Source organism: Salminus brasiliensis, chromosome 1 (genome assembly GCF_030463535.1).
Source record: "Salminus brasiliensis chromosome 1, fSalBra1.hap2, whole genome shotgun sequence".
Lineage (NCBI taxonomy): Eukaryota > Metazoa > Chordata > Actinopteri > Characiformes > Bryconidae > Salminus > Salminus brasiliensis.
Window position 1 is genome coordinate 18,891,331 of NC_132878.1, and position 288,358 is coordinate 19,179,688.

The 288,358-nt window shown below is 39.1% G+C and overlaps 2 protein-coding genes across 3 annotated transcripts; both read right to left on the reverse strand.

Annotated features, from left to right (window-relative positions):
• Positions 1-34,565: 34,565 nt before the first annotated feature.
• Positions 34,566-52,316, reverse strand: aif1l (allograft inflammatory factor 1-like). Its single transcript, XM_072674050.1, has 6 exons — positions 52,194-52,316; positions 51,967-52,028; positions 47,737-47,803; positions 44,584-44,625; positions 42,773-42,935; positions 34,566-36,622 (listed from the first exon to the last, which is right to left on the reverse strand). The coding sequence occupies exons 1-6, from the start codon at positions 52,210-52,212 to the stop codon at positions 36,535-36,537; spliced, it is 441 nt and encodes a 146-aa protein (XP_072530151.1). The 5' UTR covers positions 52,213-52,316; the 3' UTR covers positions 34,566-36,534.
• Positions 52,317-59,695: 7,379 nt separating this feature from the next.
• On the reverse strand, positions 59,696-221,031 carry lamc3 (laminin, gamma 3). Of its 2 annotated transcripts, XM_072674061.1 has the most exons (29): positions 220,920-221,031; positions 220,258-220,533; positions 200,598-200,902; positions 165,542-165,672; positions 162,895-163,061; positions 156,668-156,856; positions 153,710-153,827; positions 148,557-148,655; positions 148,178-148,314; positions 147,770-147,889; positions 128,899-129,097; positions 124,605-124,708; positions 117,658-117,897; positions 91,298-91,486; positions 89,617-89,868; positions 87,934-88,087; positions 87,129-87,271; positions 85,435-85,613; positions 76,802-77,000; positions 74,858-75,102; positions 73,702-73,778; positions 73,255-73,389; positions 71,481-71,700; positions 69,341-69,475; positions 68,405-68,507; positions 66,881-67,083; positions 64,692-64,835; positions 63,047-63,146; positions 59,696-61,586 (listed from the first exon to the last, which is right to left on the reverse strand). In XM_072674061.1, the coding sequence occupies exons 2-29, from the start codon at positions 220,514-220,516 to the stop codon at positions 61,336-61,338; spliced, it is 4,797 nt and encodes a 1,598-aa protein (XP_072530162.1). In that variant the 5' UTR covers positions 220,517-220,533; positions 220,920-221,031; the 3' UTR covers positions 59,696-61,335. The 2 variants fall into 2 exon arrangements, with proteins under 2 accessions (XP_072530162.1, XP_072530155.1); XM_072674054.1 differs by having other exon boundaries at positions 220,258-221,031.
• Between the last annotated feature and the right edge of the window lie 67,327 nt (positions 221,032-288,358).

The following is a 288,358-nucleotide window of genomic DNA, read 5'->3' on the forward strand; positions in this document are numbered from 1 at the left end:
CATCACAATATCATAATGCCACAATGTATCGTTATATGACAATATCATAATGCCACAATGTATAGTTATATGAAAATATCATGAGGTCACAATGCATTGTGACATCACAATATCATGAGGTCACAATGCAGTGTGACATCACAATATCATGAGGTCACAATGCATTGTGACATCATACTGTCACGAGGTAATAATGAATCGTTAAATCACAATTTCATGAGGTCACAATGCATCGTGACATCACAATATCATGAGGTCACAATGTATTGTAACATCAAAATAACATGAGGTCACAATGCATTGTGACATCTCAATATCATGAGGTCACAATGCATTGTGACATCACAATATCATAAGGTCACAATGCATTGTGACATCACAATATCATGAGGTCACAATGTATTGTGACATCTCAATATCATGAGGTCACAATGCATTGTGACATCACAATATCATAAGGTCACAATGCATTGTGACATCACAATATCATGGGGTCACAATGCATTGTGCCATCCAAATATCATCAGGTCACAATGCATTTTGACATCACAACATAATGTGGTCACAATGCATTGATATTGATATCTTGATATTGTGATGTCATAATGCATTGTGACATAACAATATCATGAGGTCACAATGCGTTGTGACATCATAATGTCATGAGGTCACAATTCATTGTGACATCACAATATCAAGAGGTCACAATGCATTGTGCACTGTGCATTGTGCATTGTGCACTGTGGCAGCACTGTGGCAGCACCGTGGCAGCACTGTGAGGATCACCTTCTTCGATTTCTCCAGTGCTTTTAACACCATACAGCCAGGGCTTCTAAAGGACAAGTTGGGACATTGTGGAGTGGACAGTCACCTGTCAAACTGGATACTGGACTACCTCACCAACCGACCACAGTATGTGAGGGCACGGGACTGTGTCTCTGACTTGGTGGTCAGCAGCACAGGAGCCCCTCAAGGAACGGTCTTGGCACCGTTCCTCTTCACCCTGTACACTGCTGACTTCATGTACAGCTCACCGACCTGTCACCTCCAGAAGTTCTCTGATGACTCAGCGATTGTCGGCCTCATATCCAATGAGGAGGACAGCGAGTACAGAGAACTTATTCAGGACTTTGTGGACTGGTGTCTGCAGAACCATCTGCAGATAAACGCTGGAAAAACCAAAGAACTGGTGGTGGATTTCCGCAGGTGCAGACACCCCCCTCCATCAGTGAACATCCGCGGTATGAACATCGAGAGTGTGGACTCTTATAAATACCTGGGTGTTCATCTGAACAACAAACTGGACTGGTCAGTCAACACTGCAGCTCTCTACAAGAAAGGCCAGAGCAGACTCTACCTGCTGAGGAGATTGAGGTCCTTTGGAGTGCAGGGAGCGCTCCTGAGGACGTTCTTCGACACAGTGGTGGCATCTGCCATCTTTTATGGAGTGGTCTGCTGGGGCAGTAGCATCTCGACGGCAGATAAGAAGAGACTGGACAAACTCATAAAGAGGGCCGGCTCTGTCCTGGGGTGCTTCTTAGACCCAGTGCAGGTGGTGGGAGACAGGAGGATGACAACCAAGCTGGCATCCATGCTGGAGAACAGCTCCCACCCCATGCATGAGACTCTGGCAGCACTGGGCAGCTCCTTTAGCGACAGGCTGCTTCACCCCAAGTGTGTGAAGGAGCGGTATCGCAGGTCCTTCCTTCCTGCTGCCGTCAGACTACACAACCAACACTGCTCCCAGCGGACCACATACACACACACTTAACTACACACACATGTTCATGTTCAGGGAATACTATGTGCAATATCCCACCCCCATGTGCAATTAAGAGTCTTTTGCTGTAAATAATATTGTTTATTGCTTTTTTAATTCTTATCTATATTGTGTGTATATAGTGTAAATTATTTATTTATCTAAATTTTTGTAACTGAGTGTCCTGCTATCCCTTTCTGCTGTTACACTGTGAATTTCCCCACTGCGGGACTAATAAAGGACTATCTTATCTTATCTTATCTTAATATCACGAGGACACAATGCAATGTGATATCACAATATCATGAGGTATTGTAAGTTCATGATATTGTAAGTCAATATAAAAAAAAAAAGAAAAAAAAAGAGAGAACATGAACATGGCGCGAGAAAGAGAGAACATGAGGTCACAATGCATTGTGAACTTACAATATCATGAGGTCACAATATATCGTTACATCACAATAAAATAAGGTCCTAATGCATTGTAAAATTACAATATCATGAGGTCACAATGCATTATGACATCACAATATCATGGAGTCACCATGCATTGTGACATCACAATATCATCAGGTCACAATGCATTGTGACATCACAATATCATGTGGTCACAATGCATTGTGAGATCAAAATATGATTAGGTCAAAATGCATTGTGACATTACAACATAATGTGGTCACAATGCATTGTGACATCAAAATGTCATGAGGTAAAAATGCCTTGTGACATCACAATATCATGAGGCCACAATGCATTGTGACATCACAATATCATGAGGTCCAATGCATTGTCACATCACTATATCATGACATCACTATATCATGAGGTCACAATGCATTGTGACATCACAATATCATGAGGTCACAATGCATTGTGACATCACAATATCATGAGGTCACAATACATTGTCACGCATTGCATTAACATCACAATATTATGAAGTCTTAATGCATTGTGACATCACTACATCATTACATCACAATATCATGAGGTCACAATGCATTGTGACATCACAATATCATGAGGTCACAATGCATTGTGATATCACAATATCATGAGGTCACAATGCATTGTGACATCACAATATCATGAGGTTACAACACATTGTGTCATAACAATATTATGAGGTCTTAATGCATTGTGACATCACTATATCATGACATCACAATATCATAAGGTCACAATGCATTGTGACATCACAATGTCATGAGGTCACAATGCATTGTGACATCACAATATAATGAGGTCAAAATGCATTGTTACATCAAAATGTCATGAGGTCTTAATGCATTGTCACATCACTATATCATGACATCACAATATTATGAGGTCATAATGCATTGTGACTTCACAATGTCATAAGGTCACAATGCATTGTGACATCACAATGTCATGAGGTCACAATGCAGTGTGACATCACAATGTCATGAGGTCACAATGCATTGTGACATCACAATATCATGAGGTCACAATGCATTGTGACATCACAATATTATGAGGTCTTAATGCATTGTGACAGCACTATATCATGAGGTCACAATGCATTGTGACATCACAATATCATGAGGTCACAATGCATTGTGACATCAGAATATCATGAGGTCACAATGCATTGTGACATCACAATATCATGAGGTCACAATGCATTGTGATATCACAATATCATGAGGTCACAATGCATTGTGACATCACAATATCATGAGGTCACAATGCAGTGTGACATCACAATATCATGAGGTCACAATGCATTGTGACATCATACTGTCACAAGGTAATAATGAATCGTTAAATCACAATATCATGAGGTCACAATGCATCGTGACATCACAATATCATGAGGTCACAATGTATTGTAACATCAAAATAACATGAGGTCACAATGCATTGTGACATCTCAATATCATGAGGTCACAATGCATTGTGACATCACAATATCATAAGGTCACAATGCATTGTGACATCACAATATCATGAGGTCACAATGTATTGTAACATCAAAACAACATGAGGTCACAATGCATTGTGACATCTCAATATCATGAGGTCACAATGCATTGTGACATCACAATATCATAAGGTCACAATGCATTGTGACATCACAATATCATGAGGTCACAATGCATTGTGACGTCACAATATCATGAGGCAACAATGTATCGTTATATGTCAATATCATGAGGTCATAATGCATTGTGACATCACAATATCATGAGGTCACAATGCATTGTGACATCACAATATCATGAGGTTACAACGCATTGTGTCATCACAATATTATGAGGTCTTAATGCATTGTGACATCACTATATCATGACATCACAATATCATCAGATCACAATGCATTGTGGCATCACAATGTCATGAGGTAACAATGCATTGTGACATTACAATATCATGAGGTCAAAATGCATTGTGACATCAAAATGTCATGAGGCCTTAATGCATTGTCACATCACTATATCATGACATCACAATATCATGAGGTCTTAATGCATTATGACACCACAATGTCATGAGGTCACAATGCATTGTGACATCACAATATCATGAGGTCACAATGTATTGTTACATCATACTGTCACGAGGTAATAATGAATCGTTACATCACAATATCATGAGGTCTCAATGCATTGTGATGTCACAATATCATGAGGCCACAATGTATCGTTACATCACAATACCATGAGGTCCTAATGTATTGTAATATCACAACATAATGTGGTCACAATGCATTGTGATATCACAATATCATGAGGTCACAATGCATTGTGACATCACAATATCATAAGGCCACAATGTATCGTTATATGTCAATATCATGAGGTCACAATGCACTGTGACATCACAATATCATGAGGCCACAATGTATCGTTATATGTCAATATCATGAGGTCATAATGCATTGTGACATCACAATATCATGACCTCACAATGCATTGTGACATCACAATATCATGAGGTTACAACGCATTGTGTCATCACAATATTATGAGGTCTTAATACATTGTGACATCACTATATCATGACATCACAATATCATCAGGTCACAATGCATTGTGACATCACAATATCATGAGATCAAAATGCATTGTGACATCAAAATGTCATGAGGCCTTAATGCATTGTCACATCACTATATCATGACAACACAATATCATGAGGTCTTAATGCATTGAGACACCACAATGTCATGAGGTCACAATGTATTGTTACATCATACTGTCACGAGGTAATAATGAATCATTACATCACAATATCATGAGGCCACAATGTATCGTTACATCACAATACCATGAAGGTCCTAATGTATTGTAATATCACAACATAATGTGGTCACAATGCATTGTGACATCACAATGTCATGAGGTCACAATGCATTGTGACATCACAATGTCATGAGGTCTTAATGCATTGTGACATCACTGTATCATGGCATCACAATATCATGAGGTCACAATGTATTGTGACATCACAATATCATGAGGTCACAATGTATTGTTACATCATACTGTCACGAGGTAATAATGAATCGTTAAATCACAATATCATGAGGTCACAATGCATTGTGACATCACAATATCATGAGGTCAATGTATTGTGACATCACAATATCATAAGGACACAAAATATCATTATACGACAATATCATGAGGTCATAAAGCATTTGTTACGTCACAATATCATGATGTCACAATGCATTGTGACATCACAATAACATGAGGTCACAATGCATTGTGACATCACAATATCATGAGGACACAATATATCGTTATACGACAATATCATGAGGTCATAAAGCATTGTTACGTCACAATATCATGAGGCCACAATGTATCGTTATATGTCAATATCATTAGGTCATAATGCATTGTGACATCACAATATTATGAGGTTACAACGCATTGTGTCATCACAATATTATGAGGTCTTAATGTATTGTGACATCACTATATCATGACATCACAATGTCATGAGGTCACAATGCATTGTGACATCACAATGTAATGAGGTCACATTGCATTGTGAAATCACAATATCATGAGGTCACAATGTATTGTTATGTCATACTGTCACGAGGTAATAATGAATCGTTACATCACAATATCAAGAGGTCACAATGCATTGTGACATCACAATATCATAAGGCCACAATGTATCGTTATATAACAATATCATGAGGTCATAATGCATTGTGACATCACAATATCATGAGGTCACAATGCATTGTGACATCACAATATCATGAGGTTACAACGCATTGTGTCATCACAATATTATGAGGTCTTAATGCATTGTGACATCACTATATCATGACATCACAATATCATGAGGTCACAATGCATTGTGACATCACTATATCATGACATCACAATATCATGAGGTCACAATGCATTGTGACATCAATATATCATGAGGTCACAATGCATATTTATTTGAAATGTATCTTTATATGAAAATATCATGATGTCACAATGCATTGTGACATCACAATATCATGAGGTCATAATGCATTGTGTCATCACAATATTATGAGGTCTTAATGCATTGTGACATCACTATATCATGACATCACAATATCATCAGGTCACAATGCATTGTGACATCACAATGTCATGAGGTCACAATGCATTGTGACATCACAATATCATGAGGTCAAAATGCATTGTTACATCAAAATGTCATGGGGTCTTAATGCATTGTCACATCACTATATCATGACATCACAATATTTTGAGATCATAATGCATTGTGACATCACAATGTCATGAGGTCACAATGCATTGTGACATCACAATATCATGAGGTCACAATGCATTGTGACATCAAAATGTCATGAGGTAACAATGCCTTGTGACATCACAATATCATGAGGCCACAATGCATTGTGACATCACAATATCATGAGGTCCAATGCATTGTCACATCACTATATCATGACATCACTATATCATGAGGTCACAATGCATTGTGACATCACAATATCATGAGGTCACAATGCATTGTGACATCACAATGTCATGAGGTCAAAATGCATTGTTACATCAAAATGTCATGAGGTCTTAATGCATTGTCACATCACTATATCATGACATCACAATATTATGAGGTCATAATGCATTGTGACTTCACAATGTCATAAGGTCACAATGCATTGTGACATCACAATGTCATGAGGTCACAATGCAGTGTGACATCACAATATCATGAGGTCACAATGCATTGTGACATCACAATATTATGAGGTCTTAATGCATTGTGACAGCCCTATATCATGAGGTCACAATGCATTGTGACATCACAATATCATGAGGTCACAATGCATTGTGACATCACAATATCATGAGGTCACAATGCATTGTCACGCATTGCATTAATATCACAATATTATGAAGTCTTAATGCATTGTGACATAACTACATCATTACATCACAATATCATGAGGTCACAATGCATTGTGACATCACAATATCATGAGTTCACAATGCATTGTGATATCACAATATCATGAGGTCAAAATGCATTGTTACATCAAAATGTCATGAGGTCTTAATGCATTGTCACATCACTATATCATGACATCACAATGTCATGAGGTCACAATGCATTGTGACCTCACAATGTCATGAGGTCACAATGCATTGTGACATCACAATATCATGAGGTCACAATACATTGTCACGCATTGCATTAACATCACAATATTATGAAGTCTTAATGCACTGTGACATCACTACATCATTACATCACAATATCATGAGGTCACAATGCATTGTGACATCACAATATCATGAGGTCACAATGCATTGTGATATCACAATATCATGAGGTCACAATGCATTGTGACATCACAATATCATGAGGTTACAACACATTGTGTCATAACAATATTATGAGGTCTTAATGCATTGTGACATCACTATATCATGACATCACAATATCATCAGGTCACAATGCATTGTGACATCACAATGTCATGAGGTCAAAATGCATTGTTACATCAAAATGTCATGAGGTCTTAATGCATTGTCACATCACTATATCATGACATCACAATATTATGAGGTCATAATGCATTGTGACTTCACAATGTCATAAGGTCACAATGCATTGTGACATCACAATGTCATGAGGTCACAATGCAGTGTGACATCACAATGTCATGAGGTCACAATGCATTGTGACATCACAATATCATGAGGTCACAATGCATTGTGACATCACAATATTATGAGGTCTTAATGCAGTGTGACATCACAATATCATAATGCCACAATGTATCGTTATATGACAATATCATAATGCCACAATGTATAGTTATATGAAAATATCATGAGGTCACAATGCATTGTGACATCACAATATCATGAGGTCACAATGCAGTGTGACATCACAATATCATGAGGTCACAATGCATTGTGACATCATACTGTCACGAGGTAATAATGAATCGTTAAATCACAATTTCATGAGGTCACAATGCATCGTGACATCACAATATCATGAGGTCACAATGTATTGTAACATCAAAATAACATGAGGTCACAATGCATTGTGACATCTCAATATCATGAGGTCACAATGCATTGTGACATCACAATATCATAAGGTCACAATGCATTGTGACATCACAATATCATGAGGTCACAATGTATTGTGACATCTCAATATCATGAGGTCACAATGCATTGTGACATCACAATATCATAAGGTCACAATGCATTGTGCCATCCAAATATCATCAGGTCACAATGCATTTTGACATCACAACATAATGTGGTCACAATGCATTGATATTGATATCTTGATATTGTGATGTCATAATGCATTGTGACATAACAATATCATGAGGTCACAATGCGTTGTGACATCATAATGTCATGAGGTCACAATTCATTGTGACATCACAATATCAAGAGGTCACAATGCATTGTGCACTGTGCATTGTGCATTGTGCACTGTGGCAGCACTGTGGCAGCACTGTGGCAGCACTGTGAGGATCACCTTCTTCGATTTCTCCAGTGCTTTTAACACCATACAGCCAGGGCTTCTAAAGGACAAGTTGGGACATTGTGGAGTGGAAAGTCACCTGTCAAACTGGATACTGGACTACCTCACCAACCGACCACAGTATGTGAGGGCACGGGACTGTGTCTCTGACTTGGTGGTCAGCAGTACAGGAGCCCCTCAAGGAACGGTCTTGGCACCGTTCCTCTTCACCCTGTACACTGCTGACTTCATGTACAGCTCACCGACCTGTCATCTCCAGAAGTTCTCTGATGACTCAGCGATCGTCGGCCTCATATCCAATGAGGAGGACAGCGAGTACAGAGAACTTATTCAGGACTTTGTGGACTGGTGTCTGCAGAACCATCTGCAGATAAACGCTGGAAAAACCAAAGAACTGGTGGTGGATTTCCGCAGGTGCAGACACCCCCCTCCATCAGTGAACATCCGCGGTATGAACATCGAGAGTGTGGACTCTTATAAATACCTGGGTGTTCATCTGAACAACAAACTGGACTGGTCAGTCAACACTGCAGCTCTCTACAAGAAAGGCCAGAGCAGACTCTACCTGCTGAGGAGATTGAGGTCCTTTGGAGTGCAGGGAGCGCTCCTGAGGACGTTCTTCGACACAGTGGTGGCATCTGCCATCTTTTATGGAGTGGTCTGCTGGGGCAGTAGCATCTCGACGGCAGATAAGAAGAGACTGGACAAACTCATAAAGAGGGCCGGCTCTGTCCTGGGGTGCTTCTTAGACCCAGTGCAGGTGGTGGGAGACAGGAGGATGACAACCAAGCTGGCATCCATGCTGGAGAACAGCTCCCACCCCATGCATGAGACTCTGGCAGCACTGGGCAGCTCCTTTAGCGAGAGGCTGCTTCACCCCAAGTGTGTGAAGGAGCGGTATCGCAGGTCCTTCCTTCCTGCTGCCGTCAGACTACACAACCAACACTGCTCCCAGCGGACCACATACACACACACTTAACTACACACACATGTTCATGTTCAGGGAATACTATGTGCAATATCCCACCCCCATGTGCAATTAAGAGTCTTTTGCTGTAAATAATATTGTTTATTGCTTTTTTAATTCTTATCTATATTGTGTGTATATAGTGTAAATTATTTATTTATCTACATTTTTGTAACTGAGTGTCCTGCTATCCCTTTCTGCTGTTACACTGTGAATTTCCCCACTGCGGGACTAATAAAGGACTATCTTATCTTATCTTATCTTAATATCACGAGGACACAATGCAATGTCATATCACAATATCATGAGGTATTGTAAGTTCATGATATTGTAAGTCAATATAAAAAAAAAAGAAAAAAAAAGAGAGAACATGAACATGGCGCGAGAAAGAGAGAACATGAGGTCACAATGCATTGTGAACTTACAATATCATGAGGTCACAATATATCGTTACATCACAATAAAATAAGGTCCTAATGCATTGTAACATTACAATATCATCAGGTCACAATGCATTATGACATCACAATATCATGGAGTCACCATGCATTGTGACATCACAATATCATCAGGTCACAATGCATTGTGACATCACAATATCATGAGCTCACAATGCATTGTGAGATCAAAATATGATTAGGTAAAAATGCATTGTGACATTACAACATAATGTGGTCACAATGCATTGTGACATCAAAATGTCATGAGGTAACAATGCCTTGTGACATCACAATATCATGAGGCCACAATGCATTGTGACATCACAATATCATGAGGTCACAATGCATTGTGACATCACAATATCATGAGGTCACAATACATTGTGACATCACAATATAATGAGGTCACAATACATTGTCACGCATTGCATTAACATCACAATATTATGAAGTCTTAATGCATTGTGACATCACTACATCATTACATCACAATATCATGAGGTCACAATGCATTGTGACATCACAATATCATGAGGTCACAATGCATTGTGATATCACAATATCATGAGGTCACAATGCATTGTGACATCACAATATCATGAGGTTACAACACATTGTGTCATCACAATATTATGAGGTCTTAATGCATTGTGACATCACTATATCATGACATCACAATATCATCAGGTCACAATGCATTGTGACATCACAATGTCATGAGGTCACAATGCATTGTGACATCACAATATAATGAGGTCAAAATGCATTGTTACATCAAAATGTCATGAGGTCTTAATGCATTGTCACATCACTATATCATGACATCACAATATTATGAGGTCATAATGCATTGTGACTTCACAATGTCATGAGGTCACAATGCATTGTGACGTCACAATGTCATGAGGTCACAATGCAGTGTGACATCACAATGTTATGAGGTCACAATGCATTGTGACATCACAATATCATGAGGTCACAATGCATTGTGACATCACAATATTATGAGGTCTTAATGCATTGTGACAGCACTATATCATGAGGTCACAATGCATTGTGACATCACAATATCATGAGGTCACAATGCATTGTGACATCACAATATCATGAGGTCACAATGCATTGTGATATCACAATATCATGAGGTCAAAATGCATTGTTACATCAAAATGTCATGAGGTCCTAATGCATTGTCACATCACTATATCATGACATCACAATATTATGAGGTCATAATGCATTGTGACATCACAATGTCATGAGGTCACAATGCATTGTGACATCACAATGTCATGAGGTCACAATGCAGTGTAACATCACAATGTCATGAGGTCACAATGCATATTTATTTGAAATGTATCTTTATATGAAAATATCATGATGTCACAATATCATGAGGCCACGTTGAATCGTTATATGACAATATCATGAGGTCTTAATGCATTGTGACATTACAATATCATGATATTGTGACGTAACAATGCATTGTGACCTCATGATACTGTGATGTCACAATGCATTATGACCTCATATTGTGATGTCACAATGCATTGTGACCTCATTATGTTGTGATCTCACAGTGCATTATGACCTCATTACATTTTGTGATGTCACAATGCAGAGGTCGGTGAGCTGTACATGAAGTCAGCAGTGTACAGGGTGAAGAGGAACGGTGCCAAGACCGTTCCTTGAGGGGCTCCTGTGCTGCTGACCACCAAGTCAGAGACACAGTCCCATGCCCTCACATACTGTGGTCGGTTGGTGAGGTAGTCCAGTATTCGACAGGTGACTGTCCACTCCACAGTGTCCCAGCTTGTCCTTTAGGAGCCCTGGCTGTTTGGTGTTAAAAGCACTGGAGAAATCGAAGAAGGTGATCCTCACAGTGCTGCCAGGCTTCTCCAGGTGAGAAAGAGCTCTGTGTAGAAGATAGATGACAGCATCATCCACCCCGACACCAGGCTGGTAGGCAAACTGAAGAGGGTCCATGGATGGGCTCACCAGAGGGTGGATGTGGTTGAGGACCAGCCTCTCCAGTGACTTCATCAGATGAGAAGTCAGTGCCACCGGCCTGTAGCTGTTTAGGTCCTTTGGGTGCTGTGTTTTGGGCACAGGTACCACACAAGATGTTTTCCACAGCTGTGGTACTCTTCCCAGTTTCAGGCTCATATGCTCAACTACCCTGCACAGCTGATCTGCGCAGGACTTGAGGAGCCTGGCGCTGATTCCATCAGGACCTGTAGCTTTCTTTGTCTTGATCTTCCTCAGCTCATTTCTCACATGGGTTGTTGTGAAGGACAGGTTGGAGCAGGGGGGCTGGGTGCTGGAATGTGTGAATGGGTGCCAGACGATGAGCCATTAGAGGATGATGATGATGATGATGACTGTGAGCCAAAAGTTGTGAGAGAAGGGGGAGGACAGCATGATGGTAGTGCTGCTGAGTGGGGATACAGCAGGGGTCTTTGTAGGGGGGGAGGGCTAGGTGATCAAATCTGTTGAAAAATAGATTGAGATCATTCACCCACTTTTGGTCCCTCGCCACCTGGGAGTTGGACTTTGTGTGGCCAGATATGGTTTTAAGGCCTTTCCAAACTCCCCTGACGTTGTTCTGCTGCAACTGTTCCTCCAGCTTCTTCCTGTAGCTGGCTTTCCCCGCCCTGATCTTCCTTCTCAGTTCCCTTTGCACAGCTTTCAGCTCATCCTTATCACCAGATCTCTTTTTCGCTTTCAACGATGCATTGTGATCATGAGGTCACAATGCATTGTTACATCATACAGTCACGAAGCTACAATGCATCGTTACATCACAATATCATGAGGTCACAATACATTGTGACATCACAATATCATCAGGCAACAATGTATCGTTATATGACAATATAATGAGAAAATAAAGCATTGTTACATCACAATATTATGAATTCACAATGCATTGTGGCATCACAATATCATGAGGTCACAAAGCATTGTGACATCACAATATCATGAAGTCATAATGCATTGTGAAATCACAAAATCATGAGGTCACAATGCATTGTGACATCACAATATCATGAGGTCACAATGCATTGTGATATCACAATATCATGAGGTCAAAATGCATTGTTACATCAAAATGTCATGAGGTCTTAATGCATTGTCACATCACTATATCATGACATCACAATATTATGAGGTCATAATGCATTGTGACATCACAATGTCATGAGGTCACAATGCATTGTGACATCACAATATCATGAGGTCACAATGCATTGTGACATCACAATATTATGAGGTCTTAATGCATTGTGACATCACAATATCATAATGCCACAATGTATCGTTATATGACAATATCATAATGCCACAATGTATAGTTATATGAAAATATCATGAGGTCACAATGCATTGTGACATCACAATATTATGAGGTCTTAATGCATTGTGACATCACAATATCATAATGCCACAATGTATCGTTATATGACAATATCATAATGCCACAATGTATAGTTATATGAAAATATCATGAGGTCACAATGCATTGTGACATCACAATATCATGAGGTCACAATGCAGTGTGACATCACAATATCATGAGGTCACAATGCATTGTGACATCATACTGTCACGAGGTAATAATGAATCGTTAAATCACAATTTCATGAGGTCACAATGCATCGTGACATCACAATATCATGAGGTCACAATGTATTGTAACATCAAAATAACATGAGGTCACAATGCATTGTGACATCTCAATATCATGAGGTCACAATGCATTGTGACATCACAATATCATAAGGTCACAATGCATTGTGACATCACAATATCATGGGGTCACAATGCATTGTGCCATCCAAATATCATCAGGTCACAATGCATTTTGACATCACAACATAATGTGGTCACAATGCATTGATATTGATATCTTGATATTGTGATGTCATAATGCATTGTGACATAACAATATCATGAGGTCACAATGCGTTGTGACATCATAATGTCATGAGGTCACAATTCATTGTGACATCACAATATCAAGAGGTCACAATGCATTGTGCACTGTGCATTGTGCATTGTGCACTGTGGCAGCACTGTGGCAGCACTGTGGCAGCACTGTGAGGATCACCTTCTTCGATTTCTCCAGTGCTTTTAACACCATACAGCCAGGGCTTCTAAAGGACAAGTTGGGACATTGTGGAGTGGACAGTCACCTGTCAAACTGGATACTGGACTACCTCACCAACCGACCACAGTATGTGAGGGCACGGGACTGTGTCTCTGACTTGGTGGTCAGCAGCACAGGAGCCCCTCAAGGAACGGTCTTGGCACCGTTCCTCTTCACCCTGTACACTGCTGACTTCATGTACAGCTCACCGACCTGTCATCTCCAGAAGTTCTCTGATGACTCAGCGATCGTCGGCCTCATATCCAATGAGGAGGACAGCGAGTACAGAGAACTTATTCAGGACTTTGTGGACTGGTGTCTGCAGAACCATCTGCAGATAAACGCTGGAAAAACCAAAGAACTGGTGGTGGATTTCCGCAGGTGCAGACACCCCCCTCCATCAGTGAACATCCGCGGTATGAACATCGAGAGTGTGGACTCTTATAAATACCTGGGTGTTCATCTGAACAACAAACTGGACTGGTCAGTCAACACTGCAGCTCTCTACAAGAAAGGCCAGAGCAGACTCTACCTGCTGAGGAGATTGAGGTCCTTTGGAGTGCAGGGAGCGCTCCTGAGGACGTTCTTCGACACAGTGGTGGCATCTGCCATCTTTTATGGAGTGGTCTGCTGGGGCAGTAGCATCTCGACGGCAGATAAGAAGAGACTGGACAAACTCATAAAGAGGGCCGGCTCTGTCCTGGGGTGCTTCTTAGACCCAGTGCAGGTGGTGGGAGACAGGAGGATGACAACCAAGCTGGCATCCATGCTGGAGAACAGCTCCCACCCCATGCATGAGACTCTGGCAGCACTGGGCAGCTCCTTTAGCGAGAGGCTGCTTCACCCCAAGTGTGTGAAGGAGCGGTATCGCAGGTCCTTCCTTCCTGCTGCCGTCAGACTACACAACCAACACTGCTCCCAGCGGACCACATACACACACACTTAACTACACACACATGTTCATGTTCAGGGAATACTATGTGCAATATCCCACCCCCATGTGCAATTAAGAGTCTTTTGCTGTAAATAATATTGTTTATTGCTTTTTTAATTCTTATCTATATTGTGTGTATATAGTGTAAATTATTTATTTATCTAAATTTTTGTAACTGAGTGTCCTGCTATCCCTTTCTGCTGTTACACTGTGAATTTCCCCACTGCGGGACTAATAAAGGACTATCTTATCTTATCTTATCTTAATATCACGAGGACACAATGCAATGTCATATCACAATATCATGAGGTATTGTAAGTTCATGATATTGTAAGTCAATATAAAAAAAAAAGAAAAAAAAAGAGAGAACATGAACATGGCGCGAGAAAGAGAGAACATGAGGTCACAATGCATTGTGAACTTACAATATCATGAGGTCACAATATATCGTTACATCACAATAAAATAAGGTCCTAATGCATTGTAACATTACAATATCATCAGGTCACAATGCATTATGACATCACAATATCATGGAGTCACCATGCATTGTGACATCACAATATCATCAGGTCACAATGCATTGTGACATCACAATATCATGAGCTCACAATGCATTGTGAGATCAAAATATGATTAGGTAAAAATGCATTGTGACATTACAACATAATGTGGTCACAATGCATTGTGACATCAAAATGTCATGAGGTAACAATGCCTTGTGACATCACAATATCATGAGGCCACAATGCATTGTGACATCACAATATCATGAGGTCACAATGCATTGTGACATCACAATATCATGAGGTCACAATACATTGTGACATCACAATATAATGAGGTCACAATACATTGTCACGCATTGCATTAACATCACAATATTATGAAGTCTTAATGCATTGTGACATCACTACATCATTACATCACAATATCATGAGGTCACAATGCATTGTGACATCACAATATCATGAGGTCACAATGCATTGTGATATCACAATATCATGAGGTCACAATGCATTGTGACATCACAATATCATGAGGTTACAACACATTGTGTCATCACAATATTATGAGGTCTTAATGCATTGTGACATCACTATATCATGACATCACAATATCATCAGGTCACAATGCATTGTGACATCACAATGTCATGAGGTCACAATGCATTGTGACATCACAATATAATGAGGTCAAAATGCATTGTTACATCAAAATGTCATGAGGTCTTAATGCATTGTCACATCACTATATCATGACATCACAATATTATGAGGTCATAATGCATTGTGACTTCACAATGTCATGAGGTCACAATGCATTGTGACATCACAATGTCATGAGGTCACAATGCAGTGTGACATCACAATGTTATGAGGTCACAATGCATTGTGACATCACAATATCATGAGGTCACAATGCATTGTGACATCACAATATTATGAGGTCTTAATGCATTGTGACAGCACTATATCATGAGGTCACAATGCATTGTGACATCACAATATCATGAGGTCACAATGCATTGTGACATCACAATATCATGAGGTCACAATGCATTGTGATATCACAATATCATGAGGTCAAAATGCATTGTTACATCAAAATGTCATGAGGTCCTAATGCATTGTCACATCACTATATCATGACATCACAATATTATGAGGTCATAATGCATTGTGACATCACAATGTCATGAGGTCACAATGCATTGTGACATCACAATGTCATGAGGTCACAATGCAGTGTAACATCACAATGTCATGAGGTCACAATGCATATTTATTTGAAATGTATCTTTATATGAAAATATCATGATGTCACAATATCATGAGGCCACGTTGAATCGTTATATGACAATATCATGAGGTCTTAATGCATTGTGACATTACAATATCATGATATTGTGACGTAACAATGCATTGTGACCTCATGATACTGTGATGTCACAATGCATTATGACCTCATATTGTGATGTCACAATGCATTGTGACCTCATTATGTTGTGATCTCACAGTGCATTATGACCTCATAATATTGTGATGTCATGATATAGTGATGTGACAATGCATTAGGACCTCATGACATTTTGATGTAACAATGCATTTTGACCTCATGATATTGTGATATCACAATGCATTGTGACCTCATGATATTGTGATGTCACAATGCATTGTGACCTCATGATATTGTGATGTCACAATGCATTGTGACCTCATGATATAGTGCTGTCACAATGCATTAAGACCTCATAATATTGTGATGTCACAATGCATTGTGACCTCATGATATTGTGATGTCACAATGCATTGTGACCTCATAACATTGTGATGTCACACTGCATTGTGACCTCATGACATTGTGATGTCACAATGCATTGTGACCTCATGACATTGTGAAGTCACAATGCATTATGACCTCATAATATTGTGATGTCATGATATAGTGATGTGACAATGCATTAAGACCTCATGACATTTTGATGTAACAATGCATTTTGACCTCATTATATTGTGATGTCACAATGCATTGTGACCTCATGACATTGTGATGTCACAATGCATTGTGACCTGATGATATTGTGATGTCATGATATAGTGATGTCACAATGCATTAAGACCTCATAATATTGTGATGACACAATGTGTTGTAACCTCATGATATTGTGATGTCACAATGCATTGTGACCTCATGATATTGTGATATCACAATGCATTGTGACCTCATGATATTGTGATGTCACAATGCATTGTGACCTCATGATATTGTGATGTAATGATGTAGTGATGTCACAATGCATTAAGACTTCATAATATTGTGATGTTAATGCAATGCGTGACAATGTATTGTGACCTCATTACATTTTGTGATGTCACAATGCAGAGGTCGGTGAGCTGTACATGAAGTCAGCAGTGTACAGGGTGAAGAGGAACGGTGCCAAGACCGTTCCTTGAGGGGCTCCTGTGCTGCTGACCACCAAGTCAGAGACACAGTCCCATGCCCTCACATACTGTGGTCGGTTGGTGAGGTAGTCCAGTATTCGACAGGTGACTGTCCACTCCACAGTGTCCCAGCTTGTCCTTTAGGAGCCCTGGCTGTTTGGTGTTAAAAGCACTGGAGAAATCGAAGAAGGTGATCCTCACAGTGCTGCCAGGCTTCTCCAGGTGAGAAAGAGCTCTGTGTAGAAGATAGATGACAGCATCATCCACCCCGACACCAGGCTGGTAGGCAAACTGAAGAGGGTCCATGGATGGGCTCACCAGAGGGTGGATGTGGTTGAGGACCAGCCTCTCCAGTGACTTCATCAGATGAGAAGTCAGTGCCACCGGCCTGTAGCTGTTTAGGTCCTTTGGGTGCTGTGTTTTGGGCACAGGTACCACACAAGATGTTTTCCACAGCTGTGGTACTCTTCCCAGTTTCAGGCTCATATGCTCAACTACCCTGCACAGCTGATCTGCGCAGGACTTGAGGAGCCTGGCGCTGATTCCATCAGGACCTGTAGCTTTCTTTGTCTTGATCTTCCTCAGCTCATTTCTCACATGGGTTGTTGTGAAGGACAGGTTGGAGCAGGGGGGCTGGGTGCTGGAATGTGTGAATGGGTGCCAGACGATGAGCCATTAGAGGATGATGATGATGATGATGACTGTGAGCCAAAAGTTGTGAGAGAAGGGGGAGGACAGCATGATGGTAGTGCTGCTGAGTGGGGATACAGCAGGGGTCTTTGTAGGGGGGGAGGGCTAGGTGATCAAATCTGTTGAAAAATAGATTGAGATCATTCACCCACTTTTGGTCCCTCGCCACCTGGGAGTTGGACTTTGTGTGGCCAGATATGGTTTTAAGGCCTTTCCAAACTCCCCTGACGTTGTTCTGCTGCAACTGTTCCTCCAGCTTCTTCCTGTAGCTGGCTTTCCCCGCCCTGATCTTCCTTCTCAGTTCCCTTTGCACAGCTTTCAGCTCATCCTTATCACCAGATCTCTTTTTCGCTTTCAACGATGCATTGTGATCATGAGGTCACAATGCATTGTTACATCATACAGTCACGAAGCTACAATGCATCGTTACATCACAATATCATGAGGTCACAATACATTGTGACATCACAATATCATCAGGCAACAATGTATCGTTATATGACAATATAATGAGAAAATAAAGCATTGTTACATCACAATATTATGAATTCACAATGCATTGTGGCATCACAATATCATGAGGTCACAAAGCATTGTGACATCACAATATCATGAAGTCATAATGCATTGTGAAATCACAAAATCATGAGGTCACAATGCATTGTGACATCACAATATCATGAGGTCACAATGCATTGTGATATCACAATATCATGAGGTCAAAATGCATTGTTACATCAAAATGTCATGAGGTCTTAATGCATTGTCACATCACTATATCATGACATCACAATATTATGAGGTCATAATGCATTGTGACATCACAATGTCATGAGGTCACAATGCATTGTGACATCACAATATCATGAGGTCACAATGCATTGTGACATCACAATATTATGAGGTCTTAATGCATTGTGACATCACAATATCATAATGCCACAATGTATCGTTATATGACAATATCATAATGCCACAATGTATAGTTATATGAAAATATCATGAGGTCACAATGCATTGTGACATCACAATATTATGAGGTCTTAATGCATTGTGACATCACAATATCATAATGCCACAATGTATCGTTATATGACAATATCATAATGCCACAATGTATAGTTATATGAAAATATCATGAGGTCACAATGCATTGTGACATCACAATATCATGAGGTCACAATGCAGTGTGACATCACAATATCATGAGGTCACAATGCATTGTGACATCATACTGTCACGAGGTAATAATGAATCGTTAAATCACAATTTCATGAGGTCACAATGCATCGTGACATCACAATATCATGAGGTCACAATGTATTGTAACATCAAAATAACATGAGGTCACAATGCATTGTGACATCTCAATATCATGAGGTCACAATGCATTGTGACATCACAATATCATAAGGTCACAATGCATTGTGACATCACAATATCATGGGGTCACAATGCATTGTGCCATCCAAATATCATCAGGTCACAATGCATTTTGACATCACAACATAATGTGGTCACAATGCATTGATATTGATATCTTGATATTGTGATGTCATAATGCATTGTGACATAACAATATCATGAGGTCACAATGCGTTGTGACATCATAATGTCATGAGGTCACAATTCATTGTGACATCACAATATCAAGAGGTCACAATGCATTGTGCACTGTGCATTGTGCATTGTGCACTGTGGCAGCACTGTGGCAGCACTGTGGCAGCACTGTGAGGATCACCTTCTTCGATTTCTCCAGTGCTTTTAACACCATACAGCCAGGGCTTCTAAAGGACAAGTTGGGACATTGTGGAGTGGACAGTCACCTGTCAAACTGGATACTGGACTACCTCACCAACCGACCACAGTATGTGAGGGCACGGGACTGTGTCTCTGACTTGGTGGTCAGCAGCACAGGAGCCCCTCAAGGAACGGTCTTGGCACCGTTCCTCTTCACCCTGTACACTGCTGACTTCATGTACAGCTCACCGACCTGTCATCTCCAGAAGTTCTCTGATGACTCAGCGATCGTCGGCCTCATATCCAATGAGGAGGACAGCGAGTACAGAGAACTTATTCAGGACTTTGTGGACTGGTGTCTGCAGAACCATCTGCAGATAAACGCTGGAAAAACCAAAGAACTGGTGGTGGATTTCCGCAGGTGCAGACACCCCCCTCCATCAGTGAACATCCGCGGTATGAACATCGAGAGTGTGGACTCTTATAAATACCTGGGTGTTCATCTGAACAACAAACTGGACTGGTCAGTCAACACTGCAGCTCTCTACAAGAAAGGCCAGAGCAGACTCTACCTGCTGAGGAGATTGAGGTCCTTTGGAGTGCAGGGAGCGCTCCTGAGGACGTTCTTCGACACAGTGGTGGCATCTGCCATCTTTTATGGAGTGGTCTGCTGGGGCAGTAGCATCTCGACGGCAGATAAGAAGAGACTGGACAAACTCATAAAGAGGGCCGGCTCTGTCCTGGGGTGCTTCTTAGACCCAGTGCAGGTGGTGGGAGACAGGAGGATGACAACCAAGCTGGCATCCATGCTGGAGAACAGCTCCCACCCCATGCATGAGACTCTGGCAGCACTGGGCAGCTCCTTTAGCGAGAGGCTGCTTCACCCCAAGTGTGTGAAGGAGCGGTATCGCAGGTCCTTCCTTCCTGCTGCCGTCAGACTACACAACCAACACTGCTCCCAGCGGACCACATACACACACACTTAACTACACACACATGTTCATGTTCAGGGAATACTATGTGCAATATCCCACCCCCATGTGCAATTAAGAGTCTTTTGCTGTAAATAATATTGTTTATTGCTTTTTTAATTCTTATCTATATTGTGTGTATATAGTGTAAATTATTTATTTATCTAAATTTTTGTAACTGAGTGTCCTGCTATCCCTTTCTGCTGTTACACTGTGAATTTCCCCACTGCGGGACTAATAAAGGACTATCTTATCTTATCTTATCTTAATATCACGAGGACACAATGCAATGTCATATCACAATATCATGAGGTATTGTAAGTTCATGATATTGTAAGTCAATATAAAAAAAAAAGAAAAAAAAAGAGAGAACATGAACATGGCGCGAGAAAGAGAGAACATGAGGTCACAATGCATTGTGAACTTACAATATCATGAGGTCACAATATATCGTTACATCACAATAAAATAAGGTCCTAATGCATTGTAACATTACAATATCATCAGGTCACAATGCATTATGACATCACAATATCATGGAGTTACCATGCATTGTGACATCACAATATCATCAGGTCACAATGCATTGTGACATCAAAATATCATGAGGTCACAATGCATTGTGAGATCAAAATATCATTAGGTCAAAATGCATTGTGACATTACAACATAATGTGGTCACAATGCATTGTGACATCAAAATGTCATGAGGTAACAATGCATTGTGATATCACAATATCATGAGGTCACAATGCATTGTGACATCACAATATCATGAGGTTACAACACATTGTGTCATCACAATATTATGAGGTCTTAATGCATTGTGACATCACTATATCATGACATCACAATATCATCAGGTCACAATGCATTGTGACATCACAATGTCATGAGGTCACAATGCATTGTGACATCACAATATAATGAGGTCAAAATGCATTGTTACATCAAAATGTCATGAGGTCTTAATGCATTGTCACATCACTATATCATGACATCACAATATTATGAGGTCACAATGCATTGTGACTTCACAATGTCATGAGGTCACAATGCATTGTGACATCACAATGTCATGAGGTCACAATGCAGTGTGACATCACAATGTCATGAGGTCACAATGCATTGTGACATCACAATATCATGAGGTCACAATGCATTGTGACATCACAATATTATGAGGTCTTAATGCATTGTGACAGCACTATATCATGAGGTCACAATGTATTGTGACATCACAATATCATGAGGTCACAATGCATTGTGACGTCACAATATCATGAGGTCACAATGCATTGTGATATCACAATATCATGAGGTCAAAATGCATTGTTACATCAAAATGTCATGAGGTCCTAATGCATTGTCACATCACTATATCATGACATCACAATATTATGAGGTCATAATGCATTGTGACATCACAATGTCATGAGGTCACAATGCATTGTGACATCACAATGTCATGAGGTCACAATGCAGTGTAACATCACAATGTCATGAGGTCACAATGCATATTTATTTGAAATGTATCTTTATATGAAAATGTCATGATGTCACAATATCATGAGGCCACGTTGAATCGGTATATGACAATATCATGAGGTCTTAATGCATTGTGACATTACAATATCATGATATTGTGATGTAACAATGCATTGTGACCTCATGATACTGTGATGTCACAATGCATTATGACCTCATATTGTGATGTCACAATGCATTGTGACCTCACAGTGCATTATGACCTCATTACATTTTGTGATGTCACAATGTAGAGGTCGGTGAGCTGTACATGAAGTCAGCAGTGTACAGGGTGAAGAGGAACGGTGCCAAGACCGTTCCTTGCGGGGCTCCTGTGCTGCTGACCACCAAGTCAGAGACACAGTCCCATGCCCTCACATACTGTGGTCGGTTGGTGAGGTAGTCCAGTATTCGACAGGTGACTGTCCACTCCACAGTGTCCCAGCTTGTCCTTTAGGAGCCCTGGCTGTTTGGTGTTAAAAGCACTGGAGAAATCGAAGAAGGTGATCCTCACAGTGCTGCCAGGCTTCTCCAGGTGAGAAAGAGCTCTGTGTAGAAGATAGATGACAGCATCATCCACCCCGACACCAGGCTGGTAGGCAAACTGAAGAGGGTCCATGGATGGGCTCACCAGAGGGTGGATGTGGTTGAGGACCAGCCTCTCCAGTGACTTCATCAGATGAGAAGTCAGTGCCACCGGCCTGTAGCTGTTTAGGTCCTTTGGGTGCTGTGTTTTGGGCACAGGTACCACACAAGATGTTTTCCACAGCTGTGGTACTCTTTCCAGTTTCAGGCTCATATGCTCAACTACCCTGCACAGCTGATCTGCGCAGGACTTGAGGAGCCTGGCACTGATTCCATCAGGACCTGTAGCTTTCTTTGTCTTGATCTTCCTCAGCTCATTTCTCACATGGGTTGTTGTGAAGGACAGGTTGGAGCAGGGGGGCTGGGTGCTGGAATGTGTGAATGGGTGCCAGACGATGAGCCATTAGAGGATGATGATGATGATGATGACTGTGAGCCAAAAGTTGTGAGAGAAGGGGGAGGACAGCATGATGGTAGTGCTGCTGAGTGGGGATACAGCAGGGGTCTTTGTATGGGGGGAGGGCTAGGTGATCAAATCTGTTGAAAAATAGATTGAGATCATTCACCCACTTTTGGTCCCTCGCCACCTGGGAGTTGGACTTTGTGTGGCCAGATATGGTTTTAAGGCCTTTCCAAACTCCCCTGACGTTGTTCTGCTGCAACTGTTCCTCCAGCTTCTTCCTGTAGCTGGCTTTCCCCGCCCTGATCTTCCTTCTCAGTTCCCTCTGCACAGCTTTCAGCTCATCCTTATCACCAGATCTCTTTTTCGCTTTCAACGATGCATTGTGATCATGAGGTCACAATGCATTGTTACATCATACAGTCACGAAGCTACAATGCATCGTTACATCACAATATCATGAGGTCACAATACATTGTGACATCACAATATCATCAGGCAACAATGTATCGTTATATGACAATATAATGAGAAAATAAAGCATTGTTACATCACAATATTATGAACTCACAATGCATTGTGGCATCACAATATCATGAGGTCACAAAGCATTGTGACATCACAATATCATGAAGTCACAATGCATTGTGACATCACAATATCATGGTCACAATGTATCGTTATATCACAATATCATGAGGTCATAATGCATTGTGACATCACAATGCCATGAAGTCTTAATGCATTGTGACATCACTATATCATGACATCACAATATCATGAGGTCACAATGTATTGTGACATCACAATATCATGAGGTCACAATGTATTGTTACATAATACTGTCACGAGGTAATAATGAATCGTTAAATCACAATATCATGAGGTCACAATGCATCGTGACATCACAATATCATGAGGTCACAATGCATCGTGACATCACAATATCATGAGGTCACAATGTATTGTAACATCACAATATCATAAGGTCACAATGCATTGTGACATCACAATATCATGAGGTCACAATGCATTGTGACATCACAATATCATGAGGTCACAATGCATTGTGACGTCACAATATCATGAGGCCACAATGTATCGTTATATGTCAATATCATGAGGTCATAATGCATTGTGACATCACAATATCATGAGGTTACAACGCATTGTGTCATCACAATATTATGAGGTCTTAATGCATTGTGACATCACTATATCATGACATCATAATATCATCAGGTCACAATGCATTGTGACATCACAATGTCATGAGGTCACAATGCATTGTGACATCACAATATCATGAGGTCAAAATGCATTGTGACATCAAAATGTCATGAGGCCTTAATGCATTGTGACATCACTATATCATGACATCACAATATCATAAGGTCTTATTGCATTGTGACACCACAATGTCATGAGGTCACAATGCATTGTGACATCACAATATCATGAGGTCACAATGTATTGTTACATCACACTGTCACGAGGTAATAATGAATCATTACATCACAATATCATGAGGTCACAATGCATTGTGACATCACAATATCATAAGGCCACAATGTATCGTTATACGACAATATCATGCGGTCATAAAGCATTGTTACGTCACAATATCATGATGTCACAATGCATTGTGACGTCACAATATCATGAGGTCACAATGCATTGTGACGTCACAATATCATGAGGTCACAATGCATTGTGACATCACAATATCATGAGGTCACAATGTATTGTGACATCACAATATCATAAGGACACAATATATCGTTATACGACAATATCATGAGGTCATAAAGCATTGTTACGTCACAATATCATGAGGCCACAATGTATCGTTATATGTCAATATCATTAGGTCATAATGCATTGTGACATCACAATATCATGTGGTCACAATGCATTGTGACATCACAATGTAATGAGGTCACAATGCATTGTGACATCACAATATCATGAGGTCACAATGTATTGTTACATCATACTGTCACGAGGTAATAATGAATCGTTACATCACAATATCAGGAGGTCACAATGCGTTGTAACCTCATGATATTGTGATGTCACAATGCATTGTGACCTCATGATATTGTGATGTCATAATGCATTGTGACATCACAATATCATGAGGTCACAATGCATTGTGACATCACAATATCATGAGGTTACAACGCATTGTGACATCACAATATTATGAGGTCTTAATCCATTGTGACATCACTATATCATGACATCACAATATCATGAGGTCACAATGCATATTTATTTGAAATGTATCTTTATATGAAAATATCATGATGTCACAATGCATTGTGACATCACAATATCATGAGGTCATAATGCATTGTGACATCACAATATCATGAGGTCACAATGCATTGTGACATCACAATATCATGAGGTCACAATGCATTGTGACATCACTATATCATGAGGTCACAATGCATATTTATTTGAAATGTATCTTTATATGAAAATATCATGATGTCACAATATCATGAGGCCACGTTGAATCGTTATATGACAATATCATGAGGTCTTAATGCATTGTGACATTACAATATCATGATATTGTGACGTCACAATGCATTGTGACCTCATGATACTGTGATGTCATAATGTATTATAACCTCATATTGTGATGTCACAATGCATTGTGACCTCATTATGTTGTGATCTCACAGTGCATTATGACCTCATTACATTTTGTGATGTCACAATGCAGAGGTCGGTGAGCTGTATACGAAGTCAGCAGTGTACAGGGTGAAGAGGAACGGTGCCAAGACCGTTCCTTGAGGGGCTCCTGTGCTGCTTACCACCAAGTCAGAGACACAGTCCCATGCCCTCACATACTGTGGTCGGTTGGTGTGGTAGTCCAGTATTCGACAGGTGACTGTCCACTCCACAGTGTCCCAGCTTGTCCTTTAGGAGCCCTGGCTGTTTGGTGTTAAAAGCACTGGAGAAATCGAAGAAGGTGATCCTCACAGTGCTGCCAGGCTTCTCCAGGTGAGAAAGAGCTCTGTGTAGAAGATAGATGACAGCATCATCCACCCCGACACCAGGCTGGTAGGCAAACTGAAGAGGGTCCATGGATGGGCTCACCAGAGGGTGGATGTGGTTGAGGACTAGCCTCTCCAGGGACTTCATCAGATGAGAAGTCAGTGCCACCGGCCTGTAGCTGTTTAGGTCCTTTGGGTGCTGTGTTTTGGGCACAGGTACCACACAAGATGTTTTCCACAGCTGTGGTACTCTTCCCAGTTTCAGGCTCATATGCTCAACTACCCTGCACAGCTGATCTGCGCAGGACTTGAGGAGCCTGGCACTGATTCCATCAGGACCTGTAGCTTTCTTTGTCTTGATCTTCCTCAGCTCATTTCTCACATGGGTTGTTGTGAAGGACAGGTTGGAGCAGGGGGGCTGGGTGCTGGAATGTGTGAATGGGTGCCAGACGATGAGCCATTAGAGGATGATGATGATGATGATGACTGTGAGCCAAAAGTTGTGAGAGAAGGGGGAGGACAGCATGATGGTAGTGCTGCTGAGTGGGGATACAGCAGGGGTCTGTGTAGGGGGGCAGGGCTAGGTGATTGATCAAATCTGTTGAAAAATAGATTGAGATCATTCACCCACTTTTGGTCCCTCGCCACCTGGGAGTTGGACTTGATATGGTTTTAAGGCCTTTCCAAACTCCCCTGACGTTGTTCTGCTGCAACTGCTCCTCCAGCTTCTTCCTGTAGCTGGCTTTCCCCGCCCTGATCTTCCTTCTCAGTCCCCTCTGCACAGCTTTCAGCTCATCCTTATCACCAGATCTCTTTTTCGCTTTCAACGATGCATTGTGATCATGAGGTCACAATGCATTGTTACATCATACAGTCACAAAGCTACAATGCATCGTTACATCACAATATCATGAGGTCACAATGCATTGTGACATCACAATATCATCAGGCCACAATGTATCGTTATATGACAATATCATGAGAAAATAAAGCATTGTGACATCACAATATCATGAACTCACAATGCATTGTGGCATCACAATATCATGAGGTCACAATGCATTGTGACATCACAATATCATGAGGTCACAATGCATTGTGAAATCACAATATCATGAGGTCACAATGCATTGTGACATCACAATATCATGAGGTCAGAAAGTATCGTTACATGACACTATCATGAGGTCATAATGCATCGTTAGATCCCAATATCATGAGGTCACAATGCATTGTGACATAACATCATGAGGTCACAATGCATTGTGACATCACAATATCATGAGATTACAATGCATTGTGGCACCACTATATCATGACATCATAATGTCATGAGGTCATAATGCATTGTGACATCACAATCTCATGAGGTCACAATGCATTGTGACATCACAATCTCATGAGGTGACAATGCATTGTGACTTCACAAAATCATGAGGTTACAATGCATTGTGACATCACAATATCATAAGGGTCATAATGCATGGTAATATCGCAATATCATGAGTTCACAATGTATTGTGATGTCACAATATCATGAGGTCATAATGCATTGTAACATCACAATATCATGAGTTCACAATGCATTGTGACATCACAATATCATTAGTTCACAATGCATTGTGACATCACAAAATCATGAGGTCAAAATGCATTGTGACATCACAATATCATGAGGTCATAATATATGGTTACATCACAATATCATGAGGTCACAATGCATTTTGAAATCACAATATCATGAGGTCAGTGAGGTCACAATGCCCTCATGATATTGTGATGTAATGATGCATTATAACCTTGTGACCGTATGATTGTGACCTCATGATATTTTGACATCACAATGCACTATGACCTCAATATATTGAGGTCATAATGCATTGTGACATAACAATATCATGAGGTCATAATGCATCGTTACATCACAATATCATTAGATCACAATGCTTTGTGACATCACAATATCATGAGGTCACAATGCCCTCATGATATTGTGATGTCACAATGCATTGTGACCTCACTGATTAAGTAATTTAGGTCATTTAAAAATGTAAATCTTTTAAACAATTGGTAAAACATGCACTTTCTGTATACACCTACAGGGGGCAGCACCACTCTGACAATCATAGTGCTGCACATTGCTGACTGCATTGATTTTGTCATTGTCCTCCTTAAAATCATTATTGAGCTTAGCTAAGTATGTTATACACCTGTAAATATGTATATTTGAATGTGAGTACATTACATTAGAATAAATAATAATATTTAATAAAAGAATACTAAAAGTAGATGAGATGATGTGAGCTGGTTGTAGGTCAACATGTTTGGTTGCTGATTTCTCCTGGACGTCCCCAGCCATCACATAAATCTGTATAAATAGATTTACTTTTACAAGGACAACAGACTGATAAAACATGTAAGTGTAACAAATAATAATTTAATAATTCAATTATTAAAGTAACTCTGAAAGAAAGTAACAGCATTAAGCAAAATTAATTTATAACTTTTTATCAACTGTAACAACAGAACAAAAAAGCAAATAGTGTATCGCTGCTGTCCAACAACAAACATGTCTCACCATTTTTGTCCATTTTTTCATTTGAGATAACTGGACCAATAGAAATGCTCCAAATTGAAACTTTTTTTCCTGAAGTTTTTTTTGTGAAGTTGCTGTTTTAGAGATTCATGTTTTTCTCTGGACAGCAACGACACAAACAGTAATTACAGAAGTGGAGAGTGAAACCGTGGTGGTGTAACTGTTTAATATAATGAACACACACTGTAGTGATTAATACGATATTTAAAATTAGCTATATAACAGCTATTCCAGTCTGATCAGTGATTGGTCGAGAAGTGCTCTAGTGTTTGTGAGAAAGCCGTGATGTTATGGCGAAATAACAGCATGGCTTTTTCACAAACACTGCATCACTAAAAAAGACACTAAAAGAACTGAAAGACAGAAATACATGACAACAAAAACACAATCGGACAAGAATAAAAACACAGTGAGTGGGAAACGCAGTTTAATGAGTTGGTCTGTGTAAGGAGCTGGAGGAGGAGTTGCAGGCTGTGCAGTGAGTGGAGTTACTTACTGCAATGCAGCAGCAAGCTATTTATATTATAGTTAAGGAACTGGCTATAATTTGGAGGAAGGAAACACTAAACATTTAAACTTATTAAATGCTACATTCTCTGCTCAATTTATTTATTTCCCACTTTATTTATTTTCCACTGTTGTATAAAAAGCAACAGAACAGCATGGCTGTTCTTTATATGGTGATTACTAAGGATCACCATTAAAATCATGGCAGTATCATACTTACCATAAGGTACCTCAGTAGCTTATGGTATAATCGTGGCTTACCATACAGTAGTTACAGTATCATGAACTACCATCATAAAGCCTCAGTGATCCCACAGTATAAACTTAGCTAGTTAACACAAGGCAGGGTCACAGATGTAGAAGTAACAATGTTTACTATCCCATTAAGAAGCCATGGTGAATTTGTGTACTACAAATCATACCCTGACTACCTTACACTCAAATAAAGGTGCTACGAATGGATGGTTGAATGAAGAACCTGTAATATAGATGTGTGAGCGGGCCTTTAAATGAGTTCAGTAAATGAGTTAAGTGACGGTTCCTCAGACTCACACATCCATTACAAGACTGGTTCTTTATGGAACCAAAAGTGTCTCTTCTATGGCATCGCTTGTAGGACCTTTTATTTTTAAGAATGTAAGGAGAAGTTTGGAAACGGATAAATGAACACAGTGGCGTATATAAAGCATTAATGAACCGATGTCAGTGCACTGCTCACTTCTTCATTTGCTGAGGCAGTGGAGGCTCCGGGCTAATTGATGGCGTGGTGGTTGTGGGTCCGATATCTGGATACTCGGCAAGCTGCCACTGTTGAGCAAGGCAGTGGTACACAGTGTGTGCTCCCAGTCACTGTGTGTGTTTCACTGGTGTGTATGTGTGTGTTCACTGCACGGATGGGTTAAAGGTGAAAGCCAAATGCCACACAAATGGTGAATGTGGTTGTCTTGTCTTGTCATTTAGTCACTTTCGTCTCCTCTCCTGTTCTCCACCTTTTTGAACTGTATCAAATCAAATCACATTTATTTATTTGATAACTTTTTACAACTGGTGTTGTCACAAAGCAGCTTTACACAATCAGTAATCAGTGAAAAGACAAGAAATCAACAACATAAGAAGACATGAGAAAACCTAAGACCCCCGGTGAGCAAGCCAAAGGCCACAGTGGCCAGAAAAACACTTTCCTCAGAGCTGGAGGAAGAAACCTTGGGAGGACCCATCCTCCTCTGATCAAAACTATTAATAAATTATTGATAAAAGCAACCAACTGCTCAGGTGTGCAACATATTATTGTCTATTTTAATAAATGTTTTTGTATTGTACTACTCACCCCTTCCTCAAGAGGGCGCCAGTGGCCTACATTGACCCACACGCACCACTGTCCCCCACTAATTGCGGTGGTTATGTAACATACACAGGGATTAGGGATGTGTCAGGGTAGATTATGGTGCAACGTCCATATAAAATTACACTTAGCCCCAATCCATGAAACCAAGTCCAGCTACAACCTGGTGGGAAGGGTGCTATCTCTGCTCATGCTGCTTATTAAACACCTCACCCTGTTTTCTCAGGGGTAATTTAGGCTATGCCTTCCTTCCTTCCTTCTCTCCTTATCCCATGGGTTTTGTAGCAGAACTATAAGGGTCCTTAGAGGAATTGATGCAGAGCACGGAAACTAGTGTGAAACACACACACACACACACACAGGCATGATGCTCATTAGCATGCATGTGCGCGTTCACACGCCTGAGTGGACCATCAGCGATCAACACACACACACACACACACACACACACACTTACAGTGTAGACAGCGCCTGTGCTGTAGATGAGCTGAAACTTCCCCAACAGGACGACCGCCTTCAGAAAGTACAAGGCAGAAGTTAGAAGAGGAAGCCCGCTGACCACAGAGGTTAACATGCGGGTGCCCACTTCACAGCGACGTTTAGGAAACAGCCCCTGCAAGCAAACGTCACAGGGTCACACTTCCGCAAGCTCGGCGATGACCGGTGGAGGCCTTTTTTAGACAGCTTTTCAACAGTCGACCCATTTTAGTTCAGGGACGGCTGTGGATGTTCACTCCCTCCCATACACACACACACACACACACACCATCTCTCGCCTCCAACACAGCACATTTAGACTAACGTGTCTGATAAGGAATGAGGTTAGCATATTGTGCTAGCTAGCTAACTGCATGCTTTACCCATCACTCATCTAACCCCAAACACTGAACATAAAATACAAATGACACTTAGTACTCAGAATATTTGCATAATTCAGTGGCTGAGATGCTAATACATGAATTCCGAGTGGTCTGGTGTGAAACCACTGCTGAAACACCACAACCCAGGCCTTCATCACTACACCGCCTTCTGAGCCAGCGTGGCCAGCTAGCAGCCTTCAGTTTCAGGCACAGCCTTAATGTTTCAGTGTCCAACCAAATATTTAGAATTGAATTATGCAGAAGTTCCAGTCAGTTTATTGTCCCATTTTTTATATAAACAAATAATTGTAATAATTTAACCCCATTTTCTACTCAGTTTGGAAGGCCAATTATCCAGACCCTGTTCATGTGAGCTCCCCCCCATCACTAGGAGGGTGGAGGCTAGCACCTAGGTTAGCTGTCTCCTCCAACACATGTGAAGGAAGCCAGCCAGCCAGCCAGCCAGCTCCTCTTTTTTTGACCTGCAGCTGAAAAGCGAGGCTCCCCGGCTACAGCCCGTGCTGACCACTGTTGCGCTAGGAGTGCCGTTAGGGAAAAGACCTGTGCCATCAACCCACCCCTGAGAGGCCAGTTGTGCTCTCTTGGACTCTGGCTGCCTTTTAGTTTTAGTACAGTAGCATCCATAGGCCTACTGATGGCCCAGTTTTGACCAGTATATATGACCATAGTGTCAGAGTTCACAACTGTAATTGGCATATTTGGTAATGTAAAAGGAAAATTGTATAAATTACATGTCCCCCCCACACTAAACTGTTCCTATAAACGCTCAGCCATCTGTTTATATTTTACGCAAAATCTAATTTTCAAGTGTTCATCTGCAAGCATATGGGTGGGGATGGGTGTGCTAGTTTTGCTGGCTGCTGGTTAATGCCATCAGCTATTCATATGTGCATGTGTTTGTATAAGCGCGTTATATATGTGAAGAAAATAGGTCACCATGCTCTCTCCTTCTGTCCACCCAACATAGTCCTCAGGGCTGGTTCACAATCCCCATGGCTTAAAGTATAATGAAAGGACTAAATGTTAGGGGTGGACACCCCACACAAAATGTCTTTGTGAATTGCTAAGCGAGGAAAATATGTGCTTATTTTGAAACAGCATAAAATTAAAGCAATATTTTAAGCATTAAGCAACTCTCATTCAAACCGGTCCGGGCACCCAAAATCTGCATGATCAGTAGTTAGTAACTTCCCCGTTTGCAAGGGTCATAGATTTGTAAACACTTTTTGTATCCAGTAAATTGTCTTACAGTTCCTGTTTGGATCTTCACCCAGTTATCATTGCAAAGAGAATTATAAGTCTATATTAATTGTTATGCTGCTGTAGAATCATCCTTTTTTTGTATTTATATAAACAGATGTGATGTTTGCTTCCAATATTTGCTGGTATTTAACCGAGTCAATGCTTCCCACATTATCGATCCACCCACTTGCTTAACAGTTTGATTCTTATGAAATTCTGTATTCTTTTCTCTCCACACATTCAGTGCTTTTGCTCATTGCGACAGAAATGTTTGCACTAAAGGTCTTGCGGTCAAGTAAGATAGTCCTTTTTTTAGCAATCCTCCAAAGTTTTCTCAGATCTTCAAGATCTCAACTTCACATGCATTGTTCCTGTTAACTGTCTTTTCTGAATGATATTATCAGAAATGATGATATTATGATATTAGGAAACTATGACCTGGAAATGCTTTTCCATCTACTTTTAGCCTTGATCTGCTTTGTGGGCATCAATTATTTTCCACTTTCAGAGTGCTAGGCAGCTGCTTAGAGGAACCCATGGCTGCTCATTAATGGCACAAAGTTTAAATAACCAAATAAAATTTTCTCCAACATCAAATCTTTCACATAAAAACTTCCTATATAACACTTACAACTTCTATTCCATGTGAATGACATTTCTGCCAGTTTTCTGTAAAGCTTGCTTAAACTCAACATTTGCCTTAATAGGATGGATTCACGGGTGAAGCGAAAAACAGGTCAATAAAAATAATAAAGTATCATGCACGCACACAAATGATTCAATGACTTCAACAAACAGGTTTCTGTGTAACTAAGGTTTTTTTTTTACTTCCTTTGGTGTTTGCAAAAAAAAAAAAAAAAAAAAAAAAAAAAAAAAAAAGTGTTACACAAGTGATCTATAATTTAAAAACAAAGCCTGCATTATGCTGAAACAAACTCCTACTCCTAAAAATAATTAAACAATGCATTAAAAATAAAACCCTAATACAGTGCAGTTGCTATTCCATAGTTCATGTTCATGTGATTCTGAAAGGAAAATAAGCATGAAAAAAAAAAAAAAAGAAATAATCAACAGTAAAACACATTAGGCACATGAGATTTTCTACACAAATGAAGCCCAGAATAAAACTCTTGGAAAAATATTGTTTGAAATATGAGAAGCTTGAAGTTGCTGATCAAAGGCTTCACTGCGAAATCTAAACCCTTTTCGTTTCAGTGATCTAGCTGTACAAAGCAGTGCTGTGGCAGTGAAACCGCCTAGCCTACCCTAAACATGGTAAACTGTCCTGTAGTTCTGTAATAGGAATGAATACAAACTGACTGCTATAGAATGAGATGGATGTGAAATCGCCGATGTGGAGAATGGGGGTGGGGTGGGGTGGGGGGGTTGGAGTCAAAAGCACTAGGGAACATTAAAATCCATGAGTTGAGCAAAAGCTGCATTTGGGGGAGGGGGGCAATAAGGACACTGCAGCATTCAAGAAATTCCCAGAAGGTACCCAAAAGCAACTCTGCACAAACAATTTAGCACTAGTACAATATATTACCCCACACACACACACACACTAATCTTTTGCAAGCAATCTGAACATAACTGGCATGTTCTAATCTGGCTACATCAAAATAAGTGAGGCACTTGGAAAGACTGGTTCAATAGTAATGTACAGTGTGCGGATGCCATGTATGAACACGCCAGTGTCTTGAAACTCGAGTGAGACTGCGCAGACACGTTTTTCCAAGTGTGGCGTCTCACCTATGACTAAAAACCAAAACTAGCTCTATACATGTGAAAACAGAGCATGTTCTCTTGTTGTTTGTGCTTAGCCAACAGTGTACTACACTATAAAAATACTATACAATGTCACATTTTAATTGGGGCAAGTTTACCACAAGCTGGAAAGAAAAGAGGGAATGACTGATGGATAAAAATAATAGTAAAAAATGAACACACACAGTAAGAAAGACAGAGTGTGGGAGGCCTGAGAGGTATTTAGGCTAGAAGGAATGCAAAACAGCTCTACTTGCTCTTGTAGCAAACACAAAAAACAACCCTGTGGAACTTCCTCCCTTGCTTTCTCAATCCCTTTCTGCCTCCGTCAACACAATTGTACATCACAAACCTTCACTCAATGCAACAAAGAAATGCCCATATCAAACAACTCCATCATTACAATATTGTTATACATCATTATCATGGCATCAGGTTTTGAAAACCCATCTCACTGCCCTACTACGAAACAGCCCTGGCCACAGGTTTGACATTACACTAGAACACACCTGACTGTACAGACTGTGACAAAAGGTTAGTGGTAATTCAAGACTATATGCTTCAAGCTAATTAGACTTATCCGGCTAACGCAAAAGCACTCTGAAAGGTTTGGTGGAGGGGAGGGCGAACACCTATCTCAATTCTACAGTAAAATGTTTAACGTCTTCGGACATAAAAACGATCTCATCCCACACGCACTACACATAACACACGTTCAAATGTTACACATCATACCGTTATGTCACACGTGGTAAGAGAGCAGACTCTTATCAAAACACACACTTTTGTTCATTTTATGAAACATTTCAATTAAGGGATGAGCACTCTTCAAAAAGACCTGTTTTCCATATAAATATATACATTTGTTTAGTTATAAAAAGCTACTCTGCAGTTTGACCTCTTCACAGCAAATATAGATATAGCTATCTTTCTCTTCTTCCTCCTCCAACCTCCTCTGAACCGCAGATTTGTTTTTTCCCTGGGTTCAAGCAAAAGATGTCAGGTAAGGCTATGTACACTTAGCCCCTTGATGTGAAATGGGCGGGGATTGCAGTTGCAGAGGCGACCTGCTCTAGGGCAGGCTGGCGATGTCACGTTTGGGTGGCGGACCGTCGGGTTTGCAGGTGGCGCTGTTGGCTTTGTCCTCAAACATCATTACCCTAAAAACAGACCAAAGACAAAAACTGATAAGCCAACAAAATAGTTCAGTGAAAAATCAAATGTACGTTCATTTATGTTTTCCCGCTTGCCACAAGACATAGTTTCAACAAACCTGCGAAGTAGTTCAAGAGCAATTACTTTTAATAATTTATGGAAGCCAGAGGCACCTGGTGTGTGTGTGTGTGTGTGTGTGTGTGTGTGTGTGTGTGTGGGGGGGGGGGGGCGCAAACCTAAGGTAGAAAGTTAGGTTTTATTATCCTGCGGGCTTTATGTATACACATACACATGTGGAGTAATAAAACTGCCTTAACTGGCATTAATATTTTTTTGGAATAATAAACAAAGCCCTTCCAGAACAGTAATATGCATGCAGACATACACAGTCTATAACTACACTTCTCCAAACAGTCACTGGTCTTCACGGCACAACTGCACTGTCCAACTGTGCATGCGTTCAGTGCCACTGGCCTGAAACAACTGCTGGTGTCAAAGTGCAGCTCTGCAATCAGACCCATCTCAAGTAGCGTCATATCCTGAAAGTACCTCTTACAAGGCAGTGAAACTTTTGCTTAGCCATCTTAAAACCTGGACGTTAAACTTATCCTAATAAACAATCAACGCTAACACTGATGTCTGGGCTAAGATATTTCAATCTGGAATAATTTGGGGGAAATTCCACAGATGCTTTATCCTGTACAAATCAGCCAGTCAAATCCCATGAACATTACATAACCAGGCCGCTGCTGAAACTAATCCAGCTTGAATAGGGCATCAGGACAACATACAGGCATCCAAACCATATCAAGTTGTAAAGTAATCTCAAAAGAGACATGTTTGTGGTTTTTGACAATGCATGACACTTATCTATATGATAACTGTAAACAACAACAACTCTTCTCTGAAAGTACTGCGATGACAAGGCAATTTTACACCTGATGACACTGGAGATACAATTCAGACATAGCTCCGTATTTTAGCCCCCCCCCTTTCTGTACACAGCACACACAGAACCCACTCCTTTTTGGCAGGTTTTTCTGGTTGCCCAGGTGTGCCCTATCGGACTGTTGAAACAATGACTAGCTCTGAATGTGTACAATTGATTTAAGCACTGGGATTCTACCAGTGAAGACATTAATATGCATTAAAAAAAAAGAATGAACCAACATAAAGACCAGAGAACTCTGGGGAGAAGGCAAGCCAATTTGAAGCTAAGAAAAGAGGAAAGCATGGAACATCATCATGCAGCAGGACAATGACCCAAACACACCGCAAACACAACGACTTAATGAGGGTAAAAGCGGCAGCTTGTGCATTTGTCAAGTCAATCCCCAAACCTTAACCCAGCTGAACATGCACTTCATTCCCTGAAGGAGACTGCAGGAAGAAATGCCCCATAGCAAACATATGTAGGACCTTCCTTAAAAGTGTGGAAAAGCATTACAGAAGAACAACAGTTTGGTGATTTTAGTGAGTCATCTTACTGGAATCAAGTGATTTTCTGAAGTCTTCTTTCTCTTTTTTTTTTTTTTATCAAGGTTGCATTAAAATCTAATTGTGGAAAGAAATGTGGGATGGAATGAGGCCAAAGGCAGTTGTGTGGTTTCATTAGAATTTCAGGTGTAGCATTCTTCCCCAGCTAAATATACAGTGCCAAGGTTTTGTATTTCATTGCTTCTTGCACAGTAGCTATGCACATTGAACCTACAGGTGACTAAGAACTAGGCCTGTCACAATGCGTTTTTTGTAAAGACGATATATTGTCAGATAAATATTGCGATAAAATCAATGACCAGTGTCATTTTATGATCATTTTATGTCACTGATATAATGGCCCCACATAAGGCTTTCCATTTGGATTTAGTCTTCCAAACTTTCTGTCTGAAATTACACTGTCTATGGGAACACTACCCACTAGCCTTAAGTACCATGTCTTTGCCTGCTGCAGATGAGAAAACAGAACTAAAATATTGGTGACATACATTCGTATGTAACCAAAACCCATAAGTAAACACAATAGGCAATACTGAGGTGAGCACAAATTACTCAGATCATGTTCATATGTTGTACAGCAAGTCAATAATTATTGTGACAGGCCTACTGAGAACATAAAAGGAAGTGTTAAAGCATGATTTGCAAGGTCCATGTTGCAACACTGACCTGAACCACAAAGGCAAATTTAGCTGCAGCACCCAGCAGATGTGACAGGGACATACAAAGTGAGCGAGTGAGATCCAGACACACTGACTAAGCACAAGTGACAGGTCAGTGAAAAGAGTATAAAAACAATGCTGACCAACAATGAGTGAAGGAGATTTTAAGGAAGAGATTTCATACAGACGAAAAAAAAAAAAAAAAAAAAAAAAAAAAGTGTTACAGGGACTGAGAGGACAGCCAGTATGAGAGTATGAAGCAGTCCTGACAGGTCTATTCAGAGACAGCGTCTTTCTTTTCCTGGTTAGCCTCTGCAAATCTCTTATAAGCTCTTAACAAGCCCTGAGCCTGCATGGGACCAATAGCTACCAGCATATTCACAACACTCAGTTCATGGTGTCCTGTAGGATTTGTCCTATGCCCACTACAAAAAAACAAAACATGCTAACAATAGTAAAGGTGGTGTGTTTTGGAGTGGAATGCAAGTAGGAGGTAACATGGTAAAAACATACTTTGAGCCATTTTCAGGATAGGCTTCACAACATTTTGTTGGCACTGGTATTTAGTTGGCATATTTATTTATTTATTTTAATGAAGTGTAAGGGACTAAGCTCACCATAGCTACCAAAGTACTATTCCTGTTTTCCTTTGGAAAATCTTCAATGGATTTCCACATTTGCAACCTACTTGACTTGTGCCGAATGTTGCAGATCTACTTTCACTATGCCACACATACATGACTAAACACCTACATGAGCATCTCCACTTACGCACAGCAAACTGTTTTCCCGCAGGATTTCATGGATGTTCTAAATATATGAACTAGGATTTTCTTTTGGTATCATAAAAAGGAGTCCGAATCTTTACTGACGAGAGCACAGAGTCAGTAAAAATCTCAGGCAGGAGACTTAAAACCACTGAGATACACTGGAAATAATACTCTGGGGAAAACAAATCCCATCCAAATGAAAAGCGGCTTTGCAGTCTATTGTAAAGAATACACTGTTTTGTTAGCTTCTGATAACGCTCATTTGTGCTGCTGGCTTGTGAATAATGTCTGATAATGGGGCCGGTGCTGTGCTGTGAGTAAAAAAAAAAAAAAAAAAAAAAAAGAAAAAAAAAGAAAAAGAAAAAGAAAAAAAAAGAAAAAGAAAAAAAGCTAAAAAAGAAGAACTGGACTGGGCTTAAAATAGCTGATACTCGTTCCATTAAAAGATGCCTGGATCAGTGCCCATCCTGATCCACAGCTAGGCCACTTGTGATGTCCTTTTAAATATTATTTTCATTAAACATGCAGTTGATCTTTAAGTACTCACCAAGTGCCCATGACATGCAAAATATACTTGCCCATCCTTACAGAATACTTATTCCTCACTTATGCCTTCTAACTGCTTTGAGTATATGGGTCACCTCCCTAGAGCTTAGCGTATTGAGGGGCTGGGACTAAAATTAAAGCTATAATCAGGGCTCAGTTTTGAAGGAAATGGTTATGGTCGGGTCGCCAACATTTTTTAATAGCTGTGACAAGTTTAGAATTGCTGGCATTAATGCCATTTAAATGCGAAAATGACTGCCGGCAGTGCCACTTCTCCTGCACTTAAGAGGAGCTTTGGTGTCAGTGTCCCCATATAGCTGAAAAGTCTTTCTTGCTTGCCCTCCAGCACTGCAGGGCTACTTAGAGCTGTCCTAAATTACCTCTTTGGCCCAATTCACTATGCTTACAGGAACGACTCCTCTGGGTGATCTGACACACTATCTGGCCCTGATGTGGGACTGGGGGACTGGTTTTGATCTTACTAAACCATTCAGGTGGAAATCATGCAATATTGTGTGTGCAGCATTTTGTTAACTGAACTTATTCACCCTTGCATCTGTAATTCCAGAGAGACAGAGAGTCAACAGCACAGCATGAATGGGCAGTCTTTATCTTATTGGCTTACACTTAAAAGGATAGATTGCTCAGAGTGTTAACCTACAGAAGGTTAACACTCTGAAGAAGAAAGCAGTTAGTAGTTACAGATTAGAAAGAGCCTTTGCTCCGTTATCCTCACTTTTACCTGAAACAGAACTAATTCTTTTAAGACTAAAAGACTTTACAAGTGATGTGTGAAAATGCTCAAGTCTCATTTTTATACTCTGCTTTCACTTTATAGGAACAGTCTGACCAGAAACTAAATAATGTTCTTCACTCAAGCTTAGTGGTCTGGATAACTCATGGGATCACAAATTCTGACCATCCTTTCTAGAAAGCTGCACAATCCAGCTTCTGTAAATCTTTATTAACAGTAACGGCTACAGTAAATGCAGCTTCTATTTGTAAAATGTATAGAATAGCTATAACAGAATAAGTCGTCATTTAAAATGCTTTTTGACCTCATATTACCCTCAACATAGCTTTTGAGCAACCTTAAACAACCCTACCTTTCGTCAAGTCAAGCAAAAATTGCACGCTTTGCATATTTCAAGTCAGTCAGTGTCTAAGAACGCACTAACAAATAGCATGAACTTCAAAAGCCTCTTATTAGCAACAGTCAGCAGTGTTACAATATGAACTTTGGCACAAGTTCACCATTTCGTTGACATCAACACTTGGGAGCTAAAGCTTCTATTCTCCATATCCCTTGGGAAAGAAAGACAGAAGAATTGAGGGGTGGTGGGGTGTTGAGGAAAGCTGTGCCAAACTGGAAGGCATCCAGAGTAGCATACATAAGTTAGAAGACTGCAGGGTGTGTGTGTGGTGTTGAAAGTCTTCATAAAAATAAAATCTATTATATTCCATAAACTTGTTTTTCTGTGCCTTTTTAAAAAAAAAAAGTAAACACCTACACATTTGTGAAGATGCAGATAAGGCTGTATTTTACACTCTGGAAAGCAGTGTGGGCTATAACCACTGTACTGCCATTTTAGGGCAAGACCAACCTTGAAGACACCCTTTTAATGAATTTCAGCATTCGGTTCACACCAGTGATCATTTTAACTGTTATTTTAGACAAACACACTCCCATCACAGAACCAGAAATTCATGCAAAAGAAGAGCTCTCCACTGAGTAACCCCACCACCTAACAAACTGAACAACGAAAAAAGGAAATTGAGGGCAAAAGTGGAGCGGAAATGCTGCCTTTCATCAGATGATTAGTGTGTTGCGGATTATGAAGGGATTTACTGGAAAGGGAAAGGTCTGGCCATCTTAGCTTTCGAGAGCCAACACACTGAACATACATTTAAAGTCTGAAACTTAGGATTGTAAACACATCAAGTGTTAATGCCAGACAAGCTGCCTGGTGTCACTGTATTAGCATTGTGGAATAGGATCTTGAACGAGCCTCTCTCTACATATTGCCGCAAGCCCTGCGATAAGGAATGAATATATATATATATATATAAATGTAAAGGGCCATCATCTACCCAACATATCTGTGTGCTTTTTGTATTAAATGTGACCATTTCAATCTTTGTTAATTCCCTGTTTTTTTTTGTCATTGTACATTTAAGACTGGTCCATGTAAATGAGCTTGTTCTGATTGGCTGACCTGTATTTTGCCTCACTAAAAAAAACAAAACAAAACAAACAAAAAAATGTGTCTGTGCTTTTAACATGGGCTGTTCACTGCACTGGTTAATCAATAATGTAACACTGCTACTGTCATAATCAACATATTGCGCACAAAATGAAAACAACACTGGAATAATGCCACTGGGAGAAATTTAGCAGTTCAATAGTGATGCTGGGAGAATTATGACTGATTTTTAGGTCCTGCAGAAATGTCATGTGATATGTGATGATAACATCGCCTATCACAGCATATCCTACCCATAACAGAGATAATGGCAGAGATGTGCTGCTGTGCTGGTGCTGCAGCGGATTTGCTGGCACGATTAAACACACAGACATGCTAAAAATAGCCCCACTGAGCAGATCCTGACAGTATTAAAAATGGCTCTGCAACATGTTTAAAGAGGGACCACACACAATCACACACAGGACACACAAACTTACAGTTTGAGCACAGCCGAGCGCTTGCCAAGCATCATCTTCACAAAGTCTCTGTAGTTGATTGTGTCACTGCTGCCCCCGGTCACCTCTGAAATCATCTTTTTCATTTCCAGATGAGTTTTGGGCACTCCCAACTTCTCCATCATTCTCTTCAGACCCATCATATCTGTACCACACAGACACAAAGTGCAGTTATACACATACCCCATTTCCCACTTCCTTCCAACAGAAGGAAGAATATAGACAGAAGTGGAAATCTTTTGGGCCCTTTTGTAATTACAGTGATATCACCTGATTAGAGTTACAAAAATGTAATACATTCGAATACCTCAACTTTCAATTCTTAATGTAAATATGCTATATGCATTTAAGCAGTAAAAATGTGCCAATATAAATAAAAATAAGCCAGTTACCCAGTTTTCTAGAATAACAATTTCCAAAAATAAATTTTAAATTAAGCCTAGTCTTGTACCACACTGAGTGTACCATTTGATACATTTTGTGATACTACACTTGGCATTAGTATCAAAATCAAAACTGTGCCATCATGACCAATCTACACTCCGTACTGATCTATGATCTATACATCAGTCTCATAATCAAACGAAGCATTTCTGGGTTCGTATTAAACTGAAATACCTTAAAACCTCAATTTTGAAAAACTAAGGAAATAAAACATTAGGTTTTAGTTTTATGTTTTGTAAAGGAGTCAATCATTTATACAGAACTATTCAGATCTCACTGTGCTTTAACATCTGCCTTAACATGTGCCTTTTACCTAAAATGGTCTTGATCTGATGGCAACTAAGAAAACCGGAACATGCTTGCCCTAAATTAGTAGAAGAGGCCACAAGTGAAAGTTCTGGGACTTCTCCCTAGATTAGACATTCTAAACTAATGGACAGTGCCTTTTCTTTGAAGTGAAATGACAGTGACTGTAGAATTCACACATCAAGTATCTGGACAGGTGGCTTTTGCAGCTGTTCTCTTTAAGGCAGGTGGAGGGTACAAGTGTTCTCACAGAGCATACATAAGACTGCCAGTCTTAACCATGCCAGTGGAGGTTAAAACAGACCTTTTTGAGGCAGGGGAGAGGGGAGAAAAAAAAGAAAAAAGAAGGGCACATAGTAGAAGCCACAATCAAATGTTTGGTTGTTAAGAAAATAACAAGATCATGAGAGCTGTGATGTATCCGTTTTGAGGAAAATGCCAGTTAAACACTATTTGCTTTTATCTAGCTGTAGATTTGCAGATATAGTTATAGGGTATCATTTACTGAGCTATAACAAACATCTCAGAGGAAAACTCTGAAGGCGACAATAAGGCAAAAGTCCTGATCATTATCTGACTTACATAATGTGCAGATAACAGTTTGCTGGAAGTGGTTAAACAGGAACTGCAGAGAATAACCAATAAAGGCTCCCAAGACCTTATTAAACAGTGTTAACTCCCTTCCTAAGGGAGTAATCTCTTTCACTAATTAACAAGCTCATGAGGTGTTCTGCAGTAGGAAAAAGCAATAAACACCTAAGAAGTACTCAAGGACATGGACTGGGGAGCATATAATACAGACTACACTACAATTATACACTCTTACCCTATTATGTTTCCCCAGCTTGTGCACACACTCAGGTTTCATGTCCGTCCTTTACAGTATCACATTCACAATGAACACAAAGTCAAGAGGCTAATACAGTCTTAATCACACATGTCTACACACACACACACACACACACACACACACACACACACACACACACACACACACAGACACACACAGACACACACAGACACAGACACAGACACACGCTTACCAATCTCTCCCTGGTCGTTCAGGTCGAATTCTGCATATTTGTCTAAAAAGAAAAATTATACATTAATATGCATCAATATAATGTTTTAGTAATATTGAAGAAGTACTTGCACACTTCAGTTCTAATTATACACACTTTCAGAAACATGCACCCACAACCACACCAAAGACGCAGCTGCTAGGAACAGGTGAATGTGGCAGGAAAGTGGTCATTAGTGAGACAGCTGACTTTTAGACTGCAAAAGCAGGTCACAGTAGGGGATGAGGTCAGCCTGGTTTCAACTGCAGTGCAAGAGACACTACTATTGTATTATGCATCTGTGCAGGCTCCACTGTTTAACCGAGTGGAGGACTGACTTTTTCTGACCATTTCCGTCTCTGTGGTTTTACTATCCCCATACTAAGGCCTCGCAATACAGGGTTTGCCAATAGTAATCATATTAGACTGTGTAATACAGACATTGCAGATGGCTGCAATATGCAAATGTGCTTCGAACTAAACACTAAATGTTTTAAAAAGTGTTGCGTAGGGGTGTAACAATAGCTTAGTAGTATAGGAAGAACATATTCAACATGGTCATTATCATTATCTCTGTACGTATGTGTTTTGAGGCTTTTAGAAACCTCACCTTGTGTCATGTGTCAAAGCAAAAGAGATGCTGTTACCACTAATACTAGTAGGATATAAATAACAGGTTGTAGTGGTAGTATACACTTATATTTTATTAACAGACTTGTGAATGTCCATTTTACCATTTGATGCCGCTTAGCATTTTCTCTAAAGAAATGTCCTGATTTACCTGAAGCGCAAAAGCCAAGATTTAACTCGTGTTTCATCCCCACCGAAGACCAGGAATTGTTTAGTCTAATTTTGAAGCCAAATGCTGTGCTCTGAGGATGTCCTAACTTGTACAACTTTGTACACCTACAGAAAGTTTTTTTTTGTACAGCCATGATCCATGTCTGCAGCACCCAAACTCAACCAACGCAAGAGTCAGATCTCTAGAAAATCTGAACATCGCATCTGTTCGGCACAATAAATGGTGTTTATGTAAGGCATCAGTTCATCCAGCATGTAAACATTCAAATTACATCCATGTGTGGGAACATGAGTGTATTTCATGCTATGGTTTGCATGAAATAAAACAACAAAATAAACAAACAACAGGTTTAGACTTTAGTAATGAATTAGCTTTTGCTTTCATTAAGGGAAGGGACAGCACCAACTTTTTTGGGTCTTTGAATGAAGACATATTAACCATTTTTGGGTTCATAAAGTGTGAAGAAGCTACGTTTTTTTAGTTGATGAAGGTTATTTACCAGTTAACCAGAAAATTTAATGAAATGCTACCGGTTAGAACCAAACCCGGTCATTACTGATAAAAGCTATTGTAGCCCCCCTGAGAAACTGAGAAATCACTGTACTGTATATCGCATTGAAATCTTTTTGAAAACCATTGCTCTCCTAGTGCTCTAAGCATCCTGACCCGATTCTGGACAACTTTTCTGACCAACTTGATGAAACAAGGAGCATTCACACAATATCCAACAAACTAATTTTAAATTGTGGCACACTAACGATTCACTAATGTCCCTTTCCTAAATAACAAATTGTAAGTCACATCAATATCAATACATAGTATGGACGTCTTCCATATCTTGCAGCCTGAGCCCATATTTGCCCTCTCTTTGTTTATCCTCCGGCCTCATTCTGTTTGTTTCTGTCTCACAAAGAGGACTCTGTTGGAGCGGCCCGTGAGCGGTTCTTGTAACAGTGTCTTCGTGAGAGAAGGGTCATGGGTAGGAGAGGGTTATAATGGCCCCCCTGTTGATGCCCGCCCCTCAAACTCATGACTATTCACAACAAAGCTGTGCACGAGATTGAGAGGAAGAGAGACAGGCTGCCAGCCACTGCGGATCAATTTCAGACTGGGCTTTGAGGCCCAAAGAACATGTGGGAAAGCAAAACAAAACAAGAGCCGGTGACTACTAACTACTACCTTTCGTCTATCCAATTCTGTTGATCATTGAGGCAAAATCACTGTTGCTTTGTTAAAATGTTTCTCACAAATGCCATGTCATTTAGTTTTTGTACAACCTCAAACATTTTAAAGCACTTCTGATCAATCTAAAACTTAATGGCAGACATCATTCAATAGCAGGCATTCAAAATACATAAATTAAGTACTATTATTGGCCACACTATGTGTATTCAATATAGCCACAAAAATGGAAAAGGTCTGTCTAATGTAACAGTTTGTACCGTTTTCAAAGCCTGTTGCGTGGCATGATGGAAAACAATGGGCCTCTATCTCCAGCTGCTGTCGTCTGCTTTTCTCAAGGGCATGCTTCCTCATTCCCTCTCTGGTCTGAGGGCTGAGGCACATGCACACACATACATGCAGACTGACATTTGTGGGTCGCACACACACTGCGGTGAGCCTAAGGGCTTGAGCCCGAGTAAGAGTGCAAGAGAGACCACATTACTGAACACTTGACTTGAAAACTAGAAGGGTTCCTGTGTTTTCCTACACACTCTGGATCCAGCTTTGTTCTTCCTTAGCGTTTGTACTCTCTGCCAGAAGAGTTTTGTTCTCTAAAATGTATTTCACTTCTTTCCTCAGATCTAAATAAGCAAATACAACACACATGGATGTGCGCACAAACAAGTCTTGGGCGGATGGTAAACAATTCATGAGAAAAGGAAGGCGGCCCGTGGGTTTAGAGTTCAAGTGTCATGCATGGGAAGTGGGGGGATGAGTAAGAATGCACAGAAATGACTTGGCTTTAGGGTTCTGTGGCTGAAAACAGAGACTATTTTACATTTCAGCTGTTCTCGCGCTCCTTTCTCTCATACGCACACAGATCACTCTCCCCAAAGCCACATTCTCCAGGTCCGTAGTCCTAAAAAAAACAAGGAAGCATTCCTGCAAGACTGCTGCAAGAAAGCTCCTCTACGGACCACTAAATCAGACACCCTCACTCACACACACACACGAAGTAATGCCGCCATAGACTCCTCTTCTATAAACACCATGTCACACATATATGAATATTGTACAAACGCGCCCATTCCACCTCTCCTCTAATGCCATTAGAGGAAGTTTATGCCCTAAGGAGATTCCTGACAAGCTTTTAGCCTCTGTGTACTTACTTTTGAAAGAATCCAGCTTCTCGGCCAGATCTTCCTCGTCCCGGTACTTCTGGTCCTCCATGAACTCCTGCAGAGGCACAGCCAGAAAAACAGAACCAGTAAGGCATAATGGATCAATTTGAGATGGTATATAATGTCATCATCAAGTTGGAAATCAAAAACATCTGTCAACAGCAGCTGTTCCTGAAAGTTTGGCTTGATGGCAGGGATGTACAATTTTGAGAAGGTACCATAGGGCCATACACCCCTAAAAATAAAGATGCTAAAAAAGGTTATTTGGGTGAGGTCATAGAAGACATAAAAACCTTCTTAATTCCTGTTAGTGATTGAAGGTTTTTCTCAAATCTCTATGTGAATATCCACTGATTGGTTGTTTGGATGTTTTATTCTTCACAGTCTCACAAAGGCCAACACTACAAGCCTTCCTGCCTAGACTAACATCAGGTACATTTCGTGCTAGATATGTCATATATCATTATTGAGCAAATATCTACAGCTCAAGATTTACAAAAAGCAAAATCTCATGAAAATACAGAGGATTTTGCTTAGTAAAGCAGAAGGATGTGTTTGTTTCTTTAAAATTAGGCGCTGTCTAAACACATGGTGACAGTATTTGGACGTGAATGCCTGATGGCAAACCATTATTAAAGTTTGATGACACAGCGTCTGGTTTGGAAAGATGGACTAAATTGCTGATGTTAATGTTTGAATCAGTTCAACTCCCAACAGAGCATTAGAAAGCTCTGCTGTTCCGTTCAGTCCTACTCAACTTGGACCACTACTGATGAATCAATAGGAATTTGTCTGTAGTAGCCTGTAAGCAGAGTGGAAAATCAATGAGGGTTAATATGTGTGACTGTGTGTAGCAGATTCTACTACTGGTCTTTGAAACAACCCAAATATTATGCTGACTAGGGATGGGTGGACACAATGATTACGGGATGAAGAGCCTGGAAAGTTTAAGTAAACAACTTGAACATGACTAACACCGATGCAAGCTTTTTTTTTTTAGTCACAACTGGCGGTCACATTTGTGCTGCGTTCGACAAAACTATCCCTATGATATAGATATTTATACAGCTCAAGTAAAAAAAAGCACCTACACAAAACACCTCCAATTAAACCCTGGACAATGACAAGCCAACTTTTAGAGCTCATTATCTGTGTATTGGTTATGTTTCACAAACACACAGTCTTGGCCCACTTACAGATGGTCTCTGCAGCTGGCCTGTCTAACTGGAACCTCTCTAATGGGTTGCTGTGGGTGAAGGAACAACTTCCACCTGGAGTCTGTTTTCCCCATCCCTTCATCTGTGTGTTTTTTGGCTTTGCGCCTTATGTATCACCACAGTTTATAAATAGTCAGGCCCAGTTTTCCCCCTTATCAACATAGTTAACTACAACCTCACCTGACATGGCAAGATAACATCTCTAGTTTATTAGGACTCAATGCATGGACTTTATAGCAGGGGTGGTAAACTCTAGTGAGAAAGCTGCCTAAATAAATAAATAAATAAATATTGTATGTCATCACATCTTGAATTCTTCATCAAGAACACTGACTAATGAAACAGTCCAAGTGGTATCCAGATCATTTAAAGATTTCAAGTTCAACCCCAGGGGCTGTCAAAGCCATTCATAGATGTAGATGTAGTCAAAGAGAGTACAAATGGTGATTTGTAAAAGAGATGACTTTCCAGTTTCTTTTCAGTTCTTTTAGTTTTTCACACTCACAGTTCTCTTTTACAACTTTGTGGCACCTTTATTTTTAAGAATGTGTTGTGATGCTAGGCATTGCATGGGCCTGTCAGCTAATTTAACAGAATTGGCAGTTAGTTCAAGTGTGTTCGGTTTTGTAGATTTAAAACAAGTTCTCATGGCAGATTTGTGGTCATATTTGTTTTTAACATTTATTTATTTATTTATCTATCTATTTACTCAAAAAAGGAAGCCTGATAGCCTACATGTCAGACTAAAACTGTGGTTGTTATTCTGCACATCAGTCAAGTGGTCTTTATCAAAGTATGTGGTAGTTAGTTATATTAAGCAATAAAGGTCACAACACTCCGATAAGCAGATGACTGATCTGTGAGACTAGCCACCCCTGCTCTTAAGTAAGCGAAGTGAAGCGTAAGTGAAACTAGAATAAGCAGAGTCAAAATTAAGACGATAAATAGCAGAAATGAAAATGAAAGTAGTGACAGCAGATTTAAGAGAATCAACAGAACAGCTAAATATTTCCACATGCTTTTAGTACACTTGCTTTAAACACCACAAATAATGTCTTGCTGGGTTGTCAACGAGATGTAAACGTACACTCTTGGTCCAAAAGTTGACAAACCCCTACTCAACTTTTCTTCTGAATTTCCCCCTCCACCCCTATCTTCTGCAGTAGCTGATAGCAATCATCCAGGTAGTGAGCAAATCAGTCAGGCACTGATGGATAATTAGTTATGGGCTACAAACACCACTCCAACTCATCCCAAAGGTATTGGGTATTGGATAATGCTCCACAGGGGAGGACTTTACAACCCTCTAGCTAAAAACTGGCATTGACCATGGTGACCTTAGGCCCAGAGCCTCCTGTTCTATTGGCATTTGTGGAGACTGTCCAAGCTGTGCATGTAAAACAATATGCGACTCAGCAATTGGTGCACCCGGAGAAGCTGAATTCACAAATTTTAAGCCTGCCTGGACACTTTCGGACATTCAATGCGGCTACACTGACCTCATTTTCTTGTTGTGAAAGGCTCAACAATATAGACTAGATGAACAGAGGTATTGGGAAACCTGCTTCTTTTTTGTTTCTTCTGAAATCAATAGACCTAATCCTCCTTGTTCTGGAGTAACTAGCTCTACTGTCTAGTGAAGGCATTCTACTAGATTTCAGAGCATTGCTGCAAAGATCTGATTGCATTCAGCAAACAAGGGTGGACACAAGGTCAGGATGCTGGATGATGACCACCTTAACTCATCCCAATAGTACTGGATGAAGCTCCATCATTACAGAGAACACAGCTCCACAGCTCAATGCTGGGGGGCTTTATACACCTCTAGCCCACATCTGGCATTGACATGGTGCCTATTCTATTGGCAATTCTTCTCCAACATGACTAAACAAGCTGTGTGTGTGTGTGTCTGTGTCAGCAATGGGGCGAGCTGCTATGCTGACTTCCCCATTCTTAAAAAGGGGTGTCCACAAAGATGTATATAGCTATACAGCATACAACGAGAGACACAATGGAGATGTTGGCTTCTTCTTTGAATTTCCTCCATCACCTTAAATGGTGCACCATCATTTAAGGTAGAAAGGGGAAGTAGAAAAAGAAGCCAACTTCATCTTCATCTTCATCCAGAACATGCCGCGTTGACAGGGTGCCAGGCTGAGGCAGTGGAGAAAGGGAAAGGCAGAAAGGCAGTCAGACGGTGGGGTGGAGAGACTCCCCGACACAATGGGGCTCTTCATTGGGCCCAGCAGCCACCTGTTTCCCGTCTGAACGGGAGAAGAAAGGGCGCCTCTTTATCGCCTCCAGAGCGACCTGGTTTCAAACGGTAGCTTTAAATAGAAGCTAAAAGCTAAGGGCTTCAGATAGGGGGGCACTTTTGTCAATTCTCGCTGCAAAAAGGGCAAATGGGAGCCGCACCCTCCGACAGTCCTGCCCCTGAAATAACTGCACGTTTTCAGGTTGCCCCCTCTCCAACACGCACATTGAGCTTTATGGGGTGGAAGACAGGTGTGGACGGAGCCGGGAAGAGCCTAAACATCTACTAGACGAGCAGGACTGAAACAAACGGTGGCTGGACTGAAACAAACGGGACCAACTCACAGATTAGCTGGCTAGCTAGTCCCTTCTGTGTGTTCAGTCCTATATGTATAACGACCGGCGGGCTAATACGGTAGAGCTAGCCGCTGATTTGACTGATTCTCTCTCTCTCTCTCTCACAGACACACAATACACGTTCAGTTGAACCTAAACTACACCCATGTTTTACGAAAAAAGCCCAAACAGCTACAAATGTGGACATTTGCTTAGCTAAACAATCATTTGAGGAGTATTTTATTGAGCAGCAAGCCATAACTAGCTTTGTCTGACTGATAAAGGTCACGGCCAAGCTAGCCGACGTTAGCCTAACGGTTCCTTTGAGTGAGGGGGGGGGGGGGGGGGGGGCGCCTCAGAAAAGCATCCCACAATATTAACGCCAACATTAACGAAGTTTCACTTCACTTACCTTGTTTACTTCTTCGAGTTTATCTCTCTGCTGTGCTTTCAGCAACCCAAACGCCTTCCCTCCTGCAAAAAGGGACATTTTGGACCCCGTTAGAGCGGGTTTATCTCTAATGCACTTGCCGGTGCCACCGCGCGGCATTCCTGAAGAAGCAGGGCGACTGTTCGCTCGAACACAGCACAAACACGGCGGTTCACCACATTTATAGCACTACATCTCTAAATGCCTACCTTGTACATTTGACGGCATGTTGCAAACAGTAGGTTCGCGTTAGAGGATGGACAAACCGTGGCGCTGCTCTCTCTGCGAGTGTGTGTGAGGTTGTGGCGAGTCTGAGAAGAGCTGCGTTGTCCGCCTACTAGACGAATCGTTCTTGTGAACCGGTTCAATGAATCACCAGAACCGATTCGCAAGTCACTATTTTCGTACATTCAGTATTCAGGCTCAAAAATAACTAGCTAATATAAACATTTCCCAAGTTTTTGCATTCCAATATCTTTACATTCAGTCGACATTTTACTATGAATGAACTTTTACTATGAACCATTTGAATTGAAACCTGTTAGTTCTTCTGTACAGAATACAGATGCCATTTTGGAGGTACTAGCTAGTTTTTACGTGATGTTACAGCACTCTTGACTCCGTCATTGCGAATAAGTGCATTGTCACTGATCGCGGACATCAGATTTGCTAGCTGGACGAGTGTCGTTAGAGTGAAGTAGCTAGCTAGCTAAGTTTGGCTTGTGGATCCAATGCCGTTCGATTCACTAAGACACGTCGATTCAAAGAATCGGTTCGGTGAACTGATCCGAAACTCCCATTACTATAGGAATACAGGCGTGAGAGCCGCAGTTGATGCGCTGCCGGTTTGTCAGGAATGCAGCTCTACCCGCCACCGCGTGGCCAAAAGTGGAATGACAGCCCACCTTCCCTCAAGCGTTGGTTCCCCCCACCCGTTTTCCGACAAATCTCTTCTCCTCACACCGGGGTTGGCTCTGAAGGCATACTAGTGTGTAGGCCGCCTGTGGGCGCAGAACGCGGGATACAAGCAGCCAATCCTAGCGCGGGGAGGCGGGATTTGACTGAATACAGGTGGGGTAAAAAATTAGTAACAGTAACAGTGTAGTATCTAAGAATCGCGCTCTAGTCCAGGCAGGGCTGGATTACCGACTGTGTCGGTGGGCCCATGCAGGAGCCACTGACTGCCTAGAGCCTCAGGGGACCCTTCAATATACACAATGACTAGAAATATGAACTGCCCACTTCTCCTAGCCATGCACTCACTGTCTGTGTGTGTTTATTGGTGGAAGGGTAGGGGGCTGCTCATCGTTTTATATTTGGGGGAGTTGAGCTCAGGAGGCAGCGATGCGTTCATATGTATGTATGTATTAATTAATTAATTAATTAATTAATTAACCCATACACACATATTCGCCAACTGGTTTAATTGCTTTTACACCTCGTACATGTACCTGTGTGTTATATGTATGGTGTATGTAAGACGTTTGATGGCTTGTATGTGGCGCCACCGTGTGGTCAATATCCAAACAGCATGTTCCTTAAAACCAAACAATACAACGGAAGTTACAGGTGTATCATGTCGTCATTTTCAGGTAAATTAACGTGGCGCAGCAACGTATTTAATGTGCAATTACTTTTGCCCCATAATTACAACTACCGTTAATTACAGGTTTAGAATTACGTTCTAAAACGCGCTGGTTTCCAGTGGCAACCATGAAGTTGATCTTACAGTCCAGCGGTTTCCTTTCTGGCTCGTGGCTTCGTTATTGGACAGGTGAGTGATTCACCAGCACCCATGCAGTGCTAAGTGAATGATGAACTGTTATTTAGTGAAGAACGTGGCTCCTGCACTGCACAGCAGTTTTATCAGCTGCCTTTGAAATGAAGTTCTCTCCTTTACAAAAAAGAAGCTCATTTATGTTATTTATGCTATCAATACACTCAAATAAGTCAGTATGCTTCCAGTTTTAGCACTTTTTAGGTTTTATCAGAGATATACCAACCAGTACACCCAGTAGACCCAGTGTATAGAAAAGACTAGCTAAGTATATGAGCTGTAGCTACCTGTACATAGATAATCCTTTGCTATAGATATACTTATATAAAAATAATAATAACTAAGTATTCTTGCCATATCCATAGCTACATTTAGTAGTAAACCTGACTTGGGGTGGGACGGATTTCAGAAAGGTAGCATGACACAAATTCAAAGATCAACCTCCTCTAGAGACGGTGTGTTTGTGGTGTTTTGTTTTGAACTGAATGTCTATTTGAGTAATGTTCTCATATTTTGGCATCAAATGCAATATTTGTTTGAACAACTCGATTCATAAACAAATCAAATTGGTTCATCCTGAGTGTGGCTTATGGATTTTTATGTGTAGTCCACTGGTAGTGTTTATAATAGCTAACTACAAGGATACTCAAACTGCAGTTAAATATACCTATGAACTTTTAGTTTAGTTGCAGCACAAAATAAACAGGGTTGGTGTGTTCTCCCTGAGTTTGTGCAGGTTTCCACCAGGTATCCTAGCTTCCTCCCAGCCCCCAATGCATATGCAAATGCATATGGTAGGTGAATTGCTAATTTGCCCTTGCGTGAATACCCCAGGACAAAAGTAGTTGTGTACTCAAAGTGTACTGCTCTTAAACCTAAAGTATACTTTTATACACTAAAGAGTTAACATATTTAGTCCCAAGAAGCATTAAAATAGTTCACACACATATATACCACTAGTGCACTTATATTAGTATATTTACTACATAAAGTACATTTGGGAAATATACCTGAATTTTACTCAAGTTTCCTTAATAAAATAAAAGTCTACTTTTTGTAAGGACTCTTACAGAGTTTCCAACTTTAAGGAAAGCTGTTAAAAGAAACCTGGAAAATGGATTCTCACATCACCCTCTGTACGATGCACCTGTGCGCTTATAAAAAAGTTATTCAAGGGTACTGTGAACCATATGACAGCTCAAAAGATCCATTTGGATGCTTATATTGTTCTGTGCCTGGTTAAAAGGTTCTTCAGATTCTTCTTTCTCAGGTTCTTCTTTCTCTGTACTATATAGAATCATTTTTCCTTGCAGCATATGGTGTAAATATGCCTAGTTGTTCAGAGGGGTCTTCTGAGTTTACAGCATATTTTGCTTAGTTTAGACATCCCTATGCAAGGTGACAGATTTCTCTGAAAGCTAGCCATGCTAAGCACTATGGTGGAATTTTAACCCTCAGAATAGCACAGATATATACTATATATCCACATTTTGTTTGTGGACAACCCTTCTAAGTTGTACCCATTGCAAACAGATGTGCAAATACACACACACACATACACACACACACAAATCTTAGTCTAGTTCTTGTAGAGAAGTATTGGCAATAGAATAGAGCTATCTGGAGCAGATAAACATGAACCTATTGGCAACATGTCTAATGCCAGGTGTAAGCTAGAGGGGTAAAAAGCCCCCCAGCATTAAGCTGTGTAGCTGTGTTCTTAGGAATGATGGTACTCCATCCAATACTTTTGGGATGAGTTGGAGGTTTGGGTTTGAGGTGGTTACCTAACGCTCTTGTGGCTGAATAGCAACCAAATTTTCACAGCAATGCTCCATATTAACACTCCTTACATGACCTGTAGAAACAGTTGCTCCAACAAAAGCAGTATAAACGCTTCTTAAAGATAATTGATTAGAAACAATGAGCAGGCGTTTCATTATTTTTGTCCATATAGTGTCCATATAGTGTACCTTACATCTGCATGTTAACTCTTAATATGTTTTTTTTTTTAATAGCTGTGCTAAATACCTGTGCATGAGAGACTTGAGACAACTCCTGACCTGACTGCATCCAAGCCAACTAAGGAGACCCTAATCAAAACTCCCAACAAGACCCAGCAAGAGAGGGCTGGAGGAAGAGAAATTGATGTATTTGGAAGGTAGTTCCAGCGCTGAGAGCAGCAAAGGCCTTGCAAATGCTGGAGGAGTCAAAGTAGGTTCCCAGGTGGAAAATCAGTGGCTCAGAATGGAGAACCATAGAGGGGTGTATAAGCAGACAGCTGCAAGGCTGCAAGCACAGGTCTGGGAGACCAAGAGTGATCACACCACTAGTTCAAATAATGAGACTCCTAAGAAGAACGTTTTTCGCATCAACAGGAACACAAGTATGTTTCGGTCTTTTTTTGGTCTTAGAAAATGTAAAAGTTTACAAGCTTGTTCTGAAAGGTATTTATTACACTGCATTTATACAGCACCCCTCCCACCACAATCCAAATCTTAGCAACGCCGTTGTCGCTTTTTTAATGTTGCAGTGAATGGCAAGCCTGATTCCTCCATTCAGGCTATTATAGTGAAGGGTTTTGAGGAGATCATGCAAGAGAAAAGACTCAGCAAACAGCAAGAAATGCTCACAACTCACAACTCCAAGAAATCAACTCCACCACACACAAGTCTGGAGAAGTCTACTGTAATCAGACCACGAATAACCACACCTGCAGCAACCCCACTACCTACAGAGTCCTCAAACCGAGCTAAGCCCTCCGTACGACAGTGCCTTGGCCTTAAACCTCAGGCCACCTTTCCTGTCCCTGGAGTACGACCTCAGAAAAGGTCCTCAGTAATGCAAGCCAAGGAGATTTCTCCCTCCCCACGTCATAGGAAATTGAAGCTGTCAGAGGACACTACTGTAAAAGTGAGAGAGGTGGCAGCTCCTCAAAACCTCCATTCGCAGGACCCCCAGAGAGTGAAGACTAGAGAAGCCTACAAAACAACCCCAAGCAAAGCTGTGAAACTAAAAGGTACTCCATATGTGAACTGTCATGCCTGCCACTGTTCTGTTGGCTCTGTTTGTGTGTTGTCAGTTCAAGCCCCTCCTTTTCATTAGTGTTCCCACCTGTGTCTCCTCTCTAGCCACGCCCCCTTGTTAGTCCCATGTGTTTTTTGTGTGTCCCTCATTGTCCCTGTGTATGAGTAACCCTTTGTTTCAGCCCTGTCCCGTCCTGTCCTGTCCCTCTACTCACTGTAACATGTACATAAATGTTGTTAAGGAAAGTAGCCCATGCCTAATTTAAATTCTGAAAAGGTAAAGGTGCACATATTAGCACTATGTACTATAGCCAGCACTATGTACAGCGAAATGTGCCTTCCGCATTTGACCCATCTATGGTAGTGAATACACACAAAAGCGAAGTAGAGGCAGTAAGCACACACACACACACACACCCTCAGAGCGGTGGACAGCCAACTCCAGGGCCCAGGGGGGCAGAGAGGGTGAAGGGCCTTGCTCAAGGGCCCAACAGTGGCAGCTTGCCGAGCCCGGGTATCAAACCCACAACCATGTCATCACCGGCCTGGAGCTCTTATTGCTGAGCCACCACTGCCACTAACTCAGTTGTGATATGTATGTGCATGCAAATCTTCAGTGCATGGTTGTGTCTGAATTTCAGTGGAGCCCAGACTGAGCGTGAACCTGCCTATGCAGAAACCGGCTGCTCAGAAGAAGCGCTGCCTAAGGAGGGAAGCTTTGTGTAGTCATTGCTTTGCCATTGGCCTTGAACCACCCTGCAAGTGTATCAGGGTAAGGTGTTGACACGACTGCAGCAGGTGTATCCGCAGCACTGTTCAGGTATTGCAGTGCTGATGAACATGCAGCTGGCTTCTGTATTTTTCACTCCTTAGTTGTTTGCACCAGTCTGCAGTTCAGAATTTGGAGCCAGTACCCAACAACCGTCATCTCTTACGGAAGACGTTCTCAGCCTTCCCAGGAACCCTTTATTCTCAGCACCTGAGCCCTTTTCTGGCCTGCAGAGGTATGGCAGGCTCTCTTAAGTGTGTTCCAATATGTTTGTAGACACCCCTTCTAAATGAATGCATTCAGCTCCTTTAAGTTACACTCACTGACACAACTATGCAAATGCACACACACACACACACACACACACACACAGCTTTTCTAGTTCCTGTAGAGAAGTCCTGCCACAAGAATTGAATTGGCCCCCAGCATTGCTCTGCCTCTACTCTTTTCTTGGTCTCTCTCTTTGGTTTCCTCTTCCCAATATTATTTGGGTGGTTGTGGGCCATTCTCAGCACTGCAGTGACACTGTAGTGGTGGTGGTGGTGTGTTGTGTCGTGCTGGTACGAGTGGATCAGACACAGCAGTGCTGCTAGAGTTTTTAAACACTGCTGGACCGAGAATAGTCCACCAACTCGAAATATCCAGTCAACAGCGTCCTGTGACCACTGATGAAGGACTATAGGATGACCAAAACAAACTGTAGAGCAACAGATGCGCTTCACCATGACACCATGTAAGTGTCACTGCAGTGCTGAGAATGGCCCACCACCAGTAATGTGGGGTCATAACCATTGATGAACAGGGTGAAAAAGGGCTAATAAAGTATGCAGAGAAACAGATGATATAGAATTATTAAAGTACATTTTTTCTATATGGTCAATGGAGCTGATATTCAGCCCAGAGTTCAGCCCAAAGCAAATCCCGATCTGCCTAGCTGGCTGCCTAAAACCCCAGTACTGTATTTGCACAGTTTTTTACATTGCGTTTCCCACCTTGTGTTTGTCTGTCCTGCAGCCCTGTCACTGAGCCACCTATTAGGCCTGGGGTCCACCAGTCAGGTGTGGCTTCCGCTCTTGCTACTGCTCTTGTAGGAACATCCTCCCCAGTGGACGACCTTGACGCCCTGCTGGATGAATTCATTGATGATGACCTGGAGGATGAGATGGACCTAAACAAGAGCGTGGATGGCCTCCTGGTGGAGCTCTGGAAATTGATTAACAGCTCGGACTGAGCTCAGGAATCTTGGACCACATAAAGCCCTCAATGCCCCAACTGTAAACCTTCTAAACACTTCCTAATGAGCTCATCATGATAATGTAGCTGTGCTAAGTAAAAAGTTGCATTTTAAAACCCAGATGTCCTGGATGTTTTTGATAGCTTTGAGTATTTAAATATTATATATTCGGTTCGGTCACTGTAAACAAGACGAAGATCTCACAACATGTTCAAACAAGGGTGTGTAATCAAGCCATTGTGAAAAATCGTGTATTGCTGATGCAAAAGTGGTGCTTCCTACTGTGTATGTTTTCAGGAGCTTTTTTTTTTTTTTTTTGTACTTTTCCAGATTTGCTGTTGGGTTTACTAAATGCTTCATTGTAATCAATGCATGGTGTCTTGATTGATTGATTGATTGATTGATTTATGTTTGTTTGTTTGTTGAATTATTCTACCAATTTGTTACTGCCAATTAACCCACACGTTTGTTACCACAAAGTAGGAGGGTAAGGACTTAACCACGTCTCCTCCTCCAGCCTCCGCCTGTAATTACATCCAGGAAAATAAAGTAGAAAAAAACAGTTCTAATGTACTCAAACCAGTACTCACTCAAGTACTCATTTGAAAATGTAAAATACTGTAAAATACAATGTGCAATTAAGGGTCAGTTTGCAATTATCTGTAAATAAAACCTTTTTTTAAGAGCTTTTGCCTTCCATTATTTATATTTTGTATATAGTGTAATTTATCTACGGTTTGCATCTGAGTGTCTTGCAATCCCTTTGCTGCTGTGACACTGTAAATTTCCCCACTGTGGGACTAATAAAGGATTATCTTATCTTAAAATCAGTTTGTGGAATCTGAAAAACACCAACATTGCAATACATTTTTTGCTATAAATCACATCACGACACTGACAACAACTTCACACCTTACTTTCAACTGGTTTATTTGCTATGAGACATCAGCATTTCTTGTAAAACACATCCTGCAATTCAGTGTATATTGTGTATATGGAAAAAAAACAAACCAAAGCCCTACAGCTGGTATATGGTGCCATCTTGTGGTCAAATATGAAACTGCATGTTCGTCATGAACATCATGTTGGTTCTTGCTTTACCAAATGAATGCAGCCTGGCCACATACTGATAGTCCAAAATACATTTCCCAAATATGCACAGAAATTCTCTCACTCACAGCATCAGTGAATATTGTCCTCTACGCAGATCTCAACACATGTTAATGCCAACTCAACTTACTCACATAGACCAATCACCTACAGTTCTGTTATTATAATGAAATCAATATTTAATCACAGAGTATGGCACATATATTTTACATTCTTTATAAAGGGACTGACATGAAAAAGGAACTGAAGAGCAGACAGAGAGTCTCGTTCTCTCTTCCTATTAACTACATTTGAAGGAATACTCCAGAGTTTCATCCTAATCTCTGTCTGTCAGATCTGTGGTGTTTAGTTGATTACATAACCGCAATAACTACATTAGAATATCGGGTTGTAAATCTGTATAATTTGGTCTTTTAGAGATGGAAGAATTTGTGGCTGGTGTAGCATAGTGGGTAACATCATAGCCTTCACCAAGGGCTTCAATTCACCAGCTGGTCAAACACCACATGCCGGTAAGAGCTCTTGGGCAAGACCCTGAATGAGGTGATTCAACTGTAAGTTGCTGTAAATACGAGCATCAGTCAAATGCTAGACCTGTAATATGTTACGAGTGTGGTGACGCTTAGTGGCACAAAGCTTTGACAGGACAGGGGACTGCAGGTTAAACTGTCTGCTACGCTTAACAAGCTTAGTCCTTCTAATATCAGTACATGATGTGATGTTTCTGTAAGTATTAAAAGTTTGATGAATGATGCAATATTATAAGTCTGCATTGTGTGACGGGGTGGACATGTTATGCTTGCTGTAGAAAACAACTTATTATCAATCTTGAAGAAATGAAAAGCCTTTGAACTCATCTGTTCATCTAAAGACTTAAAAGTGACTCTTCATCATGTGAAATCATGTGACAGCACATTTATTATTTATGATTAAATAGGTTGGTGTGACGGAGATCAAGGCAAAAATGCTTCCATGTAGTAATAAATTCTACATTCTATTTAGTCAAATTTGTGACAGACCTTCAAGATACACCTGCCAAAGATACAGTATATATGTAAATAGTGATAAACACTAAATTGACTTTTTCTGGTTGCCATGGATACCGGAAATGAATTGCAATTGCCATTTTAATGTGTCTGAATGTACGATAAAATATTGGTATTACATTCCCTCATATCTATCTATCTCCCTCTGAGGTGAGTATTTGTTTATTCATTCATGCACCAAATTCACCAGCTGCCCAGCTGTTTTTACTCATTAGGCTTTATGCTCTCTCCTAAGTTCAGGGAAATGCTTTGAAATGACTGCCTGTGGTAACAGACAGTGCAGTAAAGATGTGGCAGACAGAGATTAGGCTGAAAAAACTAACACTCCTTATAATTTCAGTTCTGAGTAAGATTCCTCTTTCTCACTCTCCTCTCCTACTCTCCTTCCCTCAATGTCCCCGCTGTGGACACTCCTTAGGCAGGTTCTGAATGATGTCTGTCAGGCTGTCCCTCTCCTCTCTTATGTCCTGCAGGTTTTGCTCCAGCTGCAGTAGTTGTTTCTGCTGGTCCTCGGCAGCACCACGCAGCTTCTGGATCTTTCCACTCAATGCCGGGTTCTCCACGCTGGCCCGCAGAATCAGCAGGCGGGCCGCCGTCTCATTCAGCACACGGTCATACTTTCCCACAGCCGCATTCGCTTCTGCATAAGGAAACATGTATTTTGAGAGATATTTAATAATAAAAAGAAGAAGAATAATTACAACAATAACAATTATAATTACAATTTTCCTTCAGCAATAGTTAAACAATGATTTAATTTTTAACTCGTTATACAAAGGAAAATGCTTTGAGGCACAAACTAGAAACCAAATATAACTATAACTAATATATATATATATATATATATATAAAAAATCACTGTATTCAAAGCCCAATTGACTTCTATTCTGTGTGAGTTTTCAGTCACTGGCCTTTCTATTGTTTTCTTAGTGCAAGGAAACACTAAACAGTTATGTGGTAATCAACAGTATATTGCATTGCCAGTTCATTCTCAGTAATGTAGCGTATTGTCATGCCTGCCCCTGTTGTTATGTCTGCCTTTGTTCCCAAGCACATGGCTCTGTTTGTGTCTTGTCTGCCCTAGCCACGCCTGTCCATTATTGTTTCCACCAGAGTCTCCTTTGTAGCCACGGCCCCTTGTTAGTCCCAGGTGTTACTCGTGAGTCTCTTGTTAGTTTCTGTATAAGTACCCCTTGTGTTTCAGTCATCCCTTGTCTGGTCTGGTGCATGTATGTGAGAAGATGTTCCTGTTGCGTACATGGCCATGTCAGTTCATGGTTTGTAGATTTGGCCTGTTTATGGGATTTTTGTGTTTATTTAGTAAGCTTTGCTTGTTTGGTTTCTGTTTTCTTGTCCGGCATTAAAATATCCTGCAATTACATCCGCCTCTGTCTGGTGACAAACTGTGACACATATTCATATTTGGCTAGATCTCTACAGCATACAGAATTTTTAAATATATGTATCAATATAAAAAGGCAACTTTTAAAGAGAAGAAAAACCTTCTCAACTTTCAATGGAAGTCGATATAAATTGATTTTATTCCAAATCATTTTGGAGCATTTCTATTGGTCCATTCATCATGAAAGTGTGACAGAATTTAAAAGAACAACTGCTAGATTTACATCACTCAGAAATTTTATCCTTCCGCATCAATCAGTAATTGAGTATTTAACATTTCTCAGTCATTTCAGTATTCAAGATGACTTAGTTTCATCATCCAAAATAGCTCAATAATTGTAGTATTCAACATTATTCAGTCATTTCTTTATTCTTCATTACTCAGTAATTTTAGTATTCAACATTACTCAGTCATTTGAGTAGGCCAGAGGCTCTGTAATGTATCTGTCATGTAGTCTGTCAGACTGAAAAAGACAAGACAGGCATAACAAGACAGGAAAAAACAAGAAGACAGAAAATTAAAGAAAAAAGCAAGAACACATCAGTTTTGGACAGTAGAGGACAGAAATGTTACAGGTAAAGAAAACAGAGAAAAAGACAGGTAAGAAAAGAAAAGACAAATAAAGAAAATGACAGATGTGGAATGGACAAGAAAAAGATAACAAAATGACAGGAAAGAAGAAAGGTATCCAAATGTACCTAACTGACTCAGCAGCTCAGCCAGTGTGTGTGTAAATGCCTCCAACTGGATCTTAGCTGACTCCATGCTGTCCTTCACAACCTCTAATGAAACATCTGCCTGTAGAGCAGAGAAAGGGAGAGCATTCAGAAAAACACTAGAACCAAAGTGTGTAAAGCAGATCAAACATTTCGCCTCACACTAAAATCCAGTGCAAATCACTGAAAAGAGCCATTCAGAACAGTTTTGCGCCTCGTTCAGTTCTTTACACAATATCACGTAGTAAAGAGGTAGAAATTTCCCACTTCTCCTTCATAGGAGCACACACTTTGACACAGTGCACCCAAGATGGACAATACTCTGCAAAGTCCTCAGCGTTTTTTTATGTGGGCAGTAAGTGTTTAGAAATGTGTTGAAATGTGTTGCTCAGAAATGTCATCATTCATTTTTGCTCAGTATTTTAGCTTTCAACAAAACTCAATGATTACAATAATGGACATTATTCAGCAATGTTATAATTCATCAAAGCTCAGTAATGTCAGTATTTAATATTACTTAGTTATCTTATCATTCAATAATACTCTGTACTTTCAGCTTCCAACATTATTCAGTAGTTTCAGTATTTGGCATGACACTGTAATTTCAGTATTCACTATTACTCAGTAATTTCAGTATTTAACATTACTCTGTAATTCCAGTACTCAACAGTGCTCAGTAATTTCTGTACTCAGCACTACTCAGTAATTTCAGCATTCAGCAATACTCAGTAATTTCAACCTCCAAGAATACTCCAGTACTCAACAGTGCTCAGTATTTTCAGCACTCAACATTACTCTGTAATTTCAGTATCTAAGGTTATTTTGCAATTTCAGTATTTAAAATTATTCTGCAATTTCAGTATTTTACATTACTCTGTAATTTTAATACTCAACACTACACAGTCTTTTTTTGGTATTCAACATTATTCAGTATTTTCAGTATTCAACATTTCTCAGTAATTTCAATATTCAACATTACTTATTAATTTCAATATTCAGCATTTCTCAGTAATTTTAGTATTTAACATCACTCTGTAATTTCAGTATTCAACATTACTCAGCAATTTCAGTATTTAACATTACTCTGTAATTTCAGTACTCAATATTATTCAGTAATTTCAAGACTTGACAATACTCAGTAATTTCAGTATTCAACACTGTTCATTATTTTCTGTACTCATTACTCAGTAATTTGACATGACACTGTAGTTTCAGGATCCAACATTACTCAGTAATTTCAGTATTTAACATTACTCAGTGATTTCAGTATTTAACATTACTCAGTAATTTCAGTACTTAGCATTACAGTTTTAATACTTCATATTACTCTGTAATTTCAGCATTTAGAATTTCACCATTCAACATTACTCAGTGATTTCATTTATTTGCTTATAAATTCAGATCATTTAATACACTCCTGTTCCAAACGTCTAAACAGTAGTGTATACATTACTACATTACTGTATATTGTACTTTCATGCTGGTGTCAATTTCTTTTTTTTTGTTGATGACAACAACAACAAAAAGAAACTGTTAACCGTAAACTGGTATGACGCAGTGCAGCTTTAGGAGGCACAGATATAATCATTCACCAGCTCAGATAATGAAACCTATATGGACTGCTCACCTCATCCTTGTGCATGTTTGACTGCACCTGTGCCACTGTGTTCTCCTGCTCAGCCAGCTGCTGCACAGATGCATGCACAGCAGACTTCAGCTGCGCAGATGCCCTTTTCATCTGCTTTCCCCGTGACACAGATGCCTTGGCATCCTGCCACAGACAGTGAGCAAAAGACTGAGGATTAGCATTTGCCTTCTTCTATATCCTTCTATTACCTTATTTTAACAAAAACACTGAAAGTAATGCATTCAGACACTGTGTATTTTCTGTCAATGTACAAAATAAGCATGATGTTGTCCTTATTGTTGAATGCATTGAGCCCACATTCAGATCAGAATTTGGAATGCTACAGGCTTATTATTGTTTCTTAAGGTATTATTTGTTTCATTTTAAAAACAGTTAAAAGGGGGCTATTTCTGTATATCTAGAATGTACTTGTTAATAAAAGGATTTACACAATTAAAAGGACTTTATATTCTGCATCCAACTGAAAAGTTAACTAAAACAGTACAGGTATTTCTGAATGTGCCGTATGAAGCGAGCTTTATATAAGGTGCAGATATATAAGGTTTATATAAGAAAGTATATAGAGAGTATGTATTGTGTATGTTAATGTGTACACATTCTGCCTCCCTACCATGAGGGACTATGTACTCACCTTTACATCTGTGTAAACACCTGGGATGTGACAATAAACATGATTTGATTTGATTGATTTAAAGTTAAGGGGTGATGCAGATTGCATGTTGACTTATATTGCTAATTTGTCTTTGCAAAAGCAGTCTGGGTAGCAGAAACCGACTCCACTTAAAGCAGCATTATATTATGGTAGTTCTTGCTCCTAGGCTCCCCATACAGTCAGGAAATATAATGTCATATAATTCATGTGCATTTTACAAGCTGAGTGCGCATCTGAAAGTAAAATAAGCATGTGGACTGATGCGGTAGTAATTGAGAAGGGGGTTGAAAAGAAGCCTGCAGAGGCAGAACAGAGCAAGAGAATAATGCATCTGCATCAATGGGAGCATCAACATTCAGATGTCCTCACTATTTCATCGTCAATTGAGGCAGAGTTACAGATGCAGCAGAACTGTATTGAAAACTATTGTACTTTACATTGTTTATAGCAGACATAAAAGTGAAGCAGTGGTGGTTAGAGCTCAGGGCTAGAGCTCAGGGCTATTGATGACAGTGTTGTGGGTTTGATACCCAGGCTCGGCAAGTTGCCACTGTTGGGTCCTTGAGCAAGACCCTTCACCCTCTCTGCTTGCCGGGCGCCGCAACAATGACTGCCCATCGCTCCGGGCATGTGTGCTCACTGTCTACTGTGTGTGTTTCACTGGTGTGTATGTGTGTGTTTACCGCACGAATGGAATGAAAGCAGAAGCCAAACTCTATCTGTGTCAATCACAAATGATCAATTTGGTTGTCAATAATGTCAAGTGGTGGTAAACAAGACCTGATCTATTTACCGCCAACAATGCCTTAATTTCATTCCCTTTTTATTACATTTTTGTGTTTACACAGCTTTTTTGCTGCAAAAACCTTAAAAGTTGACTGTGCAAACAAATACATCCCAGTACAGATCAAAACAACAAAAAGCAGATAGAGACAAGACAATCAAATTCACCATTTGTGTTGGACAAAGATAGAATCTGGCCTTTAACACACACTAGGGATTAAACACACACACAGTGACTGTGAACACATGTGCCCAAAGCAAATAGCTGCAGCACCTGGGGAGCAGAAAGGGTGAAGGACCTCGCTCAAATGGGCCTAACAACAGGCCCAGGTATCAAACCCACAACCCTATTATAAATAGCCCGGTGCTCTAACCGCCGAGCCACCACTGCCACTTACACATGCACATACTACATATGCAAACAGTAGGTTTTTGTGAATCTTCTCCAGAATCATGAACAAAATACATTTCCATGCTGTTTTCACTTAAAAACTCAAAACACATCAGCTCTTTAGACATCACTGTATTTCCCAGCTTTCAGACATTTCAGACATGAGCTGTTCCAGTCATTTCCTATACCAAAGTATCTCTCATGCAGGTAATTTGGCACATCAACTTCACAGAGATTTGATTTGATTTGTCCGATTCCAGAGTAAAATAATATGTATGTGTGAAAGCACTTTCAGTGTAAATGCTGCTCCTCTGGGGAACAGTGATATGTTTCTAAACTCACCTTAGCCACAGCATTGGCCATGTCCATGGTCTGTGCAGCTGTGTTGCTAGCTAGTGTAGCATTCTCCAGGATGGGCTTCAGGGCTCTTTCAGCTTGTCTCACCTTTTTCTTCACTTCTATCAAGGTCTTCTCCTCCATGATGCTCTCTCTCTTCAGAACTGCCTTGGTCTGAGTGCGGAGGACAGGCCATTCCTGATGTATGCCTTAGTCAGGAGAGAGAGTTACAGACTGTGTGACTGCACTCTATTCTATGCAACTCTACCAGCCAAGGTAGTGTTTAAAAACTATTTATCTGCAGCTAATTTAAGTATTGCCAATAGAATATGACTCTCTGGAGCAGACCAACATGAACCTATTGGCACCATGCTTAATATCAGGCATCGGTTGGAGGAGAATAAACACTCCCAACATTGAGCTGTGCTGGAATGATTGTGTTCTGCACAAGGAAGTGGGTTTTATCAGGGAAAATAGAGTAGGAAGTACAGTTCAGTACAGTTACTGATATGTTGTGTGGGCTGGCTGAAAGAATGCAGGTTTGGTTATATTTCCCCCAGTGTCATGTCTGTTGTGGACTCAGGATAATGATGTCAACTCCAAGTCCAAGCATCTGCAACTGGGGATCATTAAATTCATCTTGATTTTTGACCCTTTTTTCATATCAGGTTGGATCTTGGCTTCTGGTCTGATTTTGTCCTATCCCTTACTTTTATTGATACCTGATTGTGATTTTGACATGAGTGAAAGCCGATAGAATCTGACATGTTCATTAACGTTACACAGAGCTATAATTTGCTAAACTAGGTATTGCAAAGTAGGTATAAACCTTGCTAGTCTGGACCACACCCTGAGGTGGAACAAAAGGCCGGACTCTATTTTAGCTAGGAATCCAAAGAAGAAGAAGGAGGAGACAGGATAAACTGTGTGGTATGGGTTGAAGGAGGGGTTATGGGCATGGTCCTTCTCCCAAAGTTAAGTTAAATTCTTCCACATTGAACTTCCTCAAGGAAAACGATGGAAACTAACAAGCCAACACTGATACCATTGATACACAAATTACAAAATTACAAATGTTTATTTGTATGTAATCTAATGTCATTGTTTTTCTGTGTGAATAAATGTTTACTGCTCATATAAATGACTTTACAATTTCTCTGAAGCCTAACATTTTATTTGTTTGCACAGAATTTCTATAGAAGTTCTGCAGAATTCTCTTCAATTTCACACAGTCTGTCGTTGAATCATTCATACCTTTTTATTTTAGCTTGATTCCCCTCTTGCAATTCCTAATGAGTTTCTATTCCACTCTTTTTAGACCCATCCTTCCTCGAAATCTGCCCTGCAAGTCTACATTCTATTCTGTACCAGTCTAGTTGTCAAGCTGGAATCTTACCTTGCAAGCTTATCTTTCCTTCCTTTGAGCATATTCAATATCAGAAATGCATTATGCTTTTGAAAATAAGGGAGAAAGAGAAAGATATTGAGGATGTGTTACAATAAAGAACCCTTTATGGCTAATAGCTTTACCTTCTAGATTCTTCCGTAGGGAAAAGGCCTCCGACTCTGTCTTCTTGGCTTCTATTACTGAAGAAAGAGCTGCCTCTTTAAGTCCCTGGGTAAGGGCTGTCAGCTTCAGAGGCAGAGGAGATGACACAGAGAAAGAAAAAATGAGACATAATGCCATTGTTGCAAAGACAAAGAAAGTCGTTAAAGTGAAATCTCTTATTTACGGCAGATTTGGCAGACTCAGTTGTGTAATTTTTATGTGTGTGTTGTTTTGCCGCTATATGTTTTATAGTATTCTACTTGTTTCCTGCTTGTGGATTACATTTCCTGCTTATGTCAACTTAAACAGAATACAGGATCAAGAGATAGGAAACAATAACACAGCATGTCAGTCATAAAGCACATATAATGTAAGCTACTTTATACGGTACTGAAAAGGATTTGGCACTGTGAAAATGAAAACAAATAAGATGCTAATTTGGGCAGAAAAGTGTTTATTTGCTCAGTAAAACACTTATATTAGAATAAATGCAAATAACATTAGTATAATAATCTTTGATTGTTTGCATATATATATATATATATATATATATATATATATATATATATATATATATATATATATATATATAATTATGATACAATATATGATAATAGAATAATAGAACAAATCTAGAAATTGTCTGAAGCGTCCAGGGGAAATCTTCAAGAAGTTCCTCAGACTTAGTTTTTCACATCAACATCAACATCAACATCGACATCTACAGCTTGGCTACAAGTGTTGCTAATAGAATAGGATTCTCTGGAGCAGATAAACATGGACCTGCCAATGATGGTGCTCCATCCAATATTTTTGGGATGAGGTGTGGAGTTGGGTATAACCCTTTCCTGTACAGTAGAGACAGTTACTTGTGAGTGGTAGCACTAGCATGGAGTCTTAGTTTTGGCTGCACTCACTTGATGGAACTCCTGAATGGTCTTCAGGGTCTTGTTCAGTTGAGGCTCTACCTCTTCTCTGGTTTTATTTAGCAGCTGCTCCTTCGACTGGATCAAGATATCAAGATTTGTAGTTCTATTGGCCAGGTCCAGACTCTAAACAAGAAATCAAAGTGTTTAGAATTTGTTCCTGTGTAACCCCCCCCCCCAAAGAGAAAAACACAAACATAAAAAAAAAAACAATTATACTTTAATTAAAGGCTTTCTACATAGGGAAAAGCATACATATCATCTATAATATCTCACGCTACTTTCAGTTTCGATGCTTTAATACATTTCATAGCAAGTAGTTTCATAATTTTGTTACAGGGCAATGCCTTTTCTTTATAACAGTGTTATAAATGAAACAAAAGTTTGTTACTTTAGTTTAAGGCCCCTTAATACAATACAATGTAATTTTGCATAAATTATACATAATGCTTATGTATACCTTGTATACCCATTTTTGTATACACATTTTATCTGGCAGTTGTTGTTTTTGTTTTATCCAAACTTAATGATGAATGGACCAATAGAAATGCTCAGAAATGACTTCGAATAAACTCTTATTACAGTGACTTCCACTGAAAGTCCCTTCTTAAATTAGGTAAAAATATTGTGTACAGACAAATTTGATATCCCATCTGCCAATCATTTTATAAGCCCCTATTACTCCTGTGGTACACTGGTAAAAGTATAAGATCCTTGAGGGCCTTTTGGAGGTTCCTTAGTTTGAAATTGTGAAGGAACTTCTTTGAAGAAACCTTCAAGGAACCTTTTTCTTGTAAAAACTTAAAGTTCCTCAAAGCATCTTAAAGTTCCTCCACAGTGACTGAAGAACTGAGAACTGAAGAACCTCCAAAAAGTTACATAAGGATTTTGAGCTGTTTGGCTTGTTTTCAATAAGAAAATTAAAGTTTAATTTGAAATGATTTATATCTGTCAGCCCTCTTGGTATCGCGTCCTCCCCGGGGCGATTCCGAGCCGCCGCCCACAGGCTCACACGAGGACTTCGGTTGTGTTTATGTTCATGTTTGATTCAATGTATTGGTTCAGTGTTTTGTCCATTTTCATGTGTTTTGATTCAGGTTTATCATGTGTTGTTTAGTTGATGTGTTTCACCTGAGACAGGGGGTACTTAAGAAGCTCGGCTACAGAGCTCCTCGCCGAGAATTGTAGCCCGAGAGGTTCGTGACTCAGATCACGGTTTGTTTAGGCCAGTTTGGTTCACAGTTCAGGTCCACTAGTGGACCTTGCTTCTAGCGTCGAGTTTTGTGAGGCACCTTCGCTCGCTCCCTGGATATATCCGCGACTCTCGCTCCAGCTAGGTTACCCTCTTTGACTTCGCGTCTTCAGGTTTGGTCAGCCTAGCTGTTTAGGGTTCAGTGGCTGGTTCCCCAGCTCTCTCCCCCCAGTTTGTGTAATCTCTGCGTGGTTCACGCTTGTCCTCCCTGAAATCTCCCCAGGCACGGCCTGGTAGGTTGTTTTGTGTTCCCAGTTCTCCCTCACCAGCTTTTACTGTTTAATCACTTTAGTTGCTGTATTGCTTGCTTTCATTTACCCACTGTGTTGCACCCCTTTTCTGTTAATAAAAGTTCGGTGTCTGGCCTAACCAACTATGACAATATCTCACTCATATCTGATTACAACAGTTGAAAAGTCAACAGTTCAATGTAAATGTTCGATCAATACTATATTTACATGCATAAGTAGAAAAAATACTTTCTTATGATTTGAATTTTATGAAAATTTGTCTTGTTTTGCAATAAACAAATTTATTTCCCCATATTTGTCATTTGTCATGTTATGTCATCTACTTTTTATATCAAAAAGCTATAAAGTATGTTAAAAATAGCCAAATTTGCATTGAATCTTGTTTTGTTGCATTACAAACATCAATAAGCCCACTGTGAATTCTCCAGGCTCACTCGGCATTACCCTGACTAGGAAGCTGGCAGTATAAAGTACGGGTAATGTCCAGGAAACAAACTTGGACATTTGTGTTCACACATACAGCTGCTCCGGGTAATGTTCAGAAAAGTTCTGGATTACTGTGCATGTCTGAAAGAGCCTTATGAAACCTTATGAAGCACAGTGAAGCACATTGGCAGTGTGAACAGACCTGTATCAGTTCTTTCAGCTGTGGTCCTGTAGCATCTGCTTCCCTGAGCTGTTGTGAGGTGATCCTGGTGACGTTCTCCTGCAGTTCAGGTAGAGTGGAGGTGATGTTTTGTAAAATGGCCTTTGCATCAGCGTGTTGCTCCTGCACTGACAGGTAGGCAGCTAGGGTCTCATTTGCCTGAAGTGTGAGGTTCTCTTTTAGCTCCTGCATCTCTGACAGCCTGACACACACACACACACACACACACACACACACACAATGAATCACCATGGTGTTTTTTAAACAAAGATGAAACATGAAGGACGTTTTAAACACACTGTCTGTCAAAAGTTTAAGGACATCCAGCCTACTCTAGATCCAGTAGTTTACTCAAAATACTTTCTTGTCCAGCATTTCTTCTGAAGGGCAGTGATGGACAATATAAAGATATTTTATTGTTGTTGGGATTCATTTTGATATTAACACACAATCTGAGCACCTTGTAAATACTGTATGGCTTTAAAGAACAATGGCCAACTGTATCTTTCAGTAAAAAGAGCTTAATTAGTCTCATTTAATTGGATGTAGTAAAGATCATTTTGAATAAAAATGACTGTACTACACTGAACACTCTAAAATATGTGCTTTATCTTAAAAAGTTAACCTGTTGCATTAAAAAATGTTAATTGCACTTAATAAAGTGAAGTTCAGTTATTAAGTTAAATTAACCCAATTAAAAAACAACATTTTTGGATGTTTATGTTATCTAGTAATACTAGTGCATTTTATTAAAATATTAGGTGTGTCAAAATGTTGTGATACATTCCAGTCAGTATCATGATCGCTCACTTCTAATCAAAGGCATTAATAGAGAGTTTGCTCCCCTTTGCTGCAGTAACAGCCTGTAGTATTGTAGGAAGACTTTGCATTAGTGAGGTCACGGACTGATATTAGATGACTTGTTCTGAATCACAAACACCAGTCTTACACCCCTGCTCCATAGTCGATCACTATACTACACTTACTATACCTTTTGAGCCCACACTTAGCACTGGCTGTGGATCTTAGTCTCATGTGTGGCCACTCCAGAGTGTCCTGTTCTATTGGCAATGCTTTTCAAGGAATGTAATACTTTGTATATATTTTCAACTCTCAGCTTCATGGTCATCAAAGTGTTTTCCTTGGTATTGAGTGTATGTTTTGCAAAAGTCATGATTTGACAGTGTAAATTACTGTCACAAGCACATATTGAAAACCTTTGTTTCCAAGGTGTTTAATCCCCTAAAAGATTTTCTATTGTGCTATTCCTGTCAAGCTTAGTACTGTCACAAATATTTCTATACAGTATTACATAACATATTTTTAAAATGACAACTTTACAGGAAATGGAAAAAAAAATATTTTCTTTCAATGGAAGTCAATCTAAAATATTTTATCCTATGGTATTTTGGAGCATTTCTATTTCATTGTCAAGTAGGCCTCTTATACTTTTAACAGTGTACCACAGAAGTAGTAGGGGCTTATAAAATGATTGGCAGATGGTATAGCAAATTTGTCTTGCCATAATGTTTTTACCTAATTTTAGAAAGGAAATGTACAGCCAAATCTTAAAACTAAAAAACAAAAATGTCAAAAACTAAAGATGAAAATAATAAAGCTGTTTTATTGAGCATTAGATGAACATTATGATCATATATTTTTCTTCATAAAAGATTAAAAAAAATGGGACCAATGGGACCAGCACAAAGGTGCCACAACATTTTCCGATCATTTTGTCCAGACAAACATTACTTACTGCTCTGTTAGGTCTTGTATTTGGAGCTCTGTTGAGTTATCCCCCAGCAGACTGAGCAGCATGGAATAGGTCCTGTTGGACACATTCAGTGCCTCACCTGCTAACTCTTCAATACGAGTGGCCATGTCTTTATGACTGTGGAAAAAGAAATACCTTTATGGGTCATCATATAGGGTTCAATTCTGTTGTTCTGTGGTTCAATTGAGAACCCGTGGTGGAAAGGCCAGAGTGGAATCAAATTGTACTTCATTCAATTTGTTGTTCAAAACTAGTTTGGTGGTGTCCAACCTGATATTAGCAGGTTGTGGTCCTTTGTGAAACCATCAGTGATAAGTGGCTTTATCTAGTCCAATTTTTGATTTTTCGACATAGCACTGGCCACTTGTGAACATTAGACACAAAAAGAACGCAACATGATTGGACTATAAATGCAATTGTCCAACCTACCTTTTCACTAAAGTTTCTGATTCATTCACCAGAGCATTCCACTGGGTTGGTCCTTTCGGGAGCACAAATGGGATTACCTGAAACATGCAGAGAAGCCAAAGAGTGCATTTTCAAGTTGTTCAGTTATTGCAACAAAAAAGCCACTTACAGAATGTACATGATTATATATATGATTTCCTGTCAGACTAACTTGTGACCTGTACCAAAAGTCTGAAATGACTGTTATTAGTGTAGATACATGTGTACACTGATCATAATAGGATGCTAGTAAAGCTGCACCATGATATCAGAAACCTCAGTTTTTCTATCATGTCGTTTGGCAGTTTACAGGTCATGGTAGTTTACTGTGTTTTCGCTTGGCCTATTTTGTATTTTTCAGTTCAGTTTCTGTTTGTTTCCTTTGCTAGTGTTTGATTTGTTCCCTGTTTGTTTGTTTTTGTTTTCCTTTTAATAAACACTTGCAGTTACGTCTGCCTCCGCGTCCAAGCTCCACACACCAATGCCAATGGGGGTGTTACTAAGTACTGACCATGCAGGGTGCCCAACTTTTGCTCTAGGCCCCTTTTCCTTTCATGCTATATTAAAAAGGCTATAGTAATTAGATAAATCATCCTATATTAATTGTGCCTTTTGGAAAACGGGTCATCTTTTACTGGCTCAGCTTTTTTTTTTTTTAGGTGCTCTGAAACTCTGAAAGTTTGGGAGGAGGAACATGCCCCTCCTCCCAATCTAATGTCCTATAAATACCATCTCTACCTTGTTCATGTGTCTATAACAATTCTCTTACAACCCTCCTCTGATCATATCTCTCATCTCTCATGGAGGACAGACTTCCAACCACCAAGCTGAAGCAACCTGAACTCCTCAGTTCTCTGTCTCCTTAAAATTATCATGCTAAAGGCCTTGTCCAAACTAGCCAACAAGAAAGTCACTATATATTACTCATCATTTAACGACAAAAGTTGCACGGCATGAGTTATTATTGAATAAAAAAAACACAAAATATTAATGTAACAAGTGATTCCAGACTTTTGGATGGTAGTAAGCCGCAATAGCAGTGCGTATTCATTCTGTGCCTTCTGTCTTTGTTGAACACACACACACACACACTCAGGCGCATACTCAACATGGAAGGACATGATCTGTGGAGACTCACCAGGCTGTTAAGATCAAGGGTCATCCTCTGAAGGCGCACCTGCGTATCCGTGACAACAACAAGCGTGTCTACTAGAGCTCGGCATTCGCTTGCTCCCGTCCCTTCCTCTCCCTGCTTGTCTTCTTTCCCCCCATCCACCACAAAACTGCAGTTCACTGCCATGGCAAAGTTACGTAGCTGCAGCTGTAGGGTCTGGGCAGATGTTTCCAGCTGCGAGAACTGGCTCGTGAAGGCTTCTCGCGCTTCTGTACAGAAACAAGGAGCGTGTGTACTCAGCCATTGATTTTGTCTCCATGGGCAAACAGAAATAAAGAAGCGAAAAAATCAACACGGAAACTGTTAAAAACCCAACAGCAGTGTTAACAGAGTTGTTAAAGGAGTGCAGCTTTTAAAACAGCAGGTGCTTGTGTAGAAACAGCAGGTGCGCTCATAAAAGGCCCTCTGAGAGTTTAGGAGCTAATCTTAGCATTTGCTGCAGAAATATGCAACATGGGGGGAAAACTGAAGTGAATGAGGTAGGTGAATATTCTCATCTCACACTGGGAACAGTGTCTGTCAATAGTTTAACATGATACTTTAACCCCTTAAAAAACGTTGGCAGGCTGAATGTTTTATTACAAACTTCTATTACCAGATAAAAGCCCCACCAGTTTGTACAGAAGTCCCTGTAGTTACTGAATAATACAGCTTAGTGTGTAATAAGCCTTTCTGTATTAAAGGGTTAAAGGGCCCGAATCATGAAAAACTCCCCAGTTTGAAAGTACATTGTGATCATAGTTAAGTTTTAAAAGAATGTTGTTCATGTCTCAAACCATAGGGTCCATTCACCATACGATCCATAAATGAAAACTAAACTGCAAAAACAGCCTGTTTTGCATCATTTGTTTTTGTGACGTCACAAAAAAACAATATATTGACATACATTATATGAGCGTATTTAGCCACAGTTTACCCTGATGTTTGCCCTGCAAAAAAGGTTTAAGGCATGTTTCAGCCTGACCTGCTTTTTGAATAATATACAATAGAGGACGGTCAATCCGAAAAAAAGTCATTTACAAACACTATATGGACAGGTGGAAGTGTTGGGGCACCTGCTCATCAGTTGTTTATGGGTATTACAAAGAGTTTAACCTGCTTTTGTTGGAGTTATGTTTGTCTCTACTGTCTAGGGAAAGCTTTTTACTAGATTTTGGAGAATTGCTGTGAAGATATGATTGCATTCAACAACAAGAGCATTGATAAGATCAGAATGTTGGCTGATCACCACCCTAACTCATCCCAAACTCAACAACTTATTCCAAATATGCTGGATGGGGCACCATCATGCTAGAAAATGCAGCTCCATTTCTCCTCAGCTCAATGGCATGGTAATAGGCATGGTGCCAAAAGGTTTATCTGCTAATGTTCATCTGCTCCACAGTCCAATTCTATTGACAGAGGCTTGCTACAGGGACTAGCCTAACAAGACAGGACAAGCTGTATGTGTGCATTTGCACATTTGTGTCAGCAAAGGGTTCAATTTAAAGTAGCTGAGCATATTCTTTAGAAAGGGTGACTACAAATATTTGGACCCATAGTGCATATCATTATTATGAACTCAAAATGTAAATAGAAAATATAGAAAACCAAATGTGTCTCCAAATGACAAACCTTCCTCCTTTAGCTTTGCACTGGAGCTACTAGGCTAATGTAGCTAAGGCCTCAAGCGATGTCCAGTTGTGAAGTAATTTCTAATAGACTAGCTTATGTGGTTTCTGACACTGTATGACACACTGTTATCTAAAATGGGGGGGGGAAATCATACATAGCCAGTGTATAACAGTGTGTTAGACAATGTTAGCTGCATTCGCTTCATAACTCCAGTGCAAGACGAAAGAGGTAAACGCCAGACGCCAAATTTATCTTGGCAGGATTTAGCGTCCCCCTTTGACATGAACCTTTTACCTTGAATGGCTAGGAAATCCTCCAGGGCATTGGGCAGATAGTCCTCTCCTTGATGGTCATGGACCTGATTCTCAAGCTCATTATGCTGAGGCTGGCGTATGTGATGTGGCCGAGCGTAAAGTCGCTGCCTGTAGCTCCTGCAGTCATAGTTGGAAAGCAGCCGTTCCAAATCCTGTAGTTTGGCTTTGAGTTTACTGGCCTGTAGATATAAAAAATTTTGTAAAACACTGGAAACAAAGAAGTTTCGATCAAATTAATGTTAAATTTGTGATCGCTTGAATGTGTGAACTGTCTGTGAACTTTCTAAATATACTGACTACATGTAATACTAATACCTTGATGTGCATTAATGTATTTTGTTTATTTCCAATTTGTGGCCCATTGTAGGAGATGGAGACATTTTGTCAGGTCTGTAGATTTTAAACTGTTAATCAATAGCACATTTGTGTTTTAAGTAGAAGAGAAATTCTATCAAATATTTGACAAAAAAAAAGTGTGTACAGTCTTGAGAAAAGAATAAACTTTGATTTAAGTCAAATGTGAAAACAAAATTGTAAGTGCAGACTCAAACTTAATAATATGGAAATGTCATTTAGTAAGTAATAAGTTATGTGTGTAAATCTTGATACAAGTGTGTCAATGCGACAGTACTATGACTAGACCTGAATCAAATATACAGAAATAACTTGTATAGTAAATTACATCTTTAATCTAACTGTGATACTACTACTACTACTACTACTACTACTACTACTACTACTAATAATAATAATAATGATATGATTTCATAAGCAACTTTCAAGGTAATCAAAAACGCTAAATAAATAAAAAAATATATAGGAAAACATTACAACAATAGTAAAATAAAACCCTAATGTAAAACATTCAAATATGCTTATATGTATATAATATATTTTATATTATATAATAGTATAATATACTATTAGCAATGACATTAGAAAGGATATTTTGCTCTTTGAAACATTCAGGAATTTCCAGGAAGAAGCCTCTTCTTTCTATAAAATGGCAGCATGGCTTAGCATGGATGTTTGGCCCTGATGCACAGTGCCAAACACAGCATACTGATTCATGGGGTGATCTCAATGGGACACAAAGGACCAGAGGTTTTTTTTATTATATCCTGTTACGTAAACCCCTACACATGACTGTGTGTGTGTGTGTATATATATGTATATATATATACAAATATTAAAATATTAAAATTACAAAGTATAAAAAATACATGCTGTCTACAATAGACAGGTATTCAGTTATTTTTAAATGAGAAGAAAAACATATTAGCAGGTGCAAAGACCTTTGAAGCACATTCACACACTAGGGTGCTATGGTGCTATGGTCCTGACAAATTGTCGATCATTACAACATTTATCACACCTTATTAACCTGGACCCAACTGAGCCATGGGCTATCATTAAACTAGTTAAAATGCAACCTTTCCTTCCCACATATGCACATTCAAAATGACTTAGCAATTAGGAATTGAGTGCAAGGCGGTGGGCATCAGCAGAATGCATCACGCTAGCTTAGACAAGGGAGGCGGTGTGTGTGGGCGAGGAAAAAAGGAGTGCTTAGAGTGTTTGCAAGCATTCATTTTGAAAAAAAAATGGTCAAAGTGGTCATTTTCCCTCACCTGAAGCTTACAAACCTGAAAGGCCTATAATTGAGGCAGGGATGGAAAATGAGTGTTTCCTGTTACTCTGGGGTGATAAGCTTTCAGGCTAAAAGTTAATTACATGAAACTCCAGCCGTACCTATGTTATTTTCTATTGAAAATGTTTGTTGTTATAGCATTTTTATTTTTGTCATTGCGCTGGGAGTTCAAAGCTAGTATTAAATAAAAGCTTATACAATTTACTAGAATTCAATGTTATATACGTATAGATCTTTTGTCACAACAATTTAGGAACAGACTTGACCATTACATGCATCTGGAGGCGTGTTTTCTGGCCTGTATATATAAAACAAATGTTTTAATAGAATTTTCTTAAAAATGTCTTCTCAGTGCTTTGATATTTTCTACAAATTCAAAGTATCCGCTTCTTCAAACCACACATGCATTTCACTTTACCCGAGGGAAACTATGTTGTAAGTGAAAATGAATAATGGATGACAGCAAAAGCTGCACACATCTGCCATCGCACGCTGGAGCCATTTTCTCACCTTTAGTCATTATAAAATGCATAACTGCATAGAACAGAACTTCTGGTGTGGCACCATCTCAGTTACAGTTCCTGAAAAGAATTGGTGAGAAAAGTAGCCCTAAGGTCTGCCTGAGATGCATTTGTGTGGCAATATCTAAATGGTACGTGGATATACAGTCCTCTTCATAATTTTTGGGACAAAGATACATTTCTCCTTGATATGGCCTTTTACTCCACAGCTTTAAATTACAAATCAAACATGATTCAATCAGACATGATTAAAGTACACATTCCAGAATTTCATTGGCTATTTGCATACATTTCAGTTTTACCCTGTTGAAATTACAACAGTTTTTACGCAGTTACCCTCATTTCAGGGCACCATAATGTCTGGGACATTTGGCTTCACAGATGTTTATGATTACCCAGATGTGTTGCGTTACTTCATTAATTAAGGAATAAGATCCCTAGGCTGGCTTCTAAGCTTTCAAACACTGTTGGAGTCTGTAGTTGCCACTGTTCAGCATGAAGACAAGAGCTGTTCCAATTTTAAAAGTCAAAGAAGAAGCTACTATGAGGCTGAAAAACAAGATTGACAAGATTAATGACATCCGTCAAACATTGGGATATTACCATAATTAAATATGTGGAATTTAATTAAGAAAAAAAGAACGCACTGGTGAGCTCATTATTCGCAAATGGCACTGGTAGGCCAAAGAAGACCTCCACTGCTGATGGCAAATGAATTCTCACTAATCCTCAGAAAAATCCTCAATTTTCTGTCCGACAGATCAGAAATAGCCGTCAGGAGGTGGGTGTGTATTTGTCAGAAAGTATTACTGGCAAAGCCTCACCAGAGAAGATGATGCACCTGATGATGTCCAAGAATCACAGATTTCTGGATGCAAGTCACTGCATGCAAGGGATATGCAACAAAGTACTAATACTGACACCTTTAATGTACCTACAATTGCTATATCCCGAACATTAAGGTGCCCTGAAACGAGGGGGTCTGTGTGGAAAAGCGCAGTCATTTCAACATGGTGAACTCAAAGTCAATGCAAATGCAAATTTTCAACTGTGGAGCAGAGGGACATATCAAGCAAAAATATGTGTCTTAGTACCAAACATTATGGAGGGCGCGGTATCTTGTCTGGACTTTATCTGGATACCTGCAGCAAGAAGTCATAATAAAGCACATAGAGGAAGCTGTGTGCGGAATGGGCCTCACAGGTGCAATAGCTGAACAGACGCTTCTAATGGCAGGACAGTCCCAAAACATATGCAGGGTAATAGCTGCATAGCTGGCAGTAAGAATGTGTGGACAGTTTCATTTTAAACTGTTTCAAGGGGGTCCTTTGCACTCCAGAATAAGGCTGAAGTGCAAATCTGGTGGCTTTAGGGAATATAGGTTTTTATCCCACATTATATCCTAAGCCAGCCACTGACTGCAGCTCATCTTTTAACATTGTGAATGACAAGCCTGATAAGCCTGGTAACTATGAAACAAAAAGGTTTACCAAGATCAGACAGTTAAATCAAAAGCAATGATTGGGCCAAAACCCAAACATACATAATCTTCTTATCCTAAACGTACTTCAACAGCCAAGACATGTTTGGTGAGACGTGTCTCATATCTCCAGTGCCAAACTAATGTTGGGTACGAATAATGGTGGCTCATAGATACCAGTTCAGCATAATTAAAGTCAATCATGTCAAATTTATTTGTATAGCTCTTTACAACTGTTATTGGCACAGAGCAGCTTTACATAATTAGTAATTAGTAAAAGACAGAAAAAAAGAAATAGCATAGGAAGACATGAAAGATCTAAGACCCCCAGTGAGCAAGCGAACGGCGACAATGGCAAGGAAAAACTCCCTCAGAGCTGGAGGAAGAAACCTTGGGAGGAACCAAGACTCACAAGGGGGACCCGACCCGTCCTCCTCTGGTCAGAACTATTTAAACATTATTGATAAAGGTTACTAAACCATCTACACTGTTGAACTTCTCTGGTCATAATCATAATATAATAATCATGGTGTAGTATAACTTAATATAGTGATGGCACTGATGGCCAGAGTAATGATGGCTAATAGTGGTAATATTAATAGTGGCAGATAGTTAAAATAGGCATGTCTATTAGAGTTGCACAATATTGAAAAAAAATTACATTAATTTTTTTTTCTGTGATACAAATTGTGGAAAATGATGGAAATTACACTGGAAGTCACCCAACATGTCATGTCAAAATGAACACTGAGCAGATATAAACTGCCTCTTATAGATATGTCATTGAAAATGAGAACAGGGCAAATTTTCCTTTTGCATCAAAAAGCAAAAGCAAAAACTCTGTAATTTAATGATATTTGTCCTATGTGACATGGCATGTCCTGTGACGTGATTAATATGCATATTTGTACTGTGATGACAATGCTGAAATGATATATTATAAACAACATTCATACAGGAAGTACCCTTACTTTACATCTCTGTGTTTAATAAAATATATCCAAAGCTCTCCTCATGGGAGTTTAGTATTAGTATTATAATATCTAATGATGTTAAATTAGGTGAGCTGGTGATGGAATTGAACAAATCCACATGCGGACCTGCGGACATGCGGACCAGACAGGGGGGCGTCCAGGAAAACTCTGGAATCAAGCTTTGTTCTTTAAACTAGCTAACAAGATATCAGCAACTTTCTTCAAAATGAGAAATTCTTATTATTTAACTGTATTTATGTTTATGTGCATCTGTTTTAATGTGATCTGGAGTTTAGATTTTACAGGCAAAAACATCTTATTGTTAAGGTAAGTGTTTTTAAATAATGTGCCTGATGTATGATATACTGATATCTATAAACAAATAAACATAAGCTTATCACATAGCTGAAAACAGTAGCAGCCGTCATCTTCAAGCCTGAATTTGGTACAGTGTTGTGGGTAACACCACTGTCCTCTGGCCTGGGTGAGCCTGCTATGCTATACCACAATAAAAGTCCATGCGCAAGCATCCTAACACGACATGTCTTTAATGTAACAATGATAAATGTGATGAATATTGACTGTCCTTTTGTACATTTTATAAGCTTGCCATTTGACCAACGCTAATATGGTGGCTGTAAGACATCCTTTACTTTTTAGCTACATTAGCCTTGTAGTTTCACTGCAAATTCTGGACTCTAAACATATACATCTTGGGTGACTGCATTTGGAATACAAAGCAGCAATCTGCCAGACTGATACATACATTGACAGCACTGAAGTAAACATGCTAATTAGCATAAACGCTGGATTTGGATTGCTGAAATGCTTGCCACAACAGCATTACTGTACCATATGGCAGATGATGAAGTGAATTCAGAAGTCAGTATATCTTGGAGGATCATGTATAATGTTGTATAAAGAGTGGTTCACAATTATGTAGAGTTGAATTTTAATGAAACAATGGATATAAATGACTACAGGTCTCATATTTGAATCAATAAGCCCAGTTAAAGCTACCTCAAGCATGAATCATTCACCATTCATCCCTCACCTAACTGGACATTTATTATTCACCAGCCCTTCATAATTCATATACTGTATCTAACATTTAAAATGACTAAAATTCACCCACTGTTCTATCTCCCTTATCTCAGTAAATGATCTATGTTCAACCTTGCCTGATTTTAGTACCTAGGTACGAAAAACCTTCTCTGGAGATAATCAAGTTGAGGGGTAGTCACTGAGGTGCTATTATCCAGAACCGCATTGGTAGATTTTTTCAGTTTACTTGCAGGCTGATAACTGGCTGTGAAATATGGTCCTGCATAATGAGTAAAGTTAGAGGGATTTGATCTTGATTCACACAAGAAAAAAAAAAACCTTGATCAAAAACGTATTCACTTAGTCCAGCACTCCATATAATGGCTTTATGGTTTGAGTGCAATGTATTATGCCATCTGAACACAGCCTATGCAGTGTAGAAGTTCCTCCTATGAGTATTGTGATTATTACACTATACATTGTGACCAAAAACTAATGTTTGAAAAATATAAAACCTATGAAATTTAGAGAACTGAACATTTATACATAGACCAGGACTTCTGGGACAATGTGCTTTGGACAGATGAATCTTGAGCGCTACCTGTAGATCCTGTGATGAAATTTTAGGACTCCTTCATGCATCTCTGCTTTCGGGCTAAACTTACTAGAACAGCCTGAACTGGCCATATTAACATTTGTTGTACTTTTATTTACACATTATTTTGAAACAGCTGATGTTCTGCACCTGATTCAAATTTCAGAATTTTAAGTAGAACTAAATGTGGGCGTGTCCTAACTATTCATTAACTTTTACAAATCATTTTAAAGATATTTCTTTAGTTTTATGTGTTTAGTTATATTATCTCTCTCTCTTCAGTTAGTTTACCTCCAATATTGTTCCAAAGAAGATCAAATGTCAATATGTTTAAATTTGTTAAAAATGAAAAAGCTTTTTTATGGAGTGTGCAATTTTTTGTTTACATGACTGTAATTTTCATTCTACTAGGCCACTTTGGGTCATGGATGTAGACTACAACTAACTAAAGTCTGCAGTAAGGTAAATGTTCAGAAGCAGGGTTGGTGACCATTGGTCTATAGCAGGAGTGGGCAATTCCGGTCCTGGATGGCTAAATTCAGTTTTTGATTTTCTCACTCAAGCACAGCTGATTCAACTCACCCTGGCCCTCATTGCCCACCTCGATAGAGGAATATCTAATCTTCATCCATTTACTATAATATCAAAGTCTCATAAAGTGCTTTAGAGCACTTTATGAGTATCAGATCACATGTTCTAGTCTGGTCTACATGGGAATACATGAGTCCTACAGCATTTTAAATGTGGTTGATTCAAAAAAGAAAAAGAACATTTAATCTTTTGTCTGAATAAGCTGGAAGTAAAAACTACACTACAAAGTATATCACATTTTTATGACCAAGATTGACTGTATAAAAAGTTCATAGAAACAGAGCAATGGTTTTCCTGGTATGACTATGCACCCGGTCGCTATCACTGAATGTAGTGCCATATTCACAAAATGTTTACATAATTGTCTACTGTATATTAAAGACCACATCTATCTGCCAGTGCAAAGCCATAACCTCCAGTCAATGACTTCAAATTCTACTTTAAATATTCCCTTCAAGAGCCCTCTGGGTTTTCTATGATAACCATGAGCAATTAAAGACTTCATTTGTGAGCTCAAAACTGACTCCTTCTTATTCTCACCCTGGCCGTCCCGCTGCCATTCTACTTTTGCCTCAAGAGGTTCATGGCGATTCCATTCTCTACTTAACAGCCAACCAGTCTAAAGCGCTGTAATCGGGGAGCATGTATTTGCATTTTCAGTGCAAGTGTGGGTGGCATCTGTTTTGCTTGCATTGTGCACACATTGCTGTTTCACAAACAAGAGCCACCTCGGCACGCTCGCTTCTCTCTCAATGGGGAAATGAAGCTACATGCCTCAGTAATTCTCTTTTGTTGGGAGACAAAGACCAGCTTGGCTGGAAAGCACTCTTGGCAGAGGGTGATAGTGGGGTGTCTGAATCGCATGCCGTTTTAGCCTCAGCGCTAGCTAAATGAGAGCAGCGCTGAAACGCAGTGCTACAAGGTTCAGATAAGTGCAAATTAGGTGCAGTGGATGGTGGATGTCATTGATACAGTGCAGATGGAATTGTGGAAGTATGAACAGAATGTCTGGTGCCAGTTTATTAGAAACACCTACCTTGTACCTCCACTTGCTGGCTTTAAAATTGTATAGCAACTGATTACGAACTTAGTTAAGTCAAGTTAGTAAATTTAGTAAGTAGTTAGTTAGTTAGTAAATTTAAATTATGTATCTTATCGCTGAAACTGCATTAACTATTAATATTAACTATTTAGTACAATATTCCCTCGTCCTCCATTCAGGAGGGTAAAACGTCCCCTATCACTATTCCTGGACTCCTGACCATGAAGGACTGGAGTGCTGATGCACTCATCATCAGTAAGAGAGGGCCACCATAGGCAGAAGTTATTTGAGTGGTGGACAATAACTGCTGCTAGTGTTTTTTCAGACAATATGACACCTTCCTGGCACTCTATTATTTGTACACCTTGTAGATGTAGAGCTCATCTTTTTTAATGCACAACCTGCGTTAGTCATCCTCTAGCCCTTCATCAGTTTTTGGTGGTCACTTTTTTAACCACAGGACCACTGTTGACTGAATATTTATGGTTTTATCGACCCAGTATTGGCATTGTGGTGTCTAAAAGCTCCAGCAACACTGCTGTGCCTGATACATTCACTACCAATATTGCTACCAAGCTGGTGTCACTACGGTGCTGAAAATGGTCCACCACTTTAAATGACCAGTGTTGGTCCTACAAGGGTCCCTTTACATTGATGGATGGTGTAGAGGAGGCTGATAATTGTCTACCTCCAACAGACACACACACTCACATACCTGGTCTCTGATGAGACTGTAGCACACCGGGCACTCCTCACACTGGTGGGTCACATGGTTAAGGTAGTGGTTCAGCTCACATTTGTCACACTTATAACCCACAAAGCCTTGGCGACAAGGACAAGTCCCATTGCCATGGCACTGCATGGAGGACGAACCCATGGGGTCACAGTTACAGGCTGCAGTTTTACAGACACACACACAGAGAAAGATATAGATTATGAGGACATCCTAACTCATTATAAAGAGCAACACTTTCTAAGGTTCTGGGACATTTCATTAATTGTAAGAAGTCAAAATACTGCCTATGTTTTTCATATCAGAATCAGCAGAAATTTTGTTGCAAACAAGTGATCACGGCTAACAGAAATACAGAAAATGTGATTTACAGGTTCACTTGGTCCACATAGTTTGAGCTTTAGCCTTTTAAAAAATATCTGTCTGTGATCAGGCTTTTCATAGCCTTTACATGCCATTTGAACACAGCCTATGCAGTGCAGTAGGTCCTCCTGTGGGTATTGTGTTTATTACATTGTATATGGCGACTAAAAAATACACTTTGTAATATACAAAAAATGTATATGTATGTAACTATACATTTCATACTAAAAACAAATATCAAAAAGCATGTTGTTGAAACCCCTTGAGCCCTATGTTCATTATTCAGTTATTAATTCTATTGCAGAAACTATTCTGACTTATTTGGTAACCATTTTAGCATATGGAGTCGCACAAGGTTCTATTTTGGGGCCTATGAAACTGAAGAATATTTTGACAGTAATATAGCTATGAGAACCTTGAAAGTGTGGGCTTAAATACAGGGTCTAAGAGGTATGAATTCCTGTTGTTTACCCTGGACTCGAGTTGTGTACTGTTGTGTTTTAATTGTATCGTAATTTACATTCTGCTGCCACGTCTCCCCTTTGAATTCTTAGTCAATTACAATTCATTATTCCCACGCACTAGTTAGGACTTCCCCATCACTCCATGTGACTATCGCATAGTGATGTGAAAGAAGTTATTCGCTTCTTTTTCAAACTGCTGCTAATGCAACACCACTGACAACTCAACACACATGCAGGAGAACACTAACTGCCAATTCTGTTATATCAGCAAACAAATGCCTGCTTTGGTTAGGGTCATAAATGGGGGGAGAGGCAGAGCCATCCTACTCTTCCAGAGAAAGTGAGACCAATTTTGATCTCTTGGACTTCTGACCATGGATGATTGTGGCACCCACCAGGGATCGATCTCTTAATGAAAGGGCCAGACAATGTCTAGGTGACTTTCACTATGTGGTCTTGTAAACACTCTTGCACTGAGGCCTTTGTATGAACACTTTTCCATTCCACTGTGGTTGGGATCAACAATAAAGTTCTTTTTGATCTTAACTTGACTCTGTAAGGGGCTCATGTGGTTAGAAGGCCATTTACACCACAGATAAAATATGATATTGCCAAAAGAATTATATCCCCTCCAAAAATGTACTATATATACACTATATTATAACTCCTGAAGCTAAGACAGTCTTGGACTGTTATTATCTTAATATCACACATAATATCACATTTTCAAAATGCCTGTTATTCTCAAGACAGAAGGAAACAGTGGAATTCTAATATTAAGATCATATATGTGATGATGTTAACATCAGCCTACATCATGACTGGGCCTTATAGCTGATAATTGTGTACCTCTGCAGCCTCTGGAAGAAAAGCCAAAGAAGCCCATTCGACAAACACCACACTGCTTTCCTTCCACACCTGTCCTACACATACACTGGCCTGTGATTGGGTGACATGCTGGTGAGGACGAGCCAATGGGATTACAATTACACCTGTACAGGAGGAAGAAGCCATTTAAATTTTCATGAGAGACAAATATCTAATTATTCCTTTAAATCAATATATAGCTCCTAGTAAACACACATTTCCCAGATGCATACTTAAGGTACAAAAAGGTCTAAAAAATCTAAATCTAATCTAATTCAAACAATTCTTTTCTTGGTAAAGGTGCAAGGTGCACCTTAAGACAAAATACCACACAAAATTTGTGGTAAGATGAGTGCTGTATTTTGACATGTCATCTCAGCAACAACCAATCACAATTGCATATATACTCAGAGCTTATTTGGGTGCCAAAGTTGGCCTAATATTTTAGAATTTAGAGATTGAGATTCAAGGAAATTAAGAACAATTACTCTAGCAAATAATATAACAACTTAAAAAAATCTGTAACAAATGTGATTAATATTATATAAAATATAATATCATCCATTTACTGTATCTCTCTTCAATCTCTAGGTGTTTTTTTATCTGTTGGACTCATTGAAAGCCATTGAAATACATTCTAGTCTAGAGTGTTTCTTGCTGTTCTACTTGTTGTGTATTTTGTCTGGTCTTCTATGTTTCGAAGAAACAAGACAACCAAGTAATGAATGAATTTATGAAAACAATGGAAAGTGTATGTTGGGAGGGAGGTGGGTTTTCTTTAACTTACCTCTCACAGCCTACACCTGGTTGCAGATTGAAGTAGCCGGTTTCACACTGCCCGCAGTCTCGTTCGGTCACATGATTCAAACACAAGCATCGTCCTGTGTCAGGGTCACACTCATTCGATAATCCGAATGTGCCAGCGGGGCTACAGGCACAAGCTGAGAAGCAAAAAACAGAGGTCAACACACACACACACAAACACACACACACACACACACACACACACACACACATACAAACAACAAAGTAGAGGTTTTTGGAGGATGAAACCTGAATTGGAATGCTTCCAATTTTCAGTGGATGTAATAATTATGCTTACTTGATCTTATCTAATGCATAGTTGCTGAAATATCCAGAGATTTTGACAGTGACCGGACATAGGCTAATGCTGTTTTAAAGCTCTAACATTCAACAGCACAGCAAATGTAATCATATGGTGTATCTGTACAAAAGCACAGCTTGGAATAGACAAATCTAGTTTACACTTTCACTTTGAAACTTTGAAACTTAACAGACAAAAAAAAAAAACATGTGATCAAACTGTAGATGGCAGGAAGAAGGCTTATGTTATATTTGTGGTGTTGGAGATACGATTTTTAGGGCAGAAGCTGTAAATAAACAAAGTCCAAGTCGAGACCATGAGTGGTAAGACTGAGCACAGAAATGTGTCTAAAGTAAAATGTGCTAAAATGCTGCATGTAGAATAATCCCTTGTTCTTGTTCTTGTCAGCCTCCTATTCTACAGCCTTCCACTTCCACTATTCACTCCTTTACAAAGAGCATGGGCCTGCACCTATAGAAACAGACTAACAATAAAAAACAGCACAGGCAGGCACATGAAAGGAATATGATGACCAGGGGTCATAACAACACATAATCAGAATGGATCAAACCATACTGATGTAAGATTGTTTAACAATTTCCATTTTTTTTCACTTGTTATAATATATAGTGATATGATCTTCTCATTCTTCTCACATTTAAGATTGCCCTTTCAAACACCATGTCTTAAAACAAGAATAAAATGATAAAATAATAATAATCACATTGAAATTATATGTTATATGTTATTACAGCAACTATTGTACTTACAGAGAACTATTTACTTGCCAGGATATTGTTTTTTTAACTGCTTTTTTAAAAACCTTCAAAAGAACAGAAGTGAAGCATTTAAGATCGTCTCAGTACTACCATCAATAGTGTGCTCACATTCAGAACGGCAATGTGATCTCTAAAGACTTGATTAGAAGTATTGATTAGTTTTAAGTATCTATCTAGTATCTACAAAAGGCGACTGAAGTGTGACATAGGTTCCAGTTCATATACTTTCTGGTAGTGATATTTTGGGACACAAACAAAAGGAAAATATACAAAAGTTCTTCATGTTCTTTGCATAATAAAGTCAAAGCAGCAACAGCACTAAGAAATGGCTTTAAAGAAGGAGAGTAGTTTAAAAGACAGAAACAGTTGCTTTGTGTTTCAGCATTAGAGGATTAGGGAACCTTTAAAATAACTAATAATCTCTTGAAAAGGGATTAAACAATCATAAGTTCCTTAGCATAAGAGCAACACACACACACACACACACACACACACACACACACACTCACACACACAGTCTCTAAATAATAATGTCAGAGTTTGTCGTCTTCTTTCTTTTTTTAGAGACACAAAAATTTAGACTTACGTTTGCACTTTTGGGAAGGCCTGAGGGTGCTGTCCACAGCGTTGCCGTAGTAACCCGCCTGGCATTTTTCACAGCAGTCCCCAGCTGTGTGTCCTAAGCATTTCAGGCAGCGCCCAGTCACATGATCGCATACACCTACTGCGTTAGAGTCTACGTTTCCATTACACTTACACCTCACACACGACCGGACCACTCCATCCCGTCCCAGAGGGTTACCGTAGAACCCGTCCTCACATAACTCACACCTGGTTCCTGGAAATGCAGCACAGAGTTACACACTGATCTGTTGTTTGGTTTCAGTTTACAGTGAGGTTTAAAGCGGTAGTTCAGCAGACCATCAAACATGTACATTTGGAGTCATTTGGACCCCCTCTGGGGGGTAAAGTGAAAACTACTGATTATCTTCATCTACAGTGGCATCAACTGTCAAGGGGTGGGATATATTATATTAGGCAGTAAGTAAACAGTCAGTTCTTAAAGGTGATGTGTTAAAATGAGGAAAAATGGGCAAGCTAAATTATGATGGCTAGATGACTGGGTCAGAACATCGCCAAAACATCAGGCAGATCTTGTGGGGGTTTTCTGGTATGCAGTGGTAAGTACCTACCAAAAGTGTTCCAAGAAAGGACAATCAGTGAACCGGCAACAGGTACATGGGCACCAACCTCACAACTTACCTCACAACAAGTGAGGCACATCACAACGTACAGGACTTAAAGGATTTGCTTCTAATATATTGGTGCCAGATACCAATAGATGCCTTCGGAGGTCTTAAGGAGCCCATGCTTTGAATGGCTGGATCTGTTGTGGGGAAATACTTAATTTTAGGCAGGTGGTGTTAATTTTATGCCAGTTATGTGTATCAAATTACGTACCTCCTTTGGTTCCATAAAGAACCATGTTTGTACTAGAGATGTGTTAACTTGGTCAAAAAAACCCCTCTCCAATTGGTTAGGACTCCAGTGGTAGAACTGAAGACCTAATGCATCAGATTAGCCACTAGCATAATTAGGAACCTGCAGATTAATCAATTCATCATGCTCCCATTTCCAATGGGGGAGTCCAGTTTTGTGAGTGAGTTGTGAATAAGCAGATTACATTGTAATGTTTTTATTAAATTCATGATGTTTAGGGGGGCTTTCATATGTTTGTACTGGGGTCATTAAAACCCTGGCTTCTCTAGTAAATTAAAGCTTCTACCCTAACATTTTAGAAAACAGAGTGTCTAAATCATCACATACCTTCCTGAAAATATGTTGACCTGTTCACTGTTGCCCAGAGAAAGGGGTAAATGGACGAACAAAATATCCATAGTGAATGCAAATATAAACTCTTTTGTAACTCTTTATAATTCAGTTATCCAATTTCATCAAAAACAGCATCAACAAATCTGTTCAAAAGGCCCTGATTTGAGGCAAATGTGTGTTCAGGTATTTAAGTATGCAGTTCTTATAGCACTAATTGGTGGGTATAAGCTTTCAAAACTTGTTAACTACACTGGCCTCATCGATCCTGTGCACAGCTAGAGAAACAAACTTGAAACATTAGGCATGTTGTACTGATACCTTTAAGCTAAGGTGAACATCACTTCAAACTCTCAACATTACATTGATTTTTTTTATTTTATTTATGTCAGACTTCAATACCTGAAAGTGAACAAATCAAGCAGACACTGACTGACCTCTTTGATTGGCTGGGCAATTGGTACACACCACAATCCCCGTCTCTGGCATCTGGGCACAAGTGGTTTGGTCCGGACAGGGACAAAGCAGACAGTCATTTGGGCTGCCAGTCAAAGGGTTTCCATAGTAACCGTCCAAGCAACGCTCACAAGATGCACCTGTTGTGAAGTCTGTGCAGTCACACAGACCTGGAGCAACACACACTGATATGAGTACCTGCTATACTATAAATGAGTAAATCTGGAATTACACACGGGAAAATTTATAATGAAAATAATGTTGCCTGTGAATTTTAGTCAAGCAAAAGCCTTGGATCTCCATTTTTGCAGTGTTTAACATTTTGACATTATTTGATTTTGGCAGTTGTGCTACACAATGTGTCCAGAAACCAGGGTGAACAGACCAAGTGTTCTTTAAAGTGACCTAAACTGAAAGGTAATAAGATGTAACTTTTGGAAATACAAGGTTTTTGTAGAACAACAAAAGAGATGATTATTGTCTTTTTGTCAGAAGCAGACTAAAGAAGGCTGTTAGTGCCATATCTATATATATTATACAATACAGTCATAATGATGGGTGAGTAAGGGCTAGCATTTGCTTCCTCTGAGTTACACGAAACCATCCAACCACTTCTTTTCAAACTGCTGCTAATGCAACATCTTTGGACATCTGAATGTGCTTGGGGAATGCTAATTGCCAGTTCTACCCGCCTAGAGAGTGAAGACAACTGTGTTCTCTGGGACTGCTGGCCACAGAACCATGTTTTATGCAGACTTCTGAGAACAATGAAACTGAAAGTGAACTGTAAAAAAAAATCAAACATTACTTGGAAAAGTATTGAAAAAGCAAGCAGGGCTTCCCTGTGTTTTGACATGTAGTGTGCTTAATAAACATTAGGCACACATACACACACTCGACCAGAGAATTTCATTTTGAGGGCAGCTGGCACAGAGAGTCAAAACATGAGTATACAGACACATTGTGGGAGGGTGGAAGGCTCATGAATGCAATATGAGCTTTTACTGCTTTTCTCTAGGAAAAATAAATCATATAGTAGTGAGCTTTGGCAGTTGAGCACAAAGCCCAGCACTGGAGGCCTCAAGCTGCAGCTCATATGTGCAGACTCATACAGCTCAACCCCACTGCCTTCTCGTCCTCAAACAAAAAGCCTCAAACATACCATTGGGCAAGCAAAGCCTATATGCATTCCATATGCTGCACACATTCCACATTCCATCAAGAAAGTAACACAGCAAGCTAAAGAGGGCAAATATGCATACATCAGCAAGAAATTAGTAAGCGAACCCTTTTGAATGATGTGGATTTTTAATAACACACAAACAGTAGCACTGTTCACACCTTTTATTAGGCACAGTGAGTAAACATCACCAGTGCAGGCTAGAAAAAGTAAGTGAACTCTTTGAAATTACCTAGATTTCTAAACCAATAACACACAAACAGATGTACTTGAGCCCTTTGGAAAGACCTGGATTTCTGCACTGATTACCAATAAAAATGTGGTCTGATCGTTATCTAAGTCACAGTTATAAACAAACACAATCTAACTAAACTAATAACACACAAATTCTTGTATTGTTCATATCTTTTATTGAGCACATACACAGTACAGGCTAGAAAAAGTAAGTGAACCGCTGTGTTAATGATTCTTCAAGAGGTAATTGTCAAAAAAAAGTTGTAATTAAGAGGATGAGATTGGAAGTATGGGTTTCAAATTGGCTTTGCCCAATATATAGCCACAATCTTGGTTACTGACAAATCTATTCTTATCAAGAAAGACCAAAAGAATCTTGTACTTGAACCTGTTTAACTACTACTAATGTAATCAATATGTAATCAACATACTACATCTAGCATCATACTATAATAGCATTAAAAATGGGTTTAATATTATTGAAAAACAGTGATTCCACGCTTTTGAACACACACACAAAAACATACATACAAGTCTAGGGAGGCGGGAATGCATTATTGACTTTCCTTACTGACAGAATTAGGGCAGAGAGTGCATTTGCTTTTCTGGACAGTAGAGGGCATTGTGTCATTAAAGTTCAATAGAGAGAGAGAGAGAGAGAGAGAGAGAGAGAGAGAGAGAGAGAGACAGCGAGAGAGAGAGCGTGAGAAACTCACGTGTGGCCAATTCCGAATCTAAATCCAGCTTGACTGTAATTGCTTTAGAGAATGTTTTGAAGAAGAAAAAAATTGAAACGGGGACGGGGGATAAAGTGCAAATGTGGAAAAAAGAAAGATATATATACAGAATATACAGACAAACAAGCCCTTACACCAACCCCCCGAGGCTAACCATGTCCCATGCATGATTCCAGTATCAAAAAGCACATTAGAAAGAGCCCAAACATCAGCCATCCTTCAAAGCCCATTCACTTCATAATCTTGTTGGCTCGTTCCTAACGGACAAGCGGGGAATAAGTCTCTGAAATTGATTTTAAGTCATTTATACTCCGAATCAATTCCTACGCTCTCTCTGAAAATATAAGATAAAGCTTGACTGGCGAATGCATGTCTAACGGCTTGGTTGCTGTGTGAAGCAGCTGAAGAGCAGTGGAAGCATAAGAGCGAGACAGGGGGAAGGGATGTGGGATACAGTATCTGCTCAAAACATAAAGCCTGAGTGAATCTTGTTCATGACCCTCCACATATAAGCTACAGAGGACACAGGGGATGAAGAGTGTTAAGGGCGAGAGGCGTAAGTGATCAAAGGAAGCACACACACACACACACACACTCACACAGGGGGTAGTAGTGAGGAAAAAAAGAACATAGTTCTTCCCCAGGGAAATATGAGAGTATCTCATACCATGAAATGAAACGAATCATAATGAGGCTTAAATCTAGGCTTTTTTTTATATTTGTAATTCACAACCTCCTAGAAACAACCTCCAAAATTATATTTAACTACTCTCAAAATCTCTCTCTCCCTCCATCCCTATCCTCTCACTTTCTGCCATCCTAAATCACACATAAACTAGGTGTTGGATGGTAAATAAATACTAAGCTTCCTTAAGGAAAGCATTGGAAATGGTTAACACACATCAAATCACAATGTATTGTTTATTTGTTTGAATTTCTTATATATTTAGTATACATTAGCACTTCTCTCTATTTTAACACATCCACTTCAACAACTGACTTTTTACCTGCTGCCTAATATGCCCACCTCTTGACATATGCCAGTCTCTGTGGTGGCTCTCACCCTGTAGCTGAGAGGCCAGTGTCCTATTTCCTGCTCTCACTGCTTAGCTGAAAAAGCGAACATCCTCCAAACTGGCTCTTGCTACTTAGCTGGGAGGCTAGCGTACTGTCTCTTGTCCTGGCGAGAGCTATGCTTTTAGAGCTGCTGGGAGCACCTTCGTAACAAGCTGCTGCTGTGCGTATTTAGGAACTGGGCTCCCAGCACAAACTCTGCCTTTCTCCCAACACCATATATACAATTCAGGTAGTGTTTACACAATCCTTCAATATTACAAAGATGAAAATGCTGTTTTGGCAAAAGAGGTCAACAGCGAATGGCCAGACTGTAACAGAAAGTCTATGGTTCCTCTGACAACCACTCGAAACATCTCAGAATGCACAACATCAGCCAAGAACAGAAAGCTGAGGCTGCAGTGAGCACAGACTCTCCAGACAGTTAAGACTGGATAGCCTGGTCTGACGAATCTTGATTTATGCTGAGACACACAGATAGTGGGGTCAGAATTGGGTGACAACAACTTTATTCCATGGATACACTCATACACTCTTGTGTCAACAGTCCAGACTGGTGAAGATGGTGTATAGGTGTGGGAAAGGTTTTTTTGGAGCACCCTGGGGCCTGTCAAAATTAATCAAGCATTGTTTGAATGCCACAGTCTATTTACATATTGTTGCTGTCCATGTGCATCCCTTCATGGCCACAATTAACCAATTTACAATAAAATCTCCTAACGGCTACTTCGAGCATGATAATGCACCATGCCACAAAGCAAAAGTCCTCTCTAGTAACTGGTTTCATGAACATGACAATGAATTCAGTGTTTTTCAGTGTTCAATCATGTCAACATGGACCAGAATGTAATGAAAGTAATGTTTCAAACATCTTGTGGCATCCATGAATTATGAGCCTTACCCAGTAAGAAAAGGGGGTTTTGACCAGAGGGAGGTGGGTCTCCTCTAGGTGTCTTCCTCTAGCTTTGAAGACGTTTTTCTTTGCATTTGTCACCTCTGTCTTGGTCAGTTGGGGTCCAATGTTCCTTTTTATTTTGTTACTTTCGTCTTATTTCTCGATCTGCTACTTTGTGACCTCAGACTGATGTATTGATAGGCTAGTTATACAGTATTTACCTCAGACAGCCAGCCAGAACATGCCAGATAGCTACCAGACAAGCCAGTTAGTGAGCTGTGTACTGCCAAATCCAGCAAGACAGGATGTGTTGTAGAGTATAATTAACAGTAATGATACAATTATTTAGTAGAGAGGTTTGTTTCTTAGGTAGTTGACAGATATGCCATGCAATCATGTGAGTTGAGAGTTGTTTTACTAGGAGGTATATACTGTGTGAGAAACAGCAGATGGAGAGGTCGTACAGACCTGTTAGATTAGGGCATGAATTCAAGAATGAGTCAGAGGAAAAAACAGAGAAAAACATTTTTAAAAATTGTGCATTTGGTAATACGTGTAATTTGCATTCATGTCTTAGTGGTATCACTCATGTTATCAACTGTTATCCACTCTTTTTATTTACAAACACACAAAATGTGGCCTATATTACCAGGCATGTATCCTTTATCAGCCCAGCATGTGTCTGCAAAGTGTTGCAAACTTCTTTTACCAAAGACCATAACCCCACCACTGTCTACGGAAGTCCCTGTAGTGTGAAATGTCTAACTGTAGTGTGTAAAGTCTTGGAGTGATAAGGGGCATGACACTAGTGATTAAAGCGGTGGCAGTGACCATGCACAAAGCAGGCCTCTAATACTTAAACTATTATTATCTAACCATGCTCCACAACATGCTCTACAGGACGTCTTGATATCACAGTGGCATTTGGCCAAAACGAGCATCCTGTCTCTGAGGGGTGTGATGGTGTTAGCATTTGCCCACTACAAACATTTTTTTGATGATGAAACTATAAACCAACAAACACTCAGAATTCAGCTCATAACACGTTGCTGCCGTGAGAATAGTCAAGTATTCATTGTATGATAGTTCTTACGAGTCCCACGGTTACTATCTGTGTTAGCAACATTAGCTGCAGTTGACCAGTGGAGCATATATTTCTTTGAAGAAGGTTCAACTTTACTAAAGCTTTACTTTATTTAGCTTTCTACGAGATGTAGCTATTCTAGTCATTATGTAAAGTCAGTCACTTACAGACTGTCACATAATGAGTATCAGTTCAGATATTTCTCATGAGGAAAAGCATTTCTATTGTTAACTTTTGTTTTTGCAAACAGCAATACAGGGCAGTTACCAGTTTTCTCCATATAAATGTTTTAGTCAGAGATAGGGTGGAGAAATATAGTTTTAACGAGATGGAGTGGAGTAGTGGAGCGTCAAGAAGATGGGGTAGAATAATGAGACGTCGAGGAGGCGGGGTGCAATAATGGGGTGTTGAGGTTATGGGGTGGACTAATGCACTGTTGAGGAGATGGGGTATAATAGGGCGTAAAGGAGATGGGGTGGAGTAATGCACTGTTGAGGAGGTGGGGTAGAATAATGGGCGTAAAGGAGATTGGGTGGAGTAATGGGCTGTTGAGGAGATGATGTATAATAATGGTGTGTTGAGGAGATGGGGTGAAGTGGTTGGTGTGGCGCAACAGATAACACCACTACCTGCCACTGAGCTACCACACCATGTGGGAGACTGGGGTTCGATTCCCGGTCTAGGTGATTGTGCTGCGCTACACCAATAAGAGTCATTGGGCAAGACTCCTAACACTACACTGACCCACCTCTGTAATACGAGTACCCTTGTAAGTCGCTCTGGATAAGAGCGTCTGCTAAATGCCATTAATGTAATGTAATGTAAATAAGTAATGCACTGTTAAGGAGATGGGGTATAATAATGGGGCGTAAAGAAAATGGGGAGGAGTAATGCACTGTTTAGGAGATGGTGAATAATAATGGGGTGTTGAGGAGATGGGGTGGAGTAATGTGCTGTTGAGGAGATGGGGTATAATAATGGGGTGTTGAGGAGATGGGGTGGAGTAATGCGCTGTTTAGGAGATGGTGTATAATAATGGGGTGTTGAGGAGATGGGGTGGAGTAATGCGCTGTTTAGGAGATGGTGTATAATAATGGGGTGTTGAGGAGATGGGGTGGAGTAATGCGCTGTTTAGGAGATGGTGTATAATAATGGGGTGTTGAGGAGATGGGGTGGAGTAATGCACTGTTTAGGAGATGGTGTATAATAATGGGGTGTTGAGGAGATGGGGTGGAGTAATGCGCTGTTTAGGAGATGGTGTATAATAATGGGGTGTTGAGGAGATGGGGTGGAGTAATGCACTGTTTAGGAGATGGTGTATAATAATGGGGTGTTTAGGAGATGGGATGGAGTAATGGAGCGTCGAGAAGATGGGGTAGAATAGTGACACATTGGAAGATGGGGTGTATTAATGGGGTGTTGAGGAGATGGGGTGGAGTAATGTGCTGTTGAGGAGATGGGGTGGAGTGATATGCTGTTGAGGATATGGGGTAGAGTAATGGGGCGTTAAGGAGATGAGATGGAGAAATGGGGCGTTGATGGGATGGGGTGGAGAAATGAGGGGCTGAAATGTCTCTCGTACAGACTGACAAGAGGTCACTATAAACACAGACAAGGAGCTGTTCTGGCATACTGTTTTCTAAACACAAGTGCTGATGCCATCACTAAAATAATTATTACTGTAGGTTCTACATATTTTACAGTTTACAAATCTAGTAAGAAAAGGAAAAGGACAATTGACTATTGGCTTTAGGCCAATATGTTTTTACAAAACTATCCCAAAGCAATGTCATCAGGCAGCAGATTTATAACCATTTCATATAGATTTCTTTCTAGAATGGTGAATCTCACAACAAGCCACTCTTCTATATGTTTTCTAAATGATTAAATCATGCAGGAATGTGGATATAAAATCTGCGCTATTCTCCTTTAGCATCTAATTGTTCTCAAACTACAAACACTTTATGACACCATTTATTGAAGCGGCTCTACAAACGTGTTCCCAATATACGGCTATAAAAGCTGACCGCCGTTTTAATCTGCATCTGGCTCCTGACTCACTGCGGAGGTGAGCGTTGGTTATTTGTTATTACCTTGTGCATAATGGCGCGTGGAGAAAGGCCTGGAGACTGTTATTAGCTCTGCCACTTGCATGCTTGTTTCTGCCCATTAATCAAGCCAGACACAGCGTTTACAGTAAAGGTGAAAGAAGTTAATGGTAATGTTTTTTTTCTATTGATTTTGTCTTATTTTCCACCCATTCAAGTTTGTAAATAAAGGCTGGATGAAATGGAAATCTGCAAGTTTTATATGCGCACATGGGTGCCCTCTTCCTTTACGCTAGCAAAATCTCATCTAAAATATATCCATTGTTTATTAATTAAAAAAAGTCCTTTATAACTGGATTTGCCATGGCAAGGTAAAATGCTCCTTTTATATACAGTGTCAGTGAGAGGTTTGAGGCTGACGTTTAAGCATAGGTAGAGAATAGTCAACGAGTTAGCCTGCTTAGCTATAGAGCCTCAGCTTGAGTACCTGCTTCAAGTTAAGTGAGGCAGGTAGCAACTTCAATAGAAATGTGAGGAGCCCTTAGGGCCTTCTCCATATAATGATTTATTGGAATTTAACCCTTCCATACATACAGTACCACTGGTGGAACTAACCGTGGCCTGTTCCTGGGTAGTACAGTCCCACCTGTGGGATTCTAATGGTCAGTGTAGAAGGTTCAGCCAGTTCATGAAATCTATCTGCTGATTTATCTCCCCACTATTACTATTATTCTTTTTTTTTATTGTATTATTTGGTATTGAGGACTTTGTCTATCAAAATTCTGGTATTGTGACAACCCTTTGTGGGCAGAGCATAGATAGGTCTGATAGTATGCAATTTAAGTGGCAATTGGTCAGTCGAAAGCTTCTGTTCAACCAGTGTTATGCATACCATCAGATGTCATCACCTCACTCCTGACAGAAGACAAAATCCTGTGATGTAACACTTTAAGGGTGATACCAAGACTTTCAGAATTACATTCTTAATGCACTTCTCTCAGTTTGTCTTTTCAACCACACACACACACACATAAATAAATGAGCATGTCTTCACCACAATGCTGGAAGGCACTTGACCGCAGTTGACAGATCTCAGTCTGAGACAGAGCGAAGTCAAGACAGAAAGAATAAACGCACAGGGCATTTTAATGAAAAATATCTTTGTTCCAGAGCAAGAAAGGGGACTTTAAGATCTGGGCTTTGGGGGACAGCCCACTTCCCCACCCCCACCCCCCCACACACGCTTTAGAAGGCAGCTGCATTTTGCTAGCTGTCTCCCACTATTCCGGTTTATTTGTTCTGCTAAATTAGATTTAAGGGGCATTTGATTTCCAGTCTTTGGGAGGCCTCCCTCAGTGTGTGGATGTGTGTGTGTGTATATGAGTGTGTGTGTGTGTGTGCACGCCTATTCACAAGAGCAAAGCCACACAACACCCAGGGCAATACATTAAATAACTCAGTACATGTGTACAGACTAGAACCCACATGCTGAACCCACAAAGACAGACAAATCATAGATGCAGATAAAACCATCTATTTCTATACTCAAAGACCCATTACTACACCCCATCTCCTCAACATCCCATTACTACACCCCATCCTTTCAAAGAACCTTTACTCCACCCCATTTCCCCAATGCCCGTATACTGTACCTTCATCTTCTCAACATCCCATTATTACACCCCATCTCCTCAATGCCCGTATACTGCACTTTCATCTTCCCAACATTCCATTACTACACCCCATCTCCTCAACATCCCATTATTACACCCCATCCCCTCAAAGACCCATTACTAAACCCCATCTCCTCAACATCCCATAACTATACCCCATCTCCTCAGCGCCTGTATACTGCACCTTCATCTCCCCAAGATTCCATTACTACAGCCCATCCCCTCAAAGACCCATTACTCCACCGCATTTCCTCAATGCCCCAATACAGCACTTTCATCTCCTCAACATCCCATTACTACACCCCTTCTTCTCAACATGCCATTACTACACCTCATCTCTTCCGTGCCCCATTACTCCACCCAAGTCTCTGGCTCTGACACTGAAGACTTTGCAGGACTATTTAAATGGCTATAACTTTTTGTTCATAACAGAAGGCAGAAGAGCCAATATAGAAGAGGTAATTATTAGTATAAAACGTGTCATTAACATGGCAATAAGGGAGATAAGACCAAGTCTTTCAAATTACTTTTATCTCTAAAGACTTGAAAAATACTGATTTTTCAAGTCTGTGGAGCCAAATAAAAGTGCCTTCAAAGTAATTCAGCATTAATCTGCAACTGATTATGTGTGTATACACAGCACACATCACCTCAGTGAAGTCTTTAGCATGAAGGTACTGTATGTACTGAAATGAACTGAAAGTGAGATAGAGAGAGAGATCTTAACTGAACTGAGAAAGGGAAGAGAGATAGAGAGATCTGTACTTAACTGAGAGAGACATTAAACGATCTGAACTGAACTTAGAGATCAAGAGATAGAGAGATCTTAACTGAACTAATAGAGTAAGATAACTGAACCGATAGAGTGAGAGAGAGAGAGAGATATCTTAACTGAACCGATAGAGTGAGATAGAGAGAGAGAGATGTTAAACTAACTGATAGTGGGAAACAGAGAGAGAGCTCTTAAATGAACTGATAGAGTGAGATAGAGAGAGATCTTAACTGAACTGATAGAGTGAGATAACTGAACAGATAGAGTGAGATAGAGAGAGATAGAGAGAGATCTTGACTGAACTGATAGTGTGAGACAGCGAGAGATCTTAACTAAACTGATAGAGTGAGATAGAGAGAGATCTTAACTAAACTGATAGAGTGATATATATATATATATATATATATATATATATATATATATATATATATATATATATATATAGTGAGAGATTAATTGAACTGAAAGTGTGAGATAGAGAGAGAGAGATCGTAACTGAACTGATAGTGTGAGATAGAGAAAGAGAGACAGAGAGAGATCTTAACTAAACTGATAGAGTGAGACAGAGAGAGATCTTAACTAAACTGATAGAGTGAGAGAGAGAGAGCTTAACTGAACTGATAGTGTGAGATAGAGAGAGAGATCGTAACTAAACTGATAGAGAGAGATAGAGATCTTAACTGAACTGATAGTGTGAGAGAGAGAGCTTAACTGAACTGATAGTGTGAGATAGAGAGAGAGATCTTAACAAAACTGATAGTGTGAGATAGAGAGAGATCTTAACTAAACTGATAGTGTGAGATATAGAGAGATCTTAACAAAACTGATAGTGTGAGATAGAGAGAGATCTTAACTAAACTGATAGTGTGAGATAGAGAGAGAGAGATCTTAACTGAACTGATAGTGTGAGATAGCAAGAGAGAGATCTAATCTGAACTAAGAGAGAGAGATCAAAAGATAGAGGGATCAAATCTGAACTGATAGAGTGCGATTCCTTTTTGGCCTTAGTAACTGTAATGGTAAAATAAGTCATATCTTTTGATGAGGTAGATGCTACACACACACACACACACATATTTTAGAGGCTGACTCAGTGTCTGAGCTCGACAAGTAATCATGAAACCATTTATCTCAGCAATAAGAGATACACATAGATAAATACAATAAAAAAGCTGCAGGAATTTCTCATTTTGACGACAGTGGGTGGATTTGGAATCCCATGATCAGCTCACCTGACTTAACCTGATTATTTTATGTGCTTTTGAGACATCTGCAATGTCAGTGTAATAATTAAATAATTAATTTAAATGATCTATAAATAATGACAATAACATATCATATATTTAAAATAATAATACATTAGATGAGAAATAAGAAAATAACATTTTAATGTAAATTTCCTGGTGGAATATCTACACACTGCACAACAACACAATGGAATCCAATACAGAAGATAAGTGTATAAAATCTATTTCATTCTATGACCAGCTTAGATCACGACACTAATATTCGGCATGTGACTGTAAAACCTCTATTCCACTTTTTATCCACAACGGGCTGCAGGTTTTCATTATGAGCAAGGCGGAGCACATTCCTCTGATTCCACTTGTTCATTCAGTGTGTCTCTGTCTTCGAACAGTTGATCACATGTGCTCCTGCCTGGTTGGAATGAAAGCCTGCAGCCACACCTGCTCTCTGCAGATAGGATTGGACACCCCCTGCTCAAAAGGAACTGCTTCCCACACATTCTTGACCTCTTATAGTGGCTGGATGTTTCCTCGCCGCATATTTCCCAACATAATCCCACATTTCTCAACAAGATCTCAAGGGGTCTCATTCACCAAGATCCTCCTAAGAACTTGCTTAAATTTGTTTTTGAGAAATGTTCTAAGAAAAAGTCTTATTAATAATGTGTTTTCCAAATCCCAAATGAAGAAAACACTGGTGAATGTCAGAATCTTTGTGCGTAGGTGGGTTTTAAGAAGAGATTTCCATCTATGAATGGTTAATGAATGATAATCTGTGTTTTCCACAATATCACCTGAACCCCACTGATTCCTCAACCTTCTTTATTAGTAGATGAGCCCTGGGGTATTTTGCATTGTCTTGTTGGCATATTGAGTCCTTTTTTGTGGTTCTCTATCAAAAAAGTGGGATAGACTATGGCTTCCAAACATGACCAAATTATTACTAAATACTAAGTAATTACTAATTAATTACTAATTTCTTTTCTTAAAGTGCAGTGGATTACTTCACTTTCCCTAAGAACAGATCACTACTCATTACTTTCCTAGTGCGTTACTCTTATTTAACATATGTGGTAGCCCTTCTTAAAAAAAGGCATGCCAATCATCTTCTATTCACAATAATTAAAAATATAATGCATTGTGCATGTTTAATATACATGTTTAATATAACATGCAATGTTATATTCAACAAATCTTATTGATTTGGTAACTGTAATCTTATTATAAGAACATGATTACACTACTTTGCTATGATGTACTGTGTTACTCTCACTGCTGGTAGAGTGCTGGGGTTTGTTGTTTGTAATACACTTTTAAAATAGAAGAGCCATACTGTAAAGTGTGGAGCAGTGTTATAAACATAATATAGTTAGCTATAGAAGCTTATAATGGATAATTAAATAATTAGTAAATAAAATGTCAGAGTATGATTATTAAAAGTCCTAATATTCAAACCATGTATTTTCCTTGGCATAGTTAAATAAATAGTTCAGTGTTCAGTGCATACCGTGAAATTACATACCGTGAACCTCAAACCCCACATAACTAAAACAAAACTGTCCAAAATCCCATCCCGTAACAGTTTTTAATATTTTTTTACACACACCCAGCCCACTAGCTAAAGCCTTTTAAGGCTAAGCACTAATTCTAAAAAGCTAAGCAGGAGAGGCACAACTTGGAGAAAATCAAAATGGAGAAAGTGCCACTGTGCAACGTAGGTGCGAGATTGATAAATCATGCAGGTGATTTGTCAAAAGCTAAACCTAGCACACCCTCCGGCAATCTCTTTAGCTAGAAAAAGGTCACTTTAGTATTATATTTTCTGTACTAACTCATAAAATGATCAGGATCAGATATTATAGAAACATACAAGTTTAAGCTCTAGCATTTACTGACAGCAGTGCTTCAGCCTGTATTTTTGTCTTTGAATGGTCAGGTATGGTGCGGAAATCTGCTTATGTTCTAGCTGCCTATCCCACCCATTGCCCATTCCCCAGTCCTATTGCCACACCCTGGATCACCAGGTAAGAAACACACCAGTAAGGAAACACAGTGTGCTGCAGCCATGGAAGCGAAGAAGCGACTTGGACCTGGATCATTAGATGTTACACAACCTGAAAAGCCTCTGCATTCATCTAAAAAGCTCCATGACCAGAGATGGAGTAAAACGAGAGTAAATATTGGCAATGCCTTTGATAGATGGAGACAGCTCTGAGCCCAGAAACACTTCAAGACGGACGCTGAACTGTCTCATTTTCTCCTAAACAGGTGAGCACTGAGCTTCAGCTAGGGTTAGCTAACCAAAGCTGGATAATTTATTACAATCACTCGTAGGGGTGGACATTTTTGGGGTATAACTTGTTGCTTGTCATTGTAAAAGTTATTGAACTCATCCTGAGGTTCACTGTGCTCAACCTGGCAACCCGCTTGAGCTGCGGTAGTCATTTTGTACTCATTGTTGCCTTAACAGCACATCCTGCTGACCAGACTCAGAGAAGACCCAGATCAGACAGCCATGCTTGCAGTTGTTTTCACAAGCCCACCATAAATGGAACATGTGAGGCAGCATAACACGGATGAAAGTAGACTTGTAAACTGCATCAGGGCATTCTGTCCCCAAACAAAGTCACATTCTCACTATAAATACATAAAACAACAGCACTATTTAGGCTCATCTCCCTAAAGTTATTCATAAAACTGTACATATAAGCCATGGACCATTTAAAAAACATTTATTTACATAATTATTTATGCGTGTACATGACCAAAAACATGAAATGTATCTCAGAGATATGGCAGTACCTAAAGTCTACAGTTTTGTCGACTTCCTCTCTTGAGTCAAACCTAGGGTTCATGCCAGTAGAAAGTTCCCTCAAGCCTTTTGATAATCAGAATACCCTTCAAGATGGCACCGGGATTCCCATGAGGTCAAATCCTGTAGGGAAGTCTGAGAAGTCTTTGCCGCAATCAGAACACAGAGCCTTAAGATCTTTTTGAGTTTTTTTTTTTTATTTCTTTGGAACCTTTCATGAATGTGGCCCCAGAACCCTCAAAAATTGATGAAAACAGGATCCGTGTGTCATATCAGTGTCTGAGGCCCCACTGTATCACTGATTACCATGTCAGTGTTGGAAGCCCCATGGGCACCCGCCAAAGCTCCAGACTTTATTTTCACTCTTGACTCTTTTCAGGCGAAGTTTATTCTCTCTCTTGCGCTCGCCTCCTTCCTGACATTTGTACATCTCTCTGAATAATTCACTACTTTTTTGCATGGCTAAATGTCAGCACCTCTGAAACCGCTCATATTTTTTTATTTTAGCACCCTTTGAGCAAGAAGAAAGAGAAAGAGAGAAAAAAGTAAAAGAGCGAAGAACTCTGTGGTCTCGTCACTGTCCTTTATTTCATTCTTCTGAAAGGGCATTTTTCCACCCTGTCTATCTGTCACAAGCGGGAGGATCTCATTAGAATACTTACTAGAATGGGGCCTAGATTAGAGGACTCATTAGAATATATATTATTTTAATGAGGATGCAGATGGCTAGTTGAGTGACTTCAGCTGGAATACACCCACCCGTGAAATGCGGTAATGGCTATTAGAATATTAATTAGCAAAACAGCTACAGTTTATTCATCTCATTAGAGGCTAACAGCAGAGACACTGTAGTTTCAGAAGCCTCAATCATGCTAGCAGTTTAAAAGCAAATCATTACAAACGTAAAAAAAAATGTAAATCTCCACAGTTTAGCACTGACTTCTGTACTGAACACAGTATGTGTGTGATACTATATTTTAACTTTAAAGCAGCATTATGAGAGAACTAATATTTTTTGCTCCTGGGCTCCCTCTACAGCCTCCAGGGAATGTAATTCACTTTTACGCAACTGTCATGAATACAAATCACGCTTTGAGTGCCCCCTCATGAACAGCTCTACACATGCATTTGTTGACAAGCTGAAAAGTGTCAGACATGTGGCATGTGGACAGACACAGCTCAGTGTCTTATGCAGCTCCACCAAAGTTACACAGTGCAGTAGCAGCATTCAGAGCCTGGAGTGACAGAGATGATATTCTCCTCATTCAGTCAGTGTGTGATTAAAATTATTCTGTGGCTGTTATTTTAGGGTACATGGTCTAAGGTAGAGTAGCATTCAAGATCTAAAACATGCAGTTCTCATACTGGGTTCCTTCCAGGCAACAGCTCTGCAGCATCCTGAATTCACCACTATTTTCTTCCCAATTTAGTCATTCCCATTTCCACCCACTAGTTTGGCCTTCACCTATCCAGTGCTTAAGGCTAGCCTTCACAATGGCATTGAATAGTTAAATAGTTAAATACGCCTGTAGGAGAAAGCTAACAATTCCGTTATATCAAATAACAGATGCCTGTGTTGGCTTGCAATGCACTGAGTGATAGGGAGAGGGAGGGTCATCCTAACCGCCCACAGAGAGTCCAATTATGCTGTGGCATGGCAAGGGCTTGAACTTGCAAACTTCCAATGATACGATCAACACTTGATTATGAGTATATAGTAATTAGTATATGTGTAAAATAAATTAACGCTAAGCATCATGGTATTTACATGCTATTGGCCTATACAGTTTACACTGTGTATAGTAATGCACTGTTTAGGACTGTTCAGTTAGCTTGTTTGCTTGCTTGCAGTTCCCTCATTCTCACTGCAATATTGCTAGGCACATCTAAGATGTTTACTGTTGCTAGTATTGCCTCGTTTTGTAATAAGAACTGCACATATCTAATGGAACTGTGTAGCAGTGCCGCACATAAGCTGCATAGTAGCATACTCATATTTCTGAATGCTCTGCTGTGTGACCCTGCATGTGGGGACCCAAAAAAATGATGCTGTGGGACAGTTGGTCTGGTAAACAAGATTTTTTTAAAGAATACTTTTTAAAGTAACAGTTAGGTTGTGGTTTGCTTTGGTAACTAGATCAGTATTAGTGAAAACGTCAATGGAATTGCAATAGTCAATGGAATTTGGCCACTAAGTAAGGAATACAAACATGTATGTGTAATGTGACATGGGCCTTAAATCTAACCTTAGGAATAGTCTGCAGACATTTTATGCCTGAAGAAGCAGATGGCTGCAGCTGTCTTATTACAGCTCTTCTCATTTCTCTCCCTCTTGCTCCCGTCCTTTCATCTCTTTTTACCTGCTTTGTTAAGACCCCCAGGTCTAAAAAAGCCCATCAGCAGCTATAGGAGGAAAGGGATGAAAAGGAAAACATTTCCACATTGGATATTACCACTGTACATAAATGACTACAACATAATGCTGTGGTTTTCAGAGGTGACTGGTCTGTCCCAACCTTGTGGTGCACACTGATGTTTTTCTGAATTCAGCAAAAGCACATTTCTGCCATGGCCAAACTAGACAGGCAGGGAATGGGGGTCTTTCCTTCCATTGTTTTCTTATGTTTTCTGTACTGTACACATGAAGGCAGGTCAAGCTGAATTTACAAAAACTGATTGCAGAGCCTTTTTTTTAAATTATCTTATCTTAGTCAGCATTTCAGTTCCACTGTGTCCCTCTTTCCCCAATTCACTTGCCTCCCCCTCCTCCCCCTCATATCTGTAGGTTAAAACTTTCCCTAATGGGATAGACCTTCCGATTCTGACTCCTGACTATGAAGGGCTGTGGTGTTGAAGAGATTTGAACTAATTGAACAAGCAGACAGTTAGGTGGTTACAACACTCTGGAGTTGTGAAACCACGTACTTATCTGTGTCCAAGAAAGAATGGAAAGGTAAATTTGCTCAGACCTGTGTTTGTATAGAAGGTAAGCTATTTTCACAGCTGTTAAGAGGAGCAGCTGTCTAACTGCTGTCTCCCTCTGCGTACCATCAGGCCCCTACAACTCATCCAGAATGCAACGGCACGGGTCGTCTTCAATGTCCCAAAATTCAACCATGTCACTCCGCTGCTGCGTTCTCTCCACTGGCTTCCTGTAGCTGCCCGCATCAGATTTAAAACCCTGACGCTGGCCTACAAAGCCAAGAACGGACCAGCTCCTCCGTATCTGATGGCAATGGTCAAAAGCCGATCCGCACCAAGAGCCCTTCGAGCTTCAAGTACGGCTCGGCTCGACCCGCCATCCCTCAAAATCCGTGGAAGACAAGCGTCCAGGCTTTTTTCTGTCCTGGCACCAAAGTGGTGGAACGAGCTGCCCCTGGGTGTCCGAACGGCCGAGTCACTCGCTGTCTTCAAACGCAGACTGAAGACCCACCTCTTCAGAGAGTACTTGGACGATTAGTTCTATTGTCGCCTTATTGTATTGTGTTTAGCAATGTCTAAGCTTAGAGGTATCTTTTGAATTATTAGCCTATTCTAACTAGCTGAGGTTTTCTTGGGTAAATAGCAAAGCACTTTGTAAGTCGCTCTGGATAAGAGCGTCTGCTAAATGCCGTAAATGTAAATGTAAATGTAAATGTAACTGTCTGTTCATCAAGTGTGCGGAGATCATAGGTTCAAATCCAGCAAGGGCTCAGCGCTCAGGATACACAGTAAATCAAAATGAGGGGGAAAAAACTGACTTAACCTCTCACAAAACATAAATGCTCCCACAAGTACACAAAAGCACAATCTTGTGGGATAGGCCGCTTGTCCCTGTCCCCAAACAAAGTTGAAGTCACCAACATTGTTCCCCAGAGGAGTATAATGTGTGGTTGCCTATGTTGTGAAATATACTAGGGTGTTAAATTGGAGCTTTCTGTGTGTCTCAGTGTTTTCCATCCCTATAAGCATGATGCAATCTGTATTGTTAGATGCGCTGTGATAGTTCCTGAGTGGGTGAACATATATTGGAACTGAATTCCGTCTGTTAGGCTCTCATTACGGATTTGTTAGGTGATCAGAATAATGGTGACCGAAGTGTGAAGTATATTCCCATTTATATGTCTGCTTTGACCAAGTCCAGCTCTGTCATGTCTGCAGACAGCTGTTGGTTTGATGATCAGGAGTGTAAAGTGTAAAGTCTTTGTGGGAGTTACGTAAAATGTTGTTAGTCTATTTGGTGTTTGCATCAAAGCAAAGTTCCATAGCTGAAGAAAAAAGAGGCAGGTGGCTGTTTATAGACACAGCATTTATGCTTGGAGTGCCACTTCTTTAATTAATTGCTTCATTCATGTTCATTGATCCTAATCAAATTATTGTGCACACTTGTGGAAAAGAGAGAGACAGAGAAAAAAAGAGAATTAGGTAGAAGAACAAAGAAAAAAGCACCCAATGCAGCCTATTTGTTCAGAAGACAAATGTGTGCTCCTATACTGCCTGGTCCCTCTTAATGTATTTGTCTATACAAACACACATGCTTTCTTTTTTCTCACTGCAGCTACTTAATTTTTTTCCCTTTTGGTTAATCATTTGCTCTCTCAATCAACCTGCTCTTCGCCTCATTCTTCAAGTCCAATTTAATGGATGAGAAGTCTTACATTATTCTGGCAAAATCATTCCAACAGAAGCAACATATATATATATATATATATATATATATATATATATATATATATATATATATATGCCAGATTCACATTGTTTTTTTCTGAAATCAAGGGTATTAAAAAAATAGTTGATCCTTTTGTTGGATTTACTGTCTCTACTGTCTTCCAGGGAAGGCTTCTACTAGATTTTTGAGCATTGTTGTGAAGACTGCAAGAGTGTGAGTGAGGTCAGGATGTTGGATGATCACCACCCCAACTCATTTTCAACTCCCCAACTAATCCCCAAAGCATTGGATGCATCATTCCAGAGAACACAGTTCCACTGCTCCACAGCTCAATGCTGGAGCTTTATACCCCTCTAGGCCAAACCTGGTATTAAGGCACGGAGTCAATAGGTTGAGCTTTATCTGCTCCAGAGAGTTCTATTCTTTTGGCAATACTTTGCTACAGGGACTACACAAGCTGTGTGTGTGCTATATATATATATATATATATATATATATATATATATATATATATATATGACCTGGTGCTGTTTTGGAGGTGCTCCAATGTTTTATGACTTAAGTTCTTCTTACCTTTAATGCATTTATGTTTATTTGTATTGTATTGTATTGTAATGTATTGTAATGATATTGCAAATAATGTTAAAACACACTTATTCCTAAGGTAAATGCTTTTGCAATATTTATTATGTGTTACTTTGTGATTTGTCTTGAAAATGTATGAAAACCAACACACACACACACACACACACAGCATGTACATTCATCTGACGGACATATGCTTGACTTTATCAGCCCTCCGGTGGTAGCGCTCTGGAAAAGCTGAGACCTCTTTTGTTTTCCCTGCTGCAAATATTAACATTTTCCAATCTGTTGTGTTTCGCCGGCGAGCAAACGGCAATGACACGAGCTGAAGAACTTTTAATAAATCACAATTATGAAGCATCATTGGCGCTACGCTAGAGCACAGCCTCCACTCCCCTGTTCTTCTCCACCAAACAAACATAGCCTGCTCTCACTGACACAGCCATTAACCAATTAATAGTCTATTAGGGCATAATTTGAATATCCAGCCAAATGTTCCAGTCCCCTTGATGCTTGGAAATTGCAAGCTTTCACGACAGTCTTTTCTGATGTGTAAAGCAGCAATGTTGCGAAGTTCATTTATCGAATCTGTTCATTTATTGACTCTGTTTTAGTGAACCAAAATACTGATTCAGTGACTCATTGTTTCACAAGGTATAATCTTGTTTTGCTCACTAATGGGCCATTCCTGTAATGCACTAAGCACAAATACATAAAGAAAGTAATCCAGCAGTCAGGCAACAATTCAGTGTTTCAATGTAATGCCTGTAGGGCAATGCTTTGTTTTAACTTCTTTGGTTTAACACCTCTTATTAATAGTGTTATACGTTAGGAATAGGTTTAGAATTGCTGCCTAACATCAAGGTTACACTCATACAAATAAAGGCACTACAAAGGGTTCTTTGAGTGATGCCATAGACAAACCACTTGAAAGAGCCATTTATTAAATGAGGTGTGAGTGTGATGCACCTTTGCATAGGTGAAAAACCTTTACTTTGACATATTTAAACCTTTAAAAGGTTCTTCACACATGCACCCTTTTAAAAATCGGAACCAAAAATGGTTCCTCTGTGGCATTGATTAATAAACACCTTTATTTGTAAGGGTTTAGAGTTAGGACCAATTTGCTTAGAAATAAATGCCACTTTACATATTCTAGGTGTACATCTGAAAACATGTAAATATCTTCTGTATAGATAGCTTGATACATCACTGACTGCAAAAAAAAAGGACTCGTACAACCAGGATTCAGTCCGTAGTTGAAAATAGAAGACAAATGTAACATTGGCACCCCCTTCTAGCTTCAGCAGCTGGCTGTGCTCCACCCCTCACCTGAAGCCTATCATTTAGGGACTGATTAGGAGTCCTGTAAAGCTCCAGGGTGTTTGTGGGCCTCATTGCGATGTTCTGCGTATTTCTGTGCTTTGTTTTACTGGTTTTCATAATATGGATTTGCTCTCTTTGTGTTTTCGACCCTTGCCTGCTATGACCTTGAGTATTGGATTGCTCAGTGTAAAGCTATTCAGCACATGTAGCCAGTGTAGTGGGAGCGTTTTGGTGACGAACTGTGACGTACTGAGGAATCAAACTGTTTTTGATGTCTGCTAGCTGTTGGCGCCATGGTGCATATCTCAATTAAAACAACAGGGAATGTTTGGGCACTGCGCAGCCCTAACCCTAGCTCCTAGACCTTTTAAAGATATAAAGAACTACACTTACTACGTTTAAGGTTCTTCACACTCACACATCTCTGCCGTTGTACTGTACAACCTTGTATTAGTATAATAACAATAAAGCTGAATTGAATTGAACAGAATTGAATTACAAACATTGTTCTTTATGGATCCAAAGTTATTCCTCTATGGGCCTACTTAAAGATCCATTTAACCCCTTAAAAAATCTATTGCCCAACAGCGGGCTAAAAGTGTTCTTCTATTACTAAAGAATAGTGCCACCAGTGTTGAAGTTTTACATGTTTATTCAGAACGAAACCAAAACATACAGGTGGCAGCACTTCACATTGTTGAATTACTGTTTTCCAACAACCAGTTTGCACAAAAGTCCCTGTAGTTACTGAATTATGGATATTGTGTGTAATGAACCTGCATTAAGGGGTTAGAGCACCTTTTTTAAAGAGTGTCGGCATGGATGTGAATGTCATGTGGATGCTACAGAAATGTTTGATTCATTTGGAATTTGTGAGTAAGTTCAACTGATTGATTTCAATGATCTGGTTCAAATGAGCCCATTCGTCTGCGAGACAGACACTGCTGAAAACGAGATCAGATTAGCTTCCGTCAAAGGCCTAACAAAACTCAATTAGGGGGGTGACTTCAAAACAAGTTTAAAAGACACTCCAGTTTACAGCACGGCGGTGAAATGAAGAATGATGCTATACGTGCGCTAAGTGCATTTTCAACAGGGACTCATTTCAGGCTTAATTTTATGTACTAACCTGAGGAGGGTTTAAGCGGCTAAATGGCCCTGAACAGCACCTGTTGCGACTGGCTCTCAAACGCGCTTTGAAGTTAAAGAGGCTCATGAATAAATAAATGACCGGGCTCCTCCTCCTCCTCTCATGGGATGGAGAGATTTTTTGTGCATGCTTTCGTTCGTCCAGGTCTTTCAATGCGCCCTTCAATCTTTGATTCCCCATTCTTACATTACTTTAAACTTTCCTTGACCTTTCCACACCCCCCTCCTGCTCTATTCCTATTCCGAGGAGCTTAATAAATTAGTGCCTCCCTCTTCGTCTTGCCGTCTTTTTTTTTTCGCTCTTAAAGCACATCGGGTCGTGTCTGACATTAATTTGTAATGTGAAAGTCTTGTACTGAACTAATCACATATTACACTCATAAGGTGAATGATGAAGGTTTAATTTGCAGCACATTAAGAGAGATGGAAAATTTGTCCTTAGAGTGTGCAAATGCGGTGCGGGGGAGGGGCTGAACGAGAGAGAGAGTGAGAGATTCCGACCACTTGCAGAAGGAAAACATGTGAGAAGAAGCAGATCTTAATGAATTAGTGTGAAATAGATGACAACATACAATATGAGTCCATGCTTTATACTACATAATAAAGAAAACAACTAAATAAATGAGTGGAGAAGGAAAACGAGTGCAGATGTTCCTGGACAGGTGTACTGCATGATGCAACCTCTTCCTGCAATGGTCTTATTGCGATGTATAAAAATGCTGCACAGGCCCAGTTCTAGAGGTGTGGACTCTTCATTCAGTGACATTTCATTTCCCCAAAGTTGAGACAAACCCTATGCCACCATGTTTAAAAGCCATTATGTTTGCTGAAGTATGCATACTGACTTGTTTAGGAGCCCAGTTTTAGATGCTGGACTTTCCTGTATGGACTTGTCTCTGCTTGGGATTTGTGAGTTTCAAGAAAATCAAGATGTACTTGTTGCTTTGGAACTCAGAGATTCCCTTAATTCTGGATGTGGCTTTGAAAGATGGTTCATTATTGTGGAATGTCAGTACAGGACATGGTCAGTCTGTGTCCACAAGATCAGCTCGTAGAGAAGAATATTACAGTAGGGCTGCAGTGCATAAAGCCTTCATTACAAAGACAAACACATACTTGAAGAGCTCAGTGGGTTAGAAGCCACAGGCACTGCTCTGCAGAGATGTGGACAAAAGTGATCTGAGCTGAGCTTTCTTTCACCATTAGGTGAAAATGTATGGTCTACTCTCAAGGCTGAGGGATGCTTTTCCAAGCTGGTGATGCCCAAATCCACATGACATAAGGGGTTATTAAATAGTTTGAGGAGTAAGACATTTATGTAAATCATGTGCTACGGCTTTAGAACTTAACCCAGTTGACCACCTTTGGGAGATTTTGGACTGACATGTTGGAAAGCACTCTCCACCATCATTCTCAAAGCACAGAGAGAGGGAATATTATGTGGAAGAACAGTGCTCCTCCAGCACAGCTGCAGGTGCATTGAAGCTGTCCTGGAGGCTCCTGGTGGCCTAACACCTTACCAAGGCAAACACATATGTCATAGTTTCACCTTGTAAGTAAAGATGGCTCAATATCACTTTTTCTTTTCCAGAACTGACACTGATATTGAAACTGTGTACACTCCCTAACACCATTTCAATATGATATTTACTTAAAAATGTAACATTTTTGAAACATTTTAATAAAAAGAAATCAAAGCAACATTGTCTAACATTTCAAATTAATAACAACTTTAAAGTTGTGATGCTACATTGACTTGTAATAGGCAGAACAGTGTCTCTATCATTGCCACTCCAGGCTCGGAGCGCTGCTGCACTATATAACTTTGGCGCAGCAATGTGTACAATCCTGTAATATTACTTGACTGCATTCTGTATCTAACATCCAGAAACATAGACATCTCCTTCCTGAGGGGTGGCTTAAAGTGTGAATTACACTTTGCAACTGTAGGTGAAGCCCAGGGGTATGAAATACAAATTGCTGCATTATGCTGCTTATGCTGCATTAAAACTATTCCACTCTTATTATTACATGACACTAAAATGTAGGTATTGACATTATAACACCACTTATTTTACTTGTTAGAATTAGAAACAAACGTTTTAAGCCACTGCACAGCACAACATTGGATTTTCACATTTAACCCATCAATGCCAGTGAACAAACACCCATACACTAATGAACTTCAGTGGGCAGAGCAGTGGACAGGCACCTTACCCACCTCTGCTGTTCCTTCACTTTCCCCTACCCCCAGTTCCTGATGTTCGAGGGAACTGAAGCAGCAATCTTCCAGTCCCCAGCCTGCTTCTAAGCTGCTTCCCTAAGCTTTAGGCCACAGATTTTTTTTGTTTTGGTGCTTCCAGCAATTCTGTGCTATTATTGGCTAGATCAGTGACAGAATCAGATCTGCGTGCAGCAACAGATTGGTCTGTGCAAGCCAATAAAGTGCAACAGTGTGATAGATGCATGTGATAAAATGTCCACAAATGACAACTTAATGTATACCCCATTCTCTCTCTCTCTCTCTCTCTCTCTCTCACACACACACACACACACACACACACACACAGTCTCACAATCTCAGTCTGTAATAACGCTATTTAGCCAGGGGCTAGGTAGCAGAGCTAATGAGAAAGAGAGAGGTAATGGTGAACTTTGCCTCGTCTGCATAGGCAGTCAGCCTCTAAAGTGGGTCAGGGGAATATAAAGGTGGAACAATGAGAGAAGATGGGGGTGGAATAGTGAAAAGAGTCCAAAGTAAGAGCCAAAAGGAGAGGAAAATTATGAGGGACAGGCAAGACACCTGAGATGCTGAAGTGGGTGTGTGGAGGAATAATAAGCCCATGACAATGGAGGAGAATAGGAAGAATATTACCCTGTCCTTACCTGATAAAATGAACACAAACATACACACAAATCGGAACTAAGAATCTGATAGAAAACACATCACGCTTCAAAGAAGGGGGTACACAGAGGTAGCATCTGCTTCAATAATGAAATCCAACAATTTCTATTTTTCAGAATTGAAACAAGCTTCACAACAGTTTTTATTATTGGGTTCCAATAATAAAAAAAAAATCTGCATTCTTTTTGAAGCCACTGTTGTGAGATTTGGCAAGCCTTCCAGAAAACTGGCAACAATCCAATTCAACCCAATGATAGAAAATCCATTACCAAGCTAGTAGGTGCCAATAATGTCCAGATGTAATGTCAAAAGCCTAAATAATATTCTATCAATCAATCCATCAATCTTTATTTTCGTTCAGAAGTATTTTTCGGGTGACTCTAATGTAGACAAGCATTTGCAGTAAACAAGGGATTTAATCAACTTCCACTAAAATAAGTAAACAAATTCTTATTTTTACATTAAAAACAGTCAATTATTAAAAGATTAATAGTAAATAATATGGTTAAATAAACAAATTCGGATTACATTTAAATTCAATAAAAATAATCATTCAAATTCAAATGTCTTTATATAGCACTTTTCATAATGGATGTTGTCACAAAGCAGCTTTATGGAGACTCATGCTCAAGTCTGTTTTGAGTAAGCCAGTGGTGACAGTGGCAAGTAAAAACTCCCTCAGAGCGAGAGGAACCAACCCTCCTCTGGTCAACACCAGATAGCACATGATGTTATTCGTGATAACACACAACCTCAAATGTTCTATTGCTTTTATACAAGAGTTTTGTATTAAAAATAATGAAACACAAAAAATCAAAGAAGCCCTGAATTTCATACTGAATATGTTTCAATACTGTCAATACCTCCCACCAAAAAGTAGTTCCACCACAAATGAGTTATAGCTATTGAACAGTAAAAGTTCCTAAACACCAGGATAGACTACATGGAGATTCATTAACACAGTCCAGCATACCTGCCGATGCTGTAAGGCTCTCCTTTTAGGGTCTGCATAGAGCCATAGAACTGTATCATGTATTACGTTTAGCAAGAGAGGTTATAAATTAGGAGGTTAAGCTCAGCGTAGCGAGTGTTTAACGAAAGGTCCCATCCTTCAACAAAAAGAGTTTTACATTATAACATGATGCACCTCTTCCAGTTCATCTAGATATAAGGCACAATACATACATCAAACAAAACCTGTAAAACCCAAAATTTGGTCAGATTCACACAGCAGGATGACTACATTATATGGACAAAAGTATTGGGACACCTGTATATTCATTGTTTCTTCCGAAATCATTTGCATTTAAAGGGCTTTCAACTTAAGTTTGGAACATTGTTATAAGAATTTGATTGCATTCAGCGATAAGAATGTTACTGAGGTCAGGATGTTGGATGATCACCACCCCATCTCATCCCATACTCCCCAACCCAGCCCAAAAGTATTGGATGGAGCACCATCATTCCAGAGAGCACAGTTCCACAGCTCCACAGCTCAATGCTGGGGGGCTTTACAGCTCTCTGGCCCACGTCTGGCATTAGAATTCATGCTAATTGGTTCATGTTTATCTGCTCCAGAGAGTCCTATTCTATTGGCAATACTTCTCTGCAGGGACTAGACGAGCTGTGTGTGTGTGTGCATTTAAAAACCTGTGTCAGCAATAGTGTATGTGTGTAAAAAACTGGGTGCAGTTTCAAAATGCTGTCTGTATTTTCCTATGAAAAATTAGTGTGCTTACCATGGATACATCAAATGAAACTGATTCATTGTAATCTTATTTTTGCTGCCAAAGCATTGCAATTATACTAGCCTTCAGTAGCTACAACAAACGTTTAAGCTAAAATGTAAGTTATATAGTTATGAGAGTAAGGAATTGAATTGTGGGTCCACATGCTGGAGACCACCAGTTCAAGACATTTCTTGTCATTTTACCCCTCTTACCACAAACACATTCACACATATACACACCTGTTTCTGGATGGCAGGTGCCATGCTGGTTACAGTTGCAGGGCACACAGCGTGAGAATGGTCCAGCATTAGGAGTCTCTCTGGTGAAGCCTGGTGCACACAGCTCACAAAACTGTCCTGTAAATCCAAGAGGGCATGTACACATCTCTACCCATGGGGCATGGGGTCCACGGGAGCTGTCCGAGGGATACGCAATCGGGAAAGCAGAGGTAAGGCTTACCCCTGAGAGCTGGGAAGTGTCTGTAGGAGAGATTGGAAGAGAAAAAAATAGGAGAGTGTGAGGGTTTAAAAATGAATAAATACTGCAGGTTCCAGTACAATACATTATTTCTTCCAGGCCTTTCAACTACCTCATCAATGACTTATGATATTCTGTTTATGCCCTCGATTTCTGTGTTGTACTTCAGGTTTATGTCATCTGTCTACAAAATTCCATTTAATAAAAATAATAATAATAATACTTTATATACCTACATCAGTAGTAGTTTTTTTTGTCAATTTTTGAGTGATTTTTTGTGATGCAAAGCAAAGTTTGGAAAAATAAAGCAAAGACAGATTGGAAAGATAAAAGTAGCTTTTTTGGCAATCCTTTTGAAACCATTATGCTATATATTTATTTTTTATTTTACTTATTGGTACAAAAAATGTATATACAAAGCAAAACAAGCAACAAAATAATTATACAGACCAAGTGGGGATCTGGGCACTGGGATAACTGTCCATAAGCTATAGCAGCAACCAGTTTAGGTCAGTTAGGACCAGGTTCAACCAAAAAGTATCTTAGCACAAAGACCATTGTTAAATAGTAGAGAGAGAATCACATTTACCACTCTCTCTACCATTTAAGATGAGCTTAACATTACATAAGCACTTCTGGGTCTGTAAAGAACTATATTTAGAACAAAGATGTGTACGTGTAAAAAATACATTTTTAAGGTACAAAGAACCTTCGCTTAATGTAGTTAATGTAAGGTTACACTTCACACTCTATTACAAACTTGGTTTATTATGGTACTGAAAGAGGTTCCTCTATTACTCAAAGAACCATTTGATGCACCTTTTTTTTCTTAGTGAGTAATTCCTTATGGGACATATTTAATGGCACACAGTTTTATGACTCACAAAGTGCACTAGGAAGTAGGAAGCCATTTGAGATTAAGCCTTAGTTTGATGTTCATGATGCATGAGGTTCATTCCCATGAAGTTATTTGAGGTTGATTTAAATATGTGCATGAGGGTTGTTTCAGGACAGATGCAGATCACTAGTTTATGAATCACTAGTTCATGATGTGAACTACTAAGATCAGATCCGAAATAAGGAAAATAATCAGAAGTGAGAAATGAGGCTCGTAATGAAAACAGCCTTATAGACAAGTGTATCTGCATTTGTGACTGGAAGGTTTTCAGAAGGATTTCGAAGCACAGTGCAGGAGGCCTAGCAAGACCAGTGTTGGGAAACACTTCCATAGTCTGTAAACACGTTTCCATCTTGAAGAAATTACAAAGATTAATGAAACCTATTTAAAGAGGTGAGAAAGAAGACGCATGAGGCTATTCCTTTAAGCAAAGACATCCATGCATCAGTGTAAAGGTTAAATAGTTGGCCTTTTTTCAAGTTCAGTGGTAGACATTTTGAGTTTAATTGACTTTGGCCCAGCTCTGTCACTTCTGTATTGATCCTTACCATGAAGAAAGGCGAGCACATATGAGATAGATAATTGAAAGAGCCTACGGCCTTGGGATAAGATAATGGCATGCATGCTAGTGTGTGGCGTTAGCAGGGATAGCAATCTTAATACACTCCCGTCTAAAAAAAAAACAAAAAAAAACACATAGATTGAACGTTTATCTTCTGTCATATAACCACCCTAGAGGGAAGTAAGGTTGATAGAGAAAATCTATAATTGGTTAATCTTAGCACACGTCCATTCAAAGGCCTGCCTTATGGGAAGGTTAGGGCACATCTTTCAATATTTAGAGATGAAGCAGGAGGGACATTATTTTCTTCAGGAGGCCAGGAACTGACGCTCAGGCTGATTTCTATACTCTAAATATCAAGGTTGTATATCCAGTCTATAATTCATATTTTCCCATGTACGATTTTTGTGTTAGTCATCCAGCCACTCACCGGAGTCGTCATTGCCCTCTGGCATCAATGGCCAGTGGGGAACCATTGTTATGCCATTGGGTGGCACTCAATGTGCGAAAAGTCTATTCTTGTATACCTTTACAACACCGGCTCTAGAACATCCTACAGGCCATTGATGCCAGAAGGGTTATCCAAGCAAAGGGTGTTTTTCCTCCTTTTTAGTAGGTGGTCATCATTTTCTGATATGTATATATACAGTCCTTATATGTCCACTAGTGTTAGACTCCACAATAGACAGTTGCTGAACTAACTCATCCTCTCTCTCTGTCTCTTTCTCTCTTTCTTACTCAAGCACACATACATAGACAGACTCAGTGCACTGGTGCTGGCAGAGTGAATCTTTGATATGTGTATAAATAAATGAAGAAGAGATAAATTAATCAATACAGGCTGAATGGAGCAGTGGAGGAACATGGTCGAGGTGAAGGGGTCTTTCTCTCCCTTTCAGAGACCCCCAGCTCCTCTGACTAATGATAAAGAAATAACATTCTCACCCACACACTCACTCTCTAACCAGTGCTGGAACCATCAAACCATCAAAATACTTTCTGCTATATCTACACACACATGTTTATGCTCTTTATTTTTTCAACCATTGCTACTCACAGGTTATAAACTGGGGCAAAACACACCTATGATTTATATATATGGCAAACAGAGCTAAGCTGACTATAATTCAAAGTAAAAAGCACTTAATATCCAATGCAATCATGGCAAATCCAGTCAACTGTATGTTGTAGAACATCTCACTGTTAATGCATTCAATGCTTTGTCCCCTTTAACTCATTACAATCTGCCCTTAAAATGGTCAGGCCACTTCAGTATCCACACTGCACATGGTAAAAAGGATCAGTGCGCGTAACTGATGCTAGCATGTTTTCTATCACTGTATAAAAAAACAGTATGCAGTGAGTGAGATGCAGACTCAGTCACCGCAGACTCAGTCACTGAATTCATACGGAAGTGTATAGAGGATGTTGTGCCCACAAAGACCGTTTGTGTTTACCCCAATCAGAAGCAATGGCTCAACTGTGAAGTTTGTTCTGAACACACGCAGCACTGCTTTCAGATCTGGAAATACAGAAAAGTATAAAATAGCCAGCTATGCTCTCCTTAAGAACATGAAAGAAGCCAAACGTGAGTACAGAGCCAGAGTGGAAGCACAGTTCCACCAACTTCACCAACGCCTGAAGCATTTTAAGGGGACCTCTCGCTCCGTGGTAAACACCAATGCCACACTACCAGATGAGCTAAACTGCTTTTATGCTCATTTTAAACCACCATTTTGAGGCGAAAGCACCATCAACTGCTGAGTCCCACCCACCCTCTGTCTCCGAAGCTGCATCAACACACATAAATCTGTTGGCCCAGAGGACATACCCGGAAGAGTGCTTAAAGCATGCGCCAGTCAGCTTGCTGGAATCTTTGCAGACATTTTCAACACCTCTCTCACTCTCTCAGTCATGCCAGCACACTTCAAACTGGCCACCATTGTCCCTGTTCCAAAGACAGGCTGCATTACCTGCCTAAATGACTGGCACCCAGTTGCTTTAACCCCTATCACAAGCAAGTGCTTTGAGAGGCTCATCTGCTCCTCATTACCTGCCACCCTGGATCCACTGCAATACAGGCGGAACAGATCCACTGATGATGATATTGCCCTGACTCTGCACACTGCCCTCTCCCACCTGGACAAGAAGAACACCTATTTGAGGATGCTGTTTGTGGACTACAGTTCAGCGTTCAACACCATCATTCCACCAAGGCTTGACACCAAGTCTTAACAACTCTCTGTGCAGCTGGATCCTGAACTTCTTGGCGGGCCCCCTAGAAATGTGTGCTCAGCCCGCTGCTGTACTCCATCTACATCTATGACTGCTTAACAAGACACAGCTTCAATGTCCTCATTAAATTTACTGGTGACACGGCAATTGTGATCTCCAACAATGATGAGACAGCCTACAGAGAGGAGGTTAGCCAGGAAAGCCAGGAAAACCACCTTTCTCTTAACGTCAGCAAGACCAAGGAGCTGGAAGTGGACTTCAGGAAACAGGAGAGAGTGCATGCCCCTGTCTCCATCAGTGAGACCACTGTAGAGAGGGTCAGCAGCTTCAAGTTCCTTGGTGTCCACATCACTGAGAAACATACATGGACAGAACACACCACACGGGTGTGAGTGTTTGTTGCAGCTGATGAAACAGAATTGGCAGTAAGTGTTCACCTTCAAGCATGGTTAGCTGTCCAAAAATGCTGTTGGCATTCATCTGAAAAGATGCAGTTGGCTAGTTTTCACCTACCCAGTACTGGTACAATTTTATAATGGGGGTGTCCTTACCTACTGAGTAGGAAGTGGAAATTACTAAATTGCTCTGTTACTGGCTCAGCTCATAGCAATGAACAAAGATAGGGAATTACTGTTACTCTACCTGGAAAGAATGCAGAATAGCCACATTTTGTCAATTGGCTGTCCCTTAAAGCACTGAAAAGGTAAAGCCATACTTGCAGCCAGCTAGCTAGATATACAGTCATGTGAAAACATCAGTACACCTCGTTGAAACCCATTGGAAAGAATTTGTAAAATGCAATTAGGGAATCGAGAAAAGAACTATAACATCTATATTAGTATATCTCCCGATACTGTTTAAATGAACATCAAATGTCCAGATGCTTAAATGTGTTTAAAAAATAGGTTTTCGTGGAGTGTCCTAATTTTTTTCACATGACTGTTCATGTTAGATTCATTGAAATGCGTTTTTGTCTAAATTTCCATGATGTACATGCTAAAAACGCCAGACTCCAAATAACACACAGTGGACTGTATAGTTTCCACACTGAACGAAAATAGGGCTGATGGCAGAAGAAACTGAGCTCCCTCACCTCACTAAATCCCAATTTAACCCCTGGCTACACATACATACACTCAGTGGCACATGCAAACACACATAAACACCAGAGCATATCTCTCCATGGCAGATGTCTTGCATCAGTAACTGGAGCTGTCAGTGCGAGTGTTGCAGAACAAAGCAGCCGAGGTTGTAGCTGAACATTTGACAAATGAATAATAATGGGCTAATAATCCTTTTCAGTGAGAGAGAATAAAAAAGCAATAGCAGAGAAAAAAGGAGTGTGCTCTTTGTACAATTTCTCACATTATTGCCTTTTCAGAGCCTTTAGTTGATAAGTCACCTCCAGCGCTGTTTGGGGATTCATTTGAGTCGTCAGTCGTCAACTTTTTTCCCTCCAAAGCCAAGATATGACAGTTTGAGGATGTGCAGAAGTGTTTGTGCTGGTTCATTAAAAAGAGCTGTCTTTGTATTCACCGCTCACTGAATACTGAACAAGAAGGTGAACGATTTACATAGACAAACAACCTACACAGGCATTTAAATGTTTGTCATCACTTTATTAAAGGAATTCTTTTCCTTACAGTATGCATATTGACATATAATATATAAATAATATAATAATAATATGATAAATAATATTGATAATCTTGTTATTCACCTCTGGATTTTTCTGGAGGCATTTTGGATTCTTATTTTATTCTTCAACTTGATTCTCTGTGTTGTGTATTTTTATTACGAAATCATCTACAGCTCTGTTGATCATTTCATGGTGATACCACTCACTTCAACAGCGAAGAGCAAACCAAACTAAACTTCTGAGGTTTAAATAAGACTGGAGGGTTCTCCAAAATCCTCATAAATGATGTTGTAATCTTTTGCATCTGGTGTAGTCTACCTGATTCTAAATTTAGATATTTTAAAAAGTAATAAATATGGGAGTGTCCTAGCTTTTTCCTCACATAAGAATTGCATATATCAATTATATTTGACATATCTTCAGTTTTATTCTTTGTAAGTGAAGATGAAATGCCCATATTTTTAAATAGATTATGTTGATGTTACATTCATCGAAATGTAGTTTAGTCCAAATGTCCCTGATGTCAATGCTAAAAAACTCCAGACTCAGGCAACGACAAGAATTTCTAGAATGATAAATAATTTTCTGTAGTTACCTGTTTACGTTAATTTCTTGTTATGTATCTCTGGATTTCTCTAGGGTTTTTTTCTATTTGAATTCTATTTTTGAATTATACTTCATTCTCAATGTTATGTACCTTCATTACAGAAACATCTGCTGCTCTGTTGATCATTCTGTAGACTACAAACTATCAATTGTAATCATATTGTACTGTATATCTGTAGGCCAGAAAACTGAGGCTGCAGTAGGCTCAAGACTGGACAGTTAAAGACTGGAGAAATGTAGCCTAGTCTGATGAATCTCTTTTTTTGATGAGGTACCCAGAATCCATGAATCCAACCTGCCTAATGTCCACAGTTTACTCATGGCTACTTGCAGCATGATAATGCACCATTTTAAACAAAGAACAGTCATTCTGAAACTGGTTTCTTGAACATGACTATGAGTTCAGTGACCTTCCCAGTCACCACATCTGAATCATTGGGATGTGATAGGACAGGAGATTTACAGCTTGAAAGTTGTCTTGGAAAATCTTCAGAAACTGTGTGACGCAGCCATGTCAACATGGACCAGCATCTACAACAAATGTTCCAACATCTTGTGGAATCCATATCATAATGAAGTGATATGGCCCAGTATTAGTATAGTCTTTCCATTAAACTGCTCAGTAATGGAGGTAATGCAATGTGCAGGCGATTATTACCTAACATTTGAAGCAACTATAGCTTATTCTAACTTTATTCTGTACTTGAAACATATGGAAGGAAAATTCTGCTCTACAGAAGTAATGCTTGGCCTTTCACACCATACTCACAGTTTTGTCCACCTGCGTTGCTGATGCGCAGTGCCGTCAGGTTGCTGAGCATACGCCGGAACTCGAACGGACTCAGAGCTGGATTTACGTCCCTCTCGATTAACCTGGGGACAAAAACTCAGGTTAATGCAACTTGTCAGCTGTGTATGTGTGAGTGTGTGTGTGCTGGATTTGTGTCCCGGCAGGTGTGACACCTTAGGTGGCACAAGGCTGTGAAACAGAGAACGAATGCATCGTGCCATAATGTGTAAATAAACACACACATACACACACATCCTCACACCTATACAGACTTTTACTATCTGCTTTCTTTCACTTCTTTCGTTACCCTTTCCACCTGTTCACTTTCCACTCCCTGACTACCATCCTTTGCTCCTCGCCCTGCTCTTACAGCTTGATTAAAATTAGCTGCTGTGAACACGCCCTGAGAGAACACAGGTTCAAAATCTGTCAGGGAGCATTACCACCGCCTGTCAATGCCACACACACACGTAGAGTCACACAGTCACACATTTGCGCATGCACAGATGTCGTGACTCTACTTCATCATGTTTATGCATGAAGTCCGCACCCCGCCGATAAACAGACAAAAATATCTGATAACAAGTAACCCACTCACATAAGCATACACACACACATACACACACTTATCCTCACACTTTCGATATTCACATTAAGGCTGCTCCCCAAAACATGGACCATTCTAGCTCTAAAACTCATATCTTCACCAGCTCATGCAGACAGCTTTAAAAAGAAGCTAATTATAAGCCCTGTAAAGATCAGACAGGCACTTTATTTTAGCCTGGCTTATTTTTGACCAAGATTTACTCATGACGATGATAAGGCCATAAGGAATAGGCTGAATTCTCTCCTTTTAAAAAAGTAATTAAGGAAGTAATGTATTACCTTGTATTTCCAATCACTCGTCACATTATTAGAAACACCTACTGTATTGGTCACCGTATAGGTAGTGACTGTGAGACTGTTGCTACACAATTACAAACAATTACACACCCTTTATTCTGTTCATGGTCAGAATGTTTTTTTTTATTTTTTATAATAATAATAATAATAATAATAATAAATCACCCCAATTTAATCATTTCCAATTACCACTCACTAGTTAGGACACCCCCTATCACACAATGTCACCAGTGTTGAGAGGGTCAAGACTAACATATGTGTATTTTGTCAGTAATCAATAATAGTTATTTGCTGCCTAAGGTTGATCACATTCTGACTGCCTTCTTCACGTAAATTGTAAAGCCAATGTGACCTACTATGACTTTTTGTGCTCTGGTTCTGGATTTAATATAGTGCAGTAAGAGAGAGAGGATGAATGGTGCTCAGAGACAATCATTGTCTGTTTGTTTGGAGTGTTTGGATATGGCATGTGGACCAATGTGCAGTGACATTATTTCACACCAGTCAGGAGGGAACTCATGTTGTGTTATATTGGTTTTATGGATTTTAACTACACACGTAAGGCGCACATTCAACTGTAGGGCTGGTTTCGTTGAGTGAGAGAGTTACACTGCATCAAATGTGTTCGAGAACCTTAGAGGTTCATCTTAGTGTCAACAGACTTAACTATATAGACAGTTGGATAAATCTCGATAGATCAATTATTATTTTTATTCTGGTCCTATACTGTGTTAAATAAATATAGAGCTTTAGGCCACTTCTGATAATGAATATCTGTTTATTTGTATAAAACTCAATGTTAATGAAGTTAATAAAGATCCCAGTATCAACACTGTGTTCATGCTGCATTACAACTGTGATAGTTCTGCTGAGAGAGATTTCTAATTAAGTAGGTTTGTTTACAGTATATTTAAGGAGGTCCTTGAATGTATTTTGGCATTGTTGAATAATGAGAGCTACCAGCATAATCAAAGCACAGTTGGAAAACAAGCAAATTACAAAATACTTTACACTATGTAACAGTCTTGACTAGTTTTATCACACTCCCAAAATTTACATTCATCCAGCTGTCTAGTGAAAGCTTGAGAAAATGTAAAATACATTGGTGACTTAAGGAAATCATAGTGTTTTTGATAGTGGAGAGCAGTTCATCTCCATGAGACTCAGCTAGTGATGAGGATATGGGTTGCTACGCAAACCTGAGAGGCAAACAGGGATCTGCACTAGGCTGACACTAGCTGACCAGCTTCTTTCATCTCTTCTCTCCAATGTCCATTCATTCAAAAAAAAAAAACTGGACTACCTCAGCAGACTGAGGTTATACATACATCAGAAGTGAAATCCTCCTTTTTTGAATGGTAAGACTAATAGCTAAACCAAACTAAGAGAGTCGGGGCAAGGCTAAAAGCTAACCCGGAGCACATCATGCTGAGAGGACACAACAAGAGGACAGCTCCAACTCGAAAGACTTAATTACAGTGCCATAAACCAGCCAACTCTCTGCCATCTCTCCTTGACAATGTGTCTAGCTAGCAAGTGACCCTGCCCTTCCCCTTCCCATGCCCTGTGCATGAATGCCCTCTGTAGATGATTGGCTGGAATAGTGTTGTGTTTGTTTGTTTTCCCTTTTTCCAGTGTACAAACAGACCAAAGAGCTATGAGAAAACATTTGCTGAATTTAACAAAAGATTTATTGGATTAAAATTGCATACAGCACCTTTAATAGATGCATTCTACTGCACCTTTAAAGTATTCCAAAGAACTCATCACAAAATGCTCTACAGAGCCAGCCTGTACTCTGTACAAAGCTCCCAGGAGCCAAATTAATGTATTCAATTGTTTAATTTCTTTAAAATTTGGTATGTGTGGGCATGTTTGAGCTCCTCTCGCAGCGAATGTTTGTCACGGGCATTGAATCAATGTTGAAATGGCAGTCATGTACGTGATTTTCACTTCGATTGTTCAACCTCACTGATGAGGTTTTGAAATGAAACCTACGCCAGTGACTGTATGAGCGTATTAGCGCTCCTGTGGCGATAACCATCAATGAAACCATTCTCCCAAAGCGGCAATTTGCTGCGTTTTTGAAAGCCCCAGGCAACTAGCCAAGCTGAACAATTATGGGCCCATGCCACACTTATTATGCCTAATGTGTCCTACAATTAGGCGATGGAACGTAATTATACTGATAGTGGTTCTTGAGTCTTTTCAGTTAATTGAATTAATCAAAGCACAAGAAAGAGGAATCAGCGATGGCCTGTTCCGTCTTACAAGCTGTGACATATTGTTCTCTCGGGACGTAAAAAATGGATTCATATGAGATTAGAGCATTTTGTCTATCATGTTTAAGGATATCAGTAATTATTACTGGCAGTTTGAAAACACTATAGTATAGCCTATGCTTTGAAAGGCAAAATTAGTATGTTATGTAGACTAGGCAGCAATAAACTGCTGTATACTGAAAGAAACTTAAGGCATAAACCATACTGGATCTATTCTGAGGAGAAACTGGAGGAACATATATGAAATCGTATATAACAAGCCCTTCAAATAATACTACACTGTATGTGTATGATGACAAGCCTACTGTATTAGTTCCATTAGAACCTTCTATGGCTCAGTCTGTTAAAGGATTACCATTTGCACCCACTGAAATGTCTCCATCCAGCAGAGCCTATTTTCAGCTCTTTGATATGCAAATTACTCTGTGAACCTGAACAACAATTATGGCAACTGTGTACTGAGTTTTGTACATATATATACACACACTATTACAAACAGAATGAACAAACAGGCATATGATTTTCACTTCTAGTCATTTCTTGTTGACTTACTCAACCAATAATGATTTAACTTAACCCATTCAAAAACGTGCCTCTCCGTTTCTGTTAATAATTTTCTTTATGGTTTGAACTCTGCAGTAGCTCTGTACACTGTGTGAACAATTCTGGATGAACAGCCCCATAGAAATGCTCTAAATTACTGGCAGTTGTTCTATATATTGTATAGGCAATGATGAATGGGCCAATAGAAATGTTCCAAAATTGACATTGACCTCCATTGTCCTCTTCCTTTCAAGTTTCCATGTTGATGTTGCATGACAGCGAATCAATATTTAAACTATTTCAATGTGTTAAAACAATCAGCAAAACAAAGTCTATATTCTTATTGACATTTTTCCACCAACTTCTGTATTGCTATAACTACCTACGAGCTTCAGCGTCCTAACCATAAGCTAACCTGTTAAAGCTGGAATCCTTATAATAAACTTTTCCATCATGTTTTTTTTTTTTTTTTTTTTTTTTTTAAACATCCTGGACACATCTCATTTCTACAAAAATTATGGTCACACAAACAGGAACACACATACCTGAGAGTAAAAGTGTTATAAGGGGTGTATCCAGGCCCACTCTCCAGGTCTTGCTCTGAATACAGGCTGGCACTGACCGATATTCCAGATCCTTCCAGAAGCACAGTCACCCTCCTTGGCAACAGCTCCGTCGCTTCGGCCGTGAAGGACAAGGATAGGTGCTGCCCGTAACTCAGAAGCTGATTCCCAATGAACTTTTCTATTATACAAAACAAAACAGGGAACAACATTCTTCGTCAGATCCTATTAGGATTCAAATTGAAGCAGACAACTTTCTGATATTATAATTTGCCAGTAATAGAGCTCATGTAATATCTATGGAGCCAGCAGCTGGGGATGTGTGTGAGGTTCACTCATCTTTATTAGCTAATTGGTGGAGATTTTGTAGTAGCGGTCAAGTTTAGACTACAGAGACTTTATACCTGTAATCAAAAGCAGAATTATTTAGATAGCTTGTGTAGGTAATTTGAAATGTTACATAAGGTACTGACCTATGCTCCACTCACAAATGTGTTTTTGCTCCTAGCAAATATAGAAAGTTCATGAACTATATTTCAGCTTCTGTAGTTATAACACAGTTAGTTCTGACCTCACAGTGTTATTGGTTCAGATACTAGTGCCACAATCTCCAAACAAATCTATTTAAATATCACATATGAAACGTATTAAGGCCTTATTCTCCAGCAAATACAATACACTTAGCAAATACAATTGACAATTTGACATTTTTTTGCCAAAATTACAATAAAAACATAGTTAATAACATAATACTAATACCAGTATATAACACAAGCAAGCAGATGTAACAAAGCCAAAAATGTTTCAAAAAAAAAAAAAAAGAAGCCATTTTTGATGGAAGCCCTTTTTCAGGTTTAACATGTTACATCACACTGACCGAAACTAGCAAAAACAGATGAGGAAAAACTGATCAAAGAGGTAAAGAAATGAGATTTTTATGACCCATCCTCAGCACTTAACTGCAGTATCAAACATTTTTTTTTCTTTGTGGGTGTCTGTAAATTTTCTTGTTAATCAGTTAGTCCTCATTGTTTCAAAGTTTCAGGACCAGAACTGTGGAATACACAGATCAGCCATAACATTAGTACCCCTGAAAGGTTAAAATCATTATTATCCTCAACTACAGTGTTATATGTAAAGGGGGTGACATATATGGGAGTAAGTGAACAATTCTTTCCTGAAGGTGATGGTAAAAGCAGGAACAATGGGCAAGCATAAGAATTTGAGCCATTCTGACAAGGGCCAAACTGTGGTGACTAGACGACTGGGTCAGAGCATCTCCAAAACATTGGGCAGGTCTTGTGGGTTTTTTTCTGGCATGCAGTGATCAGTATCTACTGAAAGTGTTCCAAGAAAGGACAAAAGGTATTCAATGATTAATATTAGGCAGGTGGTATTAATGTTATGGCTGACTGGTGTATTTGCAATAATGCCCTTACAGTTGTGTGTTGGTACATCGTTGTTACTTTCTTGTGCTTATGAACACAGCACAGTCTCATAGATTGGCTCTATTTCTGGTGTGTTAGGACACACATCCGTTAACATGGTATTTGTCGCAGGATGGTATTGCGTTGTGAGTCACTAATGGCGTGAATGCAAATGACACAGAAGGGGTAAAACAGGCTGATAATCCTTATTTACGAATGATCAGACATTTTACCATGCTTGACATGTTGACATCACAGTAAATCTGGCAGTGCGCTTGATGAACCTGGCCCATAGTGTTGAATATGATTGGTCCAAAGTTAAGTGATATTGTACTGTTCCGCCCACACTCCGTGATCTCAGGCTGAGGGACAAAACTACTGGGTAAGTGGCTAGAGCTGGGGCATACTAGACATTTCCGCAATTCACACCAAACCCATGCAAAATATGTAAGTATTACTGCTGAGCTGTGGTGACCAACCAAGATTAGAGATAATCCATGACAGAAACTGTTTGGAGGGGTGTGTGTATGTGTGTGCGCGTCTGAGTGTTGGAGAGAGAAAGGAAGACTGTATAAATATGATGTGACGATGTTTAAATCTCATGATTCACTGAAGGGCGAAGGGTGGCATGATGGCTACATCCTTTGCTTTGCAGACAAGTAGGAGGGTTGGAGATGTGCCTGGTGTGCGTGTCTGTGTGCACACATGCGTGTGTGTGCGTGTGTGTGTGTGTGTGTCTAAGAGGATGGGTATAATCGCCTCTCATCTCCTCCTGCCTCATTAAAGAGCATTAACAAGACTTCAAAGAGCCCCCACAGCGTGCTCTCTCCATCTTACACACACACACTACATACAGCAGAGTAGCTATTTTCATCCACAGCATGTGTCCTGTACTCGCTACATCTGAGACACTTTGAATTTTATAGTGTACGTCGTATTTATTTCATGATCATTTCTTGTGTAAATCCAGGCTGCAATAAGCTTCCTTTAGACTTTAACTATTAAGCAGTTTTGTGAGACTGAAGCTTTTCACTGGTTCTAATGCACTGTCTTTATAGTGCTTATAAAAGTAGGCTAATGGCTGCGGTCGAAAACTCAGTTGTGTGTGTTATTGGCATCTATTTTTTTTTTACTTGCTTGCTGTTCATGCTAGTCAGCAAATTGAGTGCTAATTAGCATTAGCGTCATTTACAGCCAGTCCTACTTTTCTGGCTGCCCTGCCTGGCTTTGATTCTCTTAATATTTATAGGCACAAAGTTTGGTCTTTTGTTGCTCTTCTTCATATCATGTCATATATACAGCAGCACTAAAACTGGGTGCTCTTTTTTTCTTAGACGTGTCCTCTTTTTTGGATCTAAAGAATGTGCCTGGTTGGGATTTTGAAATTGCGTTAAACATCTCTACTTCCACTGTTTCTACAGACGGCCATGGATTGTCATGGAATTTCACAGACTGTTTAAGCCCCGCTTTCTTGCCGTCATGATTCCTCTACATGTACCTGCATCTGCATTTACATTTAAGACATTTAGCTTATGCTCTTATCTGAAGCTTACAAAAGTGCTTCACTCTTTACTCAGAAAATTTCTGTAGGATAGTTTCTGTAGGCTAGAATCTAGAAGATACCGTAAGCTAGATGTTGCCAAATATGAAGCCAGTATAGACACCTAGATACACAAAGCTCACATACTACAAAGCACTCATAAGTACTCTTGAATCTTGCATCTACATCAACTATAGGTCAAACTGATTCCCACCACAGCATGAAAATGCATAAGCACAAATGGAAATAAACTTTGAAAAAAATCCTGAAAATATTCTGGAAAATCAAAAAGCTTTATCACACTAATATCACTAAAAAACCAAACTTGTAAACAAGTGAAATAATAGATTTTACATTTACTGACTTCTTTGGCATGAAAATAGTTTACTCACTTGGTGAGTGAGTATTTTTGTAAGTGTTCATTAACATAGTTGCATTGTTCAAAAATTTTTTAAATGCCTTTCTACACACACACACAAACACGCACACACACTCATTGTCCCACAACTTAGGCCTATTTGAATTCCACTGGAGGCATCACCCTCACCATGTTAAAGTGACATTTTTTAATTCTTTAGCTGATGGTCTCTCTTTTTAATCAACATTTCGATTCATACTTCCATCACATCTTACGTCCAGCTGCTTATAGTTAGAGTGTATATGAGCATCAAGATCCATTCAAATCACACACTTCCACTTATATAGTCCTAAGAATTACACTCACCAAGCAATGTATTAGAAGGACCTGTTCTCCTATACGTTTATGCAAATATCTAAACAGCCATTTGTGTGGCAGCAGTACTGTGTACAAAACCATGCAGATAGGCTCCAGCAGCTTCAGGTAATATGCACATCTATCAACTAGCAGAATTGAGAACAAATGTGATAGAACTCGGCACAGACAGCTTGAATCCCTGGACCCAACCTGCCTTGTGTGAACAGTTCAGCCTGGTGAAAGTGGTGTAATGCCAATTTACCCATCTTTCAGCATGAGGATGAACCATGTCACAAAGCAACTGTCCTCTCAAACTGGTTGTATGAATATGACAGTGAGCTAAGTGCCCTTCAGTAGCCTTTCTTGTCACCAGATCGGAATCCAATCGGAACACCTTTAGGATGAGGTAGAATGGGAGATTCGCAGCAGAAAAGATCTCAGTCATGTCAACATGGGAATATCCAAACATCACATAAAATTTATATTTGCTAACAATGCCTTGCTCGACCTGAACAGCTAGACATCTATGATGCTGGGTGGAGCCACCAGGGTCACCACACTAGAGGTTTCCATATTAAGACATTCCATGTGAAAGCCATAATTGAGAACTCATGCCCAGTGGGATTGCAGTTTATTACTGGTTAAACGTGCAGCTCAGTTCATTTACAAGAAGGATCTTCTAATTATGAACTAGCAGAATATTGCATAGAAGCTAATCATATATCCACAGATGTGTAGTGAAACATTGGGTTGATGAGGTGGCTCTAATTATTGTCAGTCAAGCAATTTCAGAACTGACAACATTAGCATAAGCAACATCAGCCATGATGAGGTCCACCAATCAGAGTGGTCTGACTGAATTACTCACTGAAAACCCTTCCAGATCGGGATGTCCTTGGAGTTGGCTGGAACTAAGACTGCCTACAGCTCCAGCTGGCTACAAATCAGATCCTCATATGCCCCTCAAATCAGATCATCAAATGCCCCTGAGGGTTCCTCATTAACCTCTCTTTGCCTTGGCAGTAAGTCCCAAAATGTGTTTGCTGTAACCCGTCAGAGACAAAACACTACAAAACGTCCTCGTCCCAGACACCCTGCAGGAGTGTTAAACGCCTAGTGCGAGTGTGGTTTTCTCACTCTGTTTACCATCGCTCCACCTGCAGAGATGAGGCAATGATTTATCTTAGACAAAAGCGAGGGGAAAGCACAGTGTACCTGCAGGGCTCCCATTGTGTTCAGGTCTAACACCCTGGCATAGTCTCTCAGAGATTTAACATGCGCAAAACTTCAGCCCCTGTGGAGAAGCTAAGAACTTGACTTGAAAAACAAATGCTCGCCATGGGAGGTCCTCAGTTGTTGAGACTATTCAAACTAGTTCCCAGTGATTCAGAGAGCTGAGAAGAGAAAGCTGCCTCCGTGCCACCATGGCAACAGTTAGGGAATTTGCAAAATCAGAGATAACATTTTTTTTCTTGTCTAGGATGTAGTCTGTCAGCCAATACATGTGTGCTTAACAGGATATCTGTGGCCTGAAGGTTAGAGAAGCGGCCTTGTGACCGTAAGGTTGCCGGTTTGATCCCCTGAACTGACAGAACACCACTGAAGTGCCTTTGAGCAAAGCACCCAACTTCAAACTGCTTCCCGGGCTCCTGGCACATGTGCTTGCTGTGCCCTTAGCATACTGGTTACCATCTGAGTGTGATTTAAAAAAATAACGTACATGGGCCTTATACCATCTTGTGCAAATGTTCCATAGAAACAGCACAAAGGAAGCGGCATGATGACTTTACAACATTGTCCAGTTATGTGAGCTAAATGAGTAAAATGCCATGAAAAGTGCAACTGTCATATGTTTAATATTAATATATTCTATATTACTTAGATACACAGTTAGATATTGACAAAAAACTTGTATCCCCACATTTGACATTTTTAACTTTTTGACACAATTTTTACATTATGATTTCATGATAAATGGACCAGAATGATCAAAATTGATCAAAATGAATACAATATTTTTATATTGACTTCCATTGAAAGTTAAGAAGATTTTTTCCTTCTTCTGTAAAGTTGCCATTTTGGAGGTTTTGGGGGTTTTGCAGGACAGCGATGTTATCTGTTTGTTTTTACAAATAAATACTGATATTGCCCAGCCCTAAGCAGAGGACAATTTGTGCCAATGTGTCCAACACAAATGGTAATTTAGTTTTGCTATCACCCTAACGTAGCTTGTATCAAGTAAATTAAGTTAACTTCGCACAGACTGATTACTTAAATAGAAAGAACCACTTGAGGCCTCAGTTGGTTGTTTTGAGTATCTTGGTTCTACACAAAACCAGTGTCTTACTAAAAAACATCTGAGGAGACCTTCTTTGGAATTTTCTCCCAATTTTCTCCCTAATTTAGGAATTCGTAAATTATCATTTTGATTATTTTACAGTGAGGTGTGTCCCCTCCCAAAAAGTTATGATGAAAAAATGGAAAGGTGCATGAATTATGCTCTGTTCAGACAGCCATCATGTATATGTACAGGATATGTATCAGGCCCCAAAAAGGCCAAAACCAAAATGTAAAATGTTCCATGTATTGTACTTTTTGCTGGTTTATGGCTTATTATGGGTTATTACCAGCAGTGTAAACATAGCCTGTCACATAGTGTGATCTTCAAAGTGTTATCCATAAAATGAAGATGAAGAAATGTATGAGATGTGTGTACCTTTTGTCTATTTTTCATAGTTAATGTGAGGGGCCAGAAAGGAAAGAGGAACCAATACTGGTCTAATGGAGAACAGCAGAAAATGCCATGTAGAGAAAGGGAAATGGGGGAAAGCAGAGAGAGAAAGAGTATAAAACAGGACAGTGGAAAAGGAATAGATAAAAGAGAGTTAGACAGCGCAAGAGAGGCTCTTGACTTCGAGCACTTTCCATCAACCTCCCGCTCTTCAAGATCAAACAGCAGTGGCACGGAGGCGCTGTTCTTCCCATCGCCAAAATTGACCGCCACCACAGCGATGAAGCTGGCAATCAATCCAGGCCTTAACTTTTTCCCCAGACTCAATGAAATCAACTCTGCAGCACAGGTGCAAAATTGAGTGACTGGCATTGCCTGGTCTAATTCCTTACCATAAATTGCATATCTGCTGAACACAACTAGCCATGGTGGTCTGTGCAGCTAAATGGAATATGAATAGAATATTGTCAACTAAAGTCACTACGGATCACTTGGACAAGGCTGCTATGACTGGGATATATGCATTGCACTTGGAGGACTAATGAACAAACTGAAATTTAGAAGAACAAAGCAACCATGCTGGTTGTTGCTTCAGCCAAAGTGTGTTTTACCCACCATGCAATAAGAAATGGGAAGAATGCAGGTGTTTGGTAGAGATAACCCCTATCACTTCTGGTTGTTTTAATGCAATTGGTGCTGGACAGGTCTAAGCTAATATCTGACAACAATATATACTACAAGTATTGGGACACCTGCTCATTCATATTTTTTTTCTGAATATTAAAAAAGAGTTTACTCTGCTTTTGTTGGAGTAACTGTCTCTACTGTCCAGTGGAGGCTTTCTACTAGATTCTCGAGCATGGATTTTCTACTCTGATACATGCAAAGACAGCCCCAGTTTAAAGTGTCAGACAGACGACATTTGGAAAGCACCAGGTCACCAGCTCCACCACACCATCTAACAGACACCTATGCGGACCAGAGGGCCATCTATCCACCCGGAGAAAGCATGGTCAATTGTGCTTACCCAGACTCTGATGGTAAAGCGTCATGGCTTGGGATTCGAATCTGCAATCCCCAGACCATAGTGGTAGCAGCCCAGCAGTCCAGCAGCCCAGCACCTTCATTTTCAAGATTGTATGAAATGTGAATGGGGCCTATTTGTGTGTGTGTGTTTTAATCATGATAAATATAATCCAGGGTGGGTGGCATGCCAAAATATTTCAGAGCACAAGAGTGCTCACACTAATGAAAGGCTTGGATGAGTGGATCATAGATTGTGATGAAGCTTGTAGTCTCACTTCAACTGATCTGTAAAATATAAGTCTTGTGTGATGGTGTTTTCACTTGTATGTATTCAAGGAATTGCAGCACAGGTGTCTACGGCACCTGTCCCTGGCTTGGGATTGGCCATTGAGATATATTGCCCGAGTTTCTATGGAAACGGTGTAATGAGTAAACAAATATCTGACTGCATGTCCAACACTCTATTCCTTTCATCCCTCTCTTCTCCTTCCCTCTTTCCCTGCCCCTGATGTGCTCCTTCTCTCCATCTGTGGAACTGACTTTGTGCCAGACTGTGACCAGCTTCAGTATGTGTGTGTGTGTGTGTGTGTGTCTGTCCAGAAGGTTTTTTTTTCTCCTCAAAGCTGTGATAAATGTTCCACTCAGTTCTCACCATGGAGCACATAGACCACCAGGGACAAAGTCACACACACACACACACACACACACACACACACACACACACACACACACACAAACGCAAATTGGATGAGCAGGACTCTTGGCTTTGGTGCTTTGGTGTCTCTCTGCCTGTTGTCCCACTATTGACATGGCACCCTCACTGTTGTCAAAAGCCCAAGGTGGCATCCAAGCAGCAGGGCTTTTCAAGTGAGGGAACATCTGCTGCTCCATTCAGAACACACACACACACTAAAAAACATCCCATCACAACCCCTGATACTTTATGCCACCACTATGGCAGCTCATTAAATATATTGCTGGGACATTGCTAACTCTGAAATGAGGCACAGTTCCATGCGCACAAACTTGTTTTCCTACAATGTAAGGATGCAGGGTCAAGAGTTTTGGATTTTGGAGTCTAGGATTTTTTTAGTGCCAGTTATGGTGTCCAGGAAGGATTCAGTTTTAGTACCTACCCAATATACTGCAATAGTTTATATATATACTTTAAAGTTACACCAATTGCTGACACAGATGCTGACAAATGCGCGCACACACACAGTTGTTCTAGGCCCTGTAGAGAAGCACTGCTAATAGCATAGAACTCTCTTGAGCAGATAAATAAGAACCTACTGGCACCCTGTCTAATGCCATGTGTGGGCTAGAGCAGTATTATGCCCTCCTGATTTGAAGTGTGGAACAATAGAACGGTGTCTCTAGAATGATGATGCTCATTCAATACTTTTGGGATGAATTGAGGTGGTGAACATCCAACTTCCTGACCTCACTAATGCTCTGGTTCCTGAATGCAATCAAGTTTTAACAGCAATGCTCCATAATCTAGTAGAAAACTCGCAACTGACAGTCCAGACAGTTGCTAAAACAAAGGCAGGATAAAGTATTCTTTTAATATCTTTAATTACAGAAGAAAGATAAATGAGCAGGTGTCCTAAAACATCCTAAAACATCCTAAAACCAGACATTTGCAGATATAAAACCAATGAGAAGGTTTATTAAGAAAGGGGCTATCTAAATAAGATGTGTCGAGGCCAGGTAAAAACCAGGTAGAGGAGGAACTAGCACCAAGACAACAGAGACATAAGTAAACTAGAGACCCAAAGAGACAGTTAGAACTGGACCAAAACAAAGGAGCATCACTACTATCATTTCTACTCCGGGCTTGGCAGGCTGGTGTCTGCACTATTGAAATCTGGTGAAGCGGGCCGGACATATGGGGTCATATAATCAGACAACATTGCCCACGTGGGGCCTGTTTGGTTAGCCCAATTGGGAACCAGCATGTTTTGTCCATGGGTCTCATGTTGGTCCCACACATGGATGCCCACAAGGGTCCCACAAGGGTCAGTGATGGGAACAGGAGAGGTTATACAATGCACATGGGACATAGCTGGGACAAATGTGAGATAACGGTGGGCTGTATGGCCCACTTGGAAAACACACATGGGACCCAGTATCAGCACATGTACAAAACCACTAAGAGCCCATGCCCACCTGGAACTCACCACTAGTTCATGCGATCACATAGGTCCACATACCTCTTTCACTTCACTTCTGTATCCCTTAGCTTGTCCAGAAGTGCATGTGTGTCATTTAGGAGTGGCCAAAAGTGCAAATTACACTTCCAGAGGGGGAGCCCAGGAGCAAGAAATACCAGTTCGCACACAATACAGCTTTAAATAGGGGCAGATGAGAAACAGATGATGTGAGTTTATAATTCTGGTGAACCAGATCTGGTGGATTGCCTGGTGGATTCTGGGGAATTAATCCAGTAGACTGACTAAGTAGGTGTAAAGAACAGGTAGTGTGACAGAAACTCTATTGCTGGAATATGGTCGCTGAAACCGTTTTATCTTAGTGTCTTCACAGCAATTGCCTCATATGTACGTATCAAGTCATACGTCTCAAATGTTTCTCAGCAGTTTCTCATTATCATATGGACAGACAAGACAAACATCAACATGTACCAGGATGATGAGAAGACTATGAGGAAGGGAAATAACTGCTTTAAATGATCCAAAGCAAACTACAATTATCTGTCAAGCATGGTGGAGATACTGTGGTAGTGTGGGCATGTATGGCTGCACATGAAACTGCTTCCCTGACAAATGCAGAAAGATAAATTAATTATCTACTCTGAATCTTATCTACCCAGATTCAGCCAAATGCTCCTAAACTATACAGACAGCACTTCTTAATGCAGATAAACAATGGCCTGAAGCAGTCAGTGCCAAAAAGATTACCTAAAACATCTGCACAGCACAAGCACTACATGTCCAAACAGTACTTGAGTCAAACCTTAACTTAAATGCCCTTTAAAAACACTTTATTCTGTCAGGAGCATTTAGCTGGTCCTGACAGTATTGGGATAGGCATGTTTTCTTCTTTTCCATTTTCCAGTTTTTAGGACATTTTTGCTCTGAAAATGTAAGTAAACAAAGACATGCAAACGCTCACACACATACGCACACAAACTTTTCAATAGGCGAGGCGGCCTCCGTCCCGGGAACTCGACCAAAATAGGTGACAAATAGATTAGTGAGTATCAGAGGGGAACGTATTTGCCCGCTTGCTGCCATCTCTCTCTCTCTCCGTCTCTCTCTCTCTTGGCTCACATTATCTCCCCCTGAAGAAACCACAGCTGCGTGGGGAGGATTACCAAAAGGAATGAAGAAGAAAAAAAAAACGCACACAAATTAGAAAATAGTATAAAAAGAAAAAAAGGGAAAACAAGAAAAGGGATAAAAGTCCTGCTGTCAGAGTGGCTGTAGTCTAATCTTTAAAGCATGGCAACACAAGCGAAGAGACACAAGAGTCAGGAGAAAAAAGGAGCAAGGGGAGGAGAGAAAATGAGATCATTAAAAGCAGCGAGGGAGCAATAGATCTCCCTTTTTTAACACAGGCGGCCAGAACAACACAAACAAGCCTTGCGCCATGGTGATAAGCACAAAAAAACCCTAACATAAAGTACCGCAAAGCGACGCAAAGAGGCCTCTGCTGCAGCTCTTGGGGGAGGATTTCCAAACCTCTATTTATCGCTTACAATAAAATCAGCTGCTTACATTACTGTGCCTTTAAGACTGATAAGTGGACATTTCCTATTTTCTGATTCTCTGATCTCCTCATTCAAAAAGCAGTTTGGGCTAAAACAGGGGTGGTCATGGATTCATGCAGTTGGTGCCAAATCCTGCTCCTTCCAACTGTTAGCCTCCACAGAAATCCAGATTCATCAGACCAGGCTTTGTTTTTCCAGTGTTCAACTCTCTAATTTTAGTGAGCCTGTACCCACTGCATCCTCAACTTTCTGTTCTTGGCTGAAATGAGCTGAACCCGACATAGTCTTCTGCTGTTGTAGCCCATCCACCCCATGGTTCAACATTCTGAGAAGATTTTCTGCTCATGACAATTGTACCAAGTAGTTATCCAAGTTATCCGGGCACTATTCTGTAGAACTGTCGTGAAGACTGTTGTGCTAAAGCATCCCAGTAGTTCAGCAAGTCTAGAAACCAATGCATCTGCCATCAACTGTATCTACATGATTCTGGGCACTCCACTGCTGCCACATAGTTGACTGTGTAGATAACTGCATGAGTGTACCTTATACCTGTACCTAATAAATTCCTCAGTGAGAATTTATAGTACATATGTATAATATGATGACATAATGACAATATTCCTAAAAAAATGCTTGGATGCCATGCCAATGTGCAAACACTGGACATGGTTCAATCCCATAATTGAAAATCAGAAGCGTGTGAACACTGGACCCTATTCAATCCCATAATCCTATAAAATAATTAGTCCCATCAATAAAGGTAAGTGTGGCTTCTGAAGCGAGTGGACAAAATTAACAACTTGGTGGATGTCCTTATTAATTGAATATATGGTTAATTGTTTATTTGTGATGTTTGTGGTCAGAAATGTTAGGGATGTCAAGAATCCCTAAATATGAGCTTCATCATTTAAAAATCATATCGCTGCACAAAAAATCTCCAAAATGGCAAATTTACCTTTTTTTTTCTTTTATTCTAAGCAGACATATTAAAGAAACTTCATTGTGTAGCTGGTAACATGCTAAATTGTTTTTTATTAGTGATGGAATTAGAACCATTACAGCTAGCAAATTCTTGGACAGCACAAACACTTATTGAAAAGTAATTTCTGGGCAAGTGTTATTTCTTTACTTTTAATTTGCAAATTTGTCTAGCAGTTTGAGTCAGAGAAGTGCACAACAAATTGTATGGAATTAAAAAAACAAATCAAATAAATAAAAAAATAACATTTTAATAATTTTCATAATCATTTCATTATCAATACAATTAATGTGATCAAAGAAAGAAAAAGGACAAAAAAGCATCTAGCTTTATCATTGTCTCCACATCTGAACACTGTACTAAGCAATTCAGACATTAGTTTGTATATTGCTGTGTGTAGTGTTGTAGTGTAGCTGTCACAAAAACCTGAAAAAGTCACTGTAAAAAGATTTCCACATATTTTTCATAATTTTTATATATTTAAAAAGTTTCTCTAGCAGTTTCAGGCAGAGATGGGTGCAAATAAATCTAAATAAATAATAATAAGTAAATAAATAAAGTTCAACCGTCCATTAAAGTGGAACTACTCCACCACTAAGATGCAAAATTTGGACAGCAAATATGTTTTGGCTGATGGACTTCATCAAAGATGAGTGGAAAAGTGAGTACATTTGATTATTTGCCAGGACCATTCCTTCAAGGCAGGAAAGCAAGAAAATGGCGAGTTCTACCATCGTAAATGAGTATGTAAAACATAGTTTACCCAGTTTCAAACAGTGATTGAAGCATGTACACACACTGACCATATGAAAAAGTAGTCATCCTTATCTTCTGGCATTAAAGTTCTACATTAAAGCAGAAGCTAAAAGCCTTGTGTGACATTGGTATTAGAGGGCATGTAGCTCAGAAGAGAGTGTGCGTGACTGCGTTGGTGTAAGAGAGAGTGTATGTATAGAGTGCCCTTTGATCACATTTTGAACTGGAAGTCTGAAAGACACGCTGTAACAGGATTGCCCTCACTGTGATCAGCCCAAGATGCTTTGGCTAAGTGTCTCTCAGTAACGCTAAATTACCCTATAAATGGAGCTATGTCAGAGTGGCCAAGTTTCTTGTCCTCCATAAGCCTTGTGTCCACAGAGGACAGAGACGCTGAAGATACTTCAGCCCTTGGAGATACTATGGTTTCTAGGACCCACACAAACCAGTCTTAGCTTTTTGCTAAACACTCTCAACAGACATTAACCAATTTTACCCATTTAAACCTGCATGTAGCAGTCCTGGTACAAACCTGCTGTAACTTCTTCTTTTCGATCTACTGAATCCTGGTTAGATTATCACTCATATTCAAAGTCAGTGATGTATGTAGAACTTCCTGAAAGTCCAGAGTGACCTTCTCGCAACTGGTACCACCACCAACACATTAGGCTTTCCTGATGTCCTAAGCAGGGGAGAGCTTGCTTAGCTGTACCCAGATACCAGGGAGGAAAACATACTGACTGGATCATTTTCATTGGTTTCTATGCAAATGTACTACTGCAATACTTGCAGAGTCTAAATACAAGGAACATGATTGGACTCCTTGTTCAAATAACAGTTTAATGTTTTTGAAAATGTTAACAAATCCAGGAAAACCTAAGATCACATCTTGTGTCTTCAATAATCTTCAAAATGTAAAGAAGTGTTTTTTTTCTGTAGAAGATGTGCAACTCATTTGACAAAATGAGTTGCATGACAAAAACATGTCATTTGACCAAGGGGGCTTAATCATGTTGCATACTGCTTTACTGCTGGAGATTGTATTTAAAAAAGAACTAAAAAGCACAAGGCCCTAAGAGTTCCCTATTGCTTCCATTGCCTATTATCTGCAGTCAAACCATTTTGGTCACTGTGGTAGATTTTAAATGAAAAGCCCATGCCGTAACCTGGCACCACTGATGTAAGACAGTCGAGGAAATACTGCCAGAAAGTCTGCTGTTTTTTGTTGCTCAATGTGTTCAAGACTCCTCTACTTTGACAGGAAGGAGGCATTTAAACGACACACAAAAATACCAAACATCCAGGGGCCAATGATTGTCAAATCAGTGGCATGCATTTGTTCAACCCAGCAGCTGTAAGCCTAATTGTTGCAACTGATGAAGGTATGATAGTTGCCTTATTAGGGTACAATAAACATCTGTATACCTCTGTGAGTGGATGAACCTGAGGGCAGAGCTGAGGGCAGACTTCTGCGCTGTCCCAAATGGAACCCCAAACACTCTATGACATGTAGGTGACATCCTCAATGGGCAGAACTGGCAGAGATAATACCTTGAGGCTCCTTGGTTTACAAGTGGTTAAAAAATGGACAGGTTCTGCATGTGACTTACTCACCAAAAGTATCAGATATTTAATTTGTTTATGTTTAATTGCATATCTATGGAAGCAAATGTCATGCAAAAAGAGGCTTAAGTTTAATTAATACACAGATCAATTTTTATATATGAATATCTTCTCGACATATGTCAGACAGTTGTAAACAAACCTATCCATTCTGAGACATTCAGAAGGCGCTCGTAAGCACCCCTTTTGAACAATAGAATAAGAAAGGGAAATCGTTTACAGCTCTTGTGGGCAGGGTCAAAATAAGGACTGCAAGATTGCAAGCATAATATTTGTGACCGGGCTACAGGCTATGACCAGAAACATACTCAATGCAAGTACACAAACGAAAGTGCAAACACCAGGCTAACACAGTTTGCTATACAAACTCAACGTGCATTCTTATTTTACTGTGGTGGTTTAAACATTCAGTACTCAGGGGGCGATAGAGGACATCTAAACTCATCCGCAAAGACAGTTGACTGGAAAAAAGCACGCCGGTGGTACAAGACAACTTGGCAGTTGCTCTAGAGCCCCCTTGCCGCAATGCTCAGAGTGCAGCTCAAGCTTCATTGCGTAATGAAATACGTTGTGACACATTTTTAAAACTATGAGCAAAACCCAGTCTGCGTAGCTCGAAGCGCCAGCATTCGGGCCCTAGCGTGAAGTATGTTTCTGGCCTAATTTACTCCATATGAAACCATATGAAAACCCTTTTAAACATATGAAATTTGGGGCCCTATCTTACACCCTGCTCAAGGCATGTTGCGATGCTCATTGCTATCTTAAATCCCACCAACAGTTTATTTTCATGCCAAAAGTTTGATAAAAATGGGACCCAGATCTTCATTTAAACAATATTAAGAGGTGATATAACTAAACAATTACAATCGGCCATTCCACATCCGCCAATATGGCCAGGTCAGGCCATCCTAGAAAGTTTAGCCAAAGAGCAGACTGCAATATGTATAAAGAAGTCTCCAACAATCCTAAAATATCATCACAGGATCTACACGTAGCTCTTACCACAGCTGATGTCACAGTACCGCATCTACTATCAGAAAGAAACTGTACAAGTTTGATTTCCATGGGAGGTATGTGAAGAGGAAGCCATTGCTGTCCAAAAAAACATCAGGGCTAGACTCATGATTCATCTGTCCTTCTGTACATTGTTCCAGAAGTCCTTGCCTGTGTCTGAGTGTTCTCTGTCTTGCACTGATGTATTTTTGACAGCAAGGGTCTCCTCCTTGCACATCTCCTATGAAAATGCTTCATGCAGTCTCTTTCTGATGTTAGGTGCTGTACTTTGACATCAGCTGTGGCAAGAACTACCTGTAGATCCGGCAATGACATTTTAGGATTGTTGGAGACTTCTTTACGCTCTGGTCTTGTTAGGCATTTGTTTCACTTTTAAATTATTACATCCTTTCCCAGACCCATCTGCATCTACAACCTTCTTTCTGAAGGCCTCACAGAGCTCTTTGGGTCTTGCCATTGTAACAGAGTTAAATTAAAAAGTTAAAAAGTTAAAAATAAAATATTGAGCTTCACCAAAATTAGCCTATTTTTGGTAAAAAGGGTTCAGGACAAATGTATATAGCCATTTATGCGTTTATAAAAAAAAATTACAATTATTTTGGGGAGCTTTTCTTCTCTTGCTGTGACTTCTATGCAGACTATGTTCCTCTGCTGCTGCCGTATTAATTCTTTAAAACATTGTTCTAACACATTATATGAGCAGGTGGTAATTTTTTCAGAGTGTAGTTGTGCTTATAAATGCTGTTTTTATCAAATTACTGCTCAGACATGTGCTTCAGCTAACTAAGCCATGGTAACGAAATAGCTAGCCTAAACTTACTCTCAGCAGCAAAGTCAGATTATAAAAATAAATAAACCTCTCATTTCTGCTCATTTCATTTTTTTTTTTATGTTTAGCGTGTGTGGTCTGCAGCCATCTAAGATAAGAGAAGATTAACACACTATAAAATCTGTTTCAGAATAAACAGAGTGGAAAGCAAGCCCTTGTGACTGCTTGATGGCCAAACGGTGTTCGTTACACCATGATGATACCACTCACATTATTCATCAAGAGCAAACCACACTAAAGCTGCCTTATTTTCCACAGGGTCCCTAAGCAGTGTCCTTGTATTCCCTACACCGTATTATGTGATATGGGCTGGGAAGGGAACCTAGCAGTTGGAGAAATCCCTTCATCCCTGCATCACGTAAAAGGCAGCACATCGCTCCTCCTAAAGTAACATACAGACTAATGAACTGCAGCCATGTATCATATTATGCATGCAATATGGGAATACATGTAGTTTATGGACATATAACAGGTTTGAGTCATGTTTACATTGCATTGTATAGCTTGTGATGAGTGCCAGCTGTTTTAACCCCCAAAACATTATAATTAAGGGGTAGACTTTACTGTTCAGTGAAGTGAACTTTACTGTTCCTGTTCAGTGAAGAAGGGAACCACTTCTCACTACTCCCCACACCGTTCAAAGTTCCCATTCACTCCCTATAATTTGGAATCTCACTTTAAAATGTCAGAATTCCCTGTGTAGTCAACTTCACAAGGAACTACTGGAAGTGATCTGAATGCACCTTAAATATCTGAGATTTCAATAAAGATATTCTGATCATCTGCGGCTAATTTGCTGCGCCTGATTCTAATTTTAGTCTTTTTGAGAAACAGTAAAAGTGAGGGGGGTCCTATCCTTTTCCTCACAAGAACATTCCATTTATTATAAATGACATTTTACCAATTATTTTCATGGGGTGTCTTACTTTTTTCACATGATTGTGGAAGCCCCTTGTGTAGTGCAAATAAAAAGAAAGTCAGATTGGATGTAATATTATACACTACACCATTTCCCATAGTTGATAGGCCTGTGTAAAGTGCGAAGTGTTAATGAAAATACCACTCATTCTACTTGTCATTCTGTCCTACGTTAGTGTTTTCTGTTTTTTTGATGTCCTCATTTATGATCATGAATATGCCTTTGGTACTCTGTCTGTGTTTGGCCAATTTGATCTCCATTCTTGGCTCCTATGCATTACAGTTGTAGATGGTGGGCACAGTTTTCAAATGAAACATATGGCATGTCTTCTCTTTTAGAACCAGTTTAAAACTGATTGGCTGAGCATTTATCGTTTAGCAAGTCGGGTTTGTTCTGCTCGCAGACTGTATAGTCACAGTCTCTGCTCTGCCAAACTGTGTAGTCTTTGGAAAAGTTAGCTATGTACAGTTCTATGCGTAAGTTTGGGCGTACTTGGCCAAATTACAAATAAAGTCATTTTTATGAGAAGTAGTAAACAAAGCAAACAATCAGTGTGGTCTGTGCAAACGTTTGGACACCTCACAGAGTCAGTATTTCTTAACACACAGAAAATCATTTTGCTAACGCTCTTTGTAGCAGTCTTTTTTTAGTCATTTTTGCCTGCTGCACAGCTTGCTTAAGGTCTATGTTATAGTATTTATGCCAAGGAACTGTTTTTGGGCCACTCCAAAAACATCAGTTTGTGTCTCTGTAGATAGACCATGATGAGTTTATGTTTTGGATCATTATCCAGCTGTAAAAGACATCCTCTTCTCTGTTTCACCCTTCAGAGTTGGTTTGACTTCTGCACACAGGCTTTGCTGGTACTGTGCAATCCATTCATCAGTGGCCAATGCCACTGGCAGCAACACAACCCCAAACCACTTTACAGTTGTCTAGGTGTTCTTTTCATGAAATGCAGTTCTTTATTTTTTCTTTTCATATACCTTTGCTGCTTGTAACAGTTCTATTTTGACTTCATCAGTCCAAAACATTTTCCAGGATTCATCTAGCTTCCATAGATGTTCTGTAACATATTTCAAGCATTGAGTTTCCTGATGTGTCTGTGCCATCAATAACACACAATAAAACGAGCAATTCTCACAAAGAGTATTCTTGGTCTTCCAGATTTCCACTGTTCCCCTGAGCTGCCAATTCTTAGTATTATTCTGAACCGCAAGCTGAAAATGCTTGGCTATTGTATTATAGTGTTCCCTCTGCCTTGTGCTCATCAATTACACATTTTCTATCTTGCTAATTAAGGTCAGAAAGCTTTACAAAAAATCACTGTGGTGTCCAAACGTTTGAACAAGGCGCATTAATGGTTTTCTTATGTCATAAAAGACACAATAACAGTGCATTAGGATATGCCAAACATATTGTGTTTTTTTATTATTTACAGATTATTTACATATTTCTCAATTCAAACAAAACAGCAAAACAAAGCTTTCTCACTCAACTGAAAATGGATAGAAAAAAGGTCTTGGATGTGACCATTATAGCTGTGTTTTAAACCTACCTGGAGCTCTGTAGTAACCAGCATCTTCCTCACTGTAGGGAAGCAGGTACACTTCACCTTCTTTCCACAGCAGGGGGGATTCTTTCTGTCCTGAAAACTCACCTACCCAGCCATCAGGGTCTTAGGGACACACACACATATACACACACACAATTACACCTTTTTTTCATGAACATTAAAAGGAAAATTCTCAGCATATCACCAGCTTATAATGCTCACTTATGTGATACATTATTTGTGATGCTTTCATACTTCAGATTTTTAGATATATATCAGCAGAGTCCATAAATTACAGAAAAAAAAGATATTCTGATATTTTTATGGTTAAGATTTGACTTCAGGTACAACTCTGTTTGCTATATAATATTTTGCAACTAAATGGTGGTGTACAAAAGTGGGGCTGAATACCCTCAAGAAAGTCGGAGGTAATGTTAAAGGCAACATGGCGACTGGAGGGTGCACATGCCAGGGAGTGGCCAAAGCAGAAGCACGCTTGGCAGCCATCTGTATTGTCCTGCTGAAGGTTGAATGATCCAGGCTTGCACCTAGGCACACGCACACACAGTATGTACTCTGAAAGCATGGCAATAATAATAATTCTTAACAATAATAGGGATATTTATTTGGGGTGTCCCAATCTGATTGGATTTAAGAGGTCTGTTAAGAGGTCAAATTTCACTCAAAATTATGACAGGTAAAAAAAAATGGAAAAAGTAAGGTCTTATATAAAAGAAAAAAAAATACTGTACTAATATATTTATATTGTGTGTATGGGGGGATAGGTTACCTGTCGCAGGAATGTCCCTCCACATTGGGCTTACAGTGGCAGCTTCCATCTTCAGCAGAGCACACACCTACACTGCCCCATTCATTACACTCACACAACCTACATGTGTGTATTTCAGCACAAACACACACGTACACACACACACACACACAAAGATGAACCAAATGAAACATTAGGAACAGCGAAAACACCCCCACATCCCCACACACGCATACACATTTGATTGAAAATACGACCAAAGCGGTGCACTGAGAAAGCTGAGTGTAGTCCATCCGATATAGCGCAATCTATCTGGCCCCTCTACCTCATCCATCAACCAAACACCAGTGACCCTAACATAGCAGTGGCATTATAGTGTGTAGTACTGATACGAGTGCAAGTGTGTCACTGTTAAAAATAAATAAATAAGTAGATGCTTTGTCTTAAAAATGGTAGTGAATTTCATTGTTTTTGTTACGTTAACCTACTATTTTAAGCTCACTAAAAGTTGCAACACTATTTAGCCTCATAATAACGGCCTCAGAAACATCACAATACACTGGGTTCAGCATGCTGGCCACAGCAGTATGTAACTTTGATGAAGTGGGCAGGACAATGCTTGTGAGAACATGCAAGTCTACTGCATCAGTCCAGTGGTTTTGTATCTCTCAGCATGTCCAGAAATGCATCACGAATTACACTCCCTGATTGTAGGTGGAGCCCAGGAGCAAGAAATACCAATTCCCCATAATGTTGCTTTAACTATCAAATATCAGGGTGGAATGCTGCAATGCTGCAAAGCACACAGCTTGTCTAGTCCCTGTAGAGAAGCAATGCCAATAGAATAGAACTCTCTGGAGCAGATAAATATGAACAGATTAGCATGAAGCCTAATGCCAGGCGTGGGCTAGAGAGGAATAAAGCCCCCAGCATTGAGCTGTGGAGCTGTGTTCTCTGGAATGATGGTGCTCCGTCCAATTATTTTGGGATGAGTTGGGGTGGTGATCATCCAACATCCTGACCTCAGTAACTCCTCATCTAGTAGAGTGCCTTCCCTTTATGGTAGAGATAGTTATTCCAACAAAAGCAGGATAAACTCTTTTTTAAATTCCCTTTCAGAAGAAACGGTAAATGAGAAGGTGTCCCAATACCTTTGTACATATAATGTATAAACCCAAACGTGAAGGGCCTGCTGAAGGTCAAGACAAAGTCAGATTGCAGACAGGCTGTAACAAGAGTCAAAGAACCCTTTTTGCCTGTAGTGCAGGTGTATCAGATAAAAAGGTCACTAAGTGTCGTTAGCTACAAGGCAGCTGTTTCCAATAAACTGGCCTCTTTGTGTAGTAGCAGGTTCATCACATGTCCACTGTTTATTCTTCTAATTATCAGTGTATTCCAGCATCAGTGTTTTAACAAGCTCACTGTTTGCTATAATTCAATTACCACATCTGCACAGCTTCTTCTTTCTCTCCTTCTCTTTCTTCATCCACCCTTGCTCACTTTTTCTACAAGCTGCATGTCTGTCTGTCTGTCTGTCTCTCTCTCTCTCTCTCTCTCTCTCTCTCTCTCTCTCTCTCTCTCTCTCTTTCTCTCATTCTCCCTTACTCCTCAATTTTGGCCTGTTCTGTTTCGCTCCACTGAACCAACTAATTCACACCCCAACACATTGACTCACACAGGCCACAGGAGAGTGTGTGTGTGTGTGTTTGTGTTTTTTTATTTGTTCTGTGTATTTAGCCTTAACCTGTGTTTTCTTATGCATTGTGATATTTGTGCTGCATTGTGTCATTTCTATGTTGTGGGTCTTTTTAGCCACAAGCACACATACAAGCATACTGTCACAGCCACTGTCACACCAAAACCTTGTACAACAACTTTACAGGAGAAAAAAACATCTTAACCTTCAGTGGACGTCAATGTAAAAAGATTTCATTCCTATTCTTTTTGAAGCGGCTCTATTGGTCCTTTCATCATGATTATTATATCAAAAAAGTCCAAAACTGCAAAAAGGCTTTTGCTAGACAGTGACGGTATGGAATTCATATTTGTCTGTATATGTAGATTCTTATGCTGGCACAGAAAAATAAAAATAGTGAGCAATAAAACGCTGAAAGTGGTGGAAGAATGTGTTTATGCTGGATTATGCTAATACTAATAATAATGACTGTGACTCTATTTCTATATCAGGTAGCTAATGTCAAATTAGTGCTCCTGTTTTGGTTTACTTCTGTTATTTGTGTGGTATTCAGAAGTGTAAGTGTTGAAAGCTCAACTGAAATTGGAAGTGACTGGTATTCCTTGGTAAACCGCCTCCTCGCTGTACCCTGGTCTCGTTGTTATCCTAGATAATGATGCATTAAAGCTAAGGGTGCAGCCAAGAATGCTGCATTTCATAGCTGTTGTGTAAGGGATAGGGATGTAACACCACACTAAATGTCTTAATGGCAAATGCTTGTCAAACCCTTATCTACATTGGTCAAATATACATGCAACTATACATTGCATCAATTAGCCAAAACATTAAGACATAGATAAACTATGGATGAAATGAATGAACGAAATTAACATCAAATATCCTGTAACAACTTAAGCTACTGGCATGCAAAGGTCTGGGATGTATGTTACACTGTAGCTAAGCAGTAGGTTCTCATAGTTGACATATTGAAAACAGGACAAATGATCAGGTGTGAAGACCTAGGAGACTTTGACAATGGCCATATTGTTATCCTTATACCCTGACAACTGTGTCAGAGCATCTCTAAATTGGCAAGCCTTGTGGGGAGTTTAATGGTCCGTTGTGGTGGGTAACTACCACCAGTGATCCGAGGAGAGACAACAAATAAAAAAAATCCAGCAACAGGGTGTTGGGCATCCAAGATTTATCAATGTGTAAGGGCAATGAAGCCTAACCTTTCTGAGTGGAACTAACAAAAAGGCTACCATGGCATATTTCTGGTCTCTTTAGCACCTTGCACAGCTGCAGGACAGTCAGAATTCCCATGCCAACCCGGTCCACCATCCAGGTGTGCTTACAACGGGAATACAAGTCTGGAATGAACTTTGGAGCAATCAAAGGTCACTGGTCAGAAGATTCCTGTAACATCACTTGGGTGGCAAGGTACATGTACGCTGTTTACCTGTGGGATATTCTGAATCCACATCCACCTCTCAACTTATAAGATCTGCTCCGATAACACAGGGCACCTTCATAGGTCTGTTTTGGTAAAATGCTGATGGCCATCAGCGTATTAACCTCTTGAACCCTAGGTTTATTATTTAGTTTTTTGCAGTGGTTGCAGAATCTATTGTGAATTATTCGGTAACAGCTTGGTTTAGTATGTTTTGTGGAGTCCCACAGGGTTCTATTTTAGGGCCAATGAAACTGATGGTAAATTTGTCAGCAGTGTGGTTATAAAAGTGAAGAACTAAAGTGTGGGCTTACATACAAAGGGATTGTCAGGTCCGCGTCGCAACGCCCGCCCCGGGGCCGGTCCTGGGCCACGGCCCGCAGGCTCTCCTCAGGACTTTTACGTTGAAGTTCAGTTCGTGTCACGTTTCACGGACTTTTAGTTTGATGTTCAAGTCCATGTCTTGTGTCACGGACTCTTAAGTTGATATCCATGTTCATGTCTCACGTCGCGTTTCAGTTGTTATCACGTGAGTTTGATTAATGTTCCTTGTTCCGTTGATTTGGTTCACCTGAGGCTGTGGTATTTAAGGAGCTAGCGCAAGATACCCTTTGCCGATAGTTGTTTACTCTGAGCCATCCTGGTGCATCCTGGAGGATGTCAGAGAGGCTTCCTCGATCTTCTTGATCTAGTTTATCGGACTGTTCTTGGGCGTGCCACGTTTCAGGTCTGTTCTAAGTTTAACCTTCTGGGTTCTGCAGCTGATCTCTCAGCTCCTTTGTTCTATGTCTCATAAACTCCGCAGCACCTGGGGAGCGCAGTTTAGGTTCCTCCGCTCAAGAAAGCTCATGTCCAGGCCCGCCTCAAGTTTACCAATGAACATGTTAATGACTCCGAGAGAGACTGGGAGAAGGTGCTGTGGGCAGATGAGACCAAAATTGAGCTCTTTGGCCTCAACTCAACTTGACGTGTTTGGAGGAAGAAAAATACAGAATTTGACCCTAAGAACACCATCCCCACCATCAAGCATGGTGGTGGAAGTATTATGTTTTGGGGGTGTTTTTCTTTTAAAGGCACAGGCCAACTTCACTGCATCGACGGGAAGATGAACGGGGCCATGTATCGCAAAATCCTGGGTGACAACCTCCTTGCCTCTACCAGGGCACTGAAAATGGGTCGGGGATGGGTCTTCAAGCACGACAACGACCCAAAACATACAGCCAAGGAAACAAAGGAGTGGCTCCATAAGAAGCATATCAAGGTCATGGAATGGCCTAGCCAGTCTCCTGACCTCAATCACATAGAAAATCTGTGGAGAGAGCTGAAGCTTCACGTTTCCAAATGCACGCCTAAAAACCTTAAGGATTTGGAGATGATCTGCAGAGAGGAGTGGGCCAAAGTTACTCCTGAAGTGTGTGCAAACCTTTATAAAAAACTACAAGAAACGTCTGACTGCTGTGCAGTTTTACCACCAAGTATTAAATGATGTTTTACTAGGGGGTCAAATACTTAAGTTAATATTTATTTCTCATTTCATGTAATCTTTTCAGTTTTTCTTTCGATGTTCTATGTGTCATTGTTAAAATAAAGCTGGCATAAAATTATGAGATGTTTCATTTATTTTTTTGTATTAAAACTTTTAAAGTCAGTGGGGGGTCAAATACTTATTTCCTCCACTGTGTATATAGACACTATTGTCATATATATATATATATATATATATATATATATATATATATATATATATATATATATATATATATATATATATATATATATATATATATATGACAATAGTGTACTGGTAGAAAACAGCGACACACTGAAAGACACAACCTCAACCTCAGACACGAGTACCGTGGCACACATTTTACGTGGCGTAGCACCGTTACCACCAAGTTTTATGAATCTGCCCCATAAACTGGAAAACAAAAAAAACGACTGGTGCTATGAATCCTGGGAAAGGTTAACACGGATACCCGTTTCTCTCACTATATTTCACTTTTTACGTTCTCTCCCTTTGTGTCTCACTCTCTCTCTCATTACCTGCAACCCCCTGGGCTGAGGGAGTGGAAGCCAGCTTTGCAGACATCACACTTTAGCCCCATCACACTCGGCCTGCATGCGCACTCACCCTCCTCGTCACACTGCAGACTCACTGATCCTGGAGAGGGAGATAAAGAAAGAAAAAGAATCAGACAGACAGAGAGGAGGAGAGGGCGGGAGACAGTCTTTTCAATTTACTTTACAGTCTTCTGTTTCTTAATGAGCTCATCCATGGCTCCAATTGCATCATGAACACACCAGAATGAATATTCACACACTCAGTGCCTTTTTTGCTGAATTTTATTCGGATAGCCTGCAGCCAGCGAGCTGAGATTTCTTTAATTGCTTTTGCGTCTAAAAAGGTGCAGTCTCGTATAAGAGAGAGCCTCAGCGGATCATTTTGAAAATAACAACGTAGGTCTGGCGTATAGGGATCAGACAGCAATTATGAAAAAACAGTTTCTAATTTGTAAAATATTGATGGAACGGAACAGGACGGTATGTGGCAGGGCACAGATTCAAGATGGATTGCTTGAGTCGTTGTGGGATGGTATGTTGTTCAGTCATGCTTTGCAGCAGCAGCGGTTAACCCTTAGAAGACGAGAATTGTATTGCTTTTGTTTTAGTTTAATATTGAATATAATTCCAAAATAATTACTTACTTAGTAAGATATGCAATGAGTTATATTTGCATTCTGCATTGACAAGTGATCATATTATTACCTTTTCCATTATGGAAAATTTCCATTATGATGGAATCCAAATTATAATAAATATTCTCAACTGTCATCGGTGGACTCAGTGCCCTGAGAGAGCACAATTGGCCGGACTCTCTCCAGGTGGGTAGATGGCGTTCTCTCCGTTTCATCATTCTTAACCACTCTTAAGATGTTGGCCAACACAGGCATCTGTTAGCTGGTGCGTTGGATCTGGGGACTTAACACTTTTCTCTGAGCATGGCTACTGCCCAGCAATGCTGCACTCGAGGCAGTTGAAAATAGGTGGTGGCTGGCTTCACATGTATCAGAGGAGTCCTTACCCTCCTAGTGTCAGGAGCATTGCTAGTGCTAGGTGGAGCTATGAACGGGTGGGAAGATTGGCACTACTAAATTGGTAGGAATTTAATTAAAAAAATCTCTACTAGTTAAAATCACTAATATGACATTGGTTCATAGGTTTATAGTATAGAATCGGCACTTTCCTCCTTGATTACATTAATGATATTTGGTGGATGATCTTATTCAGAGAAACTTACATTCAAATCATGTTCCACAGGAAGGTGAATATTGCCCCACTGTGGGATCGAACCCCAATCTTCCCACGGAAAGGGTGGTGTGGTTGCCCATTATATTATACTAACCACAATGAGATACAAGTCAGCAACAATTCATATCAAATGACTTCATAATTTGATGTAGCCGCCAATGACAGCAACTACATGTTTCTGGATTAGGCAGTCGGATGAAACGAAGCGCTGCCAACAGTGCACAGTGGTGCAGGATGATTCCAGAAGAAAGATTCCTTCATCCTTCCCTCACTGGTCGGCCCATGAGTACCCTTCCAACCGCAGCTGGGATACGCTTTCACAATGCCTCATCCTCCAACAACTCAATACTCTGCAATACTGCTTTATTTAGCAGTAGCCAAATACAGATTAGTGTTCTTCCAACCACAGTTTGAGTTGGCACCCTGGGAGGAAATCTGATTTCAGAGGTAACCAGTGCCACTCCAGTCAAGGTCTGAAATAACCTATAGGGGTTCCTGGGGGTCGAGGATCTCTGATTTAAAATGTTAAAACCACTGAAAGGTTTAGAATTTAAATTTTGCAAATGAACTTCACAAACGCATTGTTATGTTATTATATTTATGTATTAATAAAAAAAAATGGTTTGACTCAAATTTAGGAAAATGCTTGTTTTGTTTTAGTCAGCTTTACCCTCAAAACAGCAAGTTTCTTTAGTGTAGCTGAAGCTGCTAAAACAATACATCACATGATGCTGTTATAGTTGTAACTGATTCATCCATTTAAAGGCTTGCTTTTCAATCTTCTTTTATACTGTATCCACATACAACAAATCTGCCCCAATCCAAAGTATGTAGTCAAATTAGCTCACTAAGACATATAAACATTTACATTTAAGGCATTTAGCTGACACTCTTATCCAGAGTGACATACAAGGGTTACTCGTATTACAGAGGTGGGCCAATGGGAGTTTTGCCCAAGGACTCTTAATGGTGTAGCGCAGCAGTCACCCAGGCCGGGAATTGAACCCCAGTCACCCACATGGTGTGGTAGCGGTCTTATCTATTGCGCCACTCCAACCACCACCATATAAATATATATAAGACATAATAACTTCTTTGTTCTTCAAAACTTTTGGAAGTGGATTAAACTGCAAAGTGAACACACAGTCCTGGGGAGCTTTAGAGTGAGATGGTGGCAAAGCTTCTCAATTTTGCCAGTTAGCTTAGCTTAGCTATCACTGGAAGCGTTTAACAAGGCCATTTGCTCTAATGACATGCATCTATAAAAGACTATTGGCCAGTTTCCCTGGCAGGAATTAAGCTTAGTGCTTGACAACACAACCTTTCGAACTGAAGGACAATATAAACTACACTATATGGACAAAAGTATTGGGACACACCTCTTAATTATTCAATCTAGGTGAATCTCATTCAGTTCTATTGCCACAGGTGTATAACATCAAGCGCCCAGCCATGCACTACATTACATTCATGCTAGTGGGGTACATGCAGGGCATTTTATGTCAAAATACAACCTTACATATAAATCCTGGTTTTGTATAGTAAATAAAACAGCACATGGTGACCCCTGGTTCCCATTAGCCCAGTGTGGAAATCTGACCCACTGAATTATACAGAATAATCAGTGGAATTCCCCTTTAGGGTTAAAGGTTAAAGTTGAATCTGAGTGATTTGTGTGTATGTGTGTCTCACCCATAGTGTTGCAACTGCAGTTGTAACAGGGTAGCAGTGAAGACGGTCTGTAGAAGTTGTCTCTGCAGTGTTCGCAGTGTGGCCCTGCTGTGTTGTCCCTGCAGCCAACACAGCGCCCCCCACTGCCCGTGCTGCGGTACTGTTCTGCGTCAAACACACACTCATCTGCACGGCCACTGCAGTTACACACTGACACAGGCAGAGAGAAAGGAACAGAATAAAGTGATAAGGAATGCAATCAATTATGTTGTTGTAAGTTGATGCAGAAATAAAAAAACGGAGAAAATGAGAGAATAATTTGTTGTATACTGTCATTGTAATCCAAAAACATTGAATATCAATTTTACATAACATAATGTGAATCTGAATCTGGCAGTTGTTCTTTACATTCTGTCATGTAGATTCATGATGAATGGACAAATGGAAATGCTTCCACTGAATGGACTTCCATTGAAAGTTTTTGCTGTAAAGTTGGCGTTTTGTAGATGTGAGTTTTTGCGCTACAGCAACAATATGGGTAATTGCCTCTAAAAGCCTCATATCTTTGAATAGCTCTCTCTCTCTGTAACACTGGCATGTGCGCAACAGTAAATTATTCAAGCTCTACTATCCAATCACAATCCTCAAAGGCAACATATTATGCATGAGCCACCTGAGGGAGGGGGGGGGGGTATTGTGGGAAATGACCCATTTTATTCCAAATCTGCCTGTCTCTGTCTCTTTAGTCCGCAATAACTGGGCGATTATCACTCCCCAGTGGGCCATGCTGTCTCTGCCTGACATTGAAGGAAGGCCATTCTTCAGTACACTCCGGAAGGATTCCTAATCCCAGTACATAGCTGCTTATTAAACCATAACAAGCATTCTTTTGTATTTGAAGTACACAGGCCACTAATACAATAATTACAAAGCTCCCCAGGGAAGTCTGATAGTAGAAGGATTTGGTATTCTAGCAAGTGGATAAGGTTTGTCAATGTCATGAAAGCGTTGAGTATGGTTTCATCATGCATGCAGTGATGCTTTCAGGTTGGAAGAAAAGGTGTGTTTGTGCTGGAACGCTTAGACAACTGGATATATACTACGGCTCAAAAGTTTTAGAACATTCCCAATTTTCCATTGTTTTTATTTACATTTAGTTCTAATGAATAACTTGCAATGGTACATAGTCTGTTGACCTCAAATAGTACAAATTAGGCAGCAAACTGCCAGAAGTGTTGAGTAAAATAACTTAAAAATTAAAAAAAAATAATGTAGACTGTGGGGGAAAAAAGGGCCTTTTTAGGAAACCATTTTAGGCAAGTCATGGTTAACAACTTACAGCTAGTCTGTTGCAATATAAGTAAATTAGGATTTGACAGCTGATGTAAACAACTGATCATTTACAACCCCTTTACATAAACGCAGAGTAGGACCTGTGTTACAGCATTCTGCACCGCAGTATTCAAGGTCATTGCACATTCAGATTCCTATTCCTATTCTAATGTCTCAAAGAAGACACTTAATAAAGGAAGGCATATTGACCTCCAAAAAAAATTACAGATTAAGACAGACTGTTATGAGGACAGTTTCCTACACCAATCAGTGACAAAGAATTAATGAGCTCTGATGTACTGATGTTGGATTATTGATTATTGATACAATAAAAATGAACTGAACTGCACCATAAAAAGTTCCTTTAGTAGCCATTCTGGTGGTTCGGCCTAAGAGACAGACTTTGCTAGCCATGTGAATTAATGATTCTTGGGTACCCACAACCCTGTGACCCAAACAATTTGGTTTTTGTCAAAGTTGCCCACACTCTTAAAATGTGTTCTTTGAGCAATTCCATAAAAAACACTTTTGGATCCATAAAGCACCAATAGAGTTTGTAATAGAGATGTGTAAGTGTGGATGAACCAAATGTGGTTCTTCTCTGTAGAACCTGTATTTATTGCATTGCATGAGAACAAATGTTTACCATTTCAAAGAAATAGTAATTTTTAATTATTTTATTTTTATTTAAAAATCTGAGCTTAGTCAAATGATCATGACAACCCAGTAGAATCACTCTATATTTATTCCCAGTAGATAAAGTATAGGCCATTTCTTTCCTCTTTTCTCTGTCACTAATTCTAATGCTAATGTTAATTTAACTCAGCTGGTTTTGTTTTTTAGCTTTTTAAGTCTTTGAGCTTCTTTTTCTTTCACTCTCCCACTCTCTCTCGCTCTGTCTCTCTCTCTCTCGCTCTAGTACCCACACTGGGGAGTTAAAAACCACCACTTTCCATCAATTAACATGCACACACACCCCAACAAGAGAGAAGCATATGGCACCAAACTAACAGTGCCTGCTTTACAAATGAAAGCCAATAATGATGCAAATTCTTATTGCGACTGCGCATACATTACACAAAGCACCTTCTTACGCCGCCCTCGCTGCCATTTAGCAGCGCTTTTAGTTAAGCAAAACGTAAATCCTTCTTTTTAGTCGGAGGAACAACAGTCGCTTGCAAAAAGCCATCTGTTGGCCACAGAAAACGGGTTAATCAAAATAACGTGACTTAATATAATGGCCAATTAAAACAATTAACAGGCTGTGTTTTTTGTTGTTGCTGCTTTTTAGGTTTATCAGATCAGTCACTTACTGCCTCCCTCTTTTTGGAAAACCACATAGCATAATGGCAAGACAGATAAGCAAGAGACACAAGCTTGCACATCCGACTACGCACACACCCACCTCGCTAAACAACGTATTAGTGTGAATTACCCCATCCAATCATGAAACAAACAATGCTTTGGTGGATTTTATTCAAGATAAGACAAAAAACAACAATAACAACACCACTACCCTGCTTTGGGGGTTGAGTGTTGATATAGTTGCTAAGCCAGAGATGGACGCCACAGGTTTGTCCACATTTCTTTTTTATTTCAGTGTGTTTGAGTGTTTGAGATTTCACATTTGCTTATGTCACTGCTTCACAGCTTCAAAGCTGGGTGGACTTTATACCCCTCTAGCTGATGTTTGACTTGGTGACCTCTGGTTTATGTGTGTGTGTATTGCTAATGATTTATTATACAACTAGCATAACTGAATGACTGTGTCAGCAATGGGCAGGACTGGAATTGTAAGTGGGATGGCAGTTTTTCGCTTTTCGCCATCCAAGTCATCCCAAGCATACCCAATGATGTCGGGGTCTAAACTCTGGGGTGGTCAGTCCCTTGTCCTGCAAATACTAGCAGCTTCTTTTTGCTTTAAACAAATGTTCTTCCTTCTTGTCTCTTTGCTTTTCTCAGGAAGAGGTTCTTGATAAGCTCCTCATCCCTTCAGAATTACAGTGTTCAGCTGTCTTTTCTATGTGAAAGGATGGAAGGCTTTTTCAGATCTGACGCAGGGACTTGTTTCCCCACTCTCTCCTAATGTCTTTATTACTATTACTTAATTATTACTTAACAGAATCCACTCTTCCTTCTATCAAAACATATTCATCATGCTACTGGCTGCAACACAAGTCTGATCAATCCACCCCTGTGCTTATCAGTTGGAAAGGTGTTCTTTACATCACACCCTTTTTTCTCCAGACACATCTTTGTTCATTGTTGCCAAAAAGTTCTATTTTAAAATGCTTAATTCATTGCTTGTTTTCAACTTATCATGCTGAATTTTGTGGTGAGGATTTTCTCATGACTCTTTCATGAAGGTCAAATCTGTATAGGTATCGCAGCAGTGTAGAACAGAGCAGCATCACTGCAGAGTGTGCTACAGCTCTAAAGATCTTTTACAGTAAAAATAGCAATCCTACAAATGGTTCTCTTGGACTCTTGGACCCCAATCATTTCTATTAATTGCTATTGTTTAATTACATTACAAACTAAAGAAACAGCTACCTGAAAATACTTTGCTATCTTCTTATTGATTACTCCTTTGTAAGTGAGAAATCTCAATGTTTATAAAACATTGAAATTTGCACCACTTGGCCTTTCCTAATGATGCTTCTGAAGAAGCCATTTACCTGTTCATGTGACACGAGTGCAGCAAAATACACAGTTATATCCGGATATTATGACCACCCCTGGTTTGGAATGAACATGGTTCATTATATCAACTTCACTGACCATACATGAGCACTGTGTAGTTCTATAATTATGGACTGTAGTCCATCATGTTTCTCTGCATACTTTGTTAGCCTCCTTCCACCATGTTCTTCAATGTTCAGGACCCCACAAGACCACCACAGAGCAGGTAGAATTTAGGTTGTGGGTCATTTTCAGCAGTGCAGTGACACTGACATGGTGGTGGCGTGTTAGTGTGTGTTGTGGTAGTACAAGTGGATCAGACACAGCAGTGCTGCTGGAGTTTTTAAACACCTCAGCATCACTGCTGAACTAAGAACAGTCCACCAGTCTATCCAGAAATATCCAGACAGGTGTCCTGTCACTACTGATAAAGGACCAACACAAACTGTGCAGCATCAGATGAGCTTCTGGACCAACTAAGTAGGAATGTCTAATAGAGTGGACAGTGAGTGGACACAGCACTGCTGTGTCTGATCCACTCATACCAACGCTACACACACTAACACGCCACCACCACATCAGCATCACTGTGATGCTGAGAATGACCCACCACCCAAATACTACCTGCTCTGTGGTGGTCCTGAGCATTGAAGAACAGGATGAAAGAAGACTTACAAAGTATGCAGAGAAACAGATGGACTACAGTCTGTCCTTATAGAACTACAAAGTGCTCCTGTATGGCAAGTGGAGCTGATATAATGGGCAAAGTTCATTTCAAACCAGGGATGGTCATAATATTCTGACAGGAACCATTGCAGACAATTGTTGGTAAATCATTTTAATGTTTAAAACATGTCCCTAAACTTTTGATTAACAGTGTAAATAATGCAAATTGTGCAATGCAGTTAATGACTTTAGCACTGTAGGACCTGAGCTTGCTCTAATGTCTTTCCACAGTTCTGTTGGGATATGAACAGTGAGAGTAACTGCTGCAAAATGTTGCGAAAAAAAGAGGCAGTCCCTAGACACACACCCACAATGTCCAGTTTACCGCAGGGCATTCCAAACATAGCCTGACCTTACATTGGGCCAGTATGGGTCACTAAAGCCAGAGCATATATATTCACTGTCTGGAGAATTGCATCATTTTCTTTAATGATCAAATTGAACTCAGTAACAGAAATAGCCTAACATGTCCTGACTTCGGATGGCTAATTAACTCTAACAATGGGATTTCAGTGACACCAATTTCCTAGTCTGGTTAAAGAGTCTCCTTAACATCTGAAATTTGAAACAGTTTGCTTTTAATATTTCTACAAAATATATCTAGTATGAATTTCTAGTAATGACTTATGACCTATTTTAACCACTTAATCTGCAGCCTTTTTTAAATGCACATCTAAAAACTTACTCACTACTCACTCACAGGGTTTCTGTGCACAATGTCAGGGACAGTGGTGGCTCAGTGGTTAGAGCACTGGGCTATTGATAACAGGGTTGTAGGTTTAATACCTAGGCTTGAGAAGCTGCCACTGTTGGGCCTTTGAGCAAGAGGTTAAGGGCCCAGATAGAACCCTTACATTGGTATTCAACCTTTAAATTGTAAAAAAGTTAGAGATCTCTTTTTACCACAGTTTCTTAAGGAAATAAACATGGTTCGTGTGTGTTATTGCACAAGGAACCCTTTGTATATGTAAGTTCCATAGTTTTTCGAATGAGGAACTGAATAGTGGACCAACACACCTTATACCTTACTTGTATAAAGTTTTTTTATTGCTCATAAATTACACATTTGCCTTTCCAAACCTGGCTTATGAACCATCCAGAAGCAAACAAAATGGTTCTGCTGTGTCATTACAAAGCAGTGGGCGGCAAGCTACCAAATATGGATGCTCCCACTGGTCATCACGGCAATGAATTGATCAGCAAAACCTGCTTCTCACTAAGCCCTGTGTCTGTACGCTTGTTATCAACCCCCTAATGTATATTTTTCAAATATGCTGAGAGGGTTCTCAACATATCCCTCTATTTAAAGGTAGGTAAAAAATATAGCATCACTCAAAGAACCCTTTCCTGCTACTTTACATTTGTGGAGTGGACAGGCTCCTGACATTTGGTGTGGTTGCAAAGACACAGAATCTCAGCAAATTAAACAGAACAGACACATTTGGAATTGATGGTGATACGTACTGATGATACACCTGCAGTATTATATAAAAAACATCAGTACTCACTCACACACTGGTTGGCAGAGTCTGCAGTGGCGCGAGCCCACGGGCGGTCCTGGTAGAAAGGGCCACATCGCTGGCAGTCCATCCCAGCGGTGTGGTGCTGACACACACACGCCAAACGGCCGTCCACATTTGGCATGCACTCGCTGGCATGCCCGTTACACTTACATCTGTGTTTTTGAAGAGAGATAATGATCTGAGTGCAGTGTCAAAAACATTGGTGTTATTTTGGACAGGAAAAAACAACAGTACTCAGACTTAAAACACAAGTTAGAGGTATTAAAACTTTGTTGGCACTTGAGTATTTAAAGGGATACTCCAGCTGGAGCATCTGCCCATTGATCTATTGCGTTTGTTTTGAGTCAACAGGTTTTCAGTTCTTTCCTAAGTGCAGGGAAACAAGTCGGAATTGACTGTCCGTGCTAATCGACCGTGAGCTACAGATGCTGCAGACACAGATTTGGCTCAAACTAGGGAATGTTGCTATATGATTACAGGGAACAGAGGGCCATTAGGAAAGAGGTGTATGTACTCCCATAGTGTTAGCATGTGTTGGATGTTCTTTGATAGCAGTGCGCTTTGATAACTGAGGTGCCAAATAAATCAGCATAATCGCACACACATGTCCACCATCTTACTCCTCAACTCCCCATTTCCCACCACACACACATATAAACACACACACACACACACACACACAGCAATGTTTCGGCCCCCAACTTCCCACCACAGACAGCATTCTCTCTTTCTATCCAAATCCTGTTTACATTGCAAACACATTAACTCAAACAAGCTTTGCTCTTCCTGCAGAACGAACTGTAGGCTTTTGCCAGAAGGTAGTCGCTCTCCCTTTGGTATGTATGTCTGTGTGTGTGGGAGCAAGTTTAGCATAAACTCACATTTTTAATCCAACTGTCATGTTACTTAGGTTGTGTGTTGAGGTATTGGAAAAACAATCAATAAAAAGGCGCTGTGCTTTTTTATAAAAGCCCCTTACATTTTTAAGAATTAAAAGAATTAATAAGAATTAGTATGTATGTTGTATATGAACATTACTAAATTTTAAAATCCATAACATATCCAGTCTATGGGGACATTCAGTCACATACACTCTACGCAACCTAAAGCTGCGGAAAAAAAAAATATTTACATACTGCAGATCCATCAATTAAGTCTATATCAGCTTGGCCTGTTGCTGGATTTAGAAAGATTGTTGCTAAGAAGTGTTTTAGCCTGGAAACCTTTTTGAATGAGACACAGTACAATACCAATCAGCAAGTCAGAACAGAGATCCCTTACATACACTCATCAGGCACATTATTAGGAATACTACAGTAATACTATATACTAACTCCTTTTGCTCTCGAAACAGCCCCAATTCTTCATGGTATGGATGCCACAAGATGTTGGAAACATTCCTTTGAAATTCTGGTTCATTTTGAAGTCCCTGCAAACTGTCTTGGGGAACTTTCTACTTTCTACCACATCATAAAGGTGTTCTACTAGATTTAGACCCAGTGATTATGAAGGCCACTGAAAAGCCCTGAACTCATTTTTTATATTCACAGAACCAGTCTGAGAGGACGTCTATTTGGTGCATTTTCATGCTGGAAATAGCCGTTAGAAGATCGCTTAACTGTGGCCATGAAGGAATGCACATAGACACTTACAATATTCAAACAGGCTGTGGCATTCAAGTGATGATTGACTGGTATTAACATGCCTAGAATGTGCCAAGAAAACACCATTACACTACCTCCTCCAGCCTGGACTGTTGACATAAGGCAGGTTGGGTCAAGCGTAGTCAAATATGGTCTATGCTGTTGGTTCCAAATTCTGGCCATTCAGTGTGCCTCAGCAGAAATTAAGATATATCAAACCAGACTATGTTTTTCCCGTTTACAACTGTCCAGTTTTGATGAGCCTGTGCCCATGGCAGCCTCAGCTTTCTGTCCTTGGCTGAGACAAGTGGACTACGATGTGACCTTCTGCTGTTGTAGCCCATTGACCTCATGGTTTATCATAGCCTTTGTCAACTCAAAGCAGTCTGTCCATTCTCTGTTGATATCCCTCATGAACAAGGCATGTCCATCGACAAAACTGTCACTCACTGGAAGGTCTTTGGTGTGCTTTAGAACAACATTCTGAGTAAACTCTAGATACTGTTATGCTAAAAATCCCAGGAGATCAACCAGTTTGTGTGGCACTAATAATCATGCAATTTTTTCCCTATTCTGATGGAACAATATCTAAAGCATGCTATTTCTACATGACTGTATGCTCTGCACTGCTGTCACATGATTGATTGATTAGATAATTGCATGAACTAGTATGCGTCCAGGTATTCCTAATAAATTGCCTGATGAGTGCATAATCAGCCTTGAAGGCACATAAACACTTTAAGTGGATGTCTATGTGAAATCTGTCTAGGTAAGAAAAGTTTTAGCATTACCCTTATTATGTACAGATACTTGGGACATACTGTACATACAGTATCACCTCTCACCTTGGCACTTCATAAAAACCTGTGTATGTGTGTGTGGGTGTGTGTTTGTTTTACATTATATGTCAATTTTAATCTGATTTTATAGGTCATATGTCAACATCATCGCACATTGTGTGTGTGTGTTTGTGTGTAAGTGTGTGTCACCTGCCCCCCACAGAGAAGTCAGAGATGGCATAAAAGTAGGAGCGCAGCACTTTGGCATCCTTAAAAAACTCATCTCCAAACGTGTTGAGCCTGTTCAAAGAGATCAAAAGATCTGTGGCTGTCACCCACTCCTGCCGAGAGAGAGAGAGAGAGAGAGAGAGAGAGAGAGAGAGAGAGAGACAGTAAGTAAATACATAAAGAACATTTTTAGATTTAAAATTTTAAACATATTACTATTTTAGCATTTTGGCTCATTAAATATTACCAGATTGTAGGTCCACAATAGTATTATATTCTATGGTATTAAAACACTACAGTACTAATGCACAGGTATTTTAGTAATGTATATTAGGGGCACATTCAGTTCAACCTTTAATGTCTAAACTTACTGTTATCAGAGATACTGGAATTAGTGATTACATGGCAAAAATGTACAGGAGACATGAGATTCATTCATTCATTCATTCATTCATTCATTCATTTAGGGCATTACCTGCTGAAGATTCACCACAAGTAGATGCTTGAATATCTGTTGGTGCTATGCATCAATGACACTTATTACAACCTGTCCTTATTATTTCTACACTGCAAGATTTTATAATGAACTGACCTACAGAAATAGCCCACAAATACTTGACATACAATCTTGGTACAATAACGTGCATTGAAAGTAATGTTTTGAAAGTAAAATTTTGGAGGTGCAACTGGAAGTACAACAATCTCAATTGTAATGATAAGAAAAATTATATACTTATTGTATATCAGAATTTCAAACTGACTCAAACTTGTTTTTTCAACAGATATGAAGCTAATTCCTGCATGTTTAAGATGTGTACCCAGTGAAATGTAGTGTGTAGGCAGGAGATGGTTCAAATGTGTCACAGAAAATTGCTCAAATACAGTACACTGTGGCTTCAGAGATGGTAAAGCGGCATTATGGGAAATGAAATTATGGGACATAAATATAAATGTATGAAGGAGATACAGCAGAGCGCCCAGCTAATGGACTTTTTAGAATTAAGGAGAAAACTTAACAGTGGAACTGTTGAAATTCATTTATAGCTTCTCAGGGACTCTATTAAGTTGATGTCAAGGAGATTAATCTGGACAGGTAGATGGACTAACAGCAAGGAGTGAAAGAAGGCAGGGACAAAAGTGTGTGCAAGGGAGGGGGGATGTATGTGTCTCAGAATGTCCAATGATGTTGTTCTAACAAAGAGTTAGACCAAATTAGTGCAACATGACTTTTGTGGCAATGCATGCATAATTATCTGTGACAATGAGAAAGAGAGGTTTTTCTCCTCCCAAACTCTTGGGCCTCATTTGGATTGTCCTGATGACAGCTAATTAAATGCAGGCATAGAAATAGAAACTATTAAATATATGTTAATGCCTTTTAACACAATGCCATTATCTGTGTCTGTTAAGTTCTCATTATATCTGCAGGTCGATGTAGGGCAACAATCCTGTGTCATTGTTGCAGTTTTTTAGTGTTTGACATAATTTGAATCTGAGAGTTGTTATTTATATCGTGTTCAAATATCACGATGAATGGACCACTAGAAATGCTCCAAAATGACTAGTTATATCATATTTTTTAACTTAATTACCATTGAATTTTAAGAAGGTTTGCCATTTGCCTGTAAAACAGTCATTTCGGAGACACTGAAGGTTTTTTACCTTGACAGCAGATCTGCAAAGAAATCTTTTTTTATTTATTAATTTATTTGAGACCCCCAGTGGAGATCTACTATTTTAGTCAGTAAATATGTGAATAAAAGTGTATTGTTGTGAATTATTTTGCACAGTTTGTATAGAAACATTGTGTTATTTTAGAGCTCAGTAAGGTAATGTTTATGTCAGGATGCTGTAACATAAAACATTACATTGTTTTGTGAGGTTGCACCTAACTGAAAACTCGTCTGGCTATAAGCTTTTGCTTGACACTGTGGTGTATAATCATTATTTTTGTTATTGTTGTAGCCTTTACTAACTAGCAAGCTGGTAAAGTATTGAAGCTGTATCAGCAGTTTTAGCAACTGTAGACGTTTGCAACAGTAGTGTTTTTTTTTTTTTTAAGCTTTTCTGTCATTTTTTCAGGAAAATTCATCAAAGTTCTGCCCTCAGTTCAATCCCTCACCACTAAAAAAAACAGTGATTTAAATGAAAAAAAAAATATATATAAACATAAAAATGGGTTTGACATGCTACTAACTGCACTATGTAACTTTGGTAAAGAAAGCAGAACAATCCAACTCTCATGTAAAATCCTGCAGTTGACTGTACCTCATCAGTCCACATGCTTCTTTCACTTGTAGTGACTGTTCTGTATCTCTCGGCTTGTCCATAAATGCATGTGTAAAGCGTGTCCTTTTTTAAGGGTGGCTCAAACCACAAACTATACTTCCAGAATATAGGGGGAGCCCAAGAGCAATAAATCGATTCTCACATAATGCTGCTTTGACTTGAACTTTTGGGAAGGATTGTGTTGATGGCCCATACGATAGCGTCAAGGACTTTTTTGAAGTCTAAGTGGACAAGGGCATCCAAGAGTCAAGTACCTTGAATTTCACACGCAAGAGCTTAGCTAGAAGACCAGGCCATGAAAAAAAAATCTTTGTTTTCCTACTTGCATCCATTCATTTCACTCAGCTAGCATGTCCACAATTGAATAACTCTATGTGAAGCAATATTACTGACTGAGATCTAGCCCTAACAAGGCAGCACACTGGAATGGATGGAATGATTTTGATGAAATGACGACTTTGATAATTCCCAGTGTAAGATTATGTACACCAGAGAGGGAGAGAGGTGCTTCAAAAGGTTTTTTGAGCAATGCAATAGAAGAACCGCCATTGTACAATGTTTGTAATAGAGATGTGAGTATAAAGCAATTGGTAAAGAACATTTCATCAAGTGCTATGAACGACTAGTTACCCACCAACACAATTGCCTACAGGTAGTTTAAGGCTGTCAAGCTAGGGGTCCACAGCCTGAGGACTATGTGTTGCACGTACCCAACACAGAATTAAGGTGTACTAAATGGCCCGCCTTCTAAAAGGCTACAACAAGTAAATGTGAGCTGAGAAGTGTCCATCCATCTCAACAGAAGCTCTTAAAAGAACCCAAGCACTGACTCTGTGGCCGAACAGCTCAAGCACGTCAAGGTAGGTAGATAAATACAACACAAGAATGCAACAATTCCCAGCTGGTTCGGAGAGGGATTCAGAGGTTTCTCAGCACCAGTTCCTTGAGTACCACCAGGTCTCCTTCCTGCATGAGCTTTCAATTCAAACACTCAGAACTTTGTCTGAAGACATTCCGGTTCCTCCTTATAGAGATCTCACGAAGAGAAAGACCCCCCTGTGGCTGGAGTGTGTACTGTGGAAGTGTAGAAATGTCTAGCTGAATGCAGCCTACCGATTTCTAACAATGCTCACACATCTCTATTACAGAAATGGTTCTTTTGGGTGCCTTCTTCTCTGGCATCGCTCAACGAAACCTTTATTTTTCAGAGTGTTGCTGGTCTTTTAGCCTCTCTATTGTTCTCATGAAAGGGGTTTACACTCAGCTAGGCAACACTGAGGTGTGTATACTCTTACATTTGAGGCTTGGGAACAAGGAAGAGAAAGGGATAAAACATTGACGAGCTTTGCCAGCAACCTGGAAGAGCATCCAAACTTCTTTCCTCTGAGGGATGAGAACTTATGTCTATTCAAAATGATGTGTAAACAAGTGCAAGGAACACAAATAACCCTGTGAACTCTCTCTCTCTCTCTCTCTCTCTCTCTCTCTCTCTCTCTCTCTCTCTCTCTATGTGCACACCCTCTTCTTTCTCTGCATCAATCCTTTAATCTCCACAGAGCTCTCTCCCCCTCTCTCACTCTCTCTTTCGAACATTCTCTTTCTCTCACTGGCAATCCCCATAGCTATCTTTGCTCCCTCATTTCTCTCATTTTTTCACTCCCCCTTTGAATGTCCACTAACACTCTCTGACCACTTTTTACCCCCCCCCCCTCACACACACACACACACACACACACATTTCTATTGTTCACCTTACCTCCTCTCTCCATTTTACTACTCCTCCGCACATCAGGTAAAAACTCTTTTCCTTTTTTTGAGGAAAGTTTTGCTTTCTTGGCTAGTTAAGGCTTTGGCGGAAACTTCTGGATGACGGTGTGCCATGAATCACAAAGACAAACAACCCCAGAACAGCAGAGAGAGAGAGAGAGAGAGAGAGAGAGAGAGAGAGAGATAGATAGACTCTGCAGTGATGCTGACTTTGCAGTGTAGATTCATAGTTGCAAAGTTTGAGCAAAACTGATGGTACTTGGCTACTCCTACATACGGGCCTGCATTATATACATCATATTTACAGTGTGAGTTACTGTAGCCCCATTACCTGGGACACAATGATTAGTTCATTTTACTTCTCAGGTATTCATAGATTTACTCAGAAAACATATACATTCATATACATAGAACAGGTCTCTTTAAGACTGATGTGATGCACTTATCACAGTATCACACTCCAGGTTCATGACATAATGGGAGACAAAGGCACTGGGGTACTGTGAACACAGGCACAAGGCCCGAATCCTGAAGATCTGCCAATGTGCCAGTCCCAAACATTATAGCATGAATCTGAAGTGTATTACAGCGATTACACTACAGGTTCTGTCATTACTGTTTGTTGTTGATTTTAATATACAGAGGTCAACAACAAATATTTGTTTCTTCATCGTCCTTCCGCAAGGTAAAGTAGTAAAACAACACTATCAGACTGTGCCCTTCAGTCAGAATAGTTGAGTTTATGAACTCATAATTAATTTTTTGCTGTCTTTTACTAGTATTACTATAACATAGCTACTTGTCTTGTTAGCACTGACATTGGTGCTAGTTTATGTGTGTATATGGTGGAGTGAAGAGCTCCAGTCTTCATGCAATATTGATGTCAATGTCTCACAGTCTTTCACATTGCACAGTCAAAACTAACTGTGGTATGACAGTACATATATATTTTATTATTATTATTATTATTATTATTATTATTATTAATATTAATATTATTATTAACTTGCAGTTTAGTTCTTTAAAAGTGTTTGGGTTAATTTTAATATCTTGTTTGCTTAAAATTCTTTTTCCATGATCCATCTATTGATCTATCTATCTATATATAATAAATAGATATATGCAATTAATTATTCTAATATAGTTAGACAGGATTCAGGAGGAGCATGGTTTATTTAACCTCAGACAGTGAGTAAAGGGAATGGTATCACCAGAAAGATCTCAATTAGAAAGCAGCTGTTCCACTATTATGGAAATATTTCACAAGTAAAACAACTGCCAACATGGCTAAGTAAGGTCATATTAGCATGAGGCATAAAAAAGTCTCCATTAATCTTAAATGTCACCACAGGACCTACAAGCTCTTGGCACAGTTGATGTCAAAGTGCAGCATCCACTACCTGAAAGAGACTAATCAAGGTTAATTTTCAAGAGAGGTGTGCAAGAAGGAAACCCTTGCTGTCAAAAACACATCAGGGCAAGACACCTGCTCATTCATTGTTTCCTCTGAAATCAAGAGTTGCTGTAATGCTAAATCCTTAATTTTTGTTGTTTTTCACTTTTTGACATAATTGGAAATCTGGCATTTGCTCTTTACATTCAAAATTTAATTGACACAGACTTCCACTGCTACACACATTATCAAAGCTGTTAAATATTAAGAACTTACTTTTATGTGTAGCTAAACTTTGTTTTGTAATCATCCACTCTGTATTCCAATTATCCTTTGTACCTTAAATGAAGCAGCACATCATGCCCCTTCTAATTGTTTGATGCCTACCTACCGATCTAGCAACACTTCTGAAATCAAGAGTTATTTTTAAAAAAGAGTGTACCCTGGTTTTGCAGGAGGAACTGTCAACTGAAGGCTACTACATTTTTGAAGCATTACTGTTATAATTGATTGTATTTAGCAACAAGATCATTAGTGAGGTCAGGATGTTGGAGGACCTCTAATTCACCTTATCACTAACTCCCCAAGTCATCCCAGAGGTATTGTGTGGAGCACCTTTATTCCAGAAAACACAGTTCCACTGCTCCACAACTCAATGCTGGAGAGGCTTTAAACTCCCTCAGCCTATGCCTGGCATTAGGTAGAAACACTGTTTTAAATTTTTGTTGTTTTTTTCACTTTTTGGCATAATCTGAAATCTGATGTTTGTTCTTTGCATTCCAAATTTCATTGAAATGAGCTTCCATTGAAATTTTAAAAAGTCTTAAAGTTAATTAATTGTGATTGCTTTTGCTCATACACCCAAATAAGCCTTCAGGAAATTCTTTCAAAAATTAATTTTACTGCTTAGCTCATAACATCTGTATTTAGAACTAAAATTATACTGTAGTGTTCAATTTTGAAAATAAGTGTAATACACTGTAGGTGTATTAAAATGTATGATCGCTTTAATAAAAGATGAGTTAGTCTTTTCAATATTCTTTCAAAGTATTCATTTAAAAGAATGGCACACTCAAGTAAGCGAAATCCCCTGTAACATCACTTTCCCATTCCTAATGGAGTCAATGCAATAAAAGCACGCATGAATAGTTAATGCACCATGTATGTCACTGTAATGCATCCCAAAGGTATTTGATGGCATTCCATCTCTGCGGAAAACACAGTTCCATAGTTCTAGCCGACATTTGGCACTGGGCAAAGTGACTTGACATTTCACTCGCACAGCTGTCCCATTCTCTTAACATTTCTTTCATGAAAACACAAGTGTGGGTAACTTAATGTCTTTGTCAGAACATCATTGTGCATCTGAAATGAGCAGAGTTCACTAATTAGAAGGGGTGCCTGGATATTTTTGGACAAACAAGATTTCAGATTTCAGTAGAAACATCTACTTTGTACTTCCACTCACTGGTCAGATTAGAGGTCACAATATTAATGTACAGTTTAATCTATCTACTGTCTATCTACCACAATTCATCAGTCACCCTCTATCTCATTCATCACTGGCCGATTTCATTTGGAAGCTCTTAACTACAGTAGTGACACTGACATGGTAAAGGGATAGTAGTGTGTGTGTGTGCGTGTTTGTGTGGTTCTTGTATGAGTGCTGGGTTTTGTCTCTGCAAGAATGAGAGTGTGTTCCTAATTTGTAGGAATCCAGCCACACACATATTGTCATGTAAAAACCTTTTATATTCAATACAGCAACTTTACAGGAGAAGAAAAAATGCTAGTTCAATTTTAATGGAAGTCAGTGTAAAAAGATTTGGTCTCACTTTATATTAAGTGTCACTATTAACTGTGTCGCATTAATAATCTACGCAACAACAATGTATCTACTATTGATGTAGTCACTTTTACAATAGTGCAGTTACTACTGTTGTACTGTGTATTACCTTTTTGCAAGAACTATAAAAGGATAAGCAGCAGTTCATATAAATAGAATTACCCTCATTTTATTACACATGTAGGACTACTGAGATTGCTTGTGTTATTACATGAGTCAAACCTGAAGCGTGTTATATGTTAGCACATAATCTGTACAACTGTAATCCATCTGTAACAGTGAATACATCACCAGTAGTTGAAATTTCAAAGTAAAATAAATCTATGTTATAATAATATTTAAACTATGTGTGAATTCTCTGGTGCTCAGTAAAACTGCATTTAGGTCAAACCACTGATAGCCAGCTGCACTATTAAATTACCAGATCAATATGTCTGCTCTGGTACTCATGTGGATCCTTAGGCTAGTCAGCTCTGCCAGTATATTTACTAAGACCATAATATACAGATCAGACTGAATCAAGGAAAGAAGACAGTAGAGGTTTTATCAGTAAAGTATGTGAATGCAAAACTGAAATTGGAACATAAGGCTGAAACATCATAACAACCACCTAGCAACCATTTAGCAACAGTATAGCAACTGGCTTGGAATAGGAGGTTCTTTCTTTATTTAACTTATTAATAATTAATTTAAAATTATTATTAATTATACAAAATTGTTATTAATGTCCCAAACAAACTACTAATACTTGTTATGATGTGATCTTTCTACTAATGTAACTGTGCACACAACTGACATATTTCATCAAATTGAAAACTAAACTCTTCATCTAATTGGAACCATAGCAAAATATCTAATTATGTTTACTTACAAACACAAAGGCACTGAGTGAACAGAATTTTGAAACTTATTTCACCATGAGAAATAATCTGGAGAAATAACACTTCATATCACACTGCAAGTGTTAAAGGTCCTGTCTTCAAAGACAAAAACATTTGAACCTGTGCCCCAAGACTCTTTTGTAGGTCTTTGCATACATTGATGTGTCTTTTAGTATTCTGAGAATGTGAGGGCTGTTTTTGACACGATTAAACATGACAATATCATTATTATGCCATGATTATTAAAACACTCTCATTATTACTTTCATTTAACCAGAGTGGGTCTCTTGAGGTTCTGCCTTATTTGAGCTCAACTGCTGATAAACACCAAAGCCCATTTATGCCACTCGACTGCACATCTGCTGGTATAAGAGGAATGATGTATGGATGCGTTGCATTTTCCATAGAACATTACTTCTAGCTGTACATTATAGAATCCAGCTGTGTGGCCACATGGTAAATGGGATGTTACTTTTCGGTTGGTCAGTTTAGCAGACATTAGCTGCAACTTGTCTGTTCAACATAAGAATGCCAGTTTCACAGTTGTTTCAGTGTACTGTAGTTTGTCGATGTGATTCCATGTGCTCAGTAAAACAATAGGAAAACCATTAATGCAAAACACATTTACAATAGAAACCCATGGCCAAGCAACTGCCCACTGGCTTCTGTCTATCAAGTGTGTTTCTTGTGAACGTGCAGAGAAACTGTAGGGAGTCAGCCACATGCTATCAATGTGGAAGAAAGAGATCTGACTGAAAAATGCTGCCAGAATCAGCAGTAACACGACACCATGGAGGTTTCTGTGTAAAGGCCTGGCCGTCTGTGGTGTCTTGCAATGAGAAAGAGGTTGGGAAATTCAAAATGGCTTTCTCTAATGGAGACAAAATAACATTGTCATGTTTAATCGAGTCAGAAACGCCTTCTACATTCTCTGAATGTGTTACGTGATCCCAAACACAAGTAAAGTTTCTCAGGTATTTTTCCCTGGTTAGATGCTATCAAACCACATATGGCTATGACTTTAACACCCATACACAAACCCAAATAGAACTGCTTTTTTATATATAATTTAATATTAGTTGTTTTAGTTGTTGCTCTAATTATTGTTAATAATGTCTTAGCTTAATTAATGTTTTGTTGGTTTATTGTTTTTTTTTCCTTATTGTTGAAGGTGAGGATGTGAAGATACCACTCAATATAAACTGGAACTTGATTTAAAATGAACATGTTGATGATTATGATTTTCTGAACTTTACATACTGACAAAGCAAGACATATAACTTGTACCATAGCCTTTGTATGTACTGTATTTTGTTTATATTCAATATGTTAAATTAAGCAAATTAAAAGTAGCTGTCTAGTACATTTGCATAGATGTGTTATAGAGGATTTGTAACTTACTTTCCAATAGAGAAAATACAAAATCAAAAAGGAGCACATTGACTAACTCATGCAAACAACCACTATCACACTATAACTGTCATATAATGCTAGAGTAAAAGAAATAGATAAATTGACACAAAACAAATTTTAATGGATTTTGGAATTTCTGAACCGTGTTAAGAATAGATGTGGCCCATCTATCTGACCTGAAGAGAAAATGAGGAGAGGGACATTATATCTTTCCTTTGGGAGGGGTGTCTTCCCAAAGCTACTCTGTAAAGAGTATGCGGCCTACACTAAGCTTGAGACAACTTATTTAACTGAGCATTAAGCTCTTATTTACTGCATGCCGGTGTGTTCATTTAACTGCTTTTTCTTCAAGGTCCACCTTACGCTCCCAAAACCATTTTTCCCCATCAGAATTAAATAGGATATTTCTGTTACTGCTTCTTTAAAATGGATATATAGTAAACAATCATTGTTCTCATTGTCTGTCCTGTATTGTGTCTGTATTCAAACCAACATAAAAACTTGGGAACTACAGTCTGAATGGGAGGATATTTGCAAAATAATTGGTTCTTGTGACATTGAAGAAATAATGAATTAAAAATGGGCTGCTTTACAGCTTAGTCTCCATGTTTGACTGTATGGGATAGGAAAGGTACATTTTGACACCTCTGCAATATTTAATTCCAGCTGTATTTAAATAAAGTAAGGGACTATGTATATACAGAGTATTGTAAAAAGGTTTTAAGCACCTTTGAAATTTTGATTTTAAAAGCTGCCAATAAGAGTTTATTTGCTTAGTAAAACACTGATATTAGAGTTTAAAAAATAACACAAATATAAAAAGAAGTGGTGCTCATTAAAACATCACCAAAGCTTTCATGGGAGTCTGGTATTATTTACAGTTCTCAACACCTGGTTTGCTAAATCAGGGCTTAATGATGTTAAATCAGGTGAGCTAGTGATGGAATTAAACACATCCTTGCGCTGGTGACTGCTTTCTTCAAAATGAGAAACTTGTTATTTTTCTTACTGTATTAATGTTTACTTACTTCTGTTCTAATGTGATCTGGTGATTGATTTTTACAAGCAAAAACTCTCTTATTTCTGAGATAAATGAAAACAGCAGATTTAATTTAAAGCAGACCTTAACACTGTGTGGGTGTTTAAAGTTATCAAAATGCCAATATGATAAAGGAGAGCTCATATCAGCTAAACCATATATAAGTTATATGACCATATATACCATACATCTTATATAACTTCATATACTTCATTAGTTATTCATAAATCATATAGAATTGGCTCTAATGTTAATTAACATTAACATTGCAAGGAAGTAGTGCTAAAGTGTGAATTTATGAATGAACCACCCTATCATTCCACTGTCATTTACAGCGACATATCACAGGTTATAATGAGAATCCCTTATTCTTTATTTCTTTCCGCTGCCATTTTGCCCTGATCCGGGTCAGGTAAACAGCATCTAATTGTCTGAACCAATTGCTCTTTGAAATATTATTTACTTAGCAGTACGGAAGCAATCTTTGAAAGGTTAATTATTAGGCCGCTTATTGGCTTATAGTGCAAACGGCAGCAAAAGCTTAATTAGCACTCATTTTTTCCCCACTCATTGGGTTGATGGGTTCATTAAAGCCGCTGACTAGGAAGAAACAGCGTTTTATGGCAAACTGTATGTTGCTTTTCATCTGGAGACGATACAGATGAGGGGGTAATGCAATAGGCAGTTAATGCAAATGCATATCTCAGTAAGGGTACTGTACAGATATAGGCCTTCTGTTCGCTTCCAAATATTTCCCACTTACAATTATGATTGCCACTACCAATTAAGAGTGGAGTTAGCAACTGAAATTGACTTTTTGTTAAGCCAAACAATACAAATGAACTTGAGCAATATGATGAAAAGAGCAATAACACACCACATTTTTGGAGAATAATAATCTATGAATAATCTAAAATCAATGATGATGAAATGATCACTATTTCAATACGCTGCAGCCTTCTTTAACTTAAGTTACAGCACATGCACATCCACAGTGGCCACAAAGGTATCGCATCATATTCCTTTATGCTTTCTTTATAAAACCACTATTTAAAAAAAATATATCAATGATTGATTTATTCAAAGATTTTTTTTCTCCTGTAAAGTTGCCATTTTGAAGATACAGTAAGGTTTTTGCCTGACAGTGACAATATACATAATGTCTATGTGTGTGCATAGGTACATGCATGGGTGTGTTGTCAATGTCAGACCAAACCTCTTGGTAACTTGGTAACTGTGGGGAGCCATTAAAAAATGAGAAAAAGAGATGCCACATAGCCTTGCCTAGCCTGACCTAGCCTAACTTAGTCTGCCCTAGCCTAGCCTAGCCTTGCTTATAACACTGTAACAATAACTTTTTGTAATTATTTTTGACCAGATACTGTTGCTGTCCATTTCGTGTCTTGACATTGTCCAATCAGCACAGTAAGTGTTTGGCTATGAATCTAGCACCCAGCTTGCACCCATTCATTTCATTGGATTGCCTATGAGGCTCAGATACATGCGGCCACGCTTCCTCAGATCAGTCCTTCTCCGAGTGGTGTTTCACCTGGTTTACGTAGTATTAGTTCTTAGCCTTTTTATCTACACTTCCACATTCTCACAAAGTAGTCATTGCATTTAGCTTGGTAAGACTTTCACTAATGGACTGTGTTTATTTGCGTTTTGGGAAGAGCGTAAATATGATGAGTCAAGACTGTGATGTAATAGTCTTAAAGTTTTTGAATTGGCCCATTTTACAGCTCTGTACTTTTAAAGGAGGGCTCAGCAGTGTTTGAGGTTTACAGGATGTCACTTTCACATACGGAACTCCCATTATTTGTCTATAACGACATATTTGACTATTATTTGACAATTCTAGGGCCCCTTTAATTCCACCTTTGGCCAATGGAGTGGTGGCATAACGTTTTGGCACCTTACGCCAAATGATTCACTTAACTGAGATTCTCCTTTGGATTCGGGCCTATGAGAAAAACAAACGTCATCCGCTCCTTACTCCTCCATGCACTGCTATCATCTTTGATTTTTGGTTCAACTCCATTGAGTCCCTGCAGTCCTTTTTTGCTGTTTGCCATTCATCTTCCCCCCAGCCAATAATGTTTATCTTGCTGACTGCATGGCTGGGTGTAGGTATGCTAATGTATGCATGTTTTTCCTCGATTCATCATTACAAAATAAATTGGCTGGAATAACAAACACTCACCTTGTAACCGGGTGCTTAGATGTTTCCGCAGAAGTAATGGATTACTTCAAAGGGGCCCTGTTTTCGAGTTTGTACGACATTATAATAGTTTTTTTTCTCTCACTGCAAAAAAAGAAAAAAAAAAATCCACACAGAAGATGAAAGCTGCTCCGTGAATTCAAATTTAATTTGTTCAGTCATCCATTAAAATGCTGCGCGTGCTCTCTCTCCTCCTCTCCTGCTCTCTCTCTCACTCTCGAGTTCTCTCACTCTCTGGGTGAGGCTGGAGAGCTGGGTGTTAAATTGGAATGCCAGCGTTGAATTCGAATGAGAATGGGAGACATACAAAAGAAGCGAGGGCACTGTGAACTTAGGCAATCAAATTAAAAAAGTTATTAAGTTTGGAATAGGGGACAAGTCTGTTCCTTAATTCAGTAGATTTGCCCAAGATTGGGGGCCAAGAAGAGTTGTGGGGGAAGGGGTGGGGGCTGAATTCATACTCAATGAATAATATAGATTAAAAAAGTTTGTATAATAAGACAATGGACAGCCAAAATGTGCTAACAGAGATCTAGTCAACACACACACACACACACACACACACACACACACACACACACACACACATACAGTCATATCAGAATATTGTGACCACCCCTGCTTTGGACTATACACAGCCCATTACATCAGCTCCCCACAGTTACCAAGTTACCAAGAGGTTTGGTCTGACATTGACAACACACCCATGCATGTACCTATGCACACACATAGACATTATGTATATTGTCACTGTCAGGCAAAAACCTTACTGTATCAACTTTACAGGAGAAGAAAAAAAATAAAATCTTTGAATAAATCAGTCATTGATATATTTTTTTAAATAAAGAAAGCATAAAGGAATATATTGCGATACCTTTATGGCCACTGTGGATGTGCATGTGCTGTAACTTGAGTTAAAGAAGGCTGCAGCGTATTGAAATACGCTGGGCGAGGCTATGTGGCATCTCTTTTTTCCCAAGAGCCACCATAAAAGGAAAATATGTGTGTTTCATTTTAAGGCAAATAACAGGGGTGTAAACAGGCTTTTAAAAACGCATATGAGCATTTTTGCCCCAACTAAAATCATATACTTATTATATTATACATCAAAGAAGAAAAGAAATCCTTCCATGGCACCTTTAAATGCACCATGGCATGGACAACCAAAAATACAGTATGTACACATGGTAAATGTGTCTATACTGTCCATGTATGCAATCTCAACTTTAAAAACAGTTGATTTTGCTTTCATGATAGTTGTTCTTGCAAAGCCTGCACATAGAGTTATGCTAGGCCTCCACTGGGAGCATATCATGGAAAGACTTTACATGAAAACTTACACCATACACTTCCTTACAGTCTGTATTCAGCCTAGGTGGCAAAACAGCACTAAAACTGTTCATGTAGACATGGAGAAAATGATTGAAAAAGATATCACTTTCTGTACATTTTAGCCTGGGCTGCTTTTTGGCTCAGAAACAATACAGAGCAGCCAATCAGAGCAGGAGTAATTTACATATATTAGTCTTAAAGGTGTGGCTTGTGTATAACTAAAGAGTACTTAACTGTTTTTGGTCAGTAAAATAGCAAATATGATCAGTAGCCTTTGGAGAAGAACATAATATTAAGCAAGAAAATTAAGAATCTTTCCTTGAATATTTTCTCATGCAAAAAGTAATAACTGCCACTGTAACATGCTGATGCTGACTGTTTATTTCACCTTAAAAAGCTATATTCAGTATTACCCTTTATTTCTGAGAGATACTTGCAATTCAATTTGTTAAACAAGCATGCATTTGTGCCAACCTCAGCCAATCAGCATCTGCTTTATCCCCCTAAGCCAGGTTTACACTTGGAAATAAAAGCTGGCTGACTTTCTCCTGTTTTCAACAGCTGTGGCCAAATTCTAATGACAATGGAATCTCTAGCCAGAGTCTGACCCAACTGTTTGGCCAGTGGTAATGAGGCAAACAATGCTGTGGGCAACACACTGGCGTACTCTAACAACATACTTTTTGATTGTGTTCATGTGCCTTGTTTACATCTATGCTTAAGTGTGCTTCAGTTTTAACTACAACAATATTAAAACAGGGTAAGACATTATATTTGCTGTTTCTGGTTCTGTAGGCATCAAGATTAAACATTTCTTCAATATCGTAAGCTACATGATTTCCATGATTTACAGTTTCAGAATAATAAATAGGAAAATGGACAAAGCACAGGTTTGGGCACTCTACGTGTTCAGTAATTAGAAACAGCCAGATAAGGGTCTTTCCATTCTTTTGGGGGGAATTTTTTACCCATTCTTCCTTGCCAAGGTCTGTGAGTTTTGTGAGATTCTTGGGTCATCTTGCTTGCACTGCTCTTTTGAGGCCTGTCTATATATCTTTGATTATGTTTAGGTCTGAGGGACTATGAGGGCCATGGAAAAACCTTAGTAGTTCATGTGGATCTTGAGGTGTGTATAGGATGATTGTTCTGCTGTAGAAGCCACCCTCTTTTCATCTTCAGCTTTTTTACAGACAGTGTGATGTTCACTTCCAGAATTTGCTGACATTTAATTTAATCAGTTCTTCCCTCTGTTAGTGACATGTTCCCTGTGCCACTGGCTGCAACAAAAGCCCAACACATGATGAATCTTTCTCTTTGCTTAACACTTGCAAAGCTGTTCTTTTTGTGAAATTCTGCATTTTCTCTCTCCACATTTGCTTATTGTGGCCAAAACCTTAATTTCAATAGTGTACATGGCTTGTTTCTATAAATGCTAAAATGTTTAGATTTCCTTCTATAACACTATGAAGGCCTATGGTGAAGATGAAGTAAAGTTGTTGTTTTTTCTGATTACTCTTCCATTACGTTATAGAGCTTATCCCTTTTTTTTACAGGAGCCATAAAAGCAAAATCAGTGTGTTTTTGATTTTGAGGCAAATAACAGGCTCTTAAAAAGCCTTTTATGACACCTTTAAATGTATTATGTCATGGAAAATATAGTATGTACACTTGGTAAATGTCTTCAATCAATCACTCACACCATCCATGTGTGCAATGCATATAGAGTAATGCTAGGCCCCCACTGGTTAATGTTAGAACTAAAAAATGATATGCCTTCTGAGGATGTTGCTGAACAGTAGACTAGTGCAACATCCACAATCTTAAACCTAAAGGTGCTACAAAAGGTTCTTGATGATGCCATAGAAGAACATTTTTTTGTTTGTACAAAGAACCATTTTTGCAAAAAATGCGAGTGTAAAGAACCTTTAAATTGGTAAATAATCATTACATCCACTTTTTGAACCTTTAAATAAATCTCTTTTACAAATATAGTTCTTTTAGGAACTTTTTAGGAACATTAATGCTTATTTAATGGCATTGCTCAAATAAAACTGTGTAGCATATTTATTTTTAAAGTTTAAACAGCTAATGGAACCAACTATTTGTGGGGACCTTGTGATCTGCACTCTTTTAACCTGGGCCAGGACATTTTACTAAGAAACAAATGGACCAACAGAGAGTTCCTGAGGGGGCTTAGCATAATCAAACGATATAGGCATAATCAAACGAAGAAGGCCTTTTTTCCTTTTCTTCTTTGAGCTGCTTTTTCTTATTCCTGGATTACTCCCATCATAGTGGCTCGACCCAGGGGGCTCTTGTGTCTCTTGTCATCCGATTCCGAGTTCAAACATCCTCGCTTTTCTCCTCCACTCTCTTCCCTCGCCATTCTTTCCGTTTAAGCGTTCGGCAGGGATTGAGCGAAAAGAGGTTTAAAGAGGGAGAGAATGATGGCTGGGGAAAAAATAAAGTGTTTTGAACATGGATTGCGCAGTAGGGGAAACACTTACAGTCGGATTAAAATGCTAATATTATAGGCAGGATGCAGGCCTGGTGGTTTTTAAGCTGACGAAATGCGGAGGCTTTGATGAAGACTTATGGAGAATAGGTCCAGCTGTGTGCTGTGTGTGACAAGCAGACATGCTTTGTTGACAATTAAGACAAGGTTAAGAAAGGCTTGGGCAAAATAGGTCTAGGAAGAAGTAAGTGCATCAGTGTAATGGCAAAATAATGACCTGATTAAGCAATGAATCACACTTAATAGTTGCAATTTACCAAAGCTAAAATGCGAGGCTTAACTCAGCTTTTACATCTATTTTTCATCCCTGCATTTTGCTGTTGTTTCGATGGTCACAAAAGCAGAACATTGATTTGTCGTCTGTCATTGACAGACTCACATTTGGTTTGCCACATATTAGTCATGTCATGTGTTACATGTATCTTATGATTTTGACTAGTAGTACTTTCATATGATCAGATGACATATAATCATTGGTGTAATTTGCACTGGCTAGTGAACATTCGACTGTTGAATCAATGGTGATGTACATGAACATATTTTAATCTACTCGTTATAATGGCTGAAGATAAACATTGAACATTGAAAAATGTCCAAATTCATCCAATGGAAAAATAAAACAACCCTAAATTAAACTAAGTTAAACTAAATTAAAAGGAAAGTGAGTTTTATATACCGTTAGCTTGTTATTCCATTGTTGTTGTTTTTTCTGATTATTACAACCATTGTTTTCTTAGGAGCACAACTTTGTTTTGTATATCTCAAGACACAAAATTGTTCAGTAAAAGTGACAACCTATGTTTGTTTAATACATTGTAATTACAGGAAAACATCTTTTGTTATACTAAAATAAGTTGTGGCCATCAAGTACAGAAAATTACAATTAACTTTTGTAATCCTTAAAAACGCATTGCATATACAAAAAATATGTAATTTCTAGAATAAATAAATGGAATTCACAGAATAAAGAAGTGTACAGTCAATTATTTCAACAATTATTTATAATTGATTGTACTACTTTAGTAAAGCTTATGCTACAGATATGGCTGACAAAGATTATGTTGAAAGATCTGCAATGTCAGTATCAAAATTAATACCAGAAGAAAATCCACTATTAACCCTGTGCACCTCAGGTCTGCTTTAAATAAAGAAGGGATTCTTTAGTAAAAAATAGAAACCTGCCAATAGTTTGCCTTTTTGGAAATGTATTCTGTTGAAAAAGCATAAAAAATCTGTGGAAACACTAAAACATTACAAACAAATGTGTGTTCAGTCACACATTTTTTAAATGAGTTGTATGTAAATGTGTAGGATTCTTCTGAAACAATCCTTCTGAAACAATGTCTTATTGATCACACAAGCTAAAAAAGAAAAGCTTCTTATTTCAATTTGTTCAAGTTATTTTACTAGCAAACAGCATGGTTATTTTTTTCTTAATGCTAAACCTGGTTCTTCTAACCTAAACCCAAACCTTACCCAGGGCCTAAATCTATTTCTGGTCCTAATCCTAACACTGGTATTGGGAATCAACATTCATCAGATTGTCAACCATTTGAACATTAACATGTAGACAATTTATAGGGTCTATATAGGTGTACATTCCAAATAACGTGAACTTCACATTAGTAACTATAGGGGAGCTACACACATACTAGTTTAATGGTGAACCTTTGCAATGATAAATAAGGGGTAGAGGAGGCTAATAACCACTGGGCTATATATAGTGATTGTGAACTTACAAAGAACAACATTAAGGTAGGTGTTCTCAGTAAGGTAGCCAATGAGAGTAGGTAAATGGTAGAGAAGAAACTTGCAACAGATGGTTTATTACACAGTTTAAAGCTATTGGCAGAATATCTGTTGTTTTGGCACTTTACATGCATCTCCATTTTGAGAGGATCTTGTTCTGTCTGAAGTGAAAAAAGAGGGGTGTATGCGGGGTAATGGAGAACATGCTCCACTATTCATCTCTGTTACATCTCCTAAAGGTCAACTCATCTCCATGAAGATGTAGGCCGCTCCAGCCAGAGAACAAAAAGAGCCCATAATGGTTGTGCCAAATTAGTCTCTTTGCCCCATTCATGCACCACAAATTTGTCCGAACAAGAAAAGGGAGGGACAGGGTGTGTTTTTAAAGGTTTGACTTGATTGATCTCACTACCATTGAGGTTGGAAGGAAGCACAGATGGTCGATCTCAAAGCCAATCGTTTACTCGTTAAACTGACTTGGCAGAAAAGAAATAAAACCAACAAGAAAGTAGTAAAAAGAAGCATCAGAGCAGACACCCGCACACGCACACACACAAAAAAGGTTTGTCACTGCCCGTGTGTAAACTGACTGGCTTATTGATCCGAGGACTCTCTATAATCACTGTGTCGATGGGTGCCTGGCCAAAAAGAAACCTACAGACTTTGCAGCCATTAGGTAAATCCTGGCTGGGATCAAAGGAGCATAGAAATAGCAGCCTAGATCTTTTGAAAGCCGAAAGGACAAAGGACTTGAGACTTTACTAATACTAGTTAGTTTATTTCATTCTATGCTTATTACTAAATCCAGCAGCTTCACCAATACAGTGTAATGGCCAACAAGATCTCTTCATATTTGTTATTATTATTATTTCATGATTCACACTACAGCTCCTGTCCATTGAGAAAACAGTGGCTGCATTCCAATTGCGTACTGCACACTAATACTATATAGTATAGAGTACAAAACAATCGAAATGGTAAGAGTTTGGCAGGAGTTTGGCAGGTTAGTACACCAAACGGGAAATGGTTAGGCATTACTATGGCAACATACATCACTGCAAGTTCTCTGGCCACCATTGCACTTGCATGGTTATCCGCCATTGTTTCCTGACTTTCTAACTATTCCATGACGTGAGAAGTTTCTTCCTTTCTGTTTCGCACTGCACTGTGGGATAATAATGTCCAATGTAGCCACACTCAAAAAACGACCAGTTCTGAGTATGTATCTTGGATATTAGAAAATATTCAATTATGACACTTTTATCTATACTACATACTTCATATTTAAATGTGTTACTATTAGTAATTAGTAATTCCTACTGCTTTTAAAAAAGGCAGAAACCCCTGGAAAAATTTCACAGTTCACTATGTTTTAGTTTACTGTAAGGATTAGGTTAAATATAGGTTAGGTTAAGGTTAGAATAAGGTATAGGTATAGTAGGTTAGTAGGGATAGCCCATAACACTCAGTATGGTGAGTGAATTACAGACTCGCACTTCTGGGTTCTCTCCGTGCCTCATCTAATCCTCCACAGCAGCTACAGCTCCAATAATCCACCTCTTCATAATGTCACGGTCACTAGTTCATAACCAACCAACCATTCAATGTTTTCCTATCCCTCCTCACTAGAATACTAATCTCTTTCTCCTGTCCTCAATTATAACACCTACCAACAGGATTATAATAATATTTTAGGAAATACTATCTATGAAGTTTACACTTTACTGAAAAAGTATAGTCTAGCCAAAACAAGCAAGGGCTTACAATTTGATGAAAGTAAGATGCACATCTACCGCAGCTGTATGGACCAACAGTGCTTCAGAAATAGGTCTAGTGATTCCACAGCCATCTGTGACCCAGAGAGAATAATTGGCCTCACTTTCTTTGAATGAGTGGAAAGGGTCCCCTAACATTCATCATGATGTTAGCCAATATGGGTGTCTGTTAGCTGATGTAATAGAATTGGCTGGTAGTGTTCTCCTCTAAGCGTATTGAGCTCCAATGATGTTGCATTAGCATCAGTCTGAAAAGGTGCAGTTGCTGTCTTCAACTGTCTCTGAGGAAGCACATCTGACCTTCACTCTCCCAGCACTGGTGGCATCCCAAATAGACCTAGATAGTGGCTGGGAATTGGCAATGACTAAATTGGGGAGAAAATAAGAAACTCGAACAATGACAAAAAAAAGAGAAACACCATAGCCTTACCATGAGCAGTAACATATGAAATATACATTTAGGCTGGAATACTTTAAGATTAGGCTTAGAGGGATTTAGATTTAGGTTTAGAATTAGGATCAGGATCAGGATCAGGTCTTGGGTTGATGCTTAGAGTTAGGGAACATGAAGCTGAAAGACAAGGTGACCATATCACTGCTGTCCAATTAAAACCATGTATTTCCATATTTGTCAGTTTTAAGTTTTTTCCATAGTCTGAACCCTGTAGCTGTACTGTACACTGAGTAAATAATTCTGGATGAACAGACCAATAGAAATGCTCTAAATTAACCTCTTGAGACCCTGCATTCTCATATGGGGACATTACATTTCTGCTTCTCTGCACCATGATACTTATTTTTTTTTACTTTGACCCTTCTGCCTCATATGAGGACATTATTATTTGCAAAACAACTTCCTGTACAAAGACTAAGTTTAGTTTTTATACGTGTTACTTGTAAAAATGGCGAAAGTGTTATAGCCAGCTGTAGAGGCCAAGTGTAAACAAACCAACTTCCATGGTGGACACACTTGCTCAATGTTAAGGATGTGGAGATGACTGTAGCTCCTCGCATATCCTTGGCCCACCTTGTAAGCTGCCTACTGCTGAGTTCTTGCTCAGCATGCTTTTATAGATAGAAAAAAAAAAAAACACTTGAGGACACCTGCTGTTAGCAGTTATCTTTTGTTCGCAGGCTGCCTTGCTTCATTTGATCATATTCTACATGATTCCACTATGCTAGTATCCTACTTCAAAAGCAAATGGCCAGATTTTGCACAATCGCAGAGACAAAAATGGTAGCTCTAAATCTTAATTATTAAAGCTGTGATATGAATGTAGATTTAACCCTGTAGGGATGTTCTTATAACCAGCAATAACAAAAGCATAGTATAATTTCACATTATTTTTGGTTCTCACTCAGAATGTATCGACATTCTATGAAAATGTAACAGTAAATTTGAACTATATTAGCTTTTCTACAACAAGGCAGAAGTGCTGAACTTAAAATATGGTCTCCTGCAACTCTAGTAGTATTTCTGTGGTCACTACTGACCTGAACTGGGGACAGTTTTAAGAGAGACGCCACAATAGCTTTGATCAAATAAAATGTGAGTGCATGGCTGGGTGGTACAAAAGAGCGTCAACCCAATTTTATCTGCGACAGCCGTGGCAAAAATTCTGTTTTGCCTTAGGGAACGGAATTTCATGGGACAGGCTTGAATGCTCCCGGAACAATAACTAATAACAACAAATCGGCCTAAGCCTTAAGCCAAAGGAAAAACAAAATCATATTTTTCCGTTAAAGCGTGAGGACAGGGCACGAGCATGGAGGCTGAAACAAATGAAACCCTCCACTTGCCCCTGTTGTGCAAAGAGCTTAATTAAGACCTGTGTAATTACAGACCTTGTGTAATTATAGAGTAAAGATATTGGTGGATAAAAGACACAGAGAAGTAAGTGGAGGAGGAGAAAGAGAGGGAAAAGCAATGCAATACTGCAATATGTGGCCTAAGTGTCTACATAGGTAATATTTAAAATGTATGGAATGCATATCCCTAACACAATGGTTGGCACAACTGATTTATGCACATTTCGAAATGAAACAATATACATATATGAAATAATAACTCTTAATAACTGATTTTGAGTGTTATTGGTTTTGATGACCTGCAAAACCATAGGACAGCAGCAGCACAGCAGTTGAACCAGTTGGGCAGTTTCTAGGTTTTTTCTCTTTCTTGCTCCTTTATCCAGCATTTGGGTTGGTAGTGTGAAACCAGCTGTTGTGTTATTTTATTTTACTCAGCACTTATGTTATCTTACCCGACTCTCAATAATTACCTGTCTGTGTGCATATAAAGTAAATGCTACATTGCTAATGGCAGAGGACATTAGACAAAAAGGGGATTTTAAAGTGTAACAGATTTAACCCCTTTAAAAAGCCCATGGCCCTCCAGGCCCTCAAGTCCCTGTAGTTACTGAGTAATACATATTTGTGTGTAATAACCCTTGGAGTGTGAAGGGGTTAAGGTGAGTACTTTGTATTTATTTTGTTTGTATCTATTTTAATTCATTTCTATGTAATTTAGATGCTACCTAGCACTACCTAGCTTGCTACCAAAATAACTGTATAGTTAACTCAATGAAATGCTTGAGGTGATAATTAATACAATGTTGCCCTATGTACCACTGAACACTGTTTTTCACAGCAGCAAATTCTATTAAACAGGAAAACAAGCATACTGTGGTGAATGTACACAGCAATTAGGTTTAAGAAAATGTTTGACAACATTATGTAAAGTTTTTCAACATTGCAACTGTTGCTATGAAAGAACTGGGGTTGTCAACTTTCTTGACAAAATTTATATTTAATAATTTTCCCCTTGTTTGTTTTTTCCATAAAGATTAGATATACTTTATAAATGAATTTACAATACGTTGTTTGTCAAGAAGCTAGCATACATGCAATAAATGCCATTTTCCCAAGATTCTCTTAAGAATAACTATCCACCCAAAAGGTCCATGCACAGGTTCACTGTGTGTTTAGCTCCAGTTTGGAAGTCATCTGAGGTAGTCCAGATGGTTTTCAGAGCTAGCAGACGTTGAAGAGATGGTAAAAGTCGATTGGCTAGCATTAGCTTTTTGCCTTTTTGTTGTACATCACATTTGACCTCCCTTTGTGCAGACACTGTTACGGGAATAGCTGCACAAAGTCTCCAAGTCTGGTTCACAAAGCACCCCATATTCCTTAAACTAGCAGAGTCTGGAGGTCATGTGCTGCTCTCCAGTGTTACAAGTATCAACAATGCCTTATTCTGCTCAAGTGGCCGGCTTATTTTATGGCTTCACAACTTTATGGCTATAACGGATAATGCTTGTATGCTTGATTGATGTAAATATAATGAACCATGACTGTTGAGAAACAGTCTCTGAGGTTCACAATATGGCATTTCCATGTATTGAACTCTCAATACTCAACAGAGCACATACTCTATTCCATTCTTGGGTGCCTTTAAACAATCATTTCATATTGCAGTATAAAAGCAGGTTTTCAAGAATGTATAGTTTTCTGTTATCATTTTCTGGCCTTTTTTCTGTATTTTACTCTATTTAACAGCAATTTAAAGAACCACATACATCAGTTTCTTCACAGTAGAGAAGAACCATTTTAAACAGGCAAAGAGCCATTAAATATACAAATGGTTCTATGAGTTGTCATTGGTCATTGGTTGGTAATTGGTCTATATAAAATGTTGCATTTACTAAAGAACCTATAAAAATCCCCTGTTTTATAAGGGTGGGTGGATTTGTTTTTCCTTGCTGCTGAACACTAAGTAGCTTGACTTAATTGCTGTTTTGACTGAAAGTGAAATAAGTGAATGGTGGTGCTTTACTTTTGCACAGTACACTATTACACAGTAAAAGTTTGCTAAACGTCAATCCCACCTTTTAAGAAATGAATCAAAAATGCAAAAATCTATCAATCTATTAGTCCTGCATCCTTCGTCTGCAGCAGTGCCCGGTGTTAAAAGATATCAGCAGATGTTAATGAGTCATTGCATCTATGGGATATTTTTGCCCTGACACATCACTCCATGCTGCAAATGGAGCATGCTGCTATAAAAGGGGTTGACATCTCTTATTCAGACAGTCGTACGGTGTACAAGGGCAGGCCCGGATCACTATCTCTTTAGATAGGGAGTTATCCATCTTAGAGAAGATGCTTGCTGCCCAGGGCATTCACATTTTATATGTGCAAGTGCTCATGATTAATGTACAGCATGGGAAGTGAATTTTGCCATAAATTGTGCACCCAAGGAATGTCTAAGTCTCATTTGAATAAGAAAGTAAGTCACATTTAAATAAGAGAGGTCTGTTATTTTTTAGGGTAAGTCTTTTCTTCTGTATTCTCTAAGGGAATAGCCTACTCCTTGATGTTGTTTTTTCTTTTCTTTTTTTTTTTTTGGTTTCAACCCAATCTGTATTTGCCACAACTGTAGTATACAGACAATAATTTCCATACACAGCATTCAAAAAATATACACCTATAAGAAGCTAAAGGGCAAACGCTAAGTACACTCACTAAAGGTGCGATGCTGATTTATTTTTTCTACCCGAGTGTTGGTTAGAGCCATTTGGGCAGTTTCTGGGTTATTTTTCTTTCTGTCGCTCCTTCATCCAGCATTTGGGTTAGTAGTGTGAAACCAGCTGTTGTGTTATTTTATTTTACTCAGCACTTGTGTTATCTTACCCGACTCTCAATAATTACCTTTCTGTGTGCATGTAAAGTAAATGCTACATTGCTAATGGCAGAGGACATTAGACAAAGAGGGAATTTTAAAGTGTCACAGATTTAACCCCTTAAAAAGCCAATGGCCCTCCAGTTTTACAGAAGTCCCTGTAGTTACGGGTATTACAGAGTAATACATCTTTGTGTGTAATAATACTTGTAGTGTGAAGGGGTTAAGGTGAGTACTTTGTATCTATTTTGTTTGCCAAGGTTAGGCCAAGGCTTAATAGCTTTTAGCTTCTATGTTTTAAAAGATCATCTTTCTTTTTAACATAAAAATACCCATTTTCCAAAAACCTGGCATTTCCCGTTCCCATCCGGTAGCTGGGACTCCCCATAACACAATGCTGGGAGGGTGAATTCTAGCATGTGCTTCCTCTGAGACACATGAAGCCCTCTAGCCTCATGTTTGGGCCATCAGCAATCTCCTGATGATAGGGCCAGTGGTTAGCTGGCTGCGCAACTCAGAAGTTCAAAGACAACAGTATGTAGATGGCAGTGCCCTTGTTTCTTTGACATGTAAGGTGAATACAGTGGCAACTTTAGCTAGGTTTACTCTTTGCTTGATTATGTTGTCAAAGTCTTTTTAACAAACATTTCTGAGCTCAAATGACCAAGATAGTGAAAAAAAAAGGGGGGGGGGGGGGGGTTGACAGGTTAAATTAACTAAACTAAATCTAGAATAATGGACAATGAATAGTACATTAACTCCAAGCTCTGACTTCTTATTTGTATGGGACTGACACAGTTCAGTATCTGAGTCAGGAAGAACATAAAGAGCCCTATCAATTGGTCTTTGAGCCTGGCACTGTGTTAATGTGCTGATTATACAATTATAAATTAAGAGAAATATTATTTTCATTTCTTAATGCATTTATATATACATATTACATATTTATTCCAGTACAATGGTTAAAATACTGAACCCAAACATTTCTATTAAAATAATGCATAGATCATGTTCTGTCCAACATGTTCCTAATATTGGGTTGCAGAATAACCCAGGTTGGGTTTGTTTTCAATCCAACATTTTTGCAAGTGCAGAGAGATGAGCAGAAATTATTGTCTGTGGTAATCGAGTTGGAGTATTCCTGTAAGGGCAAGGATGCAGTATAATCATTTCTACCTTTTTTATTACCTTTAGCATGCCTCAAGCTTCCTGACAGAACAATCTTCACTAGTAATCAGTCTCAGGCGCTAGTCTATTGTGGCTCAGAGCCAATCAGTCCTGCCACTAAGGTGTGACAAAAGGCCATTTTAATGTCAGTTGATATTTAGAGGATCCCTGGCAGAACAATTCTAAAGATCCAGTTTTACCCCACCTTCTCTCCCTGAATGGTTACCTTTTCCCCACAAGTCAATGTATATAAAGCACATTTTTAAATGTCGTTAGAATTCCCTGCGTTAACACAGTGCTATTCACAAATTTCATGAGGTGACTCACAGCATATTTACCTAAAATCCTTTCTGAGACTATAATCGAACCCTTAAGCACAGAGTTACTGGCAGAAAATATGAAATATGAAACGTCTGCTTGAATAATCAAGGCAAAGGGGCTAACATAAACAGAATGTGCTACAAAATATATAAATAAATGGTGAAACTATTATCATCAGTGACTCCTCCCATCTCAGTCACACAATGTGTAACCTCCTACCATCCGGGAGGAGATAGAGGGGCATCTGTAGCAGAATGAGCAGGATCGCATTCTTTCCATTTACTATTACTCTACTGAATGCCACACTACACTGATAAAACACTCTCCATGGAATTCATTTTTACCTAGCATACAGTAATACACATCCGACTGTACACTACATACTGAAAGCAGCATTTTTGCAGTATTATGTATCGTAACAGTGAAATGTAAAATATAATACTTTCCATATCCGTCTCAGCAACACTGGTGAAAACTGTACAATCTGGTTGTGTTTGGGTCTCTTATGCTCATAGTACTCCAGTTTTCCTGTTTTCCAGTTTCCAGAAGCAATGCAGTTGCTGTTTCACTGAACCCAGTGAGCGAAAGTAAAACACCAGATTTGCCATCATCATCATCATCAACAACAACAACAACATTAGGAGAATCTAATTTGTCAAACTGTGAATATTTAGAAGTACACAATTTCTTAACATTTTATTGTTTACTCATAAAATCACTAAAAGCATTCTGTTTTCACAGCATGTTGGTTACATAACTCTTTGCTGTTCATTGCTGCCATCACTAATGGCATTACCTAACTGGAAGCAAGTGAGTTGTTCTTGTGATGTAAGGCTAATTTGTCCAATGACAGACATGATATGATGTCTAACAAAAGCTGTTCTTACCAACTTCTATACACTGGAACACAGTAAATCATATTCTCTTACCCTAAGGCTTTCTGGTATCCATGTGTAATCAATCTTATCAAATCAATGCATTTTCTGTTGTTGGAACAGCAAACAACAGAATTGCTGTCTGTGGTATTTGATCATACAGTACAGGTATGGTTGATTGCCTCTTAAAGACTTAAAGACTAAAGATTTGTTTAAAAAACATATTGGACATGTTTTCCATATATTTGTTAATGATAAAGTAGTGAAAAAAAAATCTACAAGTATTTTATAACATATGATTCAGCCCAAACTGCTTTTTAGTAATACTAATTAATAAACTCTACATTACATTTTAGGGAAAAAAAACAGTATGCAATGCACATGCACTGGATTTTTTTTAACATTTGAAAAATAAAACAGGCTGAACAAAACTATCTGAATTAATCATTTGAAGAGTGAACCAGTGAGCTTAAAAAGCCTAAACTTTTTAATAAATAAATACCTAAACTGTATTTATTTTATAGGTATTGACATCTTTTTTAATAGGTATTGACATCTGACCCCATTTAGACAATTTTTCCAATGGCCTCATTAGTTATCTTGCTGTGACAGTATTTCTGGACTTCTGGAGCATGGCTATAAAAGAACCACTTTTGGATCCATCAAGAACTGTTTGTACAGACCTTTTTTCCTAAAACCTTTTTTCCTAGAACCTTTTAGGAACTTTTATTTTAAGTGGTGTAGCCTCCCTGATTGCTTCCTGTTGTTTGTGAAGCAATCAAAATGTTATTTATCTGCATATTTCCTCACCCCTACTGTTGGTTGTGGAGAAAGTGCTGCTTTTAAACTGCCATTACAAGAAACGTCCAATCCATGCAGACTTCAGTAAACTGTCGATCAAGTCTTTGGTGCGTATGAACAGAAATAGCTAATGCTGCAACGAAACGCACCACCAGCTGAGTGCCCTTGACTTGGATCAGATTTGAAGAAGAGCAAAGACATGACAAACAAATATAGTGTGCAGATTTTTGACGTTACAGCAGAGATAAGAGCGGTGTGTGTGCTGTGACAGCCAGTGGAGAGAGTAGAATGGCAGAGGAAAGAGGATGAGGAGAAGATGAGGAGAAAAACGCATCGGTGGAGAGAGATGCCGAGAATAATAGATGAAATGAGGGACAGAGAGGCGTAGAAATGAGGCAGAAAAAAAAATAGGAAGATGGAAGGATAGAGCGATAGGTAGACGTGTGTGTGTGTGAGTGAAAGGCAGCTTTTCTTCTTCTGAATTAAGTGGTTATGGTTAAGCCTTCAAAATCCCATCTGCGTATAAAATGGAGGACTGCTCACTGGGTATTGCCCTCTACAGTGCGTATGTGTGTGTGTATGTGTGTGTGTGTGTCTGCGCACAAATATTTCTCCAAGAGTTATTTAGTAAAAGCAATACTAACTGTTATTGCTGTGGTAATGGTTTGGTTCTTTGCCTGGTTAGATGGCTCATCCCTATGGAGGATTACATATTAGTCCTTAGTTAGCAAAAATACAATGCATTTCTTCATGTTGTTTCCAACTTCTCTCTGATTGTATCCTCTCATTTTTGAGCATACAGCTTTTGCTAGAGTAGAGTCAGTAAAGGCGAAAGTGAAGCTAATTTTATAATTTCTTTAAATTTTAAATTAATGTCTTTTATGTTTTCAGTATTTTTATTCAAATGGACTAGTAGTTGACGAATACATACATAGAATAGGCTGAACATTTTTTAAAAATTTCCCCCCACCACACTCCAACCCATTAAACAAACCCTCACATGCCTTCCCTCCACCCCAACAGGATCAAATAAAGATACAATCATTATAAAATTGGAAAATAAATATTAACGTCGGGGTAAAACACTGTGGACAGTGTTATCAATAATCAGCTGCTCCTTAAGTGTTATTAAAGGATTTCTAGAAAAGCAAATCTACACCCCAGTTTGACTGCAGATGACCTTCAGGATGATGTAGCAGACTCTGGAGTGTTGTTGCACTATTCTACTGCGCAGCACACCCGCACACATATGACTTTCATGGGCGAGTCACCAGAAGAACATTTCCTGGGTCCTCATCACAAAATTCAGCATCAGACATGTTCATAGGAGTTCTGTGGACTGCTAAAGTTAACACAAAGAGTTTTGGGTGCAATGACCAAAGGTATGTAAAAAGAAAAATGAAGCAGGCTTTTATAGAACATGTCTCCAACATTTCAGCACAAGGGTAGATTGATCATGTATTAGGCTTTTATAGCAGCCAGCGGCACAGGGGATGTTTGATTGATGTAGGGAAGAATAGATTCAGTTAAATAAAAATTCTAGAAGCAAAAATCACACCATCTGTAAAAATAAAAAAAAATAAAAAGAGGATGGTTTCAACAGCAGGATAATGATTCTGAACACATCTCAGAATCCACAGTGAAACACCTTAAGAGGTGCAAGCTGAAGGTTTTGCCAGGGCCCTCACAGTCTCATGACTTAAAAAAATCTGTGGATCTGTGGATAAACCTCAGAGGAGCAGTGCATGGAAGCCAGCACTAGAATATCGCAATATTAACAGCCGTTTACTAGAAGGAATGGGTGGAAATCTCACCAAACAAAAACTTAACCTCTAAGCTGGCAACAAAAGGCACATATAAGCATATGTAATGACACCATGTCATTATTTATTTAAGAAAACTAGGCCAAAATGCAGAAGCAGTGTGAGTAAAAGTGTGTGAAAAAGCACACCTGGAGCATTCAGGTGTGTGCTAACACAATCTGAGAAGGGTTGTAAAACTATTTGAAGTCCATCATTCTACAGAGAGAAGTGGAAAACATTCATTGACAGTTGTCAGTCTTTCCAGGCGTGGAAATCCCAGCAAATTCACTCTATGGTCAGACCATACAGTGCTCAGGGAAATTGTGTAAAACCCAAGAGCTACATGTCAGACTTAACAGGCCTCAGTTAGCATGTTACATGTTTACGATTATGACAATACAATTAGAAAAAAGAATGAACAAGTATGAATTGTTTAGAAGGGTTTCAGGAGAAAAAGAACAAGCTAGCACAACTTAGGTATCTGAACAAGCCACAAGACTTCTGAAACAATGTCCTCTAGACCAGACCAAAATGGAGATGTTGGATGTGGAGATGGCCATAGATGCACACTACCATGCTTGGCAAATATCAAACACAGCAATTCTGTACAAACATGCCAACTGTCTGGGCTTGTTTTGTAGCCACAGGACCTGGGCAACTTGCAGTCACTGAGACGACCATAAACTCTTCTGTATCTCAAAGAATTCTAGTGCAAACTGTGAGGCCATCTATCCAACAGCTAAGGCTTGACTGATATTGGGTCATGTAACAGGGCAATGATCCCAAATACACCAGCAAATCTACAAAAGCAGGGCTGATAAAGAGAAGAATCAAAGGTTTGCAATTACCTCAAGAGGGGAGAGTTGTGCATAAAAAAATGCCCACAAACCTTAATGAACTGAACCAATGTTGTAGAGAAGAATTATGAGAGAGACTGACAATGTCCTACAGAAAACCAGTATTTATCATTGGTGCTGTGTGGTATTATGAGCTGGGGTGTATGTATTTTTCATACATAGCTTCTCCATTTTAGACTCATTTGAATAAATAATGACATGGTGGAATTTGTTGTGTGTTGTATATCCAAGGTTGTATTAACCTAATTTTAGGACCTTCTAAGAACTGGATGGTTTTTTATTATGTCCTGATATGTAAAATCATAGAACTCAAAGATAGTGTATTTTGCTTTACACATCACTTTGCATATATGTGTTTTCAAATGTTGCACAAATTGCTATGTATTCCCCATTCTCACACAACAGTCCCTGTCTGTTTGAGAAAAAAAGCCAATGTTTTTTATCTCCTTAAAATAGCAGAACCCTTTTTGTACCATTCTGGACAAATAGCCTATTCTCACAGACAATCTCTAAGACATATCTCCATGATAAGAACAACATGCTGTTTCTGAATAATGAGTCTAGTTTCAAGCCTGTGTGTGTTAGTGTGCTAGTTTTTGTTTTCATATGTGTGTGTGTGTCCATATCCTAGTTGTGCAGCAATCACTATGATGTCTGTACTGTTTACTAACACTCTTTGCATTTAAAATCATATGTATCAGCCGTGTATCTGAAAAATATAACGGAGAGACCACCATCGTCACTGTGTCCTCTGTGTCTGTCCGGAATTTTCTTTAGTTGAGCTGACAGCTGTAAGAGTATCTTCCTGACTGTAAGGTTTGTGTGAAAGCTCTCTGAAAGATATTTGCTGCCTGCCTGAGGTGTGCTGCATTCAGAAGCCCATCAGGCCACACACACACACTCTTGCCCTGGAATCAGAGGCCGCTATGAAGGTCAGAAGAGCTAGACAGAGATGTTAAAGCTGCACTGATGATACACTCTGTAAAAGTGAATGTCAACATATCTGCCTGTGTGTGTGTGTGAGAGAGAGAGATATAGAAAGAGATAGAGATGTGAAGAAACACATACCTACATGTTGTGTTGTTGTGGGCTGTGGTAGAACTAATGGGGATAAAAAGTAAAAAAAAAAAACATAGTGTGCGTGTGTGTGTGTGTGTGCGTTTGTGTTAGAGGTTTTCGTAATTTTTTTTAGCTCTGAGGCCATTGGTTGCCTCTCCTTTGAAACAGTGTAACTTCCGTTTACACAATAGTGTTTAAACACAACATACAAATGTAAAATTAGTTTTCATGACAGATTGTTTGATGTTTAGAATTTTTTAAAATAAACATCATATAAATTATGTATTTGATCTATTTTTTTCTATTTGTAGAATTTGGTACGGCCCATTAACTCACCCCTTCACAGCTCCCCCTAGCACTAGCGATGTTCTCTACACTAGGAGGGTGAGGACTTTCTCCTCCAATATATGCAAAACAGCCACTGCCTCTTTTCGAACTGCCATGCCAAAATTGCTTTAAGAATGACGAGAGACTGGCCAATCGTGCTCTCTCTGAGTCCACGGTGGAATGGCTTGAGATTTGTACTCAAGACCCCTGGGCCATAGTGGAAGTGCATTAGACTGCTGTTTTTGTTTTTGTTTTTTTAAGTTCATGTTTAGCCAGCTGTACACTTTGTGTAAATTTTAATTTATACAAATATAGATCCATGCAAATGTGAAGTTCTGAAAATAATCTGCATTAAGACAGATTTGGTAAAAACTAGCTGAACAATAAGTGAGTTAAGGTAGCTTTCAGGAGATCAGGAGATCTCTTCATACTTCAAAACATGTTTCTATTTAGGCTAAAATTTGACATTTTCAATTGGTGAATACACCAAACGCATCGGCAAAACTGAGGTCAAAAAGGTCTAATTGTGTAATTTAAAGGGACATTGTATTTACTCTCCCTGGGGATAGGTGCATATTTGCGCTTTTCCTAGGCAAAGTGTTTTTAACTGTTTTTAAAATACAAATTATATTTTATTTTTAGGAAGTTAGGAAGATGTGTTTGAAACTTGCCTAAAGATCTTGAAGACAAACCCTTGAGGATCCCTCCCCAGAGACATAAGAGGTGCCACCCAATGACAGTTTGGTAACATTTTTATGTTACAATAGTATTAATAATATTTTTTGTTTTATGGCAAAGATTTTTGAATGATCTGCATTTTTTATTGAGTATATTCACATTTGAGTTTTTCTTGAATAAAAGCTGTAGTTACTGAGAAACAGCTGATCCATTGTCTTGGTTGTGACATTTCAATGTCAAACAAAAGTGATATATGTTGCCCACAAAAATTCTCAATAACTAAACTAAAGAAGGTACATAAAAAGTATGGCACATTTTGCCATCCAGAAAAAGGTGGAAGGTAATGTTGGAATTAGTGTGTACCATCATATATCGAGTTTCTTAAGGGTTATTTCATAAAGTCAGTTATTATAAATGGAACCACAACAACCCAAAGAACCTTAATCTGAATCTGAATGCTTAAATGTTTCTTTGTTCTTTACTGTGATGTGATGATATACAAATCCCTTGTATGATGTGCTATAATGTGCACCAAAAGAGACTCTTCTACTTTTACGAGTCAATGAAAACGTAAAACCCTTTTTGCTGAGAGTGCAGAGCCTAGATTCACAAACAGCCAATGCAAGCAATTTAACATGTACCTCAAAAAAAAATCTTTCTCGTTGTACAATCTTGTCCAAGAAAATGAATTTTTATGTTACATAAAAATGACAGAAATGTATCTCTTAGATGCATCTGAAATGGTACTCCTTTTAGATGCAATGGAAATTGGGCAATTACATACTCTCTATAGTCTATGCAAAAAAAGTGCAATTTGTGCATGTTTATGCCCTTTTTTCATAAATACCAAAGTGCATCTCCTTAAAATTGCTCTTGTGGATTAAGAAATGTCTCGCTAGTCTGTTGAGTAGAACTGAATTCTGTATGAAAGTGATGAAACATCATTGAATACTTTTGCAATGAGTTGAAGTGAAATGACATAATTAATCATTCAACAGCTGACTTCACTACTGCTCTTGTGGGTGAATCCAATAAACTATTCACAGCAATAACGTTAATTGTAAAGCCCTGCAAATAAAAAAATAGTGCTGCAAATACGACTCAAGCTTTTAGCAGATCGTTAGTAGTTTCTGGTTAATTCAGTGTTAATTCAGTATTATTTTAACACCCAGAACCCATTTTGTATTTTGTAGGCTGTCTGCTAGGCTATATTATAGGGTTCATGATGGTTAAACTTACTGTATGTGAGATAATACACATATTATAACACTTATCAGGACCCTCTCGCTAAATATAATGGTGTCATGTAGGTGTACCAAAGCATCAGTGCTTAATCCAAACCCAAAAAGAGACCTAAAATCCACTTGTTACACTTATCTCAGTGTTTGTGCTCCATAAACATCACAAATTGTGTGTCTTTTGCTCTTTGGGCTTGTTTTTGTGTCACAAAGTGAGTGATCCAGATCAATATGATTCAGAAAAGCATTCTGAAAACCAAAGAGGGCCTCTATTTACTCTTAAAATGCATCATTTTCTTTTCCCTATTACATTTCCAATGTTCCTAGGAGTATTATGCTGTCACTTTGGCTATTGGTAAGCCCGGATCGACCACCATTGAAGGATGCTTAGTAAGAGGCGGTTGTACATAAAATTCTTGCATTTTCAGCTTGCAGACACTCTTGTCTAACAATTTTCAAAACATTTGTAAAAGGACAGCTGTTAATATATATATGATACTATATATGATAGTTTGACTAATGGATAGGTTTATTCAGATTAACAAGCATATTGTTGCTGTCGGACAAAAGCCTCCAAAACGACAACTTTACAGGAGAAGGAAAAAACCTACTTACCTTTCAAAGGAAATCATTGTAAAAAAATATATAATTTTGGAGTATTTCAATTTACACTGAGTCCAAATCATGAAATTTGGACACACTGTAAAGAATAACTGTCAGATTTAAAAATAATGAAATTATGTCAAAAATATGTGAAAAACAGGCAAAATGGAGATGAAAGTTTTTTAGTGTCACATCGCTGATATTAGTGTTTACATCTCAAATGAAGACACACCTGACTATCCTAAAGTTTTATGTGACTATGGCATATGCAACTGTCTCATGTGAATACCTTGACTGATAAAAAAAAAACACACACTCTTAAAAATGTTTGTAAAAGAGATGTGTGTGTGTGAAGAAGCTTTGGTACATGTTAATTGCAACAGTTACTCACTATTAAAAGTACACAAACCTGTAGGGCTGGGCTCTGGTCAAAGTTGTAGGCACTGGGTTTTCCCTCCAAGGTGGAGAATGCTACATTTCCTCCTGTTAGCGGAGAGATGTCGCTAAACTCATCTGTACAGACCGCCGTCCTCTCTTCCTCGCCTGGCCGGATAAATCCCTTGTTTTCCCTCCCGTAGGTCTTGCGGCAGGAAGCACTGTAGTACTGGTATGGTTGCCAAGGTGCTGTCTCATCAGTACGCTTGTAGATGGCAAAGCTTTCTGGTCGGCTGGTGTAGAATTTCAGGCGCACGTATGTGATCTCAAAAGCCTTACCTGGCAAGAGAGAACAGTTCTGATGTAAGATTTTTTTTTTTTTTTATGTTATTTGGAGGTTTCTTGCCTTTTAAATTGATCATAATTCTTTCACTCATAAAAAACAGATATCAATTTATGTTTATCTTACAAATGATGTGTTATTTAAATTGCCTTACAAGATGTATTATTATTATTATTATTATTATTATTATTGACATCACTGCAATTATTACAAAGTTAGGCAATAAAAGGCATTTATACATAGTTTATTTCCTGTTATAAGGGGTTTATATCTGAATTTAATTCATTAAATGACAAAGCTAAAGGTTTTATGCATCACATTTTTCCTGCTTTTTTCAAGTTCAGAACTTATATTTTTAAACTAAAGATATGGTATTGATTGAATGTTTAAAACTTTTACTTTTAACACACTGTCTCAGCTTAATGATTGGCAGGTAAAAAAAATTGTGATCAGAGTACACATTTTCTTATTACCAGCTAAAACTGTGACTTCTGAAGTTTAATATGGTCAATATATGATTTAAAGATATTAAAACTAAAGATCTTAAGACTGAAGCCACAGCACTTTATTTAAGGAATGTGAGATTTACTTAACAACAATGAATCAATTATACAAAAATCAGGAGAGCTGGTGGAACTGAACAAATCCATACAATAGTTGGAGGTCAGCAACCAAACCTGTGTACTTCTAACTGTTCTTTTAACCAACATACAGTATCATCAGCATATCAATGTGTCACAGTCAGAAAAAAAATGGCAACTTTACAGGAGAAGATAAAAACCTACTTACCTTTCAATGGAAACCAATGAAAAAGATTTTACTCCAAGTCATTTTGGAGCATTTCTATTGGTTCATTCATCATGAAATTTTAGACACTATGTATCAAACTATGTCAAATAGTGAAAAACAGCCAAAAGGGAGATACAAGGAATTTGAATCAACTATACAGCACTAATCAAAAGTCAAATGAGATGTTACCATCCAACACCACGTTTTTCTAATCAGTGCTTCATTAAAGTAAATGAGGAGAGCTACGGGTGGAAGTAAATAAATACATACAGTAGCTGGGGTTCACACAGAGGTCAGCAACCAAACCAAACTGTTCTTCTAACCAACATACAGTATCAATAGCATATCAATGTGCCAAACACATTATGCCTACCTTCAACTGTATTTATGTTTATTTGTATTGATTACATGGTTGGAGTGCCTCTACTGGTAGCACCATTTCCTGAAACAGCATAAAGGGGCATTTCCACTGAATTCAATTTTTGTTTTTTCTGTTTTTTTTTTTTTTTAAGGCTGGTCACCTTGTGTAATGACTATTTAAATGACCTGTGCATGAAGACATGGCAAGGGCCAGAGAGTTGAAGTGCTTAGTTTCTAGAGTCATTAAGCACACTCCTCTTGCTTCTCAGGAGACTGTTTGTCAAGTTCTTCAAGCCCTTTTGCATCTACAGTCTTGAAAAATAGTTTGAACTTGCTTCAAAGAATTCTTTGAGAAATGCCATTTTGGTTTGGAAAAACCTTTAAAAGGTTCTTCACACACATTTCTTTTACCAAAATGTTTTTTTTTCCATGGCACAACTCAAAGAACCCTTTGTAGCCCGTTTATTATTATTCCTTGTCCCCAGGCTTAGAGCTGACTTAAACTTTAGTGGTTGCAGACTTGGATTTCTCTTTCCTATAGCATAAGTCAATTTTAGTCAGTTTCCTTTCTCTAACAATCACACAGGTTAGCTGATCTGTAAGCTAAGTCCACCCATCTCAGTAAAAATGTACATTTATGTACACTTATCCAGAGTGACTTACAAAAGTGCTTTACTGTTTACTCAAGAATAACTTCAGCTAGTTTGAATAGGCTAAAAATTCAAAGATACCTCTAAGCCTAGACACTACTGAACACAAACTCACTGTGGAGACCATAATACTCTACTCTTCACCCAAGTACTCTGGGAACAGGTGGGTCTTCAGTCTGCGTTTAAAGACAACGAGTGACTCTGCCGTTCGGACACCAAGGAAAGTTTGTTCCACCACTTCGGTGCCAGGACAGAAAAAAGCCTGGACCTTTCCTTACATTCATTATGAGGATGGAGCCTAACGTCATGCAGGAAGTAGTTCACAACATTCAATCAAGACATTTTTAAGGGCAGCTTTACAAAAATACAGAACCAGATGCTTACTGAACAAGCCGAGGGCCACAGTGCTAGATCTCACTGAGAGAATAAAAATGAGGATAACCAAGTAACAAAAGATAAATCCATTCTCCTGTGGAAAGTTTAGAGAAGTTTCTGAAAGCTTGTTTTGACTTTAAAAGAACAAAATGGAAGAACTGAGATAAATAAGTTGTGCAGAACAAGATGTCTCACAAGAGCACAGAGTATCCCAGGGAAAGGGGAACAGGAAGGGAGGGAAATAGAGGAATGTCATAAGAAAGCCCTCAAACTCTGTTGACAGATGATGCAAAGTGACCGTCAGATTTCATTCCTTTAGTATCTGCTGCTGTCTCCTCTAGAGTATGTCCATCTTCTGACAAACATTTCCAGCCACAGCCACTAAGTTCCGAGTCCACGTACAGAAACTAAACTGGACAAAGAGTCTACTTTAAATTCATTGTTTATATGATGGCACAAAAGCACTGCATGTACATTTCTCCACCTATTTAGCCTAGAGCAGTTTATCCCTTTCACACTGATGTTATAAGGAGTGTTTCAACCTGGGCTGCAATTTCAATGATATACAATCAAGAGCAGCCACTCAAAACAGAGTTTATATACACAACAATCAGCCATAACATTAACACCACTGTGAGGTAACGTGAAAAGCATTGATTATATTCATCTACAGTGGCATCTAATAGGAGGTGGATATATTAGGCAGCAAGTGAACAGTCACTTCTTAATGGGGGTTGTGTAGAAAACAGGGAAAATGGTCAAGTATAATAATCTGAGTGACTCTGACAAATTCAGGGTCAAAGGGTCAAATTATTATGGCAAGGTGACTAGGTCAAAGCATCTACCAAACATCAGACAGGTCTTGTGATGTGTTCCCAGTATGCAGTGGTCAGGACCTACCAAAAGTAAAGAAAGCAACCACCTGTAAACCGACAAAGGGTTATGGGCACCTAAGGCTCATTGATGTGATCCATGGAGGCCCAACCTCACTTACAGGACTTAAAGGATCTGCTGCTAACATCTTAGTGCCAGATACCACAGGATGCTTTCAGAGGTCTTGTGGAGTCCATGCCTTGAATGTTCAGATCTGTTGTGGCAGCACAAGCAGGGACCTACTGAATATCAGGTAGGTTGTGTTAATGCTATTTTTGATCAGTGTGTGTGTGTGTGTGTGTGTGTGTGTATACATAAATACCATTATGCATAAGGATACATATATAACCATTTGTTCATCAGCCTAAATAAAGATCTACATAATCATAATAAGTAGAACTTATCTTATAGTCAGAAACAACTGGTTACTGGCCAATATTGTACAATGTATAAGCTGCAGTAAAACAAAATAATCCTTTGGATTGGCTCTCTGAGAACATTTACAGAACATCTGCACTTTCATCTTTTATGAGCCGTGCTGCGAATGTGTCCTATGTGTTGGTTTATTTTCCTGCCCGTCACAGAATGTTATTGTTATCCATGTAAGAACTGTAAATAAAACATAGCCGGCTGCATTTCTCATGTCCAAGTGGGAGGCCACTGAACAAGGACAGCAGAACCTTATGTGATGCAGTATCAGTCTGGGAATCCTGCCCACTCCCTGTTTATGCCATATACTGCAAGAAGGACTTCAAAATGGTACAGTGTTTGCATCACTGAGTCTTCTATGAAAGAAGGAATAGGGTTAAACAACAACAACAACAACAACAACAACAAATGAATATGTTTGAAAACATTCAGGAAAGAACTTCTCTCAATTCCAGCAGGGTAGAATAAAGTATCATATCAAATCAATTAGAACATACCAGTACCTTTCTGTTCTATTCAGCTTTTGGGCATGCAAGCTTGATTGGTAGGTGAATTGATTAGGTTGTTGGCTGTGTAAAACAATTCGCACTCACTAAAAGCATCAACATAAATTAAGGACTGTTACACGCTGGTTCTGCTCACACCCTGGTGCTTGCCGACATCAGTTGCAGTCTAGTTAAATTTTCTCATTCTGCTGACATACAGCCACACTATAGGACCAAATGTTTCTGAACACCCCTTTTAATGATTGCATTCAGCTATTTTCCGTTGCACCATTGATATAACATTTACACACAGCTTGTCTAGTCCTTGTAGAAAAGCATTGCCAACAGTATAGGACTCTTTGAAGCAGTTGAACATGAACCTGTTGGCACCATGCCCAAAGATACACCATCTTAGAGGTGTATAAAGCCCCCCCCAGCATTGAGCTGTGGGGCAGAGCATCGGTGTTCTCTTTGATGATGGTGGTCCATCTAATACTTTTGAGTTGGATGAGTTGGAGATGAGATGGGGCGGTGATCATGCAACATTCTGTCCTCACTAACGCTCATGTCACTGAATGCAATCAAATCCTCACAGCAATTCTCAAAAATCCAGTAGAAAGTCTTCCCTGGACAGTAGAGACAGTTACTCATAGCATTGAATTGGGAAGAAACATGGAATGAGCAGGTAATAATAATTTAATCCATATAGTGTATTTCCCATGGATGATGTTCTACTCTGGACATCTGTGAGCTATCTGTGTGAAACTGCCTGGTTAGCCCAAACATTTTAACTCGGATTAACCCTGGTTTAGCCTTATATTAACTATACAGATTCCAATCTGCCATATCAAGAAAACCATCTACAGGTCAAATGACTAACTCAAGGCAAGGGATATACCTAGCAGGCAGCAAGTAAATAGTCAATTCTTAAAGCTGATGTTTTGCAATTAGAAAACATGTGATTTGAGCAACTTCTAACTACTTCTACTTCTGGTAGATCTAGTGCAGTGGTCAGTATCTACCAAACATGCTTTAACAAAGGACAACCACTGAACCAGTCCCAGGGTCAAGAGCACCCCAGGCTCATTGATGCAATCCATGGAGGCTCCACCTCACAACTTACAAGACGTACAAGGATCTGCTGTTAACAGCTTAGGGCCAATTACACAGGAAACTTTCAGAGGTCTTGTGGAGTCCATGCCTCAAATGGTCAGATCTGTTTTGGCAGCATGAAAGGGACCTTCAATATTATGCAATATTGTAGCAAAATAGAAGAAAATAATTTTACTGCTGCAGTTGTTAATGCTTTCCCTGCCGCACTTGAAGTCAAAATGTCGTTACAAAGACGTTACTCTCAGCCAGCCAAACAATCCACACTGCATCAGCTTTTAACACTCATGTGTGGAATCACACTGTTTATTACTCAGTTTGGTCAATATTACCCAGTGCAGATGTGATGAAAATGAAATGACTCACATTTTTTGAGTATGTAAATATAACATTACCACATATTACCACATAGCACATATTTGGGACTGGGGGAATACACATCTGTCGGGTTATTGGGCATCTTTAAAAAGCCATCCATAAGATCGATCTGACTGGCTCAGCTCCTGATGTTCTGCCCTGTTATACAATATGTGGCTTTACAAGTATTCTGAGTACTATACTGCACACTGACATGGGGAGATACATGCAATGTACAGCACACAGTATCTGCTTCAAACACAGCCGGTGTTTCTATGTTTATGTTGACCGACTTCACCTCTGTCTTCATTTGATTATGTTGGTTTCACCTGTGTTTATGATGTGTTCAGACAGGTCTCATAAACTCAAGACTTTCCAAGTTCCCCAGAAGGAAGTGGCTCTTAAACAACTGGACAAGTTGTAAAAACACGAGTGGCAAACTCAAAATCAGGTAAGGTCCATGTTACTCAGGTCGTAGCATAGAAACAGGCAATATGTTATCTGATACCACAAACAAGAGGGTAGACAAGGTTACACACTCTCACCTTTGTGTTTAAATATTAGGGTTAAGCAGGTATAGAACTAGCATAATCATGCTCACGAACACTAAATTAGTTTCTAAGGTTCCTCAAAGCACCTTAAGTGGTTCCCCCACAGTTTCAAACTGAAGAACCTCCAACAGCTCCTTAAGGATCTTTTTTCTTTTAACAGTGTGTAGTACTGTATTGTGGTGAGTATATAATGCTATGGCAAAATTATGTTCACGTTTGTGTCTTTTGTGTTTGTGTTCATGGTAGCTGCATTAGTCAACTTGTTTATTGCCAAATTAACTTCAAGCTAAGCTCGTCTCCACACAGAGATCACCCCACTGTTGGCAACCATGGTAGTTTGACACATGATAGTTTGACACTGGTCTCACCAGTCTTATATGTCATAATGTTTTACTTAATGGTGTTTTTACTGTTTATGAATGGCAAATTACCCAACATTAGCTTGATAACTGCACTGAAAAATGGAGGAGGTTTTGGTGACCAGGCTTGTGTTCCGGTCCTAGGCACCCCCATTTCGCATGAGTAGCGTAATAGAGATGTGTGACTGGGAAAGCCTTTTATGGGCTTTCACTAACATATCACTTAATGTAAAGGTTCTTTGTCAGTTTAACATTTTTCCACTCTCAGGCATCTCTATTACAGACTTATGGAACCAAAAGGGGTTCTTTTATGATAAACTATTTGTGGCACCTTGACAGGGCATATCTGTTGACTCATAACCTAACCCCAGCTGAGAAGCTGCCCAGGCTGAAAATAAATGACCTGCAGTTTTGGAAAGACTTTGGAGGCACTCATCTACTTGCCGTCCCCACAGAACCTCTGCAGCCTGTTCTACGTCTTCACCAAACTCTGTTCTACTCATCAAAGGAGGGAACAAAGCTACCATTACAAAAGCTGCAAAATAATTACTTATAAATGAAGGAGGGAAGGAGTGGACTGGCAAAGTGAGAGAGCAGCAGAAAAAGAGACAGAGAGAGGCAGACGGACAGAAGAACAGTGGACTATGATCAAGAGAACTAATCCACAGGACTCCACTAGATAAAGACGGATGGCTTATGAAAGTAGCCACTACACAACAGAAATATGTTAAATGTATAGTTAAAAACTTTGGCTGTGCCTCAGAGGCATTTCGATCTCTCTCTCACTTTCTGTCTGTATTTTAGTAGAAAGTGTGGATTTCCTGGAGGGCAGAGCCAAATGCTGTAGAACTTTGGCAGACATGGAGAAGCCTGGAGTTAATTGCTGTTTGAAAGTAATTGAAACTCAGACGCTTCTGAGAGCCGCTAATGATTCTTGCACTCCATTCTTCCCTTTTTTTGGTTGGGTGTGTATCAGACTCCATAATACACAACCTAACTGTAGCTTAATTAAAGAAGAGTGCCACTAAGAAAGTGAGAAAGAGCCTTCCTCTCCCTTTCTGTCTTGTCACAATTTTTCCACATGCCCTCCAAGTATTCATACACTCACATACATACACACACACACACACACACACACACACACACACACACACTACAACCACACTGACTAGATTCGTTTTTCTCTCCACCCACACACTTATACAGACTCACAGAATCCATTTACATCTAGCATTAAAGGCACTGTATATAATTTACATTGAAAACATGGCTCTATAAACACCAATCGAACAAATGTATTGGGACACCAGCTTGCACAAACATTAAAAAAGGGCTCTACTATCACTATGAGTCAAAGAACCCTTTTACTATATAGTACCACATAGAACCCTATGTATTATAAAGTATAGAGACACAAGCCAGAATTGTTCACAGTGGTTTTGATCAGAACCAGATAATTTTAACAGCTTAAAATGTAGCATCACATCAAGTTATTACATGAAATGGTCATAAAGAGTTACATGCAGGATGGAGTCGTTTGCAATCTAAATATAACATAAATGAAAATACAGTTTCCTAAGTTTCAAAATAAGGTTTTCAAAATAAATATAATAAAAATATATACATACATATATAAATTATTTATTTGTGCGCAGACAGTCTGTAGCTTTTCCTCATTTGCATTCCCAAAACTAAAGAAAGCAATTCTAGCACCTTCTGTGTCCAGCATATAGCTCTAAACTCAAACACACAACTTTTCCGTAATCCCAAAGTTATTTTTATTTTTTTTCTTTTAGTTCACTAAAACAAGTAGTTTTCAAAGTCCTAATGCTGCACCGACACACTGAGCATTCATCTTTGAAGGAAAGACATTTAGCTTGGATAGAGAAGAAAGAAAGAATGAAAAGAAATGAGACCAAGCAGTGTAGTTCTGTCCCTGTGATGACAAGGACACTGTCTGGGAGGAACATTCATGTATCTTCATGAGTGTGTGTGTCTGTGTGTGAGAAAATTGTGTGTGTTATTATTGTAACGTCGTGCAGCCACTGAAGTCTATACAGCACAAGGTGCTGCAGCTGGAAGACTAATATTTGTTTGCCCTGAAATGGATACACAGACTAAACCAACTGTGTGTGTGTGTGTGTGTGTGTGTGTGTGTGTGTGTGTTTGTGAACTTCATTCCATCTGACCAGACTCAATATTTACGGCTGACCCACTCAAGAAGCTGATATTGTTTGTTTTATGTCTAAAGCTGAAGGCAATACATAACCAGGAGTGCAGGTAATAGCACCAACAAATCATTCCCATCCAACAGTTATGGGCAACTTCAGTTGCCAAGAAATTCAATCATCATTTATCTCGAAAGACATCCAAACTCCTTCTAAAACTGAAGTCTCCTATTTGTTTCAGCAGAGATGGAAATGGGTGAAGTTTAAGTGTTTTTCTTTCTTTATATACATGTTTTTTTATTATTAAAAACTCAAATGAAATCTAAACAATATATTTTGTATAATATTTTCTTAATTAGTCAAGTCAAATGACTGTAGAAAACATCTCTTAAAAGTGAAAGCACCACAGGTCTAGCGCCTCTGCTGGCTGGTTGCAGTATGACATCATGACATCATGACCTGCATCGTGCCCTTTCTGTTCAAAACATGGAGTAGCTGAGTTTAGTGGAATTCACATAAACTGTACTTTTACTGCTAAAGCATTTCTTACACTGGTATCCTGATGGAATAATCTGCTCTGCTTCTGTGCTGTAAACTCAATGAAGGTGGTCTGAGACATGCACTTGGTCTGGGAGAAGGAGGAAAGTCCACCAAATTCACAGTCGAGTTTGGCTCTGCATCTGGCTTTTACTGTGTAGTGTAGTTGCAAATTTTACAACATGGCGGATAGTTTTGGCTCCATTTCTGTAGAACTGAACCACAATGTTTCGATTTTCTACAGTCACTGGTCAAGACATTAGGAATGTAACTGATTATTAAGAAATACTGGAATGAGGGTTATAATACCTTTATATAATACCATATTACAGATACAGTACAAATGCAGATTTAAATAGAACAGATTTCAATAGAATTTATTTTACTAGATTTGAGTTTTTGGTTGGTAGGAAACAACTTGCAGTTTGCTTTTTTTTTTAAAAAAACAATTTCAGATGCATGACCTTCAGATTGACTTTGTTTACTCATTAAACTGTGCTCGCTTTTGTGCATCTGTGGCTGCATTTGAATAATTTACTGAAACCTCCTTTCCTGTCTGCTTAACTTGATTATGTCTGATCTTTTTTTCATGGTCTCAGTAAATATGCTGGCAGAACTGACAAACTAATGGAAAAACGGCAAAATCAGTATAGGACAAGATGTTTCAGCACATACTTGAAGTTCTCTACTGGCCAGCAGAATGTCATACAAACTACACTGAGAACAGAACAGAACATTTCTGCTAGAGTTTTTTTTTTTTTTTTTTACTGCTCTTCATTGTTCTTATATCTGATAATTACAAATATAGGCATGAAATCCTACTTAAATGACCCATGAACCAAACATAAATGTAAGGTTTTGACCATGCCCACTTCCTGTTCATATCTGAACACAGACAAACAGTTTTTAGTACTTAAAGATACAAATCATGGCTTTGTGTCACACCCATACACACCCCTTTTTGATATCTGAGGTCAGCTGATTTCATTTTGCACTGGGGCTATAATGCTAATGTAGCAAATAAGTAATAAAAAACCCCTGTGTTTTTAGTCACTGAGCCCTGGAAACATTAATCTCACTACTTATTTTTCTAATCGCTAAAACCAGCACCAACTGGGAAATACAAAAGAAAAATCTGATAGTTCTTTGTGTTTCTTTACTTATAAGTAGCCAATAACAGTAAACCTAATTTTACCTCAAGACATTTCTAGTTATACTTGAGTATAGAAGTTATAAATGACAGATGTTGAACTAGTCAGTATAAACAGCTGCCTCCTAATCAAATCTTCATGAAGACAAATATAGAGCTTAGAGAGCTGTTCCTGAATGGAAGGGCTCTGTAAGCTCTAATGGGGCTACAATTCTACATTAGCATTACAGCCCTGTAATCACATCAATGTAACACATTACTTTGTACCACCGTACCCCCTGACACTGTTATTCAGCAGCTACTATAAAGTATTCAGTAACTTCTATGAAGCTAATCTGCATGTTCTGTAGTCCTGAAAGAGAGGAACCGAAAACTGGGAATCCACTTACAGGCCCTTACAGTTTCAGTAGATAAATGGATTTCTCCAGTGTTTACTGATCAGACGTCCATGGGTCAGCGTCTGTGGTGTCTCCGGACATGCCTATTGCGTTTTTACTCTGGAGAAATCAAAAGCGCTGCCTGGCATCTGTCTTTCATATGGGTTTCTAGAATGCTGTTGGAGGAAAACCACAATGAAAACCAGATGGGCCAACTATCCTTTGAAAGTGTCTGTGTGTGTGTGGGAAAGACCTGACCTGAATCCTCTGCCACCAGACCTCTGCTGCTTTTTGTGTTTGTCTTCTTCCTCGTAGCCTGTTTTGTTTACCACCCCCTCACACAGACAGACGCACATACTCACATACACACACACTCACACATGGAGTTCTGACCCAAATACTATGTGCCTGTGTGTGTGTGTGTGTCTGGGTGTGTGTGCCTGTGTGTTTGTTTTTGTCCGTTTTCAGAACAAAATGTCTGACTTTATGGCAAAGAGCAGAGAAAGTAAAACAGGTTGAATCCACAAAGTCAGGACCACCAAAGTGGCTTTATAAAGGGCTTTAAAAAAGCTTCAGGGTTTCATTATTTAAAACTAAAGTAGCAAAACAATTTATGTGTGAAAACAGACAACACAAAGGTGCTGTTTAGCACATTATTTTTTGGAGAGTGCAGGTGACTACACATACCCACAGTTTACGGCCTGTTCAACAGCTGCCCAAAGGGCCATTTCAGTTTCACTCAGTTTCTGAGTGCTTCTTTAAAAAAAGCATTTCGTTGTGGATGTTTCTCAATGGATAAGACCACTGCCACATTATAACAAGCACATAGTCATTGTGGTAGGCTACTTTTGTAAAATAATGAATTATATCCTTTTTTTGGATTTTATTTAATCTTTATCCAGGTAAAATATGAAGGGTTATATATGCTTCTGTTCAGTTTTATATGCAAATATTTCTGGAAAAAATGATTCACAAAATGCCCAGTCACAAAATGTTCAGTGTTTTAGCACTTCTATTGGTTCACTCATGGCATTATTCAAAAAAAAGGGTGTTACAAGGTCTTGATCTGAGTGACAAGACACTGTCAAAAGTTTGGAATGAGTGTTTTTAATATATTCTTTTAAAAAGATTTGATTGCTGATAAATGAATAAAATGGTTCTGAAATGGTTGTTCTGTGCAGTTTAACAATAACAGTGCAGTAATCAGTTGTAAGCTACAAAGCTGTAAAACAAGGCTTTAAAAACTATGGATCATTTTAACATCCCTGAAAGTTAACATTTCGAAATGTACCATACACTCCACAAATACATACTAAAATGCTAAAACAGCCTGTTTTTAATTCATTTTTTTTGTGAAAGCCATATCCACCTATTGACCTAGAGCAGTCTAGCTCCAGCCATTCAGACGGAAGTTATAAGGTGTGTTTCAGAGCAGATTGCTTTTTCAAAGATCATTACTATGATATACATCAGTCTTGAGGGCACATTAACAATAACTAGTCTGTTCATTTCAAAATGGGCAAAATGAGGTATTAAATTGTAAAATGTCTAAAAATATAATTTATCTAGTGTTTAGTTTATAATATTGTGTAAAAACACCTGTATTAATATAACAAGTGATTCCAAATTTTTGAACGTGGGATCTATGTACCCAGCTATTTCCTGACACGTATAAAAACAAGTTTGTGTGTGTGTGTGTGGACTGGGGATGTAGTTTGTTTGGTTTGGCAGCTGGAGAGTTGAGCCTAACTCAGACCCCCAACTTGCAAGGCATCCGGGGATCAGAGAGGAAAAGTAAAAACCAACCGTGATGGAGAGAGAGAGGAAGAAAGAAAGAGAGAGGGAGAAAGAAAGTCAGTGAAAGAGAGTGTTTCCTGTTCAGACATTCCGCTCTCGGCCCCAGAGCTGTCATTCCGTTCAAATCAATAGTGGCCCACTGCCAGATGATATTCCTCCTTTTAAAGCCAATATTATGTTATTCGCTTCCTCTCCTGTCGAACAGATGACATTTAACGCTCTGTCATCCCTCTATCTCCCCCTCTCTCCTTCAAATCCCCTTTTCAGAGCAATGCTAAATCACACCACCAACTTCCACCACCGGTGGAATTCCAGTAGCTGTCAGCAGAATTCCTGGAGTGTGATCTGCACCATTTGCCTTTGACAGATGTGCCTTTCCGGGCCGTGAGGGGGTGTCAGCTTTGCCATGCACTCGCACTTGTGAAGCAAAGATCAATTGGCTAATCTAATTGGGAGTAGTAATTGCTGTCAATAGGGATGCAGGGGTGAGAGATGAACAATGTCTGTGATCCAGACACTGGTTTAAACTTGTTCTAACAGTTACATACTTGTATATGGTCTTTACTTGGAACATTCTTGCTAGTGTGGCCAGCTCTGCGATTCTGTCATCCAGTGCAATTATGTTAACTACTCTAAAGAAGTGACTCTGTCAGAGATTGAGATTCTAAAGCCTTACCCACAAGTGTCTGGATATTTCTGAACAAATCTGTCTGTCAATGTAAAAACTCAAGGACAGATGCTAGCAAGCTAGCCCAGAAAATAAAGTGAAAATTGGCCAGATTCCTAAAACTCCACAGTAATGGCATTAGGCCACAAAAAAAGAGTGCCATGTATATATAATATATAATTCATTGTAAAACAAATATAAGAATATATATTTTTTTAAATGCAGGGGTGTAACAGCTGCCTGCTACTTGTATTTGTACATAATCAACACAGTACAGGGGTCGCTTCGGGTGCATACAGTCGCACAGAGAATACCTGGTACACATTATTACAGTATTACATAACACATTCCACATGGAAACCTAAGCTGTAATCCATTGGATTTGCATGGTATTATGGGAACTTTAGTGGTTTAGGAGTATTGCTCTGGTAACTGTAGTCTTTATTCAATAACTAGCAGAGTCTGGCAGTGCATACTCTTCAGTGTTACAGATGCACAAAGATGGACGGAAAGATGGATGGAAAAGAGTTATAATCAATTATAGCCTGTTTATTAATGAGAGAGAGAGTTAGGAAAATGGCGATGTAAAAGTGAATTTTGCCTGTTGTCAGGACACAGTCTCACAAAAAAAGAATAAAATAACTTTTACAAACTGGAAGAAAAGTAAAACTACAATTGTATGAGTATGCAGCTTCTAAGCATGAGAATATTTGACAAGTTGCAACAGAGGTCTCAAGTGGCCTTGACACGTGCTATTGTGGCCTACTGGCTCACAAGTATGCAATCAGGAATGCTATTATTACCGAACAGTTCTTTTTGAAACCTCCCTCCTCTTAACCAGTTCGGTCAAAAAAAAATGAAGCCCTTTTTGTTGAACGATAATGGTTACTTGAACAAGGGTACAATCACTTGGAAGAGTTTGTAATGATGTGGTAAGCTGGAAAGACTTTAGCTTCACAGACAAAATGACTGCTTTCATATTCAGCTGTTTTGCATTGAATACCTAGCATGCCAAGTGACTGCTCACACAATGTGTATTTTACAGCATAGCTTGATTGATGGACATGTACTGTCATCTTCAGAGTAAAGGCTCTTCTACATCCTTATTTACTACAACTTACAGAAACATTCTTTTTTCTTATTGGAATGCACTGAGCAAAGAAAGACCATCCCATATTTATTTGGGTGGTGATTGATTTTTTTGGAGCAAAGGTGTTAGGTTTCTCAGAACACTCACAATATCCAATATCCTGAGTTACTTTGATTGAAACAGATGGACATGGTATTTTTGACAAGTTGCTCCAAGCTTTGTTCGTTTTCAAGTCAAGCTGATTAAAATGTTTGCATCAAAATGTTTGGAGATGTTGTAAAATTGGTTGGGCAGTCTGGAGGCCAGCAAGGGCAGACGGTATAATTTATGAATTCGTTTTACAAGCTTGAACAACTGTGGGTCTTAAAGTGGGATTCATGACATACTGCCAAGAAGTCTGATAAATTATTATATAAATTCGCCAGGCATTCACAAAGTTAATCCTTTTTAATATTTGTATTGCTATTGGAAATTCACACTCTTAAAGAAGGTGCCACAAAAGAACTATTTTGGATGTCCGAAGAGCCATTCAAGTCTTTTAGAGGTTTTAAGAGCCTTGACATAATGTGATTATTGTAGCCAAATTTTATCCACCTGTTTTTGAGGTTCAACTGTTAAATTATGCATTTTGCCTTAATAGCATGTCGTTAAAATTTGTTTAATTTGTAAAACTGGAACACATTTGATTGATGTCTTCATAAACAAGCAGGTAAGTCAACATTTATTGTGGCAGTTTTACAGGATATTTTGATGTTAAGACAGCTGCAGTTATGTAGTGATCTCCACATAGTTCCTTTTGTTGAAAGTAACGAAATGTTTTTACAGTAGAGGGTTCTCACCCTTTCCCTTTCACCTCACATTGCTATACAGAAATAATAATACAAAGAAATAATAATACAGAAATAATATACAGAAATAATAATACAAAGATATTCCCTTTAATGCTGTTTAAGTCCACAAACAGAACCGATTCTGGGCTCGTTTCGGGTAGGGGCTCATTATAGCTGGTTTGCTTTCACACAAAAAATCTATACAAATTGTGGATCAATTGTTCAATTTCAAACATCACTTGTCTGTGCACATTTTTGCTAAATTGTAGCCCTAGGCTCATCCATTTATTGCTTTTCATCATTTTCCATGAATGCAAATACTTAAGCAGTGAAGAACATTGCTTTCTAGAGTCATTGCATTTCACAGTGCAGAAACACTTGCAAACAAGCAGCCATTCTTTTAGGAGAAGGGTTTTAGCCATGCAAGCGATAAGTCGAAGCAGCCACGTGACAAAATAAATCAATCACACAACCCCACTCGTGGCACCGGTAGCGGATAGCTTCCACACGTGTAGCTGATCACACCCAGACCACTGATTTTAGAAGAACCAGAGATCAGTTCTCTGGACTTCTCCCAGGCTAAAAAAACAGCTTTCACACTTGACCAAACATACTGAACTCAGAGCAAGAGCTCCTGGATCCGGTAAAAAAATGCTAGTGTAGAAACGCCCTTAATTTCAACATTCTACATACATAAATGCTAATGTATTCTCATCTTTAGATATGTGCATAATAATATATGTTTATTCTTAACAAGGAACCAAAGTTTGAAATGATCAGGTGGACCTCCTTACAACCTACAAAGTAAAATGATTTTGCTTCTGTCTGATTGTACTGTAATTGTCATCGGTCCCAAGCTACAGTCGCTAACAAGGTCATAAGGTCTAGTCAAGCAGAATGAGGAATTACAATCTTCTGAATAAATGAATAGGTTTTGAATTGTTTAGCTGAGTTTACTGCTAGAATCCAAAGGCTTGGAGAAGAGCTTGTGCTCCGATTACTGATTGACTTGTGTGAGTTAGGCAAGCTAATAAGAATAAAGATGAAGCTTGGTCCAAAAAATCAGCAAACTGAGGATCTCTCCGAAGGAGTGGAACATACACTGGAAGAAAATTAAATAGGTTTATACTTCATGACCCAGGGGAAACTGGATGACATGTTGGATTAACAGTAACAGACCTATTTTATCTACTTGCCCTTACTGCAACATGTCTCAACCATTTTTTAACTTCCAGGCTAGATTTCCAGGAGGATAGCAAGAAGTTGGAACTTGGACAGCTGTAATTCCTTATCAAGTATATTCCTTATCTGTATAAACGTCAGGACTGTGTATTGGCAAGAACCTGGTGAAAGGATATGTATCACAATACGGGGTTATGGTTATATATTGCAAGGCCGTATTTGAGGATTTTTGACAATCACATTTTGTGTAAACTGTCAAATAATAAAACATCATATGCATAAAATCTGACTAAAAGAAAGGTTTTGTTTTTATGCAGTTTGAACAGTGGGATCTGAAGATACTGTAGAACACTGCTATCTAGCAGTTACTGACACAGTCCTTGTAAACAAACTGCTGGCAATAGTTTAGGACTCTCTGGAGCAGATAAACATGAACCTATTGGCACCTATTAATGAATAGACCTATTGCCTTATGTTAGTTATGGGCCAGAGTTATGAAGCAGTGGAACAGTGGAACTGGATGACATGTTGGGTTAACATTAACGGACCTATTTGATCTACTTGCCCTTACTGCAGCATGTCTCAACCATTTTTAAACTTCCAGGCTAGATTTCCAGGAGGATAGCAAGAAGTTGGAACTTGGACAGCTGTACCAAAAAGATGACAGAAAACATAATGTTGTTGTCTCTTAGTTTCTCTCTCATTGTAAATGGGTCACATCTGTGCTGTTCAAAACTAAGACAACAGAGAGTCAACTAGCTCCTATTCCAACCATCCAAGGGACATTAAAGATCCCCCAAACATCCTCACGCAACAACACATCTGTTCCAACTGTCTGGTGGACAGGTTTCAGCACAACAAACTGGAGTTAAGCAATTCGGGCTATGTGCTTGCTAAGTGTTAGCATTAATGTTATGCACTCTTTAAAACCACCAAGGTGCCGCAAAGGGCTCTTTGAAATATGTAAGTGTACCTGAAGAACCTTTTCTAAGACATATATTAAAAATGTAAGATTAAAACATATGTACAGGTTCTAAATCAATTTTGAGGTTTTGTTTTAGAAATCATTTTAACTTGGGGCTAGAGCTATGAAGCAGTGAAACAGTGTTCTTTGGAATGACAGTGCTCCATTCAATACTTTTGGGGGGAGCTGGGGAGCTGGGGTGGTGATCATCCAACATCCTGACCTTACTAATGTTTTGTTTAGTTTTTTTGTCGTTGAATGCAACCAAAACCTCACAGCAATGCAAAATCTAGTAGAAAGCCTTCCCTGGACAATATAGACTGTCATTTCAACAAAAGAAGAATAAACTCTTTTTTTTATATCTTTGATATCAGGAGAAACAATGAATGAACAGTACTCAGTGTATGTATGAAACTTTGATGTTTTTGGAATTTTTGTACAGGGATTCTAAAAAAATTAATTGTGAGGAATTGTAACTATTTTGATGAGAACATCCTTAGGTAAATTATTGAGCAATATTTCATAGCTACAAATCATAGAATGTACTGATTCACAAACATTAAAATGTCAACTAAAACCTGTATATAATAATTCTAAACAACAAGAAATTATCTGTACAAATGACTAGTTCTGATAGCTTTACAAACTTGGTCTTATTATGTTGGCTCTACCCTTTTAAAACTAATGTGTTATGTTTACATTCATTATTTATATTTGTAAAAAATGCCCTGTTGTCCTAATTACACATGTCTCAACACAGACTGTGCAGAAAACACCTCATGGTAAATATGTGACATTATTGATATTGCCTTCTGCCAAGTGATTCTGGGTAGGCCCCAAAGGTTGTGGAGCACTAAAATGTATTAGTTATATTTTTAAAAACAACAACATAATAACAACTATTATTACACTATTATAATAAATAATAACAATCATTTTAATGCTAATTAATGGACTGAAACTGTGACTAACAGTTTTCTATGACTAACCAACTGAATAACCACAACTCACTTTCAGCTAAATTTATCCTACATATAGAAACCCGAATTAGCAAATGCTGAAGAACATAAAATTAGCTTGTTTTTCTAGAACCATCATAAAAACATTCAAAGGGTGGTGGGGCATCTGGAAGCTTACACCTTAGATAGTGTGATTTTCTTAGTGATTTATCTTTTTGCATCTCTGTGATTAATAGACTGTATGACCTTATGTCTTGGGATAATGTATTTTCCTCTCCATTGTTTATGTGGCTTATTTGCATGAATAAAGGCCTTGGTCTGTTTGGTTGTGAAACAAATGTTGCATATTGTTAAATTAATTAACTAATTATCATCAGGAGGGTGTACAAATATGAAAAAAACATAATGTTTTTACATGAATTACTTAGTGAAAACTGAATTCCATTATTTGCAACATGTGTATGTCTTGCTTAACAGCTTATTCTCACAGATTAATTCCCCTAACAGTGCTACTGTGGTTAGCAATGAATGCAAACTAGGAACTACATGTTTATATATCGCTAATTAGAGCCATTACTTACAAGCATTCTCCTTTTGGGGTAATTTTAATGAGTGAAAATGTAAAAACTCTAAAATCATTTCAACAAAAAACACAATTGCTGCTACCACTGCTTTGACTATGTGTTGTACTTTTGTCCGTTTAGTATGCCATGCTCTGTCAGATACCACACAGGTATGTCTACATCAGCCACAACATTAAAACTGCCTACCTAATATTAAGAAAGTCCCCTTTGTGCCACCACAACAGATCTTCCCATTCGAAGCATTAACTCCACAAGGTGTCCTTTATGTTGTGAGCCTTACTACTTTTGGTAGGTTCTGACAACTACATACCAGAAGACCCTCAAAAGATCTGCTTGATGTTTGGGAGATGCACTGACCAAGTCTTCTAGCCATCACAATTTGTCCCTTGTCAAATTTGCCATATTTGAGATTACCTAACAACTCAATAGCAGATTTGCTATTGCAATTGCAATTTGCTAATCGGGTCCATCAAATCAGCTTCTATTAGTTGTCAGCTACATTAGCCATCAGTAGCTCCAGGACGAAACTAAAGGATCCAACTTTGATCACTACACCTGTCTTGACCGATGGTTCTGTATCTCAGCTTGTCCAGAAATGCATGTGTAAAGCTTGTCCTACAGGAATGGCTCAAAGCTCAAATTACATTTCCCAGAAGCAAGAAATATCACTTCGCACATAATGCTGCTATAAGAGGAAAAATGTCTTACCTAAGTGTAGTGTGAGATTGACAGAGTTGGGGTACTGTACTCCGTAGAACATGGACTGGCTTTGCCACCAGGTTGGCTCCTCGTCAGTGTGGAAGTCTGTCAGGTAGGTGGCGTTGTGGTTTGTTTCAGGGTCCGAAGCATCACAATGGCGACATGACCGTGTGGAACCAGTCTGCATACAGTAGTCCTCAGGTGGTGTACCACACACATTGGAAACCAACACAGTGCGATTAAAAGCCGCATTCTCAAATTTCGGCATGCAGCGGCTAGGTGTTCCTTCTTCGTCATAGCAAGAGTCCATTCCAGCAAAAGTGCAGGAGTTTGAGAGAAAGAAAAAGACAAAGAGGGAGAAGGAAATGGAAAGTGGGATAGAATACATGCTTTCAGCTAAACAGTGACTAAGCTAATTTATAAGAGACTCTTATGGACAGAGTGAGAAAGGTACAACCATACACAAGTACTTCCTCAAACATATGCAGTTAAATGGTAGAATACAAACAGCATAGTCCCATTTTCATTCACGCAATTGCTAGCTTAACCAATCAGCTACAATGCTACAGTCAGTGACAAGAACAGGTTAACTCCCTTACTTAATGACATGCAACACATAGAAATGAGCAGTTCCATCCACTTTTCAAACTAGAGTATCTCCTCACACTCACACAAATGCAGAAAGAAATAGGAAAAGTGCAAAATGTCCTAAATGCTTCTTTGTGTTCTCATGTGGAGTGCTCCTTCCTCATCTCTCTTTTTCCCCCGCAGACTTCAAACATGTGTTTTCCCTTGAAGAATTTGTCTGGGACAAACACACATGCACACACACACACACACACACACACACACATACACACACATATACACACTTGGAAGGGAAAGACCAGACCACGGAAGAGGCGGGTAAATAAGGGGGGAGTGGACTGAAAGGGAGGGCCTAGGGTAAAGATGAAAGGAGAGATGGAAGTATGGAGATAATTAAAAAGGTGAGGGGGTCACAGTGACAGACACCCCCTTTTGGGAAGGATTAGTACTGCAGTTGCACTGTGGTTCAAGCATATTCATAGTTTGGCAAACTTCATAGTGTCTGTATTTTATTATATAGTGCTATATCCATTCATTATGAGTAATTTCATATTTTTGCAATTAGAGTTGACACTGATTCAGTACGCAGTATTGGTATCAGGCTGATATCATGAGATATCAGTGTCATGCCTGGTCAGATAAACAATCAGATCTGGTTCTATAACAAATCTAGGCTGAAAATAACAGATCAAAGTATAGGACGTTGTGTGATAACAGCAATTATCACCCATATGCAATAACAAAAAAATACTGTTCCTTTCAATTTTTTGACCCTGCAAAACACTCAACTTGTTTTATTATTTAAAAAAAAAAAAAAAAAAAAACAGGTTAAAGTTATTTGTGGTGGACCTAAATGTAGGGAGGCTGGAGGCGCTACCAGGAGACAGGCCAGTACACCAGGAGACGTGGAGGAGGCCGTAGGAGGGCAACAACCCAGCAGCAGGACCGCTACCTCAATCTTTGTGCAAGGAGGAACAGGAGGAGCACTGCCAGAGCCCTGCAAATGACCTCCAGCAGGCCACAAATGTGCATTTGTCTGCACAAACGGTTAGAAACCGACTCCATGAGGATGGTGTGAGGGCCCAACGTCCACAGATGGGGGTTGTGCTCACAGCCCAACACCGTGCAGGACGCTTGGCATTTGCCAGAGAACACCTGGTCTGGCAAATCCGCCACTGGCGCCCTGTGCTCTTCACAGAGGAAAGCAGGTTCACACTAAGCACATGTGACAGACGTGATGGCGTCTGGAGACGCCGTGGAGAGCGATCTGCTGCCTGCAACATTCTTCAGCATGACCAGTTTGGCAGTGGGTCAGTAATGGTGTGGGGTGGCATTTCTTTGGAGGGCCGCACAGCCCTCCATGTGCTCGCCAGAGGTAGCCTGACTGCCATTAGGTACTGAGATGAGATCCTCAGACCCCTTGTGAGACCATATGTTGGTGTGGTTGGCTCTGGGTTCCTCCTAATGCAGGACAATGCTAGACCTCATGTGGCTGGAGTGTGTCAGCAGTTCCTGCAAGATGAAGGCATTGAAGCTATGGACTGGCCCGCCCGTTCCCAGACCTGAATCCGATTGAGCACGTCTGGGACATCATGTCTCGCTCCATCCACCAACGTCACGTTGCACCACAGACTGTCCAGAAGTTGGCAGATGCTTTAGTCCAGGTCTGGGAGGAGATCCCTCAAGAGACCATCCGCCACCTCATCAGGGGCATGCCCAGGCATTGTAGGGAGGTCATACAGGCACGTGGAGGCCACACACAATACTCAGCCTTATTTTGACTTGTTTTAGGGACATTACAAGTTGGATCAGCCTGTAGTGTGTTTTTGTGATGTCAGCACATTCAACTTTGTACAGAACAAAGTATTCAATGAGAATATTTCATTCATTCAGATCTAGGATGTGTTATTTGAGTGTTCCCTTTATTTTTTTGAGCAGTGTATAATGTACTGTATATATACCTCACTAATATATATGTATATTCTCTGTAACCCATGGCTTGCTCACTTTATTCTATAAAGTTGCGTTGTATCAATGGCAGTGGTAAAAAGCACTATAATGAAAAAATTGCTTCTGGACCCACACAGATCCTGCTACACATGGAAGGCAGGGACGGAGTCAACCCCCTGGGCAGCTGGGCAAGACCAACCTGGTGGCAGTGGGGAGTAAGAAGGGCAAAGACAAAACGAAAGTATCTGAAAGCAGCTAAGAAGGCAAAGGTAACATAGCATTTGAAGCCCCTAGCAGAATTTAGCATTTAATAATGAAGCATTTTATGTTAAGAATGAAATTCTTAATGATAGTCTGCTTCTCGTTGTTGTGTGTGTGACCACATACCCCTAGCCATGGCCTTAGGAGCCCTTTCACAGGGTTTGTAAATGTATCTTAGTGAGGTATGATGAATAAAATAAGGAGCTAGGGGAATCTAGGGCTTTTAAATCCATGTAAACACAGGAATGGTCGCGGCAGCGGCATAGCCACAATCTTTTCAGTTCTAAGCATAACCTAAAACTGGATATGAAGCTAAATTGTTTGAAGTGTTTAGTCTTAAAGTGGCAGGCTTCTCTGACTTCTAAAAAGCAGCAGTCTTTTCTGCTTATTACAGTCTATTGTCCTCCTGGACCTTAGTGAATTTGCTGACTTCTTATCAAAATTATGTCTACTGATAATGCTTTGTTTGATGGAGATTTCAATATTCACTTTGAGAAGATGCAGGACCCCCCTTAAATCAATCTTAGTTGCCTTGGGATTCATTTAAAATTTCACAGGTTCCAACTTATAGATGCAACTATAAACTAGAGCCAGTTCTGACCCTGGGTATTGAAACAGAGAATTTAGTCAGCATATCTCTGCCTGACTCCATCTCTGACCACTACCAAATCATGCAAACCAAGATATCCGCCTGCTGCCTCACTTTATGTATCATAACAACCTCAACAACTAGTATATTTATTAATAGCGTTCCAGATTTAACCATCGCCTGCCCATCCATAATCCTATAGATCTTAAGCATGGACCAGATGATCTGCTGTCTGTGGTCCACTTGTCAATCTTGACAAAATTCTGCAAATTAAGATCAAGCTAATTAGGGTGAAAAAGCTAGCACCTTGGTATAATGACCATACGCATACAGATAACTCGTAGCTATGAATGTCAGTGGCAAAATTAGAATCTCTACGGCTTGAATGGCTTCATAGTCAAAAGACCAAAAAGTCTTAATTATAGCCAAATCATCATATATCGTATCACTAATAGACAATAACAAAAACAACCCAAGATTGCAGTTAATGTTGATGAATGGTGCACCAGCTTTAATGCACACTTGGGGTATTGGCCATAGTTAACCCTTTCCAAATATGGAATCCAAATGCAAACATTGCTGTAGATTTAGATTGTACTAAAAGGCGTGCTTGGCTCCACAACATTACACACATACATACACACACATATAATGAAAGAATCAGTCTATGTGAAGACAGCTGCAGAATGTAAACAGTGTTTATTGTGCAAACAGCATAATATCAAAAACATCTGTGAAGGTTAAAAGTGACATATTTACTACAAATGCACATATTTAACAACTGAAGTTTAGTTGAAAAGTTTGAAATAATTCAGTCTTTAAAATAGCTTTAAAATCTTTTGAAGGTTTATGAACACTGTTTATGAACTAAAAGACAGAGAGAGATGTGAGCAGAAAAAAGAGAGTTGTTAGAATAGCTCTGTTGACGTATGGTATCATGATCTCTATTCACCTCTCCTCTAATTTGTAATCGCCAAAAGTAGCAGTGGGTTTATTTTAAATCAAGCTCAAAAACAGCCTCGTAGTCACAGCGTGCACTCAGGTGCTAGCCTACTCTTGCTAGCAGCACATTAGTGCTACAGTTAGCAGCACATTAGTGCTACAGTTAGCAGCACATTAGTGCTACAATTTAGTGCTCAAACTGACTGAGAGCCACGTGAGATTATACAATGATAAAATATCTTCGGCGATTTTTGTTGTAAACCACAGTATTATGGTATGTAAGAAACATGGGCCGTTAGACGAATTTCAAACAGTATGTACTGTGTACCATCATACCACCCAGCACTAGCATGAACCTTCAAACCAAACAACACAATGTATTATGGGTATTTATTGTCCATTTACTGTACATAGTTAATATAATAGTACAATAGTACAATTTAAAGTTATGATGCATTATGTTCCATTGCACTGAAAATTTGGCACTACCTTGGACCTACTCGGACACTATATAGTAAATAGGGCACAGTTTCAGACACAGCGTGAATGTTTTTGACTAACCAATAGAAAACCAGAGTTGTGAAGGACTGTCTAAAAGTGGGTGTGATGATGTAAAACGTAACCTAAAACCTAACATGAGGAAAATACAGTGCCCAGCATACTGGACGCTTGGAACAAGGAGGATACAGGAGAGAAAAATAAACAGTGTGAGAGACAGTGGCACATGGTGAAAGACTTTTGGATGTCACCTTAAGCAATGGATAGGCCCAATAAACTACATGATGCAGAAAGAGCTCATATGAAAATGAGATTTTGTTTAAACTCTCATTATCCTATGATGTTTATGACAAAATAAAAATTAAGAGGCTGTTATTATGTTTAGCCTTGCTGCTGATTGTTACAGTATAGTGTATTCCAGTTCATGACATGTTTATCTGTAATAATTTGTTGCCACTTGAGTTGCCTGTAAACCAAAGCTATAATTACAAATGACACAGAAAGAGAATTGTTGGGGAAGATTTTCTAAGTGTCTTCTCTTTCCAATCTAACACCTTTTAAATTTTCATATTCTGTAAGCCTTGATGAGGTTCTGACATCCAAACACCACCTCACTCCACCAGTCCTATCTCACCTCTGTGCTATCTTAGTCCTACCTCCCAGGGACTTCTTGGAGTTCACTCCACTTCTTCATACAGTTTTAAAACATACAGCAAACCTTTGTTGTAGGTGGTAAACACACTTTCAGCAACTAATTCAGCAGTAGGCCAAGTGAATAAAAAACAAACAAACATGGTGCTCTTTTTTTCATTAGTGATTCAGTAGAGCTTTTAAATAAATCTGCGTGGTTCACATATAAAATATTTGTAGAAGCCTGTTCATCTAAAATCAAGAGTATCATAATTTTTTTCCTCTTCTTGCTGCAGTAACTATCTATACTCTTCTGGGAAGGCCTCACACTAGAGGCCAGAATGCTGAAGTGAGAACTGAATTGCATTCAGCCAAAAGATCATTACTAAGGTCAGGTACTGATTTCGGATGGGATGATTGGTTCTGGTTCACAAACACCACTCCAACTTATTCCAAGTTCCACTGCTCTGCAATTCAATGATGGGGGCTTTACAACCCTCTAGCATTGGACATTGTGACCTTAGGCTCAAGTGTGTCTGCTCCTTAGCATTACATTTGTTGGCAGTCCTTTTTTTAAATAAGCTTGATTCACTGATTAGTCTTACAACTTCTGTCTGCATGACTCTATGACAATGTTCTGTGTCGTGATCAAGTGGTAGGTTTACCTGAAATTAATCATGACTGTTTGGATTGCTCATAACCCCAAGCTACAATTACAATCAGAAAATAGATTCATCAGAAAATTCATATTTACTGCCACTGACACAAATAATGCTAGGCAATTTTGTTGAAAGCAAAAAGCAGATATGTTCAAGGGTCACTTTTGTTTTTAATACTGTCATTTTTGTATTGTTTGCACTTGAGCTCAAGTAATAGGCTTGAAGACATTTGGCAACAATCTCTAATTTTTAAGGCTGGAACAAGTACCCATCTGAAGGAGCTGGCAGAGGAGAATCCTGTATACTTTGGCCCTGAAAGTCAATTAAGTTAAAGAGGTTGTCAGCAATTTTGGAGAAATTGTGTTGATATTTCAACTCAACAGCAAAAAAAGTACATCCTTGCCTTTGGTGCTAAAAAAAAAAAAGAAATAAAATAAAAAAAAGAAAAGAAAAAAGAAGAGGCACATTGCCTTTGACAAGGCAAACAACATACAAGCCTTCAAATCCAGCATCCACAAAACACTGCATTTTTTTTAAAAAGGTCAAATTTATCTTGCTTAAGTTGTTTCTAAAAAACATTGTGTATTGAATTGACATTACTTCCTATACCTTTAATTTAGCAAGAGTTGCCTCTCCAATTTGCCAAAAAGGTTATATAATTAAAGTGTTATCTTGCTCCCAACTCCCATATTTTGGGACATAAGTTAATATTTAGGGATCTATTATCTATTAGTATGCATAAGTATTGTACATTTTAGGGGTTTTGTTACACTTTCAGTTTTATTTTGCTATAAAAAAGGCCATCATTGAGGGCAGTCTTAGTATGGTTCGTTTGTGGTTCTCATTGGGCTCTGAGTAATTTTTGCTGTGTAGAAGGACACAGTAGTTTTTTACTTAAAAAAACAGGCCCTCAGCATTTGCTTCTAAATCATTTTACTGGACATAAGCTGTTCAGGCAAGAGAGGACTGTTAATGAGGCCCTAGTTACTATTACCTAAACCAGATTTGCTAATATCTATCCCACTAGATCTCAATTATTATTATTATTATTATTATTATTATTATTATGAGCAAATTAGAAATTTAGAATGAAGTTTATGTAAAAATGTCTGTTTAGGTGCATACAAAGTGCAGAAAGCAAACAGGCCAAGCGTTTTACCCTTTGCTGAAGTGAATAGAAGCTTTAGGACCTTCAGGGTCAGTCTCTGATAAAAACGCAGTAACACAATGACTATGTGCAGTGCATGCTAGCATGCTAATGACCGTTTTCTATTGCCATTAAGTAGATGTAAAGTGACACAGGCACAGTGCACTAAATGAACTGCTAATGTGTAAAACAATGAATGACAGCTAGTTAAGTCCATTAATTATGTGATCTCACCTGACTAACATTATTCCACTAGCCCTTAGGTATTATTAGCACGATTAGCACAGTACGTGAGAGAGCAAAAAGCACTTTACTCTTCAAAACAGCAGTTGCTGAAGTGAAGTGTAAGTAAAGTGAGGCTTTTGGGCATGCTAGCATGCTAATTAATTTCCCACTTTTAGCTCATTTAAAGTGACTTACAATTATAGGAACCAAAATAACTTTGCTAACGCGGCTAACAATGAATGAATCTCATTCCACAGTTCCACTAATTCTCATTTATTTTTAATATTAAGGGGCACTAGGGGTGGACAGCTATCCATTGTGAGCTAGTTAGCAAATGCTAGTCATCTGAGCTAATACTTAGAGAGGCCATGTATTAATTTATTCATGGCATTAAGCAAACACCCTAATCCGGAATAATTTAAAAAGTATTTTTGTGCGACTATCCCTAGCTTGACTACCATTAATGCCCTTGAGCTAAGATACTGCCATATACAAGAGTCAGTGTTAATATCTAGACTAAAGACTTGCAATATTTTATCATAATTGTGAACTCTAACCAACTGCACATTTCAAGCACTCTTGAATGGAAGTCTTTAGACTCCCTTGGGAAATTCATTCCACCATTTCAGTGTCAAGACAAAGGAATGGCTAGATGCTTGTCTTCCTAGTAACTTTTCAAGAATGTGCTGACTTAATGTACCACCAAAGACACTGTCTGAGAATAAGGGCTAATTGGTTCGGCCTGAGTTGAACCTGGGGTGGGCTTGTGGGACATAAGTCCAACATGTCCACTGACTCTAGCACCACCCCTAATTAGCACCATTAGCTTCTTGGGGCACAATTTTAGTTTAATTGCATATAAAAAGGAGGATCATTCAGCAATGCCAGAGAGCATATATCTAGATAGAGTTCTATACCCTTCAGAACAGTAGTTGCTGAAGTGAAGTGTAAGTGAAGTGATGTTTCCATGATGGGTTGCACCCTGCAGTGTGGAATGCTTTTTGTAGGTAGGTTAGGCTGACTTTTGGCAGTCCAGCAGAATGCTGCCATTAGACAGCTCCTCAGCCTAGGAGCTGCTGGAGAAATGCCTCTTCATCGTTATCAAGACAAATGAGCCGGCATCTCGCTGGGGGATCCGCTAAACATTTGCTGCAGCTGAGAGGAAGGAAAGAGGACTTAGCTCATGCTGAAAGTGATAGACAATTTGCGAGCTTCCTTTTTTGCTCTTTCTGTCAGGCTATGTCTTTCCCCAACACAAATACACACACAAAAAGAAGACAGCAAGTTGTAAGAAAAGTTCAATTATGTGTATGTTAATAATGACTACACACACATTTTGGAGTTTTGAAGGCTTGGCTAGATTGGTTATCTTACACAACATGCTAAAATCTTAATGGCCACCATTTGCAAAGAAATTACATATGAAATTCTACCCCTCCCTCCCAAAACAAAATAGAAAAAAAAGAAAAAATACTGTCCACTGATTACAAATAAAGCAAAACTTGAACTGTGTACTATATTAAAATTAGTCTTGAGTTATGTTATGATTTTGGACTGTTTTAACATTACTATGTAATTACATGTACATTTTAATGAAATTCACATGTTTGACTGTACGAAATACTGTGATAAGGACCCAGCCAGTGACATGTTAGATGGTCATATTAGTGTCAGCATGTTGTTGACAAGTTGTTTAGTCATATAATGATTATTAAGTTGGTTATTAAGTTGGTTATCTGATGTATTTCAGGTTTTTCCTGTGTATCTTGTCAATTTAGTAATAGCAACACACTGTAACAAACTGTGTAGTTTGGTGATCTACTATACTTGAAAGCAGATTTGGCTGTACACCAAGTCTAACTACCACTATTTACACATGGCTCTGCCTCTGCCCTAGCCTCACCTAGTCATTACTTTTCCCACCTGTGCCTCTTTTGTGGCCCTGCCTTCTCGTTATCTGCCCCAGGTATACCATGTCAGTGTCATATATATATATGTATGTATGTATGTATGTATGTATGTGTGTGTGTGTGTGTGTGTGTGTGTGTGTGTGTGTTTGTGTGTGTGTGATTGTGTGTGTGGGTGTGTGTGTGTGTGTTTCTGGCTGGTTGTTGTGTGTGAGTATCTTATGTATCTCATCTTTTAATAAAACCATGTCCCTGTACCTATGTCCACCTCATCCCTGCATGCCTCCCAAATGTGACAGTAAAATATGACACTTCTATCATAGATATCTAGAAATATCCTGTATATCTCTGTATAGGCTGCCATTTATTCTGTGTATAAGATGAAGAATGAGGGGTTTAATATGCAGCACCTCAGTTGGAAACGTAAAGTAATCTTTACTGGCTATCAAACACTATTTCCATGTCAGAAATTCAGTGTTTCAGACATTTTTCTTTTATATTTTACTTCCTTGCATATGTTTTAAAATATGACACTGTTGGAAAGAACGGTGCAACTGTCCATACCTTTTCCATTTCTCTCTCTCTCTCTCTCTCTCTCTCTCTCTCTCTCTTTCTCTCTCTCTTTCTTTCTTTCTCAATTATCTGGTGGCTGATGAAGTTGAAGAGGGAGGTAGAGGGACAGTCATTACCAGGCATAAATGCCTTCATTAAAATCTTCCTCTTCCTCTCTTTCAGCTCCCATTTTCATCCCTCGCTCACAGATTTACACTGCAATTTGCACGTTTTTAATTTAGCTGGCCAATAATTGAGCGCGCATGGATAAACTGGTCAGAATAATCATGGTCAGAATAATCAGCGTATGTGTATGGTGTGTGTGTGTGTGTGTGTGTGTGTGTGTGTGAGAGAGGGAGAGAGAGAAAAAGAAAGAGGCAATATGAAGACCAATTGAGATCAAAACCAATTTAGCTAGCCTCAGATCAAGGCCAAACTGAAAGGCATTTTAAAGCAGGCCAAACAACACCAGTGGTAACTGACTGTATGACGACGTTATTAGACGGTATTAAGATAAAGAGACAGTCTAAGCTGAAGGCTTAGATAAAGACTGACTCAAAGATAAAGACTGGAATAACGACTAGGACAAATACCCGGATAAAAACTAAGATGAAAACTGAGTTAAAGACTAGGATAAATACTGAGATGAAGACTAAGGTAAAGTCTGAGAGAAAATAAAGCTATAATAAAGCTAAAATAAAGACAAATACTGATATAGAAACTAAGTTACTTAGTTTTAACTAAGTTAAGAAGACTGAGATAAAGACTAAGACAAACATAGAGGAACTGACTAAAATAAAGACTGACATAAAGACAAATATAGACAGATAAAGACTAACCAAAACAGACTAGACCAACTAGACCAACATAGAGACTAAAATAAAGACTAAGATTAAGACTACGCTAATGACTTGAAAAAACTCAAATAAAGATGAGGACAAACTGAGATACTGATGTAAAGACTACGATAAAACCTAAGACTTAGAGTTAACTAATGGAAGTTGTAGTTATCACTGCCGACCATGCAGTGATTTTGTTGTATTAGTTAGATTAGTTAGATTTTTGTCAAAAATGTTGGAATTTTTTGTTTATTTTTAGTCACATTATTGATACATTTAGTTTACCCAATGCCACAACACACAGGCTATACGTGTAGACAGGCTTCAAGTTCAATGTTTTACTAAGTCATGAAGTTAAAGATGGATCTCTGCTTCTAATTTAAATGTAATCGTAAATTATGCAAGAGGCTGTGCACCTAAGTAGGGACACCTAAACTTAACCACTACACCATTTAATAAATGAAAGTGGTACAAATATTATAACAGGAACCTGGCAAATAAAGCGCCAACTCCAACTAGTAACAGGTGCTACTATGGACAGCACCATGTCTGTGATTAGATCATTTAGAGTAAAGTAGCAGTGTAATAAAGTAGTCATGATAATGATGTTATGTTATGTCACAGTTTTGTTATCAGTTATAAGTCGAACCTCAAATTGTTTTAAGATCAATGTGCATCTTTTTTTATTCATTTTGCTGCCATTTAGGTTGATGAAAATTTAAAACCTGTCGACAAGCATCTTGTCATTATTTCAAGCATTTTCAAGATGGATTTTTGAAACTAGAATTTACTTGTAAACTGAAACTATGTTCTTCAGCTTGGCAAAGTCGTTGCTTTTCATGTTTGTGTAAGTATGTAGCTACATATGTAAACATTCCTCTTATGTTAGTGCAGTGCGTAAACATGAAGGTGCTGGTGGAACGCACTACTTGAAACCGTTTGAAGATCTCTGAGGATGCACAGAACCTCTCTCTCTCTCTCTTTCTCTCTCTCTCGCTCTTGCTCTATCTCTCTGGCTAAAGAGGTGCATGTAAGGCTAATTCGTTTTAATGGTGGTCATTTCCTCCGGAGATGGATGGCAAAAGTAAACACAAGCGTTTTAAAATTTCAATCTTCATCTTATTAAAAGGAAATGAGCCAAAAGCACTCTGGCCTGATGCCCAAAAACACACATACACACTCATACATATACACACACGCGCAGAGATGCTGCATGGCTAATGAAGCCTGTGATATATGGATAAGATTTTCTGTCCATTTGAAATTCATAAGGGAGGACCAAGACAATTCAGTGTGTATATATGTGTGTGTGTGTGTGTGTGTGTGTGTAGAGGGTATTAATCGTGAGAGCAGGCTGTCACACACTGGAGAGGGAGGTTCAAACAAGGCCAGTGAGGTTTCTGACAAATGAGATGTCCAGAGATATAGAGAGGGATGAGGTGAGGAGGCGAGAAAGAGGAAGACAATTAGGAGAAGGAATAGAGGAAGGCGGGGTGAATACTGAAACAGAGAAAGAGGAGTTAGATGGTGACAGGGGACAAAGGATGCTTGGGAGATGAAGAAACAGAGGATTTTGAGGAAAAAAAGGACAGCAGAAGGCAGAGAAGTATCAAGTCTGTCTTAAAGCCACAGGGGGATTACAGTACAATGCAGTGATTTTATTGTGTGTTATTAGACTGACTTTGTTAATTAAGCCTTAAGTAGCAAGGTGACTATAACCAGTGCCTTACATTGTGTAAAAAGGGCAGTTCCACAGGTCTGCATAATTCAATATTTGTGATGTAAACAAAGACACACAGGTGCATATTTATTCTGTATCATAACAATAGAATATAAAATAATATTCTGAACTTTTATACAACACTGTACATATTTATCTATTTGTCTAATGACTATTTGAAATGCAATAAAAATTAACATAGCAACATCCTAGCAACCACCATGCATTAGTTTTTACATTATTTTATAATAATAATAATAATAATAATAATAATGGCAAAATGAAACTCCTAACTACTGTGTAAGACCTAAAAAAGCCCTAATCAGATACCTGCCTCATCAGATCCTGAGCAAGAAGAGAGAAGTAAGCTCCACTCTCACTTCAGATCTGAAAAAAGTCCACATCCTTCCACTTTGAAAAGAGAACTCAACACTGTGGGTCTGAAAGGATGTGGAGCTGATTAAGAAGTTCTTACTGAGAAAGGGACAAACTGAGAAATCCACCCAGATAAAATAGAAGAAAACTGACCACAAGGCTGCTGTTGGCTGGATATTTTGTTTGGTGGACTGTCCTCAACCCAACACTAGAACTGAGTGGTGTACAAACTCCAGCGACACTGTTATGCCTGACACACTCTTACCAGCACAACAAATATTATCATCCCACTACCATGCCACCGTCACTGCAGTGCTGAGAATGATCCGTGAATGATCCACCACCCTAATAAGATCTGAACAGTGGAGGTCCTGTGGTGGTCTCTATTCACTGGTGGAGATAGTAGAGGGACTGATGATCTGTTCAGCAGCAGAAGGGCTACAGTCAGTAACTATAAACATACTTGAGTGGTAGGGTAGCTGAAATGGGATTTAGAATAAATTGGCAACATAGAGTATACGCTAGTTCACTCTTATTCCATATGTAACACACCTCACTAACTAACCTTTTTGCTACATTAAACTTTGTGGGTTGCCATAAAAACCTGAAGGTTTCAACTTTGAGCTGTAATTTGATCACAATATGACCACGTCTCTGCTGTTCAATGGCCTGTTTATAGCCTTAGGTCAATAGGAAAATGAAAGCCCACTGAAATGATCCTTGGCCGTGAGATGGATGCAACCCTTTGTGATTTTAATTGGCTGTCTCGGATGTACACTCAGACACACACACACACACACACACACCTCCTTTTGCTCTTTTCCTGTGCTGCTGGCTCTATGGTGGGAGTGTACTTCTTCTCACAGAAAATATTTAAAAACTTTTAAAGTCAATGCAAAGTTTAGAGTGTGCTAAAAAACACATGGCTGGGGTTAATGATAAGTATACAAACTTTGTAACCTATGCTTATTAGCCATTTATCCAGGCACATATAGCATATACAGTGCTGTGCAAAAGTCATAGAAAAAAAGTTGCATTTCCAGTCATAAGTACAGTAGGTTTTCATTTTCCCAGATATATCTCTGTGGAAACTGGATGTAAGATGATCCACTTGCATAAGGAATTTCTGAAAATCCACAAGTTCTTCTGTTATGACAAATGAGTAATGACTTGCAAGAGGGTTTAATAAACAGGCTCATGTGACACAGTCCAGGTCAAAAACCTGGTAATGGGTGCAATGCATGGCAGACTGGCCAAACAGTCTAAATTATAGGCAACATGTTCAAATACCAGGAAATACTACAAATACAAAGAACATGAGTGGATGACTTTGAATCTAGTAGGTAAACAGAGACTTCGCAAAATTAGAAGTTAGAGACATATCATAAGAGTTGATGAGAACCAGGTAAGTAATGCATAGCCAAGTAATCAATAGGCTAGCAACAATGAGAGTTAGCCAGCAACGGGGGTCTGACAGGACCCTCCCTCCAGGGATGAACCCATCCGCCTCACAATGGCAAAAGATAAAGGATGGCCCCAAGGAAGTGGTGCAGGTCAATCAAGGTGGTGTAAATGGACATCCTGGCTCAGTTCCAGATCCTGGACATCCCCTGCGGCTACCCACCAGGACCAGTACTGCTGTTCCAGACCATTCCCCTCCCAGTCCACCAGGTATTTGAGTCAGCTCCCTCTACACTGGGTCCAACCGAGAGTGAAGAGCAAAGGCCAGTGAACCATCAACCTCAAAGGGAGGGGAAGGGCACTCCATCTTTCCTTCCGGAAGATAGTAATTAGAGCCAAGTCATTCCACCCACTGGCTGCTGCAATAGTATGAAACTCTTGTGCAGAATCTGCTGCAGTTCTAACACCCTGTCTCACAGTCAAAAGTCTCACACCATGCTCCTTGTCATCTACAGGGTGGTCAAACACCGCTTTAAAGAGAGAAATAAATGGATCTTCTCTCACACAGCAGTAGCCCATTCCAGAGCCTTGAAAAGAAAGAAACGAAATGATCATAGTGATATTCATGTGATCATTGGTGGAAACAATGTAATAATAGGCAAAACTGAGAGAACGCTGCAGCAGAAACCCTTCGCACTTGGATGAAGTTCTTGGCTAGAGCGAGTTTACCTCCAGCCGGGCATTGAATGAGGTGGAATGCTTTAAGCTGTTGGGCAAGGAGCTTGAAGATTGCTTCTTTCTGGTGACTGATTTAAGGAGGTGGTGATATTCTGCACCATCCGTCGTAACTTTGCCATGGCTTGAACCCACTTCCTTCAGCTTCTAATGATCCTCACCTAGTATTTGACCTTGTTCTGACTTCTCATGGTTGTCCAGGATCTGGAGCTCAAGGAATCTCCCCTGTTGCATTCAGTAGCAGCAAAGTGTTTCATTATGAAAAGGAGATTGGATGCACTCGGAAGAAGGTTCAGTAAACAAGCTCAAGTGAGACAGTACTGATCAAGCTGATCAAGAAGTATTAACTGAAAAAAAAGACAGAACACAAAGAAGAACTTTCACAAATCCAACTCCTGAAACTGCTGGTGTTCTCAGGACAATGGACTGATCTTAATATTGTTTAAAGCGGTTGGGATTACTTTGGTCATTAAAGCAGTGCTCCAGTTTCTAAGGCTTTGACAGCTCCTGTGTCATTCAAGATTCCAGCATCTATAATAGAAACCATAAAATTAATCACAGGTTCTTCACCTTATTGCTTCATGCATACTTTCCAGAGTTTGTTTCTTCCATCTGTGTGTTAGAATATCTGGTCATTTCATATCAAATGGTTTATGGTGATGTCATATTTAAAGTGAAGGCAGTCTGAGGTAGACTACTGCTGTGGACACTGATCATACAGTAGCTAGCTATGCTAACCCAATATTCCTACAGGCCAGTTAATATTATGTAGAGCTATTTAACATCAGGTAAGATGTTATCCGAGAAGGTAACCTAAGAGTCTTGCACCTGAGCTTCATACACAGCACACAACATTCAAATGTAGAAGACATACTCAGTTGAAACAGTTATATTACTATATGTCACACAACAGTTTGCACTGTGTGTAGGACTACAGACATATGAGCATGGGGTTAACCCAGAATTTCAGTGCCTTAAACTCTCTGAAGGAAAAAAAAGAAACTAAAATGTCATATAGATTTTTATTTTGGTGGAAGAGTATAAATCCAGTAGTCACTCCCATCTCTGTCAGTTATACTCCTCCTGTGCGGATCAGTCATAAATATTACAGATATTCTGTGGTAAAATTACACTGACCCAAGGAAAACTATTTCTGTCTGAATAGTGCTTAAGACTGAACTTTGAGGGGGGAAAACTCCCTGCTTCTGACTTCTGCAGAATAACTATAAGCTAGAAACCTGAACCAAGTTGTTATAAAGGTAAAGGGTGAACAGACTACATACTGTAACATATGATGTATATGTAATAGTTGTTGAGGTTTCGGTGTCATTTTCTTTTAAATGTTTCTTGTAAGGTTTTTCCTGACAATGAAAAAACAAATATTTTGGACTTAATGGCTGTTCTGACTATAAATTAATCAACAGCAGTCTCTGCATTTTGCACTGTACTGTCGGTGCACCTTTTAGGTTCACAGTAACTCACTGTTTCAGTTGCTGCCTAATTTCTCAGCCCCCCTTCACCCCATCCATCAGTGAAAAGGGAACACCAAAAGACCACTGCTGTCCAGATATTGTAAACTCAGTGGTTTAAATATCCCAGCAACGCTGCTATGTCTGATACCCTGCTGGGCTGAGAAAAAATCCACCAACCAAAACATATTGCCAGCAGCGATGAACTGACTGCTAATGAAGGGTTGTAAGATGACTGACACAAACTGTGCTGGAAGATAAGCTAAAGTCTCCACAGCCTCTTACCGCACATCTGCAAAGTGGACCAACAAGGGGGGAGTTTCAAAGTCACTGAAGTCATAGAAGAACCATTTTTAGTCCTATAAAGAAACTTGGTGAAAAACCTTAACATTGAGTTATTTAAGTCTTTAAAATGTTCCTTATACATGGTTCCTTACAAAAATGGTTCTTTATGAAACGAACATTAGGCACATTTATTTTTAGGAGTGTAGGGGGCTGATGAACTGTGCAGCAGTGGTTAGACTACAGTTAGTAATTGCAAATGTACACAGTGCACCTAATGCATTTTAATGCCACACTGACTTGTAATATGGAAAATAGTGTCCATTTCATTCCTGCTAACTGCACTATGTAACTTTGGTCCAGCAGGCAGGACATCCCTCCCAAGAACTACGTAATGCTAAGCAACCCAAGTCACGTTTGCAGTTCGCATGCTTCTTTTGTTTTCAGTGATGGTTCTGTATTGTCCAGAAATGCTTGTGTAATGCATGTCTTTAAGGGGTGGCTCAAATCATGAAATACCTGGGATCAAAAGCAGAAAAAACTATTCTCACAATGCTGCTTTAAATAAACTCTGTGTTAAGTTTAGTTGCACATAACTGGGTACACCTGGATTTTCATTCAGAAAAAGAAATCTACCTCTATTTTATTCTACTGTCACAGTCGACGGCAAGAGCTGGAAATATTTAACTCCTGGTGGAATGTTCTGCTGGCCATGATGGTAGGCTGCCATTGCAGCTGAAGGTGTCAAAATTTTCCATATCTGACAATTGTATGAACACAGTATGGAATATGTATTATAATGTTAAGACAGTATTATGATGATTTAATTATTTTTATGTCACTAAGTGAATGGTTTATATTTTAAAAGGGCCTGCCATAAAAACATAGGTTTTATTAAGTTCTACATTTGTAGTAGTCTAAAAAATGATTAACTTCTGCGTGCAATATTTAAATTTATGCCATGCATACAGCTTAACAACTAAAATTTCATTTTACAGGCCCTTTCGAAAGAATCTATCAAAAAAAGACGGCAAATCTTAGCCTTGTCTTAAGTGGAATTCGTACATATGTGAGTAAAATATAATTTCATGTTTCCTACATTATGTACAAAATATAGTTCAGCCATCATACATGCATAACTAACATGTATATTTGCAAATAAATTATGCAATCTATACACGCAGAAATCAAACAATTTGAACAGCCACAATTCCTGTTGAAAATTCCAGCTCAAGACCAGCTTTTGCTATGACGGTCAAGCTGGTTAAAAAACTGGTCATCTTGGCAAAAACATACCCTATGCTGATCAAAAGCTAAGCTGGTCAACCGGCTTAACCATCTTGATCACTTTGAGCTGGCAGGCTGTTTTTTTCTGCAGGGATTAAGCAACCAGTATAATCTTATTACCTAAACCTTAACCTAACCTTAACTAAAGTTTAGACTAAAGTTTAGCCCTACCAAATCCTATTAAAATGTAACATTCCTACCTTTTCTGCAGAGGTTTCTGTTCATTAATGCCTTTCGTATAAGCTACCCAAAATGGAGAAAGGCACAATCCTGTGTCACCGCTGCAGTGCCTCTGTTTTCTCAATTGTCATGGCGTGTATGGCCAGACCAAGAGGGATGAACACTCGCAGAGATGAATACAAAGCAAGCCGTTTTATTAACGAAAACAAGCAACTCAAGGGGTGTGAAAAATGTGAGGGTTGAAGCTCCTTAAGTACCCCCAGTCCCAGGTGGAACACATGAACAATGAATCAACACAAATGAACATGAATCAAACGATTCAAATGGAACATGATACCGAGTGCCTGACATAAATTATTTTTCTAGGACACAACTGACTGGTTTGTGTGTATTTGGCAATCAGCGCCACCCGTGGACAGGAACTCCTTGTAAATCATAAAATATGTGCAAATTTCCCTGTGCAAATGTTCTGGGGGTGCACTTTAGTGGTATATGCACAAATAGTGTAAGATCTTTCTGGAAATGTATAATGTAACCAGACATAATAATGTATAATGTAAACAGAACATTGCAGTAGCCGACTGTCACAAAGTTAAAATTACTTTACAAACAAATGGTTTATCTTTTGAGAAATTTACACACATAAGAACACACACACACATACACACACGCACACACACACACACATACACAAGCAAAACATACCACACTTAGCTACCCATGTCATCAGATTACACTTCCATTAAAGGGACTTAAGAATAAGAGATTGCAGAGAAATGCAGATCGTTAAAGGAATCAAGAGTGCATTACACACTAGAATCCTTCTTCCTTCACTATCAGAGCAACCTTCAATAAGAGGATAAGATAAGAGGAACACTTCCATGCAACACTACATCACACTGTATTCAGAGTGACCCAAAAGTTTCCCAATGATTTCCTTAGGAAAATCCATTTTAGACACAGTCACCCAGACCACATCTCATTATTACGGTCCTCAGATAAAAAAAAAATCTTTGACAGAATGAAGTGTTGGATGAGTCAGGCGAGCAAGAGAGAAGGAGGGCATAGGGGACAGAGCAGGCAGTGGGACTGTGGTCAGTGTGAAGTAGTGATAAGCACCTGGAGAGGTCGATTAAAGAATGCCGTGGGAAATAAATGGCACTGCTGGTTGGTCATTAGACCCTTATTTAAGAGCACAAGGGCAGTGTGCTGTGCACTGCATAGGGAATTGTAGTGTCCAGCCATCGGTTAGGCTTACAGTGGAGCCAGCAGGGACTGGTAAAAGAGAGAACATGGTGAAAAATAGATTGGTTAGAGTATTATTTTCAATCAACAACTTGTTGTGTTTCCAAATCTAAACCATCTTCTGTTCTGGGTTTTCTTTGGGAAGAAATATTTTAAGGTTAAATAACCATTTACTTATATGGAGGTGGATGGACATGACATAAATGACAGTTAAGGCAGTGTTTTTGAGTTAATTCAGCTCAGTTTAGTCACAAGTTCTTAACTTCTATATAGTTCTGCATTTTAGTTCGGTCAACAATAAAGTTTAGACAACTTCAGTTGTAAATGTGCTGATATATTCTGTAAACTGTGTTTCCTGCCTCTTATTTGCTTACTATTTAATCCCATCTGCAGATTAAGACTCCCCTAATCACATGGGGAGGCCTTCTTATATTCAAACTCTTGACCATGGAGTTTGAATATGGAGTCAATCTGCTGTCAAAGGATTCAAACATCTTCTGTCTCTTGACAAACAGACAGCTAGACAGACACTCTAGAGCTGTAAAGCTCTGTGAATATCTATGTCCAAGAAAGAACAGAAAGGTATTTAGCACAGAACTGTGTTTTTAAGTGTAATTTCACAGTTCTAAAGTGGGACAGTTGTCTAATATAACTTTAAATACCAGCAAGGGACTCTATTCCAACTTTTTAGGGGTAGGCCTCTTACAATTTCAGCTGCAGCTCATTTACTTATGGTTTTGCATTGACTCAACTCAATATGTATTGTTGACCAAGCTACTCTGCAGACTATAAAAACATTGCATGTTTTAGTGCATTTTTAGTTAGCCTACCTTTTTTGCACATTTTGCTGCAATGTAAGACACATAAATGAGAGCGCATACCAGGTGAACAAATCTAAACGTCTATATGTATTTGCAGGAAATAGCAATTTGTCCAACGCAATATTAACATGATTATGGTTTCTACCTTTAATTCTGGTATTCAGGCCTTTAAAACTCTTGGCCAACAACTCAGTTATAGTCAGGGCCAGGGTAGAAATGTAGGTAGGAATGTGTTGGAGGAATCAAGAAATACAAAAAAGTTCTTTAGGGAACCAAATGTGGTCTTTCAAAGGTATCATTCCAAATGGGCCCTTTTTGAACACATTTTGTGTGCAAGAGTGTAAGAGAAGTGAACAGTGTAGAGTGTAGAGATGTGTACAGTTTTAGAAGCTTGAGGGTACATTTTTATTGCGAGCAGGGGCTTAGGCCAGGTTGCATGCATGCACACATGTGTGAAAGAGTATATTAGGGAAAATCCAAGAAACACAGTCATTAGCAACCCACCAGGACTAGTAGTAAACAAAACATGTCAACACACTGAAACAAGGCTTAGAAGCAAGATAAATACACCAAAGCTGCATTCCATTCTGCAGGATTCCTAAGCAGTGTCCTTATATGCCTTACACACTGAACACAGGTGGTGAGGTAAGGAAACTTCAGTTGATGAAATCTATTCAGAAGTCCCTGCAATTTCATCATCAAAGAGACATGCAATGATCGGTAGATTATAGTAGATTTATGTATTTATTTTTGGTTAACACAACCAGTGTTAAAAAAAACTTTCTTTATTTTTAATGGAATGTAAATTGATTTTATTTTCTAGATTGTTTAGAGCCTTTTTTAATGGGTCCATTTGTCATTAACTTTTAAAATAATGTAAAAATACAACTGCCAGATTTACATTATGTTAAAAATTTAAAAATGGAGATACAAGGGTTTTACCTGACATAGATGATATACTAGTATGTGCAACACTGAAAAGGGCTGGTATATGTAGCGAGGCTAAACATAGGCAAGCTGAGGTACAGTTAGAAATATCCATTACAGTTCCACCCATAGCTGGAGCTGGTAAGTACAAAGATACAATAGCAAAGACAGTAGTGATAAGTGGCCTTGGGTGCAGCAGCACTAACAGTGGAATCCCATGAGACCATCATTTTATCAGATCAGTCAGTTGTTGAATGAATGATTCCACACAGCTTGAGGACAGGTATAAAATCTGGCCCCCGTGTTCCCGTGTTTTTCCAGTGGGATCTAACATCTGGCACACTGAAGCACTTGGAGTCTAACTTTTGGGCAGTGTCAAACTTACCAGTGCATGTTCTGCCAGTACTTCCGGCATTGCTATTGCCTCAAGCTTGTATACATTAGTGCTGTCAGCTTGAGTCAGAAAATTAATTCAATTGTTCCTGTGCTTGTTCTTTCAAATATTGAAATATATTCATTTTTATTACATTATGTTTCAAGATGCAATGAAAGGGGTGCTTATCATAAACATCAAATATTAATATAGCTACACAGTAAAAAAAAATAACAGTAAATAACAGTAAAAAAGTATCAAAAAGAAAATATATGTTAATATTATATTTTTCCAGTTGATTTGAGCTTGAACAATGCCATCATAGAAGAGCCACTTTTGCTTTTGTAAATGAGATGTGTGAGCATTAAAAATTCTTTTGTATTGGTATTTCTTGCTCCTAATCTCTCTCTACAGTCACTGTGAGCCACCAGAGAAAGACATGCTATGTACATGCATTTTTAGAGCTAAGAGAAACAAAACCACCATTTTTACAAAGTGAAAGAATCATGTGGACTGAGGCAGAAAAGTGATATAACAGGATTTTACATGAATATGACAGGTCATTGAGCAGTTTTCACAAGAATCATCCTGCCTGCTTCCCCAAAGTTAGTAAGTGCAGTTAGCGGCATGCCAAGCCAGAGTAGCAGCGACACAGGCGCTATTCTCCCTATTGCATCAACATGATTTTGAAGCTGTTATTTAAGATACAAATGCTACATAATGTTGCTTTAAAGGTTTAAAGAATTATTAATAGGTTTTTACTAATACCACTGACTGCAACCTGCCATTCCACATGAGTTCAAATGCCATGACAAACCTTAAAATTGGCTGAGACAGTTGAACCACTTTTGCATTTTCTATAAATGATTCAGAAGCGCCTCAACGGGAACACAGCCGGCCCAGAAATGCCCACTGTTTCATTTGAGTGTCAATTGATGTTTTTGTTTTTTTGTTGTATTTTTTCACTTAAGAATGTGTTTGGCTCCATACCTCCACTTAAGTGAAAGCTTCTTGTAGCTCTTTGCTCTTTGTAGCTCTTGACCATGGCTTCAGCCTTATTATCAAAGAAAAATAAAGTGCTATAATCCTGTTAAAATAAGTTTCTTCAAAAAGACAATTGGATGAGAAAGTTTGTTGGGTGACCTGTTGGATGACACAGACCCCAATCACATGAACTGAACTTGTTCTGGTCTTGTTAGATAAAAACAAGATGTTCAACATTTTGATTGGATGTCTGTGGGGAAAAATGTCTAACAAGGTGAATGGATGCAATAACGTAAGGCTCTATTAGCTCATGCAGCTTCAATGTAAGAAAATGAGCCTGACTCTCTAAAATGAACACAATAATCCAGAGACTTCCATGGAAGGTGGGTGAGGTCTGTGTTCAATTCGCCCTGCTTCAGTGGTAAGACATTGCTGAAATAATTGCCACTGGTCAGACTAAGGAATAATAAGACTGTCAGAAGCAGTTAGGTCCTTGAAGATGATAAACTCATGCTGAACTGAGTTAGCAAGGAGGCTACATAAAGGAAACTTCACACAAGTCGAGTTGATATGTCAAGAGATCAGGAGGAAGACAATAGCAAGTCATTCTCCCTTGGTAATGTAACAGTAGATCAAGCAGGGGATTTAGTGATGGTGAGTAATTTTCATTTTTATTTTTGATGGACAAGAAGAGGTCAGAGGCCTGCTTCACAAAGCATGTGTAACTTAGACAGTTCATCAAGTTCCTGTGTTCCTGTAGACTTTTGGCTGCTCAAGAGCTGAAATATAGAAGAGAAATGAATCAAGGAGGCAGCATTTTTATGACATATGAGCAGGGGTGTCCAGACTGTCAGAGCAAAAAAATCTGAAGGATTTTCACTTTTTGGACCTAAACTAACCACTTCTGCAAACAACAAATTCAGGTGTTAAACAGCTCATTTTCAATGTTGGAATACAGTACCACTCAAACATTTGAACACACCTGGTTAAATACGTGACCATTTATATATGAGTGACCATTTTTTGCATAGAAAGTAGAAGACACTGAGGAAACATGGGTGTCCACTGTAATTAGGATGTTGTGGCTGGGGAGGGGGGTGGTTCAGGTAGGCCTAGGTTGTGCTGAAAGGAAAAGATTCGGTCATAAAGGCTATTAAGGCTATTTATTGGTCTTGCTAAAATAAATTGCTACATTTTTATGTATTATTGTACATTAGCATACTGTAGTTGCATGGTTTGAGAGGTATCTCCACCCTCACACATACACATTGCCACAATCCTGCAACTTAGGCCTACTTAAAACCCCATCCAGGATATCCTAACTACAGTGGATATCAGTATGTCCCCAGTGTCCTCTTTTTAAATAACAGAAAAAAATAGGTCACCTTAGCATTTGGATCAGACATTTTTAAGATGACGGTTGGCACACATTCAAACAGGTGTGTCTAAATGTTTATGTGAATATGTTATTACATTACATGAAAATATTCTCTTGATATGTAGTGTAATTTCTTCCCTCCACTGGAAAATGAAAATTTTCACAAGTTCCAAATGTGACAAAAAGATGAGGGGTTCACCTATGAGCAACAAAAATGATCATTGAGATGATGATGATCTACCGTTGTGAGACCATCATAGAACTATGTTTAAGGTTAGCTTGGCAAGCATTAAATCCTGCTTAGTGACACAGGGTCTTATAAACTTCATCTTCTTGGCTTTAATATGGTCTAAAGAAAGGTCTTTAAATTATTTTGCTTTGTACCTTGCTGCTTAGACTGTATCCAACTGGTCCAGCAGGTGAGCAGTGCTTAACCGCTGGCTGATTTTGCAAAGAATGTAAAGGTAAAGAATGAGAAGGAAAATGATATAGTGAAATAGATGAAGGGCTGATAGATCATGCTGAGAATCTGATTACCTACTTCAACGTAAAAGTTGAGCCCATCAGAATGCATAGACGGTGACTGGTGTGCTTCTTGTGGTAATTTTATTGTGCAGAAAATACAATAAGGAACTAAGACTATGACCTTAGCAGAGGGCTCAGGCATCCACAGCCTGTTGCAGTTATAGCATTGTTTCTCCCCTGTGTAATCGCCAGAGGAGCTAGCTCAAGGTATGTGCTTATTATTGCAGACATTGTTTGCAAGTTTCACCAACTGAATCATTCCCATTTTCTTAGTCAAACACTGACATGTGTCTGGTTTCCTAAAATGCTAATTCATTTTTCCAAGGCTTTGTTCAGAGAGGTCACTAGTTTGACATATCCGTTTCCAGAAGGACAGATTTTCTGCAGTCTGAACAGGAAATTTGTCCATTCCACAGCCACCTTTAATTTGTGTTTGAGGCCATTGTATTGCTGGAGCACATAATTCTGTTAAAGTTTATGAAGTTATGCTAAAGAATTTTAAGATAGGCCTCCTTCTTCATAATCCCATACACTTGTACAATGTGCCAGTTCCACTGACAGCAAAACAGCCCCAGAAAATGGTGCTACCACCACCATGCTTAGCAGTTAGTACAGTATCTCAGGACTTGAATACTTACTTTTGATTCTCCAAACATCAGTGTCTCATCTGCCCGTAAAATATATTTCTAGAAGACTTATTCTTTGTTCTTGTCAGCTACAAACAAGCTTGAGGGTGTTGATTTTGGGTGTTGATTTTTTGGAGGGTCTTCTTTCTTGGACGACACCCTCTTAGTCATGACTGTTGACAGTGACACTGGTGTTTAAGCACCTTCCATTCATGGCAGGCTTCTTCTAGTAATTTTTGGGTTGTTACTGGCCATCCAAACCAACTGCTCCTTACTGAGGATGTCAGCATAGAAGTTCTTCCAGACCTTGAAAGCATGGCTACCACTCTCCAAATAACTTGCGTACAGTTGTTTAAATAGATAACCTTGTAATAAACCCTGTTCATGTGGGCACATTAAGAGACATTTTGAAACTTTCAGCATCATTGAATTAAAAATATAAGTGTGTGAAAAATATAAAAGCAATTCCAACTGAAAGGTTAAGGGTAAAGAGTTAAATGAAGAATCTGTTGACATCATAAATAAAACATTTTTAAAATGAATTAAAAAATCCGGTTTGCCGGTTTTCATCAAAATACTGTATTATAATGTGTGGGAAAAAGCAAACAAACAAAATACCTTTATTAGGATTTAATTTGTTAGGCTTGCCAATCTTTACATATGCTCACTTGAGGAGGATACATTTTTGGCCGGTGAAAAAGAAATGTGAGAGCGCATTTCTACTCATCTGGGGCTATGAAACATTAAAAGGAGCCCGTAGGTACAAGTGGAGTAATTAAGGACTTTAAACATCTCATCAAGGAAAACAACATAAAAGCGATATTAGGTGGTGAAACATAAGATGTCTGTAGCCAACATTTCCTGAGCACATTGCATTATCCACTGTGTTCTGTTTCTGCAGACCTGTTTCTTCTCTCCAACCCATCTCAAAAGTATTGCTCCACAGCTCAATGCTTGGGTACTTATTATCCCTCTAGCCCATGCCTGGAATTAGGCATGGTGCCAATAGGTCCATGTTCATGGTCATGTTCCAGAGTCTGGCTGTACATATTCTCAACAGGGACTAGACAAGCTGTGTGTATGCATTGCACATCTGTGTCAGCATTGGAGTGCAAGTAGCTGAATGCATTTATTAAAAGGGTTGTCCACAAACATAGATATATAGTGATACTGTTTGTATTAATTTTATTTGTATTTATTCTAATATTCCAGATTTACTGAGTAAATAGACATTTACTGCCCAGGAGTAACCTTTGGGTTGGAAAAGCATGGCATATAGAATGGGCTGCAGCATGTCAGCTGAGGGTGAACTGAAGGTCACAAGCCAAATCATTCTCATGTCCTTGGTCCTTGGCTGACCTGTGTCACCGCAGTCCCTCACTTCAGACTGGTAATGAAAAACACAACATTTTCTTACCACGCTGTGTCATTACTTGCCGAGGCTTTGGGATTACAGCAGTCTAAACTGAAATCAGGGATGGGGTTCACTGTTAAAAACTGTTAAAAAAGGGACACTCGACTATTAGAATCTCTTAGGGTAGATAATTGCTTTAGGAGAATTGATGTTCAGAAGTGCAGACACACACACACACCCAAATGAGTGATAGTTTCAGTTCTTTAAAGGAAGCGCCAGCATGCAGCTGTGTTTACTGCGCAAAAAAGACATGCTGACTCTCAGCTCTGTGTTTAGTCTCAACAGAGAGGAAAATGATGATGTTACTGCCACCATCTGTGTGTGTGTTTGTGTATGTGTGTATGAGCTTGTTAATATATTTAGTCTGCTTGAACATCCTTCTGCGGCATGTGTTTCTTTCGATTTTTCATGGGAAACTAGTAATTTTTTCAAACAGGCCACACAGGTTATACGTACAAGGCATCAATTAGGTATTTAAGGCAAAGAAGTTGTTATATCTGCCTAATCTACACATCTCCATTAATTGAAGTTTTGAAGTTTTTTATTTGTCTAAAAATCTATACTTCTGAGCAAGGAAATGCATAATAATAATAATAATAATAATAATAATAATAATAATTAATGAATTCAGGAATACATGTAAGTATAAATATATGTCAGTTGTGTTATTGTAACTCTGTTACAATAAATAAACAGTTGTCAATTGGAAATGTACAAATCTATCAATCAATAAGCCAGTGCAAAATTAAAGTGCATCCAACAATAAAAGCAGCCTAATGCATTATTTAGTAATAGAGATAATGGTAGAAAGTAGTAGCCTCCAAATCAACACGCAGATTATTTTTACTGTGGCCAATGAGAACATGCAGTGTATGAGAACATAAGTGTATCAGCAACAAGCAGGGCTGGACTGGGACCATTATTCAGGCAGATAATATATGCTGAACTCAAGTAAGTAAACGATTTTTAAGTAAAAGTTTTCAATGTTTAGCACTTTTGTTGTAGTATGTGCATTTTAACAAATCATATATTAAGCTATTAATGTCACAGGATTCAAAATTACGAATATGAAGCTGCAAAAATTCTAAACATTGGTTTAACAAAAACAATCAAAAAAGCAAAATATACAGCACTGACCATGTAATAACAAAATTATTCATGAATCTGTTAGCTTTCTGAGCTGTCTAAATCAACAGTGGAGACAATCTCTTTATTAACTTAGATTAAATTAAATTTATATGATATTTCCAGACTGAGGAAACTAGCCTACAGCCTACAATAGCCAGCTAGCTATAAATCTACCTATAAGGTGGCCAGGTAAGTGGCAAATGTTGCTGTTTCCTGAGCTGTTGCTCCACTGCTGAATTAGTTTTTCTGAGCACACTCTATTCTACTAGAAACCACTTACTGCAGCTGTGCCATTTATTATGCCTAGACAAATCACATGGCGCAGAGTGGCAGGTGATGATGTATTGTTGAGTATCTTCATTGAAGTACTCTAGTTTACCTTGTGTTGACATGACCATTCAGGCTGACTCCAGGCCAAGCCACCAAGAAATCTCCTGGTACTCCAGATGGGTAGTCCAAGCCTGACAGACATTTGGCGTGACAAAGTCAAACCAAGAACCTACCATAGCTAATGATAAAAGACTAGTTGAGTGAAGATGAAGGTGCTTTTAAGTCTGATCTAAAGGGTCTGATCTAATAGTTTTCACAAAACATGTTTGTAAGCACAACAAGAACTTTACATTTGTCATTACATTTGTACTTCCTTTGAGTGGCATGTTGTGGCGAGTGAATCTGGATATTTATGTGGAAAATGACTATGGGCTGGACATGACTTAATTAATTGGGTTTATATCCATGTGAAAAATAGGTATTCTAAATCAAATGTGAAGTTAGACTCAAGGAGTATTCTTCACTTCCGGCCAACAAATTGGAGAAGGGAAGCAACGCCCTCAGGAAAGCAACACGCTAATCAAGGAAGAGGATGAGGGGCAGATAAACCATCAGAGCACGTTTAAGATGAGAATTAAAATGACTATGTTTAAAAGAAAAAATGTCTTTTGAATGGTTTTATATGATGAATCTTGGCTGCACAGTTTCCTCCCAGGTTCTCTACTGTCCAAAAACACATGCTAGTTATGAGTGTGCAAGTTATTGAGTGTGTATGTGTGTGGAACCCTGTCCAGGGGGAATTCCTGCCTTGCATCCAATGATTCTGGGTAGACTCCAGACGCACCACGATCCTGACCAGGAAAAAGCAGATGAAGATGAGATGAATAATGAATCTGCTTAATATGACCAAAGACATGAACTAACAAGGGAACACAAATTATACTATTTTAAATTCAGGTTGACTAAATGAGTCTTTTGGAAGCAGAAAAGCTTTTTAAACCCTGAAATCGTTAGTTAATTATTCAGTTATTAATCAAATTAATCTAAATCTTAAAGTGACAACTAACCCGGAACAATGCAGCGGCGATTAGTTGACCAGATATCATGGTGTGCCACAAGGTTTTAATTGTAGTGCCTATAAAAGTGATGTGTAAAGGAACAAGGTTTCATACCAATTAGTCTGCTTGTTCCAATGACATGAGTGGAAACTGAGCAAAACCTGTTCTCAACTTGTCTATGTTTTTTTCTTTGGTGGCTTAGCGCTGCAGCATTTGTAGGAAAGTCAGCTGGAGAGTTTATGTGAGTCCCTGTCTGCATGTGTGCTTGTATGTGACCTTTCAGGGATTGTAAAGTTCTTTGTACCTCCTCTTCATTGCGAGGAGAGCAATCTAGAGAAAGAAAGATAGCATTTCTCTCTCTCTCTCTCTCTCTCTCTCTCACACACACACACACACACACACACACACACACACACTCACTCATTCTCTGTCTCTCTCTCAATTATTAGTATCCATAGATGACATGTTTTATGAAGGAGTGAAAGACTCAGTGAGAGGTAAGTGCATGAAGCCTCACTTCCAAATCCACCATGGAGAGAGAAGACACAGGGGGAGGTTTAATTACCCAATACACTTCAATAGTGGATGTATTGCTTAATATGCACCACCATTAAAACCTTCAAAATGACAGCTATATATGCTGAGTGGATGTGCTGATTTGCTGCAGTCACACATCTGCTGCACTGCGTGATAAATTATAATGCGGCATGGTGTGAAACTTGCATAATGGATAAATAATGGATAGCATGGCACCCATGTAACATGTCAACACATACAGCTGGCATTGTTAGAATACAAGCCTCATTTTTTACTTTATTCTGATATCAGTTTTACAAATGCTACAGACAACCTTATTGTGTCCAAAATCCATATATGAAACTAGCAGTTATACATGTAGGATTCAGAAGATGCACTAAACTAAGACAGCTAGTTTGTATCACTTTGGATACAAAAGATACCTCTAAGCTTACTCTAAGATACTACTAAATAAAAAAAAGTCAGTATGGAGACCATGATATTCTTCGCCCAAGTACTCTTGGAAGAGATGGTCTTCACTTTGCGTTTGAAGACAGGAAGCGACTCCGCCATTCAGAGAAAGTTTGTTTCACCACTTCAGTGCCAGAACAGAAAAAGGCTGAATGCTTGTCTTCCGTGGATCTTACAGGATGGTTAGTCAAGGCTTACTTGAAGCTCGAAGGGCTCTTGGTACAGATCGGCTTTTGAGTACTGCCATCAAATATGGAGGGGTTAGTCCATACTTGGCTTTATAGACCAGCATCAGGGTTTTGTATCTGATATCTGATATTAATGATAACTACTATACAAACACACACACACACACACATATATATATATATATATATATATATATATATATATATATATATATATATATATATATATATATATATAAGGTGATTTAAATACTGATAGCACTGTTGAAACCAGATAGCACTTAAAGCAACATTATGTTGCATTTTATTTTTAAAATCATTGTGATGTTTCATTGACCTGTAATAAGAAGTATAGTGTCTTTATTGTTGCTACTTCTGGTCTACTAACTGCATTATGTTGTAGCTGCCACAAATTTGGTTTGAAGGACAATGCTCACGAAAACTACATGACACGAAATAACTCAAATCCTGAAGTTCTGCATCAGTGCACATGCTTCTTACACTTTTAGTGATGGTTCAGTGTGTCTCCCAACAAATGCATGCAAGCATGTACTTTTCTAAGAAATATCTATCTATTCTCCCATAATACTGCTTTAAGTAGAGACTTTCCAGTGATGTGAAGTTAATTAAAAAGCCTCAACAAGCAGCAGACTATGCCGTATTTAAAAGAACTTCTATGAGACAAAAGAAAGGTAGCCACTAAAATAGATCAAAACCCTTCTACAAGACATTTCTAAAGGCCTGGAACTCTGGAACTCCATTCTGCCAAGAAGTGTTCAAATGTTTAGAGGGCAATTGCATCTTCACATGTGTGGTATAAGTGTTGCAAACATTTCTATTTTATAAATAAAACTATAATGAGAGTTTCTAGATGTTTTCCTTGTCTTATGCTATATTGTGTATGATAATCTAAAACAGTTTAGTGATGAATAGAGGGAATTAGGTGTGGAATACAATTTCATGACTGTGTACATAAAAAAACAAAAAAAACAAATGACACCGTTTTGGCAATCTGATAGATTTGAAACACATTCAATATAGCTAGTCAGAGGATCACCTCTTGCAGGCTGGATTGTGAATTCCAAAGAGTCTGTTGTTTCCTTTTACGAGCTATAGTACTTTCAGCACTATCTTGTCAAAACCCATATTCTCAATTTGACAACACTAAGAGCAGTCATGTAGTCTGTAATTAATTCCTACAGGTTGAATGTAGTCTGAATCTATGGTATTATAATTTCTCAGCACATTAGTGATTTATTTCCTTATAATATGGAGCACATCTTAATTAACATTGCAATTTACTTAGCGACTTAGTTGCTTAAGGGGCTTGGACAATTAAGCACTTTTGCTTCCACCTTCTTGACTCCTTTCAGCTGCTACTGTCATTCAGTGTCACTTTCCCTGTGTGGACCTGAGCCTTTATGGCCCTTTTAAATTGAATTCACTGTTAGTTGTATAGAGATTTATACAACATTATCACGAAGCAACTTTACCTATGCCAAGTAAGCCAGGAGCAACTGTGGCTAAGAAACCTTTGTGGACAAAGGTGTATCAGAATGAGTTTATTTATATAGCCAGTCTGAAGAGCAGACCTGACATTTTCCTAGACCCAGACATTAGACTTAAATCCCAGACAGCTGGCCTCAATACCAGTATATTGGTTCTCTATTCCAAACACTGCTTCCCAATCCCAGTGGTTCCAAAAAGTGTTTCTCAATTGCAGACAGCTGTCCCTAATCCAAGACAGAAATCCCCCTTTTTTAACATAGATTCAAAATTCCAGATGTTGGTCCCTAGTCCCAGACACTGATTCTCAGTTACATAGAGTGATTCAGGCAATGGTTCCCAAACTCAGACAATAATAGACATTAGTCTCATTTCAGACTTTGCCCAAATGATTTTCACTTCATATTGGTCCACAGTTCCAGGCATTGACTGTTAATTACAGACTGTGGTCACTAATCCCAATCATTGGTCCCCAGCCTCTGATAGTAGTGCCTAATCCCAGACAGTGGTCCATAGTACCAGATAGTTGTACCCATTCATGGACACCAGTAACCACTCACAAACAATGACTCCCATTCTCACCGGTCTTTTTTACAATTTTTCCTGAACCAATATTCTTGGTTTTAACTCCGATAGCCAATATTTACCAGTTAAAAGTCTATCATGGTTCAAGTTGGGTACATTAAAGCAAGCAAATCATGAAAGTATGCAGAGAATGGTGTTTAAGGCTGGCATTGAAAACCACTGTTCTAAGACAACTGATGCCCATTGGACTACAATGTGTAGTATCACTGTCAAATCATTGACATGTTTACAACTAACACTGAGGCTCAGCCTATTTGGTGTATTTATGGTGTAAACTGACATGCATCACACATGTGTACTGATTTTAGAGTGGACCTTACTGTAAGTTCTAATCGAATGACAGGTGGTTGATTTGGGTAAAAGACATTGGCATAAAAGCAGTAATCATGTGAGAATATACATTTATAAATACTTTATTTTGTTTGGTTGTTATGTTAACTTTTCTATCTACATGTTTAGAAATGATTAAAGATCACACATTGACTATGTTGCCCACTTCACTAAGTATGTATTTTAGGTTAGTTTCCCTCAGTAAAGCAAATGAAATCTTTTTTTAGGAGCTCATAAAATTCATACATATATCTATAGAAATGTGTAACATTTGCTCAAAGATATTTTACGATTCACAAGAAGCTCCCATTCACTGGTGGTACTGATTTGCTAAATACTCAACCCAGTCTGTCATGCACTTGAAAAATAAATAGAAAAACAGCAGTGCCACAGCATTCTGCCTTTCTATGTTATTGAGCTTCTATAAAGGGATTCATAGATGGAAACTCCTGCAGAAATGGTAAGAATCAACATTTCACTATGGTTTAGGGTTAGGGTAATGGTTAGGTTGCATTTAGGTTAGGATTAGGTTTAGGTATATTAGGTTAAGTTTAGGTTGAGGTGCATAACATTTCAGGTAATGAAATTTCACTGGTTGTTTTGTAACATTCTCTGTTACTGATAATTGTTTGATTTAAGCGTGTCTGGATTGCAACAGTAATTTGTGCATATGTACGAGGGTTGAACTATATTTACTACACATTGTACAATTCCTGGAATTATCTTTTAGTCACATGTGTAGGAATTCCTCTTGACACCAGGCTGGTACTGGTTCTTGCATGCTTCAGAAGACTAACATGGCAGGCTGTGCCTGAATGGGTGGGAGTGATTGCCAGCCTTTTTTTTTAAACCATAAAATAGCCCAACTAAAGAAGAGAGAGAAAAAAAATATATATTCATTTTTAAAATAATATCTATATATAACAAACTGAATACATTTTGCCCTTGAACTTTCACACTGACCTTGTGAAAAAGTATATTAGGACCATTTTTGGAACAGTCAGGATGTGACCATAAGCGGGCGACCATCGAAACTTTAAGACATTAGGGCAATGCATATATTTGATTCCTTTTGTTTGCGACTGTTTTCAGACTGTTATAGCAGTTACACTAATGCATTTCCTATTTGGAGCCATATTTGCGACTGTCCAATGCCCCCTGCCCTATAATTGGCACCTGTGGCCACACAAGTCCACATTCACACAAAACTCAGTCGATCTTTCTCTCTCCCCTTTCTCTATTGTTCTGTCTCTCTTTCCAACTCATTCGCTTTCCTCCAGCAAAGCACTCATTTTGACAGGTAGACTAGCTCTGAAAATGTCAAGCATTAATATGCTCATATTTCACCTCCTGAAGAATATCACTTTGTTTTGTTTTTTTTTGTTTTTTTTTTGCATAGCCTATCTAGGTCCATGTGAATGTTTAATCCCTCTACCCCTCTCTAACTCTTTCTACCTCACTCTCACGCTTCGTAAGAGCTCCTCTTCCTTGTCACAACCTCTCCCAAACAACCCCCCCCCCTCCCCATCCCCAAAACTTCACCTGCCCCCTACTCTCTCGTTCATTCTCCTTCTCCCTCAGGCTTCGGTGCCTCAGGCAATTGTTCTTTTATTCGTTGGTTTGCTTCACTGTACCCCCTGTGCATTTATACTCTCTCACTGTCTCCCTCACACACACACGTCCGCATGCACCCGCACATACACTGGTGCTCTGTCAAGAGGAGAGATTAGTCATTCAATCAGAGTGAAAGCAGCGTTCTCTCTGATAAGAGACAGGCTGAAGGAGCTCTCTCCAAAGCCTGCTCCATATGTCAACCCTGATTGGCTCGCTCACTATCTCTGCCAGACATTTGCATCCCCCCCCTCTCCCCATCACTACCCCCACCCACTCCTGGCTGGCTTGCCAGTTGTACCAACTCTCTCTCACTTTCTCTCTCTCCCTCCTTCGTCTTCTTACACTTTTGTGTGCATGTCAAAGATGGCAGTGGCTGTCACTTCAGTGCTATTTTGTTCCCTATCTCTCAGTATGTCTGATTGTATCTGCTCTCTCTCTCTCTCCCTCTCTTTCTCACTTTCTTTCGCCTTCCCTCCCCAAATGCATTCTCATTCTCACAGTCTCCACACAGCATTGTTTCCCATCTGTCACTTCTGTTCTGTCCATCAAAGCTCCTCCGAGATTACCTTCATCTTTCTGCGCAGCCTCACCGATATCCTCTCGCTGCCCCCTTCAGGGCGGAGTCTTTTGCACAGCCATTTAAATCATATCGCCATGCCATTCACGAACTGACAAAAGGCACAAGGACCCTTTTTCTGTTGGACTTCCTGTGATTACAAGCCTAGGACAAGCGAGCGATTTTCAAAACACACAACCTGTCCTTTGTCGTGAACGATACCCTCCCCAGCTCCACAGGAAATCGATGTCGCCAGGATGATTTAGCCATGCCTTCATTAAGCTTCCGTCACGCTCCATCGACAGGGGCATTCTTAGCTTTTCCTTCAAGTTATGAGGCATAAGCGGGCTGCGTTAAAAGCTCTGGTAAACAGTATGCCGTGTCAATAATGAATTTAAAGATGAAATAGCGAAAGTATTGCGCTGCCTAATCAACGCCGTTCCCTCGCTGGCACCTCTCTGTTTACGATCACTCATGTGGAGTTATTGTAATTCTAAAGTAATGAGATTTTCTAGTAAATTCCCCCAGTTGAGCTTTAATCGAGTTTAATGGGTGGAACATTAATTCTGGAGGTGTGTGTCTATGCAGTTGAGTGCTGTTTATGATGCTCAGGCTACCAGGGCTGTGGATTTGTGTTTTATGGTGGTGTTTGTGAGTGTGAGAGATGGAGAGCGAGAGAGTAAGTGTACAAGTGATATGTTTTTGTTACATTGTAGATATTTGATCCAGCTACTCTTGGTTTTACTGTTTCACAGTTTAGCAAGCGCTAAAGAACCTTCCTATAGCTACAGTGTATATGTATATTGTGGCTATAGAAATGTGGAGTTATTGCTTCACCTGCTCATTTGTGCAGGGTGCTCCTCCCCTGATCAGGGACAGCTGTAGATTGTCAGGATGGAACACCCAGCAACTTAAAAGCTCACCTCTAAGCGGAACAAGGGAGAGGGCACTAGCCTCCCAGCCACAGAGAAAGAACAGAAAGGGACACGTAAGGGGCCCTTTACACTTTGTGTCAGTAGCTGTGTTCCAAAGCTCAGGCTGCAGCTAAGTTAAGCTGCATTTCTAGGCCTTTACGTCACAGAAGGCTGTTTCAAAGTAAAAGGCCCTCTGTATATGGCCTAGAAACTGGACTTGTGATTCTCTTTTAGCAGACGCTCTTACCCAGAGCAACTCACAAAAGTGGTTCGCTATTTACTCAAGAATAAGCTAGTTTGAATAAACTAAAAATTCAACGATACCTCTTAGCTTAGACACTACTAAACACAAGTTAATATGGAGACCATAGTACTCTACTATTCGTCCAAGTATTCTCAGAAGAGGTGGGTCTTCAGTCTGAGTTCCTTCAGAAACATACCTCCACCTCGTGCCTGGACAGAAAAAAGCTTGGACGCTCGTCTTCCATGGATTTTAAGGGATGGCAGGTCAAGCTGAACTGTACTTGAGGCTTGAAGGGCTCTTGTTGCAGATTAAGTATGGAGGGACTGGTCCAGCCTTGGCTTTGTAGGCCAGCTTCAGGGTTTTGAATCTGATGCGGGCAGCTACAGGAAGCCAGTGAAAAGAAAACGCGGCAGAGGAGTGACATGGCTAATTTTAGAAACGTTGAAAACAACCCATGTCGCTGCATTCTGGATAAGTTGCAGGGGTCTGATGGTGCGCAAAGGGAGACCAGCCAGAAGAGAGTTGCAGTAGTCAAGTCTTGGAATGATGAGAGACTGAACGAGCACCTGGGTGGCCTCTCTAGAGAGGAAGGCTCGAATTCTCCGGATGTTGTACAGGAGACATCTGCATGACGTTTGCAACAAGACTTGAAAACGATAACTGATCATCCATGATTACACCATGGCTTCGAGCTTCTGTAGATGGAGTGACCAGTGACTTCTCAAAGGAGACGGTGAGATTGTTTTGCTGATGACAAGATTTTGTCTTGCATACCTTTTGTACAGCTAAAAAAAAAATAACCAAAAAAACCTTTTACGTCTACTCAAATTTACTACTCTTACACCTGTACTTAAAGTATACTTCTATAAACTGAAAAGTGGGACATTTAGTCCCATGAAGTATTGAAATACCGCACTCATAAATATACGACTAGTGCATTGATATTAGTGTACTTACTATATAAAATATACTTAAGAAATACATTAGAATGATATACTTTTTGTAAGGGCTGCATAAGCTTCCTGTAATTGTTCCAAAAGTTTGAGCCATCTGAACCAAAAAGTGTTTTTGCACTTCAGAGGAGTTAAATCTTGGTTCGGTTTGCCTCATTCATCCAGACAGAGCCCACCTCTTTTGGTCAGACCACATTTTAATCCTTTGTTGCCTTTCACACCTGTTATTTCGGATCAGGCCAAACTAAAAAGCCAGAAGATCCAGACCAAACTAGGCAGGTGTATAAATACCCTCAGTTTACACAGGAACTGATTCAGTCGTGTGGTAGAATGACCGGATTGTGCAGTTTTGAAGATGTATGCAGAGCTAATAAGATACAGTACAAGTTGTTCACTTAATCCAGAGTAGCACTGTGTGTGTGTGTGCATATATGCATGTGTGCACCTACAAGTCTCCATTGTGCAGCAGTTGTACATTAATTAAATGCATTCATGTCTCGCTGAGCTTTGCTGAGGCAATATTTGCAAGTCCAATGAGGAAGACCAGGCAAGAAGATTACATCCTGAGGCAAGGCAAAGCAATGCAAGGCTCAACTCTTCAAATCTTTTTCTCTCTCACTCTCTTTCTCAATAGGCATCTGAGGCCATGCATTGTCATAAAAAAGGGTATCACTCTATTCCAACGGTGCTGTGTTTGGACCACCGAGCTTTAAATGAGAAGGAGCTAATGTTGCTGCCTTATCTCTGAGTCAGCACTGTGTCTTGCCTCCTCATCTCCACTGTACTGTGGCGTACTGTGATTATGGTACGCCTCATTCAAGTGAGCTCTTGTATACTCGTTGGTGAAGCAGATGCTTGTTCCTTCTGAAAAAATTCAATTTGAGTCTGCTCTCTTTACACTTTTGGCAGCCCGGTTTTTAAGTATGTGCTCCAGTACTTGATTCCTTAGAACACCTGCAGGGCTGAATGGAGTGTAATGTGTTTTGCAGGACCCAAAAGTATGGGGCTTTTATACTGTCTGTCTGATTAGCATCATTCATTCATGTTGTCTGATGTGATCTACACTGTATGTCCGATTGTCTGTGCCCCCCCCCCTCTTATTAGTGAATTCAGTTGCATTGTTTTTTGATGTGTAAATACAGTGGAAAATGTCTAGATTCTGTTTTACAAGCCTATTTACAACCCTGTTATTTTGGCTCAGAATGAAACATGGTTTCTGCAATTCTGGAACTGCTTTACTGCAATTTCAGTTTATTCCCAGTCTTACCAGATAGTGTTGCTGTTCTCTTGTTGTGTCCTCTCAGTGTGATATTAGCAAGCTGAAGACATTGCGGACAGTGAGCTTTTAGCCTTGCTCCTACTTATCAAGTTTGGCCTCCTCAAATCTTAGAAGTAAAACAAATAGGTAAGGTAGTCCAGTTTGTTTTTGAGGGAGAGAATGTTGCAGAGAACAGATTGTAAAGGCTAGCATCAGATAGTGTCAGTTTTAAGCCTAGCATTGATTACCATTTGCCCCTGGCTTTCGCCTTGTTGTGTGCTGAGTTTAAGCTTCCCTTCCACGGACACTGGCCCAGGAAAGCCATGTTCTTGAGATCTGGCAATGTCATAACCCCCCCCCCCCCCCTCCCTTTTACCACAGAATCATGCTGTGAATCAGCAGAACTGAACTGACGGAGCTTTGTCTAAAACCTTCATCTGTCATTTAACACCAGTACCTGACATTAATGATGTTGACATGGCTAATTGCAATCAAATCCTCACAGCAATGTTCCACAGCCTAGTGTAAAGCCTTTTCAGAAGAGTAGCGGCTGTTACAGCAGCAGAGGGGGACAAAGTCCTTCCTAATTCTCTTGAATTTGGAAGCCTCACTGGCTGAGCATGTGTCCACAAACTTTTGACCATATAATGTATATGGATTCTTAATACCACCAGGGCTATTAATAGCATGATATTCTGATAATATGGCAATGCCGGTTTGGATCATGCATCACAGATGGATTAACAATAATTATAATCATAATTGGAATGCAAATCTGTTTTTGGTGTGGTTGGGGAGTGTTTGTTATGGGCAAACAATGCTGTGGATATTTATGCAGAGTGTGTGTGTGTGTGTGTGTGTGTGTGTGTGTGTTTTGAAATAGAGAGAAACAGAGAAGTGTACAATTGATAGTTTGCATACGCAGTGGGCCAAATAGGACTGGAACCTAACTGTATACTTTATAAGTACCTTCTGTAGGATCAGGGCCATAACACCTGCATTCTCTGAAGCTGCATATTGGAACACAAATTACTTCAGGGCTTGAAGACATACACCAGATCCTACAAGAAAGAAAGCATGTGAGAAGTGCCCATTAATGTTCAAAGATGTTTAGGTGTGATGGTTTCCAAGCAATTGGTTTCACTGCACTTCATGAAATGAATTAATAATCTGAGTTACCCCATACCATATAAATGTTCAGCAGTTGGCAACAGGTGTGGACTTAGGGCACTGTCTGCTCTTCTTTTAACAAAAATATGTATAAGAGTACAGGTACGTGACCCCACTGTGTTTTTGCACTGGCCTTCAAGCTAGAATTTGCATCTCAGCTTTGTGGAGACCATAATATATAGTACTATTTTTTATTTATTTATATACTTTATTTATTTAATAAGCTATTTAGCATCTCTTTTTTCCTTTAGCACCCTTTTTGTTTTTATGTTTTTAGAGACTTTCTCCAGGAGACATAATTCCACTTTTGCAGGGAGATTTTACAAACCTCCAAAGTTCAGTGTAAGAAGTTGGAGCATTTTCTGCTCCTCCCTATTGGTGCACCGTGACACTCTTAAAAATAAAAGTGCCTGAAGTGATGCCATGAAAGAGCTACACTTGATAAAGATGATTTTATTGGATAGTTCTTTTAAGAACAGTTACTGAATGATCTGTGTGAGCTTGAGGAACCTTTAACAACAGTTGACAAATGAAAAGTTTTACCTACAAGTGCATGTCCAAGAGAAGAACCATTAAGCAACTTTTTTACATTTAAGAGTCTATATTTAAGAGTGTTTAGACCAGTGGCTATTGCTGTGCCTCTGGAGATCTACCTTCCTGCAGACTATTACTCCAAAGCAAAATGACTTAAATGACACTTGATCCATCCAGTTACGGCCTTCAAAAGTACTGGACAATATTTACATTAACTGAGTGAGATGTGTTGGATTTAGGTTGGAGAGGAAATTTGCAGGACGATAGATAGAAGGGGTTGTTGACAATTGCCTGACGATGTAAATATTGTCACTGTCATGCAAAAACCTCTTAAATGGCAACTTTACAGGTGAAGGGTAAAAACTTTCAATGGAAGTCAATGGAAAAAGATTATATTCCAAGTCATTCTAGAGCATTTTTATTGAAACAATGGACTTCTGAGGTGTCTGCATGACAGTAATGACATATAAAGTTAATGTGACTGGTTCAAATGACTCATCTGAACCAGACATGTGAGAAGTAAACCCTAACCAAATCCCCAACCTTAACTCTTATATATATATATATAACACTGCGAAACTTGATACAGACCGCCTGTGATCAACATCAATCACTCTATCAGTTTGGTAGTCTTCTCGCTTCACAGCCTCAGTATTCGTCTCGGAAGTCAGTTTCCCTGGCTGTCTCCAGGGCTTTCTCCTAGCTGTATCATTCTCAGGGAATTCAGCTTTTGTATTCTGCCAAGGCACAGTCGACTCTGGATTTGACACGAGGTTTCCTCCCTGCCTGGTGGCTCTGGATTTGCAAAGGGCAAGGTACAAATAAGCTTGTCATCCCCTGACTGGCCACGATTCACGAGCAGCATACATTACCCTGTTGTGTGCCAGCGATTCTCTGTTGTGTTCCTGACCACCTGCAGATAAGACATTTTATATGCATGTCTATGTGGCAGCTGCTGAAAAGAAAAGTCTGGAGCTGGAGCAGTAATTATGGGGCCGATGATGTGACTGATCTTTGACTGGGTGAATATTGTTTTTATGCAGGCTAGAAGAAGAGAAAGGCTCTTAATTGTCACATGTAGCGAGAGGAATTAGCACATGTGACGCATGGGGCAAAGGAGTGGGTGCAGGTTGGCAAAAAATAAGCACAAAAAAAGTATTACTGGACAGAACAGAGAGATAAGAACACTGAAGTGAAGCTCCAGTATTCTTACATTCTGAGCACACTCTTAAAAATAAAGGAACCGAGGAGGATTCTTTGGAGCAGTGCCATAGGAGAGCCACTTTTAGGTTTCTTAATGATCCTTTCAGTAGATGGTTCCTTGAGGAACCAGTTTTGAAAGCTTTGTGAGTCTGTGCAAGTCTGAGTGATGTTTTCTTAAATATTATGGATCTCCACATGATACAAGTTCTTTCCCCAAGGACTGTACACTTAAGACAAGAACCTTTTAGGGATCTTTATTTTTAAGTGTGAATACTGAAAGAAAGCCAGAGAATGGAAAGGAAGACACCGGCACTGGCTGTGTCTCATTGCTCATTTGCCCCATCAGACTGGGATAATTAGGACTATGTCGGAATGATGAAATGTCAACAGGATCTCATAAAAGGTGTGCATATCCCACTAAAGTTCATCCCAAGAAATCTGTAACACGTGCATGAACATATAAGTAAAAAATGTCCATTTGTGGCGATGTTTTGCCAAATACACACAGCCCAGCCCTAATAAATGAATGGATGGAAACTTTCTACTTCACACTCTATTATGATTATGGTTTAGGTTAGGTTTAGGTTAGGTTTAGTCATTGTTAAGGTTAGGGTTAATGTTTGGGCAAAGGCTCGGCTAAGTTTAGGTTAGGGTTCAGGTTACAATTAGGGTTAGGGTAAGGTTAAGTGTTAGGTTTAGCCTAAACATGAGTTTAGCCTGTGTTTAGGTTAGATATTAGGTTTGGGTGTAGTCACTTAAGTTTAGGTTTAAGTAGAGGTGTAGTTTCAGGTAATACAATTTCACTGGTTGCTTTGTACCATACTCTGATCAAATAAAACGTCTGACTGCTGCATGTCTGAGCCAGTAATTTTTACATATGTATGAGGGTTGAACTATTTTTTTCTACACATTGTATAAATCCCAAAATGGTCTTTTACACATATGTACAAATTCCTCTTGAAACCAGGCTGGAAATGCAATATAGTTTTAGGACACTGGTAAAATTGTTTCCTTTACATTGTTTTGTTTATAGATCACTTTTTATCTACCACCACAGTTGGCAATTTGTTGTTTGAGGATTTAGGTACATAAGACCAAACAATATATATATATATATATATATATATATATATATATAAATATATATATATATATATATATGTATATTTTGATAGGTGTGACTTTTTAAACTCAATTCTCGATCCAATTGGTTTGTTTATGAAAAGTGAGCTAGCATTTAAAAAAAAAAGAAAACCAAATTAAAACAACAGCAAAAAATGTATATACTATTTTTTAAGTTCAAAAATAAGTCTGTGTAAGTGGAGATAATATCTGAAAGTGGAGAAAACCTACATTCGAGTTATTTATTCCAGGAAAAAATGAACACACTTATAGATGAATTCAGCATCCTGTAACACCATTTCAACAAAGAGACAGCAGGTTGGAGAGGTACAGCTAGAGTGAGGAGGAGACTGATGTGTTTTTGAAAAGAAAGCTGCCACTTTTCAGCTCTTAGAGCTTTTCTAAATGCAAAGTGCTCAAACTGCTCAATGTGGCAGAAAAACATGATCTCTCATGAAATGGTGGGTTATGGGTACATTAGGGAAGCCAAAGATACATAAGTTGTAGAGTGCAGTACTGGCACTTCTGTGTTTTGCTCTTTAGAGTGTCATGACATTTTCTAGTGTACAGACACATGTTATAAGCTCTGAGTATTCTTTAAGTTATGAGATCACCTGGTAGATCTCATATCTCCAACCTAAGACTGGGGTTCTAAACATCCATTCATACCTGATTAACTTTTTTGCACATGATGGATTCTGACTCGTTTGTTGAGATTTGATAAGTTGTGGACACTTTTTTCTTAAATACATGTTGGACTTAGGCCAGGTTCCCATATCTGATCTCATTGTCTGTCTCCTACCTTTAGTCTAGGAGGGGGCCTGACTAAAGAAATCTGATTGGTCATAATGGGTGCCACTTGGTGTGGCTTTTTTAGGAAAACGTGGTTAATAATATGGAAAATGCTACTGATATTGATATTGCTGTTGACAAATGTGTTTTTACCTGAAATGCTTCATATGGAAAAGAAAATTGTCCAGGAAGTCAATAAAAACTTCCATTAGCTAACATTGTAATGATAAACAGGAATATACACTATATGTCCAAATGTTTGATACTTTAGGTACTTTAGGCACACACACACAGCTTGCCTCGTCCCTGTAGAGAAGTACTGACAATAGAATAGGACTCTCTAGAGTAGATAAATGTGAACCATGCTTAATATGAAGTATGGGCTAAAGGAGAATAAAGCCCCCCGTTCTCTGGAATGATGGAAGTTGAGGATGAGGTAAAGTGGTGATCTTTCAACATCCAGACCTCACTAACACTCTTGTCACTAAATCTAATAAAAGCCGTACAGCAATGCTCCAAAAAATTCTAATAGAAAGCCTTTCCTCGACTGTAGAGACAGTTACTCCAATAGAGTCTGGATAAACCCCTTTAATGCCCTTGATTTTGGAAGTAACAATGAATGAACAGTTGCCTCAATGCTTGTCTATATAGTTTATGGCATTAGTCACACAATGATCATGAAAAACACAAAGGGCTTAATGTATATATCTGAAAGGGTTAATAGAGTGCATAGGGACTGATGTACGTAGCTAGAATGATAGGATAGGATGAGCAGTTTTCACTAAATCAAGACAAATTACTCAAGAATTTGTATGTTTACATTTAAATTAAATTAAATTTGGTGTTCAATTCTCTATTTATTGTCTATATAGAAAGGGTTTGGTTATAAAATACAGCTAATGAACCAAAAGAAAAAAACAAAAAACAAATACATTTTACTTGTGAAGTTTATATGTCACTCTGAGACAAAATAAATAAAATAAAAAATAACACATTCTAACTTGAAGAAAGAATAAGAATGGTAGGAGCAGAGAGTAAATGTGCTACAGATGATGGGAAATGGCAGGCCTTAAGGGGGTGAAAGAGAAGTCACGGGGAGACGTGGAAGAAGGGAATGAGAGATATCCCATATCTTCTCCAGTGCTGCTGGCGGCAAAGGTGAACAGGACTGCTTTTTTTTTTCCGAGCACCATCATTCCTTTAAACTGGGTGTCTAAGGTTAGGCCAACATCAAAAGGTAACCTCAGATTTACAGCTAGTAGTCCTCTTCTTTTTTCCCCTTTCTTCGTCCTCCTTTTTGGGTGGAGGGAGGGGAGGAAGCGGAGAACTGTTTGAATTAAAAACCTCCTGCGCCCTGTTTCTTCAGACGCTCCAAAAATCGATTGGTAACAGTCGGCGCCCCGCAGCTACAAAAGGAAAACTGAGAAAGCTTGTCGTTGTCATAAGATGATGCAATCCACCTACTCTGGAAGAGAGACTTGCTCTGATTTTCAGAGACTGGTGTTACTTTGCTTGATGTGATGTTCTATGTGATGAACTGCCAAACTCTTTGTTTAGCTTGAGGGCAATGTGAAATGCTATCCTTAAATAGCTTGGTCAGAGGGCTTAAAGTGGGCTGGATGCAGTACCGGCACTTCTGTGTTTTGCTGTTTGAAGTACTGTGACATTTCCTTAGCATACTGCCACTTCTTATACGCGCCGGAGACTTGGTTTTACCCCTGCCAAGACAGATACCCTGGTAAATCTCATATCCGGGGTCAACAAGGGTAGGATGTCTGGGCTATGGGGACATCTGGGAAGCCAAAGATGCATGATGCAAGTTTTGGAATGTTGTAACAGCACTCCTGTATTTTGTTCCTTGATGTATCGTAATGTTTGCTAGCATACTGGTACTGCATATAAGCTCTGGGTCCTTTGATTTACACACAAAAAACAAAAAAACAAAAAAAAAACAGAACCCATGGTAGATCTCATTTGCTCAATAATAAATTAATTAACTACTTTAGGCTTCTTGACAGTCCCTGTAAAGAAATATTGCAAATAGAATTGGACTCTCTGGAGCAGATAAACATTCAATTATTGGCACCAAGCCTAATGACAGGTGTGGACTAGAGGGATATAAAGCCCCCTAGCAATGAACTCTGGAGCAGTGGTACTGTGTTCTCTTGGGGATGAGATGAGGTGATTCATTAACGCTCTTGATGCTACATGGAATCGAGGACTCAGCAATCTACACCACAATCTAGTAGAAAGCCTTCCCTGGACAGTAGAGACAGTTACTCCAACAAAAGCAGGATAAACTCTTTTTTTAATTTCCTTGATTTTGGAAGAATATAATGGATTATTCTATGATTTTCTAGCTTCTAAAAGCAGTAGAACTAAGTTAACTAGGTAATCCCAAACTCAACTTCAACTTCACTGAATCAACATTCCAACCTGATGTTGATTCATCATCACATTTGCACCCTAAATTAATATTAAAACACTATTAATAGAAAACCAACACTACTTCATTAATATTTAAACATTTTAAAAAACTTTTACGGTAGTAGATTATATTAAATAAACCCTACTTTCGCACAGCAAGGACCAAAATAGGGAAAGAAAAGTGAAAAGGGTATTTGTGAAATTTAGCATTTTAATTTTTCAGAAATATATCATAGCTGCACAATAAATAGAAATACATTTGCTTAGTTCTATACATTTATATAAATAAATTCATACATTTGTACATACAAACCTGTCCCAAACAACTTTTTTTCTTTGTTTTCTTAGTTTTAAGTGTGGAGCTACTTTGTGTACTATTTAATGTAATGCAAAATGTAAATAAATAAAACAAAAAAAACTGCCAGTGTGCCATATGATTGAGCAGTAATATGATCAAAATCACAATGGCATGTTAAACTACATAACCTCTGTTATATCATACCCACATTAGGTTGTTCCTCAATTCATACTCAAAATTAGTAGGTGCAGAACTTGTCTGGTAACCAGTTCCACTTAGGCAATCCAGTGCATAGTAGAGCCTATAGCACATTCATCATTCAAAAATCATCCAAAAAACTTGGCTTCAGTTTCTAAGATTCAAAAAGGTTTAAAACATTAAAGTCATAATGATAGTACAACCTTAATGGTAATACAACATAATGGTAGCTTTGGTAGCAAGTTTCCTAATGCTAATTAAAATCACATGTGCAAACTAATGCAAGCTAGTTACAGTGGCTAGTTGTGAAATGATTTTTCCTTACTTTATCCTCATCATGCATCACATGATCTCCATAACTCAATGTATATTCAATGTCATTGCTGTCAACTTTAGGAACCAACTACTTTCAGCGACAATTTACTGGTGATCATTGTACTGACATCAAAATTTCAACCTCAAACAAATTTAGGATTCTGATTAAAAATTAGTATCACTATCACCTTGCTTTCTATGTCTATATCACATTGGCTATCTGGACATGGCTTTTTAAAAATATAATGTTTTCCATTACTGTATTTATTAAACATTTACCTTATAATAATCTACATTATATTATTATACATACCAATTGGCTTCTGGTGTTTTATTTTGGATCATGGGCTAAAAGACTAGCAGTATATACACCATGAACCACTGCAGGATTCAAGTCATATACATCATGTTGAATGAATGAACTAGCCGTAGGCATTTTTCTTTGCTTCCCAAAAGCTGTGTGTGTGTGTGTGTGTGTGTGTGTTTGAAACTAGACTGGAGGGGAAAAAATGACTATGTTTACCATTGCAAGTGATTAAGGGGCAACTTCAATTCAGCTTGAATCTGGCACAGCAAATAGACTGTAATTCACAGCTAAAGATAAGTGTGTCGGTACCCTTTACTTAGCTTTAGACTTGCTCTTCTCTGGTTTAATGTCTCATCTGAGCTGCTCCTCAACTTTAAACTGCTCAATTTTGCAGCATGTTATAATTACAAAAGTTTTAAACTTAAAATCTTGCCAAACCAGCAGTTTGCCTAAACTTTTAATGCACTTGAATTTTGAATGCACTTCAGTTCCTCACGCTTACAGTTATAGAACCCACATCTAGCTTTATAATAATTTTAGGACGATTTAAAGTACATACTGAGAAATTGATAGTTGATGTATAGTACATGTAACATGCATAGTAGATACTGAATAATTCATAGTGGATGCCAAATCATTTTTATAATTTAAATAATGAATATTTAATTAAATATAATGAATAATAAATACTGAAAGAATATATATTAAATATTGAATAATTCATTCTAGATACTGAACTATTCATTTGTCATATGTTATATTGGAATTAAATTCAGACCACCCCCCCCCCCAAACTTTGAGCGTTGACCTTGATTATGGTTGAAAAAACTGTTTTTACAGTCATCAGATTTTTAACCACAGCCTGATGATGATATCACCCTCGCTCATTAGTGTTTCCTCAGTAGTGTTTCCTCTGGTAATTAGCCAAGATCTTCCCCCCTATTAGCCAGAAGAGCAGCTTGGAAAAGAATCAAGATAAACGAGCTGGAAGCAATCAAGATAAATTAGCAGGTAGAGAGTAAAGCCAAGGCTTGAGCTTCACAGTCTTTATTCCTTTCACACCTGCACTCTGCGATCCGGTTCTCTACTCCCTGCGGTTTGGAGCACCAGTTTCAGAAACAGCTTCCATAGAGCAGACAGGCTCAATTACTCAGAAGACTAATGCTCAATGGGTTTCGTAGCATGGTTTGTCAGTGGTAGGGGCTTTGTTGGAAGAGACTGATGGATAAACTCCTCTGACGCCACCCATTAATCAGCATGGTAGGAGCTAGGCCATGGTCAGAGGCAGAGCTGACCAAAGCCAGTATGACTCAATATGACTATGATTAAGTTTAAAAGAGTGGAATTTGTGAGTAATTGTCCATCACTGGTTAAAAAACAACCAGCTCCCTTTTATTAGGCTCCCAGTGGCTGGTTTTCAGCCTGTACACTTGCATGTTTCAGAGGGCACTTGATCAGTCCTCAACCACTCACAAAGAGTGCCCTTGAAATGGACAAGTACCAAGGTTGAAAAAAGGCTACAGAGAACTGTCAGATAGAACATTTACACTGCATGTTTATAGATTAGACATCTGCTCATCAAACATTTATTCTGAAATCAAAGATATTAAATGTGTCCCAGACTGTCAAACTGTACTTTCCTTAACATGGTTAAATGATGAGAGTTGAGCACATGATGGTGACATTCTGTGAACCTCAGCCACTGCTGTCTCCTTCATCGAAAGAAATTTGGCATAGATGGGAAGATGTTTTGGAACAGTATTGACTTGTTATATTCACGCCCACAAAATTGACATACATCCAGCCCTCTAGCTAAAGCTCAAGTCAATGCTGGAGAAACTGTAAGGAGAATATGGTGTTGATGCTGCAGAGCAGGATATCACCACCAAGATTTGATAGTTACATGAATCAGCCCTTGTGACAGTGGCTTTTCCTGTGCTAGTGTTCTCAAAATCTGCGTGCAATAAAACGGAAGCCAGGAGGAGCTAACAGGAATCTGTGCTAAGAAAAAAGCTAGTATTTTCACTTCTAACCAAAATCTTATACTTACCCAGGCAACATGTTCATGCGGGGCTCACATGGCTGGAGCATAGGCTAGGTGTGTTCCAGGTGGGCATGCACATGTGTTGTTACTGGGACCCAGTTGGGCCTCCCGAATGGGCTCCATCATTACAGCCCACCCTAGTCTCAAATGGGTTCCATCTAGACTCCCTGTGCAGTGTACAACCTGGATGTTGCATCCATATGTGGGGCCAACATGGATCCCATGGACACAACTTTATGGTTCCCAGTTGGGCTACCACATGGGCATGATATGTAGGCCTGGGTAGGCCTAGGTACTATTAATATGTCAAAAAACAACCTAAAATACTAAGCAAATGCATTCTGTGAAAAAAAAAATACATGCTTTGAATTGATGTCACAAAATTTCAAAATACAGTACATCACATAGTTAAAGCCACCGTTTACTACTAGGAATGGCTACCATAGGCTTGTGCACAACTGCTCCAGATGATTTGGTTCTACTGGCTATGCTTTTCTATAGAGATTATACAAAAACAGCACCTGCGTCCCAAAGTCTAGGCTATAACTGAGGAAAGACAGGTCTTGCTAGCACTGGTATACAACGGCTCCTCTTCAGGGCTCATTCATGCACATCAGAGAAACCCTGAACATGCTGAGCTGACACATTACAGCTTACTGACAAAAGCGACGCAGGGTACTAAAAAACAGAACAGCCTTCAGTTATGTAACGTCTGATAACGAGAAATGGCTACAGCCTAGCCCAGGCTTTGGGATGCAGTTAGTGTGTGTGCAATTAAGCACCTGTATCAACTATGGGTGCACTTTAAAATTAGCTGCATTTCCCAGTGTGTAAGAGTTGTCCGGATACTTTTGAAGCTTCAGTTGGTGAAGTTAATAATTACTACAAAACAGTAAATGCCTTTAGCAAAAGACAGCTAGTGCACACCACACAATCAGAGTCTAATCAGCCAGACGCACAGTTGTTTTACCTTAGGATTTATAACATAATCTATATACCTTCTATATATCTTCTATATACCTCATGCATCTCTACTGCACGCTGATTAGCTACAGAGGTAGAGCGAGAAGTGCACAGATAAATTAAAAATGGATCAAAGCAGAATTGGGTCTGTAGGCTAATGAAAACTCTGAGCACAATGCATCTGAAAATCAATCAAAAGGATGATGGAGAGGGAGCTAGCTAAGAGACCAATGCATGAGGTCATGCTCCAAAATAAATGATCTGAGACAAACTTGAAATGTGGCTCTCCCACTAAATGAGTATATCTTTCAGAAATGCTGATATTATGAATATATGCTATATGGTACACCTGCTCATTCATTGTTTCTTTCAAAATCAAGGGTTTTTGTTGGAGTAACTGTCTCTATTCAGTGACAAGAGCGTTTGTGAGGTCAGGATGTTCACCACCCCACCTCATCCCCAAATTCCTAACGTAAGTATTGGATGAAGCACTATCATTCCAGAGAACACAGTTCCACAACTTCACAGCTCAATGTTAAGGGGCTTTATACCACGCTATCTCGGGCCTGGTATTGAGCATGGTACCAGTAGGTTTATATTTGTCTGCTCCAGAGAATCCTATTCTATTGGCAGTCCTTCTCTACAGGGACTAGATAAGCTGTGTTAGCAATCGGCGCACCTCAAAAGCAGCTAAATGCATTCATTTGAAGGGATATCCTCCTTGTTAGTACAGTGGACAGTATCCTTGCCTATCACGCGGAAGACTGGGGTTTGATTCCCCGACAAGAAAACACAAAGCTTTAGGGGCAGTGTTGGCTCAGCAGTTAGAGCTCCGGGCTACTGATAACAGGGTTGTGGGTTTGATACCTGGGCTCGGCAAGCTGCCACTGTTGGGACCTTGAGCATAGCCCTTCACCCTTTCTGCTTCCTGGCCACTGAAGTTGGCTACTCACCGCTCTCTGTGTGTGTGCTCACTGCCCCTAGTATATGTGTGTGTATTCACTATCATAGATGGGTTAGTTAGTTAATTTTTACCAAGTTCTTAAACCTTAATTAGCCATTTACTCAGCTCATTCTGTACTGTGAGAAACTGTAGTTGATACTAGGAACTAGTTAATACAGGAACAGTGGAGGTCAAGTTGAGGTCTGAAAGACCAAGAAAACTTTTGGAGAGAACTGCTTGTAGGATTGCTTAAAAGGCAAATCAATGTCCCCATGCTACTGCCAGACCTTCAGGAAGATTTAGAAGACTCTGCAGTGGTGGTGCACTGTTCTACTGTGCAGTGACACCTGCATGAAAGAGTCTTCAGAAGAAAACCCTTCAGACGTCCTTACTAAAAACATCATCAGACATAATTTTTCCTTACTGATGTGTCATGTTGGGAAATGATTTACAATTATTGTATTTATTACAGTTATGTGATGTTGTATGTCAGCCATAACATTAGTACAGTCAGTTCTTGAAGGTAATGTTTTTACAGCAGCCAAAACATCAGGCAGGTCTTACTGGTCAGTAAGAATGTAGTTTTGTCAAGAAAGAACTAAAGTTAGTTAGAAGTTGTGTGTTTAGTTTTAAGAAACCTACATATGAGAAAATTTTGATGCTTAAGAAAGATTCAATGTAATCAAGTTGATTTTTAAGGGCCCTGAACGTGCTGGGTCTTTCATGACTTAGTAATCAGTAAGACCATTTGCAATTTAACTCCTTAGCCCTTTAACAAAGAAAGACTTGTTACACTAAGGTGTATTATTCAGTAACTACAGGGACTTCTGTACAAGCTGGTGGGGCTATTCCCTCATAGAACCTGTCATAGAAGTTTGTAATAACACTTTCATCCAGCTGGTGGACCATAGGCTGTTTAAGGGGTTAACCCAAGGAAACGACCACTGATAAAAGAGAATATACAAGAAAATGTGAAAAGCTTTCCACAATAAACCATTCATACATCCATTTCTAACTTGACTTTCTTTCTTCATGCCACATTAATTCTGCTGAGGTACATGAATAAAACCATTCTGTAGTAATAACAACACATGAGAGGCCTCAATGCAAAATGTTATGACATTTTTTTTTTTCTCGCAAAATGCAATGCAACACTTTTCAGTTCTAATATCATGGATTATTCCAGATGGAGCTTGCCTTAGAAACACACACATACACAGAAACACAGACAGAAAGGCCGTCGACAAGGTGATAAAGGGGGTATGGTTGTGTGACAGGTTGGTATTGCCTGTGTTCGCCTTCAAAAACTATTGGCGAGGCCTACAGACAAGTGTTTTCACGCATTTCACACAGCCGCCAGCAATTTTACTAGTTCTAACACATCATAGCATTGTATTTCTGTGCTGTGACGAGTAAAGGCATGTCTTGCCAACAACAGAAAAAAAACAGGGAGCCAAACAATGTCAACTTTCTTGTGACAGCTTCTTGAAATGGAAGAAATGTCAGGTGTTCAGATGTGTCATTCGTCACTCCTCCTCCTTTTGTCATCCCTTCTTCTGCACTTTACCTCCCTCTCTTCTCCACAGTCTCTCTTTGATCATATTGGGGGCAGGAGGTTAAAACGTTTGAAACAACAGCATGTAACTGAACTGGAAGATCATAGTGCTTGTGAGTGTTTTTTTTTTTTTAGCTTTTTTAAAAGTAGATGGACAAAGAATACTGCTTTTGATCATCTAAAGCCACACATACACACACACACAAATCCTAAGTGCTCTGACCCATAAATAGGGTGCCTTTCATCTAAAAGACCAGTCGACCAACAGCGACACCTCTCTAACCTGTGCGCATTCTCACACATGCATCTTTCATGTGCAGGAATATTGAGTAACCTTTCTAACCCCTGGCCATTCATTGCATTCTAGGGTAGCTTTCATCCAAGGCAGGTGCCACGTTTAAACCTTGCTCTCCTCTGGACTCTCAAGGTAGTGATACTTTCATTCATATTGGCCATACACTGTCTGCAATGTCTTTCCCGTAGACACCCATTGAAGCAGGTCAGCAACACACTCGTTTATTCAACGCATACTTAAAGGATCTGTTTAATGGTAAGCAGAATTTCCTTCACTTTTTATAATTGAGTAAATTACACTGTTTAGTTTTCATTTGGTTGTAAAATAATGCAAAAATAGCATACATCCACCCATGTAGTCAACAGCAGTTTAGCTTCACCCATTCATGCTGAAGTTATAAGGAGTGTATCAGCCAGGATTGCTTTTGAATAAGGCTCAATACATGGGCAGCCAATTAGGACAGGTATAATGTACATATCGTACATCAGTCTTAATAAATAGCCTGTTTACTTATGGAGAGACATAGGTTGGGTAATGGTCATATAAAAATAAAAATAAACTATTTACACAGAAGGTTCTTTTATGCAATGCCGTAGAGGAACAGTGATGGTTCTGAAGAACTATATTTAAAAGAAGAGAATTTGAGAGTATGAAAAGGTTCATAGGTTTAAAGAACCTTCACATGATGTGTTGTGATTCTTTCAAAATTATGTAGAACTTCATAACATCAAAATAGATGCTTCACACCCACACATCTTATTTATGCAAATGGCTCTCTGAGGGAGCACCCACTGAAAGGTTCTTCAGGGAACCAAAAGTGGTTCTTGTGTGACATTACACATAAAACATTTGTAAAGCCATTCAAATATTAAAAGTTAATATTGAGTAAAAACAATACCAGACAAATCGGTGAGGCCGCAAGAACACAGCCTACCTTTATCACAGATTGTTACCTGTGGTGAAAGTCTCTGAACACACTGCTTTTATTAAATGCATTTGATTAAAATTCACTTTCTCCAAAACCCACTTACATTTACATGATTTCTTGTGTCATAATTCATGGCTACATTTTATCATTTTTAACCTTTCAGATTATACAGGTTGTTTTATTAACTATGCCCTAATAGCGAGAGGATAGCAGACCACTGTTGGGCTATTAACGGCAAAGCTGGCGTTCCACTGGCATTTCGCTCAGCATTTTCTGGGCCACCCACTGGTGGTTAAGAAGATTATTGGACATGAGAACACTTTTCATTGCTCGTTTTCCACCAACAGTGCAATTTACAAATTTTTCCTTCATTTCTTATTTTTATTATTTGTATTAATTAGTCAGTTCAGCTCAGTTTTACGACTTAGTTTACAGACTGTATATTGATGGCATGGACTGGGGAGTTAGAGGTATCTTTGTTATTTCAAAACTACAATAAACATTTTCCATGATTTTGAGCTCTTTAAGGAGACATGCTACGATGATTACAATATGGCTGACATCTGCTTTGTGAGTGTATGAAAACCAAGGCTCAATTGAACCATACTCTTCTGCATCACTGCATCCATGTTGATTTCATGCTAAGATAGCTTCAGAACCTAGTATCAGACCACACATGAGGAAGAGCAACACCCTTGGTGGTGAGTTTACAACTGAAGCCTCTCTCTGTTCTCAGAGCCATGCCTTTTCTAAGATAGAGGAAGCCAGCCAGGTTCTATGCCCTATATAACTTTCCATGCTAGAAGAAGAGACAAGCTTGGTGAGCAAAATCCCTCAGTACACTCAACATTCTTGGCAGTGCAAGACAGAATTCTCACCAGAGAACAGATCAGACAGATGGCAGAGGACCAAGTCAGAAGTTGGCAGTCTTTACCTGTTGGCAGGTAAGCGAATAAGACCCTCAAAATACAGACTGTGTGAGTCTCAGGCTCAATGTGCCAGAGATATTCCACTAAATGTGTAGCCCAAGGTCGCTGGAAATGTAAATTGTATAGCATTAGAGTTAATACTTGCTTGATATTGGCATTGATCTTTAGTTCTCCTAGTGCTCCTGCAAATAAAAGAGCAGCAGAATTATGTTAGTGAAATATTCCTAAGAATGCATTTATTGATTATGTAAATTAGTCTTATTGTTCATTGATTTATAAATAATAAGTATGTAACTTTGATTGGGGTTAAAAAAAAAAAAAAAAGCTCAGATGTCATCTTTCTGAAGTCCTACTGGTACGAAGACCAGTGCTTGAATCTCATTTGTGTAGTGAGGACAATTTCTTTTTAAGGGAAAAATGTTGGAGAGAAGAAATGGCGGAAGCCACTTGTCTAATGTTAGCCTTTAGCCTACAAAAAACCTGTAGTCAAATATCTGAACCCAACATTAGTTGTTTACTGACATTGTCATTAAAGTTTTTGCAGAGAAGCACTGTTATTTACAGATTTTAATTAAATATGATAGAGTACTTTCAATTAAAATGGCAACACACAAAAAACACTAAAAGTTCTGCAGTAAAAGGTGTCATTTTACATTTTTTTTGTCATTATTTTACATTATTCAAAATAATTCTGTGATAGCATGCAAGTGAGCACTGGCATACAGCCAGCACAGCATCACACTCAGCAACACAGATACAATAACAAAGAGTTGCTTGCTCTTACAGCCTTCAACACTGAGGCCAGGCTGCGTAAGTACACTGTAAGAAACCATGACATGTAAGTACACCTAATAGAAGGTAGCCCTGGAGAAAGGACAACACAATGACGGTGAGTGTCAGTGCCTGAAGGACATGCCCGGTATGTAATGTAATAACCACATTTTCCAAAGTTTGCATTTTTAATGGTTATATATAACAACAAAAGTACATAACGGCATAACATAGCTAAATTGGGCTAAATTGGATAACAGGAGCCGTGTAAGTGTGAGAGCTGTTTGTTTTCTTCTTTTCTTTTTCAAACTCACTAATAGACTTCAACTTTTCAGCTGTATAAACAAATAAAACACGGCACCAAGGCCAACTGCTCACTCTTCCAGCCTTGATTCAGTTCAACTCAGTGCAGTGTGGTTCAGCTCAGCGCAGCTTTTTGTGTAGTGGTGTGTGTCTCTCTCCTGCTCTCTCTCTCTCTTCTGGCCTCCAATACTCCCTGAGAGAAACACACATACACGCACACACACACATTAGTCAGAGACCTGCATAGAAGTAAGGCTCATAGTCTAATCAGCCCGCTCACTTATCATGGCTTTCTCGCCAGCTCCCTTGTGGAGTTATATAGGGTGTGGAATTATATTGTTATTTTTATCACTTCTTCACATTATTTTACTGCTATAAAGCAAACATTTACAGTTTTCATAGCATTTGTGCTCACTTAATGTCATTCTGGTAAAAGACTGGTGCTACACTCACTTCCATATAAGGAATAATCAATGATTAGGAATGCCCTGATTAGTTTTTCACAATCTCAGTACCTAAATGCATCACTTCAGTTGATACCAATCTTTGTGATTACACAGATTTGGGTATGATAAGCTGATACTTAATACTGAAATAAAAAAGCTTGAAAAAGATCTGATGATATAGTTACTGGTTTCTTTAAAAAATGCAGCTGTAATATTAATTCATGTATGATATTATGATGTGCATGATATTAAAGATACATAGTGAGTGTATAGTGTATGTATAGCATACGTTAATGTGTATATATTCTGTATTTGTATTTTGTAAATATCCTTGTTTTACTACTGTGAGGGACTATGCACTTAACTTTATATACATGGTTTTTGCATGACTACATACTTAATTAAAAATACCACCTTGTTTCTATACTCTCATTGCCCATTATATCAGCTCCACTTAAAATATAAGAGAACATTGTAGTTCTATAAATATAGACTGTAGTCCATCTTTTTCTCTGCATACTTTGTCAGCCTCCTTTCACCCTGTTCTTCAGTGCTTATGACCCCACAGGACTGACCACCCCAGATCAGGTAGTATTTGAGTGGTGGGTCATTCTCAACATTGCAGTTGCACTGATGTGGTGGTGGCACATGAGTAGATCAGACACAGCAGTGCTGCTGGAGTTTTTAAACACTGTGTCCACTCACTGTCCACTCTATTAGACCCACTTGGTCAACCTTGTAGATGTGAAGTCAGAGTGAGAAGCTCATCTCTTGCTCCACTGTTTGTGTTGGTCATCCTCTTGTCCTTCATCAGTGGTCACAGGATGCTGATAACAGGATACTGTCGGCTGGATATTTCTGACTGGTGGACTGTTCTCAGTTCTCAGTTAGGGGACTATTCTTAGCAATGCTGAGGTGCTTACGGACAAGCCTAGAAATTATGTGACAATATGAAGCAAAAAAATGGCTGGGCATGGGACAGGGACCAAGGCTCAAAACATACAGTGGTCCTAGTGGGTTATGGTGGTTTTAAGCATTGGAGGTTTTTTCTTCTGTCCTTTTTGTACTTTTATCCATTTTTACAGATAACAGCAGGATAGCTTCTTAGCCTCAGGGCAAATCTTATTTATATAATCTTATTTAGAAACCAATGTTCAGACACCACCTACACTTGTGCAATGTGTCACCAACAGCAACTTTGTTGTATCATTATCTTCCTATACTTCCTCTATGCTTGTTTAAATGCATAGCTCTCATGTGTCTCCTGTGACTCAGACATTCAGTTCATTATGTGCTTGACTGTATGAGCAGTATGAACAGATTCAGCTAAGTTGCATCATTGGCTGATTGGATTGTCAATAGAATTTGCTGAAATAATGTTTGTTTAACTTGTGTGGCATAACACAGAATCAAAGACTCTTTGAAGCCTTGAAGATTTGGCCAAACGGATCACACATCCCATGAGGTATTTGTTCCGGAGTCTGACTTCCACACTGGGGATGATAATGAATGACAGGCAGTCTATAATACAATTTATGGGCTCGGAGAGCACAACTGTGGCAAATTGGACTTGCCACTTCCTCTGTAAACGTAAGACTCAACAGACCAATGTGTATTTTCCTGTTTCACTTGTCAGTTGTAATACTGTGAAACAATGCATGGTCGTGCTGTTTGTCTTGTGGCTAACAACCAAACTGGAATAGGTTATTAGTGCCAAACTGGCATCTCACCCTAAAGGAAATAAGTTACTTTTTTCTACCAGCCTACCCGTTGAGCTAAACCATTGGCACTGTATAGGGTAATTTGCTTTTCCTGCTACTGAAATAACTTGTGATATTTAAAAAAAAATGTAAAATCCAATGGCTTATTTAGATTAGATAAATGTGCCACATGATTCTTTGAAGTGATTCAATAGAAGAGCTTTTAAAGTTTAAAGTTTTTAAAATGTTAATATTCCAAGTTTTCTTCCAAATTTAGTTATTTTAAATTTCAGCCCAATAGCTAGTTCTCTTGTTCGATCCCCACCTCAAATGGGCACTGGGTTTATAAAATTGCCTGGAGGGGGTCTGTTGGTGGATATTAACACATAGTTACTTTGGATTGTTTGGTAGACCTGCTCATGTTTGACTGAAAACAGGCTTGTCAGACAAAAGGGCAGAACCTCTGAATTTCACCTAAAGAAAATATAGCCAGCTGAGAGAGGAGAACAGCCTGGGAGAGGAGATGGTTTGACTAGCAAGGGTAGCCAAAGGGCCTCTGTCATCTTTCTCTTCTTTCTAGTTCTCTTTCTGTCTTTCTCTCATTCTCTTGCTCCCTATCCACCAGGTAGTATTCAGGTTATAGTCATATATGATATTTACCTCATTTGCAATATGCAGTATATTCTATAGCCTCAGTAATTTTCTCATTTAATTTTTTTTTTACTTTTCTCACGTCAATCATTAAAATGTTAAAATTGTGTACTTGAGAGTACAACCAGCGGTGCTACCTAAAACCAACTTGACATTAAACCTACTGGACTGCATTGTTTACTATTCTAAATGGTGATTAAAAGCATAGTACCATGTACACTCTTAATAATGTTCTCCCACTTATAATTATATTAATATAATTACACAGATCATTACACATTACAGCAAACATTAAAACCACCTGCATAATATTGTGTAGGTCTCCCTCGTGCCCCCAAACAGCTCTGATCCTTCAAGCCATGACCTCCACAAGACTTCTGAAGGTGTCCTGTGCTATTTGGAATCAAGACATTAGCAGCAGATCATTTACACCCTGTAAGTTGCAGGGCGGGCCTCCATGGATCTTATTAATGTTTCTTGGGTGCCTAAGGCTTTTTCTCTAGTTTACCGGTCCTTCCTTGGAACACTATTTGTAAGCACTAGTAGCCACTGCATCCTGGGAACACCCCACTTGACCTGTTGTTTTGAAGATTGTCTAATCATCAGAATTTGGCCTGTTTTATATGTGTGTCAGTGTGAATGGCAGAAAACACATTGAATCTGACATCTGACAATTCAGAACTGTTCAGACTAATGTCGGATGTCGAAGGTGACAATAAAAGAAATGACAAAAACAGTGTAAAAACAACATCAGATGAGAAAATTGGATTTGGGCCACTTTACATGCTGTGTGAATGTAGCTAAATGTCTCAGATCCTTAAATTTACCCATTTCTCATGCTTTTAATAAATTAATTAAGAACTGTCTCTTCACTTGCTAACTAATATATGTTTTCCCACCCCTGTTGTTCACTTCACCTGTCAGTGGTTTTAATGTTATGGCTAATATGGCATAGTATATACAGCTTTCTGTCTCTTGTGTGTAGTCACAATAACAAAACCAGTCTGTTTACTGTGGCCCATCTGTTGGTGAACAATTTATCAGCCCCCTCTTCCCCATTCATCAATGGAAAGGGAACACCAAAGGGTGGTGGACAATTTGCCAAGCCAACATGGCAGAGGCAAAGTAGTAGCACAGACAGTATCTCAAACACAGCAGCTTTGCTGGGGCTTTTACACTGTTTTCAACCCAGCAGTAAAAACAGTCCACCATCCAACTAATCTTCGAAGTGGTGGTCCTACATTGGTCTCCTTGTATGGATGGACGGAGCAGAGGAGGATTAATTGTGCAGCAACAGAAAGGCTACAGTCAACGGCTGCAAATCTAGGCATATTAAAAGTATGCCTATATAATGTAGGTGTTTCTGATCAAATGGCCAAAGAGTGTAGCTACAAGATAGATTTCTAAGAAGTGGACACCAAGGTCTGTGAAATGTGCAGATTAATCAACTTTAGTGCTTGTAGGTCTTTAAAGGAACACTACTGCTTTGCTTTTTTTTATGAAAAAGCAACAGAACTTGCCAACATCAAGAAATAATAATTACCTACTGCCACAGGGTGAAAGCAGAGAAGGATGATGATGTTCCTCAAAGCCCAATACCCACATTCAAGCCCAAAACATGTAGGCAAATAAAATATAATCTTAAGCTTCTAGTCTCAGAAGGGTTAGAGAGCACATTGTGCATTACGCATAAATCGCCACCTGGACTGGAGCCCAGAACTGATTTTTAAAAGACTTCTTAATGTACACGTACTTGCTCTGAGCTGGCACAGAGATGGCAATGCGGTGGGATCGGTGCCAAAGTTAATACGGTATCAACATACACAAACATGTTGCAGCTGAATAACCACACACCCTGTTTCTTTCACACACATCATGCATTTGAATGTGTCTAGAGCTTCACAATGTTATGCTGCAGTACCAGCTATCTGCCAAAGCTAATATTGTGCAGCTACACAGTACACAAATGAGTCCACTTACTCACACACTTAGACACTCACACTCACTTTGACACTGAATTTCTAAAGCTAATTCACAACCAAGTCAAACTGGAATTCATGTGTAAAGTCAATTCAAAGCATAAAATAATTTACTACAGATAAAGGGTTTGTTTTACTTAGTAAAAAAACAGAAAACACACTACTGACTAAAACCACAGTTACAAGAGAGGATAGTGGGAAGATGTTGAAGCAGAATGGCTAGGATAGATATTTAGATGTTTAAAGAATACTCCAGCATTTTTCAACCTAACCCTGATCTGTTGCATCAGTATCATACAGGCATACCATAGACTTTAATTGCAGTGCGTCTCCCTGTAATTATAACAGAAGCCAATAAAGCAAAAGCCCATTGGCTTCTATTATAAGTGTGCTTTGAGTGAGTGAGTTTTGTTTGTTTACTAAGTACAGAGAAAATCATCAACATTACTGTTTGCAGTAATTGACCATAAAACCACCCAAATATGCAGGAGATGGAGATTAGGTTAAAGAACACTGCAGTATTTTCCAGTGTTTGAGCAACTGTATGTCCATCCTACTGTCAGTATACATTCTTTATGGGCTGAACTAATTTCCTAAGATTGCATTCATAATTGTTGTGCATGGAACTTGGAACAGTGTTTCTATCTTAGTATTTATCTCATGCATCTGGACAGTATCTTTTATTTTCCAAAACATAAAGTGTGCCAAAATGCTCCAGTTTCAGAAGGAAATTACATCCACATAATATGCACACAGGTTTGTTTTGGTAGAAGCTCTCTTACTCTGACTGAAATGTGAGGTGTACAACTATGGACTGTGGAAAAATTGTGTCCATTGAAAGAAAAAATTCTGTAAAAGCAATAAAAATATAGTGTTGACATCAATGTCTAAAACAATAACAGTCTGCAGTGATCACTTTGTGGCAGTGGATAACCAAAGGTTTGTCTGAATTGTACCTCTGTTAGTTTTATTAACCTTAGTACATAATGCCTTCTGGTTTTCTATTGGTTTGTTTTATCAAATTGACATAAAGCAGCTCAAAATAACTGTCAAAACATGTCCAACTCATCAGAAAATACTGCTTAAAAAAACTATAACTTGTAGCTGCGACATAAAGATTTAATATTTTAAGCAAAGCAAAGCCTGCTACTCACTTAAAAATGGTAAAACTTTAAATAAAGCCTTTCTGAAAGTTAAACATATCAAGAATAGCTAAATATGACTATTTCTGACAAAGTGGTTATATATAAATTTGCATACTTCATGGCATCATGGTAGCTAAAACAATGATTAGAGATTTTCCCTTAAAATGAAAAAACATTAAACCAGTCAAAGAACCATTTGCACAATTGAATGGTTCTTTCAGCTTTCTTGATTCTACCTACAATCATAGCCTGTACCAAAATACCCTAGAGTACCCCCATTTTAATGAGATCAGCAGTTAGTTACCACAGACAGTTTCAACAGGTTTGTTGTACTTAGTAAAAAAGGGTTCTACAATAATCTTTTGCCAAATAACAGTTATACTCATGATTTGAAAAAAAAAACAAAAAACAAACAAACAAACAAACAAACAAAGCAAACAAAACAGAAGCACATGGACACATTTATCAGCACACAATTGCTATGATTTTTTTATTCTTCTTCAGTAGTGGCGAATCTTTGACTGTACAAATTTGGCAAACTCAATGTTAGAATGGTTAATGGGAACAAGAATTCTAACAATGGCTTTGAATGAATAGGTAACTACAGAGAAGCCTATTTTTACATATAAACACATGGTGACATGCTTCCCGGTTCTTCCACAAACTCTGTTTCTACCATGCGCTCCATTTCCTAGAATGCACCCACCAGCCATATGACACCACCAGCCAATCATATCTCTGACTCTTGTCCATGTTTTGTTGTGTTGACCTGGGTAGGGGCAGTTGTTATGTTTCCTGTGTGTTTGCATGTGTTTTTGAGAACTAGTTGATTGGACATCACTTTATTCACTCTATTCACATCACTCTATTTACCTGTATTTAACTGTTTCTGTTATCTCACTTCTTTGTTTTTTCTTTTTTCCAGTATTAATTTCTGGTTTGATGCTTTGCAAGTTTGACCTTGATCGGATGTTCCTGCCTGACTTCCCCCTCTGCACTGGTTCAGCCAGCATGGAGCCACCAGATTGTGCCATACACCTTTCTGTTGTTCCAACAAGCGTCATTTGCACATGCTTTGTCTATAACTATTCCAACTTAGACACTGTTCACCTGCCTCACAGAGCTTACCTGTTCCTGATCTGTTCACACATAAATTTACTTCTCATTTTCACCCTGATTTACTTCTAATATTAATTACATTGGTACATTATTTAAATATAATATATATTTAATACGCATTTCTTCTTTATTCTTATTGTTTTTGTTGTCTTATTGTTTAGCTGTTTTATGTTGTCCAGAATAGATCAGATTCCCCTTTTGAGGTTTCTTGTTCTTTCTCTTATAGTAAGTCTGTAAAGAACCTGTAAAGAACAAGTTTTCACTCCAAACAAGCCAAAGCACTAATAGCAATAGCTATGTTTTTCAAGTAGACCCTAGTTGTCAAACAGTGTTTGATGTGCTCCTGCATTGTATTGAAATAAAATAAATTGTTGAGACAAATTTCCCATTCCAAATAAGATTGGACACCCCCAATGTCTTGGAAAGATTTTCCTTGCCCCTGTTACCTCTGGCATGCTCACTGTGTTTCTGTAAAGCTACTTTGCTGCTGCTAAATATTTATTCTATACACACTGTAAAATGACATGGTTCCAAAACCTTTTAAATGTAACCTTTACCTAGGGTATGTGTTTGTTTTTTAGCTTAAAACATTAGTTTACTGTGCAAGCCAACCCCAGTCCCCTGTTCTCAGTAACAGGACAAGCTTGTTCGTACTACTTATATGCATTTAGTACCACTATATATATATATATATATATATATATATATATATATATATATACTATATACTATATACTATATATATATGGTTATCTGATTTATTTTAGTACGCTCAGCACCTGAGATACACAGATTTATAGCAGTGTGCTCTGTTTAATTATTTCTTAAACAGGTGGTTTAGTGAAAGGTTGTTGGTTATAATTCTCATGCAATTCTAATAAGTTTCAAGTTTAACATCAAACATGACACTATGGATCAGTGCATTAGCATCCTTCATTTAAAAGTTAATCAAATCTAAGTACATTGGGGTGCGTTTAGAATTAAGGCTAGGTGTTGCAGGAAGCTTCTATAGCTGAGGGAATCAAATCAGGATGTTTTCAGATGTTCTCAAGGAAACAAAGGTAACATTAATTAAGGGGTCAGACCAGGATGTTAACAGACATTTCCTGAATGTATGTTTGGGAATGTTACTTCAAGAGTCAAACTGAAAATGCTTTGAATGTCCCTAATGGCCTAGGACCGTTTTACAGCAAACATTACAAAAACACCCAAATGGATACATTGGGGAATGTTCTGAGAAAGTCAGGCCAAGTAACCAAATTAAATGTTCCATTTGGATTTTTTTGTCAACCAACCCTTTCTGTTGTCCATTTAAAAATCAGCACACAAAATCAACAAACTTGAAATTAATGTGATGGTGCCATGTTGGCTAATGATGCTGCAGAGGACAGTTGAGCTTAGCTTCTTTAAGAGATCCTGTGATTTATATTCAAACTTTTGAGACTTGTGAGGCTTCTCGTGATGACTTGTCAGTATTTCACATCATGCTAATTCTAAATAGTAGTCTTTTCAGTGGCATCCGTAAAAATGTCCACACATCATGCATAAGGTCCAAATTTGTCACCACACTGTAGTACCCTATAAAAGGACAGAGAACCCACTTACTCAAACCACACTTCTAATAGAAGCCAACAGTAAAAATGAATAGAATAGAGTAGAAAAGATCACATCCATGTTAAACATTAAAGTGAGACAACTTGGAGTAACTTTTGGAGTAAAATATTTGCTGGTATCATTCAGTACAGTTAGTCTTCTAGCTTGGATAGAATTGATATGCAGATGCTTAAAGTAAACTCCAACATTTTGGCCTAATCTGCATCTGTAGGTAGTTGTTAATCGCCGTGCGCCTCCATTTAATTGAAATGTGATAAAAGCCAATGAAGCCACGGCCTGTACACTAGAGGCAGAAGACACAGGAGATAGAAATTAAGTTGAAGAATGCTGGAATCTTCCTTAAAGCACCTCAGCGTTTACGCTAATGTCAATACGAATTCCTAATATCAGTTTGAACCTAATTACTATCAATGCACCATTGATTGCATGTCACATTATGTGAGTGACTTTAGATAAGCAGAATTAAGTACAATGCCCCATTGTCTCGGTGTATAGCACGTCTCTATACCCATCAGTGTGCAGCAACAGTATCTGCTGTTTATCTACCTAATGTCTGTGTGCTTTCATTGCCAGTTTTTATTGCGTTTGTATTGGCCTTCTTTTATTGCTTTTGAAGGTTAGTTGCTATAAACTAATGATGAATTCTACAGTGACTTTGAAAGACCTGGAGGAAAAAGGGGCTGACTCTCTTTCTGTTTTTCTCTCTCCCTTGATCACCCACATAGGTCACGCGCACACATAGATGGGCTTTGTAAGAAAGCACTTCTTTTAAGCTACAAGGCCACACTATTCTAGCGAGTCTTTCTTTGGAACATTAGTAATAGCTACCCAGAGAGAAGCAGGCAGGACTGTAATGGAAGGTGCACACTTTATTGAAGTTTCAGGGAAGTTCTAAATGAATTATAACTGGACTAATTTGATGTGCATATACTTACAGAATATATCAGAATAGCACCATTGTTATGCAAAAGGGAAAATGGACATTAGTCATCACAGCGCATGATAACAGTTGCATTACCGTTTTCCAAACAGAATATTAATTATTAGAAAAAATAATAAAAAGCCCTATTCTAATACCCTAGATACTCCAGTTAACAGGTGATCATAGAGAGTATTGATGCGCAGTAACACCTTAAACCACCAGGAGGCTCCTAATTGATGATACTGTGTGGTCCAGTTTATGAAAAAGGCGGGATTACATTTCTGATTCTGTTCCACAAGAATATCTGTGATTAGACTATAAAGAAAAGGGGTAATACATAAAGTGTTGACAAAGCTTGTGTGTGTGGTGAGTATATAGAACACATATACTAGACCATTCGGTACTCAATGAGGAATTCAGTCCCAGGGCCAGAACTAAATCATGAGTCAGGCATCTGAAAAGCACGGCAGGGCAGGGGGTGGGCCATACGACAGTGCTTCTCACTGTTTCCAAAAATCTCCAGTTTTGGAGAGAATAAAGATATATTTACAGCCATGAAATATATAATGAAAAGATGAAGCCTATGTCGGAGCATACAATATAACTGTGATGTAAAAGCCAACTATGTAGCCTTTAATACCAGGCTATAGTTTGGGTTTACCTTGATTTTTTAATTAATTTATTTAGCAGCATGTGGTAATGGAGGGCATGTGAATTGGTGGGCAAGACATCACTCCTTTGAGCCTCCGAGGTCCTTTTTTGATTATTTGGGACCCTAAGCGACATCCTGCTTGGAAGGCTTTTAAGGTATAAGTACCTTATATGCAAACACTCAATTTACATTCTCTGCATTTTTCTGTGCATAAGGATGCCCTTTCAGCTGTCTGAACCATGGTGACTGTGTCTTGTTGTCAAATGAGATTAAAAAGCGAATTCTTGTAAAGCCCCTAAGTGAGTTCTTGTACCGCTGCATTTGTGTGTGTTATGCCCCTGAAACATTGTTCTGAGGTTTAAAACCCTAACTGCCAGTTAACTGTAACAGCTGGCATGAAACAATGGATGGTAAAGGCTAAATGACCAGATTCCTACCCTTTTACAGTGATGGGAGTAGGTGTCTATGCAAAGGTAGAGTTGAAGAATGCTTTTGTTCACAGTTCATTTTCTAGCTGAATAGCTTAATATAGCTCAAGTAGCAAGTTAATGCAGTCTGAAAACACAGTGGAGCAGGATATTGTTGTTATTCTTTATTGCCATTGAAAAAAAATATACATATTTTGTACCGTACAGGAGACTATTTATTGTTTATTGGTGTCTTCCAAAAATTGACAATGACAATCAAAAAGGAACTGAATTCAAGGGTGATATAAGACATACAAGAATGTAAACATTCAGAATTATAATTTGTAATCTGCATCAGATAATGCTTGCTGCTGCTTTGGTTAAATAAATAGTTTGGCAAACAAATACCTTTTACATGATTTGTCACTACCCCAAATGCAATCGGTCAGCCAAGACATGTTTGATATCTGACATTATCTTTTTTAGTTTACTTCTTTAGTTTAGATAAAGTGTCTTTGATGTTGCTAACAAACACTGGACTTAGACTGTCACCAATCACATATTAGTAAATACATGCCAAAGATTTCATTTGCTTAAAAAATCATAAACTCTTAAGTTAGTTGTCTAATGTGCATTAGTAGCATGGCATGGATAAACCTTTAAACATTACAACATTTAGGCTAAAATTATGATATCATAAAATTATGACTCATTCAACGCGCCAGGTGACACTGCATTGTGTGATGAGGAAAATTAGTTCTGGTTATTAAAAATGGCAGCATCATCATTCAGCTATGTGAAGAAGTTTGTTTCGGCCTTAAGACTAAAGTATGGTGCACTGTTAATCACATTGAAGACAAAAAGCTCTGAATGCATTTGCATTAGTTTGAAAGGTGTTTATGAGTCCAGTGCTTGCTAGCAACATTAACCTAGCATCTCCAGTTCTAACCTAAAAAAGCAAACCTATAACACCAAACATGTCATGGCTGATCAACTGCATCCAGAGTAAGTGATAAATGATGTAATTACATTTTTTTCACTGAAATGTACTTTTGACAGTATTGGACCATACTGTAAAGCAATCTCAGGGAGCCAGACTTCCAAATAAGAAGCCCTGGACACTCCCATAGCTATGCACCATATTGTGTATCTGGAAGCTTAAAGTTCTTTAAGTGGAAATGCACTTTTTGAGCCTCCACATGGGAATTTGCCCACATTATGTTCAGAGCTGTGTTTCACTCATTCCTTGACAGAGAGCTGAGATTTTGCCTGAAATAGGATGTTCTCTTTCAGTCACATGCGGCCTCTCCTTTGGCCACATCACAGTTAGAATTTCATCTAGCAATCAATAAAGCAGACACCCAACTGAGCATTAGATGTCCAGTCAATTACCCTGCTGCTTCATAGAGAGCCTGGCATGTCCATCACAGATCTGGCTGAGCCGTTGGTGCAGTGTGATGCAAGGATCCCCGCATTGTTGGGTGGTGTGTTGGTAAAATAGCTTGTGTTCAGGGCTTGAACCTAATGCAGCTGCCAGAAATGGCCATTTTAAATTAGATGAAGTAAAAAATGTCCCATAAACAAGCAATGACCTAAGGACAAGCTCTACCTGAGTACATTAGCATTCGCGTTTAGCACTGTTCGCTTCAGTGGATGGATTAGCAAAAAAAGTGGATGGATTAACAGAAGAGAGCGGTGAAACCTCAGTGATAAAACTAAGGCTAATAGTGCTTAATAAGTCTTGAGGAGTTTATGGGAAAAAGATAAATCTGATTGGGCAAGCCATGCTTAGCCTAGCTAACTGTGAAGGAAAGCTAGGATTAGTCATCTCATTGGAATTATGCTAACAAAGTGCACACTTTCATATATTAACCACAGCTTTAGCATATTGGCAAATACAAGTCTGTACACATGGGAATTCCAGCTGATGCTGATCATTTTTAGAATATCCTCTGATGCTGATGTGGATAAGCATTACAAAGCTTTACATGCTCTTTTATTTCATGTCTTAGAAGTAAAATAATAGAAAAAGTGATGCCAAAAACTATTTTACTAGAAACTTAACAGTCCTCCTGGTGTGTCTAACAGGCTATACATGTTTTTGACATTGATTTGATCTTTAGAATCTTAGTTCTTTTAATTTACTATTAAAAAATCCCGACCAGACACTTTTTAGCTCTCTGAAGGAAAACGTATCTAGGAAATAGGGGATGTGCAGTCATCCTAGTTAATGTCCTGAATAAGTATATATATGTTCG

Excerpts from the sequence above, each read along its gene's own strand:
- aif1l (XM_072674050.1), bottom strand. Across the intron at positions 47,804-51,966 it reads AACTCGAAGAAGTAAACAAG|GAGTTCATGGAGGACCAGAA; the intron begins GTAAGTGAAGTG and ends GTGCCTCTGCAG. Across the intron at positions 36,623-42,772 it reads CGCTCGGCTGTGCTCAAACT|GGTAATGATGTTTGAGGACA; the intron begins GTAAGTTTGTGT and ends GTCTGTTTTTAG.
- lamc3 (XM_072674054.1), bottom strand. The coding sequence starts at position 220,636 with ATGTATTCTATCCCACTTTCCATTTCCTTCTCCCTCTTTGTCTTTTTC. Across the intron at positions 163,062-165,541 it reads GACTTCTCTGTGGGGGGCAG|ATGTAAGTGTAACGGGCATG; the intron begins GTGACACACACT and ends TCAAAAACACAG. Across the intron at positions 63,147-64,691 it reads CAAACATGCACAAGGATGAG|GCAGATGTTTCATTAGAGGT; the intron begins GTGAGCAGTCCA and ends TCTGCTCTACAG.